Source organism: Zosterops lateralis, assembly GCF_965231275.1.
Source record: "Zosterops lateralis genome assembly, chromosome: 4".
In the NCBI taxonomy this organism is placed as follows: Eukaryota; Metazoa; Chordata; class Aves; order Passeriformes; family Zosteropidae; genus Zosterops; species Zosterops lateralis.
The window spans coordinates 71,882,704-72,171,061 of record NC_139765.1 but is presented as its reverse complement, the minus strand read 5'-3'; the positions used below and the strand labels follow the sequence as shown (position 1 = coordinate 72,171,061).

At 42.3% G+C, this 288,358-nt stretch overlaps 2 protein-coding genes across 4 annotated transcripts in view; one reads left to right on the top strand and one right to left on the bottom strand.

The window, feature by feature from the left end:
* The window catches only part of EXOC4 (exocyst complex component 4), a 348,756-nt gene extending 251,959 nt beyond the window's left edge, over positions 1-96,797 (bottom strand). Inside the window, exons 1-8 of the mRNA XM_083858929.1 lie at positions 96,683-96,797; positions 76,784-76,973; positions 73,096-73,290; positions 56,069-56,253; positions 54,452-54,561; positions 44,447-44,690; positions 38,590-38,767; positions 137-282 (exon numbers count right to left, since the gene is read on the bottom strand). Of these exons, the coding sequence (XP_083715055.1) occupies positions 137-282; positions 38,590-38,767; positions 44,447-44,690; positions 54,452-54,561; positions 56,069-56,253; positions 73,096-73,290; positions 76,784-76,973; positions 96,683-96,768 (1,334 nt within the window). The 5' untranslated portion in view covers positions 96,769-96,797. The remainder of the gene's footprint in view (positions 1-136; positions 283-38,589; positions 38,768-44,446; positions 44,691-54,451; positions 54,562-56,068; positions 56,254-73,095; positions 73,291-76,783; positions 76,974-96,682) is intronic.
* A 49,604-nt stretch (positions 96,798-146,401) lies between these two features.
* CHCHD3 (coiled-coil-helix-coiled-coil-helix domain containing 3) lies at positions 146,402-277,246 on the top strand. Of its 3 annotated transcripts, none has more exons than XM_083858931.1 (8): positions 146,402-146,536; positions 148,015-148,090; positions 168,530-168,614; positions 183,090-183,234; positions 223,666-223,749; positions 249,999-250,069; positions 271,311-271,446; positions 276,561-277,246. In XM_083858931.1, the coding sequence occupies exons 1-8, from the start codon at positions 146,456-146,458 to the stop codon at positions 276,582-276,584; spliced, it is 702 nt and encodes a 233-aa protein (XP_083715057.1). In that variant the 5' UTR covers positions 146,402-146,455; the 3' UTR covers positions 276,585-277,246. The 3 variants fall into 3 exon arrangements, with proteins under 3 accessions (XP_083715057.1, XP_083715056.1, XP_083715058.1); XM_083858930.1 differs by having other exon boundaries at positions 276,558-277,245; XM_083858932.1 differs by having other exon boundaries at positions 148,015-148,084; positions 276,558-277,244.
* The last annotated feature ends 11,112 nt before the right edge of the window (positions 277,247-288,358 follow it).

Sequence of the window (288,358 nt, the reverse complement as noted above, 5' to 3'; positions counted from 1 at the left end):
GGTGTTCATGAATGTCTTTGGTGAAATTATTCCCCACAACGTCAATAAACACAAACCGCTCTAACAACTATTATCAGTTGTGGAGTCCTTTCTGCTCTGTTTCACTGACCACTGTCAGTTCCCACACTGCACTTACTTGAAGAGAGGATTTTTGGGTCTCTGGGGTTTCTTCTTGGCGAAGAAGGCGGCGAACTCGCGGCCGGAGCTGGCGTAGCTGAGCTGGGCCGAGGGCTCCGAGGCCGTGCGCGTGTTCTTCATGTCCAGGTACTCCGTCAGCAGCATCTGAAAGGGAGGGACAGTCTCAGGTTTAATCTGGTTTTTTTATCATTCAAAATTTCAAAGGCTGGTGGTTCGTGTGGGCTCGAGGGAGTGATTTTCCCTCTTGACCTCTGAAGGATTTAGGGTCTGCTGTCTGACTCTGTGTCTCTGTTCTGTGCTGGGCTCGGTGTGAGAAGGATGAGGAGTCTCAAGGTCTTGGTTTTCTGGTTTCTCGTGTTGTTTATTAGTTTTAATCTTACAATTCTCTGTGTCCAGGCAAGGTGTTCACAGCAGCCTGGACATGAGGTGATTCCCTCCATGATGGGAGGTCGCTTCCTCTTACACAGATAACTATATACTCATTATTTACAATTCTGTGCCAATGTCTATCACCTGCACTAACAGGGTCATTTCTACTTTTAATCCAATCCACTGAAACTCCTTTGTGCCCACATCACTGCAGGAGATGGAGGCCAAGGGAGAAGAAGAAGAACCCAGGGCACCGCCCTAAAACCACCATCTTGTCCCTTTGCATCTACATTCTAAAAATCCAAAACTACAAAATCTTCTGCACGGTGATAAACTACACTATTCTCAGTAACACCTTCGTGACTTGCAATTCTTCTCTCTGATGGATGTTTTTCTCATGGACCAAAATCAAAGATTGTGTCTTCCTGGGCTCTGTGCAAGGCAAAAACCCCCTGCACAGACCCCAGACCCTCCTGGACAGACCCCAGACCCCCCTGCACAGACCCCAAACCCCCTGCACAGACCCCAAACCCCCCTGCACAGACCCCAAACCCCCTGCACAGACCCCAAACCCCCCTGGGCAGACCCCAGACCCCCCTGCACAGACCCCAAACCCCCCTGCACAGACCCCAAACCCCCCTGGGCAGACCCCAAACCCCCCTGCACAGACCCCAGACCCTCCTGGACAGACCCCAGACCCTCCTGGACAGACCCCAAACCCCCTGGACAGACCCCAAACCCCCTGCACAGACCCCAGACCCTCCTGGACAGACCCCAAACCCCCTGCACAGACCCCAGACCCTCCTGCACAGACCCCAAACCCCCTGGACAGACCCCAAACCCCCCTGCACAGACCCCAGACCCCCCTGCACAGACCCCAAACCCCCTGGACAGACCCCAAACCCTCCTGCACAGACCCCAGACCCCCCTGGGCAGACCCCAAACCCCCTGGACAGACCCCAAACCCTCCTGCACAGACCCCAGACCCCCCTGGGCAGACCCCAAACCCCCTGGACAGACCCCAAACCCCCCTGCACAGACCCCAGACCTCCCTGCACAGACCCCAGACCCCCCTGGGCAGACCCCAAACCCCCCTGCACAGACCCCAGACCCTCCTGGACAGACCCCAGACCCTCCTGGACAGACCCCAGACCTCCCTGCACAGACCCCAGACCCCCCTGCACAGACCCCAGACCCTCCTGGACAGACCCCAGACCCCCCTGCACAGACCCCAGACCCCCCTGCACAGACCCCAGACCCTCCTGGACAGACCCCAGACCCCCCTGCACAGACCCCAGACCCCCCTGCACAGACCCCAGACCCTCTTTTTGGGGCCCCAGGCCTCTCTACCGAAGTCTGTGACTTTCTAGGGATGCCCTGGACTCCAACAGGACAGAGCTCAGCAGGCTGGGCTAAAACCAGCAGCAGCACATCCCTGGAGTGCCTGGGGTTTTTAGGTTTTGTGTGGGAAAACAATCAAAGCTCATCAAAATTATAATTGGCGGAAACGTGGTTTTATTTTTAAAAAATGGTACCCCCGAGGAGCGGCTCTAATTTGATAAAAAACTTGGTTTATATTCTTTAGAATGGTTTGGGTTGAAAAGATCAAGATCATTCAATCTCATCCCTTGCCATGACCACCAGATCAGGTTGCTCCAAGTCTTGTCCAGCTTTGGGCACTTCCAGGGATGGGGCTTTTGACCAGCTCAATCTGCTCCAAACCCTGATGGTCCCAAAAGGAACCTGCAAAAAGTTCCCAAAAGTGATTCCAGCCATGGCAGCCATGGGGAGAGGGTGGGTGAGCTTTATGCACTGATTATAAATATAATTAATGCTCTTAGAAATGAAGGTTTGCAATAGTGAGCAGTGCAGTTAAAATATATTGGGTTTATAACTGAATTTATATGCATAAATACTTCCAGTATATTTATATCAAGAAATAGGAAATATCCATGTGTGTGCTGGAGGTCACAGGTGATGGAAAATACCCTGGAAAGCTGCAAAAATTGTCCTTTAAAAGCTCCCACCCAAAACATACTTTTTTCATCATTGAAAATATGAATTCCCACAGCTGCCAGTGGAGTTTAGGATTGATTTTCCAATCCCAAATTGTTCAGTGAGGGGCTGAGGGCTCCCTTCCCCCCTGTGAAACTTTGCAGCCCAATATTTGAAATAATTTAAAGTGCAGAAGTAAAACCAGACTCCAAGTGATTCCATTTTCATTTCCTTGTGTCTGAAGATGAAAGGAAAGCCCTCGAAAATGAACTTTTGTCAGTGTGTTTCAAAAAATCTGTTTATTTTCAGGATTTTTTTTTTTTTACCTACTCATAGAGGGTGTTGGGAATTATGTTCCCTGTGAATAATTAGCCAGTCAAAGCCCATCAAAGAGAGTTGGAGGTAATGAAAAGAATTCATCACTCCTGTGCTGCCTGAGTTGAAACAAATTACACAGGAATAAATATCCAGGCAAATGGAATCGTGCCCCTAATTAGAAACAATTTGGGATGGCTTGGAAAAATAAAATAATAATAATACAAACACAGAGAAAAATCTGTTTCCTAAACCATCTCAATTAAAAACTTTACCTGAGCACAGGCTTTGAAAATCCGTGTTTATTTGGTAAAAAAATAATCACTGTGCTAATTTTTTGACACTAATTTACCAAACCAGTTTGTATTCACCTCTTTGCATTTCATCTTCTCCACTTAAATTAACAACCTGAAAATCGCCACAAAAAAAAAAAATCTAATTAAACCCTCAAACTTAATCAAGTTGAAAAAAAAAAAAAAAAAAAAAAGAGGAAAACATTAAGCAATTTGTTGTTTCATTATGGATGAAATCTTTTTATTATGGATTCCACGATTTTTGTGTCACTTTATATCCAGGAGTAGGGAAGATTAAGTGTGAAATTCAGGATTACAATAGGCCAAAAGAGGTTTGGGATGGGAGCAGAATGAATTATCTTTGTGGGTAACAGGTAAAACAGAGAACCAGGAGATGAGTTTGCTCATAGATATTCAGAAAATGCCAAAAAATTGGGAAAATGAGAGAAAAATGTTGATTTATTGTTAATTTGCTCAATTAAACTATTTACTAGATAGGCAGGGGAGGATGGTCGGATACAAGGCTCTAAAAAGTCAGGAGATTTAAAAGCTGATTTTGATAATTATCACAAAATTCATTGAATTCCAGAATGGTTTGGATTGGGAGGGTCTTAAAGTTCATCCAGGGCCATCCTTGCCATGGCAGGGACCCTTCCACTGTCCCAGGGTGCTCCAAATCCCAATGTCCAACCTGGCCTTGGACATTCCAGGGATGTAAAGACCTCTGAGAAGATAAAACCAGGGAAACAAGAATTGGGAGTTCATTTTTCAGTTAAAAAATTCAACTATATGAGAAACTGGGCCAGGCAGATCAAAGCTCTTTCTGCTCCAGTGCCCGCAATTCAACAGCTCCACAAATTCTTCAGGATGAAAAAATTAACTGGAGAGTGACAGGACACAGCCAAGGGGACAGGAGGGATGTTCAGAGAGAGGATTCAGGGAACTTCAGAGCCTCTTCAAGGACCTAAAGAGACTCCAGGAGAGCTGCAGAGGGACTGGGGACAGGGACAGGACACAGGGAATGGCTTCAGATTGGAAAAGGGGAGATTTGGGTGGGATCTTGGGAATTGGGAATACCTGGCTGGGCTGGAATTGCCAGAGCAGCTGTGGCTGCCCCTGGATCCCTGGAATATCCAAGGCCAGGTTGGACATTGGGGCTTGGAGCAGCCTGGGATGGTGGAAAGTGTCCCTGAACATGGCAGGGAAGTGAAATGGGATGAGCTTTAAGGTCCTTTTTCACCCAAAACCATTCCATGGTCTAACACAGCACATTTGCCTTGAAACTGCAGCAAAAAAATGAAATCCCTTCTAATTTTTCAGCCATATCAACACATGGGCCAGGCTGGAAATCCTGCCAGCACTTGGCCTCCAAAAACAACCTCAAATTTCCCTTCCTCACTGCCCTGAGACATTCCTGGGACATTCCTGGTGTTCCCCAAGTGTCACTGGCCTCCGTTTATTCCCTGGCTCTGCACAGCCCCAGTTCTGCTCTCATTGTCCTCGTGGAGGATTTTAATAAATCTCCTCTTTCAGTGGTACAAGTTGTGCTCTGGCCCCTGGACTTATTAAAAACCACAGCAAGACAGAAGCTGGAAATTCACTTTAAAGGCAAGAAAACCCCAGCTATTAAAAATATCCACTTAAAAGCCAAGAAAAACACCTCCATTTAAATCTTTAGTCTTGTTACTTAGCCTGGGTCCTTTTCTTGGCAGATGTGGGAGCTGCTGGGGCAGTTGGGGTGAGTTTTGCTTTTTTAAATAAATTTTGAGGTTTGTTCCTTCCCTTCCTCCTTCCCTGGAGGGAGATAAATTTTCCCAGGTCTGCAGTAATTCACAATTACTGGGGAGCACTGATAGCATTATCTGCAGAGTTTGGTGGGGATTTTTTTTTTACTCTTTCCCAAAAATAAAACAAGGAATTCTTCTAGTACAGGAATGGATTGGGAGGTGCCTTTGAAGAATTAATTCTGGAAGGGATTTTATTATTACATTAGAGGAGCAACAAGAAGATTAGACAAAGCAGGTTGAGCAGCATTACAGCTGTTCACAGCCCCTTAAAATTTAAGTTGGAAATCCACTTTAAAGGCAAGAAAAACCCAGATATTAAAAATATCCACTGAAAAACCAGGCTCTTCCTGACTTTTTGAGCAAAAGGAGCTCCCCTAAAGCACCAAGGAAGGGATTTCCTGATCTGCTCCCACCACACCTGATCAGGAGTTGCTGAGGCATCAATCAAAAACCTCTTTAGGACATGAAATCAGTGGCTGCACAGCAAGATTTATGAGGAATTGGGAAGTTTGCAGCATCCCATTTGTCTGGAACAAGGACTTGTGGTTAAATCCTGCCACCCGTGGGTTGTGTTTACATCCCTCAAACTAATAGAGCTGTCCAGAAATGCGGGAGAACAAAGTGGGAAAAAAATTTAAGTTTAATAAAAATTAAAAGTAGACAATTAGGAGATAGAAGAGTAAAAATTCCAGCTGCTTCACCAGAAAACACACACTTCTATTTTAATTCTGGTGTTTTAAGGATTGTTGTGTTATATTTCAATAGATATTAATGCAATTTTCTTGAGTTTTTATTTGTTTCAAATATCCCAAATCATCTTATCTGATAGACTTATTTGTGGGTGGCTCCACTCTTGTCTGGTAATGTGGGACTTATAAATCTTTCTCTTGAGGTTTTTCATTGTTTTTATTTTGATAAAAAACCAGAAATTTAATAGTTTTTATCCAGGGTTACAAGGTGATGACCTTTTTTTTTCCATATCTTCTGACTTGGTCAGTTTAGATGTTACAAAGAAGAAACTATTTACACTCTGTCACAATCAAAAAATATACATTTATCACTTTTCTAAAATCTATTAATAAAACATTAAAATTCTAATAATAAAATAAATAATAATAATAATAATTATAATAATAAAATAAATAAAACATAATACAGTACAATTATACATGTAATAGTAATTCTAATATGTGTGAAAAGCCAACTTTATAATCTGCATTTATAACAAAAAGCACCCTGCAGCCAACTGCTCTTTGGGAAGAAAAATGAACAAGAAAGTGGTTTATGAAAAAAGGAGATTTTTATGGATTTGGAGGTGTAATTAAATCCTCCAATTCCAAAAGGTCAGGGCAGTGTGAGGTCTGACTGAGGTGGTGACACTCGCTCTGCTCTGTCCCTTCTGAAGTGGCACAAGGACAAATCTGCTCCTGGGACATTCCACATAAACCCAGGAGTGTTCAAAGATGTGAAGATTGAGTTAAAACCTTCTGAGAAATTAAAATAAATAATAAATCCATCCAGATGTGAGGTAGAAACGCAAGTTTAGTTTTAAATAAATAGAAGATTTTTAAAGTGCCTTAAACAAATAAGAGCCTGTGTCAGTAACTATAAATTAATAACTAATTTATAGTTCATTCACATTGCCTTTTGCAAAGTTAGTTAAATTCTAGTCATAATAAAAATAATGTAATTATTTTTGTTAAAATTGCTGAAAATTCCTCGACAGAACAGAGAGAACAGAAGCTGGATGGGTTTTTATGCCTCATCATGCCCAAGATTGACCTGAACAAAATATGGGCAGTAAAACACACCTGGCCAGGGTGACAGATAAATTAATTCGGGGTTTTTTTGGTACCTTTTTGTGAGGTTTTAGGTAGGAGGGTTGAGCTCTGAATAAATTCTGTTCTATCAATTAAAAGCTTTAATTGGTATTTCACACCCTCACATACCCCAAATTCATATGGAACTGCAAGTGTGGACACTCTGCTCCATCACCAAACCAGTTTCAAATTCTACACCACAAACTCTGATTTTCATCATCCTTCCTGTGCTTGGGGGGAAGCCCAGAAAATCCAAGGAAAACCAACACACCACAATTTTTTCAAGGGTGAATGAGGAGCCCAGGTAATTACCAGCCTCTCCAACCTCATATTGATCAGGGACAATATCCCAGAAGAGATGATAGAAGATTCTATTAAAAAAGAATTAAGGGGGAATAATAGAATTTATGTCCAGCCACAGGGATTTCCAGAAGATGGAAAAACCCTGGTTAAAGTATTCTTATGACAAATTTAGCTTTAAATAAACAGAAAGAGATGAAGATTTATGTCCACCAAGGATGTGACAAAAGCCAAACAAAACACCAGAAGTCAACAAGGAAATCCAGGCAGGTGCAGGACAGTGTTGAACTAGAAATGAGAAAATCACTGACATTGGATTTTACAAACTCCCAGGAATCTTAATTCCTCTTTTTGTCCTTTATATTTCAAGAGAAACACCAGATTATTCCAGCCTCTTTTTTTTTTTTTTTTATTTATTGGATGGAAACTTTGTCATTTTCAGTATAAATTCAATCCATCTTCATTTTTAAAACAATAATTAGAACTTGAATCAATGAAAGCACAAGAAAAGGCTTTTTCCCAGAAAAGCTGTGGCTGCCCCTGGATCCCTGGAATGTCCAAGGTCAGGCTGGATGGGCTTGGAGCAAACTGGGACAGTGGAAGGTGTTGAGGTTGGAATTGGATGATCTTTAAGCTCTTTTCCAACCCAAACCATTCCATGATTCTTTAAATGTGGCTTTAAATGTGAATTAAATTTAAATTCTTTAAATGTTGTTTCAAATCCTTTCTGGATTGATTGGACCTGAAGTTTTCCTGGCTCAGGAAAATGGAAAATTACTAGAGAAGGTTTATAAATGATGATGTTTGGAGAGAAAAATGGCAAGTAATAAAGAGAACACAGAAAATCATGTCTCCTCTTAGTGCTTTTTATTCCTATTTTCAAGAATATAATCAATGTAAGGATTTCAACTGTCAGCAGAGGAAAATTTCTACTTCTACAGAAAGTAAAGGAAGTTTTAATGTACAGGATTATTGTGTAAAGTTGAAGAGGTTTATCTTTGTTTCACCAATCAGATTGGTCTGTGTAAAATAGTATATAAGGGAGACACATCCTAAAAATAAAAGAGTCATTTTCAACCTTCTGAAGTCAAAATCTTTGTGTTGTGGTGTACAACAAAGTAATTTGGAAACAAACTTCTTCAATCACATTGGTCAGATCAGAGGGACATCAAAAAAAAAAAGTCTCTCCTAGAAAAAAAAAAATTAAACAAAAAACATGACTCTTGTTTACCAAAAAAAAAAAAAAATTCCTAAAAAAGGAATTTCAGAAAACCAAAACATCTCAAACACAACCCAAAACTACAATTGAGCATTTATTGTCACCATTGGGAAGAGGATTGGATTGGGGATGGAACCAGATGATCTTTCAGATCCTTTTCCTACCCAAACCATTCTGTGATTCCAAGTTCTGGAGACAGAAGAACTATTCACAAAGTCTCAGAAACCAGGCAAGAAAAGCTGGGTGAGGCAGCAGTCTGTAGCTAATTAGCCAGTAATTTACTGTATCAAAAGTCTTGATAATTAAAATGCTGCAGGAATTGTGGCATTTCAATAAAAAAAGAGGAAGAGTTGATTGAATTCGAAGAGCTCTGAGCTTCCTGTGTCACTTTTATCACATGGAGAACATGGGCTGAGCACACACTAAAGGGGGAAGCAATGAGGGAAGACTGAAATAAACCAAAATTTAAATTTTTAGGGGCTGTGAACACCTGTAATGCTGCTCAACCTGCTTTATCTAATCTTCTTGTTGCTCCTCTAATGTAATAATAAAATCCCTTCTAGAATTAATTCTTCAAAGGCACCTCCCAATTCCATTCCTGTACTAGAAGAATTCCTTTTTTTATTTTTGGGAAAGAGTAAAAAAAAAAAATCCCCTCCAAACTCTGCAGATAATGCTATCAGTGCTCCCCAGTAATTGTGAATTACTGCAGACCTGGGAAAATTTATCTCCCTGCAGGGAGGGAGGAAGGGAAGGAACAAACCTCAAAATTTATTTTAAAAAGCAAAACTTTCACCCCAACTGCCACAGCAGCTCCCACAGCTGCCCAAAAAGGGACCCAGGCTAAGTAACAAGTCTAAAGATTTAAATGGAGGTGTTTTTATTGGCTTTTAAGTGGATATTTTTAATATCTGGGTTTTTCTTGCCTTTAAAGTGGATTTCCAGCTTCTTGCTGTGGTTTTTAGTAAGTCCAGGGGCCAGAGCACAACTTGTACCACTGAAAGAGGAGATTTATTAAAATCCTCCACGAGGACAATGAGAGCAGAACTGGGGCTGTGCAGAGCCAGGGAATAACCGGAGGCCAGTGACACTTGGGGGACACCAGGAATGTCCCAGGAATGTCTCAGGGCAGTGAGGAAGGGAAATTTGAGGTTGTTTTTGGAGGCCAAGTGCTGGCAGGATTTCCAGCCTGGCCCATGTGTTGATATGGCTGAAAAATTAGATGGGATTTCATTTTTTTTGCTGCAGTTTCAAAGGAAATGTGCTGTGTTAGACCATGGAATGGTTTTGGGTGGGAAAGGACCTTAAAGCTCATCCCATTTCACTTCCCTGCCATGTTCAGGGACACTTTCCACTGTCCCAGGCTGCTCCAAATCCCAATGTCCAACCTGGTCTTTCTAAATGAGAACAAGATCTGAGCTGTCATTTTTTTTTCCACCTCCATCTTTCAGAACAGTAATTCTGCTGCTTTTATTTATATATTTTAATAAACAGAGAAACAAACACTGGTGACAAATTCATTTAAGCTCCCCACAGTCAATTTGACTAACTGGGTCATAAAACAAATGGACAGCGTTTATTTTTTCTCCAGGCACCTCAGCTGTTCTGCAAACACAGATTACAGAGGCAGAAATTATCTGAGCATCAAGGCCACTTCCTCATTTTGGTATCAGGCTCTTGGCACTCAAACAAAACACCAAACAAATAAAAAAAACCAACAAATCCTTCTGGAATTTTTGACAAGTGAGCTTCAGGGTGGTAGCTTGTACTTGCTATGATTTTGATGACCAAATAAAAACATTGCGTGCGTGTATTGTGTGTTTTTATATATTATGTCTGCACATAGATTTACACACAAGGAGGGGAGATTGAGATGGGATTTAAGGAAGAAACTCCTGGATGAGGGTTGGAATGGAATTCCCAGAGAAGCTGTGGCTGCCCTTGGATCCCTGGGATGTCCAAGGACAGGCTGGACAGGGCTTGGAGCAACCTGGGATAGTGAAAGGTGTGCCTGCCCAGGTGGAATGAGATTATTTTTAAAACCCTTTCCAAGCCAAGTCATTCCATGATTCCACAATTCTTGTCCATGTATCCCTTTAGCACATGGTCCTTTTGATAGGAGTGATAAATTGGTGAAATAAATCTGGTCCAGTTCTGAACCAAATGCACCAAAACAATGAACCAGATCAGAAAGTCCAATCACCACCTGTTTCCATAGATGGAACAAAATAAAGCATTTCCCTGAAGGATTAAATCCCCTTCTCACTGTTTGACTGGACTTCCTTTTGTTCATGCAGCACACACAAAGGTCAAGGAGGAGTGGAAGAGCTGAACAGGTAATTGAGTGCAGATTTCTGCCTGGCAATTATCATTTAGCCAAGCTCCAGTGGCTTTGTACAATTTGGAGGTGGGGAAGGATACAATTTGAAATTTATACTCATAACTGAAGTAAAGCTAAACATCTTTAAATCACAAAGAAAGAAGATAACTCCACTCGTGTTTAGTGCCTGCCAATTCTTCCAGAGAAGAATTTTAATACACACCAAAACCAGGGCTGTGCTGAACCCACCTGAGCTGAGCTTCTGCAGCTCAAATTTCACAGATAAACCAGCAAAGAGAGGAGCAAAAAATTAAAAAAAAAATTAAAAAAAAAAAAAAGGCAGCATGTTGCTTAAATACCGACCATGTTCAGTGCTGGGTAATACAGCACACTTCGTGTATTCCATGCCTTCAACTAATTGCTGAAGACATCCTGCTCCAGTGTGGATGGCAACAGTAGTGTGCCCTCAGTCTTCATTAAATGCCAGCTCTTAATAACAGACTCCACGAGGGCTTTAATTGCATTTAGTGGCAGCTTCTGAACTTTCAAAGTTGTTAATCAGATTCTCGATGTAAATGGAATGACGAGTAAAGGTTAAGTGCAGGTTTCTGAAATTTCAGCAGCTGAAGACGTAGTGCCCTTAACAGGAAAGAGAAACTACCAACCTTGACAGGAACTAAACATCTTAATTAAATACTCACAAGTACAGTACTTATTTCGCCGTGAAGTTCTATTTTCAAATGTCAAACTTAATCAGGCACTTGACAAAAAAATAGTGTGATATCCCTCCAGCACAAGGCAACAAAAATACCTGGGGATCCTTCCCTTGGGAAACACCTGCACATCTCCCAATCCTCAGCTCCCAAACTCATCCCAAATGCCAGGAATTTGAGTTTTATGGTTTTGAAAGTGCAGGATTCCAGGGGAGAAATAGGATCTCCCATTTTTCAGCGTGTCAGCTCTCCCTGCTCGCTCCATTTATCCCCTGGAACAAGCCTCACGCTGCCAAACAAACATAAGGGTCCTCATAAATCTGACTGGAGGAGATTGATGCCCCTCCAGGGCACAGCCCATCAATTAGCACCAGTCAGGAGTGCACAAACTTCTCCAGCAGGAGGAAATTTAGTGTGTCTGCACTGAGCTGTGGTGCCAGACACTCCTGAGAGCAGCCAGAGAGCTGTTTGCTGTTCTTCAGCTCCAGCCCTGAGCCACCCACGGTGCTCCCAGGGAGGAGGTCGAGCCCTGGGCTCCCTCCCTCGTGCTGATGATTTATTGGATTTGCACATTTATAACCTCCAGATGTGCTAGAACCAGTATAAAAACCGAATATGGTGCTCAGACAGGAGTTCGAGCCCTATTTTAAATTTAAGATTTATTCTCATCAACCAGTCTCTGATTTTAACTCACTGGATTTTGTTATCAGTTTGTGCATCCTGCCCTTCCCTGCAGGGCACACACATCCAGATGTGGGATCCATCCTAAGATGCTTCATGCCAAAATATTTTAAAATAAGTATTTTGTTCAAATCCTAATCTAAGAGAAGAGCAGCTGCACCTGGGATTAGCTCAGAAGGCTGAGCAAGGGATTTGAGGAGCAGAGATTTTTTGCCTTGGAATAGCAAATAGTGAGTAAAGAGGGAGAAAATAGTGAGAAAGAAATGATGTAAAGACAATGAGAGTTAATGAAAGTGAGTAAGAGAACTACAGAGCCACCAGCTGCCTCATCTTCCTCCAGATCAATTAAAAAACGTCATCAGAGCGACTTGGGAGAAGGAGGATGAGCAGGGAAGAAACTTCCACCCCAGGAAACTTCCACCCACCTCTTCGTAATCTGCTGCTGTAACAGGAGACAAATCACCCAAAAAAGCAATTTACAAACCAGTGTGAAGGAGGAAAAGTGGAGCAAAAAAAGGAAATCTGCTGTAGTTAAACTGAGAGTTGTTGTCTCATTATCTATAAAAGGCTTTTAAACAGTCACAGGAAGAGCACTGATGCTGCATTTTAAAAATCCTTCATTTTGTAAATTCCTATTTCATCTCCTGCATATCAGAACTGATTTTCACATCTCACCCTTTTCAGATTTAAGACCCACCATCCCTCCTTTAACAAACACCAAACCAACCCCAAACGCTTTCCCGACCCCTTTGAAACCCACAATGGCGTTTTCTAATCGACCAAACTCTCCAAAACCCAACCACATCTGAACTCTACAACTGCTGGCCCTGAGGCAAAGCACCTGGAAGAGAAACACGGCCCCGAAAATTAGTGGCATGAAGAGTTCCTACAAAAGAACAGCGAAATTCCAGGGCAGAAATGGAGGTTTCTGTACGAAACGAGCCCAGTGCCACCAAGAGGTTGATGAAAGGGCACGTTCCCCTTTGACACCAACCCAGCAGCCACCATTTCAAGCCCAGCTTTAAGGCCACTGATGCTTTTGAAAGGAGAGCAGAGCTGCAGAACCTTTTTGTCAAGCCTACAATACCCGTGGCTTTGTGTTCACCCCCTTTCCCAAACGGGTGGAAGTTGTAGCGGCGCTGGTTTTGAAGGTTGAAAATCAGATTTTTTAACAAGGAAAAAAGTGGCCCCTGAGCTCGTTCCAGAAATATCTGTTTTCTATAAGGCTTCGGGGTCTTTGACTTTATTCCAAATTCTGTGATGCCAGAGGGGGGAGCTCACAGCATAGACAAGATTCCCATTTTCAGGCTTGGGGAAAAAAAACCAAAACAAACCAATAAAAATTTCCAGCTGTTTCCAGCTGCTGTGCACGAAGCACTCCAGCTTTTTAAAGCATCCATCAGGATTGCTCCCTTCTGCCTTTTATGCTGCTCTCTAAAGGTGCAGCACCAAAATGCCACTGTTAAGCAGATTATAATGTTTGTGAACATGTTCCATTCCAGCAGATCCCTGAATGCTTTTCTGCATCAGGGAGCCTTTTCCTCCCTCTTTCATCAGCTTATCAAATGAAGCTCAACACTACCAGCTCCATCTAATGATACCAGGGGCCTTGTAATGGGATTAGGAAAAACACCATCATTAGTTTCTTGAAGGAATGTGACCTTCAAGACACTTCTGACTCCTTTAAAGGGATGGAGCAGGAACAATGGAATTAATTCCTAAACAGGGACGAGGAATGGGCAGGGAGAAGCAAGAGGCTTTCAATTCCCAGGTAAAGATTATCTTTCCTCCTCTATTAATGGCAGGTAAAAAAAATAAGCCAATTGATTATCAGAATGAAACTGGAGCTGAGAAGGAAAAGGAGGAGCTGGGGGTGCTCACCTGGAGAGGAGAAGGATTCAGAGAGAGCTCAGAGCCCATAAAGGGGCTCCAGGAGAGCTGCAGAGGGACTGGGGACAAGGGATGGAGGGACAGGACACAGGGAATGGCTTCAGATTGGAAAAGGGGAGATTTGGGTGGGATTTTGGGAAGAAATTCCTGCCTGGGCTGGAATTTCCAGAGAATCTGTGACTGCCCTACCAGAACCTCCAGCTGGAAAGCCCTGAACCCTCCACTCAATTCCCAAAGCACTTCCCACCCTGTGCCCTGTTAGAACACATTGGATTTGGCAAGTGTTCAGATCATTTGAGATAAAATTGCTCCAGCCAGACCTGCACCCATCACTTGTGTTTATCCAGAGGAGTGTAAATTCTGCTGGAATTCCTCCGTGGCCTCCAACACCCAACCCAGTCACACAGGTCCTTGTTCCCCTCAGTAAAAACAATCCCTCAGATTGCCAAAAGGAAGGGGAAATGCAGCAACAGGAATCCACTTTAAAGCTAAAACCCCCTCCTACTTTGTGTTTTATTTTTATAGGATTTAAACAATGGATTGGTGCTGCTGCTCAGAATGAGCCTCTCCTGAACAGCACCTTGACATCTCCAGCCTGACTTTTACTGCTGAACATCTCTGTCATTGTTTGAGGTGTGAATCCATCCAGATTGTCCCCAATAGGATTCCCAGAGCCTGGTCCTTCCTGCTGAAATTCCACCTCGTCCTGAAAGGAAATTTTTAATTTTGCTTGCACTGCAATTGCACGAGAGAGCTGGGGACTGGTTTTGGTTTGAAAATTGAAGGAGAAGAGGTAAAAAAATGTATCATGTCAGCAACTAATCTGGGCCAGAAGATATACATATATCTGGCCCTGGATATTTGAATTCAGGTTCCAATAGCCCTGAATATTTATTTTCTTGGTATGTGGCACTGAACAATGAAAACAAGGACAGAAATGGGTAATTCCAAACAAAACTGACCCTGCCTGGGACAGGAGCAGGAAAATAAAGTGCATTTGTCCACCTCAAGCCTTTCAAAACACCAAATCCTGCACTGGCACCAAGCCTCTGGCCCAGGATCCTGCAGAATTCCTTGGAATGTTCGTGCCACTGGCAGGGGAATGCCACAGGGTGGAGCCAGGATAAAGCAGATGGCTGAGCATCCATCCATTCCTGCACTCCACCAGTTTTCCAGCTGCTTGTTCAGAAGAAAAGCTGCCAGGACCACAGTGAATTCCATCCTTGGAGGTTCAACCCACTCCCCCTGCACCATCTCTGAAATTCCAGAGGGTTAAAAGTGCATTTATTCACTCAGGACGCTGCACAGAACATCACCCATCACTTCAAGCTATCACAATTATTTTTAAAAAAAGCCCTTCTTGCATCCTTTGTAACTCAAAAAAATATCAAGAGGACAGTCAGTACATCAGTTTACATGTCCAGTTATGCCACGGTACATTTAACACATATAAATACAACTTCAGGAAAAAAAATAAAAAAAAGCTAATTACTGCATGGCTTCTAACCATGAGCAAGAATTAGAAGAGACAAACCTACATTAACTTGTCTCCATTTCAGATAATTACTTGTGAGGGGTTTTTTTAAGACATTTGTGACTCACGAGGGAGTCTGTGAATTTACTGTCTCCTGCAATCTAATAACGTTGGCAGCGAGGAGAGTCACCTATTTATTGGTGTGTGACACCAATCCCTTCCCATGGATTAAAAAAAAAAAAAAGCTGTTAGTTAGGAGTCCTCTCTTCTCCTCTCCCAGCAGGAACAGTTTCCAGCAAACAGAATTATTTCAAATAAAATAAATTAAAAAAAAAAAATCAGTTAAAAAATCACATAGTAACAGCTCATGGAAGTTTGAGAGAGGAGAGAGAAGGATGGAAGAAGTTCCATTACTCAGCTGGACATCAGGGCAGGGAGATTTGTCACTTTTATTTACAAGGGATAAAAGGAAAAGGCTTAGGAGAGACCACACAGGGTGGAACAAAGCTCCAAGCCCTGGAATCCAAAATGATCCAGAGTGCATTTATTAATATCACTGAGATTCAAATAAAAATGGCATCGAGAAGGGAAGGATCTAAGGGAAAAAAAAAAAAAAAAAAAAGGGATAAAATCCAGGCCCACAGGTTGCAGCCAGACAAAGGAAAGGCAACAGGCACATTTTAAACACTCTGAGCACTTGAAATCCTGCAGACACACAAATCACTGTCAAGGATGAGCCAGCAGCTCCCAAGTGCTCCCTTTATTCCCTTCCATTAGTCTGCTGCAGCTCCCCCCCTTCTCCATCCTATCAGTCAGAAATGCAGCACTAATATCCACCTTTATTTTCCTAAAGTTTAAATGCATTACAGCCCAAGTGTAAATAATTGATAAATCAAGGCAAGTAGGAGGCTGGGGCATGGCTGCAGTGAGGATAAAGCTTTTAAGAGGAGGAGGATGGGTGCAAAAATCCATATAAAACACACACAAAATTCCCCTCTGCCAACGGGGAGTTTGTAGGGAAACCACCCCCTCCCCTCCTCCTTTTCAGCTTCCCTTGATTTTAATATCGACCCTTCAACCAAAAGCTCATTTTAATCCAATTTTAATGTCACTTGAGTTCTTACAAATAAGGAGACCACACAGGGAGCTGATGATTTTAATTCTGGCACTTAAATCACGAGTGTGAAGTTAAAATGCAACACGTTCCCTTCCCCCTCTCCCGTTAATTCCACGTTTAATTGCCACCTTCTTCCCAATCCCAACCTGCAGGGCAGCAGAAGTGAATCACACAGGGAAAAAGTTTGACACTCCTGAGCTGGGGGATTTGGGTGTTTCAGCCATCCCTGTGGGTGGCAGGGCTTTAATTTCCACAAAAAAAAATTGGAAGAGATCTCAGGAGATGACCCAGTCCACCCTCGACACCTCCAAGGAATGTTGTCCTGTCTCAGGGATGTTTGGGAGTTTTTAAGGGGGATCCACAACCACAATAAACATCCTGAAATCACACACTTTCCATTGAGATAGAAAGAAAAACAGGGAATGTTCCAATCTCCCTGGCCAGGATTAAATTCAGCATTTCCTACAGGATCACATCTTGGAAAACACAATTCCATTCCCCTTCCCAACTCTCTTGATGGCCAAAGGCTTCCCTCCACCTTAGGATTTTTCCTAAATCCTTGATCAGAGAATCCTGGAATGGTTCAGGCTGGAAAAGACCTCCCAGATCATCAAGTCCATCCATCAGCACCATCACCATGTTCAGGAATTTAAATTTAAACCACGTCCTCAAGTTGTTTTTGGGCACTTCCAGGGACGAGGAACTCCACCACTGCCTTGGGCAGCTGTGCCAGGACTTTAAAATCCTTTCCATGAAGAAATTTTCCCTGATATCCAACTTAAACCTCCCCTGGCACAACTTGGCCACCATTGACCCACTGGATTTTATAGTATTTTCTTCAGAGGATACAAAAATCCCAGAATATTCTGAGTTGGAAAGTACCACACAGTGATAAATATATTTTAATATATTTTTTATATCTATCTATATATAGATATAGATATTTTTACATATATATAAAAAATAGCACTATGATAAAGAACTATAAAATAAATGTAAAATAATAAATAAATAAATAAATAAATATTAATATATATAATAAATACATAAAGTGTTAAATACACTGTTATATATATTTTACATCTATCTATATAGATATAGATATTTCTATATATACATAAAACAGCACTTTAATAACCACTGGGTTTCATAATATTTTCTTCAGATTTGTTCAACTTTTCAGCTCATTTTGATTCCCTCAGACTTGACCTTGTTTCTGATACTCCAAAGAGGAAGAGGAGGGTGACAGCCCAGAATAAAATTCTCTGCAAGAGGAAACAAAACCCACAGAGAAGCATCTAAACCCCACAGATTTATCTCTCTTAAATCTGACATTTATCAGGCAGAGCAGACAAGGAGTTTCACTCATTTCACCTATAGATCCACCCAAAACAACTTGTGTGAAACACAAATTTTTGGAAGATATTTCATACCTGAACATCTCCCCACCTGCCTCCTTCAGTCCATTTCCAGTTGTAAATTTTAAATCCATACAGAGACAATAAATGATGAAGAAATGGAGTCACCATCCCTGGAAATGTTCAAAAAAAACATGTGGATGTGGCATTTTATAAGGGCATATTTTAGTGGTGACCCTGGTGGTGATGATGGTTGGACTTGGTGATCCCCAAGGTCTTTTCCAACCTTAATTTCACAGTTCCATGAACTTGGCCTTGGCAGAGGGACTGACTGATTCAAGCAGCAGTTCCTCCATTCAACTGCAGTCCCAAAAAACCTTTCCCTGCTCCACAGCCCGGCTGATGGTCCCTGTCCCATTCCTGGAAGTGTCCAAAAAATGTCTGGATGTGGCATTTTATAAGGGCATATTTTAGTGGTGACCCTGGTGGTGATGATGGTTGGACTTGGTGATCTCCAAGTTCTTTTCCAACCTTAATTCCACAGTTCCATGAACTTGGCCTTGGCAGAGGGATTGATAAATTCAAGCAGCAGTTCCAAAAAACCTTTCCCTGCCCCACAGCCCTGCTGATGGCCCCTGTCCCATCCCTGGCAGTATCCAAAAAACGTGTGGATGTGCCATTTTAAGGGCATATTTTACTGTGGTGATGGTTGGTCTTGGTGATCTCCAAGTTCTTTTCCAACCTTAATTCCATGGTTCCATGAACTTGGCCTTGGCAGAGGGACTGATTGATTCAAGCAGCAGTTCCTCCATTCAGCTGCAGTCCCAAAAAACCTTTCCCTGCCCCACAGCCCTGCTGAGGGTCCCTGTTCCATCCCTGGAATGTCCAAGGCCAGGTTGGACACTGGGGCTTGGAGCACCTGGGATGGTGGAAGGTGTTCCCTGCCCGTGGCTTTAAGGTCCCCTCCAACCCCAATTATTCCATAATTCTGTGTCTTGGGGCAGGAAGAAGCAGGAATTGGCCACTTCTCCTTCCCACCCATTATTTTATCATTCCTCCTCATCTCTTCTCTTCCTAAGGAAATCAAACCCAACTTTTCCAGCCTCTCTTTCCAGGGCAGAATAGGAATGTGCTACAAACACTTCTTGTCCCAATCCTAATCCCTTCCTGTCCTGCAACATCCTTCAGGATGAGCCCAGACAATTCCTAGCAGAGGCTGCCAGAACTCCTTTCTATGAAATAATATAAAATTTCCTTGGATTTCCATCCTTGTCACTCCCCACCATCTCCCAGTGTGGATCACACTTGGCACATTGACAGCAGCTGCCACTGAGCCTCCTAAAAATGACATTTTGCTGTCTTTGCCTCATTTAGAACCACGGAATCTCCACAAATAATTTTATTTTTCCTCCTCACCACACTTATGTAAACATCCCCATCAGTTCCTTCCTGTCCCAAATAACACAGAAGATTTTGTGGCAGGCATCAAAATGTGCAGCCCTTTTTGAAGCCCTGATCAGCACCACAAGGATCATCACCAAACCAGAATTAACCTTTCTTCCTTCCATTCTGATCATTTCCCATCAGTTCTTAGTTTAAATCCCCTTTAGTCAGTTCTTTTGGTCAATTGAAAACAAAAGAAAAAGAAAAAAAAACAAACCAGCAAGCAACAAAACAACCCCATTGCAAAGTTCTTTCTCCATTTCAAGTGCTCTGAGTGATTAAATAAATAAATAAAGCTCACAAGAGCCAATTTTTTTCCACTACATAAATAATTTGCAGGCTCTTTTGTAGATGTAAATAAGACATTTCTGCTTGTTCTCCAATCCTCAGCTGGAGGCTTTAAGAAGAGGCTGCTGATTTTTTCCCTGGCTCCTCAGTGACTTCAGACTTCTCCTTCCTAAAAAAAAGTCTTCTGACATTGTGCCTTGGAGCTTAAATTCATTTTTAAGTTCTTTCTAAAGCCTCCAGCTCTGCCTGGGTGTTTTTATAATCAGAAAGGTTGTTTCCTTGTCTGCACTCTCACAACTCCAGACTGGTTTCAAAGAAATCATTTCTCTTTCCCATAATGTTGATTTTATGGGTTTTTTTTTAAACCACAAAAATCTTGTGCAATTCAACAAACCCACGATGCCTTCTGCAGGTGTCCTGTTTTTTAAGGGTCTAAAGATCCAGCAAATAGATTTGATCCACAAAACCCCACAAGAGTCATCTTCACTTCCCTCCTACAGCCTCCTCTCAAAAATATCTCAGCTTATCTGCTCTCCTGGGGCTTCATTTCTACTTTTTAAGTTATTTGTGCCAAATAAACACAGCTCCAACTTCGGCAGTGTTTGTCTGTTTGGTGCTTTTCTTTCTCTCCAAAGCAAGATCATTCCAGGACTGGACAAGTGAAAAGCAGCAGCCAATGAGGAATTTCACTTTTTTTGCCTGTTTAAGACTTTGGAATTTGGGTTTTTTTACCTCATTTTCTGTTATTTTTATTATTATTTGATGCTCAGCTTGCTCCTCTGGATGTTTAATCACAGAATATCCTGAGTGGGAAGGGACCCACCAGAATTATCCAGTCCAAAACACCTTAAAATCCCACCCTGAGAGCATTATCCAGCTCCTCCTGGAGCAGCTTTGGGAATGTGCCCATTCCCTGGGGAGCCTTTTCAGTGCCCACCACCCTCTGAGGGAAGAAATTTTCCTAAAATCCAACCTAAACCTCCTGAGACACCTTAATTCCATACAATAAAAGCAAAAATTCCCACTCCTCAGATTCCAGAGAGAATTCCTGCCTACACCTTCCAGTCCCTACAGCACAGGGGTTTTGTCCCTGGACGTGGCCTCCTCTTACTCTGAATTTTTCTCTCCCTAGACAGAGGAATTCTTTAAATAAAGGCATGTTCCTCCACCTCCTACAACAAGTCTGTCTTCCGTGCCTCGTCTGCAAACAGCTTTTACAGATTCCCACTGACATTTGTCATCTCCCCACCTTTGCATAATGCACTCTGTAATTTGGCTTTTTCCACCACGAGGGAATCCATCCACCTCGGGTTTTTTTTATTTAACTTCGGGGTTTATTTAGTGTCTCCTTTTTCATTCAGTGGCTTCATCTTTAATTTTTCTGCCATTTCATCCCTCCTCTCTGCAATGTGGTGCTGTTTGCGAGCGATTTGCTCTCGCTGATGGGGGGACAGGTAAATGGCAAATATTTACTTTACCACCCAGGACAAATATTTGACATCTATCACCACTCAGCCTTTCAGATGGATAAGAAAATGGTTTCCCTCTTGAATTATCATGACAACAAGATGCATCCACATAATACCCCTTCATCCGCCTCTGACTGAAGAGCCATCACGGATTTTAGACATTTCCATTTGTAAAGGTAAAACTGGAGAAAAGGGTTTTCTTTGTCACTGTCCTGCTGCCTTTAATATCTCATATTTAAGTTATATTTACAGAAAGGGTCTATTATTCATTTTTGTTCTCTTCAATGAAACAAAACAAAAAAAAAACCAAAATCTACTTGCTGTCTGTAAAAATTTATCAGTAAAAAATCTCCTTTAGTCTGCGCCCTTAAGCTGTTGGGTCACTGAGCTGTCTTGGATTTTATTAGCAAGAAGGTGTCTCCTGCCTTCTCTAATTGCTCCCTACACTCTGCAGCAACTTCTCTGCAAAAAAAGTTCCACTTGAATCCAATTCTCTCAACCCAGGGCAGGGTTTGAAACTGAGGATTTCAGAAGTGCCTCGAACGCGAACGTCGCGGGAGCTGAGCAACCTCTGGACTCAGAAACTCTTCTCTTCTTTGGGGAAGCTCAGGAGTTTGGAGAAATAAAGAAGGAAAAAAACCAACGCAACCAAAATCCCAAAGCTTTTCTACTTTTCTCATATTGTTGTCCCTCCAGTGACAGGCTGAGGGTTGGACAAGATGATGTGGGTGATTCCATGATTTCACTGGAGCTGTAAATCAACCTCGTCTATTCAGGTTTGGGATTTCTTGGGAAATCTGTTCAGCAGAATGTCAGGAATGGAGTTTCAAAGGCAGCTTTTTGATGAGGATAATGCAGGAATACAGAACACTCCAATTCTTGGAGTAATTAGATACCCCTGTCTTTACAAAAAAATATCAATTCTCCATTTTGAGTGCAGGGCAGGGCTGAAAATGCTGTTACTCCTCCAACTTCTTGAGAAATGACATTTCTAATCCCCAACGTGACAGATTTTGTTAAGTAAATAATGAACTGTTATCCTCAGATTTCCCCCCTCGTTTGTGGGCTGATAAACAGCAGAATACAAATGACAACTTTATTTCCTTATCCTTCCCAGTCCAGGAGTGCCAGAGATACTCGACAAAAACACACTTGATATTCCACAAAATACACTCTGAACCTTGAGAGATTCAGGCTGGGTTATTTCCCAGGTGAGAGATGGAAATGAGCTGCCACCACCTTCTGGAAAAGGCTGGACTTGTGGTTATTTATTATAAAATATTTATAATAATCACAGAATGTCCTGAGTGGGAAGAGACCCATCAGGATCATCCAGTTCAACTTCTGGCCCTGCTCACACACTTTGAAATCCCTAAAATTTTAGGGATTCTATAAAATTAAAATTATATATAAAGTATTATATAAAATATAATTTTTTTTATTTAAATATTGCTTTGATCCTGCAGGGTGCTGGGCAGCCTGTCTAAGAACCAGAAGAACCCTCAGGCACCATTTCCAGCCTGGGAAAGGTCCCTCCATCAGCTCATCCCATTAATTGCTGCTCTGGATCAGGGGCAGAACTCCCCAAACCACAGATCAAACCTCCCTGACAACCCTGAGACCATCCCCAGGTCCAAATTCAGGCACAGCTCAAACATCAGACAGGAACTCTTGGCTCAATCCTAGAAAATAGAACATTTTGCAAGAACCTGTTCCAGTTCTGACACATTATGGGCACATGGATTATTCACCTCTCTCAACAACTCACAGCTTGCAGGGCAATATTGGAAATAAATCTCTCTCCACCTCAAAATTCTCCTTTTCCCTCAATTCTCCACAAGACTTGTGATCTGGCAGTGACTAAATCGAATTTTTTTTTTTTTTCTGATTTTTGCTGTCAGTAAAAAGTTTGGAGAACCCCAAAGTGGAATATGAAATTTAATTCATCACATAAGGTTTTTTTTTTTAAACTTAAAAGGAAACAGCTTTTCCTGCTGGCTTTGAAAACAAAGCCAACTAAAGAGACAAGAATGCACCAAGTGGCCTTAATAAAAATCACAACTCACCAAAAAATAGTATCAAACCTCCTCAAATCAGGCTAACAGAAGAGATTTTAAACAATCTTCTGGATTTTAGGAAGCTCTGAACAAATGACTTCCAATTCCTCACGACTGTGCTCAGCAAAGGAAATCATCCCCAGCACACACCAAAAATCAATAGGGAATATTGCAGACAATAATGTGCAGCAGTGAGGAAGGAGCAGAGCAGTAAATTCAGGGAGTTTTGGGGAATGAGGAAAACAAACCAGCTTGTTCCCATCAGCCAGATCACAGGAGAACAAGGATCTGAGAGGATGTTACAGCACCTGAGATCCCAAAAAAAAATGAGATTTAAATGCAAGATGTTTTCAATCTGAGCAGGAAAATTTGTACATGGAGCTGTACAAATTGTATTTACAGCTTGTGTGAGTGTTTGTAGAGCACAACCTCGACCTCCAGTGAAATAAACAGTATCATGGATGGGGAAATCACTAAAATATGAATTATTTAGATTATTGCAGCAAAAGTGACCCTAATCCAAGGAGGGGATGGTTCAGGAGCTGAGGGAGGAGCCAGCAGGAGTTTGGGTGAGTGGAGAGGCCACACCTGGAGCAGAGAAAGCTCAAATTTATCAATGTGTGCCAGTCTCACCCATTCTGTAAAAATTCAGATTCAAAATGAGACACACAAAGCAAAAAAAAAATTAAAATAAAATTAATGTTTTCAACCCAAAATCTCCTTTAAAACAAACACAACCACTCTGGTGATGCTCCAAAGGGAACAAGTCAACTCTGCTTAAGAGAAACTCTAATTTGGCCCCAACTTTTTTTTTTTTTTTTTTTTTTTTTTTTTTTTTTTTTTTTTTTTTTTTTTTTTTTTTGTCCAAAGGGGCTCCCAGCAATTAATGAGGCACTTTCAGGATTGCAAAAAAAAAAAAAAAAAAAGAAGCTGAGGTTCAGCAAATAGGTGCTGGAAATGATTTCAGACTCATTAAAGCGCACAGGGCTGTGTTGTGCCACGCCAGCACAAGTGGAGTCTCCCGGGCAGCCGCGCTGGCCTCCCCCAAATTAAATCCAAACCCAAATTCAGCAGGTGCAGAAATGCCAACGTCATCAGGATCTTCCCCAGTGCTGGGGATGGGGTTATTTTGATACAGCCAGATTATTTAGCAAGGCAAAAAAACCCCCAAAACCAAAATAAAAACCGCAAATACAAATCAATTGCGGCCCAAAATATCTATTTTTTCCCTATAATGGTGTCTTAGGGTGACATTATTATGGTTGTATTATTATTTATCATTATTTATTATTTACTATTAGTTATTTATTATTTATATGTTTTTATTACTTCTATAAATAAATATATAAAAATATAAAAATATATTACAAATTAAAAATATATATAAATATAAAAAATATAATATATATTATAAGTATATATTAAATGTATTCATATATATAAAAATATAAAAATTTATTTTATATAAATATAATATGTATTTATTATTATATAATAAATACGTATTATATAAAATATCAATATAATAATACATATTATAGTAATAGATCACATTATATATAATATATAATTTTATATAAAATATATAATGTATTATATTTATTATTAGGTAATATATATTACATAATAGATATATGATAGACATATAAATTTTATTTTATATTTATATTTAATTATTTCATATTATTATTATTTATTCTTTATATTTAATGTTTCATTATTATTTAATATTATTTCATATTATTCATTCTTGATATTTATAAACATTTTATTCATTAAATAAATGCTTTTCCATACTTTTCTCCGAAAAAGTTTTTTTCCCAAACCAACTAAAAAAAAATTAAATTTAAATTTGCTCTCCAAAAAAAACCCCATTCACAAATTTCCTCCCAAATTTTCCCTAAACCCAAACCAATGGAAAAACCATTGATTTTTTCTCCCTTCCTTAATACCACAAATCAACATCCCAAAATACCCCAAACTTTTGTTTTAAATGAAACTTAAAAGGGACAACAACCCCCTGAAACCACATTTTCACCAGGCACCTCTTTCAATATTATACAGAAACTTTTTAAACAGATAAAAACACCCAAAAAACTCCAAAAGTTTCAATTCTCTGCTCACAAAAATCTTTTAAATCCTCTCCACAATTTCAAGAAGTTTTGCCTTTCTAATATCTCAGCCAGGATTACAGTGGAATGATAAAGATATTTTCATTTTCATGGACACAGGCAAGGGGAGGGTGTGGCAGAGCCCTCTGTCTGTTCCTTAAATAAGAAAAAAAATTCAAATTATTGAATTTCCCCTGAATTAAACTGCACTGCCCTGCCCTGGATTTATTTTCTCACTATTGCTGCTCCTGCTTTCCAGCATCTCCTCCTCCAGCAGACACTGAGTTACAATTTTGAGGGGGTTGGAGCTTGGAAATGTCAAAGGGATTCACGTTCTTTCTGCACCACCTTTCAAAATAAAGCCAAAAGCCTCCAGGATCATGAATGCAGCACAAAATTCTGCATCCAAAAGAACAATTCCCTTCCCAGATCACACAATAATCCCACACAGGCCATGAGGAAATATCACAGGAGGTTGTTTTTAGACCATCAATTAATCTGTGAACCCTCAGCTTGATCTTTCAGGAAATTGGTAATTTTGTAGCTCGCGGAGACACGAAATGTAAAAGAGAGGAATGTTTAAGCAAACCTTCTATTTGAACTCCTGGCCTTCAAAAAAAAAAAAAAAAAAAAAAAAAAAAAAAGCAGAAATGAGATTTTCTCAGAAATGAGAAAATGCCAAGGCTGGCACCTCCCAGGGGGATGAGCTGCACACCAGCAATGACCCACCCAGAGTGACAATAAAGACTCCTGGAAAGGCAAAGCACATTTTGGTGACTTTGGGGATAAATCTCCTAAAATTTTAAAATTTCAGCCTCCTCTGCACCTGTAGAATCCCCACTCTGTGTTTGAGGTTGGGATTTTCATCCCAGTGACTTTGCAGCCCATGTCAGAGCGTATTTGGGTGGACTGTGAGCACAAGGAAATCAACTCTATTGACAGTGTTGAAGCACATTTCAGGTTGTCAGTGCAAAAAAAATTCAGATTTAACATCTGGCTGGCTCTCAGAAAACCCAGCTAAGAGATAAAGCAAAAGGAGCAGAGGCAAAGCAGCAGATATGAGACATGAGTAACAAAGAGCATCGCTCCAACTCAGCCTCTGAAGAATATTAAAGCAAAGAACATTATGCTGAAAGAATCATTGCTAAGGAAAGAGGAGTTTGGGAATAGGAGGATCAAATTCTAACCTGTTTTATAACAACCTGCAAGCTCAGAGAATTCAGGGAATCACACAGGTTGCCATTAAGGGAAGGCTGAGTGTACAAATTCCTGCAAATCACCTCCTCTGATCTGCAGAAACCCAGGTGCACTGAGGTGCCTGTTGCACAGAGATCAGAAAAATCACTGAAAAATGGGTTGGGAAAGGGACCTTAAAGCTCATCCAGCTCCAACTCCCTCATCCTTCCAAACAGCTCTGAAAGATTTGAAAATGACAAATTATTAATTAATAGAGAGTCACAGTTGTGCTCCAGGCAAAGGAGTAACGAGTTGCTGGTTGGGATCTTGCAGATCATCCCATTCCAACCCTGTGCCATGGGCACGTTCCTCTAAACCAGATTGCTCCACTGCTCAGAGGAGTGGTGGAAAAAAAACCAAATTCCAGATTCCAGAGGATGGCACATTTGTGAAAATCACTGTGAAAATATTTTCCAGTGCCTGGTGAGGTTTTGCTTCTGCTTTTGGTGTGGGGACAAACCAAAACCCCTGGAAAACATCACTCTGAAGAATATTAAAGCAAAGAACATTATGCTGAAAGAATCATTGCTAAGGAAAGAGGGATTTGGGAATAGGAGGATCAAATTCAAACCTGTTTTATACAACCTGCAAGCTCAGAGAATTCAGGGAATCACACAGGTTGCCATTAAGGGAAGGCTGAGTGTACAAATTCCTGCAAATCACCTCCTCTGATCTGCAGAAACCCAGGTGCACTGAGGTGCCTGTTGCACAGAGATCAGAAAAATCACTGAAAAATGGGTTGGGAAAGGGACCTTAAAGCTCATCCAGCTCCAACTCCCTCATCCTTCCAAACAGCTCCGAAAAACACTGAGATTTAAAAATGATAAATTAATAATTAACAGAAAGAGAGTCACAGTTTTGCTCCAGGCAAAGGAGTAACGAGTTGCTGGTTGGGATCTTGCAGATCATCCCATTCCAACCCTGTGCCATGGGCACGTTCCTCTACACCAGGTTGCTCCACTGCTCAGAGGAGTGGTGGAAAAAAAACCAAATTCCAGATTCCAGAGGATGGCACATTTGTGAAAATCACTGTGAAAATATTTTCCAGTGCGTGGTGAGGTTTTGGTTCTGCTTTTGGTGTGGGGACAGGCCAAAACCCCTGTAAAACATCACTCTGAAGAATATTAAAGCAAAGAACATTATGCTGAAAGAATCATTGCTAAGGAAAGAGGAGTTTGGGAATAGGAGGATCAAATTCTAACCTGTTTTATAACAACCTGCAAGCTCAGAGAATTCAGGGAATCACACAGGTTGCCATTAAGGGAAGGCTGAGTTTACAAATTCCTGCAAATCACCTCCTCTGATCTGCAGAAACCCAGGTGCACTGAGGTGCCTGTTGCACAGAGATCAGAAAAATCACTGAAAAATGGGTTGGGAAAGGGACCTTAAAAGCTCATCCAGCTCTAACTCCCTCATCCTTCCAAACAGCTCCGAAAAACACTAAGATTTAAAAATGATAAATTAATAATTAACAGAAAGAGAGTCACAGTTGTGCTCCAGACAAAGAATTAACAAGTTGCTGGTGTGACAGTCCTGTTCTGAACCACAATGAAGCAGGGATGGAATTCTCCCTCCTCCAATCCCACTTCCCACTAAAAAAGCTGCATCAGATTGTTCAAGTTTTGCTTGCAGGGTGATGTTTTCCACACCAAAAGCAGAATCAAAACCTCACCAGGCACTGGAAAATATTTTCACAGTGATTTTCACAAATGTGCCATCCTCTGGAATCTGGAATTTGGTTTTTTTTCCACCACTCCTCTGAGCAGTGGAGCAATCTGGTGTAGGGGAAGGTGTCCTTGCCCATGGCACGGGGTTGGAATGGGATGATCTGCAAGATCCTTTTCAAGGCAAACCATTCTGTGATTCTGGAAGAATTTTGGTTGATGCAATTCTGTAGCTTCCTACATAAGAAAAAAACCAAAAACAAAACAAAACCAAACCAAACCAAACCAAAAAAACCCAAAAAACCAAAAAACCCCAAACCAAACCAACAATAACAAAAAAACAAACCAACAATAACAACAACAAAACAAAACCAAACCAACAATAACAAAAAAACAAACCAACACTAACAACAACAAAACAAAACCAAAACCAACAAACAAAATCAACAAACAAACAAACAAAAAAGCCTCAAAATAAAAGCAGATATTTCCTATAAAGAAAGAAACAACAAGAGCTGGAAAAAAACCTCAGAAAAAAAAAATAAGATTCTACCTTAAGAAAGATTTCTTGATTTTCAAATCTCTATTTTTTAAATGCCTGAGCAGTGCTGGTGAGCACTGAAGAACCTGCAAGGCAGGCAGGACACTGGAAAAAAAAAAAAAATCAGAGATGAACCCTCACAAATCCACCCTTGAAAATTGATCCCAGTGGGAAGAGAATTGTCCTTTGGGAGAGCTGAAATCCCCTTGCAATGAAACATCTGTGACTTGAATCAGCATCACTTCTCCTGAGAGATCACAAAACAAAGTTTTTAGAATTTTTTCCAGCCCAGTTGTCACATCCACAGGATTTCTGGGAATATCTTCATTTTTTTTCCCACCTCAGCACCAAGATGGGCTTTAAAGCAAAGTCACCCCAGTGAATTGAAGCAAATCATCAGGAGAGGAACAATCCAGAGGCACCATCATTTATCATTTTGGCAGAAAAAGGGGCTGGGAAATGGAATTTTTTTTCTAAGAGGGCATCAAGCATCACCCTGATGAATCAGTGAGGGAATGAGCATCAAATCACTTTAATAAAGTGAGATCATCCTTTTATTGTGGCCCAAATAAATCTGCTGGCTTGTCCCAGTGTCCTCTGTCAGTAAAAAACCAGACAGATTTTGGATGTTACGCTCTGATTTATTTATTTACTGACCTGCTGGGAGGTGGAACTAATTTGGATTATTCTCCCTGTCACGAGGCAGCAAATTCCAACTGTTTAAGGCCAGGAGAGAAAAATTAATGACAGAATTAACAGAATTAACCTCTGTGCAATTGGGGTGTATCAGACAAGAGTCCTGCTTTTTTTTTTTTGTCTCAGGTATTGCACAAGGCCTTGGAAAAAGCAAAATCCATCCAACCTCCTGCTCCAAGCCTTTTCCAAAGGAAGTTCAACACAGGAGAATTGGGCAGAAAAACAGCTCTCTTGTCTATTAAAAAAAAAAAATAAAATTACACTAAATGTTATTTTTCTAGGAGGTTTACCTTCCTTTAAAACCATGTTATTATAATATAAAATTAGATTGGGGATTTTTCAAAGAATCCAAAGTAATTAGTTGTCCAATTCCCATTGGATTGCCAAGGGAGTTAGATCCTAAATGCCTTTGGCTCTTTTGGAAAACCTCATCCATCACAGAAATTCATAGGGTGGTTCACCAGAAAGTGCAGAGAAGCAAAGTCTGAGTTAAAAGGTTTTGAGAAGGATTTTTACAGCATTTCCCAAGGCCCCTCAGTCAGTGGGAATAGTGGGCACCACCAGCACATTTTCCACTAAAAAAATCACATTTTACACACAGGAATCGTGGCAAGGAGTGATCAGGGACATTCCATGATCTAAAACACTAAAAATAAAAGGCAAAAAGGGAAAAGCTCCACTCAGTGAAAACACTGAGCCCATGGAGTGTAGGAAAAAGGGATTTTTCCTTCTCTCCTAGTGCTTTTCTTTAAGTTTTGGGGTTTTTTTTCAAACAGATTCCAAGCAGAGGGAGTGCAGCTTTTCTGACTGGGAAGAATGAATTAACAATGCACCACTGGTGGGTTTTTAATCAGATTGCAGCTCCAGCTTCACCCAGGGCACTGCCACAGCCACAGATCTTCACCCTCTTCCAGAAATGAAGACCCCAAAGAACTTTTCAAGGCATTTAATTACACCTTGAGAGGAAAATCACTGTGTAGAGGCCACATTTAATTATTTGATTCCCTCTTGTCCCCCTTTTCCAAGAGGAATTGGGTTTCCATGGTTTACCATGGACACAGTGACTCCTGTCCAGTTGTTTGATTACAACCCACAGTGAATATGTTGATAAATCCTGTTGGGTTTTTTTTGTACTCATATTTTATATTTTGATAGATGAGGGTCTCTCCTGTGCTGAAATCACAGGGTGGTTTGGGTTGGAAGGGATCTTGAAGCTCATTTAATTCCAGATTATTTCCAACTCAAACCATTCCGTGATTCTCTGATCAGCAAAATTCCTCCAATCCAAAAGCATGCAAAACCAACAAAAAAAAAATTAAAAAAAAGAAAAAAGAAAAGAAAATGAGCTGAAACAAATTGAATCTTTTATTTTAGTTCACTTAAAAAGAGGAAATCAGAAGATTTATAATAAAGAAATAAAAAATAATTATAAAATCTGCCTAAGTCATGTTGGCACTTCCCACAAAGGAAGGATGGATATAAGGAAGGGATGAAATGCAATCCAAATTCTCCATTTCAGCCATGAAAATAGAGGGAAAGCAGCTTCTCCCCAGCTTATTCCTGACAAATAAATGGAATTTTGAGTGTATATTTAGATGAACTCACAGAGCCACGACCAGAACCCCACTGAGAGAAACAGAAGGGTTTGGGGGCGGAGGGGGATTGGTTGTTCCCAGCATGAATTGGGAGGGTTTTTTCCCTCAAAACATTCAGGTTTGGAGCTGTGCAGCCTCTCCCAGCCCTGAGAACACCAGTGAATCATCAGCCACTTGCTGCTGCCTTCTACAGACACATTTACATGAGATATTTGGAAGGAAGAATTACATCCTTTTGGAGCTGAGGGGCTAAAAGTTGGTACAGCAAATATGGCTGAGGCCAAAAAGTGAATGTAAAGGAATTAAAAAAAGGTTTTGTGACTGATTATGTGCTTAAATATTTTTTTTTTCAGTGGATGAATCTGCTTTCAGGAATCACAATCCCACTCAAGTCTTTATTATCCATTATTTATTTATCTATGTTTTATCTACTGAAACCCTTGTGCACATCATGATCTTCTGCCCAAAACTCGCTGAGAGATATTTCCAAAATTCCTAAACAAAACCACTTCAAAAGGCAGCTGGGCAGCAAAAAACATAAAGATAAAAAAATACAAAAATAAATTCTCAAATCCTGCAGGTGCAGGTTGGATGAGGTTTGGAACAACCTGGTGTAGGGGAAGGTTTCCCTTCCCTTGGCACAGGGATGAGCTGCAAGATCCTTTCCAAGGTAAATCATTTCTGTGATTCTGGAAGAATTTTGGGTGATGCAATTCTGTAACTTCCTACATAACAACAACAACAGCAACAAAAAAAAAAGGCTTCAAGTCCCCAAAATAAAAGCAGAGATTTCCTATAAGGAAAGAAACAGCAAGAACTGGAAAAACCTCAGGAAATGAAAAAAATAAGAGTATGAGCTGAGCACATCAAAAGAAGGATTTTATAGTCCTATAAAACATGGCCACAAATGCTGATGAACTCCTTGTAGCACCTCCTAATTCCAGCTGATGGCAGGGATGAAGTGACAGAAAATTGGGGAAAAAAAAATCCACATCAGAGCTGATAAAAATGGTTAAAATAAAAGATCAGGCACAAATCTGCAGCAGAGTTTCTGTTTCTTCCACACCATCCCATTATTTATCAGCTCTAAGAAGACTGAAGACCAACAAGCCTTGTGCAGGCTGGGAATTCTGCATTTTCCACTTCCAAAAATTCACATTTCCTGTTGGAATCACATCGGGTGTGATGGTCACTTCACACCCCTCTTAGTCCTTGTCAGAGAAATCTTCCAACTTGAGAAAGAAAAGCTTCTAAGTGGCACCACTGGGGGGAAAAGAAAAAAAAAGCTGGAAAAAATTCCATATTCTCAAGTTGTATCAATTAAAAGGAATTTTGTGATGGCTCAGAGTTCACAAGGCACAGGTTTTGTGCCAACTGCCAAATACTGAAGTAGGAAATGTGTCATTCCCTTTCCTGAATTCCCAACCTTTTCCTCTCAGCCTAACACCCAGCAGAGCTGACTCTGACTTTCACAACTCCACCAAACAGCTTTTTGAAATTAAATTTCTCTCTATGAGAATTTGGGCACCTTTTACGGCACCTTCAGCAGAATTTGAAGTCGCTTTTCACTCACATGGATTTAGTTACATGAATATTTAGGCAAAAAACTCCAAAATCTCCTTTAAAACTATAATATAACTAAATGTGATAAACAATTAAAAGGAAAATCCACCTTAAATGAAGTTCAGAGCAGCTTGATGCTCTACAGCATGAAAGATTATGAATTCTTTCTTTGCTTATAAACCTGCAAATATTTCATTAAAGGAGTTAATATTTTTTTAAAATCTCCCTCAAAGCTCATTGACCTCCTCTGCAATGAGCTGCAGAAATGACTGTGTGTTGTTCAAACAAATAATTTTTATTCTGGCCTTGATTTCTTTGAACTTCAACATCAATATTGGTGTTTATAAAATGCATTGGATCAACAGCTCCAGGATAAAAATTGTCCAAATAAAAGTTGTTAATGCAGGAGTGTGGGAGAAGAATTCTGCTCTGTCACCCTGCTAAGAGAATATAAAATAAAATATGGCACAGCTTGGTTAACAAGGGCCATCCCTGGGAAAGGAAATAATCCAAAGTCTGCAGCTCTGGAGCTGCTCCAGGTACCTGTTACCACATAATTCAGTTTGTTTCGAGCACAGCTCAGCCAGGATTGTCCACTCAAGGAGAAAACAGATCAATCTGGGGCATTTCTACTTCATATTCTTTGTTTTTAAAAGAACAAGATGTCACTGCTGTCTCCTGTTGATTCTATTAAATCTCTCTGCACTTCCTGACACTTTTTTCCTCCTTTATCCACATCATTTCCATCACCCCAAATTCCAAGTGCAGTTTCTTAAGAGCTTTTAAAAAGCACCAATTTATTTGCTGCTTGAAACTGCAAGAAGAATTCAATTTTTAGGTAAATTGGAGCAAATCTCTCAAACATTTTAATAGAGAGGGGAGGCAGGACATTACAAACCCTCTTAGCAAGGCCAAATTTTAAAGAAATACCTTCCTGCAAAATCAGCTGCTCCCTCCTTAGATCCAGAGAGATGAAACTCTTCCTGCACCACAAACTTTCCCCAGAAAATCATGTTCTTAGCAGCACATATTTGCAGAAAACACTGTAACACCCTGCTGGATTTATTCCTGCATGAAGTGCTGAGCTCACTTCAAATAACAGGGGAGGAGGGCAAAATATCAAGTGACCTACTCTAATTATTTAAATTCCATTTTTAAATATCAGCATTTCAGAGGAGTGGAATTCTCCCTCCTCATTTTTTTTTTTCCTGCTAGACACTGAAGGAAGCTGGTTTTTTTTTTTTTTTTTTTTTTTTTTTTTTTTTTTTTTTTTTTTAAAGCTGCAGACAAATCCCTTTTATGACCAGTGGTCTCTCAATGAGCTGAGCATTAGTGAGGAGTCCAAGGGCAGCAGTTCCACACATGTCAAATCATTTAAAAAAAAACCCACAAAGACTGTCAGGCCCATTATTTGGAGGATGACCACAAAGCCATTAAATATCTGTAGAGACACTTGGTGAAAAATAACTGCCTTGGGTTCAAACCATCACCTGGTGAACTTCCCAAAGGCAGCAGCAATTTCAGAAATTGCCCTGCCCTTCCAGCCAGGATTTATGGCACATTAACAGGAGTTGATTTTACTTTCTGAGAGCCAACTGTGTCACAAAAAGCTGTGAAATGCAAAGGTTCTGACCTGTGCTGAGCCACCCACCAAAAACCACTTGGGTTTTCCATGAGCAGCTCCAGAGAGAAGCTTCAGCTGGTAGAAAAACCCTTCCCTTGGGTGAGGAGTCAGGGCAGGGGATTGAAGGTTCACATTTCACATTGATCATGGGCAAGGATTTCAATTCATTCCATGCACAATGTGGGGATATTTGTGAAAGGAAAAAAAAAAAAATCTGCATCACTGCACAGTCAAATAATCCTGCACAGCAACAGCTACAAAGCAGCCCCAAAGTGAAAAAGTGACTTAGGGCAGGAGGCAGAGAGCATTTTCCATCACCAGAGCTGGAATGACCAATATAAATAAAATAAATCCTTCCCCCTGCTGTAAATAATGCCAGGTTTCCTCTTTTGCCCTCCTCTGTCACATCCCAGGTGAAATTCCACATCTGTGCACTGTGGATAAAAGTAATCTCCAAATAAATAAATAAAATAAAAGTATATATTAAACATGTGTTTAGTTTAACACTAAGAGAGCAAGAATGAGAGAACAGACAGGTGACAGATGAGAGGAAAAAACCTTTTCCCTTCCTTTTTCCACAGTTCCTTCCTTCTCTGGCTCATCCTGTGCCAGCCCTGCCACAGCTCAGGGACCTGAGGGAGCAGCAAAGGCAGCCAGCAGCAAAACCCTTGGCCAAAACAACTCCCTCCAGTTAAATTCCTGACAGGAGAATGAGCAGAGCTGCCAGAGCAAGGAAAACATCCTGGCCTGTGGAAAAGGCAGAGTGGGATGACAGCAGAGCTGGCAGAGGCTGGGATGGAGCTGAAATTCTCTGCACACCTTTCCCACTGAGTAACTGAGGCTGCTGAACTGCACTAAACATCCCCTGCTCACCTGGCTGCAGAGGGGGACCAGTATTTTATGCCATTAATTCCTTTAAAAACCAAAGAGGGACTCAAGTTTCTGCAGCAGAGCACTGAAATTCATCTCCAAGTGCTTTTCCAGGACTCCTGGGTAAAGTGTGGCACAGAAAATGCAATTTAAATGCAGCTTTTTTGCAAGAAAATATCTTATTTTGTTATCTTTTCTGCAAGATCAATCCCACTGCCCACCACCAGAGCCAGATGTGAGGCGCAAAATGATCCCATTTCCTTTTTCCTTCCATCAAATGCTGTTCCTTTTTGTAAGGAGAGATGTGAGGATGGTGGAGCATCCTTAAGAGAGGTTTCTCCATGCTCAGTGTCTGATATCCCCAATTCTGCAGCACCACAACAGGAGTGTGTGGGCACAGAGGAGGCTTCAGTTCCTCCTTCCCCAGTTTCCTTATGGTTTCAGCAATGTTTGGGCTGCTAAATGACACCAATTTTGGAAAACACAGGAAAGCATTAGACAGAAAAAAAAAAAATAAAACCAAAAAAAGGAACATATTAGTTGTCAGTGTCTTTCTCAGCAGAGAGCCTGCTAAAGATTTATGGCCCAGAGAAAATATGTGTGATTTTTTCTCTTTTCTGTGGGAGGGAGAAAAATACAGACCCCAAAAAAACCTGAGAATCATCGACGACAAAATTCACAGCTGAGAAAGAAGATTTTTTTTTTCCTTGGAGGCAAACAGCTCCAGGCTGAACAGGACAAGTCATTGGAAGCTTCATCTGAGTCCTGCAGCATTCCCTGTGTCCTGTCCCTCCAGACTTTTCCCAAATTCCAGCTTCTCCTGGAGCCTCTTTAGGTCCTGGAATGTGCTGGAAATTCCCCCTGGAGCTTTCTCTTCTCCAGGAGAACATTCCCAGCTCTTCCAGCCTGGCCCCAGAGCAGAGAGGAACCTCTGGATTCATCTCAACAGTTCTGTATGACCCTGAATTGTCCCAGAAAACCTCAAAATTTATCCTGACACAACCACTCACATCAGCTCTCAGTTCTCTCCAGCCAAAACCTTGATCCTACATTAATGAGGGTGTTCAGGAGGATGTTCCACCCACTCCTGCAGTGAAGAGCTCAATTAGCTCCACACAAAATGCCAAATTTCAAGTTAAAATCTAAACAAATTTCTCCCACTGATGGAACAACATGACCAAGGGCTATAAGACAAAGAAATAATAACTTCAAACAGTTGTTGGTTTTTTTTTGTTTGTTTGTTTTTTTTTTTTTTTCCCTGAACAAGGCTGCTCTTAATAGTTTGATAAACTGCTTTTGTTTTTTGATTTGTTTTCTAGCACTCCACAACCAACTGGAAAAGGTCACTCTGTCTTCTGTGTTATTCCTCCATTCTCAGAGAAGGTCAAAAAATATTAAATATCTGCATGTTTTGTAGCTGAGCACTGAGGCACCTCTCACACTACACCAGAGTGCAGTTAGGAGGGAATTATTGCTGTTGTATATAGATGGAGTTGTTATTCAGAAATCCAGCTCCAAAAAGGAGCTGCAGGAAACAACTCCTTCCACACAACCCCCAATTTTACCTGTTTTTTGGACAGAGATGGAGAAATAACCTTACTGCAAGGAATTTCACAGGCAGAGATGCACAATGCACAGAATATTATTATTTCTGTGAACTGCACTCACTGTGGTGACCAAACTCCATTCATTGGGATTTGAAGGAATTCCATCCCTTCCCTGAACTTCTTGCTCCAAGTTTTCAGCCTCCCCCAATAGCTTTAAACACTTTTAAAAACTGAATTTTCTGCTCCCCCTGCTGCAAATGTTAAGATCCCCTCTCCAAAAATTCTCCTGACTCAGAAAATCAGGCCAGAGATAATTTAAGCTTTGGGATCAAAGGTTTTCTTACACTCCAAGGTAAAAATATTTTAAGCCACTCCAGAGGAACTAAGGTACAAACACCCCCAAGATTTTGAACAAAGAAATGCAGCATTTCCTCCCTTTCATGCCAGTCAAGGCTCATTTCTTACCTTAAACCAGCAAGAGATTATGGATCTTAAAGTGGCTGTTTTTATGCATTGTAAAAGCTTCTTCTGGAAGCTTTTCTGACTCCCCCTGACACTCAAGAACAATGAAAACCTTTCCAAGAGGCTTGTTGTGTTGTTTTTTTTTCTTGGCAGACTTTTCTCACAGATCTTGGACAGACCAAGATTGTCTCCCCAGCCCCATTTTCACTCCTCAGGGCTCTTCATGCCTCCACAGGCTTTGAGTTCCATCAACCTTGTCCAGGAGCAGCCAAAAGGAGTCACTCAAAATTTCACCACACTCAGAGCTGAACCCACCCCAAACTCCCACAAAGAACAGGAATATCCAGCCTTGATGTTCTGCTTCACTGAGGGAACAATCTTTGGAGGGTTCTTACCCCAAAGGTTTTGTCTTTCTGCAGCAAAATCTGCAGAACTCAAAGCTCAAAGTTTTTCTGGACCTCGTGGATGACAGGGAGATGCAGATTCCCAATTCCAAACCCATTCCACATATCCTTAAATTGAATTCTTCCCTTTTTATTCTTCATTTCTTTATTCTCACTTCAATTGTGTGACACCCTGTTGTTCAGAAAACCCCTCATGAACCTCTGCCTGGACATTTCCAAGCAAATTTTTGCAGGAAGAGGATTGAAGGGAGCTGCAAGTTTGTGGAATGAAGAAAAATGATTGAGATTTCTTTAATTATAATTCCTCTAGAAAGATAAATATGTGGGTGAGGAGTCAGTGCAGGGGATTGAAGGTTCACACTTCACATTGATCATGGGCAAGGATTTCAATTCATTCCATGCACAATGTGGGGATATTTGTGTAAGGAAAAAAATCTCCATCACTGCACAGTCAAAAAATCCTGCAGAGCAACAGCTACAAAGTAAAAAAGTGAGTTAGGGCAGGAGGCAGAGAGTATTTTCCATCACCAGAGCTGGAATGACCAACATAAATAAAATAAATCCTTTCTTCTCCTGTAAATAATGCCAGGTTCACTCCTTTGCCCTACTCTATCCCATGCCAGGTGAAATTCCACATCCGTGGATAAAATAATCTCCAAATAAATAAATAAAAATATATATTAAACATGTGTTTAGTCTGACAGTAACCAGACTAAGAGAGCAAGAATGAGAGAACAGACAGGAGACAGATGAGAGCCTCACATCCCTGGCTGAGAGGAACAGCACCTGAATAAAGCCTGAGCAAGGTACAGCTTTAGTCTCTTGCAGTTCAGAGGAAGAATCAAATAAGAATTTGCTGCAAACACGCCGGCAGCAAAGTGTCTGAGCTGCCTAAACCCAGCCATAATGACAGCAGAAGACAAGCCATTAGAGCTGTGACACTTTATAAGACAGGCATGACATGGTAACACAGAACAAAAATGTCACTTTGAAAGCTGCTGATAAATCACTTGGTAGGCAAAAGGAATCAACCTTTCCAAACACCATAAGGACGAATCCACAGGAATTTTTTTTATTATTATTTTTTTTTTCTGCTGATATTTAAACTCTTTGGAGTTTTACAATCTGTTGTAAACGTGGCCACTTCCCAAAAAACCCCTAAAGATAAATCCCAGCACTGCTGAGCTTGGTTCTAAAGGGTGGAAAAGTGCCCAGCTGAGGGATTCTTACCTGCAGGACATCCTGGATCTTCACCCACACGTCCACCATGTCGTAGAGTTTGATGTCCCCATCGTGTTGGCTGCAGGGGGAGGCCACAGTCTGCTGCAGGTGGCCCAGCACCACTGAATGTGCAGCAGCCACAGCGTTGAATTTGTCAAAGAGCAGCTCCAGCAGCTCCAGCAGCAACCTGGGGACCAGAGGAAAAGCCCTGCTCAGCTTCTGGAATGTTCCAGGGCAGGGGGGGACAGGGCATTGTGGTTTTGTGTCTTGTTTTGTGACGTGCTGAAGTCACAAAACCTCTTTGTAGGTTCATTTCAGCTCAGGTTTGGTATCCGAAAGTACTTGAGGATATTTCTTCTCACTCCCTTGCCCATATCAGCATTGCTCACTTTAAAATGTCCTTTTTAGGGTTACAGGGAAGACAAAACCATTAATAACTCCACAGTCATTTAGAGCCCATTGTGGGACCCCAGGTAGAGCTGCAGGCAGGGAGGGAAACAACCTGCTCTTCCCCCAGGAAAAAGTATGAGTCTCAAGGCAATAAAAGCTGACTTACCCACACAAATGGGGTAAAAGGAATTATTTTTGAGTTCTTAAATTAATATGGCAGGTTTCAAACCACAGGAAATATCAGAAAGCTAAAATACCAACCCTCATCACTTGCCATGATTTTACTCCTCTAATTTTTATACCTATAACATCATCTAAATCTACTGCATTGTACTTGCTCTTAGAGCTCCTTACTGCCCAATTATCACAATTAAAGCACCTTTGCAACAGTTTGTGGTGAGGCAGAGCCATCACACTTTTTACTGTTTGAGAAAAGAGAAAAATCCCATTGGAGTTCACGGGCGTTTAATGAGCAGCTCGAGTCCCCACGTCACCCCAGCAAAACGTGAGGATCACACTTCCCAAATCCATATGTTAGGACTTGTAGCTCTGACAGACAGGCTCCATCACATTTCCTGCAGCAGCTTTGGAGCCACCACATGCTCCAAGTCTGCCCAGCAGAAGCTGAGATCCCCAAGGGCAGGAGCTGGAGCTGCTTCAGTGTTTACAGGAACAGGGAAATGGCTTTGGGGACACCTCCCACTGTCCCAGAGTGATCCAAGCCCCAATGTTCAACCTGGCCTTGGACATTCCAGGAATTCAGGGATTCTCTGGCAATTCCAGCCCAGGCAGGAATTCCTTCCCAAGATCCCATCCAAATCTCCCCTTTTCCAATCTGAAGCCATTCCCTGTGTCCTGTCCCTGTCCCCAGTCCCTCTGCAGCTCTCCTGGAGCCCCTTGAGGCCCTGGAATGTTCTGGAAGCTCTCCCTGGATCCTTCCCTTCTCCAGGCTGGCAATTCCCAGCTCTCCCAGCCTGACATTGGATCCATCTCCTCTCCAAGAAATCAATGCACTGAGGGGCTTCACTTGGAATCTCAGGAATCCATGAAGGGTCTCCCTTCCCTTTCCCTCTCTTTTCTCTCCCCATTTCCCATCCAAACCCCTCGGGATGGATTCTGAGTGTCCCAAATCCCAGAATGCCAGGAGCAGTTTGGGTGGGAAGGGACCTCAGAGCTCATTCCAGGGACAATTCCATGATCCCAGGGGGCTCCAATCCTTCCTTGGACATTCCAGGGATTCTCTGGCAATTCCAGCCCAGGCAGGAATTCCCAATTCCCAATCTCCCATCCAGCCCTGCCCTGTGGCAGTGGGAAGCCATTCCCTGTGTCCTGTCCCTGTCCCCAGTCCCTCTGCAGCTCTCCTGGAGCCCCTTTAGGCCCTGGAATGTTCTGGAAGCTCTCCCTGGATCCTTCCCTTCTCCTTCCAGCTCTCCCAGCCTGGCTCCATCCCTCTGAATTAATTAATGACCTTCTCAACTCAAAAACAGAGCCACTGGAACCAAGATACCCCTTCAAACAAAACCCAATAAATTGTGTGTGTATCCCTTTTCTTCATAACTCAGAATAGCAGAAAATGCTAAAAAAATGTGAGATTATGGAACCAAATTAATTCTGTACCACTGAGAAAATGCTCTCAGCTTCCACCAACATCCCATGGCAAAGAGGAGCTCAGTTATCCCTGCAGCTCTTTGCTGCCCCAGGAAAGACCATTTTGGCAGAACTGAACCACCTGGAGAGTTGGACAAGTTCATTTTATTCTCATCTCATTAGTGTGAGCCTGATCTCACATTATCAATTTGTTTATGGAGCCATTACTAAGATAATACCACACTTTTTTGTTTGAAATTCTGATGTCTCCTTGTTCCCCTATGGACATAAAATCCCCCAGATCCACATTCCAGTGTCAGTAGCTGCCACCTCAAGTACATTTTCCATTCTCATCATTGTATTCCTACACCTCTCTGTTTTCAGATTAGCCAGCACATTTTATATTAATTTTTCTTTTCCCTACAAGTCCTACAAATCTGTTCAGGCCATTTTTGAAAGAAGGTGACTCAAAAGAGACACAGGCAATGAGAAAAAAAAAAAAAAATAAATTAAATAAGGTTGAAAACCAAATTTGGCCTGGATAGGGTTGGAGCAGAGAGTGCCCTGAACATAATTCCTGTTTTTATTTCAAAGCCTGGAGATGAAGGAAAAAATCAAAATATAATATGGACATGTAGGGAAAAGCACATGGAATCCAAGCAAGAGGATTTAGGAGGAGAAGTGTTAAATTTCCCATCTTTTTTTAGACTGGATTTTTAATGTTTCCTGACCAAAATGTCCCATCAATCTGTCCCTCAAATAGGGAACCATCCACATTGTTATTCTAAACTCCTCCAAAATTCAGGAGAATCCCACAGGTTTGTGCAGCAGCACCTCAAGGAAACTCAACTTTGTCCTCCACAACCCCAGGTAAGGATTTCTAAATGTGAAGGTGTGACAAATGAGCCAATAATTAAGGATAAGGCAGAGGTAAATCCTATATAGTTAAGCCTTTCTCCATAAACTTCTTTCAAGCACAAAATGTTAAATAATTTTAAAATTTTTAAAATGTTAAAAATGTTCAATAATTTTAACCATTAAGAATTTAAAGAAAAACTTTAAGAATTGAAGAAGATTGAACGGATGAATTGAAGAAGAATGAAAAGAAGAATAGTTAAGAATTTTAAATTGTGCACTTAAAGCTGAGCTCAGCTAAAACATGGTGAGATTCAGGCAGAGTTTTCAAAGTTATCCTCCCCCAGGGACAAGGAGCTCCTTGGAACCTGCTCCTGCCCTTCCTGGAACTCTGAGGATCTGAGAGAACACCCAGAGAGTCATCACAAACCAGAAAAATATCGAGTTTTAAAATTTGGGAGTAATTAAGAACACTTTTGTACACAAATGTAAAAGGTGGCTGCACAAACCTACATGGAAAAGAGAATTAAATTGAAAAAATCAGAAGAATGAGATCAGCAGTGGCTGATATCAGATCTGCAGCTTTTTTGGCAGGTTCTACAAATCATTTCTCTCTTGTACAACAAGAGGGGCTGAAAATAATCATTGCAATGGAGTCTCAAAAGGAATTACACCAGAATTTCCCCAATGGTTTGGGTTGGAAGGGACCTCAAGGATCATCTGAGAACCCAATGAACATTTCAGCAGTTTTGGGCACTGCTTTGTGCTCAAATTTTGGGTCTCACGGAGCTCTTGTTGTTCAGATTTATTTTTCCCCTGACAGCAGGGAAGTGTCTGAGCTTTGATTTAAAACTGAAGTTAATTAAAGGGGTGGGGACACCCTTCCACACTGTAATTTATTCTTTTCAATAGAAATGAATTCACCTGCTTGCTGTAAACTTCACGTGTGATTTAGGTTTAGAACCAGCTTTAATTATGTCTGTATTCAACAGGAATTCAAGACACTTTTCCATGGCTTTAGAATATGAGCATCTTAAAGGTTCACAGTCTCCAACAGATGCCAAAAGCCATTAAACCTTTCTGTGCCTCACTCAACCCTCTGGGCAGGTTAATGGCATTGATATATGATCTGATCCGATTTATCAGTTCTAACAGACAAGCAGGAGCCACAAACAACCTCTCCAGACTGGTTCATAAAACAAGTGTCAAGAATATGTTACACTCCCGGCATCAAAAACTAAAATTCTGCTTTCTGACCCATCTAAAAAAAGCTCCTTTTCACTGAGTTATCACGACAAATTCTTCAAAATGGAATTGTTTCCACAGCAGTGCTAATGAGAGGAATTAAAAAAAAAAAAGAGACTTTATCAAGCTGAATGTTTTTCTTGGGAGTATTTTCCCCTACAAACACTGCACACCATGAAGATGCACACTTGAATTTTCTGATATTAATTCCCTTTGGATAATGATCATGACACTGGAGATGAACATTTCAGCTGGAAGAGGTTCCTGCTGGAATCTTTTTGTTCCAAAGACCAGTTGCAGTGAATTCTGAGGAGCAGCACAAACACAGAGCTCAGTTGGCTTCCACACTTTGCTATTAACAGAAATGGGGCTGCAAAACAATCCAGAGACTTGGCCATAGAATTGGTGATAAGAATTAGTTCCATACATGATTTCAAAGCTTTTGCACCTGCATCAGCTTAATTGGACTCTGCTACACTCCAAATCACCCAGCTGAATTTTCTCATTTCAAGTCATATTATCAATTAGGGCTTTTTTTTTTTTAATTTTTTTTTTTCCTGCAGCAATCAAAGGGCTGCGAGTTAAAATATCCTTACCTAGGCTGATTTTCCTGGGAAATATTTGAAATCCCTGAGCTGAATTTTCTTATTTTCTCTTTTTTTTAAGGATTTTTTTTTTACAGAAATCAAGTGGCTGAGAGTTGAAATCTCCTTACCTAGGCTGATTTTCCTGGGAAATATTCATATTTCCTGTGAAATAATCACCTAGCTGAATTTTCACATTTTCTCTTTTTTTTTTTTTTTTTAGGATTTATTATTATTTTATTTTTTTTACAGTCATCAAGGGGCTGAGAGTTGAAATCTCCTTACCCAGGCTGATTTTCCTGGGAAATATTAGTATTTCCTGGGAAATAATCATCAAGCTGAATTTTCTCATGTTCTAATTTTTTTTAGGATTTATTTTTCTTTTTTTACAGCAATCAATGGGGCTGGGAGTGGAAATCTCCTTACCTAGGCTGATTTTCCTGGGAAATATCTCAAATCATCGAGCTGAATTTTCTCCTTTTCTCTTTTTTTTTTAGGATTTTTTTTTTTTTTACAGAAATCGAGGGGCTAAGAGTTGAAATATCCTTATCTAGACTGATTTTCCTGGAAAATATTTGTATTTCCTGGGAAATTATCACCGTGATGGATTTTCTCTTTTTTTTTTAGGGTTCTTTTTTGTTTTGTTTTGTTTCAGTTTGTTGGGGTTTTTTTGTTTGTTTGGGTTTTTTTTGGTTGTTTTCTTTGCAGCAATCAAGGGACTGGAAGTTGAAATCTCCTTACCTAGGTTAATTTTCCTGGAAAATATTCATATTTCCTGGGAAACAGATCCTGAGAAATAATCACCGAGCTGAATTTTCTCTTTAAGTTTTAGGATTTTTGGGGTGTTTTTTTTGCAGCAATCAAGGGGCTGGAAATTGAAATCTCCTTACCTAGGCTGATTTTCCTGGGAAATATCTCAAATCATTGAGCTGAATTTTCTCATTTTCTCTTTTTTTTTTTAGTATTTATTATTATTATTATTATTATTATTATTATTTTATTTTTTTACAGCCATCAAGGGGCTGAGAGTTGAAATCCCCTTACCCAGGCAGACTTTCCTGGGAAATATTAGTATTTCCTGGGAAATAATCACCGAGCTGAATTTTCTCTATTTTTTTAGAGTTTTTGTTTGTTTGTTTGGTTGGTTGGTTGAGTTTTTTTGGCTTTTTTAGCAATCAAGGGGCTGAGAGTTGAAATCCCCTTACCTAGGCTGATTTTCCTGGGACACATTCTCCCCTCTCTGGTAACCATTATCAGCCACCTGAGTGGTGGAACGTTTCACAATCTGCTTGAGCTCCTGCTCCAGGCGATCCTGGATGGCTTTCACTGTCTCTGGGATTTTCTTCAGCTTGGCCAAGCCCTTGATGAGGATTCCCATGAAGACAGGGCTGTTCTCCTCTGGATCCAGGTCTGGGTCCTCTTTGAGCTCCAGAAGACTCGAGTCTCGCACTGCAACAGATTTTAATCCCACATTTTATCAGTTGAATCCCGATGCTGTTTTACACCACAACAACACAGACTCTGAGTTTCAGAAGGCTGAAAAATCACTTTTTTTATTTTGGGATGTGTCTCCTTTTATACTATTCTATATAGACCAATTTGATTGGTGAAACAAAGGCAAACTCCTTCAATCACATTGGTCAGACCAGAGGGACATCCAGAAGTCCCTCCTAGGAAAAGGAATGGATAACAAAGTTACAATTACAAAAAAATCTTTTTTGTTTGCAGAAAATTCTCGGGGAAAAGAATTTCAGAAAACCAAAACATCTCAGACATGGAACCACAGAACCCAACATCAGCCCCCTGGAGAAGCAGCACAGGAGCTCCTCTGGCTCCACAAAACTCCCGTCTGGGTCCTCTTTGAGCTCCAGAAGGCTCAAATCTCACACTGCAACAGATTTTAATCCCAGATTTTAGCAATTGAACCCTGAGGTTGTTTTACACCACAACAACAGTTTCAGAAGGCTGAAAATCACTTTTTTTTATTATTTTTGGGATGCGTCTCCTTTTTATACTATTTTACACAGACCAATTTGATTAGTGAAATAAAGGCAAACATCTTCAATCACATTGGTCAGACCAGAGGGACATCGAGAAGAGAAGTCCCTCCTAGGGAAAGGAATGAATAACAAAGTTAAAATTACAAAACAATGTTTTCTGTTTACAGAAAATTCTCTGGGAAAAGAATTTCAGAAAACCAAAACATCTCAGGCATGGGAACCACAGAACCCAACATCAGCCTCCTGGAGAAGCACCACAAAGAGCTCCTCTGGCTCCACACAATTCCCAGCACGTGGAACAACCAAGGAAACCACAAACATTTGGGTTTTGGGGGTAAGAAGTGGATGTTTCTGTTTGTTTGGGGGTTTCCCCAGACATAAATCCACTGGATTGATTTAGGAACAATTCATGGTGCAAATTCTGTGCTGGGAAATAAGGGAAGTCTGGTGCAATTGAGATATCCCTAAAATATCCCTACAAATCCCCTGAATGGGTTTCAAGGAGCTAAAACCCACTCAGTTTCTTCCCCAGCTGGTTTTTTTTTCCTTGTTATTTTCCTCACAAGAGAGGAATTTTCATTACAAACACTATCAAGCTTAAGGGACTGCTGATGAATTCAGCCAAGTTTCCGCTGCCGAAGTGACTGATTGTTTGATTTTATCTTTTTCTGCTTTATTACGTCTGTCGAGGGCTTGATGAAGTTACTCAAATCTTCCAGCAAGGCTTCTAGAAGGGTAAAGTGAGAAGAATTAAGAGAGGATAGTGCAGACATGGTCCTGAAGGGAGAAAAAAAGAGAGAAATCCTGTTGCTAAGCGACAGGGGATGGGGAAAGCAAGAGAGAGAAGACTCTGCTCGTTTTAAGGAGGTTCATTAAGCAACATTTCTTAATTTACAGATAACACCCAGCAACAACAAAAGCGTGGCTCTGTTAAAGACTGGGTGAAACATTTAATAAATATATTTAAACACTTCTGGGAAGTTAAGTGCTTGCGAGGCAAACAGAATGAAAAGAATCTTGGAAGATCTACAGCCCCTCTGTGCCATCCACCACGCCAGATCCTTGGATCAAAATGAAAACCCAAAGGCTGTTTCCTCTGACTGGGGCTGAGCTCTAGAAAAGGCTGCTGGGTGACAGATGACTCCCATGGCTTCAACTCCTCGACAGATTTTTCTCCCTTCAAAACTTTTCCAAGAAGCTGAAGGGATGTCAAAAGATCCGAGCAGGAGGATGGAAGGAACGTGGCAGGAGTGAGGAATGGCACAGCCTGGAGCTGGGCTCTGACCAGAGGAGCTAACTTAGAGCAAGATCAAGAGAACAACAGCACAAGGATGGTGCCAAGTTATAAATAATCACAATAAATGGGTAACGCTCCTCTCAGTGCCAGTTTATACCAATCTCAGGCTCGATTGATCAAGAGGTTCCTTTTTTCCTGCAGTGTGATCCCAAACTGTGCCCCTTTCCTGCAGTGTGATCCCAAACTGTGCACCTTTCCTGCAGTGTGATCCCAAACTGTGCACCTTTCCTGCAGTGTGATCCCAAACTGTGCACCTTTCCTGCAGAATGATCCCAAACTGTGCACCTTTCCTGCAGTGTGATCCCAAACTGTGCCCCTTTCCTGCAGTGTGATCCCAGACTCTGTACCCTTCCTGCAGTGTGATCCCAAACTCTGTACCTTTCCTGCAGTGTGATCCCAAATTCTGCACCTTTCCTGCAGTGTGATCCCAAACTGTGCCCCTTTCCTGCAGTGTGATCCCAAACTGTGCCCCTTTCCTGCAGTGTGATCCCAAACTGTGCACCTTTCCTGCAGTGTGATCCCAAACTCTGCACCTTTCCTGCAGTGTGATCCCAAACTCTGTACCTTTCCTGCAGTGTGATCCCAAACTGTGCACCTTTCCTGCAGTGTGATCCCAAACTGTGCATCTTTCCTGCAGTGTGATCCCAAACTGTGCACCTTTCCTGCACTGTGATCCCAAACTCTGTACCTTTCCTGCAGTGTGATCCCAAACTGTGCATCTTTCCTGCAGTGTGATCCCAAACTCTGCACCTTCCCTGCAGTGTGATCCCAAACTCTGCACCTTCCCTGCAGTGTGATCCCAAACTGTGCACCTTTCCTGCAGTGTGATCCCAAACTGTGCCCCTTTCCTGCAGTGTGATCCCAAACTCTGCACCTGGGGCTCAAACTGAGCTCACAGATCTCATGGTCTCACATTTGAACCCAGAGCAGCAGGAGAGAATGAGATGAGAATGAATCCTGCTCTGGAGGAGAGGGAGCAGGGAATGTTCCCAGGAATCCAGGCTGGGAGAGCTGGGAATGTTCCCCTGGAGAAGGGAAGGATCCAGGGAGAGCTTCCAGAACATTCCAGAGCCTAAAGGGGCTCCAGGAGAGCTGCAGAGGGACTGGGGACAGGGACAGGACACAGGGAATGGCTTCCCACTGCCACAGGGCAGGGCTGGATGGGAGATTGGGAATTGGGAATTCCTGCCTGGGCTGGAATTGCCAGAGCAGCTGTGGCTGCCCCTGGATCCCTGGAATGTCCAAGGGCAGCTTGGACAGAGCTTGGAACACCCTGGGATGGTGGAAGATGTCCCTGCCCATGGATGGGGGGTTGGACTGGATGACTCTAAAAAGACCCTTCCAACTTCAAATTATTCCATGATCCTCTGACAATGAACATCAGGAAGATCAAACAGTGTTTTTTTTCTCTCTCACACACACTTCTTTCAATTAAATGTGAGCCAGTTACAGGACAAGCAACTAGAAACACCCAGAACAAAATAACTTTTTTAAAAAAAGAAAGAAAAAAAAAGCACAAGGATAATAAAAAGACATTTCAAACACCAATTTGGAATTTAACAACTGGATGCAGAACTATCCCTGCTCAAAGCTCTGCTCCATCACAGACCTTTCACCCCACAGAGTTGCCAAGGACTTTGTGACTCCAGTCCTGGTCTCTGCCCACTCTGTTATTGTTATTTGTTATCCTCCAAAACCCACAGCAAAACTCAGGCACAGAAAATGAGCTCTTTGGAACCAGAGCTGTGAAAACAAAACAAAACAAAACAAAACAAAACAAAACAAAACAAAACAAAACAAAACAAAACAACAAAAAAACACAAAAAAACAAAAAAACAAAACAAAAAAAAACAAAACAAAAAAAAAACAAAACAAAAAAAACCCACAAAAAAAAAAAAAAAAAAAACAAAAAAACAAAAACAAACAAACAAACAAAAAAAACTGGAAATGCTACAGGATGAAAGGTTTAACCTATTCTTTAAAAAACCCCAAACCCTAAATATCTAATTTTTCTGAGTTCAGTGTAGATATTTCCCAGCCTCACAGAGAACAAGGTCCCATCATGAGGCTGCAGCCCCTCTGTAAACAGCTTGTAAATTATTCTTAATATCACACAATGAACACCGAAGAGGGAGGAAATGGGAGCTGTAGCCAAATGTGAGGACAGCATTTAAGAGGAGTAAAAGCAGCAATCTTGCTGAGAACTCTGCCAGCACACTGAGAGAAACACTCTGCCATTTTCCAAAGAGCAAACCAATTTCCAGCAAGCCTCAAATAGTCAGGACATCGATTTACATCTCTCCCAAACAAGAGCAAAGTGAACAATTCGATATCTGGGAGCTGCACACGGGTCTGGAGGCTCTGTCAGATCTGGCTGTTTGATAAATTTATGTGAAACCTGTTTTCAGTGTGTTCCCTGCACATTGTCCCCATTAAACAGGAGCCCTGGGTAGCTTTGGGGCCCCATTGATCTGTGAGATGTGCCAAGATCCCAACCCTGGGTAACTGATGATTGTCCTTTCCTTGTGTCTTTCACACCTCAAACATCCTCTGGTGCCATTTAATGTCATCAAAGGGCTGTTTGGCCACAAAGATTTGGCCCAGGTGATGCCTTGAGAAGGCTGAGCTGGAACAGAGACTGGACAGAGCCAGAGAATAAAGTGGAGATTTATTAAAAGGCCTTTAGGATACACCTTGGGCAGGACAAGAGCCTGGCCAGGGCTACACCCAAGGTGGACACAAAATGGTCACAAAATGGACAAATTGTCACGAGGTCTCACACTTTTATAAGTTTTGGTCCATTTGCATATTGAGGTCTAATTGTCCAATTCCAGCTTCAGGTTATGAAGCTTCAGGTTATCCTTCTTGTTTCTCTCTTTATTCCACCCTTGTTTGTGCTTTTGGGCCTGAAAGTTGTCCTTGGTCTTCAGCAGGGAAAGGATTTGTTTTTGTCTCCCTGCTCTGTGCAGAGCTGAGTGACACTGAATGTGAGGCTCAGAACTGCACTCCTAAACTGGGAATATGAATAACTTTGTTATTCTTTGGGATCCCGAAGTTATTCCCAGCTTTGATTTTTGGAAGGATGTGGGGGGAAAGCAGCTCTGCCACCTTGGACTGGCAGACTGGACCTGTCCAGGAGTTTGGCTGAGACTCCCTTAGGAGCCTGTCCTGGAGGGCAGAGGAGTCCAGGAAGGTTGGACATCCTTCTAGAAGGAAATCCTAAAGGCACAGGAACAGGCTGTGCCCATGAGCCAAGGGATGAGCAGGCAGGAGAAAGACCAGCCTGGCTGGACAGAAAGCTTTGACTGGAATTCAGGGGAAAAGGAGAGTTCCTGGCCTTTGGAAGAGGCAGAAGTTCAGCCCAGGAGGAACAGAAGGATGTCACAAGCACGACACGAAAGAACTGACACTCACCAGTCAGGTTGTGAAGTGAGCAGAGAAAGTTTATTATGATTTGGGGTTTAAATAGGATTTGGAATTTGATCAAGGATTGGGGGATGAGAGGAACACCCCTCTGATCTCAGTGGTCAAACCAGCAGTTTATCACAGAGAGGAATGCAAAAACAATCTACTTTTGTTTATGTTAAATGCATGAGAAACTCCAGTAGAATCATGTAAACAAGATCAGAAGGCTGAAATCAGGGCAACAGAAGGATGTTGTGAGGTTGTGAAAGGAGAAAATGAGAAGGGCCAAAGCCCAGCGAGAACTTCACCTGCTTATTGCTGTAAAGGACAACAAAAATATTTCTATAAATACACCAGCAAGCAAAGGTGGGCCAGGGAGAATCTCCATCCTCTGCTGGATGTGGTGGAAACAGTGACAAAAGAAAGAGGCTGAGGCACCAAATGTCTTCTCTCAGTCTTTAACAGCAACTCCCTGATCTCAGGGCAGCCAGGGGAAGGCAGGGATGGGGAGCAGGACAAAGCCCCAGAATCCAAGGGAAATGGTCAATCCACACCACCAATGGTCCAGTCCAATGGTCAGACCACTCATGGGTCCCTGGAGCAGATGGGACCCACCCAAGGGCTCTGCAGAGCTTTTCAAGCCTCCAGCAGATCAATTCCCACCCCCAACCCAGTGTCAGTGCTGAGGGATCTCCTCACCCAAGTCTTTGATGAAGGTTTAACAGCTTTCTCCAGGGAAACAAAGGCTTCACCAAAGTCCAGGTAGACCTGACACATCCCCAGCCTTTCCCTCATCCCCCAAGGGGGTCACTTTTGTCCACAGAAGATCAGGACCTGCCTTTCCTGAACCCACTGACTGAGCTGATCCTCTTGTCCCAACAAAGTCTGCAAACCTCTTGTGAAGCAGAACATTTAAATGCATCTCATCAAAAGCCTTCTAAGACAACACCTTGAAGGAATGATGATTTTGCCACATTCTCTAATAAAATTGCAGCCGTTTTCACAAATTTTTTTTCATCAACCAAACCATTTTTTCATCTGGAAATGCTCAACTCTGCATTCAAGCTGTGGTTTAAAACCACATGTGCATCACTGATTCTTCACCAGAGGAAAGAAGGAGTTAATTCCAGATTTACAGAGGAGGGGGAACTCCCCTGATCCTTTGCTCTGATGATGCCCTACAAAAACCTCTGCTCCAATTGGAATTCATTTGCTCAGCGCTGCCATTTCCCAAGGAACCAACCTGCTGCAAGGAGCTTTTTAATAGCTCTGGCCTGATCCCTAAAAAAGCCAACTTTGGGAGCTGATTTAAGCAAAGCAGCTGAAAGAAAAAGGCTCTTGGGTCTTGTTTTTCATTCCAGTGAACAGCCAAAATTTGCTGCTCCTCATTACTGAAGGTTTCATTATCCACGAGCTTTTATGGGAGCCTTGTAAAATTTAATGTACTATTTTCCATGATTTATGCCCTTCTGGTGATCTCCTTTTGTACCTTCAATCCTTCCAGAGGAGGAAAAGCACACGGGTTCCTGGTGGCCCAAAGGCATAATTTCAGATTTGAAGGAACATCACTTGCTAATTCCTGGTGCTGAGTCCTTGTTCTGACATGTTCATGGAGCTGCAAATGGGCAATTCCTACAGAAATGGGTCCTTGGAAGATCTGGGGAATTTTCTGCATTGCTACTAAACCCGGAAAAAAATCCACCTCAAAATCCTCCTAATCTATACAAGCATGAAAATCAAGTCTCCAAATAAAAAAAAAAAAAAAAAAAATAAATGCACTGCAGTCAATTATTTGATATTGGGACCACACAGAGGAACAACTCATGAAACTAAACAGAGCAATTATGTGTTACTTTCTTGGCTTTGACCATACAAATCTAAAATCTCCTTTTAAATTCCCTTTCCTTCCCCAAACACATCCCCAGATAATTTAATTTTAAGAAAAAAATGACAAAAGCAATTTACCCCACTGGTGTCAGATCCTCAGGTGAGGTTTCTAAAAAGAGAAGAAACATTTTGAAGATTTATTGAGGATGTTTGGAGTGGAGGCACCTGTGACAACGAACTGGCACAGTGACATTTTTTAGATTCACCTTGAAAATTGGACTTTCCAAGCTCTGGCTCATGCAGGGACTCTGCAGGAACAAGTTTAGAGGTCTCTACATGTTGTCACAGAAATCTTTGGTTCTTGAAGAAAAAGAGTCAAGAGCAGTTCCTAGACCTGATTTCAGAACCACCACACTGCCTGGCCCTATAAACTCTTTTTTCTCAAAAAAAAAAAAACCAAAACAAAACAAAAAAAAAAAAAAAACCAAAACAAAAAAAAAAAAAAAAAAAAAAAATCATTGAAATAAATCAGCAATTCAGCATCAAATCTACCTAAGCACCCACAGCAGTATTTATTGTCCTCACCAGCTCATCTTCTGCTGGATTTCTAAGAAGCATTGTCCCAGATTTCCCAGAAAAAGGCACTGCTGGTTTAATGAGCACATTTCAGAGTTCTAGGAAGAGCCTGGCAAAGCAAGAACCTTCCTAAATACCCTTCAGAGTACAGAAAGTTCAAGCAGACAAAAAAAAAATTAAATTATTTCTGTGAACTGGCATGAAGGGAAAGTGTTACTTGTGAGCTGCCACATCTCCAATCCTCAGGTGAGTTTGTTTATTTTACTTAATTTCCTTATAAAGATTCTCCAGCACAAGGAAACATCTCCTCGGGGAAGGGGAGTGCAGGAAGGACTCCAAATTTTGGCATCTTTGCTGGGATAGGCTGAATGAGTCAGTGCTTTAGAAAGACACCCATTAATATGCACAGACACTTTGTTTCATCAATAAAAAAAGCCCAAGAACTTAAGTGGAGACAGGCAGGAACAGCTTTTGTTATGCAAAGGCATAAGTTGGAAATTCTCTGCTAATTGTGCAGTCCTGGAAAAGGCTACTTTTAAATAAAATTACACAGGGGAGGGGGAAAATAAAATCTACATAAGTACATTGTGCACTTGAAGCAGAACCATGTGCATGTTTTATGCTGATGAAATGTTTTTTTGTGACAATCCACATCTTTGCCAGGCTGAGGGACACTTGGCCAGGGCTTCACTGGGGGATGCAGAGCACAAAGAAAAGATTTTTCTGGTGTATTGGGTGTGAAGAAGAAGAAGAGATCTGCAAAAAAAAAAAAAGATCAGGAAGAGCATCTCCTGCTCTGTTTCTCAGCTCTGAGGTGGGAGATCACCACCAGCTCCAAAACTTCAGACTTTTTGGGTTTTATTACAATACAAAAGACTAATATTTTAGGGGGAGAAAATAGCAGACGCTATAAATATCATTGAAAAAATGAGTATTTTAACATTTAGAGGGGTTGGAACTAAGATGGTCTTTCAGGTCTCTTCAAACCCAAACAATTCTATTTCCAGTGGTGAGGCTGAGATTCAGATTTTTGTGGTTTATTTCCTCAATTTCTCAAAATCCTGTGTTCTTTTGCAAGAAAACTGAACTTCCCATTGATCACAGAGCAGAACAGGAATTCTTATTTTTTTTTCTCTCAGAATTTTTATATGGTTCTTCTCTTCCAGGTTTTGAGTGACCAGGTTGCAATTTCCTTCCAGTTCTGGAAATTTGTGACTCTTCACAAACCTCCAGGACACAGAAAAACAGCTCCAGGCTCCAAGACCAGCCTGGCAGGAGCAGAGCAAAGAGGAACAAAACCCCTCCAGGAGCAGAAGATAAGAGCAATCAAATGGAACAATCTTAGAGGCAAGTGTGACAAAACTAAAAACAAAAGGACAAAAGAATTAATAAGGCTGGGAAGAGGAGGAAAGATTCTCTGCATTTGAGGAATACTGAAACAGGTTTGAAAGGGGGAAGAGATTGGAGGTCACTTGTGTATTATTCATCAAGGACAACCCCACTTATTAATCTCCTGAAACAATACAAAGATTAATTTCCCCTCTCTGCAGCCCTTCTAAAGGCTCAGACAAAAGCAGCAGTGAAAAGAAGTTTTCCTGGGTGTTTGTTGCAGTAACAGGAATAAAAAGATCAGCCCCAGATTATTCCTGTGTACAGCCAGACCTTTAGTCAAAGTTACAAAGCTCCCACAAGGAACAGATTTGACCTTTTGCCTCCATCGCAATCAAAAAACTTCAGTCATATCTACACAAACCTGGCTGCCTGCAGTAAATAATACTGAGGAAAAAAAAAAAAAAAAAAACAAACAAACTCCACTCAGAATGAACCCACTGCAAATCTCTGCTGCTCAAGGTAATCAAGAACATGATCAAGGTGAGAACAGGCACAGAAAACTGAAGCTGGTGGGGGTTAGGAGAGGGAAAAGATGATTTTCCATGAGGAAAAGAAGCAAGTTCTGCCCTTAGACACGACACCCACTCGTTTTGTGACTCTGCACAAATCACCTCCAGGTTTTTTGTCTCCCCTGAGCCATGAGGGAATGATTTGCCTCCTCCTACTCCAGCAAAAAAATCAGCTGAAGATTTACAAATGGTTTAAATACTCACTGCTGGTGCTTCCAGGAGTACTGAACTGGGAAGTCTCAAGGAATTTCCGAGGTGTAGATAAATTAGTGACATCCATCAGAGGCACAGGAGAGGAGTCTTTCACAAGGGACCTACGTGAGGGGAAAGAATTAAAGGAAACAGTTGATTATTATTTACAATATTTATTCACAACAAATAATCCACTTATTCCTTACATTTTAAGCCTAAGAAATACAAGTTCCCATTTCCATGCCTTCTGTCAGCTTCTTAATTTCTCAAAAATTCTTTAATCCCACCAGAAACCTCCACTCTTTTTCTTGCCCTTCATATTCCCGTTCTGGGCACATCCATGAGCATCCCTTCCCAAAGGAACCTCCTCACCCAAAAATTAAAACATTTTCCACATTCTCATCATAAATCCACATTATATTAGCTGCCAAAAATGTGTCCCACTGCAAGGGGCAAGGGGGACACAAACAAGAAATCATTTTTAGGAGAAAGAAATGTGGAAAGTTCCTGCAATGGAGCTCAGGATGTTGGCTCAGAGGTCAAAATGCTCATGGAAAAGTGAAAAAACAAGGATTAAGCTTCTCCTGCAGAAGAACCACCCAAACCAACAAGCCACCCTTGCTGCAAGAATTACTGTTATCAAATATCTGCAATGTGCATCAGGGAAAGTGAAAAAAAAAAAGAGAATCCAGAGTAAGAGAAAGGTCCCTGGAGCAGCCACACAAAAGTGCAGTTAATTAGCAAGTCCCCCAGTCTGGGCACACCAAAGCTTTGTGGCTGTTTTTAATTAAGAAGATGAGTAAGGAAGAGACTGATGATTTGCTAGCAACCCTCCTTCCTAGAAATTTCAATTTCAATCAATCTTTTCTTTCATAAATTCATTTAATGCAACTGGCTGTCTTGCCTCGTGTTTTTTTGGCATGGAGATTTTTATTCATTCCCACAATAAAAAGCTGATTTATCTTTTCTCTGCATCTCTATCAAGTGCTGGTTCCCCTTTCACTCTCCACCTCTCCTATTTTGCAAAAATTATCTCCCAGCACTGTTGTCTCTCTTTTCCAGTCACTTTCTTCCTTTCCCTGGAACAACTCAGAATTAGCAAAATCAGGGAAAAAATAGCCTAAATTAACTGAATTTAACTGACCACAGTTTAACTGAATTTAACTGGAAATTAACTGAATTTCCACTGACCACAGGCACCAACCAACCAACCAGGGAAGAAGTTTCAACACCTTTAAAACACTTTGTAAACACATCAAAACCCAACACATTTCAGCTCAGACACTTAAATATTGCAGCCTCCACCATGTCACGTTATTGTTGATTGGGAGGCTTTTAAAATTTGGATATTTCTTAGAAAATGAGCAGTTTTTCCCTGACCTGAGCTTCGTGATTATATTTATAAGAAAGGGATAAGATCAGAGAAGGGAGATAATGCACAAAGCAGCTGCGAGGAGCAGCAAAACCCCAAGAAAAGCGAAAAGACCGCGAACGCGCTCCGGAGTTGCGCCAACAAATCTGAATTTCTGCTCTCCACAGGCACAATCCTGAAGGATTTCCATGGCAGAAATGCAATTTTGGGGTGCAAGCTGCAGGTTTTGTGGCTGGGGGTGAGGAAGGCTGTCCCACCCGAGCCTGGCTCTGTCCTTGCCGCGCTGCCCCACGCGGTTGGTGGATTTGATGTAGAGGTGCCGGTGCAGTTCGTCGATCAGCACCAAGTGCAGGTTCATCTTCTTGCTGTGCAGCTCCAGCCTCAGGTCACTCAGCCCCTCCACCTGCAGGAGGGGACCCTCCAGGGAATCCACTGCTGACACCTGGGAGGGGGGAAAAAACAAGGGACAATTTTTAGATATTAATTTGTTCAATGTTCACCATCGATTCATTGAGTTTTGCGGTTTTCCTCTTGGATTTGGGGAGGGTCTGAATCTTGTTCAAGGGAGAGGGGGAAAGGTGGGAAATGGATTTGTAGAGGATTCTCAAAGCCTGACAGAAGGCTCACACAGTCCTGTCCATCTGTGTGCAAACTTTGGGATAAAAATGCTGACTTAGAAATGCTGACTTAGAAATTCCATGGAATAGGACAGACATTGTTGAGGAAGACTGAACTAGAAACAAATTTCAAATGATGACCCTGCAAATAAGACCAGATATTTTGGAGAAATAGAACTATGAAAGGTGCATTGTAGCAAGACCCACATGGGGTATTTTAATAGATGATTGGCTTTAAGGCATTAACAGCATTGTGTGGCAAAAGCTGATGGGCCAAAAAAACACGTATTGTAATTAGGAAATAGTTTGGCTTCTGATTGTGATGGAGTGAATTGTAACATCTGTATCATCTCACCCTTCACATGAGACTGAAAATGGAATAAAAGTTTTTAAAACACCTCTCAGTTGCCCCATCTCTGGGTCAGAAAAAGGGATAATCCAACAGAGGGGGGAAAACGGGACGATTTTCAGACATCGATTTGTTCAACTCTCGCCATCAATTCATTCAATTTTGCAATTTTCCTCTTGGATTAGGAGAGTGTCTGAATCCCAGGATGATTCTATCCTTAAAACCCTTCTAAAGCAGAAAATCTTGAAGTAATATTTTATTTCTGTTCCCAAACAAATTATGTAGAAGGGTCCAACATCCAAATAACTGAGATTTAATGCGCAGCCTTCAAATATGAAGCAGTATGTATAAAACAAGTTAGTGAAAACACAGTTCTTTAATAAAAAATCAAAGCGTGGTTTATCCCCAAATAAGAGGATTATTAAGTAGAAAAGTGTTAGAAGAAGATAGTGACAATGGTGTTTGATGGTTGTTCTTCTTTCCATTTACAGAAACACCAAAAAACTCCCATTATTCCAAATTCTACAAATGGGGAGAAAATGGCTTAAATTTAATTTTATTAAAGTCATGACTGAAAAAGCTTAAGAGGCCTCATCCTTTAGGCTGCACGAGGGTTATGCCCTATGGCTACACCATTTGAAAATCTGAAATAACGACCAGCTGACATTTCCTGGGCACTGAAATTTCCTTATTTCCTTTTCTACCCTCAAAAATAAAAGTGGACAAAACCCAAACACAGACAAAACCCACCAGGAATGACAAATCAGTGCCTAAAATCTGTGCATCCCTCCCAGTTGCTTTTCTATTTAACAGAGATTTCCAGTTAACTAATAAATAAATGATGGCATCTCTCTGCAGCTTCCAAACTCTCGGTGCTGATGTTGTAAGAAAGTGGAGAGAGCATGTTTGGCATGGAGGGGTTTAAAATAAAATTTAAAAACCCATTCCCTGCTAACTGAGGGTGCTGTCAGTGAAATGAGACATTTGCTCGCACTTCAGGATCTCGGTTCAGAGCAAAACCTGTCAGCCAAACATTAAAAATTAAAAGCAAAGATACAGTGAGCAGGCAGCCCCAGCTGAGAGCTGCTCCCTCAGTACCAGTAAATATTAACTCTGCTGAAAGAACATCCATCACCAGTGGATTCCTTTGCTGGCCTCCAGAAAAAAACCTGGAATATCCATGGGACAGCCAAACTTTTAATATTAATTTCTAAATCTTTCCACACAACTCTGTCCATCCTCTCCCTTTCCCATTATCCATCTGGGAATAGTTAGGGAAGAGTTTGGCCATCACACATCATTAAACCACCCCAAAGATGAAGGAAAATCCCAATTTCCTTCTCTCCAGAGGAGGTGGAAGAGCTCACACAAGTGGAGCAGCTCAGCAGACACCACATGGGAAACTCTGGCAGAAGTGGAAGTGTTAATTCCTTTTTTCTTCCTCTGGCAGGTGGAAATTTTTCCCCAAATTTCCCCATTCTAAAGGCACTCTGCTGAAAGAACATCCATCAGCAGTGGATTCCTTTGCTGGCCTCCAAGCCCAGAAAAAAAAACTGGAATATCCATGGGACAGCCAAACTTTTTATATTAATTTTTAAATTTTGCCACACCACACTGTCCATACTCTTTCTTTCCCATTATCCACTTGGGAATAGTTAGGGAAGAGTTTGGCCACCACACGTCACAAAACCAGCCTGAAGATGAAGGAAAATCCCAATTTCCTTCTCTCCAGAGGAGGTGGCAGAGCTCACACAAGTGGAGCAGCTCAGCAGACACCACATGGGAAACTCTGGCAGAAGTGGAAGCATTAATTCCTCTCTTCTTCCCCTGGCAGGTGGAATTTTTTCCCCAAATTTCCCCATTCCAAAGGCACTCTGTGAAAGAACCTCCATCACCAGTGTATTCCTTTGCTGGGGCCTCCAAGCCCAGGAAAAAAAACTGGAATATCCATGGAACAGCCAAACTTTTTATATTCAGTTTTAAATCTCCTTACTTGATACACAACACTGTCCATCCTCTTACTTCCCATTATCCACTTGGGAACAGTTAGGGAAGTTTGGCCACGATACATCATTAAACCACTCCAAACATGAAGGAAAATCCCAATTTCCCTCTCCCCAGAGGAGGTGGCAGAGCTCACACAAGTGGAGCAGCTCAGCAAACACCACATGGGAAACTCTGGCAGAAGTGGAAGTGTTAATTCTTCTTTTCTTCCTTTGGCAGGTGCAGCTTTTTTCCCCAAATTTCCCCATTCCAAAGGCACTTTGCTGAAAGAACATCCATCAGCAGTGTATTCCTTTGCTGGCCTCCAAGCCCAGGAAAAAAATGGAATATCCATGGGACAGCCAAACTTTTTATATTAATTTTTAAATTTTGCCACACCACACTGTCCATACTCTTCCCATTACCCATCTGGGAATAGCTGGGGAAGTTTGGCCATCACACATCATTAAACCACCCCAAAGATGAAGGAAAATCCCAATTTCCTTCTCTCCAGAGGAGGTGGCAGAGCTCACACAAGTGGAGCAGCTCAGCAGATGCCACATGGAAAACTCTGGCTGAAGTGGAAGTGTTAATTCCTTTTTTCTTCCTTTGGCAGGTGGAAATTTTTCCCCAAATTTCCCCATTCCAAAGGCACTTCAACCCCTCCAATTGCTTCAGGGGAGATAAAACTGCCCTGGGAGCTGAGCCAAAAATCCCACCAGAGCAGGGAGCAGGAGCAACATTTGTCATACAGAGAAACTGAGAGACAAAAAAGGAGCCAGAAAAGAAGTGAAACCCAGAGCAAAGTACATTAAAAACAATTCCAAGACATCCAGGAGAAGTTTTCTCTGAAATTCAAGGAATGGGAATTTAAACTTTCTACTCAGCTCTGGTTTTGTCTTGCCAGTTCCTAAAGAGTACATTGCTCAAAAAAAATATTAAATACAGCTGTCAAGGACATCTTTTAAGGAAAAAAATGGAATATCCAACCATTTATTATGTTCATGGAAGTCAAATGAAGGTCTCCAGTTGGTTTAGATGGCAACAAATATAAATATTCTGCTAAAAACCCAAACCAAACATGTTTCCTCTATGCAGTTTTGCTCATAGAAGGATGATTTAGGTCCTGACAACAAAGCAGCACCCAAGATTATATTCCAGAATAAAAAATATGAGGTTTAAACCAGCCCAGAACAGCAAAAGTGACCAAAAGGAAGCAAAAAAATCAATTTAAAATTGCACATAATTAAATATACACTAAAGGCAGATCAACTTTTTTGACTTTATGTCCCCAGTCAGCTCTTGAGACAACAAAACTTGGATTATGCAAGAGATGCCAATTAGACTCCCCTGGTTTTTAACAGTCCCATCATCTTCTGGCTGCATCCAAAAGGACTAAAAGATGCAGAATTGGATAGAAAAAGGAAGAGTTACCCTGCAAGGCTCCAGTTAACACTGAAAATGGAAAAGCAGCCCAAGAAAAGCTGGAAATTAAATGTACAGAAGGACTACAAGTGGTTCAAAAAGCAGCTGATGGTCCTTCCTGGCTCTTTTTTTCTACACACACGGCTCAGTTAAATGGAAATAAAGTGATTTGTGTTTGTTTTTCTGCAGGGGGATCATGGCATTGTGTCAGACTAGCTGGACACAAAAGATAATTACAGGTAAAGGAGCTCCCCCAAGTTAATCTTTTGGCAGGGTTGGGGTGGAGAGAGGAGCCACAGCAACTCAGAGCAGCTGGAAAAGAGAATCAACAATAAACAACTTGTTATTCTTGGGGATAAAACTGCTCCACAATGAGCAAATTGTACCAAAAGAATGGGCTGCCCCCACCAGCACATCCTTTAATTCCTGAATCCAGCTCTCTGTCCCATTGAAAGCTGCTGATGAACACACAATAACTGTGATTTAGTCAAACACTAATTAAAATATTGGCCTGGCTGAGCAGAGAATTTGGCTTCGATGATCTGATAGTAATTCCTGACGTTCAAATCTTCTTATCTCTCTCTACTCATTAGTACCTACAATAAAGCAAAGACCCTTTAGGAAATAGAGATGAAATAAGCCTGAAAAAAAAAAAAAAATAAAAAAAGAGCTTTGCTTTTGTATAAGCTAAAAATTGCAAGTTTATAGAAAATAACCGTGGCACCAGCACCATTAGGCAGCTTGTTTAAAGGTCACAGGCAGTTTATAGCAGGGCTTAATTGCCTTAAAAAGAAAACACAGCTAAACACTTGCTTAGTGTAACAGGCAATTTGGAAAGGGTTTAATTCAGCATTTTACAACAAATGAGAACTTAAGTGCTAACAAGGTATTTGTCAAAATTCTTTCTTTCTCTCCCCTGACTTCAGCCAAAGTTTCCCAATCTGCTCACAGAGGAATCTGTTTATTCCCTCAAAGGTTTTGCTGAAGCCTCACAGGCCTGGAAGTGAGCAGAGATAAAGTGAAAAATCTCAATTCTATGCTTTTTTTTTGTTTGTTTCAAGGAGGGGAAAAAAACCCAAAATAATGATAGAATCATAAAATTATGGAATCATGGAATGGTTTGGGGTGGGAAGGGATATTAAAGAACACCCAGTTCTCAAGGGCAGGGACACCTTTCACCATCCCAAGGTGCTCCAAGCCTTGTCCAACCTGCCCTTGGGCATTTTCAGGGATGAGGAATCACAGATTCTCTGGGCAAGCCTGACTTCAGCCAAAGTTTCCCAATCTGCTCACAGAGGAATCTGTTTATTCCCTCAAAGGTTTTGCTGAACCCCCACAGGCCTGGAAGTGAGCAGAGATAAAGTGAAAAATCTCAATTCTATGCTTTTTTTTTTTTTTTTCCAAGGAGGGGGAAAAAAACCCAAAATAATGATAGAATCATAAAATTATGGAATGGTTTGGGGTTGGAAGGGATATTAAAGATCACTCAGTTCTCAAGGACAGGGACACCTTTCACCATCCCAAGGTGCTCCAAGCCTCGTCCAACCTGCCCTTGGGCATTTTCAGGGATGAGGAATCCACAGATTCTCTGGGCAAGCTGTGCCAGAGCCTCAGCAACCTCACAGGGAAAAAATTCCTTCCTCAATTATTAAAGATTTTACTAAAAAAACCAAATCCTTGCTGGCTGAGAAACCAGCCTGTTCTGAATTTGGATAAGCAGATATGAAAACATGAACACACAACTGAGAAAGGTTAAAAGAAAACAACGTGGTGGGTCAGAACTCGAGATTGAAAAAAAAAAGCATCGAACACAAACACAATCTGACAAAAGGGAAAAAGCTGAGCCCTCGGAATAAAAGAGTAAATAAATAAGCAACAACCCAGAAGGTTCCAGCTGGCCTCGCTGCTGAATACAAAGCTGACATTTAAAAGGAGAATTGATCTGCTGCTTTTACAAGGGACTCACTTTCACGAGGTACAGGAAAGGAAAATTACTAAAAACCAACTTAAATAAACGTAGGCAGATCTAAACAAGCAGGTCAGGGAATTCCATTTTACACCTGAGGTGCAGGAGATAAGGGCTGAGCCTGGAAACAGAAAAGTCCTCACACTGCAGATTTTGGGACTTGAAAAAGAGACACAAGACTCACAAATGCTGAGCCCTCTATTCCCTGGGAGGCCCTGGAATAAAATTCCTGGAGCAGCCCCTGGATCCCTGGAATGTCCAAGGCCAGGCTGGACTTTGGGGCTTGGAGCAGCCTGGGACAGTGGGAGGTGTCCCTGCCCATGGCAGGGGTGGCACTGGATGGACTTTAAGGAGAAAAGTGTCAGAAGAAGACAGTGACAATGGTGTTTGATGGTTGTTCTTCTTTCCATTTCAAAAACACCAAAAAAGCACATTATTCCAAGTTCTACAAATGGGGAGAAAATGGCTTACATTTCATTTTATTAAAGTCATGACTAAAAAAAGCTTAGGAGGCCTCACCCTTTAGACTGCACAAGGGTTGTGTCCTGTGGCTGCCAAACCCAATTCCAACCCAAATGTGTGACCCAAAACGGGGTGAGAAGCTGAACAGAAGCAAGAAACACTCCCAGGTGTCACCCAATTTCTGTGCCACCCAGCTCCTGTGTCACCCAATTTTTGTGTCACCCAACTCCTGTGCCACCCAAATTCTGTGTCATCCAATTCTGTTACCCATCTCCTGTGCCACCTAATTTCTGTGCCACCCAATTCCTCTGTAACCCAACTCCTGTGCCACCCAATTCCTGTGTCACTCAATTCTGTGTCACCCAGTTTCTGTGTCACTCAATTCCTGTGCCACCCAACTCCTCTGTCACCCAACTCCTGTGCCACCCAACTCCTCTGTCACCCAACTCCTGTGCCACTCAATTCTCTGTCACCCATCTCCTGTGTCACCTAATTCTGTATCACCCAACTCCTGTACCACCCAATTCCTGTGCCACCCAATTTTGTGCCATCCAATTCCCCTGTCACCCAATCCTGTGCCACTCAATTTCTGTGTCACCCAAATCCTGTGCCACCCAATTCCACTGTCACCCAATTCCTGTGCCACCCAATTTTGTGCCACCCAATTCCTCTGTAACCCAACTCCTGTGCCACCCAATTCCTGTGTCACTCAATTCTGTGTCACCCAGTTTCTGTGTCACTCAATGCCTGTGTCACCCAGTTTCTGTGTCACTCAATTCCTGTGCCACCCAACTCCTGTGCCACCCAATTCTGTGCCACCCAATTCTGTGTCACCCAACTCCTGTACCACCCAATTCTGTGTCACCCAACTCCTGTGTCACCCAACTCCTGTGCCACCCAATTCTGTGCCACCCAATTCTGTGTCACCCAACTCCTGTGTCACCTAATTCTGTATCACCCAACTCCTGTGCCACTCAATTTCTGTGCCACTCAACTCCTGTGTCACCCAACTCCTGTGCCACCCAATTCTGTGTCACCCAACTCCTGTGTCACCTAATTCTGTATCACCCAACTCCTGTGCCACTCAATTTCTGTGCCACCCAACTCCTGTGTCACCCAGTTTCTGTGTCACTCAATTCCTGTGTCACCCAATTCCTGTGTCACCCAATTTCTGTGTCACTCAACTCCTGTGCCACCCAATTTCTGTGTCACCCAATTCTGTGTCACCCAACTCCTGTGTCACCCTCTGCCTCGGCAGAGGAGCTGTGACAGATTGAGCAAAAGCCACAGAAAAAGCAACTTGAGAAAAGAGAGGGGAATAAATAAAGCTGTTGGACTTGAATTGTACATGGAGAGCAGTGAGAAAACATTTACTTCAGTGAGGTTTGTTTGTTTTCTCTATTTTTATCCACCTCAAAACTCCAAAATCTCTCAAAAGTTCATTAGCAGTAAAATAAGCAAGGAACTCCTGAATTTAGGGCTGCAAAAATTCCCATATTTTTGATGGACAATGCAGGGAATCACAGAATAACACCCAAAAAACCCCAAAAGTCTTTGAAGCACTTGGAGCCTCAAACTGCTGCCAACACTTTAATGAATACCTGATAAAACCTGCTTTACACTGCATTTATACCTTTTAATTCCAACCTTGACAAGAGTTTTATCTGTGGCTGTGTTTCACCTGTAGATTTGTTGCACTGTGAATCAGGATGAAGCTGAAAAGTGATTTTCAACCTTTGAAGAAGGGCCAGCCAAATAATGGGACAAAAGGAAAACTTAAGAAATAAGAAATCCAAAGGTTGGGAATTGTCTGGTACCAAATTGTCACGGCATCAAGACAAATCAGTGAATAGGAATTAGTTAAGATCACCCTGAATTTAAAAACCACCCTAAAACAGAGAGTCTTCAGGTAAAATCATGGGAAACAGGGAAAGCAGAGAGATCAGTGATGATATTCCTGACTGCCACTGCCTCCTTCTCCCTAAAAATAAGAAAAGGAGCAAAGGAACCCATTAATGAGGATTAATGAGGATTAATGAGGATTAATGAGGAGCTGATGGACAGCACTGGGTGTTAACACCATGGATATTCAGGGGAGAGAAGAAACTGTTCCCAGTTTTGTTCACCTTTAAAAAAACCTTTTAAGAATCACCAAGCACAGACAGAATTATAAATTATGATTATGGTTCCTCTGCAGTGTTTTGGGAAGAGCTGAACTCACTCCACGACATGAAAGGATGTGTGAGCAAATGATGCACAAAAAGAGGGGGGGAAATGACACAGATGAGTGAAGCTGAGAGGGGGAGAGGTTTGGAAAATCACTTTGAAACATTTTGAGCTACAGACACCAAAAAAAGTGCTCAGTTTGCAGGAAAACAGCTCATCCTGGGACAAGCAAAGTGATTTGAGTGGGGAAGGAGAGAAAAACATCTACAGACAAAAGTTAAAGGGTTATTTTGGGCAAACCTGGTCTGAAACACCTTAACACAAAGGACAAGCAGCTTTTATTTTTCTGGAGTGTTCCAATGGCAATGACCAAACACTGTTTTCCCTCGGCAAACTTTTAAATATTTATAAAATTATGTTCCTCACTTGCTGTCCTTTCCTCCAGCTACAGAAATTTAATTCCTTTGCATTTGCCTCAGTCACCCATCAATCATTCTCCTCCCTCCTCCGCTCGCTGTAATTCATCAATGCCTTTCTAGCAACAAAGTGCTGGAACCAAAAGTGATGCTCAAGGAAGTGAGGGGCTAAAAACAAGAGTTTTATCCAACTGCTCACTTGGACCTGAACACAAATTCTGCAATTTCTCCACCAGTGTGAACAAATGACTTCCCTGAAATGGCAGAATTATCTACTGGCATCACTGAAATTACCCAAGACTTTTTCCTTTCACTTCTCATTTCCATTTTCATCCCAAATGTTTCAAATGCTTTAGGAAAAAACCTGAATTTATTACACCTTTCTGCCAGCTTTAAAGCTGCGCTTTCAAAGTAATTCAATCAGATTTATCTGGATTATTTTATAGTGTCCCATAACCCTCCAAAAAAAAATTTTTTTTCATGGTGTTGCTGCAATGTTTTACTGGGGATAAAATTCTCTCTTACACCCCAGAGTTTAAAACAGAATTCCTGGAAAAGCAATAATTCTATTTCAACCCTGCCCCACCTTCAGCACAGCCTGATTTCCTCTTAAATAAAACTTTCACCAGCTGAAAGGTTGTAATTAGCAGAGCCAAGAGCCTCCTGATGATGCTCTGAGAGACCCTGAGGAGGAGCTGGGGTCATGCAAATGAGGGAGCTTTTGGTACTAAAACTTCCTGCAAGAAACTGCCCTGAGAATGTAAATTACATTTAAAAATGAGAGCAAGGCATTGATAACTAAGCCCCAGGGGGGGGAAAAAAGGTGTTTCTAAGGGAGAGAAATTTTGTGTTCTAATGTGGTTAAAACTAGCCTGAAGTTTATTTTTTTAAAAAAATAATCAAAGCAGTATTTATGGAAAAAATGGGAAAAAATTACAGAAAAGTGATCAAAGAGTAAATACCTCCAGTCCTTCTGCAGAAAGAACTTACCAGTATTTTACCAAACCCAATCTGGACAAACCAAATGCCCTCAAATCTTCCTTGTGTGGCCCCTGACCTTTCACCAGACACATGGAGCCCATAATTTCCATCTTTTGTGAATCACTAGAATATATTCTAAGTAAAAATGGAATCAATAAAATTAACAAAAACAAGGTGCCTCTTTCTGTCCTGTCCCTCACCCTGAGAAATCAGATTTTCCAACCATTAACAATTAACAAAAATCTCTCATGAAATATCTCATGAAATGAGATACAACCCTGGAGATGTCACTCCTCAACAGGGAATTTCAAGCAGAGCCCAAATTTAAATTTACCTATAAAAGCCTTTCTACAGAATCCCAAACAAACCCAGGTTCTCTTATTTCCACTTACTTAATTCCAAAATATATAAAAACCTCTTCCACAGCAGCACCTGAATCCCAGCGCTGCTCTGAGGAATGCAGCAACAAAATGAAAGTGTTTTTATTGATTTTTCCTTGTTCCAGCTGAAAGGCAGGCAGTAAATAAAATGCAGGCTGAGAGCTGCACTGCTATTTTTTTATTTATTTCATTATTCCAGGCTACTTAAGGTCTAAGGACTCTGCTCACTACAAGGTGTTTTTAATTGAAAGCCTCTCCTTGTGCCATCCTGAGCAAAGCCACAGGTGGCAGCTGCAGTTAAATAATAAAAATGAAATTTCTCAGCCGTGCCCAGAGCTACAAACAGCCCCAGTTTTGCAGGGAGGTGTTGTCACTCCAAAGGTTTTTCCAGAGGATGAACTGGAGTGCACAGAAAAGTGAGGAGTGATGGAGCAGCACAAAGAACCATGGAATGGTTTGGGTTGGAATGGATCTTAAAGCTCATCCAGTGCCACCTCCTGCCACGGGCAGGGACATCTTCTACTGTCCCAGGTGCTCCAAGACACATCCAACCTGGCCTTGGACATTCCAGGGATCCAGGAGCAGCCACAGCTTCTCTGGAATGAGATGCTCATTATGGGATGAGTGAGAAGAGGGTAAATATTTTACACATAGTGCAAAAAACACCCTCAGCTCCTGAGGAAGTATTTAAATATTTTGATTCCCTCTTCCTCACTGTTCTCCAGGATATCCCTGCCCTGCTTCATTTCTCCTCCATCTCCTTTTCCTGAGCCACTTTCATTTGTTTTCCAGAGGAGCTGCCCCTGGATCCCTGGAAGTGTCCAAGGCCAGGCTGGAGGTGGCTTGGAAGACCCTGGAACAATGGAGGATGTCCCTGTCCCTGGCTGGGGTGGCACTGGATGAGCTTTTTGGGTCCCTTCCAACCCAAACCACCCTGGGATTCCATAATTTCTTTCCATTTATTAACACTCCTTCCACTTCTGCCCCTGTTGTAACTCAGTCGTGTTGTAAAGTCCTGCCTTAAAAACCAACTTTTTTTGTAATTAAATGCCAAATGTGCAGTGTGAAAGCTCCAAAAAAATGCTGCTGTTACATCAGAAAACAGAACAGGAGATTTATTATTTTCCTGACATTAAAAACCTGAAGTTTAAGTCAACAGTGGAAAAGAAAGAAAAAGTAGGTGTTGGCGCATTCCCTGCTTTCTGGAGAAAGAAAATACTGACAGCTTTTTTATTTCCTGGGGAAAAGACACAGGAGAAGGATGTGCCCATGAGGAAAACACCAATTCCTCACTCTGTAACACAAGGATGGGAGAAGTTAAATGAAGAATAATCAAAAGGCTGCATCTTTCCTTCTTCTACCTTCATTCTTCCTTCTTGTCTTCCTAATTAAAAACAAAAATCAGCTGGAAATAGCAATGATCCTCCCTCTTATCCCATGGACAGATTTCTGCAGTTTCAGTGTTTATAACCTGCCACAAGGGCAAATCCAGACACAAAACCAAAGTTGCCTAAAGATGTTTTTATTTAATTATATGACACGACCCTGAATTACTTTATTCAATATTTCTTCATTGTTTTCAGCATTTCAGCTCTTAAATTATAGAAAACAAATGGCAAATATTAAGTTTTCCCTGTGGGGATCTCATGGGTCAACAGTGGAATCAGAAGAATTAAAGAAACAGCACAGATCTCCATGATCTTGTGCTAATTAATGTATTAATTACTAGGCAGAGCCTAATCAATGCACAGCCCAGTGCTGGGGAGACTGGACATGAAACTGTTTCCTCCAAGGATGAATCTCCTGTCCTGGCCACTGCTGCTGATCTCTGCTCTGCCTTCTGGTGGTGTGGAGCACTCTCAAAACATCTCTGGAAGAATTTGGATTCCTCCTTCCAGCAGCCAAGCTCAGGCTCCCAGAGAAGTGACATCAATCTGTCCCTGTCCCCTCTCTGCAGATTGGTCTTAGGAAGCTCCGCCTGGGTCACAATTTCCCCTCAAGAGGAGAAGGCAGAATTATGGAATTGTTTAGGTTGGAAAAGATCTCTCAGATCATCGAGTCCAATCATTCCCAGCACTGCCAGGGCCACCATTGGCCCATGGCCCCAAGTGCCACATGCAAATGGATTTTAAATCCCTCCAGGGATGGGTGATGCCTTGAGTTTTGGCTTTTGTGTTTTTCAGATTCTGTGCTGCCCAGGGGTGCAGTTCTGATCCTCACATTCAGTGTCACTCAGCTCTGCACAGAGCAGGGACACAAAACAAATCCTTTTCCTGATGAACACCAAGGACAACTTTCAGGCCCAAAAGCACAAACAAGGGTGGAATGAAGGGAGAAAATAAGAAGGATGAGACCTCACAATCCGAAGCTGTAATTGGACAATTAAACCCCAATATGCAAATGGACCAAAACTTATAAAAGTGTGAGACTTTGTGACTGGTCATCCATTTTGTGACCATTTTGGGTCCACCTTGGGTGCAGCCTTGGTCAGGCTCTTGTCCTGCCCAAGGTGGATCCTAAAGGCCTTTTAATAAATCTCTACTTTATTCTCTGGCTCTGTCCAGTCTCTGTTGCAGCTCAGCCTTCCCCAGGCATGATGGGGACTCCACCACCACCACCCTTTCTATGAGAAATTTACCCCAATATCCAACCTGATCCTCCTTTGATGCAACTTGGGGCCATTTCTCCTCCTGTCCCTGTTCCCTGGGAGCAGATCCTGACCTTCCCTGAGTGTCCCCACCTGTCAGGGACTTGTGCAGAGCCAGGAGATCCCCCTAGAACCCTTTTCTTGTTTTACATTAAACAAAAACCACCCACAAATGGCTGCATGTGCACTCAAGTGCCCCATAAAAGTGAATATTGCTGTCAGTAATTCAGTGTGTGGAAAAACAGCTCCATTTCAGGCAAATGCACAAACTCACTCTATAAAACTGGCACATAAAGAGATGGAAAATGCCCTAAAATGCATTCCAGCTCAAACAGGCATTTTATCTGTTCCAGACATTCCCAAATTCTCCAAAGCTTCACAATTCAAAGGCTGCTGGTAAATGGCTTCTTTTAGACACCCTGTAATGTGCAATTATAGGACAGCAAATGTGATCCTACTGCCTTCCTGCTCTTGGAATTATCAAGATGCTGGAGAGGAACACACAACACCTGATATTTTTGTGCTCCTATGGTTGGCTACAGAATCAGAAAGAATAAATAAATAAAAAAAAAAGCTGTCACTTAAAAAATAATAATAAATTTAACTTCATACAAATGTAAGCTGTCACAAAGTACCTTCTGCATTGTGTTTATCCGACTGGGAAAAGCTGCCAGTCTTTTATTAACAATCTTTTGCCTGCATTACTCAGTCACTGCACATTAGAACCAGCAGCTGGAGAGTTTTGAGTGATAATGAAACCTGTAACAAGCCATCCTCAGCCGTCTTCTCCAAACAATAAGGGAATTAAAATTTCAATTTAAATGCAGAGGTTTCGAAACACGCTTCAGTGGCAAAATTACTTCCAATTAATGTGAGTGGAATACAAAGAGGAGGGCTGCAGGGATGGGGATGCAGCAGGGCTGGAATGATGCCTTTGGAGGGATTGCACAGGGCTGCAAAGGTTTAATTCTGACTGGATGGAGCAGGAGGCTACAGGAACAGCATCAATCAGGGGCTGCAAGTTGCAGGGTGAAGGGGCTGCAAACTCCTTGTCAGATCACTTTGGGCTTTTCCTGAGCCACCAGCAGCTGTTTACCTTGAGGGATGAAAGCAAAGGACAGGCAGATCTATGGACACTGTGCCTCCCTGACACATCAGTAATGATTTTACATAATGTTCCTATCATATCAAAGGGGAAGGGAATTATCCCGCAGCCAGTGAGTGATTACAACATCACAGGGCTGTGTTAACACAGGATGGCAAAAGCCAATGAGCCTGCAGTGATTTTTTTTGGCCAGGGAAAAGCTGCAAATGCAGGTGAATTACTGTTTCTTTATCCAGGCACATTTGTCTTCAAATGAGAATTGCAAGTGGCTGAAATTGAGTGTTCAATTTCCACTTGAGGTTTTCTCTGCATTCCTTGATGGATAGTCAAAAAAAAAAAGCCTGTGAAGTAACAGCAGCTTTTTATATCATTATTATTTGATTTATTAGAAAATATTTGCTATGCTGAAAACAAAAAGCAACCAAACACAGAGCAGCAACAGAAATGCTGCAGAAATCTATAAATCAGAGAGATCTAATGCTGTCTCTCCCTCATAGCCACAGGCAACTTCACCCAAGCACACATATTTATATATACATAAGTGTTTATATTTAAAATAAACCTAAACAAAATACTGCAAACCAGGGAGATATCAAATACACAGGTTGAAAACCATTTTCTAAAGCATAATGTAAGAGAAATCTTAAGCAAGGTTATTTTTCTTCTTACATTTCCTAACATGGGTTTTGAATAGGAAATAGATTACTTGTCTGGAATTTTGGAAAGATTTTTTTTTTTTAATTTGAAAAGGAACCCACAAAAAAAAACCCCAAAAATAAAAACCAGGCCATGGGAGGGTGGGATGGGAGTTGCATCCAGCTGTGGGAAATCCAGCAGAAGGAACAAGGTAAGTTTCACAAAGTCACAAAGTTTAAGTTCAAATAAGATAAAGCAAAAAGGAGGAAATTAAAGCTCAGGGTGACAATTTCCAGCTCTTTCTCCTGTTGGGTAATGACTTATTAAAAAGAAATGAAGAAGCACAGCTAAGAGAGACAACAAAGGACAGTAAAGTGGAAAAAAACAACAAAATAAGGTAATAAAGCAATAAAAAGATGCCCTTAAAGGCACTGTCTGGCAAAGAGGAGTAAGAAATGGAGATGGAATTTTTGCCTCCACTTTTTAACCATGGAGTGGTTCAGGATGGAAGGGAGATGTGGAGAATATCAAATCCACTGCCCTGCCCAAGCATGGGCACCCAGAGCCATGGCCAGCCCGGATTTGGAAATTTTCCACATAAAGAGACACCAAAACCTCTCTGGGTCTAAAGAGCTTGAATTTGTTCAAGCAAAAATGGGCTGGTTTAGGATCAAACTATTCCCTGGGTTTCAGACTGTGCCCATTCCTCTTCTCCCAAGCCTGGGCACCATTAGAGTCTGAATGTTTTCTATGAAACAATAATAACCATCAAAATCATCTCCCTGAGGATTCTCTCAGCCTCTCTCCAGGTGTGAGAAGCTCTTTAACCATCCCTGTCATCCCTCACTGGACCCAGTAACTCCATTTGTCTTTACTGGGGAGCCCAGAACTGGACTGAGCACTCCACATGTCAGGATTGGGAAGAGAAAAACCTCCTCTCTTGTTTTTAATTGCTAAAAAACAGTACCAGGAAAGGAAGGATCGGAGCCTGGTGAAGAAATGTGCTTGTTAAGTTTAGGAAAAAAAATAAGAAAGATTGTTATTAGAGAAGTCCAGAAAACTTCTGACTCCTGCACAAGACTGGAACTGAAAGGCAAGTTTATAAAAGAAATGGAACTGAAAAGAAAAAACAATTGATGGAAAGGAGAAAAAGAGATTAAACAAGAGCTGGAAGTAAGCAGAAAGGATCAAGAGCCCTGGGAAAAGAATCACAGAGTCACAAAACCAATTAGGCTGGAAAAGATGTCTGAGACCATCAAGTCCAACTTATGGCAAATCCTCGCCACTGAGTGCCACATCCAGGAATTCTTTGGACACCTCCAGGAGTGGGGACTCCAAACCTCCCTGGGCAGTTCATTCCCACCTCTAATCACCCTTTCTGTGAAGAAATCTCTCCTAATGCCCAATCTAAACCTGAAGACTTCGTCCTCTCATCCAGACAATGAGGCAGAGCCACTTAAACTGTGCAAGAATCTCCCCTCTGAGTAATGACCAAAAGTTGGACCTCCCCTCTGAGTAATGACCAAAGCATCCTGGGGATGGAAGAGGAGGGACACAGGACAGTTCCTTCTATAATAAAAATGGGTTGGAAATAATTGGCAAGGTTTTAAGGAAGAAGATGATCCAGGTAGGTGTCTGGAAAATCAGTTTTAAAAAAAAGTGTGGGGAGAAGGGGAAAAGGGGGAAAGGGAAAAAGAGGAGATGGGGAAAGGGGAAAGGAAAAAGGGGGAAGGGAAAAAGGGGGAAGGGAAAAAGGGGGAAGGGAAAAAGGGGGAAGGGAAAAAGGGGGAAGGGGAAAAAGGGGGAAGGGGAAAAAGGGGGAAGGGGAAAAAGGGGGAAGGGGAAAAAGGGGGAAGGGGAAAAAGGGGGAAGGGGAAAAAGGGAAGGGGAAAAAGGGGAAGGGGAAAAAGGGGAAGGGGAAAAGGGGGAAGGGGAAAAGGGGGAAGGGGAAAAGGGGGAAGGGGAAAAGGGGGAAGGGGAAAAGGGGGAAGGGGAAAAAGGGGGAAGGGGAAAAGGGGGAAGGGGAAAAAGGGGAAGGAAAAAGGGGGAAGGAAAAAGGGGGAAGGAAAAAGTGAGGGAGAAAGGGAAGGAAAAAGGCAAAGAAAAGGCGAAGGAAAAAGGGAAGAAAACGGGAAGGAAAAAGGGAAGTACCAGCATGTCCGTGGCGTTGAGGTAGCGCTTGCTGGCCATGCACTGCTCCAGTTTCTGAGGGACCTGTTTGATGTTCTCAATCTCATCCAGGAGGTTCAGGACGTGCTTGTGCTCGATGCCCTCGATCCACAGCTTGCGCAGCTCGTCCCGTTTGCAGTGCAGCAGCATCTTGCAGGACAGCAGGTTCTCCTTCACCTGCAGCAGCACAGCAAGGGTTAATGACAGCTGAGAGCAGCCCCTGCCCCAGGTTTGTTTTATTAGGAATTCCAAAAGTATCACCAGGCTAAAGCCAAATTGGATTTCCTTCACGCTTGCCTTGGCTCAGGAGAACTTTACAGACCCTAAAACCTGAACTTCTCTCAGAGTGAAATGTTCTTTAATCCAAGTTTTACACCTCTAGTGAAAATTTAATTGAAGTACCACAATGCAATTAAACACCAGATCCTGTTAACCACAACCAAGGCCATTTCCCCAAAACCAATTCAGTATTTTGGCAAACAGCAAGAATCCAATTTTCTGTGGAAGCAAATAAGCCACCACTAATTTTCCTGCTGCAAACATTTTCCATCTGCCTATTAAATCTTTTGGCAGTCTCCTCCTTTCTTCAAATTTGGTGTTATTTCTCTGAAACAAGACCAGCTAAGAGTAAAACCCAATAGTTTTGGGTTATTTTCCCAATAACTTGAGCAATATGTTTTTTTTTGGAAGAGCAGATTTAATCAGAACATTTATTACTTAAACTCAGCATTTTCATTATTTATCAAGCCTTTAGTGCTGTCATGCAGTTTGGTTCTGAGCCTCATCTTCCAAGTGGGTAAAATCTTTAATTTTTCTCCCTTCAGGCAACACCAAGAGTTTTCCTTCTCCATTCTCTCAACTCTCAGCATTCCCTGCTTTCAGATTCTCCCTGCTAAGGTCAGCGTAACCTAGCTCTTCCTGCAGAATGCAAATCAACAATCCAGACTAAAATGTGGAAGCAATTAGCAGCACAGCTTCACACATTTCCTTCACACCACTCGTGTTTGGTGATAAGCTATGAATACTTGGGGCCCAACCTTATCTCAGGCTGAACTCTCACTGAATTACACATGAAGAGAGACACTCAGAAGGAGCCTTTCAATTTATTTTTAAATAATGAGCCTTTAAAGCACTCCACAAATCCCACTTCAGCTGCACTTTCTCCTACCTTGTTCACCTGAAGGCAGTTAAAAAAAAAAAAAAAAAAAAAAAAGAAAAAGTGAAAAACATCAGTGGAGCAAAACTGGACAGTGGTAAATAACAACAGCTCCATAAAACAGCCTCTGTCCAGAGGAGAGGTTGAGATCTCAATACTCTGCTCCAAAATGTCCTGCTGGAAAGAGGAGCATGGAAAAACCCTCTGCCAAAAAAACAAACAACCCTCATTTAAGAATATCCTAAAAAGCAGAGGCAAATTAAAACACACACACACTGAGATCTTTTCACATCTAATTCCTGTTAAACACATTAACTGGGAATGTTTCACTGACCTGGCACAGCTTCATCACTGGACTGCAGCTACAGAGAGACAAATTAGGTCAGCAAAACAATCATGGGGCCAGAAGGAATCTCACCAGACATTCCTGCTCCTGTCCTTGCAAGAAAGATCATCAACTCCATATCCACATCTGGGAGCAGGGCAAGGAATGAACAGCAGATCTTAAAAAAAACCCTTCTCCTTGGGAGCCCAAATTGGTTCTGCTTTGTAATTCAGTTTTACAGAGACAACACCTCTATGGCTAAACTAAAAATTAAACCTTTCCCACCATGAATTCACAACAAAAGGCAGATCCACAGAAGGATCTGGAATTTCTGTCACTTGTGCAATTCCCACCTTGCACAGAGGGGAACAAGAAGAGCAAACCTGGGAGTTTAACACAGATTGATGACAAACCAAATCTGGGGCCTCCTGCGTGATTAGGTCAAAACCACTTGAATACATATTGACCAAAACTAATAAGCAAACTTAAATATCAAAAGGTCCCTCACCCTCACAGTCATTCTCCAAGGTGGGACCCAAAGGTCACCCCAGTCTCTGTCTGTGTTGACCTCTGCAGGGCTTTGCACACTGTGTGAAACCAGGCCACTGCTTACAGTTGATTTCAAATTTAGTGGAATTGATCTCTGCTTTCAGAGTGCTGAGCTTTGTCCATAAATCCTGGAATGAACTCTTACCCTTGGAAAGCAGCAGAATGCTCTCATTTTCTTTGAAAATGTTAAATGAATTTTCAAATCCAGAAGGGTCAGGATGTAACCCCCTACAAGGGTAAAAAAAAAATCTGCTGCTCCTAAAGCATTGCTGGGAAAGGTTTAAAGCTGAGACTTCCACAGAGGCAGGAACAAAAAAAAAGGAAGTAAGAAAAATTTGGTGCCTGGTCTGCAAAATTTAGGTTCAGCAAACTGCACAGAGGTGTAAGACAGGAGCCCAAAGAACTCATCTGCTGCTGCAGGGACAGAGCAGCTCAAACAATTCCCCAGCCACGAGTGCCAGAGTTATTTACTGGCACCATTCCCAAGTGTGAGCACTCAAAATGCAGAAAGGTTCAGGGGCACGGAGTTCAGGGGCGTTCACACAACACAGCTGAGCTTGGAAACAGCATCAAAATTCATATTCTGTGAGCAAAAAAGCAAGCTGATGAATCACCCAGACTGTTCAGGAGGTGGCTGGAGGCCAAGATAGCAAGACATGAAAAGATGAGATGGAAAGGTGTGAGCTCAGCAGCCCCGGAGACTTCAAAAACCTGAGAGCAACATGCCCAGACAATAAATGAACAGGGGCAGTGCGAAGCTTTGTGCTTCACATCCACCTCTCAGTTTGACTTTTAAAAACTTCTGTTCTCACTGAGATCCTACAGAAAATGTTGCCAGTGAGACACAGCTGGGGACAATGGCAGGACTGGATGGTGCTGCAGTGACACAGAGTCACTGCTACTCAGGCCCAGCTTAGAATTAGAATCATGCCAAGATGTGGAGTTGAAGGGAACTTAAAAATCATCTTCTTCCACCCCCTGCCATGGCAGGGACACCTTCCACTATCCCAGGCTGCTCCAAGTCCACTTGGATACTTCCAGGGATCCAGGGGCAGCCACAGCTGCTCTGCCAATTCCAGCCCAGGCAGGAATTCCCAATTCCCAATCTCCCATCCAGCCCTGCCCTGTGGCAGTGGGAAGTCATTCCCTGTGTCCTGTCCCTGTCCCCAGTCCCTCTGCAGCTCTCCTGGAGCCCCTTTAGGCCCTGCAAGGGGCTCTGAGCTCTCCCTGGAGTTTTCTTTTCTCCAGGTGAGCAGCCCCAGCTCTCCCAGCCTGGCTCCAGAGTTGAGGGGCAGTTCCATGGATTCCTCTGGACCTGTGTCCAACAGGATTGGTCACAGTACTCCAGGTGGGAATTTAGCAGGAATTTAGTGGAAACACCAATTTCACAACTCAATTTTCATTCCATTCAGAATGATGACGAGAAGCTGGAAAAACGGAGGGAGAAACAAAAACTTAAAAACGAAAGCTCAGAGCTTCCATCACTGGCAGTAACAAAACCACCAACAAAACACCAGGAGAGGGGGAAAAAAAAAAAAAAAAAAAAAAAAAAAAAAAAAAAAAAAAAAGAGAACTTTTCAGCTGGAGCAGAGCCCATGGAGCTGCCAGAAGCACAGAAAGCCCTCGGGATCAGCTCTCACCTGCTTGATCTTGTTGCGGGAGTTGGTGATGCGCTCGGTGATGCTCTGGTAGGTGCGGATGGCCGTGGTCAGCTCCGTGTAGTGCTGCACGATCAGCTCGTCCAGGTCACGGTCACACTTCTCATAGGCCTCCTCCAGCCTCCCCTTCTCATTCTCCCTGTCCTCCACGTCATCGCTGCTGGATAAAGTCCTGAGGGCACCAAGGAGTTGATTTCAGTGAGGTTTGGGTAAGAGACGGTCTGAAGATCCCTCATCTGCCTTATGACCATTGACAAGGACAAAGATTGAAGCCCCCCCCCCCCCCCCAAAGGACTGAGACCTTTAAAATCCTAACACAGGGACTGAATGTTTGCCAAGTGTTGCCTGCAGGTGTGTTTGCTGGACCAAGACTGGTTTATCAAGAGAATCAGTCCTGACATAATGGGTCCTGCTCGCTGCTGGGATGGGCTTGTCCTGTTCAGAACTGACATATCTGGACTAGTTCTCAACAGACTTTTTCTACTGTCCTGTACCTGTTCCCTCAATCATCCTGTTCTCCCCCCAGGCAGACCTTGAAAGGACCATAAAGACCTCTGAGTTAATCCAAGACATTGTGATCACCCCAAGGAAGAAGACGGATCCATGAGGATTTCATCTCTCCGTTGGTAGCTATTACCCACCCTCTCTCTTTTCTCCCTATCCTTTATTTCTTTTCAAATCCTTCTATCCCAGTTGCTGTTGGCACTCAATGAAGGTGCATTTGTTTTGGTCAATACTGAAATCCCCTCTGTGCTGTTTCTGCACTCTGAGGTCAGTTAATGAACCATCACAACCCTTGTCACGACAGGACACGAAATAAAGGTGCTTTTTTTGCAATTCATTCAGGCTTTATTTACAATTCATTCAGCCATTTTATAACATGAAACCTCTCCTGTTGTTTAAGTAAAAGAAGCAGCAAACAAACACCTGTTTGTTATGGGAAAGGAACATTGTTTGCACAAGGTTGTTTTGGGGAAAAAAAACCCAAACTGTTGAAACATTGAGAAGAGCCTCTCAAGCTCAGAAACTGTCGAGTCCACAAGGCTGGTGTAGGAAATGGATTTGTAAAGAATTTTTAAGCTCAACAAGAAGTTTACATAGGAGGCCTCTGAGCGTGAAAGTGGTGAGTTTGATCCTCACACGGGGCACCATTAAATTGTGGGGGTTTTATCCTCTTTTCTGCCAGAGTCGGGATTAAATACTTGAGAAATGGATTTTGTGTTCAGACTCAGATGTTTATTAATTGTTATCTCTGTTACAGTCTCACAGATTCTGAGTTCTGGCTAACAAAGTAGAAACTGGCCTCTATCTCTCTACAAGGCCCTTTAAGAACAAACTGTCCGATTATAAAGTGACACTGAAATTATTTTTACTTTTAACCCAATAACCAACCACTCGTGGCCCACAATGAGGATTTTTCTACCCAATTCCAAGATACCACCCAAACCCATGAAGAAGAAGGTGAAAAAGAAGAATTAGGCAACACCCTAAAACCTCCATCTTGCTTTACATATATTACTATAGTCTAAAACATTAAACTCTAAGTTTTCCACCCTGTGATATCACACACTTCTATCCAAACTCCACATCCACAATCCCAGTTCTATCACTCAGTTTTGGAAGCCTTTTCCATGGCCTGAGGTCAAATGCAGTGTTTTCTTGAGAGTCAGTGCCTGTTGGCAGAGAAAATCTGAAATTCTCAGTGCCCAGGGTTCCAACATGCATCTGTGTGCAAACATTGAGATAAAAAATGCTGACTTAGAAAGGCCATGGAACAGGACATTGTCAAAAGAGAAATGGAACTAGAAACAAATTTCAAATGATGACCTTGCAAATAGAGTAGATACTTTGGAGAAACAGAATTATGAAAGGTGTATTGGAGTAAGACCCATGAGGGTTAATTTTAGATGATTCGCTTTAAGGCATTAACAGCATTGTGTGGCAAAAACTATTAGGCCAAAAAAACCCTTATAATGTGTTGTAATTAGGAAATAGTTTGGCTTCTGATTGTGATGGAGTGAATTGTAACATCTGTATCGTCTCACCCTTCACATGAGACTGAAAATGGAATAAAAGTTTTTAAAACACCTCTCAGTTGCCCCATCTCTGGGTCAGAAAAAAGGATAATCCAACAAGCTGGTGCTCGGCAGAGATCCATGCACTGTGAGAAAATAAAAACCATCAATATTGTGGTTTATTGCTCTGCCAGTTCTCAAACCCTTCAGAGCTTTTTTTTTTCCCCTTTTCAAGGAAAATTCTCTACTGGTTATCACATTGCCAGACAGCCATTAATAGAGGCACAACGGAGCATCTGAAATATTTCTTGATTTATTATTTATGAAGAGCTATAAGGAAAAAATCCCAATTTTAGCCTTGGGAATCAGAGCAACTTGTGCAGTTCCTATAACTCACCTGCCAAAGGTAAGGGATGTCACAGGGACACAGAAAAATCCATCACAAATTTATCCAGGTCACTTTTCAATTCTATACCAGCACAATAAAAAAAGGCCCCAGGACTTTATTTCCCCCCCTCAATTATTTTAACCTCTTAAATTATGTAGTAAGATTTATTTGCATTATTTTATTGAAATCAATTAAGTTGGAGATTGCAACAAAACTGCTGAAAACTTGGTGAAACTGGACATAGCTCAAAGCTTCTTGATATCACTCCAAATTTCTGTTCAAGAATCAATAAAATCTTCTCCTCCTCCCTTTGAGAGGATAAAAATCCCAGAAAAGAGCAGCAAGAACCTTTTCCTGATATCCAACCTCAACCTCAGCCCCATGTACCTTTAAAGTATTTGCACATAAGTGAAATAAGGTCCCCAGGACTGTCACAGAGAGGAGAAATCAGTTTCCCCTCCTGAAGAAGCTGCAGCCCCCCATGAGTGTTCCCTCAAAGTATAAAATTCACTGCAGCATTTCAAGTTCCATGCTGCATGGTGGCTACACAAACAGGAATCCTTTCTCGTGTTAATATATTAATATTCTGCTCCCAAACCTTTGGAGTTGTGTCTTAAATCAGATTTTCACAAACAAAGATGGTTTTTTAAAAATATGTATTTTAGCCTAAGCTGTTTAAAAAGGTTCTGAAATGTAAAAACACTAGACAAGGTTGCTGAGGGCCCAGAAAATATAAATTTTAGAAAATATAAAATTTATATAAAATATAAATTTTAGAAAATATAAATTTTAGTGAAAGGCTCCCTGCCCATGGCAAGAGGGTTGAACCAGACCATCTTCAAGTCCTTTCCAATCCAAACCATTCCATGACTAAAACAAAAATCACGTGTAAGGCTGGCAGAAAGTCATCCTCTGTTAAAAGATAAATCAATTTTCTTTATGAAGAACTGCTTATTTCTGCTGGAAGGATGTCCTTCAGCATGGCTACACTGGACACAAGGAATATCCTCGTCAGGAATTGACATTTTGTTTGGGTTTGGAGCTGCACAGGATTGCCTGTCCCAGCAGTTAATGAAAACATCCATCCTCCCTGACCTGCAGCACAGATCACAGAGAATCCTGCACGGAGACAAGACAAGGGAGCAGCAGAACCAAAATTGGCCCAGAGCACAAGGCTGGGAGAGTTCGTAGCTTTAATCAAACAAAATTCGATTTCACAAATTCTGGATTTGCCAAAGAATTCCATCTGCAGTGGCAGCAGTTGGTTACAAAAAGCTCAAGATCTCTCTCCATCACCCACTGCTCCAGCAAATTCCCTTCCAACTCATTCCTAACAAATCCCAGCCAGAGTTTTTAAGCAGGTTTATATGGTGTTGCTCAGTCTTTTTGTCTTTCCATTTGAATTTAGCTTGTCCTATCTAAAGGAAAAATGCATTTTGCTAAAAGCACCTGACATCTGCCCAGCAAAGCTGAGCTGTTTGTGAAGTTTGAGAGGTCCCAGAAGTTCCTGATCTCAGAAAACACAAGAAGGACAAAGCCAGGAGAGCTGGAAATCAGAAACCTTGGAGATCCCAGCAGATTATTCCTACTGAGGAATACAATGACCATGAACAGTTCTCTGGTCTCCTCTCACCCTTCAAAAAGCAACTAAACCAAGAGGAACAAAAGTTTCAAGCTCAGTCAATTCCAGGATTTCCAGCTGGTTCTGTTGGAGGCAGAATAAACACCTTTATTGGGAACATTCTGCTTTTCTTAATTACCCTGGTTTGGGAAAATACTGTGGGAACAATCACCCTAAAAAAATACCACACTCCTATTTTGAGCAGAAAGTTTGTATTTATTTACAGTCCTTTAATCTGTTCTGGTTCAAAACATACAGAAGAATTAAGGTTGGAAAAGACCTCTGAGACCTCAGAGTCCAACCATTAATCCAGCACTGCCAAGGCCACCACTAAATAATGTTCCCAGGCACCACATCCTACACTAAAAGGATAAAAAATTCCACACAACAACAACAAATTTTCCCCAATTTGTTTTTTCTCACCCCTCCACTCATTTGAATTTGTCTTCAACTCCTGCAGATTATTTCCTTACAGACACGGCAAGAGTTTAAATCAAAACTCAAGACCCAAATGGAAAAAAGCAATGGAGATTTAATTTTTTTCCCTTTAATTTTACTGAAAAACCCATTCAGTTTTAGAAATTTAAGGTTTTGGGTTTAAGATCTGGTTATTTCCAGTGATAACAAGTCTGGAATTTGAAACTTTATACACCTAAATTTCCCATCTAAGTCTCATGGTACAGGAACCATTTCTTTTTCTTGCTCTGCACAAAAAAAAAAAAAAAAAAAAACCAGAGAGAAGAGAAAAGCAAGGAATACTTAATATTCTTGAGATTACACATGTTCCTGCTAACACTGCAGAAAAGTAAGCCAAGGGCATCTCTGCTTATTTTAGTCCCATTAAAATGTGTTGCAAGGAAGAAGAAAAGTCAACACAGTGTTTGTCAAACAGAAATGATCCAAATTGTTTGGGAAAGGAACTTTGCAGGGAGAACTTTGAAGGGGGAATCACAAAACAGGACGGGATTATGAAAGGATGATAAATATACATCAGCATTTTTCAGAACTCCCTGAAAAATAAAAAATATTCCAAGCAGAGGACAAACAGAAGGAAAATCAGTTTAGATTCTGAGTAGCAGATGATGAGCTCGGTGGGGGTTTCCAGGAGGGATTCCTGAGCAGTTCACTTGTTAGTTTGTATTTTATTTTTTTTTCATTTTGATTTTTTCCAAATGAGAATCCTCCTCCTCTGTAAGATACCTGGAATTTGTACTTGGCAGCTGGATGGCTGCAGATGTCTGTCTCATTAGCAAGAGCTCACCAGGATTACAGTAATTCCAACTGGCTGCGAGTCTGCTGAGAGACATTTTTATGCTACACTGAAACAGAAATTCATTGAGCCAAATCTCATTGACTCCTGATTTTACACAGTTAAAAACACAGATTACACGAAGGCAAAAATGCTCAATTCGCTGGAATCACTCCCACAGACGGAGAAGATGATCAGACACAATCCTGAAATGTTTTTATCATGGGATGTTACAGCACTTTTCTCAGGAGAAAATAAATGAACCTTGTTATTTCCCTGAGGTCACTGAATTTACACTGGAATTAGATTAATAAAAAAACTCCTTTGGGACTATTCATTTTAGTAGAAGTTGATCTGTAGGTCACAAGCATTTTTCATCTCCTATTTCCAGCATCCAAACCCACCGAGCAGAGGGAGGAGATGGAAAGACTTTTTCAGGAGTCTTGAAAAATTGTGCAAATGCCCAAAGCCTTCAACTGCTTCCTCCAACAGCTCACATCAAAGCCAGGAATAGCTCATTTCCAAAGGTAAATAAACAGGGAAAGGTATTCACATTTATATATATTTATATCCAGCTCTACCATTTCTGCACGAGGCTGCACCTCCCTAAAAAACCAAATTAACTCCAAGAATCTTCCTGCCTCAGAACCTCAGGTGAAGGGACAAAGTGCCACAACCCAAAAGAAGTTTGGATTTACTCTCACCTGTCCTATTAAAGATGCTGCACAGGCTGCAGCCACCAAAAGCTAAAGGGTAATTCACTTTTTAGTGAAGAGAAAGGCAAGATATTTGATTTACATACTTATTTTAAGTGCTCAACTAAGAGCTCAGAAGCAGTTGAAAAACCCACTTGTGGTATTAAAGTTGTTTTGGTTGTTTTTTTTTTTTCTCTACAGACTTCAGAGTCTCAGAATTTTCCTCTGAAGAGCAAAATGAAATGGTTTTCTCGGAGAAATAATCAGTTTTGAGAAGACAGGCTGGGAGAGCTGGGGAGGAGAAGGATCCAGGGAGAGTTTCCAAAACATTCCAGGGCCTCAAGGGGCTCCAGGAGAGCTGCAGAGGGACTGGGGACAGGGACAGGACACAGGGAATGGCTTCAGATTGGAAAAGGGGAGATTTGGGTGGGATCTTGGGAACTGGGAATTCCTGCCTGGGCTGGAATTGCCAGAGAATCCCTGGAATGTCCAAGGCCAGGTTGGACATTGGGGTTTGGAGCAGCCTGGGACAGTGGGAGGTGTCCCTGCCCATGGAACTGGATGAGTTTTAAGGTCCCTTTCAATCCCAGCCATTCTCTGACTTGAAGGAAATCACACCATGTCTCATTTTTATAAGGTAGAAAATTGTGGTGTGTATTTTCCACAGAATATACAGACAGAGCTTCAAGAATACCATACAATCTGCAGGGATAAAAGACATTTTTCTCTACAAACCAATGTAATTTATCTGGTCCCAGCAACATCCAACAGCAGCACAGTCCATACACTCTGTAGGAAGTTATTTCACACCACAGCCAGTGTTGGGTATCTCTCTGTGCTTTGACAAATCATTGCTTTGCACAGATCTGGCCCAGAGGTGCCCAATGAACAACCACCCAGACTCATCTTCTGGCTAAAATTATGAAAAAAAAATTATGAAAAAGCCCTATGAAACCACTCAGCTCATTCTGTAAAAATGCTGTTTTCTACTTTCAAAACCATCCCAGCCTCAAACTAGAATTTAACATTGTGGATCCCACCAGAGGACACACATCACACACAGATTAATCTTTATTTTGTGTATCCCTCCTGTTCCCACAAACATGGGCAGCTTAATCTCCACCAAACTCCTACAAGGTGAGTTTTGATGTGGATGAAATTCGCACCAGATTTGTCTGCTCAGTCCCCAGACCAAGAAAGCTCAGCACAAACTGAGAATAACCACAGGAAATGTTTTTCCTGGCAGGTCCTGCAAGGCCAAAAAGCTCAGCTGGTGTTGCCAAACCACAAAGCTGTAATGGGATGGAGTATTTTGTTCACACAGATATCCACAGCAAATGTGGGGGGAAAAAATGGGTTTGTAAACAAATCTGGAGTCTCCTCCACCTCTGTTTTCAGGTCTGTTTTCTGTTGGATGGGGAAGGATCAGTTTTAGCACTCAGAACCATGTGGTTGTACCTCAGCAGCTCCATTTCCATGGAATGGTTTGGGTGGGAAGGGACCTTAAAGTCCATCCAGTGTCACTCCTGCCATGGCAGGAACACCTTCCACTGTCCCAAAGTGCTCCAAGCTCCATCCAGCCTGGCCTTGGACATTCCAGGGATCCAGGGGCAGCCACAGCTGCTCTGGGAATTCCATCCCAGCCCCTCCCCACCCTCCCAGCCAAGAATTTCTTCTTTAAATCTCATCTAAATCCAACTCCCTCCACCTTAAATCCATTCCCCTTTGTCCTATTTTCCCCTCTCTTTTATTCCACAAGGGCCAACAACAAAAAATAGCTCAGGTAGAGACAAATCCACGAATTTTCAAGCTCCAAATGCCCACAAATCCATCCCCATTTAGGTCTGGAAGGTGCTGAATGTCTTTGGAGCAGGAACAACCTGCCATCCACACCCTCCCTACTTCACCTCATCCCCTGTCACTTCATTCCCTTCACAGGTGGATTTTTTTTCCACCAAATCCTGCATTTTGCTGCCCCCCCACCCCCTTATATTTTGCACTGTGGCAAAAAAAATTCAGCTGCCACCTTTGTGATGATCCATTGACAGGCACCAACCTCACAACTACACCTTGAGCAGGAATCAGGTTTGAGATGCAGCAAGAATTTCTCTTTACACTGAGGACTCATTTTTTCCCCCCAAACAGTTTGTATTATATTTTCCCTCTGTTTTCCAGTGCAGATGAGCAATTCCTTTCTCCAGCCCCGCTGTCGGCTTCCTACCTGCCCAATAAAACACCAAGAAAATTAGATTATGTCGATTCCTTAAGAGAAAACTGTTAACATTAATGAATAATACATGCTTCATTTCTGTAAATTTGCTTTTTTCCTGATGCCTCCAGCCAGGCTGGGTGGATAACTGCCTGCCTATTTTACCTGCCCTAGGGCCAAGCCCTGTTAAGTGTGATTACTGCTAAGCTCTGGATGGCAAACTGAGGCTTAATTATCAATTTCTTGACTAGAAAATTTGTTTCACAGGGAAGAACATTGCAGGAACAGTATGTGGGCATTATGCTTCTGTGGATTCTTTTTATGAAGCAAAACCCAAGGAACAGATAAGGCAAATACAAGTTTTAGGAAATTAATGCTCAGTTAGCACCAGATAATTTTTACAGCAAAGGAAGGTTGAAGATTCTGTTGGTTTTGACCATCACTGTGGGTGTTCAGCATCTTTTTGTCTTCCTAAAAGCCTTTTTTTTCTTCTGCTCCCCGAAATCAGAGCAGACTTATGTAAATATTTGGTGGTTAAAGGCAGAAAAGAGTATTACAGGATGCACAGGTGCAGCTTGGAAATCCAGGAATAATCCTCTTTTCCTCCTGGATCAGGTTTCTTTGAGCGTGCAATTCACTTTTCTTCTTCACTCAGCATTGCTCATTCAAATGAAAATACTCATTAAAGACAGTGGGAAACACCACCAAAATAAAGGAGAAAAAAAAAAAAAAAGGCAAGCTGATCAAATTTAAATAATTCTCATCTGATCAGGAAAAAGAACATTTTAGTGAAGTGCAATTGAACTGAATGTTGAATCACTGGGGGGGAATCAAACAAAGCTCCAATTTTCACAGGAATCCACAGTAAACTTCCCACCTTCTGTTCCAAGGGCTCTGTGCTGTATCACACACCTTGTTGAGGCTCCCAGTCCCTCACTTTAAAACCCCTTTGAAGCTCCAAACACACAGTTTGTGGCAAAAACTGCTCAAAGTGTGGCTGAAAGCTCGTCCTGCTCAAAGCTCCATTTCATGTGTGGCCAAGGCAGGACTCGCTGATGTACTGACCTGTTCCCTCAGCAAAAAAACACCAAAAATCTGTTTAACAGCAGTAGCACCCCAGGCAAAATGCAGAATTTCTGGGATGGGGCAAAATGCAGAATTTCTGGGATACGCAAAATGCAGAATTTCTGGGATACGCAAAATGCAGAATTTCTGGGATACGCAAAATGCAGAATTTCTGGGATGAGGCAAAATCCATTTCTCCCAAAGAAACTGGGGGAGTTTTTCACTGTTTTATGGTTTGGGTGAGAGTTAAAGGATAATTGTTTTACTGCTCGCTCAGAGATCTGCAGGTAATAAATGCTGGGGAGGCACTACACACAGAAGTCTTGTAAAATGCTGAATATGTTTTACAATTTATCACATTAAGCCTGGAGAAGACGCATAAATTCATCAAGTCAAACTTGCCAAGGCCACCACTGACCCACATCCCCAAGTGCCACATTCACATTTTCTTTAATCCCTCCAGGAATGGGGACTCCACCACTGCCCTGGGCAGCTGTGCCAGGACTGGAGAACCCTTTAAGGGAAGAAATCTTTCCTAAAATCCAACCTAAAACTCCTCTGGCCCAGGCTGAGGTTGTTCCCTCTCCTCCTGTCCCTGTTCCCTGGGATTAGATCCCAAATCCCTCCCTGACTGTCCCCTCCTGTCAGGGACTTGTGCAGAGCCACAAGGTCCCCCCTGAGCCTCCTTTTCTCCAGGCTCAGCCCCTTCCCAGCTCCCTCAGCCCCTCCTGGGGCTCCATTCCCTTCCCCAGCTCCATTCCCTTCCCTGGCCCTGCTGCAGCCCCTGCAGGACTCTCCTGCTGGGCGCTGTCCCCAGGATCCCAGGGTGTCCCCAGGGGACAGTCCCTGCCCTCGGGCCGTGCCCACACTGGGGCTGCCCCAGCCCAGGGGCCACTGGACTCTCGCCCACCTGGGCACAAGGGTTTGCTCTGAGCCAAACTCAATCCCATGGGAATTATGGCAGAAGAGCAGGGACAGCACAAATCCCTCCAGGACACCCGGGGAAGGATCACACATCACACAAATCATCGAGTCCAACCATCCCCAGCACTGCCAAGGCCACCACTGCCCATGTCCCCAAGTGCCACCTCCACAGGGCTTTGAAATCCCTCCAGGGATGGGGACTCCACCACTCACTCCAATGCTTGACAACATTTTCCATGGAGGAATTTTCTCTAAAATCCACCCTGAGGCCGTTCCCTCTCCTCCTGTCCCTGTTCCCTGGGATTAAATCCCAAATCCTCCCCGGCTGTCCCCTCCTGTCAGGGACTTGTGCAGAGCCACAAGGTCCCCCCTGAGCCTCCTTTTCTCCAGGCTCAGCCCCTTTCCAGCTCCCTCAGCCTCTCCTGGGGCTCCAAACCCTTCCCAGGTCCCTTCTGGATCCACTCCAGCCCCTCAATGTCCTTATCAAGCAAAATTGCCCTCAGGATTTGAATGAGACCCCAGCAGTGCCCAGCAGAGGGAAATTCATATCATTATGTATCACATAATTATCACACATACTTGCACCAGTCCAAAATAAACAGTACAGCATTGAAACTATCAAAATCACCCCTCAGGAAAGAAAATGAAAGGAATTCTTTTGTCTTGTTGTTCTCCATGTTACATCACACCAAGGACCTATAAAACACAAACCAGAGTACAACAAGGTAAAAGAAAAGCAAAGTACAGCCCGAGCTCAAAGACAATTGTGAACAACAAAGGATTTGTGGAGTTAAACAAAGAAAGCAGTTGCTAGAAGCAACAAATAATAATTCAAGCAGAGCACTGTGGATGTCTAGAAAGCTCAGGCTCCTCTCTGCAGGAAACAACTGCAATGTGCCATGGAAACTTCAGCATTAAAAAGGAGGAGGGGGGAAAAAAAAATAAAAGCAGAATAAAAAGAAACCTATGAGAATGGAGTTATTCTCCTCAGGCCACTCTTGCTGATGGCTGTGGCCACACAGCAATCCCAGCATTTGCTTTCTTTGGCTTGGAATCTTTGTGATGGGTTTGTGATGCTCTGACAGGCACAGGAGAAACAGCAGCACTGAGCCTTGAGGTACCTTTTATTTCAGAATTAAAGTGCCAGGCAGGAAGGCTGAGAGCCAGGGAACAACATCAGGGAAGAGAGGAGAGGTCAGTCAGGGAGAGAGAGGAATAAAACAAGTGAGATGAGAGGACTCAGCTCCCCCATCTCAGTGCCCAGCACAGGCTGCTGTGAGCACACAGAACTCCTCAGGCTGAAAATGATCCCAGGAATTGCTGCACTGAAGGGGAGTTTGAAGTGCAAGTTGTTGGGAGGATCAAGTGGTGACTTCCCAGAGGTGTGGAAGATGCATTTAAGGGCTCTGCGAGCAATAAGCCATGACAAATTCACTCGTTTGTTACTGCCTTTCCCCTCCTCAAAGGTAGAAAAAGAACAACACACACTGATCATTTCAAGGACTGGGACTGGACAGCAAAACAGAAAGGAGGGTTGGTGTAATTCCTTTCTCCTCTATAGGGATACTTTGAGGAAAAAGTAGGAGAATTTTGTAATTAGAGAAACAGAATATAAATACAGTTTTCAGATTTTTGAATTACACATTTAAATTCACTAATTGCAAAATAAAAAAAACAAATAAACACACACACAAAAAAACATCAAAACTATGAGACCTGGCCTTTACATTTATACCTATTAATGAGTAAAAATAGGATGGTGTAATTGGCAAGATCTTCTTCCACAATTTCCCTTTTCATCACTCCTTCCATTCTTCATTTCTAACTTCAGTTCTTTGTTCAAAATTCCCAATTCCAAAGTGTCAAGCAACACCTGAGATCAAAGACACATTTTGAACACATTTACCTTACCAGTATTTAACTCCCTGAGTTAATCAGAATAAAATGTGTGAGTGAGGAAAGAATAAAATCTGCTCCTTTCTGAAATTCAGGGGTTTATTCATATTTCCCCCCCTGCTTCCAACTTTATTTTTATGGGTGTAAAAACATCCTCCGTGGGGGAAAAGAGCCTGTCCAGAGCAGTTCAGCAAAAATTCTTCGTCCTCACTGCTCTTCCAGCCCCACAAGACATCACAAGCAGCTCCATTTCAAGAGATCACATTGAAAATGTTTTATTAAAACTCCCTGGGACAAGAACAACTCTACTTCAACCCACTGAGCTACAAATTTCCACAGGTTCATTAAACTAAATGGACTTATTTGAATTTTATAATTGAAAACTGTTGTCTTAAAGACAAGTCCCAGGTGGGGTGATCTACAGCTTCCAGCACTATTTAACCTCAAAGTGTATAATCTGATAATTCATGTTTTGAAAAACCTCTCCAGAGGTTCATGGAAACCACTGGAAAAGTTGGGTCCTTATAAAACAAAGCCAGACAGAAGGAAAAAAAAAAAAAAACAACCAAACTGCAAAAGGTATTTAATGATTTAACTTGACAGCAACACCTTGAATGTTTTCTCATTATTTTCACAGGTTAATGGATTGTGCCTGTGAAATTCTGGATTGGAGGAAATGAATTAAAGCATCCAGGAAAGAGATTTCTTCACAGAGACCACGAGGTGCTGGGAAACAGGGAGTCAAAAATTGTGGTGTCCCAGTCAATGGGCATGAGAAACGAGGTGTTCTGAGAACTGATTGAACAATTATAAATAATAAATTTAAAAAATAAGTGAAATCTTGATGCCAGCAGGCTCCACCCTCACCAAGGGGAACACAAAGCCTGCAGAGAATTCCCTCTCCCTTGTGCAAAGAAATAAAACTCCCTACAAGAACAGCAGCACCGAGTCTGTTCACAATCCTGTTAAGCACCCAGAGCAAACAGAGCATTTTAAAACATTTTCCTCCTCTACTTACATTCCATTAATCTTTCATGCTATTTACACAGTTGGTTAGAGCATTTTCAACAGAAGCTGGTGATCTTTTTATCATTGAGGACTTACAGATGGGTGCAGGAGAAATGCAGCAAAAAAGGCTGAGCAGCCTCCAGCCACCTAAACAAACAACCAGCAGGGAAATTCTTTATTTTGTTAAATTAACCAACCTTTAATCAAATTTCCTCCCACCAATACAAATGATGCCAGGGGAGTGAGGGACTGAAACAAAGACTGGAACTGAAGTGGCTTCAACAGAATTCACCTCCAAAAGCAGCACAGGAAGAGTTTCCATCCCACATACAGGAAAAAGGAAAAGCCCAGGGACACACAGGAAAAGCCCAGGGACACGCAGGAAAAAAGCCCAGGGGGGACACAAGAAAAAAACCCAGGGACACACAGTAGGGTGCCTCAGCAGAAAGCACACACTTCTCTTTCAAATACTGTGCTTTAAGGATTGCTGAGTTACATATTCAATAGATATTAATGTATGATTCAAAACATGCTTTTTGAGTTGTTTCAAGTATCCCCAATCATCTTAGCTGGTAGATTTATTTGTGGGTGGCTCCACACTCTCTGGTAACGTGGATCTTAAAAGTCTTTCTCTTAAGGTTTTTAGTTATTTTCATTTTTGATTAAAAAAAACCCCAGAAAGTTAGCAGTTTTTATGCAGGGTTACAAGGTGATGACCCTATCCCTGTACCTTCTGGCTTGGTCAGTTTAGATGTCACAAAGAAGGAAAAAACTCCAGTCTTTATATGGTTAATCCTCTGGTATAACCAAAAAAATACACATTCATTACCTTTCTAAACTCTATTAATAAAACATACAGTACAATTATAATAATGTTTGCAAAAAGCCAACTTGATAATATGCATTTACAACACTGTCCAGGACTGTCTCCATGTACAGGAAGCCACAGGAACCAACTCTTCTTTTGGCAATTAATTCTAGATCCAAAAATTAAATCAGCCATTCCATGTATTCCCAGGAAAAAGTCAGAGTCCTAAGGATCAATATTTCTATATCTGCAAGAGCACAGGCTGGACAATGCTACTCACATCTGTCACCTCAATAATTAAAACATAAAGAATATTTTAGGAGCCAGTCCCTACACTGCACCATGAACCATCCTTGGTCTCACACCTGCAGGAACCAGCAGCAGCCTTGGGGAATTTCATCATTCACCTGAAAGTTTCAAAACTGCACCAGAATCAAGAACTGTTGAAGGCAACAAGATATTGAAGGCAATACTTTTGAAAGAGTCAAAAAGCACTAATATAAAACCCCAGTATTTTCACTTCCTAGTTTTGTCAGAGTAGGTGCAACTCCAGCTCTGCACCGGCTAAAGGTAAAATAAGAGCTGAAAATAAAGTACTTTGAGTTTTTAACTTGGCACAGTCACAGCTCTTGTCCTTTTCTCGGTGGTTTTGTATTCACATGTGCTCCTTTATCCGGTTTTAAATGCAACCAAGGGTCTGTATCGAGCTACAACCCAACACTTGCCAAATACCTAAACATTTTATACAAGTGCCTGGAGATCATTTCAGGGATATTTATAGTTTACTGCCTCACTCTGCCATATACCATTTATTTTCAGGGAATTTCTGAAGTACTTTCCTCGCAGAGGAACTGCTACCTTTACAACACTGGGAAAACACCATTTGCAATAAAAGTGGTTTTAAGAGACCATTAGAGATCAGAATAACTGGAGTTTATTCCTTGTAGCAGCTATTTCTCAAATGCAATGATGAGGGCAACAGCTCCACATCCCTGTTCCTCGCTCTCCATCACAAAATTCCATCTCAGTTCTGCTATTTTAGACACAAAGAGAAAACCAAATGCCAGGAAAAAATAGGAAAAATCCCATTCAGCAAGTTGACTCGCAATGAAAATAATGGCCACAAGTATTAAAGGAAAAGAATATCCCCACTTGGTGAAAAATAAAGTATGTTCAGGGTGTTTTGTCTGCAATCTCAACTTCTGCAGAGATCTGTTGGGTGAGTTTGCTCAGCACAAAGATTTCACTGAGGTCTTCTGGAGTCACTGCTAAAGTTGGTTTTTCCCCCCAATTAAAGAAGCTATTAAATGCCAGCTTTAAAAAACAGCAGCCTTTAACTAGGCAGAAAAATGCCCAAGAATAAATAAAAGGCAGACACATTCACCAATTAAAAATCTGACAAGATCTCAAAAAAAAACCCTCAAAACATTTGCTAAATGCCAGGTTGCTTGTTTCAGAATACAAAAGCTGCTTCAACCAGCTACCAACAAAACAAAAAGGTTAAGAAAAATCAATATACAAACACGTGTTGGTCCTCTGAGTGATAAAAGAAAATATTCCCAAATTGTCCTGCAGCAGGTGAGCCAAATTTGCTCCCTTATCTGCAGAGTTTTTAACAAAAACTTCCTGAGATCAGCAGGAGATTTCTCTGGTCATCTGTGCCAGCATCTTGACCTTAAAAAGTAGTTTATATTTCAGGAACTTGAGGGATTTTTCTCCTCCAGGAAGGAATGAGCAGGTTTTGGAGGTGGATGAATGAGGAATGAGCACAAGTGCAGCAGCACAGGGATATCCCTGATATCCAATATCCACTCTGGGAGTCACAACCCAGGAGCTGTTTCCTTGTAGGAAATAATTCTCATTTCTTCTCAGCACTTTGAAGACAAGAACAAATTGAAGAGACTCCCAATAGCTGTAAAGGTACAGAAGGAAAAGAAGGAAAGCTCCCTGGAGCTGCAGCAAAAGTGGAAATTGAAGGGAAAAGTGGGAATTTAAACACTCATTAAGCTTCCCAGACACTCTTTACTTCCTAAAGATTTATTGTTGTGGACAGTCCTTTTATTTCTCCTTTGAGAGAAACAAGAGGAGAACTGGTCAAAAACTCAGTGTGACCCCAGAAATGCTGGGAGTGGAAACTAAACCTTCCTAAATTTGGGGAATTTTGGGCTGGATCAATCCTGTCCTGGGACAGCTGCACATCCCTCACTCCTGACAGTGCTCATGCAACATTCTCCTAAATAAATCCATCCTTTAGTCTCTATTTTTAGCACCAACCAGGAAAATGAGGAGAATTCCCTGAGTGCTGGATCCTCCTGCAGGAAACAACTCCCAAAGAACAAATGTGTCTGTTCCCTGACACGACAGGAAAAAGTGACACTTTGCAGGGACAGAAAAGGATCACAAGTGGGACACTCCTTCCTGTTGTGTTTTTCCTTCCTGAAAAGCAGCACCACAGAGAGCAGAGGGATCACTTAAAATTCCCAAACCAGAGCCCATAAAATTCCATTTCTGACTGGATTTCAGAGCTGCCGTACAAGTTAAACTTTGTTGTCATGGATCTCACCCCAAACACTTTCTCTTGGGAAGTCCAGTCACAAAACCACAAGAATCCCTAAATCTGGGATTGCAGCAAAGGGATTATTCAGATTATTCAGAAAATTATTCAGTCTCTCGTGAGTGAGAGCTGCTGAGCTCAAGTAAATACCAGAAATTATCCCTTCATTAATAAAATAATTCCTATTTACAGAAAGCCTTTCAGCTTCACACTTCAAAGCATTTCACAGACAATATGAAGAGGTTTTGCAGACCTAAACAACGTTTGATTTTTCAAAAACATCCCTGTCTTTGCTATAACCAAGTAAAACATCAATGCTTGAAGAAGCTCCTCTGGTTTTGTTCATTTACAGCAGAAAAATGCAGTTCAAAATTTTGCTGTTTTTCAACCACTCTTCCCTTTATGGACCTTTCACACAGCAAAGAGGGAGAAATAAACAGCCTAAATAAACAAGTGTAAAACCACAAGAACTGGCAGAAGCCTCTATTATGCATAAATGTTTTGGAAATAAAGCCATCAACAAAAGGAAACTCAGTCACATTTCAAAGCAACAGCTTGCTGTTAAGATTTGTAATATTTTTCCTGAAGCTGAGTAAAATCACATTTAAGGCAGCCAGGTTTAAATTTGTCTGCAGTGGGATTTTATGACCATACAAACCACTAAAAAAAAAATATTCACTTGTTGCTTGGCAAGTCCATCCTCACCTGAGCTCCAACACAAATACAACGTAAGGAAAAATGTGATTTAAATTCCTTTTCACACCATTTGCTTTTCTGCACTTGGCTAAGCCCGAGAAACATCAATATTATTACCACAACACTTTTTTCCTTCCTCTGCAATCAGGTTTTCATGGTCTGGCTCAAGCTGACACGTCAAGCTCTGCAGAGAAATCTCCACATCCAAACCAAGTTCTAATTAAATTCTGCAAGTTTAGTTATCGGGCTGTTCTGTTGAATAACTTTAATTCCATAAAGTCAATAACTCAATGTTGTGCCTAAACACTGGGCCTAAACTAGCCAAGGTGGTATCAGTGCCTGGAAGCCAAAGATTATGAGACAAACATTTCTTTTTTATTTGGAGAACAGAGCAATGTGAGCTCTCACTCTTCTGTTTTCACATAAATTTAATAAACTCGGATTTATTAAAACAGAGGTACAAAAGGAAGGCCTTAAAATACTCTTGGAAATTACAGGAAAAAAGATGATTATAACAGGAAGTGCTGCACAGCCAGTGCCATGTTTATTATTCTTCCACAGACAGTGGCACCAGCTGCATTTTTTTTTTTTTTTAATAGAACCAACATCTCTCTCAAATTTCGCAAGATTTTAAAGGCCAGAGTGATAAAAAGAATGGAATTTTCTCCTAAACAACATCACTCACAGAGAATATTTCAATCAGAACATGTCTTGGACACAGAACTAGTGTCACAACAACTTCTCCAAAGTAACAGGATGACAACAATTTTTCTCCAAGACATTGGAGGAGGATCCAGAGTTTGGGAGCTCATTACAACTGGCAGAATCCTGGTGTGACGGTAGCTGCCCACACTCATGTAAAAAACATTCAAAGCATGTAAGAACATTTAAAACCTTCATTTAAAACCAATCCAATGGTTTGAAGCAGCACAGAAAAGATTTGCAAGCAGTTAAAAAAAGGACTGGGGGGGGAAGGAAACAGTGAATTCACATCCAGGTTTGTCACAGAACAGCAAAGCCAAATTCAGGAATGTGGGCAGACAAAAATCAATGTCTAAACAGAACTGGACACAATTGTTGCTTTTCAATCCCAACAAGACAGACTTGGAAGAAGCAGCAGCACTTTGTGGCATTCCCACACAGGATGGAGTTTGCCCACTGGAATTCCTGCTCCTCCAGATTTCCAGGCAGATAAATTGTGCTCAGGGCTGCTGTGTTTGAGGGTGGGATCACTTATGGACTCCACAGCAATAACATGTCAGTGCTTTGGCTTTCACAAATGACTTTAAACTGGGACTGCCTGCAGGGTTTATTCACCTCACCGAGTTTGGAAAAGACCCAAGACCAACCTGTGACAGATCCCCAGCTTGTCACCCACACCAGAGCACTGAGTGTCACACCCAGGCTTTTCTTCAAGACCTGCAGGGATGAGGATTCCACCACTGCCCCTGGAGTGATGGAGTCCTTTCCTAGAGTGTTTGAAGACGATTTTTGTGTAGGAATTCCTCCTAATAGCCAATCTAAACCTCCTCTGGCCCAGCCTGAGGCAAAATCCATTCCTCCCAAAGAAACTGGGAGAGGTTTTCACTGTTTTATGGTTTGGATGATGGTTAAAAGATAATTGTTTTACTGCTCACTCAGAGATCTGCAGGTAACAAATGCTAGGGAGGCACTACACACAGAAGTCTTGTAAAATTCTGAATGTTTCACAATTTATCACATTAAGCCTGGAAAAGACCCATAAATTCATCAGTCAAACTTGGCAAGGCCACCACTGACCCACATCCCCAGGTGTCACATCCACACTTTTTTTAATCCCTCCAGGAATGGGGACTCCATCCCTGCCCTGGGCAGCTGTGCCAGGGCTGGAGAACCCTTTCAGGGAATAAATTTTTCCGAAAATCCAACCTAAAATTCCTTTGGCCCAGCCTGAGGCTGTTCCCTCTCCTCCTGTCCCTGTTCCCTGGGATTAGATCCCAAATCCCTCCCCTGGCTGTCCCCTCCTGTCAGGGACTTGTGCAGAGCCACAAGGTCCCCCCTGAGCCTCCTTTTCTCCAGGCTGAGCCCCTTTCCAGCTCCCTCAGCCCCTCCTGGGGCTCCATTCCCTTCCCTGGACACACTCCAGCCCCTCCAGGTCCTTCCTGAGTTGAGAGCTCAGAAGTGGACACAGCACCCGAGGTGTGGCTTCATCAGTGCCCACTAAAGGGGAAAATAACTTCCCCAGTGCTGTGGCCACACTATTTTTGACACAGACCAGGTACCATCGTCCTTTTTGCCCATCTGGGCTCGTGTTCAGCCACTGCCAAGCAGCACCCCCAGGTTCCTTTTCTGCTGCTCCAATTCCCAGTCCCTCTGGCCCAAGTCTGGAGCAGGGCAGGGGATTATTGTAGCCAAAACACAGGATGTGGCTCTTGGCCTTGTTGAACCTCATCCCGCTGGTCTCTGCCCCTCCATCCAGCCTGTCTTGATCCCTCTGACCCCAGGAAGAAGCAAAGCACTGGGAGCAGGAGGAAGTGAGCCGGGCATGGCAGCAGGACAGGGGACAACCCTCAGGACAAGGCTTTCCCCAGCACTGCAGCCTCCCCAGAGCTCCAGGGCCAACAAGAACCCAAACTTAGGGTCACCCATTGCCCAGGAGAGACCCCATACTCCAGAGGCCCGACTCGGGAAGGCCTCCCCAGCACAGCAGGGCCCGCACCCGGCCCTGGGTCACCCTCAGAGCCCCGGAGGATGCGGAGCAGTGACACCCCTACCTGATAACGGAGATGAGCAGCCCCGAGGGGTCCTTGCTCCTGCCCACGGTGCCGCGATACCTCCCAACAGCGTCGCCCGCCGCCATGTTGCACCCCCTCTAACACGGCGCAGACAATGCGTGCTGGCGCGCCGCAGCCAATCAGAGGCGAGCAGGCGCGCTGTCAGCCAATAGAAGGTGAGGAGGGCGGGGCACGCGGCATCAAGGTGGGGCGCGGCGCCGCGGCGCCTTCTGGGAGTTGTAGTTTGTGTGGCGGCGGAGAGACAGGTTCCCACGCAAACCTTCGACAGGTGGTTAAAAAGAAGTAAAAGATTAAAAAATTACCGAGTTGGCAAGATACACCCGCAAAGAAACCTGTGCCCAAAAGCTCTAGGAGCGGCAATAAACGGGGTGGAGGTATGAGGAACCAAAGCGTCCCCTCAGAGCCCTCATGGAGCAGGACTGGTTAAACACTGAGGGATTTAAATGTTTATAGAGTTAAAAGTGGGTAAAGTGCGTTAAGTACTTAAATTAACGTGTTTGATGAATTATTAATACTAAATACATCGTGTCACAGTGAATCTGATCACAAATACACCCACAGAAGTTGCTGATGCTTCCTTTGATTTAATATCTTTAAGCTACAATGTTGATCAGAATAATTTCCCCCAGTTTTCCGTGGGATGGCCCAGGTGGTCCTTGAAGTGAGCTCTGAAACAAATCTGTGTGTTTGGCACAGGAATTGTGGTTTTGGAGCAGGTGAGGGATTGGAATTTGTTCAGAACCTCAAAAATGCTCCAACACCTTATACTGAACACAGGATATTCCATGATCCTACAAGGCTGAATTCCATAATACTGAACACCACCTTCCTTGCCCACAGGTGTTGCTTTATGATGGACACACTCCATCCATCCATCCATCCATCCATCCATCCATCCATCCATCCATCCATCCATCCATCCATCCCTCTCCACAGGATCACCTTTGGAAAAAGGGAAAAGTGGATGACACCCTATCCAGGGGCTGGAAATCCAAAACTTCTTTTGTTTTTCACCAAACAAACCTCTCCCGAGAGCTGCCTCACTTTCCCCATTTCTAGGTAAGGGATAAGGACACTTTTCCAGTCACATCCTTTGAGAACTTGTTTTAAAAAACACCATGCAAACCTCAGGATTGTTGTTGCAGAAGCAGAATTCCTTAGGAAAAATAGAAACAACCCTCATTTGCATCACTTGGAGCTGCTGAGTGTTTCCTAAATCAAATTCACTCCATCATGTCAAACACGCTGCTCTTCCAGAGGTATTTTTTTTTCTGCCCAAAGCTGCCCCTTAACGATTTAAAAACATGGAAATTGCTGAGAGCTGTAGGTGAATCAAGAGTGCCCATTTATAGGAGCTGTGTTTGAAACACGAGGTGATTGGAAATGTGATAATTCCTTATTTACAAAGGGAAGAAGAGCCTCTATTTGTTATAACCAACAGCTGTGTCTGTGATCATTAACAGGAGGGCAGAGTAAGAGCATGGGCACTTTAATTCTGAAATAAAAGATGCTTTATTCCTGAATAAGCAACGTGTTTTCACACCAGAATAATTACTCCCAAGTAAAGTAATTTTTATTTTCAGGTAGGGTGTGCACTTCAGTTCTGCTACATTTCCCCTGTACAGATGAACTCTCAGCTCCACAATTTCCTATTCAATTATTCCAAAATAAAAATCTCATTTTCCTTGTTTTTCTGAGCAGGTTTTCCAATGCCTTTGCCCAAAGACGATGATTTCAATGGCGAGAAGGTGGGAATTTATTATATTTTCTTTAAATGGAAGGGAGAAACCAACAGAAGCCTTGGCTGAAGCAGAAGGTGAACACTGAGATCTCTCTTGATTTATAATATATTATACAATGAGGCTGAAGGATCATGAGAAGATCATTTTTTCCTTACACAATTTACAGGGGAAAAAAAAAAAAAAAAAAAAAAAAAAAAAAAAAGAGTCTCAATCTGAAAACTGATGGAAGGAAAAACAAGGGAAAGAATATTTTTTATTTTCCACCTTCCTTTTTGTAGTATTTCAGTACTCTGATGTGTATCTGGTAAAATGGGTAATTCCTGGATTACTGAAACTAGAGAAAATACAAACTGACAAATAAAATGTTCATGATGATGAATGAAACCCTTGTCACAACTTGTCAATAGAGATCAGGTTGGCTCAGTGGAGGGTCTCCCCTCATTCACAGATGGTTTTACTCCTCATCATCCTCCCTTCAATAATAAAAAAGGAAAAGACGGGGGGTGAGTTTGTCCTGAGCTCTTCCTCATCACCTGGGCCAGTTTCCCAAGAGAAAAACCTACAGAGTTCTGCCAAAGAGAATTCTGAAGAGGCACAGGCAGAGCAGTTCTTTGGGAAATGTGGTTTATTCCCTTGGAAAGTGTTTTACAAACTCCACTGGCCAGAGTTCCATTCCCCATACAACTTGTGTGACATTAGGGAGTTGCTTCCCTCCTTTCCTGAGGTAATTTTACCTGCAATCCCTTTTTACACTTTATCCCCTGACATTTTCTAAGCGTTTCCTGGGAATTTCTTGGGAATTCCTAAACCTAAGAGATTTAGGGCTTGATGTACACATGGGGTCTCTCAACCACAGCTTTAACATTTGAAAAAAAAAAAAAAAGCCACAAGTCCTTGGTTATTTCATTTCAAACATCAGTGAAAATGTCAGACCAAAGGGTTCAGCTCACACCAACTTCTTACAGGTGTAATTGGCTTGTGTGTGCAATGCCTTTATATTGGTTATAATGAAATCCCCTTTAACTTCCAGAAACAGAGGTGGGAGCAGAGTGAAGGCCAGAATTTCCATCTAAGCTGTAGGAGCAGTTTGTTGCTTTCATCTTTTTCATCCTTCTAATATTTGCAATTTTTTTTAGTGGAGTTTCTCACGGATTTTCATGTAAACAAAGTGATGTTTTCATTCCTCTCTTGAGGAGGGACGATTGATGGACTTCTAGTTTGACCAGTGAGGTGAGAGAGGTGTCAACTTCATTCTCCAATCCATAGTCATTGTCCAAAATCTGTAAAAATCAAAGTAGAAAATAAACTTCCCTCTTTTTGCCCTGACAACCTGACTCTGTGTGTGTCATTCCTTTTGTGCCCTGTAGCAACAACAGTTCTGCCTGTGGAAAGTGACCCTAATCCTGTTGGCACCTCTCAGTCAGTTTAATAAAATTTATTTTACCCTTCTCACAAAGCTGGTCACCCCCACATCAGCTGCATTAAGCAGAAATTGGTGCATGGGTAAAAAATCAGATTGCAGCCACCCTCTTCTTACAAATAATTCTGGTTTTCTTGTGAAGCTTCACCAAGCTTTGCCAAACTGCCTGAGTGAAAGAATTGAGTAAAAGTGTGCTGAAACATCAGGATTTGGCTCTAGGATTAGTCACACACCTGGATGACCTCGTTATTCCTATTTACCATTAAATAAGTGTGAACTAAGGCTGCTTTATGTTGTTCTCTGGATTTTCTGCACAGCAACAATCAGTTTCTCTTCCCAGCACGTAGCTGCCATCAATTCTTTTTGTCTCTGTGAATAAGAAGAAACTCCTGGGGCAGGAGGAGAAGTTGCCTGGCTCAATGCTGGGAATCAAGGCAGAGAATGTGAGTCAAATGTCTCCTTATTGTTTTTTGCCTCCTGACATCTCCCACGTTGCGCTGTGTTCTTCTGCTGCAGAAAAAAATAATAACTAAGATTAAGTTAAGTGGAAAAATACTGCTGCTTTTCCAGTGTCAGAGCCACAGAACCTTTGGTAATGCAGTCCCTGAAGGAAAGCAGAGCAGGTGTGAAGTGTTCCTCTTCAAAGGCAGGTAAAATGCTGTAAGAGAGGATGTTCTCCTTCTCTTAACCATGAAAAAAAAATCTAATTATTTGGTTTATTTTTCCCCCTTTATTTTACTTATCCTCACTGTTTTTACAATGGTCCACAGGCATTTTCCAAGTCCTCAGGTGAACGGGTTCAGGCTGCTTGTTGTTGGCTTCTTAAATTAAAATTCTTAAGTCTTAATCTTCCTTTGGAACTGTGGAAAACCTCATGGTGTATGAGAGACATGAAAAACAACACTCCCATTCCAACTTCACCTGTGTTTAATTATGTTTTTTCCCCTCTTCTGTAAAGAAGTTTTTAGAACTTCTTATTTTAACCCAGCTCTCCATTAGGTTCCTCATATTTTGACTTGTGGATTTGTTGGGCATCAGGTGATATCCAAGCCTAAATTCCTACAATTTGTGAGAAAACAGTTGGCTGGATAAGAAAAGAAAGTCCCAGAAGTCCTGCTGGCACTGAGGGGAGACTTAGAACCACTTGGATCATCTATCCCAGCAAAATCCATTTGGGAGAAAGAATTAATGGATGCCTCAACCCCAGGAAAAACCCTCAGATCAGAGCTCCGATTATTAAACCACCGCCAGCTGAGCATGACAAATGTTGGAAATAAGAAATTCCAGTGCTCACAGAAATATTTCATCCTGCTGAAAACGCAGCTTTGGAGATATTTTCTGGTTTGTGTAAAGCAGAAGCTCCAGGCAAGAGAGAAACAACAAGAAGTTTGAACTGAAGTGAGTAAAACTCCCGGTACTGGCAACGCGCTCTTGTGTTTCCAAGGGAAGCGGCGCCAGTATCAATCCTCCTGAAATGAGACATCAGCCAGCCAATTTCAAGGCTTGTCTTGCAGAAAATGGGCCACAAGATTCAAGCAGCTGAACAGCCCTGCTGGCCTCAAATTTAATTTGCTCCGAGGTGTTATAAGAGCAGGATAACACGATGGTTGTTGTGTTTCTGGAGCGCTTTTGACAAAGTGAATCCATCACTGACAAGGCACCACAACCCCCGTTTCACTGGAGGAACTGTGGCCCACGGATGCTGAAATCAAGCACACAACAACAATCCCCACTTACCTGACAATCTCAAGGATTTGCTGCCAAGAGGAGAAGAAAGTGGAATGAGCTGTGCTCGGTCTGCAGCTCAACACAGAGATTTGAAGGATGTTCAATTGCCTGGTCAGGCTCTGCTCCCAGGGAACAAGTGATGGGATGAGAGGAAATGGCCTCAAGCTGCACCAGGGAACATTCAGTTGGGACATCAGGAGGAATTTTTTCATGGAAAGGGTTGTCCCACCTTTCAGAGGAGGAACTGTGGCCCACGGATGCTGAAATCAAGCCCACAACAACAATCCCCACTTACCTAAAAATCTCAAGGATTTGCTGCCAAGAACAGAAGAAATGGAATGATCTCTGCTTAGTCTTCAACATAGGAACTTTGAAGGATTTTCAAAGGACCAATTGCCTGGTCAGGCTCTGCTCCCAGGGAAAAAGTGATGGGATGAGAGGAAATGGCCTCAAGCTGCACCAGGGAACGTTCAGTTGGGACATCAGGAGAAATTTTTTCATGGAGAGAGTTGGAATGAGTGCTCAGAATGGTCTGGAGTCCCCATCCCTGGAGGTGTCCAAGGAAGGCCTGGAGGTGGCACTCAGTGCTCTGGGCTGGGGACAAGGTGGGGATTGGGCACAGATTGGACTTGATGGTCTTGGAGGTCTTTCCCAACCCAAGTGATTCTATGATTTTACAGAGAATGAGAGGTGCCTTTGAAAGGGCTTCCCACACTGCTGTTAGAAATCTGAGCCTCCCACTGTTTCACCAGCACCTTCTTGTCCTTCATTTTCACTAAAAAATAAAAATCAGGGAGAAAAAGGGTTTCTTTTGAGAATTTCTTTAAGAAAAAGCCCTTCATACCTTCCATACTGTAATATCCCACTCTGAGTTTCAATGGTCCTGTGTCTGTCAGATGTGGCTGATGGTCTTAAAGGTCTTTTCCAACCTTAACAATTCTATTATTTTATGTGCCCAGACTCAGTTCTGCAGCTCAAGTGATAGAGAAGGGTTTGGGTTTGACTTTCCTCTTGCCCAAAAACTTTACAATTGGAATTACTCCAGTTTGGTGGGGAAGATGAACCCTGAAGTCACTGCCCTGACTTCTCAGGCTGGACAAATCTAAAATTTCTGCACAAACTCACCAGGCAGTCTCAGTGTTCCAACTGGAACCTGTTGAGCAGCAGCCAATCTGCAAGAGGCCAATGATGGCAATTCCCAAATTATTTGGTGGTGTGGATGGTTTGTGAGCAGAGTGAGGATGCTCAGAGAGCTGCAGGCTTTGAAAGCCTTGTGATAAAGGGCCAAGTGAAGCACCAAATCTACAGGAACAGACTTAAATCAACTTTATTGCACAGCAGTGTTCTGTGGGCACTGAAATAAGGCTGGAGACTGATGTCTTCAATTTTTTTCTGTTGTTGTCAGCAAGAAGGACAAAATCAGCAAGACAAATCCTGGCAGGTGAAACCCACAACTCCTCCACTGCTGCTGCAGCATTGGAGACACGGCAAGGTGGGAGATTTTGGGCTGTTTCACCCATAATCTTTCAGTCACCAGAAGATCTGACAGCACTTTTAAAAGATGTCAGTGGAGCAGAGGTGACCTTTGAGGTCCACATGACCTTTTGGAACACAAGAAAGATGAGTCTCTTGTGAGATTCCTTTGAAATTGCAGGATTTTTTTAAGCTGTCAGTGCACCTGAAAAGTTCCTAGAGGTGGTGGTGTATCCAAATGATTCAGCAGAGGTTTTGTGATTCCCATTGAAAGTCCAGTCAGGCAATATTAAATACTCAGCAAGAAAATGAGGTGTTACCTGCTGTACATCTATAAAATGAAATGTAATGTGGTAAAATGAACTAAAAGGTCTCCTCATCTCTGTGTTAAAAATGGCATTTGGTGTGGCTGCTGTTCTGTGTAACAATTCCCCTTCAGGAAAGGCAAGTATTACAGTGTAATATTGGGGTTTTTTTCCTCGTGATCTTTATGGGTTTGGGGAAGAAAAACATTTCAAGGAGCCCTCAGTTCCAGGGGTTTGGTGAGAAATTAGATCAGCACAAGTATTTCCCACAAACTAAGAGGTGTCTGTCACAGCAGGTGCTGGAGATGACCAGGCACTGCTGGTCCTTTTGCTGAATTTCATCACCCCTTCACTGCCACCCTCCATTCCCCATCCTTCCCCAAATCATCTCCTGCTTCCCTTTGTGTCCCCTCTTCCTTCATCCTCACATTTTCCTAATTTCTCTCACTAAACACCACTGACATTTTTAACATTGTAGTGACGCCACCTAAATTTGCAAATCATTGTGCTGCTGGTTTCCTGTGTTAGATCTTTCTCCTTAATTCATGCACCTCATCTGTTTGAATTATAAACTCATCGGGGCAGAGGCCACGTTTTAACTGTAGCACAGTGGAGATTTATGTAGCATAATTAAGTGGGATAATAAAATACACCTCAGTGAAGGCTGAAATGTAAATTGTGGAACCCACGTTGGTTCCATTGCTCCTAAAGTGAATATGTGATGACTTTTTTTTTACTTCTTTCATAATTTGGATGAGGGGACTTGAGGCAGTGAGTCCTGCAGGAAATTGTCACTGAGACAAAGATCTGCTCACCCAGGCTCATCATACCCTGTCCCTGCCCCAGCAGAAATTGTTCTTCCTACTAAAATTGTGTCCCATGTGTCCTGTTTTACCTTCCCCAGGCCTTCAGCCATTTCCTGGGCCTGCAGGAAAGCTGGAGAGAGACTTGGGACAGGGGTATGAAATGTTAGAACATGGGAAATGGATTTAAACTGCCGGAGGGCAGGGATGGATGGGATATTGGGAAGGAATTTCTGGCTGGGAGGGTGAGGAGGTTGTGGCATAGGGTGTCCAGAGAAGCTGTGGCTGCCCCTGGTCCCTGGGAGTGTCCAAGGCCAGGTTGGATGGGGCTTGGAGCAGCCTGGGATAGTGGAAGGTGGCACTAGATGGGCTTTAAGGTCCTTTCCAACCCAAACCATTCCATGATTCTGTGACTTGATGTCCCCATGGCAGAAGATCTCCAGACCTCTCCACCTTCTTCTGTCCCTGTGCTTGTGACACCCTCATGAAACTGAGGTCACCACCTTTCTTCTGTTGGCGGCTACAGAACCTGGATGGGTGACAACAACAAATATCCTTGCTAGATTTGTGTTCTCCTGAAATTCTCTGTGTTGGTAGCAGGATTCCCTCATGGATCACTGCTCCACCATCCCTGCTCATGGGATTGTACAGGGCAGCCATGGATTCAGGCAGACAAGAAAAGCTGAAAAGTGCAGAACAGTGAACAGCCTTTGCTGTGTGTTTTTCACACCGAGGTAGAAAGGAACCAGAGGAGATAAAACACAATTTCATTTTTCCAATAAGTTTGTAGCCTTGGGTTATGAGCCTCTTGGTCTCTCAATTGCAGTCCTTGGCAGCTGGTTGTGGACATCATGAATTCAGTAAATTTTGGAACCTTTGCAAAATGCTGCAGCCTCTTCAGCCAGAAGCTGTTTGTCTGAAGTGGGTTTAGTTCAGTGGATAGAGAAGTTGCTGGAGTGTGATGGCAGGAAAAGCCATGGGGGTAGAGTTATTCCTCAGTGTATTTCTTACAAAGTTAATGCTCCTCTGCTTCCATGGAATAAAATGGGGCTGGGGTGGGACTAGAAGAACCTTAGTCCCACCACAGGTGGAAATATAAATCAATGTGCTGCAGAAGGAAAACAAAATCCAGAGATTTTTTTTTTTTTCCTTGTTTGAGTTCCTTCTTTCCATGGTGTCTCCATGTGCTCAGTTCTCCCTGAGCTGGGAAAGAGCAGGAGAGGAGCCTGGAGCCACCAAGGATCACAGTAAATGGAACAGCTGGGCTGGCACATACCTGGAGCCTCTGGGACCAGCTCTCACCTCTGGAAAGCGTCACTGTGGGATCCAGGCATGATAATGGATCTTGGGAATGCAGCAAAATTCTATTTTTGAAATCCCTGCAGGCTGTCTAAGTCCCACCATTTTCACCAGTAGCCATCCCTTGAGACAGAAAGTTTTCATTCTGCAACTCAGAATGAACTTCACCCCTGCAGAGCTGCTCACTGCCCTCGTTCTCAGCCAGAATGAGGCAAGTCCTGTCTCCCACTTGAAAAAAATCTGTTGTTGTCACCCTTTCCCCATCCAATACACACTGAGATGAACACAGCTCACTGTCACAGGAATCCTGTGGAGGTAGCACAGGGATTAGAACACTCATCCAACCTTGAGCAGTTCTTCTAACCCTTCCCCTCTTGGGGGACCACACAACCCCACATTGAAATCAGTAAAGTTCCTTCAGTCTCAGGCTGAAGTTTTTTTCAAATTGCAAAGCCCATCCAAAATGTGAAAATGAGCAAAACAAATTAAAAGGAAAAATCTAGATCTGGCATTAAGCCAGTAAAATTCAAGTGTTCCAAACTCGTGCAGGTATCAAAGGAAAAGGGAGAGACAATTCAGGCTGAGAATGAAGGATGCAGAAAGCCCTGATTAGGAAAGTGACACTGTGGGCCTGATGAAGGAATGAGAGGGGACAGCTTGGAGTTAAATATCAAAGCACAGACAGGTGAGATTATAACAGAATGAAACCCAAGCGTGGAATAACGTTCTGCTGGGAATTGTTCTACTGTGCTGGAAGGACCAAATTTCCCATTGTCTCTGCTTGAAAATCCTCCGTGCAAAGAAGACCTTTGGCAACTCGGGTCTGGATTTGGCATTGCAAAACAACATTAATCCTCAGCAATTACAAAGCATTTTCAGGCTGACCTTCTCCTGCCACATTGAATCCGAGCAGGAGGAAGAGCCAGAGGTTTGGAATGTGTCTCCCAGGCTTGGATCATCATGAAAACATTTATGCTGCAATCAGAGAGTGGCTGCAGACCATGTGGATGTTGCCTGGGAGAGCTTTAAAAGCTGTCTGGGGAGGCAGAGGGAGAAGGGCAGCATATCCACAATTGTGATGCTCAGAGCCAGCTGCAAGCCCTGCCTGAGACAGGGCAGAAATGCTGCAGTGTTCAGCTCAGTGCCCCCTCTAATTAGTGCTGCTGGTAATTGGCTCTGTGGGTTCAAAGTGGGACCTGGCAGCTGAGGTTCTTCTAAAGGTCATCACCCAGATGTAGCCCTGGTTCCATGCCTGAGGTGTTTTGGTTTTCTGAAATTCTTTTCTCAGGAAATTTTCTGTAAACAAGAAAAGTGTTTTCTAACTCTAAACTTTGTTTACATTCTTTTCCCTAGGAGGGACTTCCTGATGTCCCTCTGGTCTGACCAATGTGATTGAAGAGGTTTGTCTTTGTTTCACCAATCAAATTGGCCTGTGTAGAATAGTATAAAAGGGAGACACATCCCAAAAATAAAGGAGTCATTTTCAGCCTTCTGAAGTCTTTGTGTTGTTGTGATGTACGACAGCATCACCCAGATGACCCCAAAAATCAGCTGGCAGCAAACAGTGGGGTCCTTAGCTGGAGGTGTCCATGAGTGGTGGCACTTCCCAGGACACACTGGCCCGTGTGGGGCCTTGGAGTTGCCTCAAGTTGCTCGTGGTGTGGGAACCTTTAGAGAAGAGATGGATCCACAAAAAAGCTGGGATCAGGAAGTTAAGACAAGTGCTTGGCTGATTTTGTAAAGAAAGGAGATTGTGATGTGAGGGAAAGACTCAGACTGTGTCACTGTAGGACGTGAAAGAAAGATGAGAGACTCCAAATATTTCAGAAGGCAAAGAACACAGAAAAAAGGCTTTTATTGTGTAATTCTTACTGCCTTTTATAAGGTGTTCCAATGCAAAAGTCACATGATTGATGAATAGGGACAGCACCTCTCTAATGCCACTGGTTAAAGCAGAGAAACAGCAAAACACCACCTGGAGAAAGATTGTTTTGAGAGTTGTTTGCCAAGATTGTTTTGAGAAGAACCTTTCTTGAGAAATTTTTCCTTGGGGGAAAAAGTCAGCAGCTGCCAGCAGGCTGAAATCTCTCAGACCCAGAAATATCAGGGCCACAAGCCTGGATTCTGGAAGTGCTGCATGAATCATTCCCTGCTGGGTTGAGGGAAGGACCCAGCAGCCATTCCAGGAGATGTAATTCTCCTCTTTTAGGACTTGGCTTAGTCCTCCCAGTGACTGCCCAAATACCAGTGGGAATGGGGTTTGTGGGGCAGGAGGCCAAGTGGCAGAGTGAGATTTCTTCAGGCAGATCAGGTTATTAAGGAGTATTTCCAACACTGATCAAGTCACTGTGTTCCTCTCCCACCTTTCTTCTACCCACTTCCAGATCATTCCCTGACAGTTCAAGAAATTCTGTGTTTTCCTCGTTGTCAGCACTGGGTGCTGAATCAGGAGATAAGCACTAAAGTTTTCTGGAGCACTTGCCCAGCTATTCACAACACCCAAAATGACTTGGGCCAACAGAGAGAATTCAGGATTTTAATGAGTTATCAGATCCTGAGGTTGTAGTAGAACTAAAGCAGCAGCAAATCCTATTTGCTGTCTCATTCTGTGGTCCCTGCTCGAGGGTACTGACACACTGCTCACTTCTGCTGGAGGAGAAAAGTCTTTTTATGCTGAGAATAATGAATGGCCTGAGCCAAAGCGTGACCAGATGGTCCCAATCAGCAGTTGTTTATACCCAGACCTGGGAGAACAGGTCAGGCAAACCCCCTGACCCTAATGCTGTCTGTAGAAAAATCAATTTACAAGGCCAGGCAGAGTGACCTGTGAGCCCTGTTTGTTGATCCAAGACATAATGGCTCAATAACTTTAATTATTAAAGCCAGAACAGACAACCATTGATCCTCCCACTTAGTGCCATCTCTGTAGCCTCGGGGCCAGGGATTTAGAGCAGGGGAATTTGCAGGGAAAAAGAGAGAGAACCAACTTTGAAAGGCTCATCCACTGGATCATCAAAAATTTGGACCCTGATTTTGAAATCTGAATCCCACCTGTCCATCCATCTCAGCACCTCAGAGCCATCAAGTGATGACCCTTCCCTGAGAACACAACTTTCTACTTTTCAGACTTAACAAGGCATTGAAAAAGTCATTTATAGAGTTGACCCAGATCATCTTTTCTCTCCAACAGTTCACAAAGCAATCGGTGTAAAGGACATTAATCAAGTTGGCGCCAAGAGGTAATTGAAGACAGTAATTACTCAGTTTTTATAGAGCTGGAAATGTAATAAGGATTTTAATAAAGTAATAAGTGAAGCTTTCTGCTGAGAGATCCCCTGGTGCACACAGTTTAGCCAAGGGCCCATCTTTTTGAAAATACATTTTCGTGTAGTTATTACATCACCGTCTTGCTGGGACATCTCTCCTGAGCTTTTATAAATGGAATGGGCTCGCTGAATCAGAATCCACCATCTCTGCATCCCCAATTTCCCTGGCAGATTGACACCCCCAATGCAGCAATAATGCAGGAAAAACAGCAAACACACATTTTTGTGCTTTACCTTCTCCCAGCTCCTGCCTTCCCTGCTCCAACCTGGTGGATTTCTGTCAAGCACCCAATTTTTTGTTCTTTTTGGAAGCCATGACAAAAAGGATCTGATTAAATTTCCCCAAGTCACATTCACTTCATGCAGCAGCTCTGAGGGTTTTTGTGGTCAGAAGTGGAGGCAAATTTTCCTGGCAGGCTCAAAAGCCATTTCATCTGCTTAAATCACAAGATTCCGCTACAGAAAGAAAAATTTGGATGAATTGGCAAATTTACCTTCACTTAAACCTGATGAAAACTCACAAAAGCTCCCTGTTCATGCAGAATACCCCAAGTTCAGTGAGATGCTGCTCCAGTCATTCCCTGATTCCTGGGTCATTTTTGGGATCTATCCCACATTGCCTCAAGTGCAGGACTCCTGAGTCCTCTCCTTACCTGGTTCCTTATGGGCTCTGAAGCACAAACCTAAATTATTCCATGCCTTTGTTTCTCTTTACTTACCTTTACTTATTTTCCTCTGAATTATCTCCTGAATTCTTTGAAAATGGAATTCTTGCTCGCTGGGCACCTCTTCTGTCCAGACTTGTCCCTTGGGTTGCTGAGGGGACTCTAAACTCTCCAAGGCAAGCAGCAGATACACTTTAATTTGCATATTTGCAAGTTGGTTTGGACAATGTGGTGGCACAAACTGGTGCTGCTGGAATAAGAAACGTCAGTCTTGGCTGAATGGGTTGATTAGGAAGAGGTGACAAAAATCTGGGGTGACATCCCAGGCCCACACACTCAACCTCAGAATTTCTACCACATTTCATATTAAAGCTTGACATGACTCTGCTCCTTTTAAAATCATTTTAACGTAAGTCCCAGCTACATCTGCATTCGAACATTCTGGGCTGGGAGCACAAATTCCATCACTCCAGCAGGTAGCAGCAAGAGGAAGCTCAAGCTGAAGAATTATTTGGGTTATGTCTGGTTCTGGCTCTCCTCCAAGGGCAGACAGCTCATTACTAGCAAAGCACTTCTGTCCTACAGGGTTTTGTGGCTTTCTGGCTCCGATCTTGGATGAAATTTCATTTCATGACAGGTCTACTCACAATATCTCCTCCCCGACAAGGACCACTCCTTCTGGAGGGAGAAATCTTGCACGCTGTTGCTGGGATGGGATCCACCTGGACTGCATCAAAAATGGCTCTGCTTCAACCTCTTCCCTGCCTTGCAGCCAGCAAAGTCCTCTGAAGCTGCAGGAAGAGGAAAAATTGGGGTTGCATTAATCACCCGTTTTTCTAGATGCATTTGCTGCATTGCAAAACTCATCTCTGCATTGGTCTCGTTAGGTTTGAATAAAATTTGGGAGGGGATTCTAGGACCTTCTGGAGATTTATCCAGGTCAATTAGACATCTGCCAGGCTCAGCCTCAAAGGCCATGACATATGTTTTCTCAACAGGGCGCGGCGACGAGGAGAAATTGAATTTGCCGTCCCGAGCAAGGTGCCACGGCCGTGTATCAATATCGGTTTTTAATGAGACGTGCTGGCTTTTTCACAGGCAGCAGAAAAGTGTAAATTTATGCTGAAGTGTCAACAAATGCCAGTCAAAGGGAATATCTCTGTGTGGTGCCTGAATGCAAAAAGACACGGAGGGGTAGGAGGAGTCGTTTGGATCAGCTTGTGGGCTCAAAGAATTGAAGGAAATTGTATTTATTTGGCTGTACTTGCCCAAGGTAAAATCCTCTTGAAGCTGAGGTACCTCAAAACCTGGGGGGTGTTTTGGGACCCTCATGACAAGAAGGACATTGAGGGGCTGGAGCATGTCCAGGGAATGGAGCTGGAGAAGAGTCTCTGGAGCCCCAGGAGGGGCTGAGGGAGCTGGAAAGGGGCTGAGCCTGGAGAAAAGGAGGCTCAGGGGGGACCTTGTGGCTCTGCACAAGTCCCTGACAGGAGGGGACAGCCGGGGGACAGGGACAGGAGGAGAGGGAATGACCTCAGGCTGGGCCAGGGGAGGTTTAGGTTGGATTTTAGGAAAGATTTCTTCCCTGAAATGGTTGTCCAGCCCTGGCACAGCTTCCCAAGGCAGGGGAGGAGTCCCCATTCCTGGAAGTGTTTTAAAAAACAAAGCAAAAGTGGCCCTTTGTGACATGGTTTAGTGGGCATTCAATTGAAAGTTGGACTTGATGATCTTGCAATAATTCTGGTTCTGTGACTTTGCCAAGCCAAGGGTGGCTACAGAGTCAGGAAGAGAATCCAGAATTCCTGAGTGTCTGATGACACTGGGCTGACAGAGCCCCTCCCATTTCCTTCCATGTGTAAAGGGAGTGCAAACACAAACACAGCCTATAGCCAGGCATGTTGAAATGTAAAAATACATAATTTATTAATGCAGGTCCCTGAAAAACACATGGCCTGTTCACTCAAAGAATTCCAGAATATTTTGGGGTGAAAGAGACCCTAAAGTTCATCTCATTCCAACCCCTTTCCACACCTTCCACCACATCAGGCTGCTCAAATACTAAATTTTGGACACTCAGGACTCTGAGCAGAGATTCAAATCGCTGATTGATATGAATGTTTCCTTTATTTCTAATTTCTTTGGTCTAAAAAGTAACTTCTTCCCCAGTTTAGCTGAGTAGCTGCTCTCTGCCAGTTGTCCCAAATGGAGAGTATTGTACACATTTTCCATAATAAGCTAATTTAACCAGCTAATTTAACATTAATAGCAAATCTGTGAGTTGAACACCAGCAAATGAACTCATTAAATAGAAAAGGACTTCTCCTTTCTTGTTCCTTTTTTTTTTTTTTTGTTCTCTCTAGTTTTGCACTTTTAGTGAGATGCTCTGGGGAAATCAGCATTTCAGGGAAATTTGGATGATCAAATAAGTAGGGTTTTATTGATGAATTAAAAAGGATGCATCAGAATGTCAAAAAGCTTTTTCAGGAAGATGCCAGCATTGTCTGTCCTGTTTAGGAGGGACCCAAGGACCCACATGAGCATTTTTTAATTTATTCTTCTCAGTCTCCTGGAGTGCTGCACCCCCAGAGTAACCTCTGCACCCCTGGGGCTCTGATTATTTCAGAGATAAATCTGAGGACTTTAGAACACATTATTGTGACTTTCACACTTCAGATACTGCAGTTGGACCAGGGGACATCCAGAGGTCCCTTCCCACCTCAATTTTTTTTTTTTTTTTTTTTTTTTTTTTTCCTGTTTGTAAAATTTTGGTGATCATACAAGGCATGAGTGCACACAGGTAAAATATTCCAATACTCAAGTAGCTCAGCCAGAGAGTGTGAAAATTCTGTGATCTCCAGACACCTGTGGGCACATCTGTGTCATCTCCAGGTAGCAGCTCTGCTCCTGATCTGTGCCTGGACAGACTCAGGTGCAGATGTGTTTCTTCTGAAGGTCTGAGGCACGTCAGAAAGTGCCTTGGGTGAGAAAATATGGAGGAGATTTAGGGGTCAGGAGAAGTTTAGAATGGATATTGGAAAAAATTTCTTCACCCAAAGGGTGATGGAGCATGGAAGTGGCTGCCCACAGCAGTGGTGGAGTCACTAGAGAATCAGAATCATGGAATGGTTTGGGTTGGAAGGGACCTTAAAGTTCATTTCATCTCAACCTCCTGCCATGGGCAGGGACACCTCCCACTATCCCAGGCTGCTCCAAGTCCCAGTGTCCAACCTGGCCTTGGACATTCCAGGGATCCAGGGGCAGCCACAGCTGCTCTGGGTACTCTCTGCCAGGGCTTCACCACCTCCACAGACAGGAATTTCTTTCTAATATCCAATATAAACCTCCTCTCTTTCTATTTGAAGCCATTCCCCCTTATCCTGTCTCTCCATCCCTTAGAAAAAAAGGAACGTCCTTCTCCTTCTTGTTCCCTCCTTCAGCTCCTGGAAGGCCACGATGGGGTCACCCCAAAACTTCTTTTCCCCAGGCTGACCAATCCCAGCAGAGCTGCTCCATCCCTCTGCTCATCCTGGTGCCTCCTCTGGACTCTCCAACATCTCCAGGTCCTTCCTGTGCTGGGAGCAGAGCTGGGGCCTCACCTGAGTGGGCAGAGAGATCCCTGGAAGGGTTTCAAAGCTACGTGGATGTGGCACTTGGGAACATGGATTTAGGGTGGGTATGGCAGGAGTTTGTTGTTAGAGGACATGAAATGAAGGACACATACTTAGGGGAAAAAAAAAGGGAGTTTATTTTTTTTAACCTCGATTTATATAGATTTTGGACAATGACCAGGGATTGGAGGATGAGGTTGCCACTTCTCCAAACCCCACTGGTCAAACTAGAAGTTTATCAATTGTTTTTCTTTAAGAGAGGTATGTAAACATCACTTTAATTAACTGAAAAACCATGAAAAACTCTACTACAAAAATACAAACATCAGAAGGCTGAAAAAGATCAGAGTGTCAGGAGTTGTTGGATTCTGTGACCTTGGAGGGATTTTCCAACCTCAATGGTTCCATGATTCCATGATGAGAGGAGATGCTGGACAGGAGGGTTGGCAGGAGAGGGCAGCTCCTCACACAGGGTTAACAAAGCACAGTCACACCCACAGCTTCCAAAAAAACAGTCCAAGGAGTCATTCCAGGAACAACTGGAGGTGCTCTGGTGTGGCTGACAAGGTGGGGATCAAAGGTTGGATTTGATCTTGGAGGTCTTTTCCACCATCAGTGATTCATCCAGGGGGATGCAGCACCTGGAAGAGATGTCAGCCCTGCTCCTCTCAAAAGCTGACCCAACTCCCACCTTATTCCTTCAGCTGGAGCTTCCACTCTTGTTTTGGACAGATTGGAACATCCTTGCACAACTTAGAAACCAACCTCAATGATTCCATGATTCCATGATGAGAGGAGACTCTGGACAGGAGGGTTGGCAGGAGAGGGCAGCTCCTCCTTGCCCCATCACAGGGTTAACAAAGCACAGTCACACCCGCAGCTTCCAGAAAAACAGTTCAAGGAGTCATTCCAGGAACAACTGGGGATGCTCTGGTGTGGCTGACAAGGTGGGGATCAAAGGTTGGATTTGATCTTGGAGGTCTTTTCCACCATCAGTGATTCATCCAGGGGGATGCAGCACCTGGAAGAGATGTCAGCCCTGCTCCTCTCAAAAGCTGACCCAACTCCCACCTTATTCCTTCAGCTGGAGCTTCCACTCTTGTTTTGGACAGATTGGAACATCCTTGCACAACTCAGAAGCCCCATTAATCCTCCCTTCACAGTGTGTGTGTGTATGAATAATAGATTTTCCGTGCTAAAACTACCAAAGCTCCTGCAGCAGCTGCTCGGCTCCCTTGGGCAAATATCCTGGGAAGGAGCTGCAGCAGCAGAGCAGATTTGCATGTTTGATGCATTGCTGTGTCTCGGTTTCAAAGCAGACAATCTGTTGGCTCTCAGCTCCTTGCACACCTGTTGAAGCCAAGGTGCTGGACTCTGCAGCACAGTAGAAAGTCTGGATTTTTTTTTTCTTTTTTTCTTGAGACAGAGAAAAATTTCTCCCTCCCAGGAGTGCAATTTATATCTTGATTAATCTAAAAGTTTGGGGCTTTTACGCTGAGGGGTACAAGAGGATTTTTTTTTTTTTTTTTTTAAGGAGTGTGGGTAGGAGTAAAGAGGAAAGGAAGGCGTGTGTGGAATCGCTTTCATCCTGGAAAATCAGCTATGCTGGAGGCAAATGCTGTGCCTCAGTGGAGCAGAGACAATTTCAGGTAATTAATGTTCTTCCTTTACCAGCCCTGGGAAAATCAGGGACTTTAGTAGGAGATTTATACAACTTCGTGTCAAAGCTTTACAGCGGCTGTGGAGAGGGGCTGATTCATAAGGGAAGGTTCAGGATCTGCACACAGGAGCCCAGCTCTGAGTCAAAGATGCTGATTTGGAGCTGAGCAGGTTTAAGTCACTTTCTTTCATATCTAGTGAGATTTTCCAGCCATTTTTCTTATCCTGACTCAGGTATTCCCCTAAAAAACCCCATATTTGGCAAACAGGCAGTAAATCTTTCACACCCCCAAAGAATAGTGAAGAAAACCCCCATCAACACAAGCCTTTCCTTGCTGGCAAAGAGATGCAAAAAGAAATTTTTTAGCATCTCTTGGATGGACAGCTTGACCAGCCAAGAAAGTTTCATCGTGGAGTTTAGAAAGTAAGAACTGCCAAAAAATCAAGCTGACTTCAAACCACTCATGGACACGAACCCTAATATCAAAAAGTCCCCATGAAGGGGCCTTGCTGTGGCATAAGGATGAGGATTTAGATTGAAGATTAGCAAGATTTTGATCACAAAATCCTCTTTCAAGCAGCCTGGCCCACCACAGCTCACGGTGGGAGTTTGCATCTGATTCCATTTCAGAAGAGCCCACCCAGACACAGCTGCCAGTCCATGGTGGGGATTTGGCTCTGCTCAGATAAGGGATGGAGCCACCCTTGAACTCTTCTCCCATCTGCAAAGTCTTTGCCTTTACAGAGTCCTTGGACCTACAAAGAATCCTCCAGAAATATCCTGCTAAAAATGCAGAAAAAAAAATAACATTGAGGTTTCTACACCTTCCCAGGTTCTAATCCAAACAATTTAATTCCCAGACTCTAATATAAAGAATTTAATTCCTGTCTTCCACCTTCTAATGTGTTGTCTCTCCTACATTTGATTATGTGGGATTAGAGTGAGAAGATATTATCTTTATCTTTATCCTTAACAAGAGGAGAAAAGGGAAATATTTACTTTTGTGGCTCATGTATCATTAGCTGGAAGACCTATGAAGGTGCCTATTGATATTCAGAGGTGACTCCTCTCCTCTTAAAGCAACCCTGAGTGTGAGAAACCTCTTCCTCCAGGTTGTAGCTCCATTCCCAAGTTTCTTGACCTTTGGATTTGCCTTTCTGTGAGTTCAACCAGTGTCACAACAGGGAACTGTGACAAGGAGCACAGAGTTTCCCTCCTGGGGTTTTCATGCCTGAAGATCTCACTGCTCCCCTAAAAAAGCAATTTGCACTCCCTTTCCCTGAAATAACTCTGAGCAAGGGGGAGGATTTGGGGCACAGGAGATGGTTTTTTGTGCAGGGTGAAATCCTACAGGCAGCAGAAGGATGAACCAGAAACTCAAGGTAGAGACTTCTTCTCCTCCTCCCCTTTACCACCTACAATTTGCAAAGCCACTACTGGGGGCAGCTCAACAAAACCCCAAACAAATCCCAAGTGCCTCCCAAACAAAAGGCTGATTTAATTTCAAATTGATCCGCGAGCTCCTGGTACAAGACACTTGATTTCTGCAGCGCTCAGCAGCAGCACAGAAATAAAAAAAAGAGCATCTAACACTGATTAACATCTGAGTCATGGCTTGCTGGGTATGTCACACCAGCTGAATCTCGACTGGCACAGGAACTTCTCCATGATGTTAAACTTCCCTGGCGGAATTTCCCTGCCTTTCTTCATTGGTGCATCTGCTCAGCACATGGTCCCCGAGCTCTCAGGCTGGGTTTGCCATCCAGAAAAGACACTCTGACTTCCCCATCAATGAGATGCACACGTTGCATGTTTGACAAGAACAATGTGCTTAAAGAACAGGGCTCACAATAGCTCCAATCAATCAAGCGCCGCGTGGAAAATCAAAGATGACAATGAAACCCAACAGCATTAAATACCCCACGGTGCTGGGAATTAATCAGGAGTCCTGGGTGCTTGGAAAAAAAAAACAAAACCAACAAATGTGTTTTTAATAAATTGGATTTGAGCATCGCTTAAGAAGCCCTGGATTACCAGCTGAGTGGAGGCTGGTTTGATTTGCACTGATAAACTCCAGGGGAGCTGGTGCCTCTCTGTGTCTGAGCCATTGATGTCACCCTGAGCCTGCTGGGCTTGGTGACATTTAAGCAATGTGGACACAATTCTTTTTAATACATACAGAGTAGATTTTATCAAAACCTCCCCCCCAAACTCAGGGCTCTGATGCTGCTCTCAACAACCGTCAAATAATCCAGGAGTTAATAAGAATCTCTGAGGAGAATTTCAGTAGCAGTTCACCCCTTGATGAAAGAGAATGAAGAGCATAAATTGGAGAGGGACTGGGGACAAGGCCTGCAGGGACAGGACAGGAGATCCAGGGAGAGCTCCCAGAACATTTCAGGACCTAAAGGGGCTCCAGGAGAGCTGCAGAGGGACTGGGGACAGGGACAGGACACAGGGAATGGCTTCCCACTGCCACAGGGCAGGGCTGGATGGGAGATTGGGAATTGGGAATTCCTGCCTGGGCTGGAATTGCCAGAGCAGCTGTGGCTGCCCCTGGATCCCTGGAATGTCCAAGGCCAGGTTGGACATTGGGGCTTGGAGCAGCCTGGGACAGTGGAAAGTGTCCCTGCCCATGGCAGGAGTGGCACTGGATGATCTGGATGATCTTGAAGGTCCCTTCCAACCCAAACCATTCCACGAGTCCATGATTCTATATATCATGACATGAAAACACCAAAATTCTATAAATCATGACATGAAAAGAGAGGGATAAACCTCTCCAGCAGCAGCACCACAGGTAAACAACAACTGTATTATTTTAAAGTGCTCACTACACCTCCTATTAACTCACCCTGAGCAAGGAGAGAATGAGTTACCTCTGTTTTCATTGCTTTTCCTTCCTGCCTCAAAATTTCCAAAGCACAAAAAGCAGAAAAGGTCCTTCCATTATTTTCCAACAGACTCTTGCACTCCTTTCTTCCACCCTTTCATTCCGGGAAATCCAGATTATTTCAGAGAGTCCCTTGCTTACCAGACTATGGACTGAATCCCCTCTCCTGTATTCTTGGTCAAACAAAACACTCTCCAAGGTCAGAGAAACACTGAATATAATTCCTGCATTTGGTTTTTGAAATGAACACCTGAAAGAAGAATTTCATCCACCAAGGACCAGTTTTTAATAGCACAAAACACAGGAATTTAGCCTGGAATTTGGGGAAGACTTGAGTTCCTTGTATATTAAACTGAGTGATGTGTCCTCTTAAATGACTGAAAAAGCAGAACACAACTCAGAATTTTAATTTTTTAATTGACAGAAATATGCAGGAAAACCAGAAATTTATGAAGAGCAGAGTGAGACTTCCCATTTTTTCCTATCCTGAGAGCAGTGAGACAAAGCTGAGAGGTGACAATTTCAAAGATAATGTAAAAAGGCATTTTATCAAAGATTGCTTAATTAATCTGCAAATCTCACTGTCCCAAAATAATGCTGAGGCTTGGAGACTTGAAGGGCTGATAGGAAAGGTGTGGATGTTATTTGGTCAAATTCAAACAGGACTTTTTCAAAAGAGCTCAGAGCAGACAAAATATTGCCAAACTTCAAGGTATAAACCACAACCTGACTTTCAGGGGGCAGGAAAAAAAATTCCTCCCAACACACAGAGCAGGGAAGAGCTGAACCAGCTGGGAGTCAAATGGCACTTGGCTGTCCTCAAAAACAGCACCAGGAATTCCACAGCCACTGCTCTGCTCATCCATGGACATCCCCACGTTCCTCCAAGTTTCCAGGAATAGGAAACTCCTCCTTTGCCAGGATGGAGCATCACCAGCATCATTGGATGCAAAAAATGGGAACATTGTCTGAGTCGTAACCAAATTCCCGTTGATTTCAGTGGGAACTATCACTCTAATCCACACAGGATTAGCAGCCTTCAAAAAAGATTTAACAGCACAAAGCTTGAGTGTTTAAATCCCACTGATCTCAGCTGGAGCTGGGAGCAGATCCAAGGAGAAAGTGCTGAACCCCTCTCACTTGTGTGGCTTCTTGTCCAGCCCAGCCAATCTCATCTGTCTTGGCCTCTTCCCTGCAATTAGGCCGATAATTAAGAAATAACAGCATAATATAAATGGAGAGTTTGCTGGCTAGCACGGTTAACATCAGGGATAAATTGAGCAGTAATCTGCAAAGGATGTTATTGCCATTATAAAAATAAAGATCTGTCTCCCCAGCCAATCAATTCAGCAGATATATACCAACAATCAAATTGTTAAAAATGACTCCTATAAATTACCCAGTCTTCCATCTAATGGAGGCAGGAACATCTGTGAGACAATTTAGAGCTGACATAACCATACGTCGGGAGCGTTTTTTCATCCTGCTGCCTTTTCCCTTTCTCTTCAGAGCTGCTGTGCAGCTTTTGTTTAACGCACCCAAGTGAAAACAGCCTGGATTTCACACCACGGGTTGGCAGAGTCGTTTTGGCAGAAACCCTCCAGAATATATGCATTTAATATGGGTGGAATAATTCAATTTCCTCAGTATTATTTCAGCTATGCTGTTACAATCTCCTTAATTCTTCATTAAACCCTCTGGGCTTGGGGGATGTTGCTGGTTTGTTTTTTTTTTTTTTTTTTATGATCTGTCATCGTTCTTTGGAATGGATGTGGAAAGACACACAGAGGAGCAGTTCTGATGGTGTATTTTTTAGTCAGATATAGTGGTGATTTCGGGTAAATCCAAGCGATTTAGCACCTTGTTTTGGCCAGGGGAGCCCAGGAAGAGAATCTGGTTTAGTGGAAGGTGTCCCTGCCCTTGGCTTGGAATGAGATGATTTTTAAGGTCCCTTCCCAACCTAAACTATCCTATAATTCTATAGTTTTATGGCTGCTGCCCACTGTTCTATGGCTTAATCCCAGAAAGTATAAAAGGATTTAAAGGTGGAAATGTTCTTCCATTTGCAGCTTCGTCCTGGCCGTGCCCCAACCCAGACCTCTCCAGCTGGAAGCCACCAAGTGGCACCACTGGAGGCCACCAAATGGCATCACTGGAAGCCACCAACTGGCACCACTGGAGGCCACCAAATGGCACCACTGGAGGCCACCAAGTGGCACCACTGGAGGCCACCAAGTGGCACCACTGGAGGCCACCAAATGGCACCACTGGAAGCCACCAAATGGCACCACTGGAAGCCATCAAGTGGCACCACTGGAAGCCACCAAGTGGCACCTTTGTGCCTGCAGGTTCCTTCCAGAGTGTGAATTTTTGGAAGGGACAGGGTGCAATGAGTGATGTCCACTCTGCCCCCTGGACTGAGCCATTTCTGAAACCAATGAGGGAAATCCTGGCTGGGAAGGGCAGAGATGTCATTGTTTTTTTTTTTTTTTTTTCATGTGGAGCAATTTCATGACCTCAGACAATCCTGTGAGTTGCAGGAGAAGAGCTGGAGGGTTTTCCCAGTCTGTGGAAAGTTTGGACAGTGTTGTCCAAGCATCCCTCAGTAACCTTTGCTCTGCATCAGGAATTAAATCCCTACCTTGGCTTCCCAAGGCCCTGCTTCTCCAGGGCTGTCAAACCAGAGCTGGTTTTTAATGCAGAAAAGCAGAGGAGAGCTCATTTCTCTGCCTGGGCACTACGTGTGATAATCCAAGGCTCTGTAAATTAAATTTGGGCTGCAATTTAAGCACGGAGGGATTTGGCAGGACCCAGAGCTGCCAGCCAGCAGACGTTGCCACGATCAGCTCAGTGCACGGCGGACATGGAATGGGAATAGAGCTGGGAACAGTTGGGTCTAAAATCTCATCTGTGTGCAAATGTGGCTGTTCTTAATTTTTCAAATAGGACGTGCACAAGAGGGACCTGCTCCTTTGGAAGCTTTGCAACTCTGGTGTTGGTTTAAATTAATTTTGCATGAACCTCACTTTCGAATCTTAAAATTAGCTCCAACTTCCCTGGCTCCCTCTTGTCTGCTCTATGGACATTTTCTTCTCCTTTTCAAACTTCAATTCCCCTTTCAAAAACACTCTCCCCTCTACAAAAAAACACTCTTCTAGATTCTTCTGTGATTCCAGTTATTGTCCCATCTCTTTTCACTTCTTTTATCCATGTATCTCTCTCACACTCATTTTTTCCCCTCTCCATTCACCTGCATCCACCCAGCATCATCTGTCTCCCTGGAAACCACTTTGGAATGATTCCTACCCGAGCAAGTGGCCAAACCTTGCTTTATTTTTATCCCCCATCGTGATCTTTCCCTTTGAGTTCTTGCTTCCTCTTGACTGTCATGGTTTGGTTGCCCTGACTTCTCTGTGGATATTCCCTGAGTATTTCTCTCTCTGCAGCCATTCCCCACTCCCTGCCATTTTTCTCTATATTTTGGAATCCCCTGGGGTTTTGTGCCCATCCAAGGCGGGTTTGAAACCCTTCTGTTCATCAGTGGCTTGCAGGGATCTGCCTTCTGTTCTCCAGTCCATCTCTCCTGATTTGCATCTTCCCTCACCTTCCCGAGGTCTCAATTTGCATATTCTTTCATCTGGGGAGCACAAATTAGGTGACATTAATCTGCTTTGCCTGACCTCATTTCATATTCGGGATCTTGTTTATCCCATCATTCATTTTCACCTTCCACTCATCTGCAGTTGTTTACAGCTTTATCTGGATTTCCACTGGGGCACTCCAGGAGCTGCAGAATTTCAGCTCCAGCTTCCCAAAGGAGTCACTTCCCTCTAAACTCCCTCCATTACCTCTGTTAACTAAACACACTTAATAACACCATTCTTCTTCTTGCCTTCTGGCTGATGAAACCCAAGATCATGTTTGACTTCTCTTTTCTCCCCTTTCCTGGTGAATACTGCGAAAACCCACCCCTCCCTTATTTGTCCTGACAGCTAAATTACCTTCCCACCTTTCCTAAATCAATATGCCACTGTCTATCTCTGCCTCATCAATCCCTAAAATGTTCCTCCCGTGGCACTGATGACAAGGCACTGCTGGAGCCAAGCACCTTGAGATGCACAACTGATGCTGAGTGACCCCTGAGGCCCTGGCAAAGGTTTTCCAGAGAATCTGTGGCTGCCCCTGGATCCCTGGAAATGTCCAAGGTCAGCTTGGATGGGGCTTGGAGAACCCTGGGATGGTGGAAGGTGTCCCTGTCCCATGGCTGGGGGTGGCACTGGATGATCTTGAAGGTCCCTTCCAACCCAAACCATTCTGAGATTCTGTGATTAATAACTAATAAATATCCCAATCTGTGTCCCAGATTTAACTTTTATCTAGACTCCCTAGACATGCTGAGATGCCTCACTTGCTTTTCGTGCCTCCTGAGGAGGGCAAAGTTCACACAGAGAAGGTCAATAAATGCTTCATTTTCTCCTTCATTGCTTGGTATCCTCATCCAGGGAAAACCCATCCTGCAGAGGACTGATTTCATGGCAAGGTGCATCTGTGGTGGGCAAGGTCCATCTCTTTTGTGCCAAATTCTGGACCCGGTTTTCTGACTGGGAGAGTGACACACCGTGCTGGAACTTCACTTTGCATTTCAGCAGCACCACAGCAGTTCAGACACCCCAAATAATGACAGTGGGATGACAAACTAGATGGGATGAGGAGAGGGAGAAGGAAGACCCACAGCATTTCTGCTTTCTTGCATTGGTATTTGAGCCATGGCAATGCTGGTTTAGTGTCATTTTTGATAATGCTGCGTGTCCAAATACTGCAAAGCCCATTGATGTGATTATTTACACACTGTTTCACTGTGGACACAACCTGGGAGAGCTGGGGGTGTTCACCTGGAGAAGGGAAGGGTCTGGGGACACTTTCCAACCCCTTCCAGTGCCTAAAGGGGCTTCTAAAAAGGAGGTAGAGGGACATTTTATACAGACAGACAGTGCCAGGACAGAGGGACAGGTGTTAAACTGACAGAGAGCAGGGCTAGATTAGATATTAGGAATAAATTCTTTATTCAGAATGTGGTCAAACACTAGAACAGGGTGCCCAGGGAAGCTGTGGCTGCCCCTGGATCCCTGGAAGTGTCCAAGGTCAGCTTGGATGGGGCTTGGAGCAGCCTGGGATGGTGGAAGGTGTCCCTGTCCCATGGCAGGAGGTTGGAATGGGATGAGCTTTAAGGTCCTTTCTAATTGAATTTATTTTTGGTGGTTCCCTGGTTTACATTGGCTGATTTGTATCTGCAGAGACAATGGAGAGAGACTGGAGCTGCTCCAAGGGCATTGCTGAGCAGAAGGTTAAGACAACTAAAACATTGAACATCTCCTGCCCAGGAAAAAACAAAGATTAACTCCCCACCTTGTCTGGTTTAATGTGGAGATACAAACCCCTCACAAGGAATCTTTGTTGATCCCACAACCACCCTGAGTCTGGTCTGTGAGCAAAGCTGAGCACTCTGGGGTGGGATGAAGCACTTTGTGTCATGTCAAAGCCCCTGTGGAGCCCAGGCTGAAGTGATCCAGCCCAGCAGACCGTGTCACCCTCGTGTTACACGCTGGGAACACGTGCAGTATGTCAGAGCGCTTAGGCAGTGACATCAATAAAATAAAATAAAACAAAACTCAGCTGTTCTCTCAGCATCTATTTCATTGTCACAATTGGGGGAATAACTAATTCAGAACATCCCCAGCACGGATTTAGCACTCTTGCTCAATTCCACGTTGTGCTGCCACCACTTTCAAACCTCAAAATGAAAACACTGAGTGAAATCACCTTTGGGAGGAAAAAAAAACAAATGAAGCATTTCCTAGACAGAGGAACAGATCACATCAAGAACTCGAGGTCTGCATCAAATGCACCACGACAATTCCCATTCAGGAAACATCCCAGCGGTTCTGTTACTCCAATTTACCCTGTGAATTGTGCATTTGCTTCCAGATGAAATGGATCTCACTTGCCAGGACTCTGTTTAAAGCAGCCACAGGAAAAAAAAAAAGCTAAAATTGAGTCACTCCACTGCACACACACACACACACAAAAAAAAAAAAAAAAAAAAAAGTCAAGCAGGTCTAACCCTTCTTTAATTTAAGGACCTGAATTTTACAAATTCATAGACAGGAATGTAAAAAAAAATATCCCAGCTCAGCCCAAAGGTGTGTCTTGTTCAGTGTCCTGCTCAAACACCCAAACATTCTTGCTTGGTGTGATCTTCCAGCTCCCAGAAATTTGCAGATAATGTAAATTTTTATGTATTAATTGCCATCTTTGTTCTTAATAACTTTAGGGGGCTTCATGTAGTCACGCTTCTCTGAGCTGCTTTGGGAAATTTCAGCCTCCACCTCTTGCAGTGGGGAGTTGTGAGGCCTTTCCTTCTCTGCTTTGAACCAGCCACCTCCTCATTTCACTGATGTTCCTTTAATTCTTGGCTTAAAAAGTCAGTGAATAACTGTTTCCAGTTCACTTTCCCCAAGAACTTCATCTTTTTACAGATTTCAAACACAATTCTCCCTTTCCCCTTGTTTTTTTTCCCCCCATACACAGAGAGCTGTGGTACTTCTATGACCATTCCAACTGTGGGAGCCACCCTATTGCTTCCCAACCTTCCCATATAATCTTTTCCTTCCCATAGAACCTTTTCCAGCTCCACTTTACCCTTCCCAAGACCAGGAATTCAGTGTTACACACCGTGCTCACGGCACACACAAAACCCAAGGAAATATTGGCAAAATTTGACCTTCTGTGGCTGCCCAAGGATGTGAAGGAGAGGGAATGGTGATAAAAAAAACAAGCTGGAAAACACAGACAAGGGCTGAGGGGCCCCAGCTTCTCTAAAGATTATGAAAAATCATAACGAAGCAGCTAAACATCCCAAAATTCATCTCTTAGGGAGGAATCAGCCGTCCTGATTAAGAACATCCCCTTGCCAGGCCCCGTCCAGACATTTGGTGTAAATTAGGATGTCTCTTGGTGATGTTGCAGAAGGCAGGAAAACCTTCAGCACCTGGTCATTCATTTGCCAAATGTTCAGGGATTAGCAGAGGTTAAACAGGCTCCATAAATGTCAGATGTCGACAGCGCCGCTTTCAGCAATAATAAACTTGAAGCAGAAGAAAGTTCCCCTTAAAATATCAACCTTTCACCCAGCAGGCTTTAAAAGATGCTGCACGTTGTTGGCCCATAAATAATGGTAATGAAAAGGTCAAGCAACCTGTTAGGAAAATCTCACTGCTCCGTGAATGAGCTTGGAAAAATCACAGCTGGTGTGAAAATCCAGTGTTACAGCCCTGGTTCTTCTTTTGTGTCCAGCCTGTCCTAATTCACAGAGTTACACCCTGTCCTTGCTCTGAAATGATCTTGAAGTTGCAGTGACTTCACCCTGTGTCAGAGTTGGCTCAGGCTGAACTTTTAGCCCATTTTTCCTGATGAGCTTAGTGATGTCTTTCAGAAGAAAAGTTTTGTTATTTAAAGTATCTTTTTCTTTCATGGAATTTTCTTTTAATTAACAAATATTTTGTCTGGAGGCAAAAAAACCCACACCAAACCAACCCCAAAAACAGCCAAGAAAGGATAAAAGAAAAAAAAAATGTAGATAGAAAGGGGGATGCAGCACATGCAAGGTCAGTCTCTGCCCCCATGGGACAGGGACAGGAGGAGAGGGAACAGCCTCACGCTGGGCCAGGGGAAGCTCAGGGTGAATTTTTGGGAAAATTCCTTCCCCAAAGGGGTTGTCCAGCCCTGGCACAGCTGCCCAGGGCAGTGGTGGAGTCCCCTCCCTGAAAGGGTTAAAAAAATGTGTGTTTATGGCACTTGAGGCCATGATTTAATGGTGACCACAGTATTGGGTTGACAGTTGGACTCAATGATCATTTCCAACCTTAACAATTCTATGAATAAAAATACATTACTCAATACAGATGACCCAATATATTTTTTCCCAACGCTGCCAGCAAGCAGCATCTCTTTTTATCTCCTCTCCTTTTTTCCCTGTTGTTTCCAAACACTGAATATCCCTGGGAAAACAAGGACTCAGAATTTACAGCGGGTTTTTTATTTTCCCTCCCCGTTAGATTGCAGTAAAGATTAGGTAGGTCATCGCTTGCGCTGCTCCAAAGTTTATTTACTTCCCACTGTGATTTCTCCTTGAAAGAGTGAGGGCAGAGTAACCTTTGGATCTTCAAAAGCTCTGTCACTGCTGTGATTACTCCAGGAGAAATTTGTGTATTGTTGGGTTGGCAGCGAGCGCTCGATGCCGCCAGAGATTCCCGTTAATAGCTCAGGTGAGCCGAGAGGAGCCGCCGCTCCTTGGATGTTTCTATCCTGCATCTCATTAATTAATCTACTCCAGCCAGCTCTTCCTGAGCCATTGTACATCCCCTGCTTATGCAGCCTTATCGACCTGACCCTGGGGAAAATCAATTCTTGTAATCTATCTTATTACATTTAAATATATGTACAGAACTCGATACGGTACAACAGCGGCGGGGATTGGGAGAGGCAGGGAAAAAAAAATAAAGCCTGGAAAAGGAGGAGGAAAAGCCCTGCAGATCTGCCCCAGTTTAGGGTTTTTTCCAAGTTCAGGGCAATATAAAATAAGAAGAAGGAGTTAGGGAAAGGGGTCACATTTATCTCAAGTGAAGGCAAGCACAAGCTGGGATATAAATTCCCAGAAATCCATGGTTGTGTTCCCAAGGCTGCCAGAGCTCCAGGAGCGTTTGGACGATGCTCCCAGGGACAGGGTGGGATTGTTGGGGTGTCTGTGCAAGAGCTGGATCCTTGTTGATCCCTTCTAACTCAGTGTATTCCACCATTCCATAAAAAGCCTTCAGAGTCCATGCTTTTAACTCTGGATTTCCCTAATGTTTTAGTCATAGTACAACATCTTTAAAAGCAAATCCATTTTTATCCATCAGTCCACTAAAAACAGCATCATTATCCTTCTTTTGTCATTCTTAAATCTGTTTTCATATTCAAGTGGAACGAGATAAGATAAGGTGACCTGAATTTCCTCAGAGGTTGGTTGTTGTCCACAGAAGCTGTGGCTGCTCCTGGATCCCTGGAATGTCCAAGGCCAGGCTGGATGTGGCTTGGAGCACCTTGGGACAGTGGAAATTGTCCCTGCCCATGGCAGAGGGTGGCACTGGATGGGATTTGAGGTCCCTTCCAACCCAAACCATTCCATGATTCCATGATTAGGCTGACCAAAAAAAAAAAATTAATTAATTATATATATAAAAGGCAAAAAAAATAGATCTGGGGATGTAAAAGACTCACTTTGATCCCTGGAAAAACCATGGTGGGATTCTTCTTGTGACGTACCTTTGGGGACAAGGAGAATAAACAATCAGGAAGGGTTAGCATGGATTTGCCAAGCATAAATCATTCCTGACCAGTTTAACCAGGCTTTTCATGGGGAGAGTGGACACTGAAGCAGGAGAGGTTCAGACTGGAAATAAGGACAGATTTTGATCTGAGACTGCTCAGGCATTGGGAGAAGTTTCCCAGCAAGACTTTGGTCACTGCTGTCCAGGACAAAAGAAATAACTGAAAGCAGGAATTACATCCAAAAATTGTTCTATTTTCTTTATTTTGACTTCCAGTAAGTGAGAAGCAGAACAGACCCATCAATGAATCAGAAGTTGATTGTGCAGACGCCACAAAAGACAGAGGGTGGGTACATTGAGGCTGATTTGTAGAACAGATGGAACTGTTGATGTGAGCTGATTTTTTTTGTTAAAAAGAAGTGAATGCCTTTAAAAGTGGCCAATAAAAGCCCTGGGGGGATTATCCATCTGAGGAAAGGCAGCATGGAGTGTCTGTCTGGTGTTGTCCCATTTTCCCTATGTGTTTATTTGAGATAGAAAATGGGTGATTCTGCTGAATCCAGAAAATCCTTCCTGTGACCCAGAACCATCCGGGAATGGATATAAATGGCTTCAAGTCCACCAAAAATAAGGTGAAAACACCATTTTCTAATGGAAATCTACACAGCCTCCTCCTTTTTTTTTTGCCCCTCTCCTTTGGTTTTTTTTTATTCTTCCTAAGCTGACTTTAGAGAGAAGGGCCAGGAGGATGTAAAGCCTTGCTCTGGCCGACAACAGAGGCAATGACAAACCTGAGATGCTGCCAGCCCTCCTTCAAGGGCTGGATTGATGTCCCAGCCTTGTGCTCAGACCCAGCTGGGAGAAGGGGAATTAGGCCTTGTCTTTCAATTACTGCTGTTTTGCTCAGGGCCTCACATTGAAGCCTCCCAGCGGAGAAGTCCCTCTCAACCGCTTATAATCTCCGGATTGTATTTGAAAATAAAGCTTTTAATTAAAACTGGCGTTTCTCAGCTTCCCCACTGGCAGCCAACATCTGCCTGAGAAGGAATATCTTTTGTGACAGTGGTGGTGCAAGAAGTTAAAGAGAGTAAATAATTCACCCCCCTCTCTCTCCTGCCCAGCAGAGCAGATGAGCTGCTCCACACTCTGGGCCATGAAAGGCACCTCAGCATTTCCCAGCAGCCAAGGGGTTAATCCAGTGACCTGGCTGGATTCCAGCTCGAGTGATCTCTGCCTCAAATCCCTCCACCCTGCAGTTCCACAGTGATATAATCCCCTCTTCTGTCATTAGACAATCAGAGCATCACGGAATATCCAGAGCTGGAGCATCATCCAGCCCAACTTCTGGTCCTGCACAAAGAACCCAAACAATCCCAGTCTGTGCATCCCTGAGAGTGTTGTCCAAACCTTGGTGTGAAAATCCAGTGTTACAGCCCTGGTTCTTTGGTGTCCAGTCTGTCTTAATTCACAGAGCTACACCCTGTCCTTGCTCTGGAATGATCTTGAAGTTGCAGTGACTGCACCATGTGTCAGAGTTGGCTCAAACTGAACTTTTAGCCTGTTTTTCCTGATGAGTTTAGCAACTTTTTTTTTTAAAAAAAGTTTTATTTAAAGTATCTTTTTATTTCATGGGAAATTAAAAAAAAAAATAAATTAACAAATATTTTATCTGGAGGAAAAAAACCCCAAACCAAACAAACCCAAACCCTCAAAAAAACAAAAAGAGCCAATAAAGGATAAAAGAAAAGAAATGTAGACAGGAGGATGCAGCACATGCAAGGTCAGGCTCTGCTCCCAGGGAACAAGGACAGGAGGAGAGGGAACAGCCTCAGGCTGGGCCAGGGGAAGCTCAGGGTGGATTTTTGGGAAAATTCCTTCCCCAAAGGGGTTGTCCAGCCCTGGCACAGCTGCCCAGGGCAGTGGTGGAGTCCCCTCCCTGAAAAGGCTAAAAAAATATGTGGATGTGGCACTTGAGGACATGATTTAATGGCGACCACAGTGTTGGGTTGACAGTTGGACTCAATGATCTTTTCCAACCTTTGTGCCCATTCCCTGGGGGGCCTGGGCAGTGCCCATCACCCTCTAAGGGAAGATCCTTCCCCTGAAATCCAACCTGACCCATTTCCAGAGGAGCTGTCGATGCCCAGATTAAACAAACCTCGCCTGGCTCATGCACAACAGCCTTTCCTAAGTGGGCTCTTCCCCAAAATCCTGCCAAGGCATCTTTTCCCCCTGCTCTGAAGGCAAACCTTGTGAAAAATGTCATCCCCCAAAGCAATATTTTGGCAGAGTTTTCAGCAGCTGACAGGGACCATTTCAACCTCAGTGATACCGCAGCATTATCTCACTTAATTAACACCCAAGGATGAAGAGAGTCTTTAACAATTTTGGCAAAGTTCTTTAAGGGCTTGAACTGCACAATGACACAATTGAATCCTCTGCTGACATCTCTTAAATGTGATGTGAATCTTTTTTGTGTTCAAAGTGAGGATCTTGACGTGTGAGTTAATTTTATTAGGGCTCTCCTGAGGGCAAAGGGTTTTTTCTCCTCTGCTCACAGTTGCGTTTTCTGATGTGGGGTAATCGTGTCTCATCCTTCTCCCTGCACTTCAGGCACTTTATGTACCAAATCTGTCATGTTCAGCATAATCCTGGTGAAGAGAACAGGAAAGAGAGGGCAGATGGAAATTACTTCTAGACAATATCTCTGATAGTCACATTAGAAGTCTGACTTTTACAGGTTTCAGGTTATTCTAGAATTCCACTGACCAAAAAAAGAAAGAAAGAATGAAAAAAAACCCCAAACCCAAGTGGGAAATGATGATGATACAACACCAGACAATAAAAATCAACATCAATTATCCTCCAGCACTGGGAACCCTGGAGTCATGAAATTCAAGGAAAAACAATAAATAGGAAACAAACGTGGCCTCAGGAGTTGGTTCATAAATTTCCATGGCAATAGGGCTCCATATTCCCAAACCTGGAATAGCCTCAAATCAGATATTAAAGCTCAGAATCATCTCTGCTAATGCACCAGTTCTGTCTGACATTACCCTTTAAATGCTTTATGGTTTTAGCAGCTTTTCCCCTCCCAACATTAAATATTTAACACTTCTAATTTAACATTTGGTTGTTTTGGAGGAGCTCTTTGGGCCATGGACTGAACTGTGCAGATGAGAAGAAATTAATTGTTTATCAGTCGCACATTGAGGAAGGAGATTTTGTGTTTCCATCTCTAATCCCTGTTATCACACAACCTCTCATATCAAGGTTATGGCTGTCCCTGGATCCCTGGAATTGTCCAAGGCCAGGTTGGACAGGGCTTGGAGCAGCCTGGGATGGTGGAAGGTGTCCTTGCCATGGCAGGGGTGGCACTGGATGGGCTTTAAAATCCTTTCAACCCAAACCTTTCCATGAATCTGTGATTTAACTTTTCCATCTCTTCTGCTGACTGGATATATTTGCAAAAGAAAAAAAAAATGTTCCTCCAAATTCAATCATATCAAAGCATGGCCTGTGACCTATTTTGGGATAATCCTGACAAAAAGAAATATCTGGTTTGGGCACTTCCCAAAAAGGAGTTGAGTGAGAGAAAGAAAGAATTACATTCGCCACAGGATCTTTTGAAAAAAAAAAATAAAATAAAAATCTCACCCTTAAAGCATTTTAGACCCTGGAACAACAAATGTGACAGAAGTGGAGGTTTCCGTGTGGGATGTGAGGCCCCAGGCCTTGGCTGTCTTTCAGTGAGGGTCATTTAATTAATCCAGCCCCGTTGTGCTGCCGTCAGGATGTTCTGCCTCCAGAGCACGGCCCCGCTCTGTGCAATGTGCTGGACAACCATTAAAAGATAAGAACTGCAATCCAAATTTGTGTAAAGATCTGAATAGACAGGGCTCGAGTTGCATGAAAGAAAGAAAAGCACAATCAGCATTTGGAGTGCTGCAAAAAAAAAAAAAAAAAAAAAAGAAAAAGCACTGACAGGGTCTGGGTCTTTGCAGGGGCTCGGTCATCTGTGGATGTGGCACTTCTGCAAGTTCCCTGCTTGACTGGAAGTGAAAATCAGGGCTGAGGACTGGCCTGAACCTGTTGTGGGAGGTGGAAAATGGGTGTTGGAGTAAAACTTGTCAAATACTTTGGTTACAAGTGGAAAAAATGAGGTTTATTTCTTTGGTAAAATTTAAAAGGTTTAATAAAAACTTAATAGGAGATAAAGTAAAGGGTTAAATGGTTGGGTGTTTGGTATTTAGTTAAGAGCATGTTTACTATTTTTGGAGATACTTTTAATTTTCTTTTATTATTATTATATCACCTTGTTGTATATTTATAGACTATTATGTATATCTATAAACTATTATGTATATCTATACTTTTTTTACAAACTAGTTTACACATTTTAGGAACTATTTTGCATGGCCTTTCTTTGGGTCTGCTTTTTAGGAGCATGGGTGGTTTTGATTTTTTTTTTAATTATGACTTTTTGTTTGGGCTTTGGTTTATACTTTTTACGGACAGCAGGTGCTGATAGTTAACATGTTAGTAGTAGGGTGTTCAGTATATATTTTTATATATTTATAATATATTTTATTATATATTTTCTGGATGTTATCTTAACTAAGCAGGTCAATTACAAGCATAACTATATATTAGCTATCTCATTACTATTTCTAAGTAATGGCAAAAATTGGCAGTAATTTCTAAGTTAATAGCAGAAATAAAAACTGTATTTATACAGCAAAGTTATTTTAACCTTATACATGTAGCATTCATCTTAATATTTGTGAAAAGGCAACAATATTATATGTCTTTATAACACAAAGGAGTAGGAACAAATCACTGTTACATTTCTTCCTATTTACAGGTAGAAAATCCCTGCAAAGCTCCCTGCAGGGAAGAATGTCCTTACATGACTAGACTGGAAAAATGAGCAGAGACCTGAAACAGGTCTTGAATCTTCATCAAAATTTATATTTTATATTTTAAAATTGAATCTTCAGATCCAAACCTGCCGGTGCTTTGGAGTCTGGGCTGAAACTGCAGCCTGGTAAACAGGATTTTGGACATCACTTGCAGAAGGTAAATGGGATTGTGGACATCACTTGCACAAGTCTCTGGATTGATCCAACACCAAAAGGTCTCTGGATTTGCTGAGCTGGATGTCCCTGTGACCACAAATATCCCCTGAACAAGAGCCTTGTCCCTGATCTCAGCTCTGGGGACACCCCCATGGCCACTGCCCAGTAAAACCAGCCCTGGGTGGGGACAGGGGATGGACACAGCCCTGGGGACACCCAAAGGAGAAAAAAACCCCCCATGGACAACAAACCCCTGACAGGGAAGAGCTCAGGGTGGTGGCAATCCCCCCACAGCAGAGTTTGAAGGAGAACAAGATGTTCAGTTCTGTTATCTTAGGGCTGAGATCGCAGGAAGCTCTGTCCCTTTTTTTCCCTTGGAGAATAATTCCCAGCTCTGATGTGGATTTGGGTTTTGCCAGGTACACATCAAAGGTATCTCAGAGCATCTGTCTTGGGCTCGGCTGAATCAGTAATATCACACACCCTCATCTTGCTGAGCAGAATTTTCTATTATAGGCAGGAGTGTTATTAAGAAAATGTTCACCTCCTGATATTCCCAAGGGAATTAAACACCTCTCTCACCTCTCTCACATCTCGGCAGCCCCGCAGGCTGAAGAGATGCAGGAATTTTCCTGCCCTTGGGAACAATCTTTCCCCGAGAACAAAACCCAACAAACTGTAATTTGGCAGCCAATGTCATCTCCAGCATAATCAAGTATTGACTTAATTAGAAACCCTTTTAAGTGATGCATTGGGAGAAAAACCACTTTTTTTTTTTTTCAAAGTATTTCTCATTTGTAATTATTATTTCACTTGTGAATCTTCCACACTCCATTGAAAATGCCATATGGAAAACAAATTAGTTTGCTACAGTGACTAATGTTTATTGCCTCTGCTGCTCTGAAGTTTTTTGGGGCCAAGTTTTTAAATCATCAGTGCTTTCTCTGGCAAAAGTGCTGGAGAAATTGGTGTGGATGAGCAAAGTGTGGGGAGGAATAGGAGCAAGGCTACATGGAACAGCAGCCTGTCCCACCTGGGCGCTGAGAATAATCCAGGAATTTCACAGCAGGCAGTTCTTTATTTCAGAGGAGAGAACTGAAATGATGCTGCTTTCCCTGAGAGAGGGATGATATTCCTGGGATGTTGGTTTTGGGAAGGTTATTCTGAGCTGTGCAAGGCATTTGCAACTTCCTTTAGCTGAGTCTCTCCACTTGGACTAATATAATAAACATAACATAACATAAGCTATAATATTATATAATATATTAGAATATAATAGAAATTATATTATAATATGGTATAGTATAGGGTAATATAATATAATATAATATAATATAATATAATATAATGTAATAATATGACAATATAATACTATACTATACTATAATATAATAATATACTATAATATAATATAATGTAATATAAATCATAATATGGTATAGTATGGTATAGGCTAGGATAGGATAATGTAATATAATATAAATTATATTACAATATGGGATAGGATAGGATAATACAATACAATGTAATATAATATAATATAATATAATATAATATAATATGATATGATATGATATGATATGATATGATATGATATGATATAATATAATTCAATTCATTTTGCTTGTACTGCACCTGCCATTCCAGGCTCGAGTATCTCCATTTCACTTGTCTCTCCCCTGATCCTTCAGGACAACACTGAGTTATCCTGAAGTGCTTTTTTCCCCCCTCACATAATTCTTCCCCTTCATTTAAGTGCAGGCATTGCTTTTACAGCACAGTGACTTCCAGGGTGATCCTGCTTCCCTTTTTTGAAGCCTGGCCACAAGCTGGACTCTCTCCCACCTTCTGCTGCATTTTCCATGTGCTCTGTCCTGTTTCCAGACAGGCAGGAACACAAGAAGCTCCTTTTTTGGGAATATTTGACCTTGCACCTCTCACTCACTCAGGTAGAAGTCCAGCCACGTCCAGGTTATTGCAATAATCATAAAAAGTGGGATTTTGTGCAACCTTGGAGGCTGAAAATTTCAGGCTTTCTGAGCTAAAAGGTGCTGACCTTTAGGCAAGCACCACATTTGACTTGAGGTCTTGGAACCCAAGATTGAGTGATAGAACTGGGGTTGTGGGTGTGGAGTTTGAATAGTGTTGTGTGATCTCAGAGAGTGGAAAACCTTATATTTAAGATTTTAATATATAATAGTGTATGTGAAGCAATATGGAGGATTTAAGGCGTTGTCTAAGTCCTTCTTCTTCACCTTCTTCTTCCTTCTTCTTCATGGATTTGAGTGGTTTTCTGTAATTGGGTGAAAAGGGCCCCCATTGCGAGCCTTGGATGGTCATTATTGGGTCAAAGCCATAAATAATATAGATGTCACCTCGTTATTGGGTAATTAGCACTTAAATAACCTTGGAAAGAGTCAGGGGTGCTCCATTTTACCTCGTTTCTTTAACTTGCTGGTTGGAGCTCACTTCTCCTGAGTCTGTAAATAGATAAGAAACAGCAAACACCCAAATCCAAACTTGAAATCTACATTACCCATGTTCTATTCATCCTGACCTTGGCAGAGAAAAAGAAGCCAGAACCATCACAAATTGTGCCCAGAACCATCACAAATGAGGATTGAACTCCTGACCTTCAGAAGATTTCACTTTTCCTTTCCAATTCTCCCCGTGGAGCTGGAAGGGACCATCTGGATCTGAGAGTTTTTTGCCTCCCCACGCTCTGAGAATTTCATGGAAGCTCTTGATCAAAGTTTCCATGGTAGAATCCTCCTGCATGAGCAAGCTCTGCTCCTGACGGCCATATGGAATTCCCACTGGAGAGGTGGCAGCTGGAAGGTGCCCACAGGACGTGTGTTAATAAAAATGAGGATTGGGAATAATGAGGATCGAGTGGAATGACTTTGTGATCCAAAGGCAGGAGCACCAAGTCTTGGAGAGAGCGTGGGAGTTGCTCAGGACTAAGGACACCAGGGTTTGGACTGTTTGTATCATCATTAGGTATTATTTATTGCTAATAATCTATTAATCACTGCTTGGAGGACAGGACAGTTGGCAGCAGTGACTCTATTAGCCAAAATTATGAGTGTTTCAAAACACCATCTGTTGCTGGTTACCTCGAAGCCACGAAAATAGAAACCCAATTTACATACTGGACTCTGCTGAGGACACACTGCTGGGCACAGGCTCCGTGATTGAGAAGGAAATTGCTTCTTGCTGTTCCCATCCGTGTCTGTCTGGACCTCCTGCCTCCCTCTTCCAATGGATTCCGATGCTCTTGTCAGCTCCTGCATCTCTGAAGCCTGGAATCATTTATTTACTAACCCTAGATAGAAATATAGGACAAAAAAAAAATCTCTTCCCAGTTATCACAGGCCACTACATCGCCTGGAGGGAGAAGCACTCAGGAATCTCAGGAATTACCTCAGGAATCTTTGGAATAAAAGGAAATAGATAAATTTAATCTCTCCATTCAGGAGTCAAATCCTGCATTAAGAACATACAGGACACAGCGCACGTCCTTTAACAGGAAACCCTGTTAATGTGGCAAAGTAAAGCACTTGAAAATTAGGGAATGCCAGATTGATTGTTGCCATGGAGAAGTCCTTGAGAGCATTAATCACTGCCTGGAGAGCTGGGATTGAAGGGTGTGCAGGAAATAAAAATGTTGGGGCCACACACGGCCCCAGGGTGTGGAAACAAACCCACCCCGTTATCCCAGCAGGGATGGGATGGGGGAACCTCTGTGGGATCAGGTGTTTAATGTTCCTGCAGCACAGACACTGCAGCAAATGGTCCCCTGTAGGGTCAGAGATCTTGTGGAGCACAGCATGGAGCTGGAAATAAACCTGGAGCAGGGATGGGATGGGATGGGATGGGATGGGATGGGATGGGATGGATGGGATGGGATGGGATGGGATGGGATGGGATGGATGGGATGGGATGGGATGGGATGGGATGGGATGGGATGGGATGGATGGGATGGGATGGGATGGGATGGGATGGGATGGGATGGGATGGGATGGATGGGATGGGATGGGATGGATGGGATGGGATGGCATGGGGATGGGATGGGATGGGATGGGATGGATGGGATGGGATGGGATGGGATGGGATGGGATGGGATGGGATGGGATGGATGGGATGGGAAAGGATGGGATGGGATGGGATGGGATGGGATGGGATGGGATGGATGGGATGGGATGGGATGGGATGGGATGGGATGGGATGGGATGGGATGGGATGGATGGGATGGGATGGGATGGGATGGGATGGGATGGGATGGGAAAGGATGGGATGGGATGGGATGGGATGGGATGGGGATGAACATCACACCAGATGTGCAGGATGCTCCACAGCGTCCATCTCCTCAGAGAGTAAACCCTGAGGAACTCTCAGTCCTGCCAGGGGTTGTGTGATCCTGACACTCTCCTGCTCTGTGCCTCACTTTTTGTAACTGTAAAACAAGGATAAAAGTGTTTCACTTTCCAAATGTCTTTGAGAGCAAAGTGTTATTCAATATCAATTACTGATTTATGCATTGTATATTATATATTACATACTACATATGTAATATATTACATATTACATAGATTACTTAGATTGCCTATATGATATATGATATATCATATAATATACCATATGTCATATATAGTATAATATAATATAATATTACATATTACATATTATATATTGTATAGTATATATGTGCATTTCTCACTGTGAATTAAAGCTTTTTGAAACAATAACCATGGAAACACAGAATAGTTTTGGTTGGAAGGGAACTTAAAGTGCTTTTATTTCCAACCCCCTGCCATGGGCAGGGACATTTTCCACCATCCCAGGCTGCTCCAAGCCCTGTCCAACCTGGCCTTGGACATTCCAGGGATCCAGGGACAGCCACAACCTTGATATGAGAGGTTGTGTGATAACAGGGATTAGAGATGGAAACACAAAATCTCCTTCCTTAATGTGTGACTGATAAACAATTAATTTCTTCTCATCTGCACAGCTCAGTCCATGGCCCTAACAGCTCCTCCAAAACAACCAAATGTTAAATTAGAAGTGTTAAATATTTAATGTTGGGAGGGGAAAAGCTGCTAAAACCATAAAGCATTTAAAGGGTAATGTCAGACAGAACTGGTGCATTAGCAGAGATGATTCTGAGCCCCAGAGCTGGACACAGCACCCCAGGTGGGGTCACAAAACTGCATTTTGGGTGCCTGTCTTTGTTTCCTCTCCCTGCTTTGTTACTCCTTCCCCATTCCAGCTGATTAAAAAAGATCTGTCTCTTTCTCTGCCCTTCCATGTGAGCATTGGCTGCCCTTTACTCACCACTCCGGTTTAATATTCCCAAATTTTATTAACCAGTTATTTACAAACTGCCAAATCAAACAAGATTAGCAAGCAAGACCGAAAACAAGACAAAAGATCCTGTGTTAGAGTCTGGCTGAGTAAATAATCTGCTTGGGTCATGCATAATTAATCAGTTTGCTGTTTCACCATTCCTGATCATCCTGGCAAATAACACACAACTCTGGCTTTTGCTTGGATTGCCTCTGTTGCACACACAAGCAGTTGACTGCATGATTTCTTCCAGAAAGGAAAAAAGCAAATTTCACAGAACAAACCTCTGGAGAAGCTCCCCACACAAACCTGAGAGCACTGGGCTGTGGAGAGTGGAATATCAGAGATAAAAACCTTCCCCAAAAAGGGATCAAACATCTGCAGAGACGTGGCACGATCCAGCTTTCCCCAGTCTGTGACCACAGGAGACAAAAATTTTCATTTTAGGTTGGTTTATTGGATCTTAATAAGAATCTGATTAGGAAAATAATTCAGGGATATGTTTAATTTGTTAGATCTGCTGAGGTACCAGCAAAGGCAAGAGGTCCTTGAAAAGGTTATGCCAAAGGAAAGGACAACCAAAGTTCATTTCCACTTTGATTGCCACAATCCTTTTTTTATGCTGTTTTCTCATTTCAAGCTCATCATGGAAGGGCCACTGGTCCCTCCCTGGAAGGGTGAGGCAAACTCAGAGATTTCATCCAGCTCACACTGAAAGCTCTGGCCTGGCTGGAAGGAATTGTATTGGCCAAAAATTGGAGTGGCAGGAGGCTCTGAGCCTCAGCCAGCTCCCATTTCTGGGAATCACAGAATCCCAGGATGGTTTGGGCTGGAAGGGACCTCAAAGCCCATCCAGTGCCATGGGCAGGGACACTTTCCACCATTCCAGGGTGCTCCAAGCCTCATCCAGCCTGGCCTTGGACATTCCAGGGATTCAGCTGCTCTGGGCAATCTGTGGCAGTGTCACCAACCCTCACAATAAAGAATTTCTTCCTAAAATCACATCTTCAGCAGACTGAGGTGTCTGACACCATCAGTAAGACAAGACAGCTCCCTGAATTCCCCCTGCTGTTCTCACAGGGTGTCTCCAATCCAACACCTGAGTTTTCAGAGCACTGCAAGAGTCTGTTCCTCACCTTCCCCAGGCCCACAATATGCAGATTAATTGATGATCTTGAAATCCTTGGCAGCTGCAGGGACAGGATTTTTTAACATCAGTGGAGGTCATCAGTTAATCCACTTCATCCTCCTGCCTTTGCCAACACTCCTGAAGGAGACCCTGCTCCAGGCACCCAGGTGGATACACAGGATTTACTTTTCCCTCAGCTTTGCCCCAAATCCTCGCAGATCTCTCTCCTAAAATGAATTTCTCCTCCTTTAACACCCATCCTCTGTTACACTTCCATCTTGTGAGGTTGAAAAGCTCCAATATTTTCTCCCTGTGGAAGTGTTTCAGCTCTGTAATCAAATAACCCATCAGTCATCTTTCAGTCAAGGCAGGGGCACTGAGCTCTCTGACTCACTGTCAAGCTTTATTTCAACCACTGAGTTGTTTCCTGGGCTCATATCCCAGTGTACCAACCTCTGGAATACATTTTTTGGGGCAGAATGTCACCACTGGTGTCCCTCATGCTGCATTCAAAGGGAAATGCATTTTCTTCATTTAAGTCACTGTTCCCCTGAATTGTTTAATCTCCTCTTTAATTATGACGGCGCTTTAACAACGGAGCTGTCATTGGAAAATTTACTCTTGGAAAAGCAAACAGTGCCAGTGGAGTAACTTGGATGGCAAATAGAGGACTTTTCCCTGCTGATTCCCACAGACTGGGGCTTGTTTAAAGCTCCTATAATGAGCTGAAGGAAATACAGGCACATTTCAATTAAAGCAACCACGGTCTCCCCGGGGAAAGCTCTCCATGAAAATTGTGTAAAGAAACGATCTGACTGCTCTCCTCCATTTTGGGTTTGGGTATGTGGAATTAAGGTCTCTTAAAGAATAAAAATATTTCTGGCATTAGACAACGTGGAGCAAAGTTTCCTCTAATAAACTTTAGGCCTTGATTTAACCAAGGGTTTCACTTTGCCCCAAAGATCAACCCTAAGATTGAGGCTTGAATTTCTCTATAGAAATGGAGAAGTTTCAATGAATGAATATCCAAGAGTGCTAAGAATTGCTTTTTCTTTTGAACAGTAACTACTCCAAACTCTGAAGAATTTTACATTAAATTTAATCCATTTTTAAGCTCTATCCTACACCATTTTTAAGTTTCCTATTTAGTTTATGAACTGCTATTTCACACCATGTTGGATATGTTGGACAAAAGCTGCATGATAGAAAAAAATGTCTATTTTAGTGACCAAGGTGATGTCCCAACATGGGATGACTCCTCTCATGTCTGCTGGAAGGACTGGGAAGGAAATTCAGGACAAAAGCAGTGAGGAAGTAGAAGGATCCTACTCATGACAAGGCACAGAAAATTTAATTACAGGAGGGTAAAGACTGTTGTCTTCGTATCCAAGCAAATATTTGTATCCTGATTTTTTCAGACCCTCCTTCCTGCATTTCTGGGCGACAGTAAAGGCTTCCCCATCCTCTGTGCCTTTGAGCTTTTCCCCACACTCTCCCTTAGGGACATCTCACCTTGCACATTGGAAAAGTGATTTTTCTTCTAATTTTTCCTTTTTCTCTTCTTTCCCTCTTGAGGAAAAGAAGAGGCCACCCCTTTTTTCCTGGTGGCCAGACCTTGCCTAGGCTGAGGCTGAGCTCCTCCACATCCCCATGGACACCCAGTTCCTCTTCCACGTTTCCATGGAGCTCACCATGACCACGTTGTTCTTTTCCCTTTTAGCCTTCCTGGATGCTGAGGAAGCACAAAAAAAAATAAACAGAGACATCATCAGACAATGTTTTCCAGAGAGGAATTCTACAGTTCAGCCCCCACAAAAAAAGAACAACAAAAGGAGGGAGGGAAGGAGGGAGGTGTTTATCGATGCGGTGAAAGAAGCGAATATTAACTGAGATAACTTCAAATCTCTCTCTGTTCAGACACAACAGAAATGACAGACAATGATCAAAACCCTGATGGTGAAAGGGAAAGCTCAGCTCTCAGGTCTCTTGACCAGCAGCTCTCTCTCCATGGAAGTCCCCAGCCCTTGATGCTCCCTGCAGGAGGCTCTCGGATGTGGCCGGGATGATGCTCCAGCCCAGCCAAGTTGTCTGATGAAAAACTCCACGGGGGGCAGAGCCTGGTGAAGGTCAGGGAATGTTGGAGCTGCCATTGATGTTAAACATGAAATCCTCCTGCTTTTGTGCCCGAGCAGCTGGAGCCCAGCTCTGTGCTCAGCCCTGGATTTAGCCAGGCACAGGAGACCACCCCTGACAGGCAATCCCTGATCCCTCATGGAGCTCCCTGTGGAATCCAGTCCATCCACTCTGCTGTAAACAGCCACCTAAAAATTCATTTTTGAAGTCCCTTTGTCCCTTCTGTCTAAAAAACCCAGATACACAACACTCTCTATATGACCACATCTTAATTTATACTTCATTTATATTGGGGAATGGATGAGATGACTTAAGTCATCCCCAAAGTTCCTTTAAAACTCCCTAAAGTGAAGTTTGATTTAAGATTAGAGAGGTTTTATCTGTGCTTGGGAATTATTCACACAGTGACTGCTTGGAATGGATCAAATCAGGTCCTTCCTTTTGGTCACTCATTCAGTAATTAGGCCTGAGTTCATCAGCTGAAGAGAAAACACAGATAAGAAATGTTTGGGAAAGAATTTTTTTATTGCTCCAAAGATTTAATATTCAGACATTATAGACTTGAGTAAATTCTAATTGTGTTTCTAACTCTACATTTAATAAATGGACCATGGAAAAAGAAAGAAAGAAAAAAAAAAAAAAAAAAAGGGCTGTGAGCAGTGGGAGGAAAAAACAGGAAATGAGACCATGAATCAAATCTGGACTTGGAGATGACAGTCAGGCTGGCTACAAATCCCACAGCTCACTTGCTGCTGATGGGAACCACAGCAGTCAGATAAAGGGATATCAACATAAATTATCACAGATTAACGTGACATTATGTTAACACATCACACGTTGAAGTCCACAGGTAAATCTGAAGGTCCTGCATGTAACACACCAAGCACTGAACTCACCTTTTCTTATTTTTTTTGCTCAGAAAAAGAAAAATTCTTTGTTGATTGGAGTGTGAAGCTGACAGGAACTGAAACTTGTGCCAGCAGCACCAAGAGCACCAGGGTTTGGCACAGCAGGGTTTGGTACACCAGGGTTTGGCTCAGCAGGGTTTGGGTGGGTGCCAAGGTCCTGCACAAGGGTCAGGATAACCCAAACACAAATCCAGGCTGGGATAAAGAGGGTGGAAAGTCCTGGGAGAAGAACTTGGGGGTGTTGGTGGGTGAGAGCTGGACATGCCCTGAGGACACTGAGAGCCAGAACCCCCATGGGCAGAGCAGGGGTGGATTCTGTCCCTCACTCAGGTGAGACTCCACCTGCAGAGCTGCCCCAGCCCTGGGGACAACAACAGCAGCACCTGGAGCTGCTGGAGCAAATCCAGAGGAATCCATGGAGCTGCTCCAAGGCTGGAGCCCCTCAATTCCCAGGAATACAGGCTGGAAGAGCTGGGGGTGCTCACCTGGAAAAGTGAAGGATCCAGGGAGAGCTTCCAGAACATTCCAGGGCCTAAAGGGGCTCCAGGAGAGCTGCAGAGGGATTTTGAAGGACAGGACACAGGGAATGGCTTCCCACTGCCACAGGGCAGGGCTGGATGGGATCTTGGGAATTGGGAATTGCCAGAGCAGCTGTGGATGCCCCTGGATCCCTGGAATGTCCAAGGCCAGGTTGGACACTGGGGATTGGAGCACCCTGGGATGCTGGAAGGTATCCCTGCCATGGCAGGGCTGTCACTGGATGGTCTTTAAGGTCCCTTCCAACCCAACCCACTCCTGATTGCATGTCCTGAACACACATTCCATGATTCACTCAGAGATCCCCAGATTTCCAGCAGAACCTCCATGTCCCACACCACAGAAAGAAACCTTTTCCACGCTGTGAGACCTTGCAATGTTCAGTATCTGCTGAGGAGGGGCTGAGGAACAACCCCAGCCCTTCCACCCTGAATTTTCCATGGAGCAGAGACCACTGAGGGACACCTGGCAAAGGCACAGGGTACAAAATGCTCAGTGTGACAGTGACTGAGCAGGATGAGCCTCCACAGAACAAAACCTGACAGCAGGAGTGTAATGAGCCATCAGCACCTCACCTAAACAAGGTTTCCGTGGCATTTAAAAATAATTCCTGACACAAGAGCCTGAATTTTAATGGTTATTTGTTCCTGGGCTCATTGGGATTTATTTGGGGATGCCTGGCAAGGCTGTCCCTTCAGTACTGGTTGAAAAGTTGAGTATTGAGTGGTAGGAGAAATATTTCTGCTGCAATGGGATATGTTCAGACAAGGACAAACAGGATTGTTTTTTAACAAAGAATCAGGCATTTATAACCTGGCCATAAAAATGGAAAATGTGGAAAAGCACATGGCAGCACAAAGAGTGAAAGCTTTTAACCTAAAAATCAAATAATAAAAATAACCAGACTATTGTTTTGGGCATTGGTGAGGGTCCAGCTCGATTCCTGTGTTCAGTTTTGGGACCTTCATGACAAGAAGGACCTTGAGGGGCTGGAGAGTGTCATGGGAAGGGTTTGGAGCCCCAGGAGAGGCTGAGGGAGCTGGAAAAGGGGCTGAGCCTGGAGAAAAGGAGGCTCAGGGGGGACCCTGTGGCTCTGCACAAGTCCCTGACAGGAGGGGACAGCCAGGGAGGAATTTGGGATCTAATCCCAGGGAACAGGGACAGGAGGAGAGGGAACGGCCTCAGCCTGGGCCAGGGGAGGTTTAGGTTGGATTTTAAGGAATATTCCTTCCCAAAAGAGTTGTCCAGCCCTGGCACAGCTGCCCAAGGCAGAGATGGAGTCCCCATCCCTGGAAAAATTTCAAAGCCCTGTTGATGTTGCAGTTTGGGATCTGGGGCACTGATGGCCGTGGCAGTGCTGGGAATGGTCAGACTTGATCTTAAAGAACTTTTCCCAAACTTCTCTGTGATTCTCTGAAGTTCTTCCTTGCATTCCAGAATTTCAATTAACTACCTGGAGTTTACCAGTTTGAGATGGATTTTCTCCTTCCACACGTCTGAAGTGGGCTCAGATCAATCAACATCAGAAACAATTAACAGATGTGCATTGATTGCCACACTTTTATTTGCCATTCTGCTTTTTTTTTTTTGTCTTTTTTCCCTGGCAGAAATCCACTCTCTGCTAACCACTGAAGGGAATTCCTTCCACCCCATGTACCACAATTACACTGCTCCTAAAATAAGCACATTATTTATGTGAACATATAAAATGTTCCACTTTTACACAACTTCCCCCTTTCTATTTGCAAATTGCTCCTGAGAGTTGTGAGCTGGACACCAGTTTATTTGCCAGGAGTTAACAAATGAGTTTTGGACTGCAAATTTGTTGCAGCTTTTTCCAACATTAATTTCTAATAGTGTTTTATTTTATTTTTATTTTTCCCATCTAGCAATACCCTCAAAAGATCTCTCCAATAGGTCTGAGAGCCCACAGAGAGAAGCTCCTGACATATAGATAACCCTGGCCTGCAGCAAGGAGTCTTTTCATTTCCACCTATTACAGGGGAGCCATAAATTCTGGGGGAGCTCAGCCCTGCTCTTTCCATGGCCACTGAACTTCCCAGACACAGCAAAATGACCCAAAGCCATTCTGAGATTTAATTCTGCCCATTTGTCCCCTTTTTTTTTTCCCTCCCCCTCCTCTCCCTGCTGAAATCTCTGCATATGTTCTGTAATTTCCAGCCATTGAAAACAATCATAAAAAAGCCCCTGGTAGGAAAGAGCTGTTGTTAAAACTTTAATTCCTAAATATAAATCTTTCTGTTCAGCGAGGAGAGGGTTGTGTTTGGACTCTGCCCAATATCTTTGGGAAGAGCTGCTCCTGATTTGGAGCTGAGTCCCATCACTCACTGAATAAACACGATTTGACCCTTTAAAAAACATTCCCAGAGGAGAAAAAAATAAAGAAAACTCAACACCATCAGTCTGTTAGTTCTCAGAATGAAAACAGAGAGATCCACATTTACTCCCTAAAAGAAAAAAAAAATGAAACAGTTTCAGGGATGGTGAAATTCTTAACAGTTCCCCCTTGTCAAAAGTGGTTTAACATCTATAAAAACAGCCCATAAACATCACATCACACCCTTCAGGAAAGCAGCAGCTTCGTGGCCTTGAAATATTCCCCAGCAATTTTTATTTGGGAGCAAAAGTGGCCATCAGCCAAGGCTCCAGCAAAGACACTTTATATCCAAATAAAAATGGTTTGAAAATGTATCAAGGATGAAGGAGTGGTGGTGGTTTTTTTGGGGTTTTTTTTGTGTGTGGAGGCAGAGAAATGAGATGTGTCAGCTCACAAAAAAAGCTGCTGGGATTGCTGGGCAAAAAAAAAACAAAACACCTTGGGATAAAGGGGAAGGGAAGGTTTTGGCATCACTTTGGTGCAAATTGGTCCTCGAGGCAAGAAATGAAGGGTTTGGAAGGGGAAAAGAAGCAAAGAGAAAAGTTTCCCAAATTTCGTGGTTGTTGTTATTTGACCCAGCAAGAGATTTGGGACTTCAGGAGGGAAAAGAAGAGCCCCCAGAATGGCCAGATCCAGTTTGTCTTGTAGGCTGGAAAGACAATTCATTAATAACATTATTAATTTATTGGAAAGGAAATTCCATGCCCAGAGGGGAATTATGGAATTGTTTGGGTTGGAAAAACCCTGTAAGAGCATCGAGTCCAACCATCCCCAGCACTACTAAAGCCATCAGTGTCCCATGTCCCCAAGTGCCACATCCACAGGACTTTAAATCCATCCAGGAATGGGGACTCCATCCCTGCCTCAAGCAGCTGTGCCAGGGCTGGAAAACTCTTTTGGGAAGGAATTTTTAGGAGTAGTGTAATTGTGGTACATGGGCTGGGAGGCGTTCCCTTCAGTGGTTAGCAGAGAGTGGATTTCTGCCAGGGAAAAAGGCAACCAAAAAAAGCAGAATGGCAAATAAAAGTGTGGCAATCAATGCACATCTGTTAATTGTTTCTGATGTTGATTGATCTGAGCCCACTTCAGATGTGTGGAAGCAGAAAATCCATCTCAAACTGGAAAACTCCAGGTAGTTAATTGAAATTCTGGAATGCAAGGAGGAACTTCAGAGAATCACAGAGAAGTTTGGGAAAAGCTCTTTAAGATAAAGTCTGACCATCCCCAGCTCTGCCAAGGCCATCAGTGCCCCATGTCCCCAAGTGCCACATCCACAGGGCTTTGAAACTTTTCCAGGAGTGGAAACTCCACCACTGCCTTGGGCAGCTGTGCCAGGGCTGGATAACTCTTTTGGGAAGGAATATTCCCTAAAATCCAACCTAAACTTCCCCTGGCCCAGGCTGAGGCTGTTCCCTCTCCTCCTGTCCCTGTTCCCTGGGATTAGATCCCAAATCCCCTCTGGCTGTCCCCTCCTGTCAGGGACTTGTGCAGAGCCACAAGGTCCCCCCTGAGCCTCCTTTTCTCCAGGCTCAGCCCCTTCCCAGCTCCCTCAGCCGCTCCTCAGAGCATTTTCGGGTACCCCACAGCTTCAGGAACGGACATTACTACACTACCCAGCGTGCACCGCGCGGACGGCCGCTGCCGCCGTCTTCCTTTCCCCGCGAAGCATCACGGGAGTTGTAGTCCTTCCCTCCCCACGTGAAGTTCGTCCCGAAAAAACTTCCCGCACCTTTCCGGGTACCTGTCGCTTCCCGGCGGGGAGGGGCGGGGCTGCGCCGTTTCCTTGGCGACGCGCCGGCTTAGCCAATAGGGAGTGGCGTTCTACGGGCGGGGGCGCGCGGCGGGCCAATGGGGAGCGGCGTTGCTGCGGGGCGCGCTGGCAGCGCGCACGCCGAGTCTCCTTGGGGCCCCGTCCGTGTGTCCGCGGGCCGAGATGGGCGGCGGCGGCAGCACCCGGCGCGTCACCTTCGAGGCGGACGAGAATGAGAATATCACCGTGGTCAAGGGCGTGCGGGTGAGCGCGGGGCCGGCCCGGGGCTCGCCGGAGCGCTGAGGGCTTGGCCTGGCCCCGGCTCCTCTTCCCACTCTGCCTTGTCCCCTTTTCCCGTCCCTGTGTCCGCCCTGTCCCCGCTCTTGTCTCGCTTCCCTCCCTGTCCTGCAGGGATTTCCAGTCCGTTGGGGATCAGGAGCCGTGTAGCCCCGCGGGGTGACCCGTTCTGGGGGAAATGAGTGACTGGGTTTGTCATTCCCTGACCTCCACACGCCGGAGCTCCTCCTTTTCCCGTGTCCGAGTTCTTCCTGTGCCCCGCGGGGCCCTGCCCGTCTCTGCCTGGTTGTCATCGCTCACAGCCAGGTTTGGGTTGAAAGGGACATTAAAGGGACATTAAAGCTCATCCAGTGCCATTACAGGGACACTTTCCACTGTCCCAGGAGCTCCAAACCCCGTCCAGACACTTCCAGAAATGGCCCAGTTCTAGAGTAGGTGACAGGAATGTCACCCTTGCTGTCTGTGATATCCCAGAGTAGAGTTTGTGACACAAGGAATTTCAGGAATTCCTGCAGCATGGAGTTTTTCCATGCCAGTCACTATGTAGCTCATACCTAGAGTGATAATAATTTATCATTTATTGCTGTTTTTAGAGGAGATGTGCAGGAGGAGCCCTGAGAGTTCGTTGTATTTCAGCAAACTGGTATTTTCCATTTCTGGTCACTTAATGCTCTTGAATAAATAACTGACAGTGACATAAATGTAATAAAATTTATATATTTCATATAGAGTGGAGTTCATGTGTTCTGAAACATTCCCAGAGAAGCTGAGGCTGCCCCTGGATCCCTGGAAATGTCCAAGGCCAGGTTGGATGGGACTTGGAGAATCCTGGGACAGTGGAAAATGTCCCTGCTCATGACAGATTTAAAAAGCTCTTTAAGGTCTCTTCCAACCTAAATAATTCTGGGATTTGATGGCAGAAGCTGGAAACCAGAAGTTCTTATGCTGATAATTCTTTCCCTTTTGTTAATTTTATCCCTGGGCTTCCACAGACCTGAAACTGGAGGCTGCTCTTACTCTCTTGGGTTTTGCATTATTTCAGTATTTTTCTGGTTGTGTCAACACTGGAATGAGCTTTGTGTTTGACTGTGGCCACTTCTCTTGCACAAATCCTTTTCCCAGGATGAAATTCCTCTTGGGGCGAGTGCTCTGCACCTCAGAAAGGCAAATTAAAATCACTGAGAAAGGCAAAAATGCAGATTAATTACCAAAGGTGTTATTTCCTTTTACTCTTCCCTGTGAGACCCAAACCCATCTTGTTCTGTTTGATTGTTCTGCACTCTCCTCTCAAATAAGGGAATATTTTGTGCTGGAGACTGAATTTTAGCAGCTGTCACGTCTTGTAGAGAATCTCCAGGCTCTGTTTTTATGGAATTTTGTCCATTTGGAGGGGAAATGAGGATAAAAAAGGAGTAAAAGTGTGACCCTGTTGTGTTTTTTTCCAGTTGTCCGACAGCGTCATCGATCGGATGAAGGAACCTTCCCCATCTGGAGGGAGACAGTCCCGAGGAGCAGGTGCAGGTTTGCTCCTGGTTTTTTTTTAATTTCAGCTTTTAATGTGAAAAAAGAAATCTGTGCCCTTCAGAGTATCCTAATGAACTCATTGCCCTTTCTCTGAGATGATTTTTTTTTTTTTGGCATTAACTTTTCGGCTCATCTTTAGCTTGTTGATTTTTTTTTAGAGGAGTTAAGTTCCTCTTTGTTTTTTTCTGGCTGAAATTCAGGTGTAAAACACAAATTAGACTTGGCTTTCTACACTGTTATCCATTGTTAAAGACTTAAAATCAACTCCAAAACACCCCAGAACAAGAAAATATCCAAATATGTCTCGAGTTCTGAAGGGAAAATTTTCGGTCTTTTAATCAAAACTGACTTTTAGTCTGGGAAGGTTCTGCTGAAAGACACTTTAAGCAAATATAAAAAGGAGAATATGCTCTTTTCTTACCTTGGAATGGTGGAAATAAGTGATGTACAGCTCACACAGATCGATGGCTTTCTTAACTCCTTAGATTTCGTTACTGAGGGTTGTTGAAATGCATCAAAACCTCCTGCCAGGAATGCTCTGATTTCAAATCCTTCAGGACACTGAGGAGCAGTGGCAGAGATTGGAGCAGGTGATTTGTGGACTCCCTGAAACCTGGAAAGTTCCAGTCAGGCTCTTCTCAGTGCTCCAGAAATGCTCCTGAGAGCAGAATTCCCCAGTTTTTCCTTGATCCTTACAGGAAATCCCAAGAAACTCAGCCCTGACTAAACACCAGTCCTGTGGCAGCCTTGCAGCAAGACTTGAATAAACAGAATTTAGCATCTTCCTTTTTTTTTTCTGGAGCATAAATTTGGATTTCTGTTAATTGGAGTGGTCTATCCCAGAATCCCAGAGTGTTTTGAGACTTTAAAGATTCATTCCAAGCTCCTGCAGTGGCAAGGGAATCATAGACAGAGAACATTATTTTTAAATTTTATTTTAAATAGCTGTTTTTTCATTGTGTCCCTGTATTTCACTGTGCTGAGATAAAGAATTTTTATGGAATAACACTTGCATGTCTCCCCTGCTCTCCTGTGGTGTTTGCTGCTCATCTTTAAATGTGAATTATGGGAATGGTCTTGTGAGGAATCTCCTGGGATTTTGGGGTGTGGGAGGGCTGGAACATCCCAGGGATTCTCTGCTCATTCACACTGTTGCTTGTCTTGAGTTTTTAATTCTGTTTCTCTTTGTATGTGGGAAAATAGGGTTTCTTTCTTATTTTTGGTTGGTTAGTTGGTTTTTTTGTTTGTTTGTTTGTTTGTTTTGGGTTTTTCTTTTTGTTGAAATTAGTCCAAAGTTCATCAGGGGGATGGAGCATCTCTGCTGTGAGGAAAAGGCTGGGAAAATTGGGATTTTTCAGCCTGGAGAAGTTTGGGTTACTTCATTGTGACCTAAAGGAAGATGGAGAGGGACTGGGGACAAGGGATGGAGGGACAGGACACAGGGAATGGCTTCAGATTGGAAAAGGGGAGATTTGGGTGGGATCTTGGGAATTGGGAATTCCTGGCTGGGCTGGAATTGCCAGAGAATCCCTGGAATGTCCAAGGAAGGATTGGAGCTCCCTGGGATCATGGAATTGTCCCTGGAATGAGCTCTGAGGTCCCTTCCCACCCAAACTGCTCCTGGGATTCTGGGATTTGGGACACTCACAATCCATCCCGAGGGGTTTGGATGGGAAATGGGGAGAGAAAAGAGAGGGAAAGGGAAGGGAGACCCTTCATGGATTCCTGAGATTCCAAGTGAAGCCCCTCAGTGCATTGATTTCTTGGAGAGGAGATGGATCCAATGTCAGGCTGGGAGAGCTGGGAATTGCCAGCCTGAAGAAGGGAAGGATCCAGGGAGAGCTTCCAGAACATTCCAGGGCCTCAAGGGGCTCCAGGAGAGCTGCAGAGGGACTGGGGACAGGGACAGGACACAGGGAATGGCTTCGGATTGGGAAAGGGGAGATTTGGGTGGGATCTTGGGAATTGGGAATTCCTGGCTGGGCTGGAATTGCCAGAGAATCCCTGGAATGTCCCAGGTCAGGTTGGACACTGGGCTTGGATCACCCTGGGATGGTGGGAATGGTCTGTGCCCATGGCAGGGGTGGAATTAAAAGCTCCTAAAGGTCCCTCCCAACCCAAACCATTCCATGATTCCGTTAATTTCTGGACTTTCTCTAGCTTGGAAAACGTTAAGTTCATTTTTCCTTTAAGAACTTGTGTTTTTGGGGGAAATGCTTCTGTATCCCAGACAAATAACACTTGACAAAAATAAACTAAAATGTCTAGAGGGAGAAACATTAGAGCTCTTTTCTTCCAGGCAAACCTCTGAGAGCTTTTGGTGGAGGAATAATGGCTCAAGTTACATGAAAGAATCTGTGTCTCGCTGCTTGCCAATAATGATGAATTTATTGACTTCAGTTTGGGGTCAGAAAATGAAATTACATCCACTTACACAGAAATCTGACAGCTGAAGACAATTGTCTGAAAGCATCTCAGCTTGCTTGGCTCACTCACTGCCTTCTGAATAATATTAAATTCACTAAAATATTTAACAAGTGTAAAGCCTTTCAAGTCTGTCTGTAATTCCTAAAGCAATATTGATGAAAAGTAATTTGGTCAGGCAAAGAGTTTTTTATTTATTTTTTTTTTTTTTTTTTATCCTGGGTGTGTATTATACCTAAAACTTCAGACAGAAGGAATGACTTAATTAATTTTAGCTTAGTGGATATTGGAAAAAACTAATAGTTTATTAGAGAAAAAGAAAATAAATGCTTAAATTATCAAGAGTATCACTATCTCAGACAATCATTTTTTTTCCCCTTTGCAGAAACAGATTTTATTTAGGGTACAGAAGATTTTTCACCTTTTTTTAAACTGTATTTATTATCATATCTTCATTAAATAAATCAGCCCAAGGCCCCCTGTCACAAAATATTGTGTAGGAATTTAGTAAAATGAGCCTCCTCAGGGGCTGGGTCATACCTTGCTTGTTTTCATGAATTAATTTTTGGTGGATTGGTGTCTTTTTTTTTTGTGTTGCTGTTTGATTTTGAGTGGAATTTCAGTGGCTTTGGGTCAGTCAGAAACATGTAAAGATATTGTTGGGATGTTCAGGACTGAGGATTTCAAGTGTTGGGTTAAACCCAGGATTAAACTGAACTTTAGGAGAACAAACTTCACTTTTTAGTTGTGGGGTCACACAGGATTAAACTCTCAGGGACACATTTGGAGAAGGTGAGCGATCCTTAAGGACATCCTATTCCTGGTGTATGGAAGAATTCCAGTACTCAGATAAATTAGGATTATTAATTTTTTTTAAATTTAATATTTTTGAGGAGTTGCAACATGTCCTGATAATATTAGTAATTATGGATAGCTGGATGCTGCATGAAAAACTGGATTTAAAACTGGAATGTCTCAGGAGAAATGAGAGGGGGAGTCTCTGCAGTGTTGCTTGTGAGAATTATTGAATTATTTTGTGTTTTCAGTTTTTGTGAGCACCTGGAATTTTAGAGAGTTGAGCTGAATTTCTGCCACTTTAAGCAAGAATCCTCTGCAGATAAACCCTGGCAGTTCTTTGCCCTTTTCATGTATTAATTGCTTCCATCCACCTTTTTGTTCCTTTTTCTCTGCACGAACTGAAAGATGAAATGAAGTGACATTTGTGATGTTACTTTCTACAATTCCTCTTATTTTTAGAAGGGGAAAAAAAGCAAGTTTGGCAGTGCCTGAGTTGATTCCCTTTGTTGTGAGATACTTGGAAAGCTCAGGAAATTCCTGATGTGGATTTTCCACTTTTCCTTCCTGCAGCAGGAGCCAGGAGAGTTTTGGTTTTGCATTTGTGTTTATTTGCCCTCCTCTGTTTACAGCTCTGGGATTTCTTTCTAAAAAGAGTTTGAAACTTGTACTGAAAACCTGAAATAAATTGAATAAAACCCTCAGGCAAGACTGAGATAGTTGTGGATCACTGATAGCCTGAAAGGCTGTGATTTGCTTGTTATAAATTAGTATTATTATTATTAATAATAATATTTAGCTACTTTTTTGTCACAAAGTTTCTTGGAGGTGACTTTCCTTTGCAGTGATGTGCTTTGATATCCTTTGGGTTAAAGGTATTGATGGAAATGTTGTATTATCCAAAGGTGAAATGTGTTTGGCTGCTAAAAATGTCAAAGTTTTAGTGAAACAGCAAATCTTTAATGGAGCTTGACATTCCTGTCCCTGGATTGGAGGAGTGTAGGGAACATGGAATTCTGCATTGGAGTTGGGGGAAATGCTGCAGAAATGAAAGTTTTTGCTGTCTGGTGATGTGCAGGGTGTTCTGTGAGTGCTTTTTCAGCTGGCCTTGTCAAATGGTGCTGAAATTCCAGGGAAAAACGGGCAAATCGTGGGAGTTGAATATAGAAAATATCCATAATTGTGTAAAAGGAATGGGCCTCATCCCTGGGAGTGTCCCAGGCCAGGTTGGAGCACCCTGGGAGTGCTGAGACATCCCATGGAATGAATTATTTTCCACTAAAGGTGAGCAGGAATAAAAGGCAAAAGGTGTTGGAACATCTCCTGTAAATGTGGAGTTTTTAACCTGTAATTGTTCTTAATGAACCTCATCTGCTCATGTCCATTATTATCCTGATGTGATGTGCAGAAACTCCTCACAAGAACAGTTTAAATCTATTAATTAAACATATTTAAATGTGCTCCAAGAAATGCCACTTGTGTTAACACAAACCTGGAGTTTGACATGATACAAATTTGGGTTTGTTGAAGGAAATTTTTTACAGAGAAGGTGAGGAGGGGTTGGAATGGAATTCCCAGAGAAGCTTTGGCTGCTCCTGGGTTCCTGGAGGTGTCCAAGGCCAGGTTGGAGCACCCTGGGAGTGCTGAGACATCCCATGGAATGAGTTATTTTCCACTAAAGGCAAGCAGGAATTAAAGGCAAAAGGTGTTGGAACATCTCCTTCAAATGTGGAGTTTTTAACCTATAATTGATATTAGTGAACCTCATCTCCTCATGTTGATTATTATCCTGACATGGTGTGCAGAAACTCCTCACAAGAACAGTTTAAATCTATAATTAAACATATTTAAATATGCTCCAAAAAATGCCACTTGTGTTAACACAAACCTGGAGTTTGACATGATACAAATTTGGGTTTGTTGAAGGAAGTTTTTTACAGTGAAAGTGAGGAGGGGCTGGAATGGATTTCCCAGAGAAGCTGTAGCTGCTCCTGGATTTCCTGGAAATGTCCAAAGCCAAGTTGGAGCATCCTGGGAGAGTGAAATTGCCCCTGGCAGGGGAGACTGGACCAGCTGAAAAGTCTAAATTTCCATCCTTGATACAGTTTAATACCTGGTCAAAGTCTTATATCAATGTATCAATCTCTGAGGGTCCAGGCCTTGCCAGATTGGTTTAAAATAAATTCGAGCCAAGACTGCTCTTCAGAGGTGTTTTGTAAAGCAAAAGGTTTAATATAGAAAAATAACAAACCTTACAGAAAAGACATGAAAAGCCACAGCACAGGTGTCTGAGGAAACCTCTGACACCCTGCTAAAAACACTCCAAAAATCCTCTTATTTCCTTTTTTGCTCTTTTCCTAAATACTGGATATTTTAGGGGAGGGACAACCTCACCTGCTGCCAATGAAATTACACTCTCAGAGCCCAATCCCTGCTCTTGTGCTGGTGCTGAATCAATTACTATGAAAAAACCACAGAATTTTCTAGTTAAACATCCTAAAAATGTCTAAATATGAACTGAAACTCTTTCCCTATTGGGAAACACCTGCTGGGGGTGTGAGGTGCATCATCACACATCCCAAAACATTCTGGGATTTTCTTTTTCTGTGACTCTGCAGTTTAATAGGCCAGGCCAAATGTAGGAAGGGATTTTTCTTTCTCCATCCCTTCCTGTTTTTGTTTCTTTCCTTGGAATTAAATAAATCCTGCTTGATTTTGTATGGGAAAAGTGGTCCCTGTGTGGGAGGCACTGAAGGCTGGAATTGCAGTGAGTGGTTTCCAGCCCCTTTTCTGCTCCCACTGGTGCTTTATTTGTTTGTTTATTTATTTATTCAGTGTTGGAACTAAAGAAACCAATTCTGAGGTTTCCAAAGGTTCTGCAAATGAGGAGGAATTCAGTTTTTCAATCTGTGGGATTGAGCTGTGGTTTGGATTTGTTTCCCTACATGAAAACCAATTTATCCCATGGCTACTGACAGATATCAGGGGGACATTTAATTGATTTAATGGTTTCTTTTTTTACAACTGATGGAAAACTTGGGCTATTCCAGATGAAATTTCAAGGAAAAGCCCTGCATGTGCCAGCTCCTCTCCTCATATGTGGAATTAAATAGGTCTCATTGTAGTGACAGTGACTTTCTTCTATGGTTTTTGCCTTTTACAAATGATTTTCTTGCAGAGAGGCAGAATTTCTTTTTCAAGGAGCCTTCATTTAGAAGAATCAGGTTTTATTTCCATCTATTCTTAGGAGCAGGTTAATTTTTATGTACTGCCTTCCATGTGCTTTTTTTATTTTTTTTATTTTTTTTTATTTTTTTTTTTTTTTTTTTTTTTTTTTTTTTTTTTTTTTTTTTTGGGTCTCTGGTGGATTTGGGGAAATTAAATTTCATGCTATTCTGCTTTAGGCTGCCTGTGCCCTATTAGGGTTTGCTGAGTGCAGACATTGCCTCTCCAAATCTCGTCCAGCACACAAATAAAGGGATTTTTGTCCTGGCTGCTGTTTTAACAAGCACATCCCAAGTATTTGCTTAGAAATGATTTGTGAGTTAAAAGTTAAAACCTTCTGCTTTTTTTAATGTGGGAACACAAGATTTGTGCTTGTTAAAGCCTCGTGTTCTGGTGCTTGGCAGGGAAATAATTTTGGAAAACAACTGTTGGTGGTTGGTGTGAGATTCTTGTATTAATTTCTGCTGAGCTCAGTTCAGGAGGAAGAATTAAGTTCATGGAGCCTTTTTGCAGAACATCAGGAAATAATGAGTTTTAAGGATTGAATCTTTATGTATTTATGGATGGAAATGGTGCCATTGCCTTTTACTGGTTCTGAGTAAATTGTTTTGTAGTTAAATCCTGGCAAAGCTTTAGGCCTTTGAGCCCAGCCTTAGGCTGAGCTTACTGAAAATGCAGCCAGAGTTTATCTGCTGTTTATGAGCCAGACTTGTGTGGCAGGATTTTTAAATTTGGGGCTTTTTTATGTATGTTAAAATTAATTAAAAACCTATCTAACAACACGTTTTGTTTGTTTTTCCTTTATTTTGACTCTTTTATGCATTAAACCCCAGAATTTGATGGACAAAAAGGCTTGTTTGGAATCCATTTGTCTTGGTCTTTGTTAGAAATCTCCCATGTGTGTTTTTGCAGAATTGTCTGTGTCCTGTCCTATCCCTCCTTTGTCCTTCAAAGACCTTCCTGGGATTACAGGTCACAAAGCTCAGATAGTTGGCTCAGATAAAGAGCTTTGTAATTTAAAGGATTGGTGGAATAGAAATCATTTGAAGCAGCTTGAATGATTTTTTTTTAATCTTAAAGAACAACATAAAAAAAAAAAAATTGACAATTTTAACGAGATAAACCCAACGAGTAAATTTGAGCTGTTTGATTTCACCAACACGAGTCTCGATAGCACCAAGCAAGGACATTGTCATTCTGTTCTGCAGAATCCTCTCTAGTTTTAATAATACAACAGATATTCTTAACCAAATTTATCTCTTTGCACTGACTGAAGGAGCAGAGGAGTTTTTAAGTGCATTTGTTTCCTTGAAAATTATTGGAAAATAGCACTTGGTAGATATAACACGACTTCAGCAGCACGAGGAGACCTCAGAGTAATAAAACCTTTATGTTTTAACAGTAAATTGCTACTTTTCTTCCCACCCCAATTTATTTACAGCGAGAAGCTCCTCGGTTTGGTAGAAAAGAACACTTTAAATGGACGATTTAATCACATTAAGATGAGAAGAAAAGCTTTGTTTTATTCTCTCCATCTTCAGGCTGCAGCAAAGTGTTCCTGAAGCTCTTCATGGCAGGTTAAGTGTTTTGTTGGTGCTTGAAAGCTTTGTGCAGTTATTTTTTAGTTAAAACAGGAGGTACCACTTAGAGATCCTTTTCTTCAGCCTCAGGGGAATGGGAGAAATTTTTATTGCCACAATTTTTTTTTTTCCTCATCCAGTTTCACTTGTGTTCTGAACTCCTTGATTTTCATAATAAAGTTTTGGCCAACACCAGCCTGAAAATTGTGCTTTAAATAATCCTGCCTGATGGTTGAAATTGAAATTTAAGAAGGAAGGAAAGGACATTTCTTCCCTTTTATATATTTATTTTTGCAAGGTTTTGTTGTGTGCCTCTGGCAATCCCATTTATCAGATTCTCATTTTTAGCTTCATTAACTACGTTTGATTTCACCTCATGTTAATCACCTGAAAACAAGCTTTTAATCCCAGCTGCTCTTTTAGGGTTCTTCCCAGGAAGGTTCTGTTTTCTCCTTTTATCTTTGGAACTTTTTACTGAAGGACTTGAATGGTTTGTCCAAGGTGCTTCACTTTCCTTCTCCCCTTTTTTTTCCTTCCCCTTTTTTTTTCCTTCCCCTTTTTTTTCTTCTCCTTTTTTTTTCCTTCCCCCTTTTTTTTCCTTCCCCCCTTTTTTTTCCTTCCCCCTTTTTTTTCCTTCCCCCTTTTTTTTTCCTTCCCCCTTTTTTTTCCTTCCCCCTTTTTTTTCCTTCCCCCTTTTTTCCTTCCCCCTTTTTTCCTTCCCCCTTTTTTCCTTCCCCCTTTTTTTTCCTTCCCCCTTTTTTTTCCTTCCCCCTTTTTTTTCCTTCCCCCTTTTTTTTCCTTCCCCCTTTTTTTTCCTTCCCCCTTTTTTTTCCTTCCCCCTTTTTTTTCCTTCCCCCTTTTTTTTCCTTCCCCCTTTTTTTTCCTTCCCCCTTTTTTCCTTCCCCCTTTTTTCCTTCCCCCTTTTTTCCTTCCCCCTTTTTTCCTTCCCCCTTTTTTCCTTCCCCCTTTTTTCCTTCCCCCTTTTTTTTCCTTCCCCCCTTTTTTTTCCTTCCCCCTTTTTTTTCCTTCCCCCTTTTTTTTCCTTCCCCCTTTTTTTTTCCTTCCCCCCTTTTTTTTCCTTCCCCTTTTTTTTCCTTCCCCCTTTTTTTTCTTTCCCCCTTTTTTTTCTTTCGCCTTTTTTTCTTCCCCCTTTTTTTTCTTCCCCCTTTTTTTTCCTCCCCCCTTTTTCCTCCCCCCTTTTTCTCCCCCCTTTTTCCTTCCCCCTTTTTCTCTCATTCTTTTCCCTTCTCCCCTTCTTTTTTTTTCCCTTTCCCCCTTTTCCCTTTCCCCCTTTTCCCTTTCCCCCTTTTCCCCTTCTCTTTTTCCTTTCCCCCTTTCCATGAGAGGGAGGCAGTTTATCCTTGATAAAGGATTATTATCCCCAATGCTCCTGATGGACATTTCACAACAAGGGGAGATGGCACCAATTTAGGAAATCTAAGGAGGGAAAAATATAATATCAGGAGAAATGGGCAGGAAGAATTAAAAGGCAGTGGTTTTTTAGAAGAGTGATTTTGGAAGGTGGAATTTTTGGAGGAGCACCACTCAAAATGGTGATTTTGTGTTTCTGTGCCAGTGTTGAACATTTATTTTTGCTTCTATTCTACTCTGTTGGCAGAAAAAAATACAATGTTCTACTCGAAGTGAACCTCAGGAATTCCTGAATTATCTGGGACCATCTTTGTGATAATCAGATTATTCTTTCTCCATAAGATTTTCATATTTCATCTCTTCAGCCTCTTTTTTTCCCCCTGTAGTACCTTAGTTTTCTTTCTTCTCACAATTTGTAACCCTAAAAAAATCCACCATTTGTAATAAGTATTGCCTCAGCTGAAACCAGTCACTGGTACAAGTGATTTTTATTAACAGATTTCATTGCAAATCATTAAAAATGCAGGTGTTGGATTAATGATGTTGTGAGAATTTCAAGCATTTCAGTATTATCTTTTATTTTTCTACAATTTCTGAATGATGAAAATAACCATAAACATCATAATCACATATTATTTACAGCCTGTTTTCAGTTATTATTGAAGGCAGCAAAACAAGGCTGAATATTGGGCTGAAAACACAAATTTCAGGGTTGACAATGCTGTAGCTGTGTGCTGATAATTCAATTTAAAAAAAAAAAAGCTGGTTTTGCTGGAGTTGGAAAAAAAAGCATCAAAATGTGTGTAAATCTTTCTCTCAAGGAAACTGGAGGTGGATTAATTCTTGTTCATTAATTCCTTGTCCCTGTGCAAGGAGTTACTTGAGGGTGCAGATATTTGAAATGTGAATATTGGCTATTTCTAAGCTGATTTCTTGGCTCCTGCTGTTAATATTACATGAAATAAATGTTTTTTTTTTCCACTTGGTCACTGAACTCACTTCCAGATTATTCTCCAAAATAAACAAACTGCCGTCTGAGGTGTTGAAATCTGGAAATCTTGTCTTCAAGGAATAAAGAAATACTTGGAAATTTTTCTTTAAGAAAGTGATTCTTATGTCCTGGATGATGCATGAAATTTTAAATTCTTTCCCTCATCCTTTTTCAAGGCTGAACGTGCCGGAGTTTCCATCAAAGCTGAATAAACAAATTCTCCAATTATAGTTTTGCTTTGCTCTGGTGGATCCTTTGTAGCAGCTTCTTGTTATCAGCGGAGTGAATGAACAGGAGATGAGATTTGGAGCTGCTAAAGATCCACTTATTCCTCCCTGCTGCTTTCTTTGGAGCCAATTTGAGATGAAGTGATTGCTTTCAGGATTTCTGCAACCCTTTTTGGTGTCCATGTCATGGATAAATGAATTTAGGGCTTGATGTGGAGATAGTCACTTTTTATTTATTTTTTTTTAATTATTTTTTTTTTTTTTAGTTTTCTTGATATTCAGTTTCTGCTGGGGAAAAAAAAATAATTTAAATCCTTTTAAAATTTAATGCTTTAAATGTGCAATGTGGAAGTTTGATATCCTGATTTATCTTCACATGCACTGAGAAATCTGTTTAATGAGATCAGCAGAGGTATTGATGAGTGTTATCTTCCTTTTTCTTTCATTAACCTTTACCTGGAAGGACATTTCCACTGCTTGGTTTGTTTTTTTTTTTTTCTTTCACAGGATTGTAGACTCTCTTTTTTCTCTCCCAGAACAGCTTTTAAAGTTATTAACCAATTTTAGCCACAGAGGTGGATTTCTCAAGGATAATTCATTTATTCACATAGTTTTTTTTTTTAAATCTTGTGAATGGATTGATGTCAATGACACTATTGCAGAGTTTTGTGGATTTCATAGAAAATTCCTCAGGAGGAAAATTCATACTGGATGTGGATCTGCTACAAAATGGTTACAAAACCTCTCTTAAAACACTTTTCCCATCATTATTATCCACTTGCTTTTCCCATCACTCTTGTCTTTTCCTGCTTTAATTGTAGATTTGCTTTTGTGAGTCCCCACCTTCTTCTCCTTCCACCTTACCAATGCTTTTAAAATTCTGCATTTTTCTTCCCATTCTCCTCTTTGCTGGATTTCTTCACTCATTTAGGTTGGAAAAAAACTCTTAAGATTATAGAATTATGGACTGGTTTGGCTTGGAAGGATCTTAAAGATAATTTTGTGCTCCAAGCCTTGTCCAACCTGGCCCTGGGCACTTCCAGAATTCCAGGGGCAGCCACAGCTTCTCTGGGCACCCTGTGCCAGTGTCACCACCTTAAAAAAAATAATTTATGTCCCACACATTTAATCTGTGACATCAAGGAACAAGTGGATGTGGCAGTTAATTAATGGTTTTAATGAACATTAATTAAATTGAGTGGTGGGTGCAGGTTTGGGGTCTGGATCTATAAAAGCAGATCCACCAACCCCACAAAAAGTTGGAATGTGAACATTTGACAGTAAAATTCTGGATTTTGTGTTCCTGCACATGGAAAGGTCTAAAAATACCCTCCCTCAAGGCCTTTGTGAGTGAGTGATGAGCAGCTTTGTGATCTCCTCATTCCTGTCCAAAAGTGGCTCCAATCCAGAGCTGAAATTGGGCAAGAATTGACTTTTCAGTGCCACTGATAGTGTGCAATCACAGCTGGAGATTCCTCCTCTGACACGACGGTGGTGGCTGAACTGAACATCAAAATTTGCTATTTTTATAGCAGGGAGGCCCATTTGGGAGTTTTTGGACTGAGCAGGAGTGGTTGGAAATTCTTTACCATTAGTGGTGACTTCTAAGAGATGTTTCAGTTAAAAAAAATTCCCCTTTTTACTTTACCTGCAACGTGTAAAAATCTGTGATTATTTCCCTGCCCTCTGCACTGGTAGAAGGAGTTTGTTGAAATAACGTGTGAAAGAATTTAAAACAGATTTTTTTTTTTTTTTTTAATCCAAGAAGATGAAAAGAACACCAGTAAATTTCCCTGAGCTGTCAGATAAAAAACAGCTTTACAATAAACTTCTGAACCAGAAAGATCAGGAACTGGACAACTTAAATTGTCCTGAAAAGACACCACATGCTTTTAATCCTCTTGAAAGCAGAATCATCAAATCCTTCTTATCGTTGCTTACAATATGATTATTATTTTATTTTATTTTTTTTAATGTTGAATTACAGAATCCTGATGCTTTTATCCCATTGTGTTCCACAAGAAAAGCCTTCCAGTGTGTGTGTGTGTGGAGCAGGGATTACTAAAACAGCTGAAATGGGAATTTTCTTCACTGCTTTATTCAGTTTAAGATGATATTTTAAAGGGGGTTTGATATTTCTGTTTCACTATTTTTATTAATTATTTTAAATTACCAGGAGGGTAAAATGACTTATGGCTAAACAGCTGCTGAAATAAGTTATTATCTCTATATTTGATTACAGAGGTGGGGAGGGAAGGGTTGGGTGATGAAGAAAGTTTGATTGAAATAATTCCCCTCCTTTCCAGGGGCATCGAGAACAATCAAAAAAGTCACATTAAAACTCCACACAGTCATTTATCCACACAGCAGGAGTTCCTGCAGAAACTAAAAATTAGGGGGAATTTTTATTAACTGGCTTTTTAAACTCAGTGCACTTATGGGTGGGAAATAACCTGATTTTATGGGCTCTCACATATTTTGAGATGTATTGAACATATTTCATATTTTTCTTGCACACCATCCCTGTGTCTGTCACCTGTTTATCAAATCCAAGACAGGATATTTAAAAATATCAAAAATATGGCAAACCCACATATTTTTGGAAGAAATGAATTATTTTTATAAAACAGAGCTGTTAACACAAGACAGGTAGAACTTAATTCAAAAAAATCACAGGGGAAAACCTCCTAATCCTGTTTTTTTTTCCATAAATCCAATGTGATTTGCTTTATCCTCACATTAATGGAATGTTGAAAGGAGAATATTCCAAATATAATAGGAACTAACTTTGTTTTGTTATTTCTAGACCACTCACTGATTGTTTCTAATTGGAATTAGTATAAATTGATTAATACCCACATTTACATTGGAAAATAGGGAATGTAATCTATGCAAGAGCGCCTTTGGAAAGTAAAAATATTAAATATTTTTAAATTATGCACACTTAATTGCTTTGTTTCTGTATTTCATTATTTTCTGAGCTCGTCTGAAATATTCCTGCACGTTACCAATATTTAACAGTTAATAAAAATTCCTCTCCTTGGAGGGGGAGCTTTGTTTGTACTGAATTCCTGATTGGAGGAAATGCCTGGAATTGGGAATTTCAGTGGAAAAGTTACTGGGTGTTAAAAAGTTGCTGGTGGTTAAACTTGTGTGAATCTGAAAGTAGAATTCATTCTTGAAAATGCTCTTTAAAAAGAATAATATTTAAGAAAACCCACAGCGGTGTAAGTGCTGAGTTTTAAAGCATATAAATGACTTTTTTAGTGTTTTTAGGGTTTTCTTTCTGTTGGTGGAATGAAGGGATGGTTGATTATTGTTTCCATTGAGTGCAAGGCTAATTTGGGATATTTATAAGGTTAAAGATGAGGTACAGCAGTATTTGAAACGCAGCAAATTTTAAAAAAATTCTCTGCCAGAAATACTTTAGTTATTACATTTTCCTATTTTCTCTCCTATGCTGCTCCCAGCAAATCCAGAGCTGTTGGAGAATTAAAAATTAAGGGAAGCAGAGCAGATTTCACCGTGTCATTGTCTTCCCACCTGATTTAAACAAACCAAATAAATTTCCTACAGCTTTAATTAACTGAAACAATCTCTTCCACTATCCCAGGTTGCTCCAAGCCCCATCCAGCCCAACCTTGGAAAATTCCAGGGATGAGGCAGCCACAGCTTCCCTGGGAAACCTCTTCCAGTGCCTGAGGGAACAATTTCTCCCTGTTAATAGTGAAGATTTTTGTGTGACCTGTGGAATTTAAATATGGACCAAACCAGAGTTTTTATTAGGCAGAAAGAATAAATTAAAGCAATTTGCATATTATAATATTTAGATTTTACTCATCTGAATGTTGGTGGGAAATAGTTTTAATTGTGGAAGAGCTGGGGGGGGCACCAGGCACTTGGGGGCTTCCTGATCCAAAATTTATGAGCATTAATGCACAATTAGGAATTTTTTTGGTGATACCTTCATTAATTCCCCCAAAGCTGCCACTGCTCTGTGCCAGCAGCTGATGAGGCTGAAGGCAGCCCTGAGGTGCCCCATCCCAAAATATCTGGTTAATATTCCTATTTAAAGGGATGGGAGAACTTCCCCTTGAATGGGAACCGTAATTTGACTGCCCTGATGTTGGTTGTCAACACCAAATGCCAAAAAGCTGCAGGAATTCCCTGGGAATTGTTTTTTTCCAGCACAAAAAGGAGACTTCCCATGGCTGGCGGTGATTGGGAGGTTCCTTGGAGCTTGGTGTTCTCTGTTTGGGGAATGTTTCAAAAGGATTGTTGTGTAAAGTCCATGAATTTTGGTGAAACAAAAGAGATTTTAGCAAAGTTTATCCTGGCTTGAAGTGTGGTGTGGAGAGGCTGATTGAACACAGTGCTGGAGGAGGTGTGGAGATGCCTCATTTTTGACTAATATTTCATATTCTTTAATTCTTTACACTCTCTCTTTCCATTCAACCTTCTGCCTTCTCTTGTTGGGTAAGTCCAGAGGAGGCCACAAAGTTAATAAAGGGCCTGGAGCACCTCCCCTACAAAAAGAGGCTGAAAAAGCTGAGGATGTTCAGTCTGAAAAAAGAAAAAAAACTGTGTGGAGTTCTTGGAACAACCTTCCCACTTATTGGTGGGAAATACCTGATTTTATGGGCTCTCACATATTTTGAGATGTATTGAACATAATTTCACGTTTCTTTTCTTGCGCACCATCCCTGTGTCTGTCACCTTTTTATCAAATTCAAGTCCTCCAAGACAGGCTATTTCAAAATATCAAAAAATATGTCAAACCCACATATTTTTGGTAGTGTGAATCTCAGAAATAAATTATTTTTTTAAATCAGAGCTGTTAGCACAGGCAGATAGAACAAAAAGAGATTTTAGCAAAGTTTATCTGGGCTTGAGGTGTGGTGTGGAGAGGGTGATTGAACATGGTGCTGGAGGAGATGTGGAGGTGCTTCCTTTTTGACTAATATTTCATATTCTTTAATTCTTTACACTCTCTCTTTCCATTCAACCTTCTGCCTTCTCATGTTGGGTAAGTCCAGAGGAGGCCACAAAGTTAATAAAGGGCCTGGAGCACCTTCCCTACAGAGAGAGGCTGAGAAAGCTGGGATTGTCCGGCCTGGAGAAGAAAAAAAAAGTTGTGTGGAGATCTTGGAACAACTTTCCAGTATCCTATTCACTAGACAGAAATTTTCTTTTAAATATCTGAGCTTAACTAGAAGGAAAAACCAGAAATTGGGCATTTTTAAAGTTTTTTTTTCCTTTTTTTTTTTTTTTTATTCATTATCTGAACATTACCCAGCTAAGTATTTTCTAAAAGGCATTTGATTGTATCAAACCAAAGTGTCTCTTCATTAACAACTTAATGCACCTGCCCTTTCCAGAGAATTCAGCGAAGGTGCCTGTTACCAAACGCTATTTGCATTAATGGGTTTTTTCCCCCTAAACTGCAGGGCTAATGGGCAAGATTCCCAGCTCTGCAGGCTGGAAGTTATTTGAATAATTTGTCCATCTCACATTCCTGATTTCTCAGGCTAACATTTCTGAGGCTGCAGGTGTCTGCCTTCCCCGAGGTTTGTTGTTTACTGCTCGCCGTGTAATCCCGACGTCCCGCTGGTTGTTTCTTTTCCGTGAAGCAACTGCTGGAGAGAGAGAGGAAAAAGGGATGGATTTGTGATTAACAAGGGCTCAGGAGTCAGAGTCAAATACTACAAGAGTTGTAAAAATCTTTCTGTGCCAAACTGTTGTAGATATAGAGGATAAAATTGCTGATTGGCTTCACATGAAGCTTTGCTCCCGTCCTGCTCATGGGTGGCCTTTGGAGTTCCAAGGCAGAGCACATTTTATGCATCTGGAACATCAGGAACTCCTGAGAAGTCCTTCAGTCCCTTTTGCTCCTCTGTCCTTATCAGTTGTCCCTGAATCCTGGGAAATATCTTGGTTTTCTGGTTCATTATTTGTCTGATTTTGGAGTGGGAGAGTAAAATACAAAGGGTTAAGCAAATGGCTTGGCTCTTTATAAATATATTTTTAATAGAAATCAGGGTTTATAGCATTTTAAAAAGGTGGTGGAATAAACCTTTCTCAGGTTTGCAAAGGATGTTGGAAGGATTGGAATCTTGGTCTCTGGAGAAGACTGAATGTTGAAGTGTTGAAATCTGCTTTTTCACAAGATCGTGTAGTGACAGGACAAGGGTGAGTGGCCTTAAGCTGAAGGAGGGTGGGTTTAGATTCGATTTTAGGAAGAAATTGTCTTTCAAACTTTTCCTGAAGAATTGGTGGATAAATAAGAAAAGTCAGGGAGCTGTATCCCAGAGACCACCAAAATGGCAAAACCTCCTTTTCTCGGGACAGTATCTGCTTGGTCTGCCCAGGTCCTGGCAGGAGCTTCCTGGATTTTATCACTGTTGACCCTGTCTGGATTCCAGACTCCCACCAAAGCTTTTCCCACAGCTGGGCAGGGAAGAGAAAATAGAATTAATAAAATTCCCATGGAATCTGCTGGGAATGTCAGCTCTGGAGCAGCTCCTGCCCTGCCCTGGATGTCTGCAGAGCAAAACTTTTTTCTTCTTCTTCTTAAATCTGTTATCCCAGAGGCATCACCACCATTCCTGGTGGATTCCATCGTGGTGGGTCTGTCCTGATGATTCCATCGTGGTGGTTCCGTCCCAGTGGTTCTGTCATGTTGGGTCCATTCTGGTGGGTCCATCTTGGTGGGTCCATCCTGATGGTTCTATCCTGGTGGGTTCCATCATAGTGGGTCTGTCCTGGTAGTTCCATTGTGGTGGTTCCATCGTGGTGGGTCCATCCTGGTGGGTCCATAGTGGTGGGTTCCATCGTGTTGGATCCATCGTGTTGGATCCATCGTGGTGGTTCCATCCTGGTGGGTCCATCCTGGTGAGTTCCATCGTGTTGGGTCCATCGTTGTCCATCATGGTGGGTCTATCCTAGGGGGTTCCATCGTGGTGAGTTCCATCATGGTGGGTCTATCCTGGTAGTTCCATCCTGGTGGGTTCCATCCTGGTGATTCCATTGTGGTGGTTCCATTGTGGTGGTTCCATCCTGGTGAGGTCTGTCCTGGTGGGTCTATCCTCGTGGGTCCATCGTGGCGGGTTCCATCGAGTTGGATCCATTGTGGTGGGTTCTATCCTGATGGGTTCCATTGTGGTGGGTCCATCGTGGTCCGTCCTAGTGGGTTCCATCGTGGTGGGTTCCATCATGGTGGGTCTATCCTGGTAGTTCCATCCAGGTAGGTTCATCCTGGTGGGTCCATCGTGGTGGTTCCCATTGTGGTGGTTCCCATTGTGGTGGTTCCATCCTGGTGGTTCCATCCTGGTGGTTCCATCCTGGTGGATCCATCCTGGAGCTGGCTGGAATTGGCTCTGCTGAACATGCAAGAAGCTCCCAGAAACCACCCCCGTAGCCCCTGGTACCAAACCCTGCCCACACAACCCCAGTACAGCCATTCTGTGTCTGGGCTGTCCCATGGAGCAGTTTGGTTTTGGTGCCTCTCAGGGCGTTGTGCAGCCCCATTATCCATGTTTTGGGCTCTTCCATTCCCATTATCCCAGGAGAACACTGCCAATCAATCCCCCATCCCTTGGTGTGCTGAGGGGACAGAGCTGCTGTTCCTGGGGGGGTTTTGTGATGGGAATTGTGCATTAAACACTCTCCACTCACTTTTGTGCTCCTGTAGGAGCAGGGGGAGCCCTGGGATGCAGCTGTGTCCTTCCCAAATGTACCTGCCTGAAAATCTTCCCACTTTGTCTGCTCTGGGATGAATCTGACACTGATTTCACCATCCTGAGGAACTCGTGATGTTAAAGGGATGGGAATGGCTGTGCAATAATTTAATTTTTAATAGAATAATATTAATGTATTAATATTTTAGCAATTTGCACCCCTCAGGTTTAACATTTTCTAATACTTCAATGGTCAGCTGTGTGTTTTTAATGCTCTGCAGTGTGAGCAGAGATGGCCATCAGAAACATTATTTAACATTTAATATTAAACAATCTTCTCCTGATCCTCTCTCAAATAAATTACCTTTTCTCTCTTTAAATGCTTCTTCCCCCTAGAACAAAACACTCCTCCTTGCAGATTTTTTTAAATTTTTTTTTTTAAAACCAAAACATCATAAAGTTCCCATTTGGGAGCTCCCCAATTATATCTTACAATAATTCCATTGAATGATCTATAGCTCCACTTTTATTCCCTATTAGTATTTGGCTGATCGATGGGCAACTTAATTGATTGTTCAGGTCAAATGTCTTTATTGGCTGCTGCCCGAATCTTTCCTCATTATGACATAAACAATCCTCTGTTCTGTTGGACTTCTTGTATTCCTTTTTGTACACCAGAACCATAAATTTCATTCTCTACATGCTGGTGAATAAGATAATTAATGTTGTTATATCAGTCAAGATAATCCCAATAAAATGTGAGTTTTCCTTTTTCCCCCCAGCTTTGTGCTAGAGATCTGTCAAAAGGTTCATATTTCCCTCTGAATTTTAATTTTAATATGTTTTTAGGTTGGGGTTTCATTGGTAATTTCCAAGTTTCCCCCCATTTTTTCCTCTGTTTCTGTGATCTGAGCATTTCCTGGGGCTGGCACGATGGATATCGATCCCTGCTGCTTTTCCTAAGATGTTTTTAACTGGATTAGTTGGCCAAAACTCCCATAAAATTGATGAAGCTGCTTCATTCATTCATAAAAAATCCTCTTTTGTGAGGCTACTTTAGGAGGAGCAGAATTACTGGGAGTCTGGACTGTGACAGGAATGTGGAATAATGATTTTTGGATAATTTTTGCAGATAAATTCCAGCTCCTGGAGATGAGATCACAGAGATCCTGCAGTGCCTGAAAATGAACTTCCCTGGGTTTGAACTGCCCTAACAGGGCTTTTGTCACTTCCCAAAGGGTTTGGCACCTTCTGGGATTCAGCAGCTCTTGTTTTCCTGGGGGTTTTGGGGTGGGATCACATCCTGGAGCTCTGGATGCTTCCATGGGGGAGAATTTGAGCCAGGATTTGTGTGGTGGTTTTTTATATTTTTAATTTTCATGGGGTTTTTTTTGAGGGAATTACCTGGAAATCCAGAGGTTCAGCTCGGTTTTATTCCAGGCAGGATTAGGATTCAGCTGGATTTTGGTGGTTTTGGTCTTTCAGCCATGTAGGGTTGGTGGCTCTCCAGTTTTTCTCCCTCTGCTCATGTTCTTGAAGAAGTTTCTTCCCTTTTTTTTTTTTTTTTTTTTTTTTTTTTTTTTGTTCTTAACTAGACTGTCATTGATTCATCTGACAGAATCAAAGTGAAGGAAATATTCTTTCCATATATAAAATCAGGAGAATTTGGTGCAAAATCTTCATCTAGGAGCCAGAAATACGAATATTTAGGGTGTTGTAAGAGCTTTGTCGTGTAAAATGCATCTGAAAATACTGATTTGTTACACAAATCAATATTTGTTTTGGTTCTATATGAATAATAATCAGCATTCTATGACTTTACTGTTTATGTCTCTGTTTATGGTTTTACTTTACAAAGACACATTTCTGAAGAAAAATATCTCATTTAATGTATAGTCCATGTTGTTTAATTTTCAAAAGATTGCACTAATTGAAAAAGCTGTTTAATAAGAAAAAAAAATTTAAAGGCTCGCTGGTGTTTGTGCTAAAATTTCAAAGATGGTTAAAACCACAAGAAAACAACTCCAGCTGCTGTGAGGACAAAAAGCAAACAAACAATCCAGGGCACTGTGTTACTCAGTCCTTTCTATAATTGGGAATAATTTGTGTTCTGTTAACATTTCATTGAATTTTCCTTTTAATTCCAGTTAATGATGAAGAGCTGAAGAAAAGAATAGCTGAGGAACTGGCCCTGGAACGAGCCAGGAGAGACTCTGAAGCTCAGAAGAGAAGGTTGGTTCATTAATAACAACATTTCAAACAAACTTAATGCTTTTATTTTATTTTATTTTATTTATCTGCTTACTGGAAATGACGGAATTTTGTGCCCTGAGAGAAGCTGGCTGTGAGAGCTCTGGGGGCTGCAGCAGGTTTGGATATTAAATCCATGTTCAACAACAAATGAGCTGGAATTTCCTTGTAAAGAGCTGATCCCAACTGTTGCTCTAAATCCCTTTTGACCTCCTGAACGTGGCTTTTTTTTTTTTTTTTTTTTTTTTTTTTTTTTTTTTTTTTTTTTTTTTTTTGTTGTTGTTGTTGTTGCTGCTTTTTAAGCTCAATCTTTGTTGATTTCTCTGGAGCCCAAATAATCACTTTGTGCTGCAGAGACTCCCTGTGACCCCAGTTCCTTGGAACAGCAGCAGAAATGGGAATTTCTGGGATTTCTCTGGGAATTCTGGAGATTTCTGGGAGCTGCAGGATGTTTTGAGGTGCTTTGAATATGTCAAATATTCTATTAAACCAGTTCACACCCTTTTGATTCCTTTTGTATATTGAAATATTGAAATATTCCTTTTTTAGGCTTTTTTTTTTCTCAGAGCCATTATTAGCAATTAAAAATTGTAGAAATTTTGGTATCTGCTGAACTTCTGTGTTTCTTTCTCCTTCCAGTGATTGTTGTAAATAGAAAACACAACACACCCAGTATTAATATAAATATTCCACATTGTCCTCCACTGAGAATGGGGAGAAAAAGGCTCATTATGATGGATTAAAAAAAATTAGGCTGTAATTAGTACTACTTCAACTGTCTGCACAGATCTCAGTTGTTTCCTACCCAGCATTCTGTTATTTAATTGAGTTAAGTTGATGGAGTATATAATTAGATAGGACTGTATTAATGTCCCAGGGAAAAAAAAAATAAAAAATGAGGCTTTTCTCTTCTTTTTTTTTGCATCAGCAATAAAGGAAATCAATATGTTACAGGGAAATCTCCCCCCTTCTCCTCAACTGGGCTTTGACAGGAAAACTTGGGTTATTTTTGAGCTTCTGGAGGGCTCAAGATTTCAGTTAAATTGGGATTAAAATATGGAAATATTTGGTTTGCAACTTCAGCTTTTTCTCTTGTGACACTTTCAGTACCTTCCAGGATTCAGCTTGTGCATTGATCTGTGAAAGGGAGGGAACAAACTGGGTAAAATATCAAAATAAATTGATGATGGTGATGATAAAGAAAGGAAAAATATCAAAACTTTCTGACAGCTTGACTTCTTTTCTAGTTTTGATTTATTTGATTCATTTTTAGCCATGGCAAGGGTTGTTTTATTATCATTTTTACATAGTATTTGCAATTATAAAAATCTGTTTTTAACAGACAATAAAGGCTTTTTTTTTGCTTTGGATAAAACAACTGTAAAAGATGCAAATCTTTTTCCATAAGTAAAACTTAAGGTCTTTATGGGCTGAATTCTGGTGGAGGTTTGTGTTTTAAAAACATTCAAGAAAACTCACATTGTTCAGTTAATTTATTTTGTCTTGTATGTGCAGAATGTTCCAGCTAATAGAAACATGGACTATAAACTGTAATAATTGATAATATAAATACAAACACATTGATGCAGTGTTGGAAAACAGAAAAAAAATTTGATTTCTACATTTAAACTTCTTGACCTTGCCCTTGTGATTTATTAACAATTTCATTTCATAACCCAAGAATTTTAAGACAAATCCTGACATAAAAATTAAATTTTTTACCTCCTCGTTCATCTTATGGATTGTTTTACCACGGATGGTATATTTTACATGTTTATATTCTCACTTCTTTCTCCAAACCAGTTTTTTTTTATCCCCCAATATTTAAATGAAATAACATTTAAACACAAAAAACCCCACATTTAGGTTTAATTGCAAAATGTCTTTTACTCACTTCAGACTGTGAAGGGAAGAAATCCTAATTTGAACTTCCTAGATAAATTATTTATTCACACATCCCTACACGGTGCAGATGGGCTGCTCTATATAAAGTGAAAATCTGTGCTTATTTTGGGGATTGGAGCTGAAGAATGACTCTTAAATTGTATTTTAATGGCATCAGCTCTCTAACAAAATATGAATTACAGTTTCTATATAAGAGGACTTGGAATAATTAATAAAGTAGTGATTGAGACCCACCTGAGAATATATTTCCAAAATTCTGCACTGATTCCACTTTACTCCCTCCTTTTACTCAGCCCCAGCTGTTGTTCCTCACTTTGGTTTTTTTGAACAAATTCAAAATGTTTCGCCTGAAAAGCGTTTTCATTTGGGAAAGTTCATTTAGAAAATTGATTATCATTGATTTACAGCAGAATTTGCAGTGTCTGCAATAGCAACTGTGAGCAGTTAATGTGTCAGAGCTGCAGCCTTAGGGTGACACTCAAAGGAACATAAAAATGAGAGGATGGACACAAAAACTTGAGCTTGACAGTGATGACAGGTAATAAATGATAATTAAGAGAAGAATTCTGATTAATAAATAAGAGAAATCCACACAACTCAATGGAGAAGTGAGTGATAATTTGATTTTTGCCTTTTTTCTTATTCTGGACAAGCTCAGCAAATGTTCAGCATTTTTTTCTAATTTCCCGAGAAAATGAGAAAATTTTTAATGTTACGGCTTTGAGAACAGGCACTGGGGAAATGAGTAAATTTCCTTTTCCCATCAGAGAACAGAGTGGGATTTATCCACTCCATCCATTAACTTTGTCCTTGGATACAAAACTGCTCATTTTGTTGGGCTCCATGGTACTGATGGTGCTCAGTAAATCTGTTTTTTCAAGTTTGCTTTTATGAAAAGTGCAGGCGAAGGAAAAAGTATTTTGAGGCGGCAAAAAGAACAACTTCCATCATCATCAGCATAATGATAAAAATTTAGATCCTGCCAACCTCATCATCAGAGTGCTGGATTCCTCCACTAAAATATACAAACCACTGCTTTAGAGGCAAATGATGGATGTGATTTCCCCTGGAAATTGAACGTTTCTGAATGATGACTTGCCTTTTTTTTTTTTTGTTCCCTCCTGAAAATCAGAGAAATTTTACTCTTTTTATTTTGCTCATCATTAAACTCAGGCTAATTATATTTGGGTGGGGTTGGGTTTCTTCCTTGGCAAGTGTTTCCCAGTTTTCACTTTTTAAATACGATTTGGCTTGGGGCAAATATTAATTCTATGTAGAGTGTGAGGTGTTTTTTTTTTGCAAACTGCTGGGCATGGCAGTGCCTTCAATAGTGCAGGAATTGTATTTTGTTCAAGTTTTCAATATATTCACCCCTGGAATTGTGTGGGTGAGCCAGAAATCTGTCCCTGTGCTGTGACTCTCCTGTGACGTGCTGTGGTTCCAGGACTTGTTTTTTTAGAGGGAAACTCCTGCTGGATGGAGGGATTTTAAGCCAGGAAAAGGCTTAAAAATAGACTTTGGTTTGCTTTGGTGGCTCTTCAGTAATTGTGCTGCCAGCTCTGCTCTAGAGGTGTTTAAGGTATGACAGAGGAGGAGAGAAGGATCCAGGGAGAGCTTCCAGAACATTCCAGGAATGTAAAGAGGTTCCAGGAGAGCTGCAGAGGGACTGGGGACAGGGACAGGACACAGGGAATGGCTTCCCACTGCCACAGGACAGGGCTGGATGGGAGATTGGGAATTGGGAATTCCTGCCTGGGCTGGAATTGCCAGAGAATCCCTGGAATGTCCAAGGCCAGGTTGGACTTTGGGGCTTGGAGCAGCCTGGGACAGTGGGAGGTGTCCCTGCCTATGGATGGGGTGGAATGGGATGAGCTTTGAAGGTCCCTTCAAACCCAACCCATCCTGTGATTCTTGAAGAAGAAAATCAAAGTTGTTTTGGAATAAAAGAAGATCCCCAGTGTGAAATCAGAGCCTTTTCTCAGGGAATGCCATTCCCTGTGTGCCAGAGCTCAGCACCTCAGTCTGCCCTTACTCAGTGCAGTTCCCTGGAGCTGAAGCTGTTCCATTTGCTCTGTTTAAATCAAAAACTATTGATGTCTATTCTCCCATTTCTGGCTGTGAGGGTGGGGAGGCCCTGGCACAGAGAAGCTGTGGCTGCCCCTGGATCCCTGGAATGTCCAAGGCCAGGCTGGACACTGGGGCTTGGAGCAGCCTGGGACAGTGGGAGGTGTCCCTACCCATGGATGGGGATGGAATGAGATGAGCTTTAAGCTCCTTCCCACCCAAACCATTCGTGATTCTCTACTGGCTTTTGATTACTCAGTTTTTTCTGTGTCTCTGCCGTCCCATCACCTGTGACCAGATGGTCAAACTTGGGTAACTTTTCTTTTGAAAAGCACATGAAAAATCCTTTCTTTGAGTAATGCAGACAAGAGCTCATTGAGCATTTCCTGGGGATGAGTTGCTGGATTTTGTTCTCTGTGCCTCACTGGGCTCCAGAGGGGGGGACATTTTACCTCTCATCACCTGGACAACTGATTGCAACCTCATTTGTGACATCCTCATCTGTTTGGAGGAATCTTTCTAAACTGTAAATCAGCTTTGACTCCACCCTGGTGCACAGAGTTTCTCTGTTATTAAAACTATAACCATTAGATTATTTTTTTTAAATTTGTTGTTTTGCTGTTGTGCTTCAAGGAGGGTCTGGAGAGAATTGCTCATCACTCTGGGGTTTCATTGATGTTCTGAGTGCCTCTCCCCAACCTTTTTTATTTTTTGTCTTGTCTCAGCAGTTCATTGCATAAATGATGAGCTCTTAGTAAACCTGGAGTAAAGAGTTGGTGCAGAACAAATTCACCAGTGAAATGTAAAGTGAGAGCAGAATGAAGAAGAGTATTGGACAAGAAGCCTTTGGGAAACTGCAAACCAAAATTGTTATATTAAAATCAATACTGGGGCTTGACCTTTCTGTGCTAGTGGATACTTTAAAACTTCCTATTGATTTCTCTTGTAATGACATGTTTATTCCAGTTTCCTGGCACAGGTGTGGAGAACAAGGGGAGAAAAGAAAAACAATGGATTTCCTAACAATATTCATTTTATATTTCAGTGAGGTAAAGGTATGAGGAGCATCTTAATGTATCTTCAGTTCATATGGGGAGTGAATTAATTGTGGTGAAAACTTCTTTAAAGCATTATTTTCCTCCTAAATGGTTATTTTTTTTCCCCAAGTAATCAGCTATGTTGAATTGGGAAACCTGCTTTTTCTTGTAGGATTGTCCTCAGGGGGAACAAAAAGCTCTTTTTTAGGAAATTGTTGTTGTTTTGTCTTCTGCCACAGGGACCTGTTGGTATTATTTGGATTAAGTGGGAAAAGAGTTGGAAAACTCCATTTTCATTGCTGCTGACAGTCAGAGGAAAAGCTGGGAATACTCTGGAGCACTAAAAGTGATTATAATTCTTTTGACTTGGGATAGCTCAAAAATAAGACTTTAATATCTCCTGGCAAGAGAAACTGCACTGGTCTGTAAAACCAGAGATCCCAATTGATAATCACATCGAGGAAAGCCAAGGTGATTTTATAGAGACAACTGATTTTATAAAAAATTAAAATAAACCCTTTTTCCTTGGAGTGCCAAAGAGCCCTTTCAGCCTTGGGATTGTGGAGACAGCAGCAGATTTTGGCTTCACTTCCCACCTTGACTTCCTCCTATTTCTCCTTCCCAGCCATTCCATCTCTCCCAATATTTTTTTCCCCCCTCTCTCAGCAGATATTTCCCTTGTCTGATCTCACACTCAGCAAAAGATTTAGCAGTGGATTTATTCCTCAACAGCCATAATAATATTCCTGAGGTCTGTAGGATTAGTGGATAATTCTGCCATATCCAGGGAAAAGAGGGAATGAGGAGGGTCAGGCTGGGCCAGGGCTGTCCCTCTGCAGGTGAGGGAAGAAACCAGGATTAAATGTGAAGGAATTTGGGATTTAAACAGAGGTTTAACTCTGAAATAAGTACAGTGAGCAGGTGAGTTGTAGCTGCTGCCTTTTTGGGCAGCCACTTCTTCAAACCAGGGGAAGTTTAGTGTGGGATTTTTTACCTGAAAAATGCCAAGGAAACATAAAAATGTTTATGAAGTTGGGAAGTATCAAACTGCCTTAGAAGCCTGTTCAAGTTTTATTGTTTTCAGTGAAAAAAAAAGGTATTGTTTTCAGAAAGAAAAAAAAAAAGGTGTTTGGCAGTGGCAGAGTTACTCTCCAAGGTTTCCTGCTCTGATTCTCCATTAATACCATTATGTCTGGCTCTCAGGATATGGAGAGATGAATCTTGGAGATGGGAGGTGGAAATTGGAGAAAGCAGAGCTATAATTCACTCCTGCCTGTATAAACCCCAATTTTCAAGGGATTATTTTTCACTTGGATTTTCAAACCTGCCATCTCAGCTGACAACTTGGATACCCAGCTTCATCTTGATCAGTTTATTTCTAGCAGAGATGTGAAAATGACTTGGAGCCAGTGAGAGAGCATCCACAAAAATAATCCTGCTTCATAGTTTTCAGGTAGGAAAGAGGAAAACTATTCCCCCCCCGGCAACTTTAAACAAACCTTTGCTTTCAAACTGCTGAGCTCTTTCATTTTGAAAAGCAGCAGATGAGCGGCAGAGAAACACTTAATAATAATAATAATCATGATACTAATAAAAATTTTTCTGACTGTCACTTCATTTTAACGGATAATTAAGGTTGTCATAATTCCAGGACTGCTTCTGCAGATCCCAAGGGGAAGGATATTAAGTTGGAAAGTAATTTCAAGTGGAGTTATGTGGCTAGCTAAACATACACAAATTATGTAAAGCAGTTTTACGATTCTGACTCGGGTTCTCTGCGTGCCTCTGGCATAAAGGTGGGAATTTGCTCATCTATTTTGTCTCCATATAATACTGATCTAAATGCACATATTTTAAAAGCAGTGGCTTTATGAAGTGTAATTAAAAATCCCCTCAAACAAGCTGCCCCCCCTTTCTACTCGCCTCTCCTCCTTCCAGCATCAAACACTGCCTCAAAAACACCCCCACGACTCAGGAATCTCCAAGAAAACTCAACCACTGACAAGAGTCACTGTCCTTGTTGCTCTGAGCCTTCACAAGCTGTCCATGCTGTTGATGAATTGAATTAATTGGAGTGTGTTGAGTAGATAACTGAGTTTTGATATGAGAGTCTTGGATCTTCTGATCAAGGACTGGCACGTAAAATCACCTGGCCATTAGCAGGGATTTTTCCATTGGCAGATGTTGGGCTGGGGTTGGAAAGCAGCTGGGAAAGGGAAAGGGATAATGAGGGTGTTCTGCTGGATGGTGTGGCTTGGACTGAGTGTTTGGGTGCTGTGACAGGTCTGGTGTTTCAAATAGGGGTGACTGAGGCACTGATGGTTATGTGGGATGAGGTGGAAAATAGTCTTAAAATTGTATTTTTGGTGTTTTCTTGGGTTTGAGAACAGACATGATGGAATCACAGAATTGTGGGATGGTTTGGGTTGGGAGGGACCTTCAAGATCATCCACAGGAGAGACACCTCCCACCATCCCAGGCTGCTCCAAGCCCCAAAGTCCAGCCTGGCCTTGGACATTCCAGGGATCCAGGGGCAGCCACAGCTGCTCCGGCAATTCCAGCCCAGGCAGGAATTCCCAATTCCCAATCTCCCATCCAGCCCTGCCCTGTGGCAGTGGGAAGCCATTCCCTGTGTCCTGTCCCTCCATCCCTTGTCTTCAGTCCCTCTGCAGCTCTCCTGGAGCCCCTTTAGGCTCTGGAATGTTCTGGAAGCTCTCCCTGGATCCTTCTCCTCTCCAGGTGAGCACCCCCAGCTCTCCCAGCCTGGCCCCAGAGCAGTGGAACTCCATCCCTGGAGCAGCTCCATGGATTCCTCTCAATTTGCTCCAGACCCTTCTGTTATTGAGGGTCCTAGAGGTGGGCACAGAACTCCAGGTTGGAGTTTAGCCTAAAGAAAGATCAGAACCCCCTCATTCTTTGCCCTCCTTGGGCAAAGATCCAAATTGCTGCTAGGGAATATTCCCCAAACTCATATGGGAGTTGTGTGACAGTGTGAGATACTCCTCAAAGGTGAGGGAGGACTTTTTGGGATGGGAAAAGGTCACTGGCAGCTCAAGGATCAGTGCTGGAATCACTTCCCTGTTCTCAGCACCGTGTGGAATGAATCAAGGGCTAATTTATATGCAAACGTTAAGGAGGAGCAGTCACCCTGAGGAAGAAGTGGGTATGGAATAAAGGAATGGAGTTCTCATTAAATTTAATAATGTGAAGTTCAAGCATAATTTGCTCAAAAGTGTGATCCCTTCCCTCTTCTGCCTGCGCCGGAGTCATGAGAGCTCTTGGTCAGTTGTGATGGATTTGTCAGAGAGTTTTAATGGTGCTGGTTCTGGTGGGTAAAGTGGGGCCAATTTGGGTCCCTGTCATCACGTTTGACTGGTTTTGCACTAAGGGCCTCGTGAAATGTTGATAGATCTGGGTTTGATGAGCTGCATGATCCTTTTTGAGTTCATATTCCCATCGTTTTAAAGCTTCAGCATTTTGGGCTTGGATTTGAAATCTCAAAATCATGAATCTTTTAGGTTGGAAATTCCTTTGCGATGGACTCCAACCATTAATCCAGCACTGCCAAGCCACCACTAAATCACTGCTCCAAGTGCTACATCTTCAGGTTGTTTAAATCCTTCCAGGGATGGGGATTTCCAACACTCCCTGGGCAGCTGTACCAGGGCTGGACAAGCCTTTCCTTGAGGAAATTTTTTCCAATATCCAAACTAAACCTCTGCTGGCAGAGCTTGAGGCCGTTCCCTTTCTTTCTGTCCCTGTTCCTTGGGATTAGATCCCAAATCCCCCCTGGCTGCCCCTCCTGAGTTGTTGAGAGCCAGAAGGTCCCCCCTGAACCTCCTTTTCTGCAGCCTGAGCAACAGCAGCAGCAAAAATTCGAATGTCCTTTTGACACCGTGGCTTTCAGGTGCAGAAAAATGATATTTTCTGTTAATATTTGCCTGATCTGAAAGGTTTAAAAGCGAAATTTGAGAACAATTGTTAAGAATGTGGTTGTTACTAGTGTTAGGAACAGCTCCTGTCACCTGTGCTGTGCAAAGTCTTATGTGAGTGGAGAATAATGATTTTAATGAGTGAACAGTGGTAGAAACTTGAGTTTTGAAGAACTTTTTTGTGTCTCCTGAGACTTGACCTTTCAGATAATTTGTTTCCCCATCTCTGTCCTTAGTTACGTGTTTGCGAAACGAGACGAACTTGAGGTAATTTCTCTGACTTTGCAGACAGGTGAAATGGAGTCGGAGAAATCTCCATTTCACACCTCTCAGAGCTCAGCTCAGCTCGGAGATGTTTTCCTGACGTCTCTCACATCCTTTCAAATCCCTCGTCAGCTCCGGTGATTTCCAGCCGTGGCTTTCCGTGGCACATCCCGCGTTCCGCTCATGAAATATTGAAGCTCAGCACTCACAAACATTATTCACTCATTAATATTGCAACGTGGCCTAAACACGTTGCTCAAATCGTTTTGGGATCTCCTGCGAATCCGTCAGGAGGAATTAAGGAGCTCGTTGAGGTCCAAGAAAGGAGAAAACCTCATGGATCCTCCTCATGTCGTATCTCATCTCCAACTAGAGCGACTTTTTGGGTTCCATATTGAATGATAACCTCATTTAATGTTTCTCTAATTCATAGAGGAACAGGATGATTTTCCTGACTGGACTTTGGAACAGGGAACATTTTGATTTTTGCTTGGTTGGAAGTAATGAAAAATGACACGGTTCACGCTTCAGACTCGAGCGAGTTTATCGCGGAACGCCGCAGATCCATCAGATTGTGTAGCTTTAGAGACTGTAATAAAGATAAAACAACTGGCAAGTAATCACTGCCCCGAAAAAAAAAATAGCAAAAAAGGAAATGCTTAGGCTTTGATAGTGTAATAAATTTCCAATATCTGAAAATAAAGGCTGGGAATGACAAATTGCTGTATTTCTCTAAGAGTATTGTTTGTCAGGTTTGGATTTCTGTGGATTCTTGATTTATGTAGAGTAAACCCTGAAGTGGCCATCAAAGCACAAAACTAATATTTTTTCAGCTTTTCTCAGTGTGTTGCTGTTGTCTCTGAATTAAAAGGTGCTTTTTCCTTAATTAACATCTGCAGATGTTTTTCAAGAACAACAGAAATGGATATTTTGAAGTAAACAAAAGAGGGAGTTCTTGTGGATTTAGAATTAAATTACTCATCTCGTTATTGTGGCTAACAGGGGTCATGCTGGGCACGAGGAGAGTCCTGGGCCATAAATCCACATGGCAAAATTAACAATTTGCTTTTCTTGAACTTAATTAAAAACTAGATGTGGAAAGGATGAAAACTATTTGTTTTTTCAATGTGTTTTTTTAGAGTGTATTTTTGTATTTCTTGTGATACAGAAAACTCTTTGACCCTCAGAGATGCTTTCTTGTTTGGGTCTTAAATTTCTATTTCTGTGTATCAAATTCTAATTTCTAATTGGAAAGTGGAGCCATTTCTCTGTTTGGCTTCTCTAATCTTGTTGGACTTGATCTGATGGTTGTCAATTATAAATTTTAAGTAATTATTTAATTGAGAAATTATTTTTCCTTGTCTTGCTTTGTGTTATTACTTGAATTGTTATTACTTGAATTTCAGAGATGTGAGTTAAACATTTCAGTCTCTTACATAATGCTCTGAAATATTTGATAAATTCACAGGTAAATTCTCTTTTGCTTCATCTTGAATGTAGGACATTCATAATTCAAAAACTGTACAATAACAAAATGCCTCTAAAATCCCACATTCCCTGCTCTTCCAGAAAGAAAAGGGAGGAATAAAAAGATGGAATGCAGAAGCAGAAATGTTATTTTGGTGAAGTATTTTCCCTTTGGTCTGAAACTCTGCTGGAGAGGAAGTTGGAATGGGTGATCACATCTATTTGATTTCTGTACCTCCTGCCCACGTCTCAAAAAAAAATCTAAATTAACTAAAACTGACATTTTATTTATTTATTTATAATTTAAATATAATCATATATTATATTATTATAAATATTAATAATATTTATTTATTTGTAGTTTAAATATATATATATTTTATATCTAGGAGTGTCTTCCAGAATTCTTTTTGCTCATTGTTGTGTGATTGCTCCTCCAGGTGAGTGGAGGCTTTTGTGTTCAGTGTGAGCCAAATCTGATTTAGAGGTGGAATGTACTGCAAACATTATTTTGATTAAAGCGACTTCAGGACTAAGACAGTCAAAAATTCGTCTTGCAGCGGAGCCTAAATATGACAATGTGATAACAAAAATACTCAAATTCTTGCTGTGCCCCCGTGACGGGAATAAATCTTCGGAGATCCCTAAATCCTGGGTGATTGGTTTATCAGGATTTACCCATCCTCTTACAAAAACATACAGATATATAAATTTTCTTCATAGCATTAAGTTGAGAGCGTTGAAGTTCTCCACGACAGTGCTGGGGAAAGGCAGAAGTTGTTGTTGCTTTTTTTTTTTTGGTGTTGGTTGTGTGCTATAAAGCAGTTGAGAAATGAAATATTGTCAAGTGTTAACGCAGACTTTAACTGGAGCTGCTTCTTAATGCTTTATGTGTGTTTTCCAATAGCTCCATGAGAAGTGATTGCCTTGCATGCCACACTTCATTAAATCAGCCACTCCACACTTCTTAAAGCACTATTTCATAATTATTTAGAAGGATTTTATTCAAAAAGATATCAATTGTGTGGGGAAAATGTATAGCCAGCAGCCTTTTCTGCTGCTTCAGCAGCTTTTTTTAACATCCTTTCTGTATAAATGATCAGTGTAACACTCTCTGTTGTCTGGAGTTCTTGTGCTCAAACACAAGAACCATTATCTTGAGCCTTTATCTCTGCTGTAATTAAAAATGTCACTTGAAAAAATTCCTGTGGAATTCCTGCAGTAGTGACAAGTCGTGCTGTTTAACTCCTCACAAATCGCAGAGGTGCCTCTCCCTATTTTATTATTTTATATATTTATTTTTTTAAAAAAAACTTTTGCCTAGATTAAGAATATAATTTATTACTGTAGATCCAGCTGATGTTTGCCTTTATTCAGTACACGCTGAATGCCAGGAAAATGAATTTGTAATGCCAAGGAAATAAACCTACTGGAGGTTGATGCAGGCGAATGTTTGCGATCAGCGGGATCTGCCAAGTGTTTGTTTCATTAAGCTCCTACAAGCCACCCAATTATGGAACTCAAATAAATGAAAATGACTTCAAAATCCCGCTTATTTTGTTCAAAACTCCGCTGAATTTCAATCAGTTGAGACGGCTGTTTAGGAATTTTTGGTTTGTGAGTAAAAACTGCCCTAATAAATGAAAGTTTGGTGGATGATCGAGGAGTTGAACTCGTGTTGTGGGATCCTGGTCACACAAATGAGGGTGAGAGTTGATAAAAAGGGCTTGAAATTTTTGCTTGAAGGTGCTGCCACGAGCAGTCTTGAATTTAAAAATGTTTATTTTTGGCCTAAATTGTATAAAATTCGATAATGAAATAGTGTAACTTTCCTTTATGGCAGAACACCCTGCAAGGAAAGGGAAAGGGAGGAAAAAACCAAACAATAAAATGCGTTTTCTTTGACTGAGGTGATCTGAGTGTCTTGATCTAGATTTAGAGGAGAGACAAGGAAGAAGATCTAATTTGATGTAAAAAATTAAATGTAAATTTCTGAGTGTTGTGGGGTTGTTTTGTTTTGAATTTTTTTTGGATGTTTTTTGTTCGTGAGTGTTTTTTGGTTTTTTAATTTTTTAGAGTTCATAATGTGGAAACTTTTGGCTGGATTTTTCAGCTATTTTATATGTCAAGTATATTTCATATCTTTTAATTACTCTGCTATCTACAGCAGCATAAAGAAGAGACATTTTTAAGGGAAAACCACTTGCAGGAGGTCAAATCCAAGAAGGATGAGGAAGGATCTTCCTTCAGTCAAGGGAAACATTAAATTCTCTCTCTTTGTTGCTCACCAGGAAAAGGTGCTGAGACTTCTATTTTGACACTTTTTTTCCTTTTTAGGCAAAACATGATTTCTCCAATCCAAAAGACAACCAGCATGTTTTGACTGTGCTGTATGAAGGATTGTTATGATTGTATGAAGGATTTGTTATATCAATCCTGCTGGAATAATTTGGGGGACCTTGGGAAATCACTTAATGGAATTTGGTCCATGTCTGCATAATCTGCCTTTTTTTTCTTTTTTTTTTTTTTTTTTTGCTGGAGTAATTGAAGATGCAGCTTAATAAACTTTTATAAAGATTCCCAGTTGGTTGCTGCATTTCAGAGGGTTTGGAGCTGAGCACTGAAGTAATACATCTTGTAATTGTCTTTTTTCCTCCCTACCTCACTTAAATGTATTCCCTGGGGAAGAATCTAATGTACTCTAATGCTGGTACCTTTTACAAAGTGACCCGACTCATTAGGATTTGTTCTCCAAAGCTCCCTTGACAACACATAAATGCACTGAGAATATTGAAGCTTCCTCTCCATCACTCTTTCAAAAAGCAAAAAAAAAAATCTATTTGAAACCCAGTGTGTTTCAAAGCTCCATTACTGCTCTGAGTTCCGTGCTCGGTGTCACAACACACGAGTTTTTATTCACCGGGCGATTTCCGAGCGTTCCCATGAAAATGAGACACAACGTGTTTGTCTCAAGTGCTCCACTGAAGGGTTCAAATCTATTTATGGCTCGTGACATGTAAATATTGAGGCTTTTCTGGGCCTGAAGTCGCCTTTATTACCTGTGTTGCAACAAGTTCAATAACTGTTTTCTCTCTTCCTCTCAAATTGCTGGGAAAGGTTGATTATGGTTCTTCGATCTTCGCGGAGCTTGGGAAATGGATGAAGTCCTTGGGTTTATGGTGTGTTTAGAGGGAGGAAAGCACTTTCCCAGTGCAGGAAAGCTTTTAGGTGGAAATTGAGTGCCTGCTGGCCGGTGGGAAAAGGATTTTCCTGGAAAAATGGTTCCATAAAGCCAGACAAAAACGCAGCCAACCAACAGAATCCTCTCCATCTTACTTAAAAATATATTTCATTGAATCACTTGTTCTTTATATGGTTTAATGAACAGTGGTGTGAAAACTTGTAACTTTTGTGTATTCAGATTTTCATACTTCAAATTGAAATGAACTTCTGGATTCCATTAGTGAATATTTGTATTTAAGTGCCTTAAGAAGCCAAGAGTAAAAACAGCATTTTTGTGACTGCTTTTAAAGCGACCGCTCCGCTTTGAAACTACACTTGTAGTAAAATATCTAGGGGTGGGGTAGCCTTATTGTTTTGAGTAGATAAGAGTTGTTTTGCCTTTGCCTTTTTCTCCTTATCTCTCAGAAAGACAAAAAAGTCGACACTCAAACCACTAACGCTAAATTCGGCAAAACGGAATTCAGCAAACGTAAAACCGCTACAACTCGGAAAGCAGGTTTGGAAATATCTCTCAGGCTCAGTCTCCTTCCCCCCCTCCTTTGTAGGTTGAAACAGGAGCAGATGTACGTTCGGGATGAGTTTGGCAAACTCCTGGAACGGGAGAGGATCTCCTCCAACGAGCACCTGACTCGAGCCATCCTTCGGGAGAGAGCGGCCACGGAGGAGGAGCGGCAGAAGGCTCAGCGCCTTGTGAGTGCTCAGACTTTACACAAATCACAGATTGTATTTTATCACTCAGACCCGTTCTCTGCCATGTTTATTATTGGAGGTTTTTTGTTGCAAATCTAAGAGTTGGGCCTAGTTGAGTTGGGGACAGTCTTGTAGAGTTGGTTTTCAATGTGGTGGCTTTGCCGTAAATAATTTATTGACGTTCCATCACTTGAGCAATTCTCTCCTAAGGGTTATTGGTAGAAGAGGAGAGCAGATCTCTTTTCATTATTTCTTTTTTTTTTTTTTTCTTTTTTTTTTTTCATAACTAGGTGTGGTATTGCACTCCACACCCCCCAGCAGGTGTTTCCAAATAGGGAAAGAGTTTTTAGGATAGATATTTTTGGATTTTTTCCATATCCTCCTGGCATTAATTGACTCAGGGCCAAGACATAATCGCCTATTGGACCTTGTCACCCTTCTACAAATCCTGTATCTCTCCATATTGGCAGCAGGTCAGGTTGTCCCTCATAAAACATTCAGGATTTAGGAAGGAGCACAGAGGAAGTAAAGGGTTTTTTGGAAGTAAAAGGCTTTTTGGAGTGTTTCTAGCAGGGAGTCAGAGGTTTTCTCAGACACCTGTGCTTGGCTTATCTTTCATATTCTGTAACATTTGTTATTTTTGTTATTTTTATTTATTAAACCTTTTACTTTACAAAACACCTCTGAAGAGCAGTCTGGCTAATTAATTAATTTTAGCTACTTTTCTGCAAAGGCTGGACCCTCAGAGATTGATACATTTACAGGTGGTTCATTACACTCTGACCAGGTACTAACCTGGTAGCAGAGTGTCATTTTATTTTGGTCAAATATTCCCTCTTTGAAGAGGTTTTGCTGCTCGTTTCCAACTTTGGAACCAAAAAAATTCTGTTTAAAAGGATCATCTCTCGTTAGAGCTGACGTATCAAACCTTCCTGACAAGGAAATTGGAACATATGGTTGGATGTTTTCCTCTGAAAACTGACATTATACAGTTCAGTCCATTTCAAATGTCTGACAGATTTATAACTTCCTTTATAGAGTGTTTGCTTGCTTTAGTGAGTCTCTATTGACTCTTCTTTCTAACAGTAATCATTATTGTCTGAGGTGGGAATATGCCTTAAAAATATAAATCTACTTGAGTGTGAATACTAAAGAAATTGGTATTTTCGAGGCCTGAAGTTAAAAACACTTAATGTGAACATTGCTATGAGAATAAATGAGAATTACTTATGTCAGCAGCAACATAAATATTTGTTAGGCCCTCTAAATCTGGAGTAAAATCCAAAGTTTTTAAGGTTGGTATTGTAGTAATCAATCACTTCAATATTGATAGCTTCATCTGTGCTGTGGGAGTTAAAATCTGATCTTTGTGTTATTTTTCCAAATTCTGATTTAAGACCAAACCAATTTCACCTCATTGTTGGTTGGTATCTTTTTCAACCATTTCTGGGTGCTTTTCTACCTCTGTGGTAACATTATTGTTGAAGAATAATTTCAGCGTTGTAAACAAATGTGGAATATTTTGTTGAATATTTTGTTGAATAATTGTCATTGTAAAACATGGGAACAAAGGAGAATGGAAAGGAATTATGACCAAGGTACAGCCTTAGTTATGTGCTTTAAATCCTTGGATTCTTAATATTGTCTGGGAGAGATAAGGCTTTTGTGGCCTGGAGCTAATGAGGAGCTGAAGATTTATAATGGAGACTATGATTTGCATAATTACTGGGGGTTTGCATCTTTTCCTCCCTGTTGTGGTGATTTTGGGAAGCACAAATTGGATTTCTCCTCATCCAAACACTCGAGAATTTCCTTGATATGGATATGAAACTGCTTTATTTAGTTATTTTCCTGGTTAATTTTCACTTGCTTGAGAATATCAAAGTCAGCAGTTGTGTCATCGCAATTTTGATCAATTTTCCTGGTTTCATCTGTGAGATTTGGAAATACTTGGTGGTTCTTGGGTGCAGGTTTGTTATCACACTCCAGATTTGCCATTTCCACTGTAGCTTGTTCATTTTTTGAAGTGTGTGATTACAAAACAGCAAGAAGGTTTTTTTGTCTGTTTCCTTAAATACGAAAATATCGAGTAATTCTCACCTTCCTATAAGTCAACTCCTTTATTTTCCTGTAATTGGTCAGATTTTATTTCTTTATTTCTTTATTTTATTTCTTCACTGCTTACCCTACCTGTGCATTTATATTTCAAAGCTGAATTCAAAATCTGTATCACAGGGAAATGCATTTCTGTGTATCCTTTGTCAGGTACTGTGAGGAATTCTGTGTTCTGGTGAACTGCTACAGCAGTTTTTTTATGGAGCCCAGTTTGATTTGTCAGACTCTTCTTGGAGGAAAAAACAAAAGTGTTCCTGAAGTGTCAGTAGCAAAATAAAATTCCTTTGTTTCTGCTAAATTGTTCAAATAGTGCAAAGGCAAAGAAATTGCGGTGAGAAAGGAAGATTTTGAATTTTCCTTTGTAAAGGGTGTGAATTCAGGTTTTACTAAATAGATGTAAAATGAAGTCATACTTCCCATTCTTGAAAAATTTTAATACCAGCTGCTTCTTATAACCTCAGAAAGAAGAAATCTGGAGTGTTAACATCCCCAAAAGTTAGAATTAGCTCTTTATACAAATGAGGAAAAACAAAGGATGAAATGATGTGTAAATACCTGAAGTGCTTTAGTGCCATGACATGTCCCAGGGAGTTCCCTCAGTTCAAGCTCCTGGTGGGATATCAGCTCCTGCAAAAAAACATATTTTGAGGTGAGATCCAAAGGTTTGCAAAGGAGTAATCGTGACATTTGTGCCAGCAAAAGTAGAAATTTATTGTTCAGAGTGGAATTTCCAGCCCCTGATCCAAACCCTGGAAATCCCTTGTGGTGTCAGTGTGAGGATTTAATCAACTGTTGGTGCTTAACTCAGCAGAAATTAAAGCAGCTGCTGTCGATTCCTTTAGCAATCCTTGAAATGCCACTGCCTGAGAGTATTTTGGACACAGCCTGGCTTTCCTTATCCCACAGATTTGGGGTTTTGTCTTGGAAAAGTGATGCTCTCCAGTCTTGGATCTCCTCTGGCTTCTCCCTCTTCTCTGGCTGTGGGATGTTTGATCCTGGAATGAGCTGAACCTGGGAAGAATGAGGGTGGGGAAGCCCTGGCACTATTTTCTCAGAGAAGCTGTGGCTGCTCCATCTCTGGAGTGTCCAAAGATGGGATTTGGAGCAGCCTGGGGTAGGGAAAGGTGTCTCTGCCTGTGGCAGGGGGGGAATAAGATGATTTTTCAGATCCTTTCCTACCCAAAACATTCTGTAATTCCAAGATTATCTTTTTTTTTTCCCTTTGCTTTCCCTCCTGTTTTCAGGGTTGGGTGCAAAGGCTGCTTTGATGGTGAAGAATTTATTTTCTTCTCTGCAGTTCTCCTTTTCTGCCGTGTCAGTGCAGATATGAACTGAGTCAAACACTTCACAAACCCATCGCGGAGCCCTTCCAATCTGCTTTATAACAACTCCAAAACCATTGAGGAAATTGCAGAGTGTGTGTGTGGAGGGCAATTGTCAGGGGAGCAAAATGAGAACTGCTTGAACTGGCCTTGCCACCGAACGAGGAGGTTTTGTACCTTCAGCTTTACTCACTTTGGAGATGTGACATTTGCAAAGCATCTCAGTGTGATTTCACCAAAGGACAAAGTGCATCGTGTGCTTCAAGTCAAGAGCTGCAGCTGGTTAAAAATACTTCTTTTTTCCACACGTTCTCAGCGTGGATATGATGTTTTTTTCTGCCCATCCCTCTTGAAAAAGGGTTTCAGAATAAATCAAATCTTTTATTTCAGCCCAGCCACAAAGAATTTCGATGGTGATGTTGTTCTCTGCAGCAAAGGGTGAAGCTGAAGGTTCTTATGATGGCTCTAAGAATACTTTTATTATATTTTATCACTTAGGGCTGTTCTCTGCCATATTTATTATTGGAGCTTTTTGCTGCGAATCTAAAAATTTCGACTACTTGAGTTGGGCACAGTCTCGTAGAGTGGCTTTCAATGTGGTGGCTTTGCCTTAAATAGTTTTATTGATGTTCCATCACTTGAGTCATTATGAAAGTCAGGGTGAGACGAGGAGAATATGGAGTAGAAAATCAATAGTTATCCAAAGTGCAGAGGACCTGTTGTATTTCCATCTCCTGATAATGACCTGGAGTTTACTGTGAACACATTTGCTCCTCTGTCTGGGCTGAAACGAGTTGTCATTAGGAGCCTGTATGTTAGAAAATGGTTTTATTGAGCTGCCAATGACATTAAAGTCTCATTTCCCTTTGAAGAGGCACAGAAATATTGTTCTGTTCATGTGCTGTAACCAGAACATTAAAATTTGATTATTGCTATCATTAGAAGTCTGTATCCATACTAATGCAATTATATCTATTTGCCCGTGTGTCGTTCCAGCCTTTCATTGAAGCACCTGTTTGAGAGTCAAATCTGTTGGTGCTGAGGAATCTCATTGTTTTGTAAATTATTTTCTGCACAAGAAGCTCTATCAAAAAATTCCTCGCTCAAAAAAAAAAAAAAAATCAATGTGGTAGAAGTATCTTTATATTAAAAAGCACTTTTTTTTTTTACACTTTAAGTCGCTGTGATAATCAGATTATTGGAGATTTTTCTCCCTAGCAAAATCCTATTTGAGATGTGAAGTTCTGAGCCCTGAAATCAATAGACAAAATACATTCCTGGCCATATCAGAACTGAAGTGTGTTGAGTTATGTGAGGAGGAAATCTGACCTGTTGTCATAATTAAATCCAGGTTGTTAAAATGGAGTCTTTTGCTCCTCTCTTTGCCTGAACTGGTTTGGTGTTTTCCCCATCACCCTGGGGTGACTGGTCCCAGTCAGTGCTGGGCAATGTCCTCCCCTTCAGGGCTGCATTTATTTTTTCCTGTCCTCAATTCATTAACTTTGTCCCTATTTTCCATAAACAGATTAAATCCTGACCCTTCCTGCTCTTCCCAAACAGGCCTGGACAAACCATATTTTAAGGATGACTTCACTAGGAAATACCAGGGGGGAAGAATTAAATGAGTTAAGGCATTAGTTCTCGGGAGAAAAGTCTGTTTACAAACCTGCAGTATTTATTACATACCTCATTTAGCTCATTCATCATTTTAATAGAAAAATGAATCTTTTTTAGATGATTCTGAAATAATTTGAGGTAAACTACACAGCCTGAGGCAAAACCAGGATTGTTTGGTGCAGGGAGGGCTTTTAGAGGAGCAAGCACGAACAGAGATTGTAATTCACAATTTATGGCAGTAAAAATACTAAAGGCTCATATTTGAGCATGAGATTTAAAGTTTGGGCAGCACAAGGTACAAAATTAAATCTACTGGCAGTTGTTTTGTCTCTCGTTCCTCAGTTTTACAATTTAGAAAGTAGAAATATTTCATGAAACCTCGTTGAAAGTGGAGATTTGGGGAGTTTCACTCATAAAATTCGATTTAGTTCTATGCACATGGTTATTTTTGTGATGTTTTTTATGGCTTGGAAGTAGCAGTTTTGTTGCAGCAAAAACTCTTTTTTTCCTCTGGGCAAAAGCAACCTGGATTTGGTTGTTCCTGTCATGGGAGACAGGAGGAAGAAGGTGTTTTGGAATATTGAGGATGGGATCTATCTTTTTTTTTTTGTGTATTTTGTTTTGGGGAAAAGAAGTTTGGTTGGTTTTTACAGAAGGAAGTGGGATACGATGAGCAAGACATTTATATTTGGAATATACACAATTCTACTGCACTCATATTCCTTGGAATAAACAGAATATTCTCCTTTGGTTTATGTCTCTCCTGGCACACATTCCTTCTTCCTCTCCCTTTTTTTTTTTTTTTTTTTTTTTTTGCATTTCTACTACAGCACTGAAAGGTTTGGGATAGAAATTCAGGTACTTGGGGTAGGTTTTTTGAGCAAGAAACTCTTGCTAAGCAAATAAAGTTGATAATTTTCTCCCCAATAAGAAAAGGGGCTCCCTGTCACATATTTGCAAATCATGAGTGATTTTCTTACCTGGCCTTGAAGAAGTGAAGGCCCATTTGATGTCTAAAATTTATAAGTTTTCCCTCCACCTTGATAGAGGAAAATGGTAAAAAGAATTCAAAATAACCTGTGGGTGGTGCTGGAGTTGGAATCCCAGTGTCACATAAACTGGCAAATAAATGTTTTATTTCCTCTCCGAAATTGCCATGAAGGGTCTGGGAACCACAAGTTGCCTTTTCCTGGATCTCTCTTCTGTCCCTTTACAACGGCCATGCTGACATTCAAAATATTTGTTTCAGTGCAACAACAGAAATAATTTTCTCCTTCCTTCAGCATTTCACTTGGCAGCATGTTATAGATGTCTTTTTTTATAATTTTTCTATGTAACAGTTAATGGCTTTTTTTTTTCCCTCTGTGTCAAACTTTGACAGACAGGAAAACCACGGTAAAATGAGGATTTTGAAGGCAAGCAAAGTACAGAGAAGGAGCATTTATTCCCTTTAAGCTTTCTCTTTGAATGGTGAATATGTTTTGATAGTCAAGCAGCATTTAAAGCATGTTATTTTTTAATTCTTATACAGCAAACCCCAAGATATTTGACTGAAGCAAAATTAATCACTGTGTTATTTCGGCATTCAGATGAAGATCTAGTGCTTTACAAAGCCTGCTGCTCCATCAATTTGTTCTTTGGGTTGAATTCAAATTGAGTTCATTTTTATAGATTTCACTGCATAATACTCTGCTCTCTCCTCCCTCATTCATTAACCAATTTGTTCGCGCTACTCCCTTTTTATTGAACGGCAACAAAATTGCCGCGCTATCTCCCCGAATGAATATCATCATTCCTTGTCATGCATGGGCAAAAAAAAAGGCTAATAATCCCTTTTTCCACACACCTTCCCCCTTCCAGGGACAAATCTTGTTTCTGCCCCAGAGGTAACACCAGAAGAATGTTTTTAAATACTATTCTTTGCGTATAAATATTCCGAGCCAGGCTCCTTTTGATTACTCGTGGGCCTTTGGAGCTCCTACACCCTGCCAGTCGTGTGACACGACAAAAACCACATCAGAGCCTTGTCAAGGCTTGTCCTTGTACATGACACGTTACAAATGCACGGGAGGGATTAAAACGTGTTCGTTTGACACGGGGGCTGGATGGAGGCGCGACGGCGCCGGGGCTCCTCCACCAGACAAAACAATCGCCTGGGCCTCTCTAAATCTTGGCTTTTATTCAATGTTTCTTTGCTCTCAGGTGAAGCTGAGTTTGGGTTGGGATATATTCACTTGTGGCTCCTTTGGTGTCTTGGGGAGGTTGGGTTGGAACAACCCAATTTTATATATATATATATATATATATATATATATATATATATATATATATGTATGTATGTATGTAAATATATATGTATGTAATATATATGTAAATAATATAAAGAGGCTGGACAGAGCTAAGGGAATAAAGTAGATATTTATTAAAAGTAGATATTTATTAAAAGTAGATATTTATTAAAAGGCCTTTAGGGCACACCTTGGGCAGGACAAGAGCCTGGCCAGGGCTACACCCAAGTTGGACCCAAAATGGCCAACCAGTCCTGAGGTCTCACACTTTTCTAAGTTTTGGTCCATTTGCATATTGGGGTTTAATTGTCCAATTACAGCTTCAGATTTTGAAGTTTTATCCTTCTTGTTTCTCTCTTCAGTCCACTTTTCTTGATGCTTTTGGGCCTGAAAACTTGTAATCACTGTCTTTTGTCTCCATCTGGGAAAGGGTTTGTTTTGTTTCCCTGCTCTTTGAAGAGAGTTGACTGACACTTAAAATGAAGCTCAGAACTACATCCTTGGGCAGCACAGAATCTGAAATATATGAAAGTTCAAACTTAAGGCATCACCTTTAGAGTTGATGAGCCCTGGTCATCCTCATTTTGGGTCAAATTAGCAGATTTAGGTGTTTTGGGGGACAGAGGGATGGAAATCAGGCATTTTGTTTTACGGCTCTTTCCAGGAGTGGCTGAAGTCACTTGGTTTGCTCAGCGCGGAGAAGAGCCTGAGGGAAGCCCTTTTTAGATGTAATTTTAAGTTTTTTAAGGGTTTTAAAGGATCTTTTTAATATCTTCTCATATCAGTGGCCGTCTGGAATATTTTGAGGTGCTCAAGTGTTGTAGCAATAGGTGCCAATATAGCTGAAGCAGGTGTACACAAATCAATTAAAATGATATTTCAGGGAGAGGATGAGGAAAAAAAAGTGGAATGTCATGGTAAAGTCTGTAGGTTTTGGGAGTTTTATATAAATTTTAAGAAATCTTTTAATCCTATCAAGTGTTATATGGTCTGTTCTGTGTAGCTGTACCATGATGTGCCTGGAGGAAAAACTGCTCAGCCTCATTTTTTTAAAGAAAGGAAGAGTTTAAAATAAGGCTTAATGAATTGGGGATGTTAAAACACCCTTTTAGTTCAGTAAGAAGAATTATTTTCCTGATAGCCCAATCCTCTTAAGGCTGAGGGTCTTTAATTGCACTCAGCCCTTGCAAAGTGCAGGAAATTCAACCTCCTGCCAGGAATTTGGAGTTTGTGTGGACAGTTGGGTGTTTGGGGAATCTGACACATTGCTCCAGATGGAAAAAAAATATAATTTTTAAAATATAAATTAATGTAAAATATATAACTTATATAAAATATTAAAAATAAACTTTGAATAATGTAAATAATATAAAGATATAAAGACAAAGAGGCACCTTCTGCTTCATACAAGACCTGATTTCAACAAGTAGCCAGGCAAAACTTTAATTTTGAAAGCAGAAATTGGTTTCAGCTGTCAATGCTGTAAAGAATTTCACACAGGTGTGGTGTGGGAGAAGTTTGTCCACATAAATTTGGGGTGACTGAGGCAAAAGAAGGTGATAATATTTCTTGTCTTTTTACTTTCAGTAATTTAATTGAGTTTGGAAAATCCACCCCTCTGATAACACAATAAGATACTGCAGTGTTTTTTTTTTTTTTTTAAGAGATATTCGAATTCAAATCACGCTTATAAATAAATAAATAAACCTCATTACTCCTCATTTTCCTAATTATCATGCAGATAAACAGTGGGAATCGTGACATTAGGATAAGTAAGTGGCTTATGATTTTGCTTCAGAGGAAGAAATTCTTGCTGTTCCCAACTTTTTTCCCCCCTTGGGCCACGCAGGAGTAATAAATGAGTAAATCCAGCGTAGTTTCTGATGGATGTTTAATGGGGCTGTGCTGGAGCCAAGGGCTGGTTCCTGCAGCAGCTGTCACAATTCCGAGTCATTAACACACCTTGAGTCTTGCATGCCAAAAATCAGAGAATTTCAAATCCACAATAAAGGCACAAAGCCGTGACTTTGAGGAAGGACTTTGGGGTGCAGGTGAGTGTTTTTGGGCTGAGGGAAGTGTTGGAGTGTGAGCATGGAGAGTGTGAGTATGAATTAAAGTCATTTTGGAGGTTACATATTGACTTTGAAAGTTTATTTGTGTCTTTAAGCCTGTGAAGAACCCAATGAGGGAGTTCTGCATCCTTTTTCTGGGTGGTTCCTGCCTTTGGAGCCAGAAAGTTGCTTGAAAATCTTCTGGAAGGGAGGAAAATTATTGTGTGCAGCAACAACGAGTCATTTCCAGTACGTAAAACAACCAAAATATTCAAATATCCCAAATACTCAAGTCATGGCAGTAGACTCACAACAATGGCTTCATGCAAATTATATTTTGGAGTGAGAAAATACTTCTGTGAAATAACTCTCAAATTTTCTTGTAATACTCTGAAAAGAAGAGCATTACAATAATTACTGGGGGTTGTTTCTGCCTTCATAAAGGAACATCTAAGAATTGCTCAGATAAAAAGGTCAACCAGCTCTTTGTTTTACATCCTAGTAACTCATGTCGTATTTTAATTTCCCTGCTCGCTTTTATCTGCCTGTTTGAAGCATGAGAGAAAAAAAAAAACTCCAAACCCTTGTAGTTATTCCTTTTCAAAGCAATGATGTAGGAAGGAGATACTGAACTTGAGCAAATCATTCTTTGAAGCCACTACCTGCCAGGGAGGGAATGCACGGCACAAAAATAGCAACTTTTAATCAGTCTGGAAAGTTAATTTTAATTTTTTCTACCAACAGACTCAACCTTGAGAAAAATAAAGGTATATTGACCCTCAGCACATCTGCAGGTGATGCCAAACTGACAGAGAGTAGGTTTGGGTTGGAGATTAGGGGAAAAATTTTCCCCTGTGAGGGTGAATTGGATGTGGAATATCATGGAAAAAAGCTGTTTGTAATTATTTATTCAGAGTGCTGACAGTCTGGTGCCTGAGAATGGGTAAAGGTGATAAATAAATGAGATTTAAAGATTACAGAAATACAAAGTTCAGAACTGAAGTTCACCAGAGAAGAAATACCACATAAAATAACTCCTGAAATCATGATTTTGCTGGTTTTTGTTGTTTTGGTGTTACCTTGCTTGACAGTAATGTTGTTCTGTTTTAATAAACAAATTTTCCTTTTCTTCACCTTTCCAAAGGTCAGATAAATTCTTATCATATTTTAGATATTGAGGAGAGTGATGCGACTCTTATGAACTGCTGGACAAATCCAGGACATTGTTTAAACTTTTCAAGTTGTCCTGAAAACAAAAAGTGATTTTTACTGTTGGAATTTTGACTCAGTGCTGGTTTTGTGTAGGCTCATATCTGAGTTTTAATTCTTCTTTTTAAATGTGGCTATTTCTTTCATAAATTCTGCTCTTGAATTGTCTTTTTGGACATGTTTCTGTCTAAATTTTTTCTCAATACCCCACTTCTTTCTCAGATCTGTTTCTTTCCATCTCTGCCAGCTCCTGGAGGTTCCTTCTGCCCTTGGTCACCCCAGTTCTTCATTTTTTGCTTTCTTTTTCTCCAACTCTCTCCCTTTTTTCCTCTCTCCTTATGGAAGAACAACACCATCCTTTTGTCCATATCTTCAGGTCAAACTTCTGCCTCTTTTCTCTCATTCCTGGGAGTTTTTTGTCCTCTTGGCCTCCATTGCCTGATGCTGTAACGTTCCAGAGTTGGTGGAAGGAATAATTACAAACAGAATTCCCTATAATCCTTGCATTCTTAGAAGGACTTTTTTGTGTTCTACAAAGCCCTGGAGATCTCTGGGCTCCTTTTTTCTCTTTTATTTTATTTTTCCCCAGGGTCTTATGGATGTGATTAAGTTAAATTTGACTTTATTTGAGGTAAAAGGAGGAAATGCCCTAAAACTGTCACGGTGGGCGCCTCTCTCTGCTGCCTCTAACCAGCTCCCTTGGAAATTCCATAAATGCTGAAACTTCTCAGCAGCAGAAAATGAAATTCTGTTTAATATTAGTGAAGGGTTTTTCTCTCTTTTTTTTTGTGACATGGATGAAATGAATTTGGCTTAGGCCCTCAGAAAAGGTGGAGATGGAGCGTGGAGCATCTTTAACTCACTCTCGTGCTTGTGGAACTGTAGCTCGAGGCTCTGTGGAGTGGAAAATGAATGGAAAGTAATTTTATTTTATGGAGAGAGTGACACAAGGTTTTTGTACTGGTGGAACAGTAAGGAGACAAGTATTTCTTTTCCCAGCAGTTTTCAGTGCAAGTCTGATCATAATCTAGAAGGGAAAAAAGGGGGTTTTAAAATCAGTTTTACTGATTTCAAGGATGTGATGGTTAATTATGCAGAGGAACAAAACTAATTAGGGGAATCTCCAGTTTATGCTGCCTTAAAAGTTTTAGTATTTAGATTTTTTTTTTTTACTGTGTAGTGGCCTGGCTATAAAGCTTTAATCCAAGAATCCCTGCACAGTCATTGGCAAAGAGAGGAACATTTTCCCTGCCTACATTTCTGGTGGTTACAGGTGCAACCAGGATCTAGATGTGCCAAAAATTTTCACCCTCAAATCTTTTTAATATTAAAAAATGAATATTCTGCTTTCAGAATGCAATCTGAGCTGTTGCAGCTTTCTGCTGAAGTGGATTTTCCTGAAGAAGTCTCCATGTCTCTGTAAATTCCATTCTATAAATGGCTTGAGAGCTTCTGGTTGTCTCCCTGTATAGACAACTTCCATAATGAAGGTGATTTTCACACAAAAGATGTAAATATTATCATGGCCTCAACATCCAAGTCACACAAAAGCTGCTGATGATAAAACAGAAACATCCTGTGGGAAAGGACAAGGAGCAGTGGTTTGAAACTGAAATTGGATTGGGTTGGATTGGATTGGATTGAAAGAAGAAATTTTATGTGATGAGGGTGGGAGACCCTGGAATAGAATTCCCAGAGCAGCTGTGGCTGCCCCTGGATCCCTGGAATGTCCAAGGCCAGGCTGGACATTGGGGCTTGGAGCAGCCTGGGACAGTGGAAGGTGTCCCTGCCATGGCAAAGAGTTGAAATTAAATAATCCCAAAGGTCCCTTCCAACCCAAACCATTCCAGGATTCCCTATCAGAACATTTTTTTTTTTCCTTTTAATAATTTGTGTAGAACTGGGGAAGACTCAGGTGTTTTACACTTTTTACCCTTTTTCCTTTGGTATCTCTTGTACACTCCATAGTTCTGTTAACTTAAAATTTTACCTCTTCAGCCTTAAAATCCCTTTGGTCCTGTTAGTAATCCCAAATTTCAACTCGTTCCTGCATTTTTTGGGATGGGGCATGTCCTGCAGGATTAATTATGGCTGTGGCCACAGGGGGATGGATGTGGATTTAGAGCCCCTTCCCACAGAGAGGTTTTGGTGTTGTGTTCTCATCAAGGGCTTCCCTAAATTTCTAAAGGAGCTGCCTTGTGCTTTCCTGGGGAATTTCCCGCTGTGCTCTTGGCAGGATGCTGCGAGAGCACTTTAAGAGAGTAATAAATAGCTTTGTGTAAGTCGTTCCTTTAAGTTCGAGTTTCTATAGAACAATTTTACAAATTGTTGCATGTCACAGCTGTAAATGGGTCGAGCACATCGTGGAGCTGACAACAACAACAGAAAAAAAAATCAGGGCTTGTACTGCTCGTGAGAAGAAAAAAAGCTATTTTATACTCCATTAAACTGTTACACATCATAAATAATTTATGCTCAGCCTGCTCTGTTCTGTAGCAAAGATGATAAAACTCGACATTTTCGGAGCATTTTAATGGATATCATCATTTTCGTGACTTTCTCTGTAACAGAAACCTCGTTCCCTGCAATATTCCCCTGGTCATTATGTGGATGCAACTGGGTTAAATTATAAAAGTACATTCAAAAGTGAGTCCTTGAGTTTTGCTCTGTGTTCCATGAGTATCTAGGAATAGATTTAAATTATATTATAGAATTTATTTGCATTGGAAGGGACTCTAAAGGTGATTTAATTCCAGCCCTCCTGTTTTAGGCAGGGATGTCACCCACTCCAGCAGGGTATATATGTAGTGTCTCTATATAATTTTGCTCGTTTTAATTAATATTCTAATTTTTATTGGTTATTGCTATCATTTCCAGAAGTGTCTAAACACCTCATGTAATAGTATGAGGATGTCTCTGTTCCCAGACCAGAATATTGATGATTTTTCTACTTTATACTGAACTTGTAGATAATTCATATATTTTCTGAAGACTACAGGAAGGCTTTTAGGCTGTTTGGTGTTCTTAAATATGCCCTTTGCCTGGCCAGTGAAAATTTCTTCATTTTTCCTTAGTGAAAGACTCTTCCAAACAAAATAGCATTGTAATAATAAAACATGCCTGGAGATTAAAAAAACAAACCAACAAAAAAACCCAAACCAAACCAAAGAAACAAAAACAACCAAACAAAAACCCTGAAGTCTTTTGGACAGCAGCATTTTTTAAAATGTGGGATTTAAAAGCTGAGTGGAATTTTCAAAATTGTAGAAAAATTTCTGAATGGAAATTACAGTTCAGATTCCAATGTTGGCAGTGGGAATTCATCCTTAACTTAGAAATGAGGTGACATTTCCTGGTTTGGAATGACAGGTCTCTGCTGAGGAAGGCAGGAGCTCCCTTGGAATGGAGAATGTAAAGCCCTTCCATCCAAATTGTTACAATTTTGAAATTAAAGAGATTTTCAGGCAAAGATATGGGAATAGGAATAACAGTTCTTTACTATGAATATTAAAATATAAATGTAGTAGCACAAAAAAATTGCTGTCAGAGTCAGAACACGACCTGCCCCCTTGGTTGGTTCAGGGTGTTGGTGCCAGCCCAGCCCAGCCCAGCCCAGCCCAGCCCAGCCCAGCCCAGCCCAGCCCAGCCCAGCCCTCCTGCAGGGCCAGCTGTGGTTCTGGTGGAGCAATGATCCTGCAGGAGGGTGAAGTTTCCCTCTGAAGCTCCAGTGGGGCTGAGCTGGGTCTGGTTTTCCTCTGGGAATCCAGTGCAGACAGGCTATGCTGGTGTCCCAAATCTCAGCTTTTCTCCAGCTGGGAATGCTGGGCTCCTCCCCCTGGGTGGAGCATCTCCCCATGGGATGATGGAATTGGATCAGCCCTGCAGTGAGCCTGGATGGGCCTGGGCAGGAGATTCCCCTGGGGGGAGGAGGGGGCCTGGAAGGGATAAAGAAACTCTTCCCCAGCTGGTTTTAACAGCTGGTGATAGAATACAAACCTCTGGTTACATCTTGCATGGCAACCTAAGACATGACATCAACTTTTTATTTTCCTTTGAAGGCTGCAAATACTTCCCAAAAGAATCTTTTTCTTGACAAATCAGTTTTCACGTCTACACTCCTACACAAAATATAATCAATTGGGTTGGAAAACTCTTTAAGATCCTCCCATCCAACCATTCCCCAGCACTGCCAAAGCCACCAGTGACCCTGTCCCCAAGTGCCACCTCCACATGGCTTTAAATCCCTCCAAGGATGGAGATTCCACCCCTGCCCTGGACACCCTGTTCCAATGCTCATTATTTCACTGCTAGTCCTGATAAAACACTTGATATTTGTGATTATAATACCATTGTAGTGTTGAATTTTAAATGATGGCAGAGTTTTTTTGGGTTTTGTGTGTGTTATTCAAAGTATTTTTGTGTATCTTTGGTGCACCTTTATAATAGAAATATCACTTTAAACTTGCTTTGCATTGAAGAAATAGTAAAGTAGTTTTGATCTCTGGGAGAGAGTGGGTGTGTAATTATATCTTAAATTTCTCTTTGTTGTTACCTGCTCCTTTAAAACCGCTTCAACCTGGGTAGAATATCACAGAAAATATTTTCTAGATAATGAAATTCATGGTCCTCTGCCAGGAGATGACTTTGACTGGGGAACTGTCCTCGGACAAATTAGTGATGGTTCCCTTTGTGTAGAACATTGCAGAAACAGCAACAGCCATATTAAATCTTAATCAATAACAATGTTTCACTAATTACAGGAGCGAGTTTGTATATTGGATAAATTGCTGTTTGTAAACGTTGTATTATATTAACTAAACCAGCTAATTACCAGAGCAGAATAAACATAAGGTTTGCTAAAAGCTTCCATCCGTAGCTCGGAGCAGTGGCTGCTGTCTAATATTTCAGTCAATGTGGAAAATAAGGTAATGACATTATAAATACATTTATAGCGCAGGACGATTTCTTCTAAAATGCATGTAAGTATTATTGCTTTACTATGAAATATGATTTATTTAATGCATTTCAGCCCCCATAATATTAAGATATAATTGAGATGGGGGGAAAAAAAATTGCATGCAGTCAGAGGCTGCATGAAAGTGAATCACAGCCTAAATTGCTTGTAATTTTAAAGGCACTTAGGGGAATCGTGAAATTTAGCTAATGCAGCCTTTGGTGTAAAAAATGGGAAGAAAACAATTGGCTAGTCTTTCAAGTTTTATTTGACTTCACATGGTGGGATTTTTTTTTTTTTTTTTTTTTTAGTATCCTGGTGACAGCCAGGCTGGGAATGAATAAACAGAGCTGCTAAAACTTTATCCTCATCTTGTGCTAAGAAATAACTGCAGATCTGGTGAGGGATGGGCATTTAGGGTGAGGAAAAGAGCTGGGGGCGATTGGGCTGAAGCCACAGGAAAGGAGAGGATGAGAGCACAGACAGTGCTGATGGTCTGAGATGGGAATCATTGCACTGGTGCTGGGAATTCTGATGGTTATTGCTTTCCAAAGGCTGCAGCTCTCAGGTCTGGCCTTTATGGTTTAATTACTGGCTGAGCAGTTGCTGGTGATTTCACTAAATCACTGAGCTCCCACATGGGCACCACCAGCAGAGCTCTGCCTGAGCAATCCCACTTTTCCTGCTAATGGACACCAGCCTGGGCTTAGCTGAACATGAGCTGTCAGCTGGAGAGAATCTGGCACTGCTCCTTGTCCTCAAGCTGGGTTTGGCTCCAAAGATGGAATAAACAAGTCAGAGTCACCCCTAAGGCTGGGCTGAGGTCACTCCGTCTCAGTAGGAGATGAAATGGGTGCTTGTAAAATAAAGCTCTTTTTGGTTTTTATGATAAGTAATTTCTCTGTTGAAGAGATGACTTTGTGCTTTTATGACATTTGTAGTTTCTTGTGTAAAATGTATTAATGAGTCCATAAAATATAAATCCGTAAATTCCATAAAATATAAATCATGGAATCACAGAGTGGTTTGGGTTGGGAGGGATTTTTAAAGCTCATCCCATTCCAGACTCTTCATTACAGAGAATAACTGTGTTCAGACAGAGAATCCTGAAATGGTTTGGGTGGGAAGGGACCTTAAAGCTCATCCAATTCCACCTCCTGCCATGGCCAGGGACACCTCCCACTATCCCAGGGGGGTCCAAGCCCCAATGTCCAACCTGCCCTTGGACATTCCAGGGATCCAGGGGCAGCCACAGCTGCTCTGGCAATTCCAGCCCAGGCAGGAATTCCCAATTCCCAATCTCCCATCCAGCCCTGCCCTGTGGCAGTGGGAAGCCATTCCCTGTGTCCTGTCCCTGTCCCCAGTCCCTCTGCAGCTCTCCTGGAGCCCCTTTAGGGGCTCTGAGCTCTCCCTGGATCCTTCTCCTCTACAGATGAGCATTCCCAGTTCTCCCAGCCTGGCTCCAGAGGAAATCCTATCCCATTGCCCATAATTTCAGGATTATTGGCAGACAGAGCATCACAGGGTAGGAGCTGAAAAGAGGAGTCAGTCAATGGCTCATCCCTGTCATTTTTTGTCTGGACAGACTCTGGGCAGCACCTTTTCCATCCAGGAATATCAGTGGAGGAAATGAAAGCCTCCAGCAGCTCCTCCTGTTCCCCTTGCAAGAGCTGAGTGTCCCTCACTCACTGGCTCAGCAAACACTTCCCTGCTTTGCTTTGGGCTTTATCCCTCTGCTGGAAAAGTTGGAAAGAATGGTTTGAGCTAATCCCATTCCCTCACCCCTGGATTGACACAAAGAGCCCCAGCCCCCTGGCACTGGGATCAGTAACCTTTGCAGAGGGAGCAGCTGCACCTGCAAAGATGATGTTGAATCTCATTTGACCCAAATTAATTTAAATCTCCTGCAATGATTAGTTACTTTGTGAGTAGTACAGACTGGAAAATTCTCTAAGCCTTTCTAATATTAACTCCAGATTACTGGATGTAATCACTTTTTTAATAAAGGAAGAAACTTGGAGGCTGGCAAACCACATTGGTTTTATTTTGTGTGATTAATTAAAAAGCATAGTAAGGATGAATAATAAACATAAAGAATTGGTAGCTCCACTGAAGCACCACGGCTCCCTTGCCTCTGTGTACTTCTGCAGGCCGTTGCCAAGAGATTTTGTGAGGATTGATTAAAATAGTTTGAAATAAGGCACTGTCTATAGAAGTTCAAAGTAATTGGGATAAGTACTTTTATTAATAAAGAGAGCTTCCATAGAATGAATTCTATCTCTGGGGCTCTCAAAGGGCTTTTGCAAGTTAAATATATAATTAAGTACATTATCTCATACTATTCACAGAAATATATATATATTTTTTTTTCCTGGGGTAGAACACAGTAGCAATTTATGGTGTGAAGATCTATGTGAAATGAGAAAAATACAGTCCTTGTATTGTGAAAATCCAGTGTACCACGACGACTGAGTGTTAGAGCAGAGAGAAGAAGACCAGTACAAGCTCAGCCTAAGATAAATCAGCAGGATGAGCTTAGGGAAGGCTTGGATTGCCTTCAGAGCAGAGGATGTGGAATTAACATCTGGAATTAACATCTGTCATGTTGTTGAGCTTTGTGTGGAGCTTTGATGACTCCCAGGTAAGGACTAAGCTCTGTCTAAAGTGGGAATTTTGAGCCACGAGACTGCTCTGGGGAGTTGTATTTTTGGGTTAGGTCTGGTCTGGTGCAGCTGCCCAGAGTTTATTTGGGACCAGCTTTGTGATACTGATTCGTGGAGCCACAAAATTCCTATCTTGGAGTTGACTGGAGCAGAATTTGAGGGAATGAAGTGGGACCTGGGGCTGCTCCTCCACCAACCCCATGGAATGCTCCAGGCTGGGACAGAGGGGCTGGAAAGGTGGAAAAAGCCCTGGGGGTGCTGGTGACAGAGGCTGGACATCCCCAGATGGGCAAAAAGTTGATGACACTTGGATTTTACCAGGGATGGAGTGGGCAGCAGGATTAGGGCAGTGACTGTCCCCTGTGCTGGAATCCTGGGGTCACTTCTGAGCTCCTCAGTTCAGGAAGGACCTGCAGGGGCTGGAGAATGTCCAGGGAAGGGAATGGAGCCCCAGGAGAGGCTGAGGGAGCTGGGGAAGGGGCTGAGCCTGGAGAAAAGGAGGCTCAGGGGGGACCTTGTGGCTCTGCACAAGTCCCTGACAGGAGGGGACAGCCAGGGAGGGATTTGGGATTTAATCCCAGGGAACAGGGACAGGAGGAGAGGGAACGGCCTCAGCCTGGGCCAGGGGAGGTTTAAATTGGATTTTAGGAAAGATTTCTTCCCTGAAAGGGTCGTCCAGCCCTGGCACAGCTGCCCAAGGCAATGGGAATCTCCATTCCTGGATAGATTTAAAGCCCTGTGGATGTGACACTTGGGGACATCGTCACTGGTGGCTTTGACTGTGCTGGGAATGGTTGGACTCGATGACTTTAGAAATCATTTCCAACCTGAATGATTCAATGATTCTGTAATTGAATTATTCCCAGGCTTTGATCTAAAATGCTTTTTAAAATACCTCTTAGAGTAGTGCAGTTTTTATCAAGTGCTGGCCCCAGAAAGATCTCCTTCCAAATTGGTAACAAAGTCAAATAAACAGGCATTGACACATAATGATGAAAAAATGGGTTTTTTATCCATGTCTTCTATCACTTCTCGTGGACAGTAAATGTTTTTAAACACGACCTTTTCATGTATTTTTCTCTTTGTGAGCAGCTCTGTGCTGAGATCTGCTGAAGCCTAAGGGATGTTAAAGGTGTTGGGACTACAAAAAGTACAAATTAAATGCCCAAATTATTGGTACCAAATCTCAGTTCCAACAAAAACCTTTTCCTTCCTTCCCCACATCCACAGCAGTGAAATGAAACAAAATTTAATGTACTCAAGGAATGAAATGTGGTTTGGTTCAGACCTCAGACTTACTCCTAGGTGTGAATAAGTGTGAATTCTTGAAATAATAGTGAAAATATTCAGCATGAAATAGAGATTTGACACCTGTGCTAATGCCCATGCATCCATTGCTGTGTCATGGATTTACAGATGGATAATTCATTTATAAGTTGTCATCTCTGCAAAACAGAAATGATTCAAATACTGAAAAGAAATAAAATTATGGAATTTTTATCATTTTATACTGCTAGAAGCAATTTATCTGTATAGCTCTGGCTTCAGAGGAATGGAAAAAAGAAGTTATTTTTCTTAAGCTGCTCAGTGAACAACACATTTCCATGTTTATATAGATCTGGTTGGATTTGTTCTTTTTTTTAAATGTAAACCCTGAATTTTCCATCTTTTCCATGTCATCATCTCATGGCTTTTCTCCCCCTGATTTCCATTCACTTTGGGATCCCCCATGTGGCAAATCCCTGCAGTGCAGCAACATCCCAGCTTTAATTTCCACAATTCTTCATTAATATCTTTACTCAGAGAAGGCTTTGAGGGGCTGCAAATAGAGATTTTTTTTTTCCTTTATTAGTTGTCTTTTATTTCTTTTTCTTCTTATGAGGGAAATTATTTTCAAGCTGGAGGGTGTGAAACTAAGGAGAATACAACCAATATTGAGTTAAATATTCACAAATAGAGATATTTTAGCAATTCTTTATTGTTTAAAATATTTTTTTTCCTTTTGGAAATTCAAATTGAGTGTAATAAAAAGAGAATAAACGTGACTTAGAGCAATAATATGTTGTACTTAAAAAGAAAAGACTAGTTTTAAAGATGTAATTTTTCTAAAAAAATCACAATTTTGGCTGGTTTTATGGACAACTAAAACCTGTGGGTGACAGTTTAGCAATTCCAGCCCTGCTCTAATCACTCCATGGAATCCCTTTTTCCTCCAGCACAGGTATTTTATTTTTGGGTTAATTTTTAACATGCCCACAAAGAACTCCACACCTGCAAAAATGCATTTTATATATCTGGAGGATTTCTTTATCTTAATGCTTCTTAAAAATACACAGAATTACCTGAAATTGAACCTTTTCCGGGCTCTTTTAACTCAGTGTGTTGAGAAGGATCTTTTGTACACAGAATTTCTTCCGTCATTTTATTTTTCAGCACGACCCTTAGCGGCACTTTAATTTCAAAACATGCCTGTGTCTCCATCAGCTCGTTTTTTACCTCAACAAAGTTAATATTAAGAGCTGCAGTTAATAATAAAAATTTCCTGGAGGAAACCAGGCTGTGACTTGAACTGGTGAGTGTTGATGGGGAGGGCTCAGATAAGGAATAATTTCAGAGAATGAGTTTCATCAAACCGAGCCTTCCGTCCATAATCATTGTTCCTGTCTTTAATTTCCTTTTACACGACCTCCCCTGATGGGTTGGGTGTCATTTCTGGAACTGTTGTCCACATAAAAGGTAATAATTCAACACAATTGGAGTGAGAAGAGAGAAATTGCCAAGGTTTGGATGTGCTGGACTTGTCACCACACCAGCTCTGCAATATTTTCGTGGGCACAAAGGTGAGAGGAGGGAATTTTTCATCCCCACTTGGTTTTGTTTCATAGAATAATGGAATTGTTTGGATTTGAAGGACCTTAAAGATCATCCAGTGCCACCCCTGCCATGGCCAGGGACACTTTCCACTAGACCAGGCCTGAAGTAGCCAAATATTTTGATTTTTCTTTGGTTGTTTTATGCTTTTTGTCTCTAAAGGTGATTTTTATTTTTTAATTTTTTTTTATAGCGGATCTAAAGGGAGAATGTGCATTAGAAAGGTACCAAACTGATTATTTGAGACCAAATACTTTGGTCAGACACAGTTTGTTGACTGAATTTGTTTTAGTTGAACTGATGTTTTCACTTCTGTTTGCAAGTTTGAGCTCATTTGATGTCAAACTGTATCCGACCACAAATTGGTCCCAAATTGGTCAATATTGGTATTTGGTCCCAAATCATCAGTTTGGGGTGTTTGCACTCAGCTCTGGGATGTTACCAGAGCCAATCCAGAATTCTGCAAAGCTAAGATAATTTAAAAAGATCTTTTTTTTTTAAATATACCTGTTGATATTAAAAATGAAATTCTCATCTGCAGTTTGCAGCACTTTAGAACTCTCTCATATCACCATAGAATTATTTAGGTTGGAAAAGTCCTCCAAGATTAAATCCAACCATCCCCTGCCTTGGACCCTTCCAGGGATGGAAATATTTCTGAGAAGGTTAAAAAAGCAAAAAAAAAAGAGAAAAAAAAACCCCAAAACAACCAATAAAACCCAAACAAAACAAAACAAGACGAAAACCTCTCCCCAAAACTCTGTTTTAAATTAATGATTTTTTGGTGCAGATCTTCACTTGATCATCACTAAGGTATTGCTTGGAGGACAGAAAATTAATAAAAAAGGGGTTTTGAAGACACCAACTAGAAGTAACCCTGAGGTTGAATTATCACAATATTTCAATTTTAATGTATTTAATACATTACCTGGGTTGTTTATAAGAGTGAGCGTTGATTGCTTTGCATTCCCAACGTCAGCGCTGATCAAATATTGTATAAAATTCTCACTGCCAGTTTTTCTTTCTGGAAATAGAGATTGAAAGACAGAGAAATGGATTAAATTAACCCTGCTGTACTAACAGGTGGGAAAAATCAAACTCCTGCCCTCTGATTTTTAATTTTAGAACAGAAAAGTTCCTGCTTCTCTTTTTGGATTGATTTAATTCTTAGTCACAGTTGCATTGGAGTCAGGGGCAGAATCAAATCAGACACAGCTGATATTTTACTGTGCATTCCTCCTTCCACCATGGTTTTCATGGATATAGTGATTAAAAAGTGATTAAAAGTGATTAAAATTTTAGGACAAAAATCTAGGAAAAATAAGGATCTGATGTGGTGGGATAGGGCTGTAGAAAATTCTTATTTTTATTTATTTTTCACCCTCTGATTCTCCTGAACACATTTAATCCTCAGAGTTCTCAGCCCTGCTTTCATTTATTAGGAACGATTTGAATTTGAAGCTGTCACATCATAATTTTTGTGACAATGCAGATCAAAGTGACACAGGTTCCCCACAAATGTTCCAACAGCTCTTTCCAGTCCTGCACCTTCAAATAATAAGATTAAATTAATTTGTTCCTGCCTTAGATCTCTCTGTGGGCATGTGGAGTTTGCATGGCTGGGTTTTGTTGCATGCTGAGTGCTTTGGCTTTTTTTATTTTTTATATATTTTTAATATTTCTACATAAAAATAGACTCCATAAGATCTATAAAAACACCAAACAAAAGCTCAGTAGTTTATTTAAAGCAGGAAAAAAGTTGTGCTAAAAAGAATCACTCAAATCAAAGAATTACTGTTAAATAAAGAGTGTTTGTAACTTGATTATTTCACATAATTTTTGTTCCTTGTGAAGCTTTTAAGGAATTTTGGTTCCAGCACCAATAATTTTGGAAAAGAAGATCCCTTGAACTTTGGCTTTTAAGCCTGAAGGGATGTTTGAGACTGGTGGGCACTGGTGAAAAATATAAATAATTTTTCCTATATATAAAAAAAAAAATCAATGTTTTGGGGAGAAAGGAATAAGGGCAGAGTGGAGCCAGGTTTTTATGATAATGACTTTTATTGATGGAACTTCAGAGTGCTCCCATTAGCCACGAGCACCAGTGGGAATGATTTTCAAAATAAATGGGAATCCAACCTCCCTGATATTTTTCACGAGCAGATCATTAATTTTTTTTTTTTAAATTTAATATTCAGGCAAGTGGGTAAGGTTATAGATGTAATTTCTCCTTTAAATCTGAATTTCCTTGCCATTACGGGTTTATGACTGTCTAAACCTCGGTGATAAGATAATACAAATTATTAACTTACTCCATTTAACTTATTCTCTTAAATGTTTTTATTCCTTTTTATCCAGAGGGTTGTTTTTTTTTTTTTTTTTAATACCAAGTCAATCTTTGAATTGCTTACAAGAGTAATCATGAATTTCTGAGGGTTTTTTTTATTATTTTTTGTACTTCTTGAAAAATTAGAAATTATTTTACTGCAGACAACCAAAGGAAAAGATCAGCATGATTGTCTCTCCCATTCCTCATGCTGTGGGTGCATTTTAATTTAAAAAAATCCATCAATATCTTAAAAAAAAAGAAAAAAAAACACCAGAAAAGAAGAAAATTCCCTTCTTCCAGCTCCAATTCCTGGTGTTTTTTGGTAAATCAGATTTTCAGCCATAATTTGAGATTTTTTTACCTCTGACTGTGTCTATCTTCAGCTGAAACTTTTCTTCCCTCGATTTTGCTCCTTTTTTGGTTCTTTTCCTTGATGGCACATCAGAAATTTTATTTTTAAAGCTTATGTGGACCAAAAAAAAAAGGTTTTCTTACCTCCTGCGTTCCATCCTTGAGGAAATCAGCTTTTGAGGAGGTGGAAAAGGTCGTTTGGTGGCTCGGCTCCCCTTGTCCAGTTTTTTTTATAAATGATAAATTAGGAAGGAATAAATATTCAGGAAAAACCTTTTTGTTTTCTACCTCCTCACCCACCTCCCCATCAAAACTTCTGTAACCTTCAGGAAGAGAATTTTATCAGCTTTCCATATTTTCTTGCCAAATCCTGAATTTTTTCCCCATTTTATTTCCATTTTTCCATAATTCTTGCATTTCTGTGTCTTCTTGATTTATCAGTCTTGCCCTGGGAACATCTCAGAGCTTTGTTTGGGGTTTTATCATCTCTGCCACTCAACTTGTAATAATTTTTTAGGTTTTTTATATGGAAATATATCTGTAAGCAGAGAGGGAGAATAAAATCCTTGGGACAATTATTCCTCCCTTAAATAATAGACAGAAAAATTAAATTATACTCAGGGAATAGGAGGATAAAAGTGATTCCTCTTGTGGAGCTCAAAACACTCTGTGTGTACCTGGGCTTGAACCCTCATCACTTATTTTATACAATTTTATACAATTTTATACAATTTTATACAATTTTATACAATTTTATGTCTCCAACTTTTATACCTCTACAAGGGTGAATCTTTGTTTTCAGATTTTCTTTTCTGTTGTGCAAAAAATGCATTTAAAATACTTGTTGTCACTTTTGAGCACTTTGGGAATTAAAATTTTGGAGTTTTTTGAGGAGCTGAGCAAAGAGGAAATCAAATAGTCAGGGAATATTTGACTCTCCCTGTTATATTAAAAATAAAAAAAACAAACTGTAAAAGTGTCAGTGTTTGGTTTTGATCCCACAGAATTCAGGGGTAGATTTGTGGTTAAGTAGTAAATTAAGTATAGGCATAAATATAAATATAAATATAAATATACAGATGTATGAATAAAGTTTAAAATTACATAAGTCTAAATAAATTAAAATAAAAATAAAATAATTAATACATTTATAAATAATAAAAATATATTTATATATTAGATATATTTAATATATAAAATATAGATAATTTATATAAAATATATTTAATATATATAAATATAGATATATTTCTATCACACAGATGTGCAAAATTTTACACTCAGAGTGAGGAAAAAATCCACCTGTGTACCTAAAGCAAACCCCAAAAAAAATCCACCTGTATTTTCTTTCCAGCTTAATTTTGGTGGAATTAAAAATTCCAAATCTCTGCCTGCAATTTTCATGTCACTTGACCACAGCTCCATTATTTTGAGCTCTCCTTTAATTCGAGCATCCTGAACATTAAATATTCTGTGGTTCCTTGAAAATCTGCTTGTTTACTGCTGGAATATTGATTTGGGAATAAAAAACGTGTTGTCTAGAATATTTCTATGGGTTTTTTTTTTTTTTAGATTAATGTAGACTTTGGCAGAAGTTAAAACGCTGAAAGGTGAGACCTCCACAACTCCCTGACAGGGGAAAAAAAAAATAAAAAATCAAACATAATAAAAATAAGATGTTTTCTTTGAATAGGCACATTCCACTCTGAGAATTGCTCATTGATTTTTATCTCAGTTTTTGGGTATTTTTTTTTGGATTTGTTTTTAAATCTTCATTGATGCAGCAGCTCTGTTTACATGGAGCACAGACCATGTGGATTTTTCTTACTACAGATTTAGAAAACTAGAAATTCATATTTCTCTTTAAGATTTTGAATCCTCACAGCTTAAATTTCAGGGGAAACTGCTGCGTCTGGTTTTTTTTTTTTCTTAATCAACTCCAGTTAAATTTCAGGAGATATGAGGTTTTTTTCCCTATCATTAAATAAGATTATTGCTCATTCTGTGTTACAGATTAAACTTTGACAGGAACAAACAAGACTCTTTTGAATTTTAGTGGGTAACAGCTGAATTTCTGCACCCAGGGTGATATTTCACATAAAGGAGATTCACAATTCCAGTTTTTCCCCTGGAATGTCTGGGAGCTGTAAATCACTGTCAGGAATGACAATTTTGTGCTTCTACCTCAATTTCCCTGTCAGGATCTCAGTGCCCAAGCACAATTTAACTTGGGCATGGAAAATCCACAATTTAACTTGGGAATGGAAAATCCACAATTTAAGTTGGACATGAAAAATCCACAGTTTAACTTGGGAATGGAAAATCCACAGTTTAACTTGGGAATGGAAAATCCACAATTTAACTTGGGATGTGGAAAATCCACAATTTAAGTTGGACATGGAAAATCCACAGTTTAACTTGGATGTGGAAAATCCACAATTTAAGTTGGACATGGAAAATCCACAGTTTAACTTGGGCATGGAAAATCCACAATTTAGTTTGGGTCTAGAAAATCCACGATTTAACCTGGGAATGTAAAATCCACAATTTAACTTGGGCACGGAAAATCCACAATTTAACTTGCACATGGAAAATCCAGCCCTGTCCACCTGGAGATGGAGAGGAATGTGGAAGATGACTGATGGAGGTTCATGGAATAAAGAAGTGAAAAATTGTCATGGCCAGGAACTGGTTGGGTTTGGAAGGTAAAAGACAAATCAGGGCTGGGGCCCCTCTGTCATGGAGAAAATTGGGGAGAAAAAGGATCCAGGAAGAGCTTCCAGAACATTCCAGAGCCTAAAGGGGCTCCAGGAGAGCTGCAGAGGGACTGGGGACAGGGACAGGACACAGGGAATGGCTTCCCACTGCCACAGGGCAGGGCTGGATGAGAGATTGGGAATTGGGAATTCCTGCCTGGGCTGGAATTGCCAGAGAATCCCTGGAATGTCCAAGGCCAGGTTGGACATTGGGGCTTGGAGCAGCCTGGAATGGTGGAAGTTGTCCCTTCATTGCAGGGGGTGACACTGGATGATCTCCAGATTTCCCTTCTAACCCAAACCCTTCTGTGATTCCATAATTCCAAACACACCAGAAGATCCCTGTGAGTGTTTTCCTGCATGTAAATAATTTTAGTGTCATTTTGGATGGTCAGAGATTGCCACAGAATAAGATTTATTACGAGGAAAAAAGTGGGATTTCTTTTGGAAAACCAGGTTTTTTAGCCTCTCCATCCATGGATATCTGTGTTAAATATAAGCAGAGTGTCAGGTGAACTTGAATATACGAGTTACCACGCTGATAGATGGGATAACTTGCTGATACTAAGAAGGCAATTAAATGCAATTATAGCTATATATAAAATATGTGATATAATTTCTTGTTCCCTACACTGCAAAAATGTGTGGGTTTTTTTTTTCCCTTTTTGAAATTTCTTTTTGAAATCTCTTAACCTCTGTCGTGTTTGCTACTCCTTTAGTCCTAATTTTTTTAAAAAGGAGAATCTTTTTAAAGGTGAGGTGGAAGGGAACTTGAAGCTCATCCAGTGCCAATGGACAGGGACACCTTCCACTATTCCAGGCTGCTCCAAGCCTCATCCCACCTGGCCTTGGATATTCCAGGGGCAGCATCAGTTTCTTTGGGAATTCCATCCCAGCCCCTCCTCACCCTCCTTGAAGGAATTAATTCCTCCAATCCTTGGCCCAGGTGTTTTTTCCTGTTCCATTGCAGAGCCACATCTTGTTTAATAACCTGCATCTCAGCAGGGTGTCGTGTACTCCCCGTTACAGAGGCTGAATAAACATTTTATGAGATTTTTTTCCTCTATTTATGATCAGTCGTGTTTCGTTCCGCAGATTTCGCTTCTTCCCTTCTCTTAAAGGACAGAGCAAAGTTGTAACTCTTCCATCATTTCCAAATTAATCTAATTTGAACAATCCTTTGCCCGTTCTCAATTTCATGCAAATGCCAGTGCCATTACTTGTGCAAATAGCTGGTGTGTCTCTCCACGTTTAGAAAATGAAGCATTAATTCTCACTGTGGGCTAGGACAGGCTGTGTTGCATGACAAATAGATTGTAGGCACGCAGGAAAAAAATAAAATAAATATAACACTTCACAAATCCAGCAGAGAGCTTTGCTTTGGAGGACTCACGGCGTTGGGCAGCACAAAAATATTGTGTAAAAATTGACATGTTTTAGCAACTCCCCAACGAGGGTGTTTTTTTTGGATTTTTTTTCCCCCATTATTATAGAAGTACTTGGCAGCTTCTATTTTTCCTGAAGAATCCTATTGACTGGGATGAAACCTTTTTTCTTTTTTAGGAAGCATTTTTAAGTGTTTGCTTTCCCTTCCAGACGCTCTCACTCACCCACAACAGAAAAAAAAAATATTTTGTGTTAAAATAATGATATTCCTTTAGAAAACACTCAAGGATTGTGGAGTCTCCAAGAGCTGTGCAGACAGTCCTCAGACTCCTGGCAGGCAGCCCTGAGAGCCTGGAAAAGAAAAGGAAAGAAATCTTTACTGGGGCTGCACAAGGAGTTGAACTGAGGGCACAGCTCGTCTTCCTGCACAAAATTCCTCAATTTTGGGGTCATTTTCTGGGACATGCAGGAAGGGCACCATGGGCAGGGACACCTCCCACTGTCCCAGGCTGCTCCAAGCCCCAGTGTCCGACCTGGACTTGGACATTCCAGGGATTCTCTGGCAATTCCAGCCCAGGCAGGAATTCCTTCCCAAGATCCCACCCAAATCTCCCCTTTTCCAATCTGAAGCCATTCCCTGTGTCCTGTCCCTGTCCCCAGTCCCTCTGCAGCTCTCCTGGAGCCCCTTTAGGCCCTGGAATGTTCTGGAAGCTCTCCCTGGATCCTTCCCTTCTCCAGGCTGGCAATTCCCAGCTCTCCCAGCCTGACATTGGATCCATCTCCTCTCCAAGAAATCAATGCACTGAGGGGCTTCACTTGGAATCTCAGGAATCCATGAAGGGTCTCCCTTCCCTTTCCCTCTCTTTTCTCTCCCCATTTCCCATCCAAACCCCTCGGGATGGATTCTGAGTGTCCCAAATCCCAGAATCCCAGGAGCAGTTTGGGTGGGAAGGGACCTCAGAGCTCACTCCAGGGACAATTCCATGATCCCAGGGGGCTCCAATCCTTCCTTGGACATTCCAGGGATCCAGGGGCAGCCACAGCTGCTCTGGCAATTCCAGCCCAGGCAGGAATTCCCAATTCTCAATCTCCCATCCAGCCCTGCCCTGTGGCAGTGGGAAGCCATTCCCTGTGTCCTGTCCCTGTCCCCAGTCCCTCTGCAGCTCTCCTGGAGCCCCTTTAAGGCCTGGAATGTTCTGGAAGCTCTCCCTGGATCCTTCTCCCAGAGTGGAAGTGGGAAGGGAGACGCCTGAGGAGCCACCAGTGCTGGTTTTCCTTGGTGAATCTGGGACATGGAATCCCTGTCCCTGCCCTCCATGTGCTTCTCAGCACTTTTGTTCTCCTTCTCCAGGCTGGAAATTGCTCTTTTTGCTGCCTGGATTTCTCTGTGTTCAGGACAATGAGGCTGATGGTGGGAAATTCACTGAGCAGACACTTGCTCCAGCCATTGGATCCAGTCAGGGTTTGTAGCTCAGCAGTGTTAAAATCCTCATTAACTCTTATTTTCCCTGCTGATGAGATTCTTTGTTTTGTTTTATACCTTGAGTTCCATTTCTCAGCAGTTCCTCACCCCTTTTAGCTGTTGCCCCAAAAAAGGAGAGACTGCTCTGCACAAAGCTCTGGGTGTGGGTCTGTCATCCCCACATCAATTCTCATCTTGAGTGTGATAAAAAAAGTCAATTTTAAACTGAAAAACAGCACCCCAGCAGCTGCAAAGGGGCTGAAATTTGGGACTCAGATCGGGATTTTTGTCAGACACCACAAGAAATAAATGAGTTCCTTGGAGTTCCCTTTCTGCTTCTGATCTCCATTAATTGACACGTGGCGGATTTCATCGTTCCTTAATTGTTTTATAATAATATTATATTGCTAAAGGATGTTTAATGCTCCAAGGACTGCAGAGTCTGAGGTAGCTCAGAAGTAAAAGTGTGGATGTTTTCAGAGGTAATACAAACATCTCAACTTTTTCTGGGTTTTGCTGAGCGATCGGCTTCGCCGATAACTTGTGGCAATGAGTTCTGCAGGTTAATTATGCATTTAATTGGTTTCAAATTTGTTGCTTTTCAATTTCACTGTTCACTGAATATTTCCCCGGTCTTGTATTATGAGAAGGAGTAAATAGGAGAGCCTGGCTCACCTTCTCTGAGCATTTAATTATTTTGTGTATCTCTCTCCTGTACACAGAGCTGTTCTCAGGGGTTTGGTCTTTATGTATCTCCAGCTTGTTTCTTTTCCAAAGCTTTTCTCTGCAGTGACCAGAATATAAATATACAGAGAGTGACCAGAACTCTGGGACTGTCTGAATTTTATTGATATCAAATACTGTGATCTCAATGTGGTGCTGTCTTCTCCTTCCTCTTTTCTTCACAAATCCCCTCCTGGTTTTATTTTGCTGTTTTAACACATGGGACAAGTTTTCCTTTGCTTTTCCTGAAGGAATATCAATTTTTTCTTTGGGGCTTCATAGTCAGGATAAAAAAGCTTCACTTGGCTTGTGCTGACTTTTGCTTCCATGTTATTTTCCACTCATCCTCATTGGATCCATCCCTGGAAATGTCCAAGGCCAGGTTGGACATTGGGGCTTGGAGCAGCCTGGGACAGTGGAAGTGTCCCTGTCATGGCACTTCAAAATCCTTTCCAACCCAAACCCTTCTGGAATTTTATCTTTTTGACCATTTCAATCCAGTAATTTCTATGAAACCCTTGAAATTTTCATTATTGCTTTACATTTTTTTTCTGTGCATAAGATGCTGTTGAGTTATTATTGAATATCCTGCTGGACAGCTGGTTTATTCTTTCCAAGTGTGACAGAAATTTCCACTAAACTGTATAAACATTTTAGTAGAACCATTTAGAACCTTATTTTTGGAACAATCCCTACAGTGTTAAACCCTTTCAATGTTGTATCAGCAAATGTTTGTGACAGGGATGTCAGAGCATGGAATAGAAATGTCAGCATCAGTCCCTCTCTTCCATGTATTTCCAGCCTCCAATTACTTAATTATATTTATAAATTTGAGGGTTTGTTGAGTTGCCCAGTCCCAAATTCCTGGCACACTCAAACATTCACCATCTGAGCAGGGCAAAGGCTTTAAAAAAAAAATAAATATATATATATTGTAAATACACTCTTCACAAAAGTCAGGTCTTTGTTTCCCTTCCCGTCTTGCATTAAATCTGCTTTTTTTTTTCCATCCGGTTTGAATGTTTTCAGTGCTTACAATATTATTTATTTCTGTTAGAATAACACAAACACCAGCAGAGCTTGAAGTATAATTATGTTAAACACTGCACAGATGTGTAGTGAGTTCCAGGCTCTGCCCTGGAGACTCTGCAATCAAATGAGAAGAGAAATAAAAGTGCAGCCAGTGGAAGTTGGACACAGAAATTCAATGACACGTGTTATAGGATTATATAAAAGGAAGGTGCTCACCAATAATCGATGCATAAATCAATCCCAACCCCTTTCTGAGCTGCTCCACTCAAGGTAATAATTCTCCTGTGCTTTGATTTCGGAATAAGTTGTTCAATCTTTAAAGAAGACGCTGAAAGACCAGCGTTGTAATTTAGTAATTAAAATACAAAGAGCATTAAATCCTGCTGTGTTCTCTCACTTTCCCAAGGCTTTGCTGGATCTTTGTTTGGAGATAGTAATTTCAGGAGTTCTGGGTAACTACGTGGTATTAACTGAGGATTTTCACACTTAGTTAAATATTTTTTATGGATGTAAAGTGAAGAACTACAAACCGTCCTGGTAATTGTTTGAAATGAGTTTTCAGAGGGCTGGAAAAAATGAAACAGAGCTAATAACTGGCTTATTAATTGGTTTAATTTCATGTATATGCACACAAATTACCTGTAAATATTTTCTTTACCACATGGATTTTTTATGTGTCTCAATGCCAAAAGGTCTTTGAGGAAAGTTGGACATTCCAAAAGTTCTCAAAAAATTATTTTCCCTTGGCAATGCTGAGGTTAATCCCTGAATTTCACTGTTGAATCAAATATTCTGTTCAAAGATGAATTCGTTTCTGAGTTACATCTTCAGTGTGAAATTATCTGCTGGTTACAGTTCTTTTATTCTCAGGCTGAATTGGAAAATCTCTGGGAAATCAAATGGCTGCATAATTTGAGGCAGAATCAATGAGTTTTGATGGGTTTTTTATTACTAAATAAAAGAATTCGATTCAACAAGATGAAAATTCCGACAAAACAAAGTTAAAATACCTTTAAGACAAGGGATTTTCTGTATTTTTAGTGCCTTTTTGAGCATCCAAAGACGAAGGTTCTGCTTGTGTTGTGTCTTTTAAATTGAGAAGTGCCTGATGCAGTTACAAGTGGCTCAGTCCTGTGTCTTGAGCAGAAATCAATCTCTTGAATAGCAGAGCAGCAATAAATGTCCTTTTATTTGCCATTCCAAAGTGGATTTCCCTCCTCGTGATGGGCACCATCACTTTTTTTTTGCCTTCAGTGAGAATTGCTTCCCAGGATCACAGATTGAGGCAACTTGTGCTGGGAGGGGAATGATATCAATTCATGCCGAGCTTGGATCACTTGATAGAAGAAGTGGGATATTCACAGATGGAAAATAACTCTGGAGAATGGCCCCTGATGCTGAGAGGCCTCTAATAAACACAAAATACAGGAGGTTTTCAATGGGATTCCAAATGAGATTGGCTTTGAAGTGGCTTCAATGAGGTGGTGAATTTTTATTGCTTTTATTAAATGCAGCATCCCTAAGAATTATTTCACACTCTCTGTGTGCAGTCCATTGAATCTTCAGTTTGCAAAGCACAGGAATCAGGGTTTTTAAAATGATGATGATAATGCAGCAGTGTTGATAAATGATGCTGGGTTTTGGACAGAAGAATGAAGAGGTAGAAAGCTTAAATTTCAAAATTTTCTCAGGATATTTGAGGCAACTGAGGTGCAAATTTCTTCTCTCTGGTTTTGGATTTCAGTGGTGAATTTTTGGAAGGGTGAAGCTTCTTTATGTTTTGCTTTGTTTTACATCATGTTTTGTTTAAAAATGCATCAAATACTGGCTGACTGTGCTTAGCAATAACTTCTCTTTATCCTCCTGTTGTTTAATCCAGGAATTTAAAAGCAATTCTGCAAAATCATCATTAATATCAATTCAGAACATGGTAAAAAATGGCAAAAAATATTTATGATTTGCTGCAATAGCGGTGTAACAACAAGGATCAAGTAGAACACAGTCCTAAATCAATTTACTGACAGTTTTTTTCCCCTGAATTTTACAGGAATAACGGTCTTCTCGCTCTGTTCTATGGAGAGAAATCCACTTTGGCTCACATGGAGCAGTCTCTGCTTCTTTCAATTTAGTGAAAAACCACATATTTGACATATGACTGAAACATCAGAAGCTGTCAGCCACGGTTAGAGACAATATTTGAATTGCTACAAATACCTGGCAGCAGTACAGATAGTCTTTAAAATGTTTGATCTCCTTGGACTGTGTTGGCTGACTGAAAAGCACGGATAGAGTTTCAGGAATAAGTCGTGCCTCTCTTTCATTCCCAGTGACATGCAGAGATGTAATTCAGATTTTTTTTTTTTTTTTTTTTCTCAGCGTCTCTTTTTTTCCTTTTGAATCACGGTTGGATGGAAACACGAGGCTTTTTCTGCCTGTTGCTAATCACTGGAGAATAGTCATGAGTGTATTTTAATTTTTATTTGCAAGGAAATAAAAACTCTTGGGAGTCTGTTGTTTTGGAGCTGAGCAAACCAGATGGTTCGTTCGGAGTTTGGTGGGAAGTGGCGGCTTTTCTTTAGTGCTGATATTGTACAAGGACAGGGCTGGGAGCAGCCTGGCCTGGTGGAAAGGGTTGGAATGAGATGGTCCCGAAGGTCTTTTCCACCCCAAACCAGTCTGGGATTCTGTAATTGCTCATTTCTGGTCACTTGGTACAAATGGGTGACTTTACTGCCCTTGTTTTGGGGTAGGATCATGAAATAAATCAGGCTGGAAGAACTTGGGGAACTCTCAAGTGAGTGGTGACTCAGAACTTCCCTCCTGCTGCTTCTCCTCCATGAGCTTCTGTCCCTGCAGGGTCCTTGCAGATGGAGAAGGCTCAGCAGAGCTTTCCTGTCTCCAGGCTGGGAGATTTTCATCCCCCAGCTGGATACGGCCTTGGGGTTCCAGCTGTGGCCTCTTCCTTGCCCCTGTTTGAGCCGAAACCTCTGGGATCTCTCTCAGCTCTTCCTAAATCCTCCACCTCCTCCTCCAGGTGTCCCACATTCTGGAGGTTTGGAGTTCCCATCCCTGGAGGTGTCCTAGGGATTCCTGGAGGTGGCACTCAGAGCTCTGAGATGGGGACAAGGTGAGGATTGGGCACAGCTTGGCTTGGATGATCTTGGAGGGCTTTTCCAGCCTCGGTGATTCTGAGATTTATTTTGTTCAGCTTTTTATTCTGGTAAAACAGAAGCTCTTGTTGTTGGGGCAACAACCTCAATGAATTTCTGTTTGGTGGAGAGCAACGTTCCTGTGGATTTTCCTGTGAGTATTCCCGTGACTCACGTTAGGATTGGAATCTGTGACTCTTTTCTTGGCATTTGTACGTTTGTGTTTTTCTCCTTTGGTCTTTAACAAGATTCAGTAAATGAGGCTTCTTGTCACATCTTCTGTTCTACATTAGATCCTTACTTGTTCATAAATTCAATTTTTTAATTTTCCCCATTAGCCTCCTCCTCTCAATATGATCTTTTTTATCTGCTCGACTCACTCTTTTAGGACTTCATTATTTTTAGAAAATGTACTGTAGCACATTTAGTGGTAATTACAAAAGCTTGTTTTAATTACACTTGTCAAAGACTCCGTTTTATGATGCGTTATTGGTGCTGCCATTTCCAATTTCTAACAATCCTCCACCTTTACAAGTGGAAATGAACATCCCTCTTTTCAAGTGATGTGTCCACATGTTTTTTTTTTTTGTGCTTAGGGATGATTTTGTGCATAGTGATAATTTAAAAGGAATTCTTTGAGGGGGAAGGGACCAGCATCTGTTCCCAGGAATATCCATAAATTCCTGGTGTTGCCTGTTTAGAATGATGGGTGTATTTATATGCTTAAATAGAGAGTTAAAAATTAAAACTGGGGCAGTTTAACATCCATTAAACGTGGAAAATTGGGAATTATTTTTCTTGGGACACTTCATGCAGTGGAAGAGGAGAGTAGTTTTATAATCCAGGCAAATAAGGAAGCTTTATCTGATTTTATCAATGTGCAAACGTGGATGCACCTGGGTGAGCAGGAGAGGAATTCAGTGGATATCAAATCCCTGGAAACATCCAAGGTCAGGCTGGACTGGGCTCTGAGCAGCCTGATGGAATTGAAGATATCTCTGCTTGTGCAGGGGTTTGGGAGATGATCCTTCAAGTCCCTTCCAGCTCAAACCATGATTTATGAAATGCCCAAAAACTGTTTTACAGTGTGACACTCACAGCCTGGGCCTGAATTCCGAGCTCTGGAATTCACACCTACCTCTACCCCATGGATATGCTCATCCAGCCAACCTCAGGTTGGAAAAAACATGGAAAACCTCCAACAATGTGGTAGAGGAGGATCATGTTTTGAGATCATGTTTAGAGAAAGTCATATTTTGGGAAGATGGTGTTTTGAGAAGAATATGTTTTGAGATCATATTTTGGGAAGATCAAGTTTTGAGAAGATCATGTTTTGAGAAGATCATATTTAGAGAAGATCATGTTTTGAGATCATATTTTGGGAAGATCATGTTTTGAGAAGATCATGTTTTGAGATCATATTTTGGGAAGATCAAGTTTTGAGAAGATCGTGTTTTGAGATCATATTTTGGGAAGATCATGTTTTGAGAAGATCATGTTTTGAGATCATATTTTGGGAAGATCAAGTTTTGAGAAGATCGTGTTTTGAGATCATATTTTGAGAAGATCATATTTTGGGAAGATCATGTTTTGAGGTTGTGTTTTGAGAAGATCATGTTTTGAGAAGATCATGTTTAGAGAAGATCATCTTTTGGGAGGATCATCTTTTGGGAGGATCATGTTTTGAGAAGATCATGTTTTGAGATCATGTTTTGAGAAGATCATGTTTTGAGAAGATCATGTTTTGAGATCATGTTTTGGGAAGATCATGTTTGGAGATCATGTTTTGAGATCTCTTGTGCTGGTGGATCCCACCCCTCCTGAGCTGCCGGCAGATCTCCTGTGGGATGCTGCTTAGGGACCTGCCACCTCTTCCTTTTAACCTTTAATCCATGAATTTTTCCTTCAGGCTCATCCCAAGACTTGCAGATATTCCGTCTGGGCTTTCCCATGAGAGGAGCTCTCATTGCTGTGCTCAGCATTTCCTTTGGAAAATCTTCACTCACAAACCTGATGTGACAGGAGCTCTTCCAACCCCCTTTCCAGGTCTGGAATACTTGGAATGTGCCTTGGGATGGTCCCTTGGTGTCCCCCTGCCCCATCTCCTGATGTTTGGTGAGATGACCCTGAAGCAAAACCTTCAAAGAACTTTCACCTGGCCAATGTTAATTTATAAATTCAAACTGGACTCTCATTTTGGAGCAGATTGTTCTTTTCCCAGAAAAACACAAACTGGAGTTCCACTGTAAATTTTTGGGATGTTAATGGAGCTGGAGCTTGGACTCTGTGCTGAGGAGCAGCTCTAAACTTGGGACTGCCAAAAGGCTGAGTCTGAAATCTGCCTACAAATCTACATTAAACCACCTGATAATGATTTTTTTTAATCCACTCCTTAAATAATAGCAATTTATCACCGCACGCACCTGGAATTTTGTTCCATCCAGCAATAAATTCCTTTTTATATTTTAAAATTTAATTATTAAACATAGATTTTTCAACCAGCTGCTTATTTGCTCTGCTCTGCCTCACAGAGGACAAATTAAATGTGGTTTTTGTTGTATCCAGTTTTGTCACAGGGTGTCTCTGCAGGTGTCCCTGCAGTCAGGTACAAAGTGATTCCTGCAATTTTTATTTTTTTTTTTTAGGGAAGAAATCCATTTTTCCAGTGATGGCAACTCCTCCCAGTGAAAACAAAACCCAGGTTGGCTTTTAAACCTTTGTCCAACTTCCTTGGGATTGTGAAGAACCTGTGTTTAATATTGGTGATCTGGTTTGGGTATTAAATTTGGGTGGTTTTGGGAACCAGAAGTGGCTTTTTGAAGCTGTTCTTCACTAAAAAACCAAGCAAAGATTTTGAGTTTTTTCATGAGGAAACCACCAACCTGTTTGAGTATCTCATTTACACCTGAAGTGCAGCATTCAGCTAATTGAAAACATGGCTATTCTTAATTATTTTCTTGCAGCTCGTTGACATTCACAGGGATTTCATTGCTGCAGCCCCATAAATATAATATTACTTTACAGGTTGTTATTTTGGCGCTCAGTTCTCCTCTATTGGCATATTTATGGTCTCCTGTATAAATGAATAATTTTATTTATTATTTATTCATTTGAAGTTTGCTGTGTCTGCGTTACTGTACAAGTATCAGGGGTGGAAAAAACTCTTTTTTGCTGAGTTTCTTACTTGCCAACCAAATCCTCCAGTTTCCTTCACAACGCAGGGAAGCAAACCTTTGGATAAACAGATTATTTAGTATTTTATATACAATATTTCTCCCCTATCAGTGACAGATCAGGGCACTGAGCAGTGTCTGTAGAGCAGTAAAAATCCAACTGATTGGATGATTGATTAATTATTTTGAAGGGGGACAGGGAACCAAACTCAAAAATCAACCCAAGAAACAAACCAACTTCTCAAGTAAATGAAATTTCCAGGGCAAAATCTTCCATACAGAGGGAATAAATGTTATTGTGTTCCCTGATCGTGGCAGGACAGAGGAAAAGGATTTAAGCTCAGTTTAAACCTGGAGAATAAGGATGAGTTTTGTCTCTTCTGTCCTTGCTGTGCCCTTGACCTGTTGTGACCCTGCAAAGCTCTGAATTGTCAGAAATGGGACGAGTGAATTCAGCCAGGAGGTTCTTCCCTGGGTTTTGTCTCATCCCGTGGCCTTTCCAAAGTCAGTTTTCATTCCAGGTGGTGGACAGAATTATGGGGAACACGACTGGATTGTAAGACTAAACCTTAACAGAATTATCCTATTAATATTAATATTCTTATATTAATATTCTTTATGGAATATTAATTTTATCTTCTCTTTGTCACTGGCCTGTTTTGCTCAACATTCTGGAGGTCTTCTGTGTTTTGGGGATCATGGGATGGTTAAACATGGAATATTTGCATTGGGTACCTGTGAAGATGCCTTGCAGATCTGGAATATGAGATCTGGAATGTTAGATATGGAATATAAGGTATAGATTAGGAGATGTGGAATGTGACATATGGAATATTAGATCTGGAATGTGAGGTATGGAATATTAGATGGGGATTATGAGATCTGGAATATTAGATGGGGAATATGAGATATGGAATATGGGATATGGAATATTATATATTGAGTATGAGATCTGGAATATTAGATGTGGAATATTAGATCTGGAATATTAGATATGGAAAATGATATATGGATTATGAGATGGAATATGAGATATGGAACATGAGATATGGAATATGAGAAATGGACTATGAGATATGGACTATTAGTTCTAGAATATTAGATCTGGAATGTGAGATCTGGAATGTGAGATATGGAATATTAGATATAAATTATGAGATCTGGATTATGAGATCTGGATTATCAGATATGGAATATTAGGTATGGAATATTAGATGTGGAATATGATATATGGATTATAAGATATGGAATATGATATATGGACTATGAGATATGGACTATGAGATACGGACTATTAGTTCTAGAACATTAGATCTGGAATGTGAGATCTGGAATGTGAGATCTGGAATATTAGATATAAATTATGAGACCTGGAATATCAGATATGGAATATTAGGTGTGGAATATTTGATGTGGAATATGATATATAGATTATGAGATATGGAATATGAGATCTGGACTATCAGATATGGACTATAAGATCTGGAATATTAAATCTGGAATGTGGAGTGTTCTGGCACAAATTCCCAGAGAATCTTGGCTGCTCCTGCATCCCTGGAATGTCCAAGGCCAGGTTGGACACTGGGACTTGGAGCACCAGGGATGGTGGAAGGTGTTGGGCTTGGAATGAGAAGATTTTTCACATCCCTTCCAACCCAAACCATTCCGTATATTCGTATTTGACAGAGGATGGTTTGAAGGGGACACAAAACCTGCAGTGGATTTGAAGTGGTTCTGTAACCACCAGGTCTGGGATGTCACATAAATTCATAAATATATGACTTTTTTGGGTCATTTTTGGAAAAGTTGCATGAAAACCCCCAAAAATTTCCAAGTAGTTTTGTGCATTTTTCCAGATACACCTGACATGTATGTGGGTGTGGTTTTTTTTTCCTTTTTTTTTTTTTTTTTTTTTTTTTTTTTTTTTTTTTTTTTTTGGGTTTTTTTTTTGGTTTTTTTTTTTTGTTTGTTTTTTTTGTTTTGTTGTTTTTTGTTGTTTTTTGCATTCTTTCTGTTCACAATTATATAATAAATTTAATTGGAATTTTAACTTTTTTTTTTTAACATGCTTCAGGACATAGAAACACAGGTAAGCAGTTGAAAAAGGAAACAAGGGAAAATCCAAATTTTTTAATGTGTTTCTTGGGTGTTTGCTAAAAAAACCCCAAAAAATTACCCTTGACAAAGGGAATCAAATCTTTTTTCTGTACATTATGTGGTGTAATTGTTGTAATGACCTTTATTAGATAATTATTAGTCGCTGAGGATTTTATTAAAAAATGGTGAACCTGGAAATATTTATATGGATAATTTAAGTGTTAAATCCTTCATAGCTTGTTAAAAAATCACTTGTCTGCTATTTACACTGCAGGACTTAGAGCTTTATATATTTTTAATAAATTCCTCTGTGCATGTGTGCTTTTAAAATGTATTTTCTAATTTTTATAGAGTCCCCTTAATCCTGGAAAATTGGAAATAGTGCAGATGAAAAACCAAAAAACTTCAATTTGCTGGGAGCAGCATCTCTTAAAAGAACACTCAGGTCATATTAGGATTGAAAAGATAAATATTTTAAAATATTCTGTGTTATTTTAGATTATTGGACATGGGAGTGATCCCATGGTTAAATTTTTCAGCTTAGTGGATACTTCAACCAATCTGGGACTTTTCAAAGGAGTCATTCCTAATTAAAGAGGACAGGAGAGTTTTGGATGCACTTTTTAACAAATGTATAAATTGATTTTGTTCTTCCCAAATATCCACCTGTTTACAATTAGATTCTCCTAAGTTTAGAAATGATTTGCCAACTTAATTCAAATTAAAAAAAAAAAAAAAATCAAAAGAAATCTCACCCTGGGTGACATTTTCAAATCCATTTGGCCAAATTCAGGCAGAGTTGTTGAGTAGGGAGGGAAAAAGCCCAAAACTATGGATAATATACTTGATTCAATATTTTTATTTTTCTGTTCCTTTTTTTTAGGCCAGGCAGGTGGAAGAGAAGGAGAGGGAGCTGAGGAAACACGATGCCTACTACAAAGAGCAGCTGGCTCGGCTGGAAGAGAGGGTAAAACCTTTTTATTTTCCCTTTTAATGAACATTTTCCCCCATTTTTTTCCCTTTCTGTTCATTTCTGCTCCTGGTTATATTTACAAGATGACTTTTTTTAGGAAATAAAGATGAAAATTCTGGCCAGAGGGGTTATTTTTCTATTGCTGCTGCTGTTTCTGGCTTAATATTGACAAGGTGGAAGGTTTGATGGGAGAATATTTGTTTTCTTTGCTAACAAAGTTCTCACATTCGCTGTGGGATTTCATCTGTCACGGTAATTACAGACAGAAAAATGAAATAATGAGGTTATTTTATACCAAAGCTGACGAAGAGCCAGTGGAAGTGAAGAAGTGTCACCAAGTAAAATAATTTAAATTAAAATAACAACAACAACAAGAGCAAAAAAAAAAGTGAAGTGTGAAGGCACACAGTGAATTTCTGCTTTCAGTGGGTGGAATTAGTGATTCCTCCATCAGTACACGGAGAGTTTAATTTTAATTCCAAGTTTATACCATGTTCAAAAAGCATTTCTGTGTCTTTATCTCATCACAGACTTGAAATGAAACTGCAGAGAGCAGCTTGGGGAAGCTGTGGGACTTGCTTTAACATATTGCTGTTAACATCCCTATTCTTTACAGGGTATTATTTTATAGGATGTTCATTTCAAATAATTACTGCTGTCATCATTTCCTGGCTCCCAGGTTGGTTGTAACCTCCAGCCTGAATACATTTTCCTCTTTTACCCCTTCTGCCTCCTTCCTCAGCTTATATATTGGTGATTAATTCAGATTTTTTTTTTGTTGTTAGCTGGTTGTAAAAATTATTAAACAAGATCCATATTCATTGATGCAGCTTAGCAGGCCAGAAGAAAAAAACCTTGTTTTTTTTTTCTGGATTAGGAGGAAGAACATGTTGCATGAATTATCAGTGTGAATAATTGGTCTTAATGAGTATTTTAAATCAGGGGTAGATCCGATACCATCTCGGGGTTTTGTCCTCCCTTATTTGAAAATGACATTAATGAAGTCCCATGTTCTTGGCAATGAAAAGGAGTTTTGAAAGGATGTGGGGAAATCAGTTTAATGATTCTTAAATCAGTGCATTATTTAAACAGCTAAAAATTAAGATTCTTCACCAAAAAAAACTCCACAGAACATTTTCCTTTTTCTTCAGTTACTGGTTTGGTGTTTGAGGAAAAAGCTTCAGTGGGATTTGATCCAGCCTGGATTTTTCTGGGGTGGTTTTAGCTGTGCTCTTAATATGGAATAATTCATGGCAAAGGATGTCTGATAAACCATGGATCTTGGACAGCTTTTTCTTTCACCTTTTTGTTTATCTTTTACATCTTTTGAGATGTTTTTCTTGGTCATTTTTCCCCTTCATGTCGGTCACTGGTGCAGTGGCTTCAGTTCCTCTTGTTAGTGAAGACTCCAGTGAGTGTAAATACATTTTTGTGCTGTGCAGGGGAGATAATGAACTTTAAATAACTTCATTTGAGTTCTGCTGGAGTGGCACCCCCAGGGGATGTGAAAAAGGAAATTCTGCCATCTCTTGGCTCCTCTGCTTGGCTTGGAAATCCCCAGGATTACAGCAAGTGGTTCTGAATTCCTTGTTTTATTCCATGGGTGATGTTTGCTCTGTGTTCACAGTGGAATTCTTGTGGTACCAAGCCTTGTCTTTTCATTCTGACTCCTTTTTTTGTGAGGTAAAACCCTCTGCTTTTCCAAGTTGTCATCCAGTTTGTCAGCAAGGTAAATTTTCATCTCTCTCCTACACAAAAAAAAAAAAAAAAAAAGGTGCTGTTCCAGCTCTGAGAGGAGCAAACTCTGTGTTCCAAATCTGCCTTGGAATTTCTGCAGAGAGGTGGAGATGGCAGAGTGAAAACCTGGACAAGCAGAGAGGTCACAGCTCCTGCAATCCCACCTTCCCCAAGACCCTCACTGGGGTCACCTGTGAGTTTCTCTGCTGGGAATTTTTAAAATTGAGCTGGAAATAGAGCTTTAAAAATAAAAAAATTAATTAAGGAAGGCGTGGAAATGACAGAGCATGAAAAGAGGGCTGGTTTGTTGTTCCTGAACTTGTCCTGATTTCAGTGGAAGGTGCACAGAGACAGAGCCTGGGCTGCTTAGCAGAGGGAAATTTGGGAACAGGAGGTGGGGTGGGAGCAAGTGGAGCTCAGAGAATTAATGTCAGGGTGAAGCAACGTTCAATCCGAGTCTGTCACCTGCGACAAAGAATGCTAATTACAATCTCAGATCATTCCCACATCAAATGAGCACACTTTAAAAACACTTCAGTTATGCCTGTGTGGTATTTCTGGCTGTTGCATCATGGAGTGTCAGAGCTCATCTCGATGATTAATTGGCTTTTTGATTACTTAGCCTTTTCAATTAGAACCTTCGTATTTGTGCTCTTCGGTGCCGCCGCAAAAACAATGCAGACGTTGATAATAAAGGGAGATGACAACAGGACAGATTAGTGTCAGCACAGCGTGCTCCTTATGGAGAAAATTATCCATATTCAGTGCCAGATGAAGCCTGTCAATTATGAAATATTTCCAGTGACTGAGGGAAGATGCTCAACCTTTACAGGGTATTATTAATACGGGACAAAATAACTGTGCGCAAGTGACAGCTGCGATAGTAAAACATCAACAATTCCATTCTCTGGGGGAATAACTGTTCATAAATTTGGTTTATGTGCTAAAAACCTTTTGATACTTCCCCAAACCCCAGCAATTCCCCTAACAGCTGCCAGTGTTTCTAGGTCAAAGATAGCACATAAGCTATTAGTTATTACATGCTCCACAGCAGCAGAGCAATAGCAGAGAGTTGAACAAAGCAGTTAAAGAACAACCTTCCCTTGCTCTGCATCTGCCTGGGATGTGCAGCTGTGATTTAGGTGAAGTTTGGAGGGGAATTTGTCACTGTTTTTCATTCTGCACTTACAGGATGAGGTTGTTCTTGACTGCAGCAAAAGCCAGAGATAAAACAGTGCTGAAGTCACTGAGTTGTGTGTGCCCCACACTCTGTTAATTATTGACTTAAAAGTGCAAGGTCCTGCACAAGAGTCAGGGCAATTCAAGCACAAATCCAGGCTGAGGGGAGGAAAGGATGGGGAGCAGCCCTGGGGGAAGGACGTGGGGGTTTTGGTGAATGAGAAGGTGGACATGTCCTGGCCGTGGGCATTGGGACCCAGAACCCTCCATGGACAGAGCTGGGGTGGATTCTGTGAGACCCCACCTGCAGAGCTGCCCCAGCCCTGGGGACAACAGCAGCAGGACCTGGAGCTGCTGGAGCAGATCCAGAGGAATCCATGGAGCTGCTGCAGGGATGGAGCCTCTCAGTTCCCAGGAACCCAGGCTGACAGAGCTGGAGGTGCTTGCCTGGAGAGGAGAAGGATCCAGGGAAAGCTCAGAGCCTTTTCCAAGGCCTAAAGGGGCTCCAGGAGAGCTGCAGAGGGACTGGGGACAGGGACAGGACACAGGGAGTGGCTTCCCACTGCCACAGGGCAGGGCTGGATGGGAGATTGGGAATTGGGAATTCCTGCCTGGGCTGGAATTGCCAGAGCAGCTGTGGCTGCCCCTGGATCCCTGGAATGTCCAAGGCCAGGTTGGACACTGGAGTTTGGAGCAGCCTGGGACAGTGGGAGGTGTCCCTGCCCATGACAGGGGATGGCACTGGGTGATCCTGAAGGTCTTTTCTAACCCAAACCATTCTGTGACTCTCTAAGGAGAAAATAAATTTGTTTTGAGGTAAAGAAGAGCTGCAGTGTGAACTCAGAGCCCTTTTTCAAGGAATGCCTTTCCTACCCTGTGTACCAGAGCTCAGGATCTCTCTCTGTCCTTACCTGATGGAGCTGAAGCTGTTCCATTTCTGGTGTTTATAGAAAAAAATTGTTGATATCTTTGCTGTCTTGTCCCTCTAATTCCAGTGGAGAGGAGCAGTATTTTTGCCCTGTTTTAATGCCAGTCTCAAGCCCCATGGACTTTATTCATAACCATCTCTACATCTCCAGTGTCCCTTTGCTCTGCAGCTTCCAGTCCCCATCAACACTTGCACTGATTTTCATGCAGAGCAGCCAACATCCCAGCAATTCCCATCCCAGTTTTCCTTCACCCTGTTGCTTTTGCTTTACAAAAAGCTTTACAAAGCTTTTGCTTTACAACATTTTTTTATGAAGGACACACGACCCTCTCCTGTTTTTCACTGTAGTTTTGGCATCACACAGGCACTCAGTGAGCTGTGTCTGCTCCTGCTCTGTCTCTGAGACTGATGGGACTCCCCAGTTCCAATTTCCTCCAGCAAACCCAGCTATTTTCATGTTGCACTGCTTCCTAATGCTAATATGGATCATTAGGAGAATCCTGCCCCAAGTCATGGGAGCAGAAGGAAATTAATTTTAATACCCTGCTGTATGACACAACTATTTAGTTTATCAGTGTGAATGAGCAAGATATGGATCCCCATATTAATCATAATATTTTCCATTGGAGCCAAGTTTCTGTGCTCGGGAGTTTCCTAGAAATACTTTTTTAAGTGTTGAGCAGTTTGGATGTGAAGGTGGTTGTGGGGTGAGGTAATAGGATTATCCTGGAGCAGAAATCTGGGAAAGGGGCTGAGCCTGGAGAAAAGGAGGCTCAGGGGGGACCTTGTGGCTCTGCACAAGTCCCTGACAGGAGGGGACACCCAGGGAACAGGGACAGGAGGAGAGGGAACGGCCTCAGGCTGGGCCAGGGGAGGTTTAGGGAAATTGGGAAAATTCCTTTCCTAAAAGGATGGATGGAATCCCCATCGCTGGAGGGATTTAAACAACTTGAAGATGTGATACTTGGGGACGTGGCTCCCTGATGGCCTTGATGATCTCAGAGGGCTTTTCCAGCCTAAACAATTCCACCATTCTGCCATTCTGTAGGAATTTGGTGGTTTCAATATTCCCTTGGATTCACTACACATTTAACAGTTTAGAATCACTGCTCTGCCAGTTCTTGGCCCTTTCCAAAGTCCCCTTGGCCTTTGTGTAGGGACATTCCTGCTCCACAGAGGGCTCAGTGCTGGATCCCAGCCTGGGAATACAGACATTAAGTTCAGGAAATGTTGATCCACTTCTCTGCATTTTTTCCTCTGACTTAAAACGTCGAGGAAGGATTTGCAAATCCCAAGCTCGGCACTTAATTTGGGGATTCTGCTTTCCATGGAGGCTGTCAAGGAGCATTAACCTTAAGGTAAGATGAGCACACAGAGCACAAAGCTCTGAGCTGATGGCACATTCTATCCCAGGTGTTAAATGGTATTATCCATCCTGCTTGCTACAGTAAATAGGATTTCGCTATTATGATGTGTCAGGATTTTCAGAGAAATCAAATTTACTAGACACTAAACTGCCATCCTCACTGCTGAGCAGCTTTATTCTGGGATCTTGTATTCACCCTAATCCTGTTGGTAGGAAATGCTTATACCAATTGTGTGGGGAAATTATAACTTAATGATCTCTTCCTTTTTTTTTTCTATTCAAGGCTTAGACATGCTCTGCAGTGATAGCCCCAGTGCTGAGCTGAGGAGCTGATCTGCAGTTTCCCAGCCAGGAATTGCCTTTTGTGGGAGTTTCTCATGGGCAGAAGTGCTCAGGTGCCAACAGTGCCAGCCCCACATTTGTTCAGATGCTTCAGAGCCTTGTTTACCTTTTTCAGATCTCAACAACTCAGTTAATCAGGAGCTGTTTGCTGGGATTTTTGTAAAGTGGAGGTTTGCAAGATGTAGATAACAGAGGAGGGGGGGACTGGTACAGAGCAGGATAATAACCACAAACATTTTCATTCCCTACGAGGTAATTTAGCAATTTAAAGGATTTTTTTGTTGTTGTTGTTGTTTCTATTTGTGTTCAGTTATCAGTCTGTTTACTCTTTGTGATTTCAGAGAATTCCAGGAGCAGAGGATGACTCTGCTCTCCCCTCTCGTGTTTAGCAGCCTGTGTTTGCCAGAGCAAAACATGTTTACTCTCCCTGCATTTTGTGCGCATTCCTTCACACGTTCCAAAGCCAACTAACAGGGATGTAGGTGCATGTTTGGAGACTTGAGGCTGGATCTAGCCAAGTAGGAAATTCTTTTGGCTGATGAGCACTTAAGGAAAAGGCAGGGACAGCTCAACAAACCTGGTGTTCTTATTCCCATGAAGGCATGGAATTACTCCAATATTCCCTAAAATATCCATGGTTTGAAAGAAAATAGTTCCATCATTCCCACTCCGCTCCTATTTTTGAGATACTCTGGGTGTTTGTGTCCTGTTTCTATTTTCCTGGCTCTATTTCTCTTTCTGTATCAAATAAATAAATTATATATATGCACACACACACGCAGAGTCAATACTTTAACTCTATTTCCAAGCACTTTTCCAATAGAAGCAATAAAATACATTACAGCTTCCGTGTGATGAATTCCACCAACTGCCATATCATCCCATTGTTAATGAATTGTGTTATTTCTGTGAAGTTAGTGGGTTTCTTTGCCTTTTTTAAATGGATATTCAGCTGCCACCACGACTTCTTGCAGCTCTCCCAAATCGCTGCGGTGGGAGACCCGAGGAGAAAAATCAAGATATATTCATTTCTCATTTTGTACTTGGGCCAAGAGACTTTTTCTGTGTCTCAGCTCATGTGCTGCACTGGGGAGATAAAAGTAGGAGTTCATCAGACTCTCCCAGTGCTTTGTATTCCCACATTTCTCCTGAAAAAAACCCACCCTTTTCTAGTACTGACCACGGCATAATGTTTTTTGTCAGTTTAGCATAATAAAGCTGTCAACCCACCCTGTGATCTTGCCAATATTAGAAAATTCCTCTTTTCAGATTTCATTCTGTTTGGGGGGACAGAGCTTTTGTCGAATTGCTTCTTTTGCCTGGCAGGTTGAGATTAGGAAACTTGCTACCAATTACAATATCTGAAACCTCCACCTGATTGACAGCCCGGGCTGGAGTGTTGTATTTAATGCTCTGTCTCCATATCTTGCCCAGCCACAATCATTATTCTGAACCAGTTGAGTCTCAGCCTTGGTTTCATTTTTTTTTTTTTTTTTTTTTTTTTCCTCTTCACAATCTTTTATTTACCGTTTCTGACTAAGTAGCTGAGATGTTTATTATTAAACACACACCTCAGTTGTGTGTTTTTTTCCCCCCAAGTGCACCAAAAAATGCAGAGTTTTGTATTTACCATGAAAAATACCTGCTCCAGTCTCATCTTTCACTATCACATATCCAATCAATAGCGAGGCTGAAATGCTGCTTAATAACAAAATGAGGAGTTGTTCCACGCTGAATAGCAGCTATTGATGTTCCTCTAAATGTTTGTTTATAGATTATTTTTCCATTATGTATGTGTGTCTTTACAGAGAACAAAAAACCACCCCAGTCATAACCAATGTTTCAGGATTTTTTCCTGCTGTGCACTAAGACACCTGATAACTTTTAATGTGGAGCCACAGTTTTCATACAGGTTGTTGCAGTTTTTTATTTCTCCAGTATCTGCAAACAAAAACCACCAAAAAAAAAAGGTTTAGAAAGATTTCTAATTATTTTGTAGTTTTAGTTTGGAGAAAAACATGACTTTATTCCATGGTTTTATTTTGGAAGAATTAGCACAAGTCAGAAGGGTGATGGAAACTGATAACTCAGAGCCCTGGAGCTGGAATGTGTTTATAGAATCACAGGGTAATTTGGGTTGGAAGGGACCTAAAAAAGCTCATCCTAAAAGCTGCCAAGGGCAGGGACAACTTCCACCATCCCAGGTTGCTCCAAATCATCTGGGAATGCCCAGCCTGGAGAGGAGAAGGATCCAGGAAAAGCTCAGAGCACCTAAAGGGGCTCCAGGAGAGCTGCAGAGGGACTGGGGACAAGGGATGGAGGGATCTTGGGAACTGGGAATTCCTGCCTGGGCTGGAATTGCCAGAGAATCCCTGGAATGTCCAAGGAAGGATTGGAGCCCCCTGGGATCATGGAATTGTCCCTGGAATGAGCTCTGAGGTCCCTTCCCACCCAAACTGCTCCTGGGATTCTGGGATTTGGGACACTCAGAATCCATCCCGAGGGGTTTGGATGGGAAATGGGGAGAGAAAAGAGAGGGAAAGGGAAGGGAGACCCTTCATGGATTCCTGAGATTCCAAGTGAAGCCCCTCAGTGCATTGATTTCTTGGAGAGGAGATGGATCCAATGTCAGGCTGGGAGAGCTGGGAATTGCCAGCCTGGAGAAGGGAAGGATCCAGGGAGAGCTTCCAGAACATTCCAGGGCCTCAAGGGGCTCCAGGAGAGCTGCAGAGGGACTGGGGACAGGGACAGGACACAGGGAATGGTTTCCCACTGCCACAGGGCAGGGCTGGATGGGAGATTGGGAATTGGGAATTCCTGCCTGGGCTGGAATTGCCAGAGCAGCTGTGGCTGCCCCTGGATCCCTGGAATGTCCAAGGCCAGGTTGGACACTGGGATTTGGAGCAGCCTGGGACAGTGGAATCCCAGTGAGGCCAAGTTTATCCAGCTCCAGTTATATTTTGAGTCAAAATTCCAGCATTTCCTCATCCCCCCTTGGTGACCGTGGGATTTTTTTGAGTCGCTTCATCTCCCTTTTCCCCTTCTCCTTCTTATGGATCAAAAAAACCTCCAAAAAAAAACTGTCACGAGAGGGAAAATGTGTAAAATAGGCAAAAAAGGCACAAACTGAAGGAATTTTTTGAATGTTAAAAGCTGTGTTTATCGCTTTGCATAGGATATAGCAAAATGTTTTAACATATGGGGAGTTAATGAATAAGCAGCTTTCACTTCACCCGGGTCTGTTCCTTCCTCCCACCATCTTCCCATCACAAGCTGAAGTTTGGGAACAAATACTGTGCTAAGTTAATGCTGGATTGAAGCAACCCTCAGGGAGGTGCTTTGAAGGATTTCTTAGCTGAGGTAACAGAATTAAAAATGATTGCAACTCTGAATTGAAGTGACCACTCCCCTGTGCTGGCCCTGCTGAGGGACCACAAATCCTGGGGCAGCTCTGGGGCCATGAGGATGAGGAAGATCTGGAGGGGCTGGAGAGTGTCCAGGGAAGGGAACAGAGCTGGGAAAGGGTCTGGGAGCTGGGAAAGGGGCTGAGCCTGGAGAAAAGGAGGCTCAGGGGGACTTTGTGGCTCTGCACAAGTCCCTGACAGGAGGGGACAGCCAGGGAGGGATTTGGGATCTAATCCCAGGGAACAGGGACAGGAGGAGAGGGAACGGCCTCATGGAGGCTCAGGGTGGATTTTAGGGAAAATTCCTTAATGGAAAATGTTGTCAAGCATTGGAATGAGTGGTGGAGTCCCCATTCCTGGAGGGATTTCAAAGCCCTGTGGAGGTGGCACTTGGGGACACGGGCAGTGGTGGCCTTGGCAGTGCTGGGGATGAATGAACTCGATGATTTGTGTGATGTGTGATCCTTCCCTGGGTGTCCTGGAGGGATTTGTGCTGTCCCTGCTCTTCTGCCATAATTCCCATGGGATTGAGTTTGGCTCAGAGCAAACCCTTGTGCCCAGGTGGGCGAGAGTCCAGTGGCCCCTGGGCTGGGGCAGCCCCAGTGTGGGCACGGCCCGAGGGCAGGGACTGTCCCCTGGGGACACCCTGGGATCCTGGGGACAGGTCCCAGCAGGAGAGTCCTGCAGGGGCTGCAGCAGGGCCAGGGAAGGGAATGGAGCCCCAGGAGGGGCTGAGGGAGCTGGGAAGGGTCTGAGCCTGGAGAAAAGGAGGCTCAGAGGGGACCTTGTGGCTCTGCACAAGGAGGGAACAGCCAGGGAGGGATTTGGGATTTAATCACAAGGACAGGAGGGGAGGGAACGGCCTCAGCCTGGGCCAGAGGAGGTTTAGGTTGGATTTTAGGGAAAATTTCTTCATGAAAAGGGCTGCCCAGCCTGGCAGAGGTGGCAGATGGGCAGCAGGATTGGGCAGTGACTGTCCCCTGTGCTGGGCACTGCTGAGGGACCACCTGGAATCCTGGGGTCACTTCTGAGCTCCTCAATTCAGGAAGGACCTTGAGGGGCTGGAGAATGTCCAGGGAAGGGTCTGGAGCCCCAGGAGAGGCTGAGGGAGCTGGGAAGGGGCTGAGCCTGGAGAAAAGGAGGCTCAGGGGGGACCTTGTGGCTCTGCACAAGTCCCTGACAGGAGGGGACAGCCAGGGGGGTCGGGCTCTGCTCCCAGGGAACAGGGACAGGAGGAGAGGGAACAGCCTCAGGCTGGGCCAGGGGAGGTTTAGGTTGGATTTCAGGGAAAATTCCTGTCCTAAAAGGGTTTCCCATCCTGGCAGAGGTGGAGTTCCCATCCCTGGAGGGATTTTAGAGGTGGCACTTGGGGACATGGGACACTCCTGGCCTTGGCAGGGCTGGGAATGGTTGAACTCAATGACCTCAGAAGGGATTTCCAACCTTAATGATTTTATGATTAGAGGAAAACAATCCCTTTTTGCCCAAGCATTAGTTAGTAATTATTCTCATTAGAAAGCAATAATGTTTATGAGAAATTAAACCTTTGTTTTTTATTGTAAACAATCCTGCAAACCCAATGGCTGAAATGATGGAATCACAGGAATCCTCTTCCTTTTATTACACGAAGACTCTTCTGCCTTCATTTTCACTGCTGTCACTCTGAGTGATATTTTAATTTTTTTCCTGCCCCTAAAAATAGTCCAGTCCCATAACTGATAGATAAATTAGAGAATCCCCAGGAAAGGCTGCTGAACATTTCTGTTTGCCAGCACAATAAATGCAGAAGGCAATAAATGTCCTCTTCCATCAAGAGGAGGCGGGTAATGAGTAAATGATGGGAAAAGGGATTTTGAAAATAAATGATCAATCCAGTCGAAGTTGAAAAACAATTTATTAATAACTTGGCCTTCAGTGGGAGAGAGGGATCTGTGGAGTCAGAGGAGCTGGGGATGGACCACTGACATCTGGCAGTGATGGACTTTTGGGCAGTTCATTCAGGTTTATGAACAATAAGCTGTGATTCAAGCACAGCTTTTTTTTTTTTTTTTTTTTTTTTTGTTGCTGGTTCACCATTGTGTTAAAAATAAAATAAAAAATTGTTTCTGTAATGTAAACACAGAGGCTGCTGGGTTTGGGGAAATCTTTGTGTAAAGGATACAACTCTTAGAATTCCTGAGGAAATCTGGGCTCTGCACCACGTCCTGCTCTGGATTTATCATTTTTTTCACCTCACTTTGTTGTGCTTTTCACGTGCAGGAGCCCAGGAGTGGTTGTGTCCAGTGGGAACATCCTTAAAATCAGGGAGAGTCTGGCCACAGTGAGAGCTGGACCAAAATCCTGGGCTGTGACCCCAGTGCAGAGTTAGGAGAGCTCTACCAGCTCTTTCTGACATTATTTGTGGCTCAGATCTCAGCTTTGGCCAGGCTTGGCCACAAGAATAAAAGTTTAAATCAAGATTTTTCTTCTGCTTTGAGAAAGGCAGGATGCCTTCACTTACAGAAAGGCAAAATTCTTCTTGTATTTTCTCTATTTTTTCTGTGTTCTGTGAAACTCCCTCAAAACTAAAACAATACATTTAATACTGGGAGAAGGAACTCTCATTAAAGACGATCAGAGGGAGTTGTAGGAAGAAAATGGGAGAAAATAGGAGAGAAGAGAGAAAATCAGAGTGATGGACTTGGTGACAAGCCTAGTGACAACTTCTTTCCAGCCAAATTTTTGCTTTAAAGAGCAAAACCAATTGCTCTTGGGCACTGCAAATTTCCTTTAAAATCTCTGACCTGCCATTCCTTCAGGAGAGATGAGATGGGCATCAAATTCCTGTATTTGTGAGATCCTCCTGGAAAAATAATGTCATTTTTACACTAATCCTTGCAAGGTAGAAATTCCTTCTCTTTTTTTATTCTGATTTAATTTTTTTCCACCCTCTTTGTGGGTTCTGTGTGTGACACCAGCTCAGTATGAGACAGGTCCAGCTCTTCTGGGCTTGTTGTTGTTCTTGCTTTTAATTGGAAATTAATTCCACAGCAGAACCCTCAGAGCTGGGACTGGGGGACAGAAATGACCATTTTTTTTAAACTCAGAAATGCTGGTGGCGTGTTCAGCCCCATCAGGCTGTCAGGGAGAAAGGAAAGTTCCAAGATCTCTCTCCTTTGGAAGCAAAAAAAGCATTTTCATACCTGAGAGCTGGGACTTTTCAATGCACACCTATTCACATGCATATTGCTGTGCCTCAAAGAGCCTTTCCTTTTGAAACAGGGGAGGATAATCTTGTGTTTGAAATCAGGAGATGCTTTCCTGCCACTTTAGAAATCTTCATTTTTCACCCATGTTAGAAATCTTTATTTTTTTCCCCCCATGTCAGGGAGTTTAACCCTTTGCAGGCCACAATCACTCAGGATATTTCTGCACAAGGAAACACCAAAGCAGAGCTGTGGTAATTAGGGATTAAATCCAAATAAACTGTAGCAGAGGAATTCAAACATTTGTCTGATTCTCAGAAAAGAGTTATGATTGTTTTAATTTAAATGTCTTAAGGTAAGATTGTTTTTCATATCTGTTACTGCTTTAATCAGAGATTTTTTTTTCAGAGTTTTTTTCCTGCAACAAAAATTGTCTATATATTTATCAACTTAAAGCTCAAAGAAGAGACTCCCTGTTTCCCACAGCCTGAGACAATAATGCTGAATATTTTTTTGCTGTTTGATACCATATGTGTTTTTTAAAAGCACTGCAGATCATTTTTGTTCTATGCCAGCTCTGGTGTCTGTTCATGCCAAGCTTTCTCTGGATGTCAGGAGTTCAGAGAATCACGGAATCAGAATGGTTTGGGTTGGAAAACACCTTAAAGCTCATCCAATTCCAATCTCGACACCTTCCACTATCCCAGGATGCTCCAAGCCCCATCCAGCCTCACCTTGGACACTTCCAGGGATCCAGGAGCAGCCACAGCTTCTCTGGGAAATCTCTGCCAAGGCCTCACTGTTTCATCCCTTGAGAAATTCACTATTTTTTTTTTTTACTGCCTCACTTTCAGCAGGCAAGAGAAGAGCAGTGGAACCACCCAGATATTGAGTGAATTCTCAGATAAATTCTCTACAAGGGAGACAGCGCACAATTCATTATCCAGAGAGATGAGTTAAAATGTGCAATCTTCTCCTGGTAACCATTTTATTCAGCAACTTGTGAGGGCGTGATTTTGAATGAATATTTACTCATTCCTGGCACTCCCTGTTTGACATGTGTGCATCCCACTTCCCTTTTTTTTTTGGATCAGATTCCAGCTTTTACGATGGGCAATTGTTGTTTTTCATCTCGGGCAGCTCCTGTTTCACGTGGATTTGCTGTGCAGGGCAGTGAAACAGCAAAATGCAGGTGACAAAACTGAATATTAGGGACTGGTCTGGGTTATCCTGAAATACCTCATGCATCAGTTTGCAGCAAACCCTGCTTTGTGGTATTTGCAGCAGCCTTAGGGGCTGGATGTGTGTGTGGCTTGGTGGGATTACTGCAATAATATGAAGATTTTCCTTGTTTTCCTCATTCCCATCTCCTGCTGGTTTTTGGTTTTGAGAGCTTTGCACTCTGCAGGGGAAGGTGGAAGAGGACACAACACACCAAAAAGATACTTTTTGGAAGCTCTGGGTTACTCTGTAAAGAGGAACAGGGGAGGGAATTCTGCCCCTCTCAGGTGAGACCCCACCTGCAGAGCTGCCCCAGCCCTGGGGACAACAGCAGCACTACCTGGAGCTGCTGGAGAGAGTCCAGAGGAATCCATGGAGCTGCTTCAGGGCTGGAACTCTTTAGTTCCCGGAGATCCAGGCTGGGAGATGCAGACCTGGAGAAGGGAAGGATCCAGGGGGAGATTCCAGAACATTCCAGGGCCTGAAGGGGCTCCAGGAGAGCTGTAGAGGGACTGGGGACAGGGACAGGACACAGGGAATGGATTCAGATTGGAAAAGGGGAAAATTGGGTGGGATCTTGGCAAGGAATTCCTGGCTGGATGGAATTGCCAGAGCAGCTGTGGCTGCCCCTGGATCCCTGGAATGCCCAAGGCCAGGTTGGAGCAGCCTGGGACAGTGGGAGGTGTCCCTGCCCCTGTGGAATGAGATGATCTTTCAGGTTCCTCCCAACCCAAACCATTCTACAATTCTGTGATTCCACCATGTCTGTTCTCAAACCCAAGAAAACACTGAAAATACAATTTTAAGAGTATTTTCCGTGTCATCCCACATAACAAGGCCAGGTTGGACACTGGGGCTTGGAGCAGCCTGGGACAGTGGGAGATGTCCCTGCCCATGGATGGGATGGAATGAGATGAGCTTGAAGGTCCCTTCCAACCCAACCCAACCCAACCCAACCCATGCTGTGATTCTTTAAGAAGAAAATCAAAGTTGTTTTGGAATAAAAGAAGATCCCCAGTGTGAAATCAGAGCCTTTTCTCAGGGAATGCCATTCCCTGTGTGCCAGAGCTCAGCACCTCAGTCTGCCCTTACTCAGTGCAGTTTCCTGGAGCTGAAGCTGTTCCATTTGCTGTATTTAAGTCAAAACTTATTGATACCTTTTCTCCCATGTCCCTCTAATTCCACTGAATAGGTGCAATATTTTTTTTTGACTTTACACTTCCAAATATTTCCTTGTCAGCTGAACACGCCCTGTGAAACAAATCCAGCCCAGACTGTGTTCACTGCACATCTCAAACAGGTTTCGTGAGCCTCCCTCCTTCTCTCAAGTTTCTGCTGCTCTTGTCACTGGTTTTTTTGGAAACTTTCTTTAATTATAGGTTTAAAATGATGTGCAGAACGCTGATGATTTGAGAATCTCTGCTGGCTGAGCAGGCAGGAGTTTTTTTTTCAGTGAGATTTCAACTGAGCAAAACAAAATAATGTTGTTTATAGGTGAGATGAGTTATTGGATAATAGTCGAGGTTGGGCTTCCTTTTGTTAGAGAATCTGCAGAAATTGGGGTCTTTTAAAGGCTTTTTTAAAAAAGCAGTAAATGACCCTTTTAAATTCAGAAAACATCAATGAGCTTTTTTTTTTTTTTTTTCTTTGAATTGTTGCCATGAACCGACAAGAGATTATTTCAGGTACTTGTAAAATTGAAAAGAACTTCATGAAAAACTGAAAACTCCTTGCAAGACCTGTGCTTTTATATTGGGAAATCAAGTGTAAAGTGCTGTGTGTGTTTGTACCGTGCTGCATGTGGGATATTTTTGAAGTGGGAGTTTTACCAGTGGTCGACAGAACAAGGATTTACTTCCAGTGTTTGAGGGGCCATTTGATCTCTTTTTACTGCAGTAGTTGATGCAATTAAAAGTTTTCAGACATTATAACCTGTTTTTATGTGACTGAGTTTACTGGCAGTGTTTTACTCCACTTCATGCCCAGGCTTTAAGAATTTGAAGACAGAATTAATGGGAAATTTTGGGGTGTAAGTGCCATAAATACAATTCCTGCTGGCAGGAATTCCTGGTCCTGCGTGGGACAACCCCAAAACTCCCACCCTGTGCCTGAGAGCATTGTCCCTATGAGATAATTCCAGATTTTATAGCAACAAAAGGATTGTTTTTCCTGTAGCTGCCCAAATCAAAGATGTGAGAGCTTTTTGGAAGGAGAAATAGGAGAAGAAATCGATTATATCAAATTCATCCTCAATGCTCTTATACTTCATAAAATAAAATACCAAAAATCCAAACTTACAAGTGTTTCCATAAATTTTCAGACAACTGGGGAATCAATAGAGAGATGGAATTTATCCAGCTGGACCTGTTGTTGTGAGTGAGGAGTGAAGGAGAATTGTCAGTGATAATGGTTGTTTTTGTGGCTTTTTGAAACAACTACAACGTGGAATTCTTCTCTCAGTTGTGAGGGGTTGTTTGGGGCATAACACAAATCTTTTAACAGAGAATTTGTGGGTCTAAATGATGGTGTCTTTGTAAATCTCAGAGTGCTTTGGGTTGGGAGTTTGGGTTTGGGACACCTTCCACTATCCCAGGCTGCTCCAAGCCCTGTTCAACCTGGCCTTGGACTTTTCCAGGGGTGAATCCCATCCTAAAAGACAAATTCCAGGATGGAATTGACAGGGATTGGCAAACCTTTTATAACCCTGCACAGGGTGATGTTGAATTCACAGATTTTATTTTAAAAATGGCCATGATAGAGGGATAATGTGTGTGACACAAAGTGCATTCACAAAAATTACTAAAAGTCTCTTCAGGCCAAAGAGGGAAAAGGAAGAATTGTCTGGAGAAATGCAGGTGAATGGGAAGGAAAAATAAAGGTTACAGTGGGAAAAAAAATCCATTTTTAGGGCAGAACATCCCCCCAATAACTGTGGGGTGGCTGAAATACAGAATAACATCTCTGCCTTCAATGATGCACCAAGAGAGGGAGATGGGAATGGGCAGTGAGAATAAACAGAACCATGAGGAATGCAGGAAAAAGGAGTCCAGGAATGCAGGAAAAAGGAGCCCAGGAAAAAGTAAGAATCATCTTCAGCGGTCACAAAACACAGTCACAAATTAGGGAGGTTTGTAGGAGTCTGTGTTTGAATTGTTTGGCCTCGTGTGTCATCCAGCTGTAGGAATTTTGTGGATTTTTTGCCTTATTGAGAGCAATGCAGTGACTTTTTAAACTCTCAGATCAATGGATTTGGTGCTGATAATTCCACTGTGTCGTCCTACATCCTAGAATTGGTCTGAGCAGGTTTTTAGGGAGATCCCACTTGCCTTAGCAGTGGCTGTTTTTCCTTCAGGAGGCAGTTCCTGAGCTCAGTGGGTCTGCTGGGATCCACTCTTGGATCAGCACTGAAAAAAATCTCACATTACTTCAATTTAAACGTGCTCAGAGCTCGTTTTCCTTTCTTGCTCTTACCTAAATTAAATATGAACATAGTTCTCCATCTGATCTGAGTGTAAAATGCAGTTTTTCTTGGATTCAGGTGCTTATCACTCATCCAAACAAATCCCTACATTGTTTTTCATCAGGGTTTTTTTTACATCCCTCAGCATTTTTGTTGTAGGAGCTGATACCTCCTCAGTGCTCTCCCCTGTTGTTCTGCTGCCAGAACCATTCTGGAAATTCTTCAGTTGCTTCACCATCACCAAAACCTGTTATTGATACGTAGATTTTTACAGTTTGGCTTCTGCTGTAGCAGCATCAGCTGCCAGTCAGTTGGTGTCAGATTTTCTGGCTGTTTTCACTTGGATCATGAACTTTGCGCAGTGAAAAATCTGCTCTTCTTATTCACCCCCTTCTTTGCTCTGCTGCTGATCCCAACAATCAAAATAACACCTGACAGTGACACCAAAATTGAGAGTATTTGTGGCAGCAACATTCAAAAAAATTCACTCCTCTGACCAAATGCAAATATTAAAGTGGTTTTGAGTATCAAACTCATCCTATTTGGATATTGCAGCTTATAAAATTCCACAAAATGAGAATTTGATAGGATTGATTGAACTGCTTCCTGAGGAAAGTTCCCACAAAAACCATCTCAAAAAAAACCCCCAAAAAAACCAACAGACAAAACTTTTTAAAGCATTGAGAGAAACAACTCCAAGCCCGTGCTGTGACACTGTTGCCAGGGCTGTTGGATTGAAAAAGACAGAATATTTTCCAATTTCTTTCAGAAACTTTATTTGTGGTCTCTCTCTCTTGGACTGGCGACGTGAACGTTATTTGTGCTTTTCAAAAAATGGTAATTTTGCATTCATTATGGCCCGAGGCAGCCAATCTCAGTGCAGCAATGAGAGGGGAGATCTAATAAACAGAGCTAAACCCAGCTATTTTCCATTGATTTGAAAGAAGACGGAGCTAATCTGTGATTCTTTCTGTTGGGCTGCTGCCACAAGATGAATTTCACCTCCAGCTGCAGAGCAGATTGCACGTCTAACAAGCCAAAAGTGATTTTCACCCCGATAGCAGATCCCACTTTCCATATTTATGGAGTTGTTCCGACTGTGAGGAGCCTGGGGAGGTCCAAGCACCTGCTCAGAGCAGGTTTGGTGAGGGCTTTGACAGGGGGATTTTTGGGGAGCTCTGAGGTTGGAGATACCACAACCTCTTAAAATCCCTGTCCCTTACCTGTCCTTGGAGGGAAGTACTTTTTTTGGATCACTGTAATGGGATCTCTGCCTCCAAAAGCTGCCCAAAATGAGTTGGAAAAACAAGTGGTTAAAGGGATTTTCCCAGATTTTCTCTGACTTTGAGATTTCCTCTTAAAACCGTGGCTGTTGTAAATCATGAAAGGGCTGCCTTGGACTCAGCTCAGAAATTTGGCCAAAACAACTTCATGAATCACCTCAAATTTGAGTCTCCAACACCTCAGGACTTTGTGGGAATCATCCTGCAGGATGTGCAGGAATGGGATGGAAGATTTCAGCTGAACTGACTTTATGCTGCTGTAGCAAATCTCTGTGTGTGGAAATGATCTGTGCCAGAATGGACAGCTCTGTACCTTGGGATAAAACACTGGAATATTCCTGGATGGGACTCTGGGTTAGTGGGAGGTGTCTCTGCCCATGGCAGGGGGTTGGAACTGGATAATCTTGAAGGTCCCTTCCATCCCAAACCATTCCAGGATTTTAGGATTCGTGCTGATCCTGGTTTGCTTTGAGCTGATGTGATTCCCTGTGGTTTTTGCTTTGCACAAGTGCCCCATTGGACCAGCATTTAAGAATTCATTCCACAAAACCAACAACCAGCAACAGGAATTTAAAATCCTCATTCCTGTGCTGCCATCTGCACCTGTTGCCACCAACAGAAGAAAATTCCCAGCTTGGATTTCTTGGGCATCACCCCTGGCAGCAGCAATTCCCATCCCTGTGTGCCTCAAAGATGTACCACATTCATTTTTTGGGGGGGCAAAGCCTGTGGAGAAACAACCCCATTAGGACAAGATAATTTAAACCATAGTGAATAGTGACAGGGCTGAGCTGAGAAGGGAAATTTTAAATGAGAACATTTTAAAAGAGGCTTCTTGTCATCAGGAGGGACCATAAATACAAGTTGTGCGTTTTCAGGTGCATCTCAAAGCCTGAGCACATTTGTATTAACACCACTACTACAATTACATGCAGATTAGCTGCTTGGCTGAATAGCTGTAAGAACTTGGAATAGATTTGTCCTTTTCACAAAGGTTTTCATTTTCTTTGGCAGCTCTGAGTGTTAACAAATTAGAGATCGATGTTCTAGCAGGGCAGAAAAGTGAAGTGAGGCATGGCTGGGGAGAAACTTCAGAGCCATTAATAGTTGCAGTTTAAAGGCATTAGTTAGTGGTGCCTGAAAACCAGAGTTGGAAATTCAAAAGAAAAGGTCAAAAATCGCTTTCTTTTCCCCCCCATTTTCTGCTGATAGCTGAGTTAAGTATTTTACCTTGCCTGCTGCACTCTGAATATCTTTGTCAAAGATTGCAGTGATATTCAAAGATGTCAAACCATTCCACAATTCCATTGTGGAATTGAGCACACACTGGTGGGAAATGAATTTCCTTCCTGCAGGACGTTTACCAGGCAGGGCAAGTGTTTTGTGGAATCACAGATTGGTTTGGGACCTTCAACATCATCTCATTCCAACCTGCCATGGGCAAGGACACCTTCTAGGTTTTTGTTTGGGTGGCTCTGTGGTGTTTTCAACACCTTTGGGATATTTTTTTGGTTTTATGTCTCTGTAGGAACAGCTGCTGGGTGGTTTTGGTGGTTTTGGGTGTCCCAAATCCTCCCTCCAGTCTGGGACAGTTCAGGCATCTCTTCTGTCACAGCACAGCCTGGTCCTGACCCAGCTTCTTAAAATGGACACAGGAAATTTTCTAAAGACAGAAAAGAGGGAATTGCAGTTGAATTTGAAATAGGGAGCTCTAGGCAAGCACCACCAAAATCCTAAAAATTGCCTCAACTCCTTTATCTGGGTGTCCTCTGCAGGCTCAGTCCAGGATCCCAGGTTGTTTCCTTTGCTTTTACTTTCTGTGGGGCTTCTCTTTTCAGTTTGAATTCCCTCTTCTCCTACTTATTTCACATAAAAAAGTTCTCCTCTGCTGTAAAAATTCACCCCATGCTCTGCCCATTCATCTTTAGTCCCTGAATTGTGGTGGAAGGGAATTGTTTGGTCCTTCTCCAAAGGCACCTTTTATACTGTAGTTTAGGATTGGAAAACTGGTTTGCTTTGGGCAGAGACCAATTTTATTTTATTTTTTTTTTTTTTTGTGGAAAGATGCTCCATTTGGACAAATTTCCTAAAAAGCTGATTTTCAGCCCTGTGGCAGATCCAGAGAATTTCCCCCCAGTGAGGGCAGTCAGTCCCCTCATAAAAAAAGGAGTTCATAATAAGAGTTAAAAACAAGAGTAGAAGTCTGAAGTTTTATTATGTAGGATCTCTGAATGTGGATTTGGACATCCTTAGTTTCATCTCTGGAATAAAAACTGCACCAATTGACTGCCTAGAGCAGCTGGATCAAATGAGAGCAGTCAGAACTTGTAAAAAGAATAACTTATCTAAAAATTCAAGCCCAGGCCTGATCTGCTGACATTTCAGAAGAAATTCCCTCGTCCATAGATCATTTGGAGGCAGAATGAAGATGCAGTGTTCCTTGGGAAGCTGTCTGATGTTAAATGCTTGGTTTTTCCATTGCTTATTAAAATCAATTCAGGGATAAATAGAGGCTTGAAATTCAAATGAAAATGCCATCGGAATGGTCATATTTATAAAGCTGTAATTGAATGTAATTTGGAAATGGGGTGGAGGCACAAAACAGTTGATGGTTTTATTCTTTTTTTTTTTGTATTTTTTTCTTCCCTAATTCCTTCCCTCCTCGCTCACTTGGTGGCAGCTCCAAAGATGAAACATGACTGGATGTTTTAAAGTTTTATTTCTTCTAACCTGGACTTTTTCTCTGTAGTCCAGAGGAAGCCCCAGAGTTGCTCCAAGGCTGGAGCCTCTCTGCTCTGGGGCCAGGCTGGGAGAGCTGGGGATGCTCACTGGGAAAGGTGAAGGATCCAGGGAGAACTTCCAGAACATTCCAGGGCCCAAAGGGGCTCCAGGAGAGCTGCAGAGGGACTGGGGACAGGGACAGGACACAGGGAATGGCTTCCCACTGCCACAGGGCAGGGCTGGATGGGAGATTGGGAATTGGGAATTCCTGCCTGGGCTGGAATTGCCAGAGCAGCTGTGGCTGCCCCTGGATCCCTGGAATGTCCAAGGCCAGGTTGGACAGAACTTGGAACACCCTGGGACAGTGGGAGGTGTCCCTGCCCATGGATGGGATGGAATGAGATGAGCTTTGAGGTCCCTTCCAACCCAACCCATCCTGTGATTCTATAAGAAGAAAATCAAAGTTGTTTTGGAATAAATGAAGATCCCCATTGTGAAATCAGAGCCTTTTCTCAGGGAATGCCATTCCCTGTGTGCCAGAGCTCAGCACCTCAGTCTGCCCTTACTCAGTGCAGTTCCCTGGAGCTGAAGCTGTTCCATTTGCTGTGTTTAAATCAAAAACTATTGATGTCTTTTCTCCCGTGTCCCTCTAATTCCACTGATTCACCTGAAGAACAGAAGGATCCAGGGAGAGCTTCCAGCACATTCCAGGACCTAAAGGAACTCCAGGAGAGCTGGAGGGGGACTGGAGACAGGGACAGGACACAGGGAATGGCTTCAGATTGGAAAAGGGGACATTTGGGTGAGATTTTGGGAAGGAATTCCTGCCTGGGCTGCCTCCGGATCCCTGGAATTGTCTGAGTCCAAAAGATGGGGCTTGGAGCAGCCTGGTCATGCTTGAGTTTGGACTAAAATAAGTGAAACAATTTCCTTGTGGCTTTGGAAATCTCTTTTAAGGCCGCTCAGATCTCGGGCTCTGTGTCAACAGGATGATTAAAACAAAATGCTCCCTATTATCCACAAATGGCTTCGTTAAAGATCCCGAGATGAAATGGCCACAAGTACAATTAAAGGAGAAAAGAAGCTTAACTGCAGCAGAAATGGATTAAAAAGAGGCACAGAAAACTTCCCAATTTGCCATTCAGGGAACGGGATAATCTTTTGCCTGCCCGATGCTTTGAGTCTTTCCGTGGGGGAGGATGAGAAGGAAAAAGAAGTCTTTAAATTAAAAATTCTCCCCTGATTCTCAAAGGTGCCAAACAGCCCAAGCCCTTGGTTCCTTTGGTGGGTGGAGCAGGTGCTGAGCTGAGCTGGAATCAAGCTGGGCTCATTTTTGTCTTTCCCAGCACTAATTTGAAGCAAAGGGCAGATTTGTCTCTTTTGTATGCAAGTCAAAAGTCTTTTTTTTTTTTCCCTTTGTCAAATCAACTGTTAACTACGTAACTATTTAATTTTAAAAAATTAAATAGATTGCCTGAATGTTACTCTCATAATGAATCTCTTGAAGGGCTTAAAAAGCGACGATTCAATGCCAAAAATCAGTCGTGGTCTTGTCTGCAGTGAAAACAGTTCCATTTATTTTTAATAAAATAGTGCATATAGGTGAAGCATCTCTGGTGAAATTAAATGAGGGATCTCAAGTTCTCTTGGTTCTTTTGATAATCTTTTATCAGCGTGGATGACACAGGATCCCTCAGAACTTTCCCTGCTTGCAAATCTGAAGGTTTTTCAGCCCAGAGTGAAACGTGTGCTCGTGCTTTGAGGTCCCCCATGCAGACAAAACAGTGACCTTCTGAGGGGCTCCAGGAATTTATTTTCAATTTATTTTTTCTTACACAGACCTTTTGAAATGAGAGCTGTGGAGAGAAATAATTCTCCTCTTATTCCTCCAGCTTTAAGAAGTTTCAACTTTTGCTCAGGGAAAATTATTTCAGTGGTGAAAGTGTCACCTGTCAGTGGCCAGGTCAGAGTTTTCTCTCCCTGACTTGTGGCATTATTTACATTTTCTGTGTATCAGGGCAAATTGGATGGATTTAGAATTAAAATTGAAGTTCTCTTTAACTTCTCGTTCAGCCTCTATTTCTCTCAGTTCACTTGAAGGGTGGCTCTGGAAAAGGCACCACTTGATACTCAATTTTACTGCAATATCTTCATTATCTTTGGGCCAAAACTGCTGGATTTGGGTGTGAGGGGGACTTTAAACTTATCCAGTGCCACCCCTGCCATGGCAGGGACATCTCCCACTATCCCAGGCTGCTCCAATCCCCATCCAGCCTGGCCTTGGACACTTCAGGGATGAGGATAATAAATAATAATAACAATAATGATGATGACGATATAACAATAATGATGATGATAATAATAATAATAATAATAATATGATGTCTGCCTTTATCTGGAGATGAGGAAATGATGTTACAGCACCATTTTTAATCTGCATTTAAGGAAATGATCACTGCACTTTTATCTGGAGGACTTGGAAAACGAAACTTCATCTCTGGGTTACAGAGAGTTTATCTCTAAAAGAGAATCTGAGTGAATTTCAATAGTAGACCTGAGCCAACAAACAGCACACTTCATCTAAGATAACAAATGATTTCTTGATAGCTTGTAGGATTAAAACTTCTGGGCATATACGGAGCAGCTCAGTTGATCACTTGAACTGCAATTAAAAAGCAGAACAAGTACACCCTGAATATTGTTTTTATGTCAGAAATGCTCCTTCATGCTTGAAAATGAGAAAAAATTGCAATCGATCCTTACAACTGTTGTGTTCATCTTTATTGACCGGGCCAAAGAAAGATAAATGGCAGCTTAAATAAGATTCTAGTCCACGTTGGCCTGGGAGGGGACAGGGGGTGATGGAGAACCATTCATCATCTCAGCCTTGCCCTGCTGCCCATCACGGGATCCCATCCCATGGATCCCATCCCAGCAGCCTGGACCTGGCTGGGATGGGGCAGCTGAACACCAGGGGGTCACTGGTGTGAGGAGAATTTCCCTTTCCTTTGCTCCCAGGGTGACGATGATTTATGGGGGGATAAATGAGCGTCGGTGTCGTGCGTGGAGAGCCGAGGTTTAGAGCAAATGAGTGATGAGGTGTGGGGCTGGCAGTGGGGAGAGCAGCTCAGCCCTCTGCTCCTGCTGATCCCGGCCTGACCTTTGCCTGCAGTGCCTCTTGGCCAATTTGTTATCATTTGGGAGAAAATATTAGCCCTGTAATACAATTTTAGCCCTGTCTGGAGCTGGTGTTTTATTCACTGGTTTTGGTACATTTCGAGATTATCAGTCGCAAGGTTGGAAGATGAAATCTTTCAGTGGGAAGGAAAAATGTTTTTCTTTGCATTTCTTTTTGTAATTGGTGCTGCCTCTTTTAGAACTTCAGGAAGTGTTTTTTGCAGGAGTGAGACCTGCAGTGCTCACAAAATGATAAATATTCTTTAGGACATGTTTGCTCACCCAGTGACCACAGACCTGTGTCATCCTATGACTTTTATGGGACAGTGATCTCTCCACTTACAGCCTTTTCCATTTGTTTTTTTTTTTCTCCTAAAAATGTTGTCATCATATTGCTTTTCCACACATCAAGGTGTTAAGTTAAACTGCTTCATTTTACCCAAAATTAAAATTGAGATGGTGCTTCTCATGGAGTGGATTGTGGCATCCATGTGTGTTATGGAATCATGGAATGGTTTGGGTTGGAAGGGACCTTAAATCCCATCTAATTCCACCTCTGCCATGGGCAGGGACACCTCCCACTGTCCCAGGGTGATCCAACCTGGCCTTGGACATTCCAGGGATCCAGGGGCAGCCACAGCTGCTCTGGCAATTCCAGCCCAGGCAGGAATTCCCAATTCCCAAATCCCATCCAGCCCTGCCCTGTGGCAGTGGGAAGCCATTCCCTGTGTCCTGTCCTTGTCCCCAGTCCCTCTCCTGGAGTCTCTTCAGGAGCTCTGAGCTCTCCCAGAACTTTTTCCTCTCCAGGGTGAACAATCCCAGCTCCCTCAGCCTGACACAAGCGAAATATTTGAAAGATGCCAAATCCATATTGAGGCATCAATAACTCCAAAGACACAGGATCAAGTCCCAGGTTGTTAAAACGAGGGTTCAGCTGGTTTTGATGTAATCACACAGTGTGGGATTGTCAGGATTTTGTTGCCATGTTAACATCACTCCCTGGGATGCCGATGACTCAAAGCTACACCAGAGCTCTTGCAAAGTGCCAGCACAACCTTTTTTTTGCCTCTCCACTCCCTGTTTCCATCAGCATTCCGAGGGAAATGGTTTCAGGGAAGTTTTGTGCTGCTCAAACTTTGCTTTCTCCCTCCAGCTGGGCAGCCAGGTGCCTTGGTTATTATAGCTGAGGTCCAACTGTGCCGAGGCTATAAAAACCTCCTGAAAAATGCCACCTCTGTATTATTGAGACGTGAAGCAAAAACAACATTCCAGCCATTTATCTCAGAATTCTTTAGGCTGGAAAAGACCTTTAAGATCATCCAAGTCCAACCATTCCCCAGCACTGCCAAGGCCACCACTGAGCCCTGTCCCCAAGTGCCACCTCCACATGGCTTTGAATCCCTCCAGGGATGGGGACTCCACCCCTGCAGCTGTTCCAATGCTTTACCACCTTTTCCATGAAGGAATTTTCCCAATATCAAAGCTAAACCTCCTCTGACACAGCATTTTCACACCTGAAAAACTTTGGTTGCTTGGTGAGCACCTCTCACCTGTCCTTTGGAAATGAATGATTTTGTAGAACTGAGTCAAAGCCATCCCTGATTTTAGGGGAGATGAAATTCTGTTCTGAAGCTGCCTGGCTTTAAAAATTAAAATTAACAACTGATTGAAGGGAGTTGGGAGTTTGGAATATTGCAGGAACTCCTTAGGAACTTTAAAAATTAAAATTAGCAACTGATTGAAGGGACCTGGGAGTTTGGAATATTGCAGGAACTCCTTAGAGAGGCGTTTCCAAGGCAGAGAGCAGAAGGGAAAGTCGAGGCATAGTTAATTTATTGTGTGACTTTGAAGCTTGGCTCCAGTGTCACTTGTGAGGAAGGGGGGCAGATGTGTGTGAGGAGCACAAACAGGGCACTGCAAAGAAATCAAGAATCAGTATTTTGGTTTTAATTTCTAATGAAAAAGTTGCAAAGACTCCAGGAACACCTTGTGCTAAATATGGGATTCTTACCCCGTGTCCCTTTAGAGTTTCCTCCCCAAGAGCCATTTCTTTTAATCCCCCTCCCAAAAAAAAGTGATTTCCAAAACTTTGTCATTTTATGGTTATGTTTTGAGAGTTTTTTGAAACAAATATATAAAAATATATTTTTAAATCCAAAATCAGCTTTAGTGATTTGATATTAGCATCTCTGTAAATGATACTAACTGAAATCTGTATTTATTCTGATTTTTTTTTCCAGAGTGCCCAGTTCTACAAGGTCACCACTGAGCAATACCAAAAAGCTGCTGATGAAGTCTCAGCTCGGTTCAAGTGAGTCCCTTCTCCTGTTTTTTTTCCTGGCAGCTGGATGAGTTCTTACCACATTAAAATGCACAATAATGCCCCTTTCCTCCCTCCCAGATCCTATCAGGCTGTTGAAAGGAGGGAATTTGGGAGAATTTGGAGGCCAATGTATAGGCACCATAAGCTGCAGAGAAGTGGGAGGCACATTTTGTGCACGTTTATTAATTTATAGTTGATAAGGAGCGTGAAATAATCTAAAAATAGATTCCCCTGATGGAGCACCAAAAATGGGATTCCAACTTTGCATCACAATCACACACCATGGGAAGGATTTAAATGAGGAATTTCACTCTGCCCTCGACAGTGAAGGTCAAATTAAATAATTTTTATTAGTGCTGAAGAAAGTGAAGAGAAGATCTGGTAATTGATGGATCAAAGTGACAGTGACCCTTGGCCTTGGACCTTCCCTTTGGGCTGTTTCGTGCCTCAGGCTCGAGATTCCATTTATCATTTTAGTGAAGACACAGAACTTTTTACAGCCTCAATTCCCTCCTCTAACCAAGGAATGCTGCAGAAAATGAATTATTCTGCCACTATTTTTTGCAGGCCTGTGGAGGGATTTTCTCCTGGTTTGGGTTTTGTTTGGATTTTTTGATGAGCAGGAAGAGAAAAGTCCTTTCTGAGCTGCCGATAATGACGCAAATAAAATTTTAAAGCAGAAGAAAAACCTCGTTTTATCTCTTAACAGCGTGAATTGTTGGATATTCTCTGGTGTATATATAAAATTTTTGTAGCTTTAATGGTGCAGAGTATATTGAGCACTAAATTAATCTGTGCCTTAAACAGGAGGGACAAGGATGACCATTGATCAAGGTCTGATTTCAGCATCATTCAAAGGGTTTTCCATCATGTCTGGAAATCCAGGAAGGTTGGGATAAAATTCCCACCTGGGTGTCTCCTTCCTTTGTTACACTGGGATATTTTACGGCTTTCTAAATCCAACAATTCCCTCATTTCACTTGCATTATTCCTAAATAAGGTTTTTGTTGGGATTTGAAGTTTTGCCGAGGAGCTCTGGGTGGGTTTAGTGGGCAGAGGTGGAAAATGGATTTGGGATTGGGTTTTTCCTCCTGATGCATAAAGGATTTCTGAAGTAAATCAAATGCTTTGGGTTCCTTTTTGTGCACAAATGCAGCTGATTGATAGAGCAAGGGCCAGTCCTGAGCATGAAAGGAATTTAAGAAAACCATTTTATTGGGTGCAGAAATCAAGGAATGTTTACTGAGGAGGATTTGGACATTCCTAACATTTGATGGGATTGGACTTTCCTTAATTTCCTAGAAACTCAAGGTATAAGTTGAAATCATCCATTTGATTGGTCTGTAATAGCAGCACTGCAATTACTGTGCTGCTTTTGCACTTGAAACCAAATTTCCTAAAAATAATTTGGGATTTTTAAATCAGTAGATCCCCTATTGGTCCATTGCCTTCCAAGAAAACAAAAGGAAAAAAATAAAATAAAATCAGGGAATAAAAAGGTGCCTGAAATATGCACATAAATTGTGGCAGATTTGATAAAAAGCCCAAAATACCAATATTACTTTCCAATTTAAAGGTTTTTCCTTACCTCAAATCCTTTTAAAACACCGTGTCTTTTATTTTTTTTTTTTATTGAAGGTTTCAATGCAGGAGATGTTATTTTATCGCTGCCTCTTTTATGGAACTTGATGGATAAATGAGGAATGATTTAGTGACACCTAAAGATGCTCTTTTGGTGTCACGGGCACTTCTCATGTGCAGTTTAATTGCACATGAGGATTGAGAGGACAGAGGCTCCAGTGGTGTTTAAAGAGTTGTTTAATTGGCTGTAAAAGAAGAATTAAATAAGGTTGAGCTGCTAAATTTTGTTAATGCACAAAGCCATGTGCTGCCTGTGATTGCAGGTTCCAAGTGCAAGATTAATGGATCTAATTGTGGTGTTATTAGCAAATAGTCTGACTTTATTTTAGGCATGTCTAGAATTAGTTACCCAGTTTTAGTGATATATCTTGAATTTCTTCCACTTTTTAAGCCTCGAATTTCTTCCACTTTTTAAGCTGCATCGTTTCCCAGAGCAAGAAGTGGATGGTGTTGTTAGATATTAAATATTTCCTGGATTCTCCTTCCTTCATTTAATCTCTGAAATTACATCAGCTGTGGCTTCATCAGTCTTTAGGGATAATTAAACCCCATTAAAAGAGGAAAAAAATAAAAATATCCCACATGGGTTTGGAGCAGGGACCTGGCCAGTCTTGTGTCTGCAGTTCCTCTTGCTGCCTGCAATAAACTGATATTCCAAATGTCCACGAGGAGTGTTTTTTATCTCCACGAAGTCCCCCGATTCAACATTGATCAAATTGAGAATTATCAAATGCTTCATCTCTTTACCAGCCTAATTCCCATTGATCAAATCCTAAATGAGCAGGTTCAGGCAGTTCCTGCAGTCCCCAAATCACATTAAAACAACATTACAGGGCCATGCTGCCCCTCCTCAAGCTGGAATTATCTTCCCACAGTTCCATTATAACCCCAATTATTCCATTATGAAGATGGCTCCGTTATAATGAGGAGTTTACACAAGAAGAGAAGAATGCCACGTTACAGGAAAGAGCTGAGCTTTGGGCAAGGATTTGAACTTTTCCTAATCAAATTTTCCCTTTTGTTTTGTGGGTTTTTGTGGGGGTTTTTTTTCCCTTAATTTGGAGGGCTGGGAACGGGAAATTCGGCAGCTGCAGCGGTGACATTTTATTCCCCCGTGGTGTCTCGAGCCAAGTGACATCTTCATTATTCATTTAAGAAGCAGAGAGGGCAAAGACAGCCCTAAAATAAATGTTTTTTTTTTTGCTTTTTTTTTTTTTTTTAATCTTCCATGGGTTTTGATTTCTGGTGGTATATTTAGAATTCATAGCTGTGCATTAGGGCTTTTTTCCTAAATATTCTGCCATTCCTCTGCTCTTGTGGACAGCATAGAATTGCTTCTTGCTGCTAGAGTTTTTTTGAGGGAAAAACCTTAATTCCCAGCCATCCAAACTGATGGAAACCCCAAGTCCTCTTGGGGGATTGACTGAGCATTTTGGGGTGAGGTTTTCCCCAGTAATGGAATTAATTCCCCAAAGTTTCCAAGGATCCTTTGCATCATCTGAGTGTTTATTCTGCATCACAGATTTTGAGGGGCTTTATCCCTTTATTATGAAACTTTTGGACATGATTCACTCCATCAATTCTCCTAGAATGAATGGGAAGAAATGACAAATCATCAATATAATTTCTTCCTTTAATTAGGATTTCTCTGTCATAAAGTCATTCATGTTTACTAAAAATAAAATTTAAGGAAATCAGAAAATCACGGAGTGGTTTGGGCTGGGAAGGACCTTAAGGATGATCCAGTTCCACCCCCTGCCATGGACACCTCCCCCATGAAGTTCTGTTTGATGCTCAGCTGTGAATATTTGAAATATTCACAGAATTTCCTGTGAATTCTGCCCAATGTTGTGATTTGTGAAGCAGAAAAGGAGTGTGATGAAACCACAGTAAATTAATAACAGCAACACTTCAATATTCAGATATAATTGTCTCACAAAGCAATGGTGCCAATTCTCTGGACACTGAAAGAAAAAAAAAAAGGGTAGAGAGAGAAAATCAGCATTTTATTGATGACTTTGGAGTGAGTCCAGGGAAGTGTGGCTTTATTTCCCTGTCCTCGTTACCCTTCTGATGTTGGGGCACATATGGTGACTTTCAGAGGGCTCTTGCACTGCCTGTAAATTGGGAATATTGATAGTTTCTTAATGCAAATATCTTCAGTCACCATCGTGCTGCACTCACTCCTCTGTAACACAGAAATCTGAGGGCCAGGCAGAGAATTTCTGCTTTATTTCTCCTTGTGCAGACCCAGACTCCCAGTTTGTAGCAGCTCCTGTTGTACCTTAAATAACATCATTGATTCCCAAAATGGTTTTAAAGCTCATCCCATTCCACCTTCACCTTCCCTCGACCAAGTTGCTGCAGCCCATCCAACCTGGCCCTGAATTAAAAGTTGTTGCTTTTAAAACCTAAAGTTAAAACTACAAATCACCAGTTATATATGAAATACCACGTTATTGTTGTTTCAATAACAGAAAATAGGAAGCTACAAAAAAAAAAAAAATCCTGCAGGCTTTGTGCCTTTAGTTCAGCTTTTTTTTTTTTTTGTGCTTAGCCAAGGGCAAATAGCTCTGCACAGAAACCTCTTGAATTAATGTTTCCTCTTACAAATACAGCAAATATAGGTGGTGCTTTGTCAGGAGAGAATCATTGCAGGGTTGTTTGCCCTGATGACACTGTTGCTGGTGGTATCCTTGATTTTTTTTGTCATGTGTTCTGGCTGGGGATGATGGTGCCAAGTTACTCCTGACATCCCTTAGCGAGCTGTGAGCTGTTTGTAAGTGATGCTGGGAATTAAAGAATTAAATACCACAGCTCAGCTCAGCTCAGCCATAGAGCTTTTCTCAGCACCAGAGGTACCCAAAGATTTTATTTCTCTTTTCTGCTCTTGCACCTCTTCACACACAGCTGTGCTGCCACCAGGAGAGGTTTGAAAAGTGCTTCAGGCAGAGGTGTCTGATCTCAAACTCGTTTCACTCCACAAGCCAAGTGTGGGTGCAGTTTTCCTGCATGGAAGTGATGCTGTCACCCCTCTTGGCTTGAAACCTGTCCAGATTCTGAGTGCACAGAGCTGCTTCAGGTGGGAAGAGACTTTGGTAAAGAGATTTTAATAGACCTTTCCAGTCCCTTGTTTATCTTACATATCCCAAACCCTGTTCCTTTTGAATAAACTCTTTTCTTTGCTCAGTTCTTTCAGTCAGGGCTTGGTTCTCATGGGGTTGGGCTGCAGGAGCTGAGCTCACTCGGGAAATCTGCTGGACTTTCTGCTGCTCTGTATAAGAGATTGTGCTTTGACCCAGGGACCTGAAAACTCATCCAGTTCCAGTTTAAAGAGGAGACTTGGGTGGGCAGCAGTTCCCTTGTCCCAGTTTCTCTGCACCTGTAAACAAATCAGAGAATCCTTTGTTACCCTTTGGAATGTCAGAATTCCCTGGAGCCATTTTCAGTGTGTTTACCTGTGATTGTCACTGCAGATGTGACAACTTTGGGTTTCCCTGCACCAGGCAGATCCTGAACTTGGTTCCTTTGATCAGTGCAGTCCATGAGGAGTGAGGGTTCTCAGCAGGGCTGGATCAAACATGAACTGAGCATTTGGAGCTGGATGCAAATTCCTTTGGAGCAAACTGGGGGCCTGGTGGAATATCATTGCACAGAGACTTTGGTAAAGAGACTTTAATAAATCTTTCCAGCCTCTTGTTTATCTTACACATCCCAACCCTGTTCCTTTTGAATAAACTCTTTTCTTTGCTCAGTTCTTTCAGTCAGGGCTTGGTTCTCATGGGGTTGGGCTGCAGGGACTGAGCTCACTCAGGAAATCTGCTGGACTTTCTGCTGCTCTGTACAAGGGATTGTGCTTTGACCCAGGGACCTGAAAACTCATCCAGTTCCAGTTTAAAGAGGAGACTTTGGTGGGCAGCAGTTCCCTTGTCCCAGTTTCTCTGCACCTGTAAACAAATCAGAGAATCCTTTGTTACCCTTTGGAATGTCAGAATTCCCTGGAGCCATTTTCAGTGTGTTTACCTGTGATTGTCACTGCAGATGTGACAACTTTGGGTTTCCCTGCACCAGGCAGATCCTGAACTTGGTTCCTTTGATCAGTGCAGTCCATGAGGAGTGAGGGTTCTCAGCAGGGCTGGATCAAACATGGATTGGGCATTTGGAGCTGGATGCAAATTCCTACAGAATGAACTGGGAGCCTGGTGGAATATCTGTGTGTTTCTCTTGCACAAATAGTCTGTGCCTTGGGTCTGTGTTTTTACTGAAATCTCTGAGCTCTGGTGTGAAATTTAAATGAGTTTGTTTGGTCAGGAAGCAGGATTGAAGCTCTTGAGGGTGTTTTTTTGAGTTACATTAACTTTTAAAATCCATTATTCAAAATTTAGATAGCACATTAATAAAGAGGGCAAGTCAATTTTTTCCATGTTTGGCATAATCTTTTTTTTCCTCCTTTCTAGAAATCATGGATACATTCATTAAATCTCCCCTCAGGCTGTCCCCAGTTTTTCACACAGTGAGATCCTTTACTCTCTGTAATGGAGAAAGCAATCTTAAAATTAATGTTTGTAAAGCACCGAGTCAGGAGTAGGATTTTTTTTTTTTAAATTTCCTTTGAATTAATACATAAAATAAAAGATTTTCTGGGAGGGGGGACAGGTAGAACAGGATGATTATTGTAGGATATTGTTGTGGGGGAATAGCTGTGTAGGGTAGAGTGGGATAACTGTGTAGGGTAGAGTGGGATAAGTGTGTAGGATACAGTGGGATAACTGTAGGATGTTGTGGCTTAACTGTGTAGGATACAGCGGGATAACTGTGTAGGATACAGCGGGATAACTGTGTGGGATACAGTGGGATAACTGTAGGATGCAGTGGGATAACTGTGTAGAATGCAGTGGGATAACTGTGTAGGGTAGGGTGGGATAACTGTGTGGGATGCAATGGGATAACTGTAGGGTGCAGTGGGATAACTGTGTAGGGTAGAGTGGGATAGCTGTGTAGGATGCAATGGGATAACTGTAGGATGCAGTGGGATAACTGTGTAGGATATAGTGGGATAGCTGTGTAGGATGCAGTGGGATAACTGTGTAGGATGCAGTGGGATAACTGTAGGGTGCAGTGGGATAACTGTGTAGGGTAGAGTGGGATAACTGTGTAGGATGCAGTGGGATAACTGTAGGGTGCAGTGGGATAACTGTGTAGGGTAGAGTGGGATAACTGTGTAGGATGCAGTGGGATAACTGTGTAGGATACAGTGGGATAACTGTGTAGGATGCAGTGGGATATCTGTGTAGGGTGCAGTGGGATAAATGTGTAGGATACAGTGGGATAACTGTGTAGGATGTTGTGGGATAACTGTGTAGGATACAGTGAGATAACTGTGTAGGATATTGTGGGATAACTGTATAGGGTGCAGTGGGATAACTGTGTAGGATACAGTGGGATATCTGTGTAGGGTGCAGTGGGATAACTGTAGGATACAGTGGGATAACTGTGTAGGGTGCAGTGGGATAACTGTGTAGGGTGCAGTGGGATAACTGTGTAGGATACAGTGGGATATCTGTGTAGGATACAGTGGGATAACTGTGTAGGGTGCAGTGGGATAACTGTGTAGGATACAGTGGGATATCTGTGTAGGGTGCAGTGGGATAACTGTAGGATACAGTGGGATAACTGTGATAACTGTGTAGGGTAGAGTGGGATAACTGTGTAGGATGCAGTGGGATAACTGTATAGGGTAGAGTGGGATAACTGTGTAGGATGCAGTGGGATAACTGTGTAGGGTAGAGTGGGATAACTGTGTAGGATGTTGTGGGATAACTGTAGGATGCAGTGGGATAACTGTGTAGGGTGCAGTGGGATAACTGTAGGATACAGTGGGATAACTGTGTAGGATGCAGTGGGATAACTGTGTAGGGTAGAGTGGGATAACTGTAGGATGCAGTGGGATAACTGTGTAGGATGCAGTGGGATAACTGTATAGGGTAGAGTGGGATAACTGTGTAGGATGTTGTGGGATAACTGTAGGATGCAGTGGGATAACTGTGTAGGGTGCAGTGGGATAACTGTAGGATGCAGTGGGATAACTGTGTAGGATGTTGTGGGATAACTGTAGGATGCAGTGGGATAACTGTGTAGGATATTGTGGGATAACCGTGTAGGATATTGTGGGATAACTGTATAGGGTGCAGTGGGATAACTGTGTAGGATATTGTGGGATAACCGTGTAGGATATTGTGGGATAACTATGTGGGAAGATTTGCCTGTGGGAGGGGAGTTGGGACTGCAATAAGTTAATGATCTTTAAGGTCTTTTCCAAGCTGAACCTTTGTGGTTTTCTGACCTGCAGCTCCTTTCCCTGTTCCCTTTTCCTGTTCAGGGTGGAAGTGCTGGAAAGAGAAATGTGTTCAGGCACTGCTGCTTTTCTCTGTTTGCTCACAGAGAAACACAAAGTCATGTTAAAAACTTCCCTGTGAAAGCAGGGAGTGAAACTCTGCCCTCACACCTTTGTGAGCCCCAGTGGAATTGGTTTTGATTCTCTTTTGGAGAATTCAGCCCAGAGCTGGGAGAATTCCTGGCTGCCCTTGTTGGAGTCAATCCCTTCCCTGGCTGCAGGTTTGGGAATTTCTCCCGGTGCGTTTGGCATTCCAGGGCACATCTGGCTGCCTGTTCCCTCCCCAGGTTTATTCCAAACAAGCAATAAAGCCTCTTGTTTTTAATGCCTTGTATCCTTTGTTGGGATTTCCCAATTACAGCATTAAAGCTGCGAGGTTAAACCCCACAGCAGCTCCTTTTTTATTATTAATTTGTTCTCTATTTCCTAATCTTTTGTGGCTGAGATTTAGAAAAATACCTTTTCTGAGGATGTTTTTAATGAGGCCAAGCCATCTGTAGGATCAAATCCTACAAATCTCACTTGGGAGCCTCCAGCACAAACCTCTCTTTGGGGAAGTGAAAATGTTTTCCTAGAGCTGGTGATGTTGTTTTATTTTTTAGGAGAATTCACCTGTTCCTGGGTGAAGAATGAATTACAATTATCTCTGTTAGCACATGATGTGTGGTTCTTCTCTTTTTTAAAATCTTTTTTTCCAGTAGTGTTGGAAAATCAGGGGAAAAAAAATCCAGCACAGCCATTGTGCTTGGGCTGCACCTGAGGGAAATCACAGCTTAAAGGCAAAGTAGGCAGTAAATATTTGAGGAAATAATCTCAAATTTGGGGTTTTATTTCAAAGGGCTGTCAGCATCAGAAAATGAGGTTTGTAAAACGAATATTTAGGTTTCTTATAAAGTGGTTAAATCATGGGATCACAGAATGGTTTGGGTGGGAAGGGACCTTGAAGCTCATCCAGTGCCACCCCTGCCATGGGCAGGGACACCTTCCACCATCCCAGGCTGCTCCAAGCCCCAATGTCCAACCTTTCCTTGGACATTCCAGGGATCCAGGGGCAGCCACAGCTGCTCTGGCAATTCCAGCCCAGCCAGGAATTCCCAATTCCCAATCTCCCATCCAGCCCTGCCCTGTGGCAGTGGGAAGCCATTCCCTGTGTCCTGTCCCTGTCCCCAGTCCCTCTGCAGCTCTCCTGGAGCCCCTTTAAGCCCTAGAAAATAGAAATTAAAACAGATCCAAGTGCCCCTTCTCCTCCTTCAGAGGGTGTGGGTGCCACTGCAGTAAGTTTATTAATTCTGTCAGATTGTCAGGTCAGTACATGAATATAAAAACCCTCAGTTCCACTGATCTCTGCTAAAGGGAATTACTGAAATCCTGATAATTTCCCCTTCTTGTAGTTCCTTGGACACGACCCACATTGTCCTGGGGGGTCTCTATTTCGTCTGTGAAAACTCCAGTTGTAGCAAAACACCCATTTTTCATGCTGGAAAGGGGAATAATTTCACCCTGTATGGAAAGAAATGAGAAGAGCAGTTATTCCTTTCAAACTTCCTTTGCCACTTAACGTGGCTCCCACTTCCAGAGCCATTTAGGAGCTCCATAAAGCCACTGGGTTTGCTCCTGTGCATGCATTAGGAGCAGAGCTGGGGTAATATGGAACAGATTTGCTGTATCATGGACACATTTATGAAGATTGATAACAGCCAGGGCTCGGTGTTAACTTTTATTTTCAAACAGGCTGCTGGAGAAACTGCCTGCTATTGCTTTTGGGGGCTTTGATTTATGAAAAGGTTGCTGCATGAAAAAGACATCCCATAAAGCAGTTCTGCTGGCAGGAGCATTATAAAGTAGGTTTGTGAGTAGAGCAAACAATAACTGACTGTAATTATGTTCATTATTGTCTTCTCTGAGCTCCCTTGTACTTTTTTTTTGGGGGGGGGAGTTTTTTTGCACTTATTCCCTCCTCAGCTTTGAAGTGGACTCACCTTTCCCAGGGAGTGAGATGAAGGTGAGAAAATCCTGCTGGTTTCTAGTGGCAGCACCCCCAAGAGAGGCCTTTTTTTCTTTGTATGGAGTGAAAGAGGTCACTGAAATCACACCTGTGTGCACAGGAGGAGGAGGAAAGGTCTGTGCTAAAAAATGTTTCTTACAATTCCCATCACTGATGCATTTTCCCCTAAATTATGACAATTCTGTGAGGGTTATTTCAGGCTGCTGCATTTAAACCCCTTCCAAACAAAACCCAAAAATCCCAGAGTGATGGCAAAGATCACCAGGTTTCAGAAGTATTTTCCTTCTCTCAGCCTGGCACCATCCTTTGTAACGAGATGAGCCTCAGCAGCAGCAGCAGAATGAATTCTTCACTCAGCAGCAATTAACAGCAAACTTTAGTGAGAACCAGTTGAAATCGAGGGGCACGACCTGACTGGGGAAAATGTGAGTGGTTAATCTAAAGTTTGTCAAACTTGAGCTGCTTTAGCTTAAAAAGCCTCCCTTCACCAAACTACCTGAAGACCTTGCAAGAAGAAATGGGAGCTGGAAAAAATCCTCTGTGCTGAGGTTTATAAAACACAAGAATTACTTGCTTGGAGCAGAGTGAAGTTCTGTTTAATAAGCCAATGTCTAATTAATGTTGGCAGCACACGGAGGGAGTGAGGAGAGACTTCTGAAAGGTTTTTGTGAGCTGGTTCCATCAGGACCCTCTGCCTGGTGCCCCAAACTGCTCCCCTGGTGCTCTCAGAGATCCAGGGAATGGTTTGGGTTGGAGGAGACATTCCAGATATCCAGGGATGGGCAGGGACCATGGGCAGGGACATCCCCCACTGTTCCAGGCTGCTCCAGCCTGGCCTTGGACATTCCAGGGATCCAGGGGCAGCCACAGCTGCTCTGGCAATTCCAGCCCAGCCAGGAATTCCTTCCCAAAATCCCACCCAAATCTCGCCTCTCTCAGGAATTCCCTGTGTCCTGTCCCTCCATCCCTTGTCCCCAGTCCCTCTGCAGCTCTCCTGGAGCCCCTTTAGGCCCTGGAATGTTCTGGAAGCTCTCCCTGCATCCTTCCCTTCTCCAGGTGAGCACCCCCAGCTCTGCCAGGGTCTCCAGCCCTTGGAGCATCTTTGTTGTCGTATCTTACAACAACCTTAGGGAAACACCCACCAACAGGCAGCAAAAAATTACTTGAAGACTTGAAAAATAATTTAAATAAAGAGAATAATGAAAAATTGTGAATGTTGTCATTTCCAGCTGACCCCTCCAGCTCCAGTTCCTGACCTGCTCCTGGTGAGAGGAACATTTTCCTTCCTCAGATGCCACAAAAGATGTTGAGGGCGTTTTTAATGTTCCTATAACACCCTGTACATCACATTAAGGCTGAGATATCTCAGAGCAAGGTCCAGCAGCACGTTCTCAGTGGGATCATTGCTCTTTGTTGGAGTTGATGACATTTGATTGTCGCTCAGCCCAGCTGATTGTGTTTTATGAAAAGAGTGGCTCGGCCTCATCCCAATCCAAGACTTTGTGGAATCACAAATTGTGGCCTTTGTGGCTTAGCAGAGCAAATCCAAGCCTGTTTTCTTAAACAACTTCGTGCCCAAATGAAAAAATGGCATTTATTCTGCTGTCTCTTAAGATTACAACCTTCAGTTCCCTCGAGTAATCGTCACCCAGGCGAGGCTCGGAGTGTTTAACTGGTGATTGCTTTTTCTGGACGCCGCTTCTGCCCATAATATCTTTTATTTTTGTGGTCAGTTAACAGGGTTTTTGGGGGCCTTTTATAGCCGAGGAGAATAGTTAAATATATATTGCTCTGGAGAGTAATATTTGGGTAATAATGTGCCACAAGTTACTGTCTTGTGGTGCTTTGTGTTGAGTGCTGTAGTTGACCTTTGCTGGAGAGGAGAAGAGTGTCTGCTTGTTAGAACATGTTATTTAGTACCTTTATAAAATCAAAACTGGTTGATTTTGGGCTTGTTTTGTTGTGTTGTTTTTTTTTTTTTTAGTGTGAGGCTCAGTGAAGGTTTTATCACCGCGGTTTGGGGATGATGAGGTGATGTGAGGCCTTTACAAAGCCTGCAGTGAGTTGTAGCTCTTGGGAAATAAGTGGCAGCAATAAATCCAGAATGTGCTCTGCTGTCCTGGATTTGGTTTATGCTGCTCATTTGGGTCTCTCTGTATTTTTTTTGTGTGTGTGTCTGTGTGCTTTACACACACACACAGAGTGATGTAAAGTGGAAAATTTAATGCAGGGACAGAGATAACATTAAAATGGATCATTTAAGTGGATGAAACTCGTCTTTTTTGCCACCTTCATATAGGAGCAGGTTTCAAACTGCTGCAGAATTATTTTTTCCCCTTAAAAATTAAAAATATTGAGGTTTAATCTGTCATATAATGTCAGTTAATATATCCAAGTAGTCCTGCAATGGTTCAGGCACTTCAAGGAGAAATAGCAAAGCATCAACTCAATCTCCCAGAGCCTGGATTTGCCTTTCCATGAGCTGGAGATGGAGCTGAGGAGAGCCTTGATTCCTTTGCTTCAGAAACCTCCTCCAAATTCCTTATTAGGAGTAAATAGTAAGGAATTCTAGCCTGTGGCTTTGTTTGCAGTTTGCTGATCCTTTGACTTGTGCTCTCCTGAAGAGCCAAGTGGAATCTTGCCATGTCTTCATTAAATAATTCTTAGTTGGGAGAGTAAGGCTGAGCTCAAGTGGTGCCACATGCAAACTCCAAAAATAATCTGAGTTTACATGATGAGGTTTGGAAGGCAAATGTTGGTTTGCTGATCATGTCATCATGGAATTGGAGGGGTTGGTTCCATCCTCCCTGAGCTGATTGAATTTTGGAGCTGGGAAGAGTTTGGATTTTGTCCTCAGCAGTGCTGGGACAGGCTTGGCAACATCTGGGATCGTTCTTTGTCTCTGAACTTGTCAAAAATTAAGAGCTGGGTTTGATCTGTGCAAGGCCAAGAAGTATTTTCTCTGTCTATTTCTATATATAACATTTAGGTACTACAAAATATTCCACAGAGATAAAACTGCTCCTCCCCGAGTTCCTTCTAATTAAAGCCTGCAGTTGCTAAATTCTCTTTTCCTACTTTGTAGCAGCATCCGTGCCCCTGTTAGAAGGAATTTGTATCATTGCCATCCATGTGATTTGTTTATTTTAGTATCCTGCTATTCACAAAAAACTGTCCCTTAAGCTAAAAAGAAAAGTGCATCCTAAATTGGGGTAATTCCAACACGCTGCTCCCTTTTGCAGCTGCAGGGACCAGCTGTGGGAGAGGTACATTTGTACATTTCTTGTGGTGTGCTTTGGGTTTTAAGAGGGTTTTCCTTCTATTTTTGGAGGGAGATTTTATAAACAAATAGTGGTTTGGGATAATCCAAGTCAGTTTGTATCAATTTAAATAAAAGTATTCAAGCTCATTTTTGCCTGTCAGGGTAGATGAGAATCCTGTCTTCATTTGATGCCTTGTTCCTTGAGAAATTTGGAATTTAGGCAACCACAGCAGGTCAGATCAGAGTCTCCTGAGCTTTTTGGGCAGCAGCTGGGAGTGTATTTTTAGAGAATATTGTAAAAATGAGGGAAGTGTTCAGTGATACCATTTTGCCTTCAAACAAATGGTGCTGTGGGGCTTTCCTGAGCCAAATCTTGCTTGTAATCTCTTCATGGGCATCTCACACCTTCCTGTGTAATTGTTTTTGAACCCAGATGTGCTTTTGATGACCCCAGAATCCTCAAACAGGGAGTCCCAGCTTTTCATCAGCTGTTCTTTGGGAAAGGTTTGGATTCTTTCCTCATTGTAAACCCACTGGTAGGAACCTGTCTGGCTGCCTCTGTCCTGTGATCCATTGATCATTTCATCCTGTAATTCATTGATAATCGAGATCCAGCTCTTGCAATTGTCCTTCTCTGGGCTGAAGAGATTTGATCCTCAAGTGGTGTCCTGAGGGCCTGAAGATTTTCCTTGGCAAGAGTTATTCCAACAAATGAGGATTCACAACCAGGATGTTTTTTTCCTGATCCTCATCCTGTTGTCTTGCCCAGGAAAGGCTTTGAGGATGTGCTTAACCTTCCATGTGCAAATCTTGGAATGGTTTGGGTTAGAAGGGACCTTAAAACCCATCCAGATCCACCTCCTGCCATGGGCAGGGACACCTTCCACCATCTCAGGCTGCTCCAAGCCCCAATGTCCAACCTGGCCTTGGACATTCCAGGGATCCAGGGGCAGCCACAGCTGCTCTGGGAATTCCAGCCCAGGCAGGAATTCCCAGTTCCCAATCTCCCATCCAGCCCTGCCCTGTGGCAGTGGGAAGCCATTCCCTGTGTCCTGTCCCTGTCCCCAGTCCCTCTGCAGCTCTCCTGGAGTTATATTTACTTATTTTGCCAGATTTAGGCTCCTCATTTCTCTCTGATAAGCTCAGAGAAGCTCTTCCCTCCCTATGTGCAGTAAATGAATACTCACAACTAAAGAAATTGTTTCTACTTTGCTGCTCCAATATCCAGGCAGCATTCCAGGTGTTTTACCAGGTGGGAAACACTCTCCAGGTTAAAAATGCAGCCTCTAGAAAGGTCAGTAGGATGTCCTGACACTCAGCCCTGTAAAACCAGGATTTTGTCAACATATTGAACTTGACTTGGTGCTCCCCAGACATAAATAAATGTCTCTTTTCATGCAGTGAGTGTGTGTCTCCTCCTCTCCTCTCCTCTCCTCTCCTCTCCTCTCCTCTCCTCTCCTCTCCTCTCCTCTCCTCTCCTCTCCTCTCCTCTCCTCTCCTCTCCTCTCCTCTCCTCTCCTCTCCTCTCCTCTCCTCTCCTCTCCTCTCCTCTCCTCTCCTCTCCTCTCCTCTCCTCTCCTCTCCTCTCCTCTCCTCTCCTCTCCTCTCCTCTCCTCTCCTCTCCTCTCCTCTCCTCTCCTCTCCTCTCCTCTCCTCTCCTCTCCTCTCCTCTCCTCTCCTCTCCTCTCCTCTCCTTTTGACAAGGTTGGGTAAGAGATGAAATAAATAAGAGGATGACAAACATTTGCCTGTGATTCTAAGGGTTCTGGGGCTTTTTTGGAGAAGGAATATAAAAATAACACAGGGAAGATTAACACTGGACTCGATTACGAGTAGCACAAAAGGTGGAGTGAGTTGCATTCCAACCTTTCAGTCATTTATTCAGTATTCCTCTGTAGGTTTTTTACATTCTCAATTGCAGAGCAGAAACCACCGTGCTTCTCTTCCAGCATTTCAGCAGAGACTCGTTAGGAAAATTCTTCCTTTTACACCTTTTGGAGGAGTCGCACTCCTCATCGGAGCGTAAATAAAAGCAAGAACCAACTCGGCAGTACTTGATCTTTTGCTGGCAGCACCTCCCACGCAGTGATTGTGAGGCCTCTGTGTGGGCACAGCTTGATTAGGGACCAGCATTTGTAGATAATTCAGCAATCAGATCTGTGTTATTCCTTCCAAACGATTGCGAGGAGAGCTGGGACCATTTGGTTTGTGCCTCACACGTTTCGTGACGCGCCTTCGAGCCATCACCTCCTGCATGTGCGAAGACAAGCTTTAAAAATAGTTTAATATAAAGAGTAAATTAATGTAAAAACTAAAAATAATGCTGCAGCAATGAGGACCTTCATTATCATGTGGCCTTTTGTCTTTTTTTTTTTTCTCCTGGGCTCTGTTTTACAACTATTTTCTGTGCTACAAACCCGTCCTGTGGATTTGTTTGGCAGTGATGCTGCTGGAAGAGGCTCTTTTTGGGTGAGGTGATGTTAAAATAAGAAGAATCCTCTCACCAGGATTTTTTTTTGGGTGGTGATGGAGAGCACGAGAGCCTTGCTGCTGTTTTAGGTGTTCACACTTCAGCTCTGAGCTGCCCTTCCCTCAGGATCTCCTGTGTTGGGCTCACGATTCTCTCTCTTGCTGCCTCCATATGCAAAATCCCTCCACTGTGGCCTTTGCTGTCCATCTGCTCAGCCCAATCCATCTCTGCTCAGGCTACCAAGGTTGATTTTATGTGGTTTTTTTCCTCCTGGCCAAAAGAAGTGGAATCTTGCCCTGACTGTGTCTGGTGGAAGCAGCACTGCAGATCCTTTCCTATCCCAAATTCACATCCATCCCCCTTTCATCCTGCCACATCCTCATCAGGGAAATCACAGAGCTTTCCAAGCCCTGCATGCCCCATTTCTGCTTCCCTGCTATTTCCAGGTCCTTCCTGACTTTCTCACTGAATTTGTGACTCCACCTTGTACCCCTCACTCATCCTCATTCCAAACTGCCCAGAGCAGCTGTGGCTGCCCCTGGATCCCTGGAAGTGTCCAAGGCCAGGCTGGATGAGGCTTGGAGCACCCTGGGATAGTGGAAATTGTCCCTGCCCGTGGCAGTGGTGGGAACTGGGTGAGCTTTTAATGTCCCTTCCAACCCAAACCATTCCATGATTCCATCAAACACATTTTGCTCTTTCTCAGAAGGAATTGCTGCTGGACACAGACAATGATAATCGATTGAATTCCCACAAATCCTTCTGAAACCCCTGATGGCTCTTCATAAAGCACCTGAAAACAGTTCAGCTGTTACACACTTCTTGAGCTGCCCACCTGAGGGTGTGGATTGCCTCAGTTTCCTTTTGTTTCACCATTTGTTTGCATCCATTTCTTCCTCCTTATCTTTGTGTTTATTCTGAGAACACTGAGAAAAGAAACATCCTTTTTTTTTTTTTTTTTTTTTTTTAATTTGGTTATTTATTTTGCATTCTGCCAGGTCTGGTCCCAGCTTGGCTCCTCTCCTCCATCAGTAGGACTAAATAAAACAGGTCAGAACATCCTCTGCAGGACCCTCCTGTGCTGGTGCTCTGGGGCCCGGTGGGATCATGTTCATTTTTAGGGTTTTGTTGAGTTAAGATTTCCCTGGACCACCCCCAGGCTGTGGTTTGGATGTGCTGAGCTGCTCTGTGGAGGAGGCACAGCAAGATTTGAATTTTCCAGAGCTGCAGGTTGGGCTGCTCGGACACAGAGGATCAGCCTGGTCTGTTTTGTTCAGGACTTCACAAGTAGCCAAGGGTTACACAAATAAAGTCAGCTGCCTTTGATAGGTGTCAGCACTTTAATGAGGAATCAAATCAAGCCCTGGCTACTCCTGCCCATCTCATGGCACTATTTTTATCTCAACGCTCTGCTTTTTTTTGGTTGCTATTTTTTTCCCCCCATATTTTATGACAATTGCCTGGAGTCCTGATCTAAGGGGGGGGAATTATGCCAGATACCTGCACAGCTGGAACCTCATCAGCCATTCAGATTCCTTCAGTGAGAATGTCAGTTTTAGCACGAAACTCGCAAAGCTCACCGTGGTGATTTCAAATTTCCTCTTTAGTAGACATTTTGTTTGAATGCCATGAAGGGGCTCGTCTCCCCGAGCCCCCAGGAGCACAATAAGCTATGCTCTTTGAGAGAGCCCAGATGAGTACAAAGTTCCCTTCATTAAATTTCCTTTTCATGCTTTAGCATAGAAGATTTCTTTTTAAGGCTCTCTCTCTCTCTCTCTCTCTCTCTCTTCGTTTCCTTTTGTGTTTTCATCCTATTACCTTTATGAGGTTGTGATGCATCAGCTCGCTGGAGAAGGGTGGGCTCCCTCAGAGGTTTATTCCAGCACTGAAAGATTATTCTGGCATGGGAGGTGCTTCAGGAGCAGCTGGAGAAGGGAAAGCAGATCAAGGAATTGCAAAGTTAATAAAAACCACGCTGTTCCTGGCGTGCCGTGTGGCTGCTGCTCGTGTTGACTTGGACTGAGAGGAGCGTTGGAGATTTGGGGTGGAGATTTGGTTCTGTTCAGGAGCTCTGGAGCTGCACTGAGTGGAGATCTGTCAGCATTCCCTGGTGTCTTGGTTTGGATAGACAGGTGTCTGCTAGAGAAGACTGGAGTCTCCCTTGGAATGGAGAATGTAAACCCCCACCTTTCCAAATTATTATAAATTTGCAATTAAAAACTGTCAAGCAAAGATTTGGGGAATAGGTTCTTCACAGATAATAGCAGTTCTTTAGTAGGGATATTAAAAATACAAATGTTGTAGCACAAAAGAATAAGCAAACAAACAACCAAGAAATCCTAGAAAACCTTGACAGAGTCAGAAATACAGCCTGACACGCTGTTGGTCAGGGTGATGGAAACAGTCTGAAAGTAAAGCCCTCCTGGAGTGGCAGATGGGGTCCTGTAGAGAAAAAAAAAGTGTCCAGAGATGGGTCCAGTCTTTCTTTGGGAATACTGGATGTCTGGTGACACTTGTGGCTCCTTTTTGTCTGGGTGGAAATGGTTTGGCTCCTCCTCCCTGGGTGGAGCATCTCACACTGGGATGATGTAACATGTGATGTCATTGGTGAGCCTTGATGGCCCATTAACAGGAGATATCCCCATGGAGGAGATAAGGAACACTGGGATGATGAAATGTGTCCTGTCATTGGTGAGCCTTGATGGCCCATTAACAGAAAATATCCCCAGGTTGGGGTGGAAAGAGATAAGAAACAATGCCCCACCCAGTTTTAACAGCTGCCTTGTTATCAGAAAGGCAGCCACCCCCTCCTTCCTGGAGTTACAACAGATAAAGAAAAAAACACCTGCCCAACTGGGTTTCAACAGATGGAATAGAATAAACATTTTTTATGGAATGGAATAAACATTTTTTTTGGTCACATAACCCAAGACACCTGGAATTCCTGCTGCACTGTGCCACGGTTTGTGGTTTTCCTTCAGTTTAGTTGTGAAATCCTTGAGTGATTCAATAAATGAATAAATGCTATGTAAGACACAATCTTGGGATGGTTTTTCTAGAGAAGCTGTGGCTGCCCCTGAATCCCTGGAAGTGTCCAGGGTTGGACTGAGGGTTGGAGCACCCTGGGACAGTGGGAGGTGTCCCTTCCCAAGGCAGGGGTGACACTGGATGGGCTTTCAGGTCCCTTCCAACCCAAACCATTCCATGATACTCTGGTGAGACCTTTCCCTCCACAAGTCCCAAAATACAGATCTCTCTCAGGACATGGGATAGTTCAGGAAAGGAACCTCCTGCTCTGAGGATCTCCTGGCCCTGCCTGGGACCAGACCAAGTTGCTTTATCCATCAGGCATTTAAAACCTCCACATTTTCCCAACAGATTCCACATAATTGCTGAGTTTGCACTATTTGCCTTTTCTTATGAGCTTTCCCTCAGTCAAACCCCACAGACCCTTAAATGCTCCTGTAAAATGACATTTATTCGTGGAACTACAGAATGATTTGGCTTGGAAGGGACCTTAAAGCCCATCCAGATCTACCTCCTGCCATGGCAGGGACACCTTCAGCTATCCCAGGTTGCTCCAAACCTCATCCAACTTGTCCTTGGACACTCCAGGGATCCAGGGGCAGCCACAGCTTCTCTGGGAATTCCAGCCCTGGACCTCCTCACCCTCCCATCCAGGAATTCTATCCCAATATCCCATTTAAATATGAATTGATATAATCATAGCAACTTCAGGAGGTTCTCTGTTAGGGAGATATTTCACTCCCCTTTGGAGGAGTTTTGCTGTTGTTTCTGACCATCCATCTGTGAGTGCTGTGAGCCATCCCTGACAGAAATCAATGGGAAACCCTTCAGAGGGATTCCCATAATGAGGATGGAGCCTCCTTTCCCAACAGGAGAACCTGCAGCCCGTGGTTTATGGCCCTCTAATGCCAGGCAGTAATTTCATTTAGAGCTTTCCCAAAAGTGCCAGCAGAGCATTAGGGGAGTGGGACAAGCACAGCTGATCAATACAGAGACAGTGCTCACCTTCAGGTTAATCCAAGAAATGGATGAATTGGTTGACTTGAAGGAAGTGGCCTTGTTCTCACTGACCTGCAGTGCCTGGAAGGACAGGGCTGAGAGCAGGTTTTTAAAAATCCCCCATGAAAAATCAGAGTGTGAAAACAAGTCACTGAGGGGCAGGAGGTGATATGTCTCACAGGGCTCCCACATGGTTGGCAATGTGTAGAATCCTTTAAAACATTCAAATAAGGAATAATACCTGGATTTTGGTCACTGACAGTGTGGCTCTGGGAAAGGAAAAAAAATATTCAAAAGCTCTTTATCATGAGTTATAGAGTTCCCCTATTGAAATGACAGAATTTATGCAGCCATGCTAGAGCAGCCCATTCCTTTCTCTCTCCACCTGTACATAAGAATTCACTTTAAAACGACTTGTGAATAAAGGCACAGCAAGGTTTACTGTGGGTATTTTCAGTTAATTCAGCCTCTCTTGTATTGATTTATCAATTCACACCAGGAGTTTGGACTTTTTTATCGAGCTCTGGTTTAGTTGGTACCTAAATCATCACTGCTGGGAGATGTGTGCAGTGAACATCCCTGGTGTTTCTGTTGTTCCCTGTCCCAGTCCAGACCTTGCCATCCTCCCTGCATGTGCAGCAGGTTTGTGGTTGCACATTTTGATGCCTGACACGCCTTTGGGGCACGTGCTGATCTCAGCAGAGATGGGGATTAGGGGAAAATCCTTCTCTGTAAGAGCCTGCAGAAGTTTGAACTTGGGAGATCATAAAGTGTGGAAGCACCTGGGACTGCATTTAAATTCTGGTTTAGATTTCACAGATGCAGGGTAATGAATGAAAGGAGGGAAGAGATGTTTTTATATAGGTACATACTGTAAAATCAAGGTGACTTAACATTCCCTTCTTATAGCACGACGTCTTCAGTGATTGTCGAGAAATCAGTTCCCTGGAGGAGCAGAGTTTGTGCTTCGTGCTTTGTTTCCCTGGTGGAGGAAAACAGGTCTGCTTTGGCCAGTCAGCAAAATGAGAATCAGAATCACAGAGTGGAGTGGGTTGGGTTGGGAGGGACCCATTTCCAACCCCATTTCCATGGGCAGGGATATCTTCCACTGTCCCAGGGTGTTCCAAGCCCCATCCAGCCCAGCCTTGGACACTTCCAGTGATGGAGCAACCCTGGGCAATCAGTGCCAAGACCTCACCACCCTCACAGGGAAGAATTCTTTCCTCTGGAACTGCTCAAGGCCAGGTTTGAAGGGATTGGAGCAGCCTGGGGTAGTGGAAGGTGTCCCTACCCATGGCAGAGGGTGGGACTGGATGTACTTTAAATTCCCTTCCAACCCACACCAATTCAGTAATAATAATAATACAAGATTTTTGTCTTTTCTGAGATGTTTTTAGAAGGAAAGCCTGAAGCTGTTCTCTGTTCCCACAGGAGATACGAGTCCCACCCCATCTGTGGGGAGCTGCAGGAGAAAATCCTCCAGTGCTACCGGGACCATGCCCAGGAGACCCTGAGCTGCTCTGCCCTGGCCAGCCAGTACCTGCACTGTGTCAACAATGCCAAACAGGTGAGCTGGACCTATTCTCACTGAAAAAACGATGGAATGATGAGCAGAGGAATTTCTAATTAGTCCTTTCCTCCTTGCCTAAGCATTTCCCAGCGCTCCAGCTCTGTGGAGACCACTCAGAGTTGATTTAAATGCTCAGGTTTCCATCTCCTCCCCTGGGAAGTTGTTGTTTAGTGTTAGGAGCCCTTGCTGTTGGCAGATGTTTCCTGTTGTCTGCAGTTTTAGCAGTGAAACAAGGGGATTAAAACACCTGGTAGTCTTTGCTATAAATGTGAGAAACTCGTTGATGTCTCAAACTACATTGGTCACCACTTGGAATTCTTGTTTTCTTCTGTCTTGTGTCGTGCAAGGCTCTAAAAGTGCCCTTCACCTGCTCTTGCCCTCCTCTCTCTCAGTTTTGTACAGTATGGATGTCGTTGCCAATTAAAATCTTTATGCTTTATTAGTGCAGCATGAAGGAAAATGACAGTAATATGTAAATCATCAAATTAAAAGGAGCTACAATTTCTCAGTTTTACCCTTTCTCATCATCTTGCATCTTTCAAACACAGAAATGAATATATTGACCTCAATTGTGCTCTTAAACAAAGGAAATGTGCTCAGAGCCCATGTGCAGGAGGTGTAAAAAGTGCTTCAGTCAGTCTGTTGATCTTTATTTCTGCCCAAAGCTGTGAGTTAATATTTGAGCACGTCAGGACACCCATCTTTATGTGATAGTGGAGACCTGGTGAGCACGGCTGGTGTTTGATCATGGTAATCACCTTCCCTGGGCTTAACTCTGCCTGGGCAGAAAATCCCTGAGACTTTGGCTCTGGTCCTTCTCCGTGACCTTTTGCTTTAAAACACTGCAGCCTCCAGCTGGTATTCCCAAAGATCTGCTGGAATGGACGCTGCTCGTTGTTCCTCAGGCACTGAGAGCTCCCTGTCCCTTCAGATTCACTTCCTTTAAAATATCCTTTATTGAGATTTGTTGTCCCATCCCTGGAAGTGTCCAAGGCCAGGTTGGACAGAGCTTGGAGCACCTTGGGACAGTGGGAGGTGTCCCTGCCCATGGCAGGGGGTGGCACTGGATGGGCTTTAAGGTCCTTTCCAACCCAAACCCTTCTGTGATTCCATGATTTCTCCTCCTGCCCATTTAGGAATGCACCAATCTCCTTTTTTAGAAGTCCAGTGAATAACATGAGAGTCACAGAATCGTGAAGATTGTCAAGACCATCCAGTCCAGCTGTTCCCCAGTCCAGCCAAGGCCACCACTGACCCACGTCCCCAAGTGCCAAAAGCTTTTAAATCCCCCCAGGGATGGGGACTCCACCCCTGCCCTGGCTGGACAAGCCTCTGAGTGAAGAAATTTTCCACAATATCCAACCTGAATTTCCCCTGGTGCAACTTGAGGCCTTTTCCCCTTGTTCTGTCACTTGTGACCCTGTTTTGGTTTGTTCTGTAGTGGATTTCCCCATGGCCCTGCAACATCTGAAGCACTAATTGACTCTGTATATTTTTTTTTATTTTTTTTTTAAGTAACCAGAAAAAGATGGATTAATTACTCAGACATGTTTAAGCTCTAACTCGAGTTTGTATCTGATAGGAATTTCTTCAGAAGACTCTGATGAGGATGAATTAATTCATGTTCAGAAGGTGCAGGAAAAGCAAATTGCATAAATATGAGCATTAGGTTTTTGAACCCTTTTAAACACCTTTTTTTCTGTTGAAGATCTTCATCCGAGCCTGTCAAGTAGTTAAAAGTGTTTCCTAAATGTTTCTTATTCTGTTTCACACATGCTTCAAGATGAGAATTCAGAGAGGTTTCTCTCATGATAACAGAGAAGGAGAAGCCTTTTATGATGGAAATATTTGCAAGCAGGAGCGATTGTTTTTTCATAATGAACTCCAGCCCATCCTCCACGTGCTGCAGCTGTAATTGTAATTATTTTTACTCCCTGTTTGCCCACAAGTCCAGACAGTTACTTTGAAATAATTCCTAAACGCTGCTATAAAATCACTTCAAAATTACCTTTCTCTGTGTGCTCTGGTTGGGAGCCAGAGGAGGAGAGGGGAATAAATGGCAGATTCAGAAATGAAAAAGTTAACTGACACTGGCTACAAGAAACAAAGGAAGAAGAAAATTTGCTAGAGGGAATAGAGCAAGATATTGGAAAGCAAATAAGTGAACTAATCCGATTTCCTGGCGGTGAGTCTGGGCACTTGTGCTCGGGCTGAGCACACTCTGTGCTTTTCATAAATTGAATTTATTGACTCCTCTTTCTTTCCTATCTTGCTTATAATTATCTCCCCCTCTCTTCTGTGTGCTCCTTATTTCTCATGCTGTCTGTAATCTCATGTCTCTATCTGTCCTTTTCTCCCCTCCTTAGAAAAGCCCAGAGAGTTGTTAATTCAGAGGGGTTTGACACGTCCCTTGTATCTTCCCTTGAAATCTCTTCCCAAAGTCATGAGAAGCTGGGGAGACAAATTAAACTCTGTTATTAACGTTTGCATGTTATTACAATGATAATGCCAGTAATGGAGAGGAAAACTTAACCTAATGGAGCCATTAAGGGGAAGATATTTGGATTGTGGGTGGCGTTTTATTTGTTCTGTCACTGCTGAAGTGACTCCAGCCAGACCATCCGTGGCTTTTTTATCCTTTTTTCCTGGTTTTCCAGCCATGGATATGGACAATAGCTGTTAAAATACACATTTTGGAGGTTTTTTCTCTCAATTTTTTCCCTCACTCTGGGCTACAAGAAGTTCTGATTCTTACATATAAACACAACTAGTCCATGGTTTAACAAATCTGTGCAATAATTTCCTGTTAAACCATTGAATTCCAGAAGGATTCAGGTCTCTGCAGGCAGGTGAGGTTTAAGAGTACTTAAAATAACAATACCCGACAGCCTGGCTACAAAATGTTATCCTTCAGCCTTGTAACCACTATTTTAATTTTTTTGGATCAAGTGGGTCCTTAATTATGCATCTGAAATAGAATAAAACCAGGATTTTAGCCTCATCCTCCAGTATTTTTTACTTGATTTTAATTTCCAGAAAAATAAATGGAATTTGTGTATCTGGAAACACTGAATTGAAATGCAACAAAAAGACCTCATCATTTAACAGTGCCCTCATTGAAGGAGGTTTTTTATGGACCAGCTTCCCTTCATGGGGCTATGTGGGAAAAAAAAATTGTATATATATAAATATATATATATATATATATATAAAATACGTCAATTTGAAAAGGCAAGGAAAAAAACACTAAAAAAATCCCCAAAATGTAGATGAAGCCAAAGCAAGGCTTGGAACACTTTGTCTGAAGGTGAAATTTTGTGGGCAGAAATGTAGATAGGATGAACAAATATCTGCAATTTTTTTCCTGAGGATGCTAAACAAAAGTAGCCCATTTTTGCTCAGATCCCTTAGGAGTTTCCCCTATTTACCTGTGCAGTTAAATCAACATAATATTAATATTCAGCCCAGAGATGGCTTGGAGTGAGTCCATAATTCCTCTGCAAAAATGAATTTTCCAGGTAGAGGAGCCTTCCTGAGCTTTCCAGAAATCTCCATGGAGGTGCCATGGATTGGAGGTTTTGGGAATGGATAAAACTTCTCCAAATTTTTGTTTGCAAATGCACCCACAGAGCACAAAACTGACTCTTTTTATTCCATCAGCCTCTTCTTCTCCTCTGTGGATTCTGGAGGATTTTGTGGACAAGCATCCTCTGTTTGTGTGGGTGCCTTGGAGGATTTTAAAATCAAAACTGTTAAGGTTGGAAAACATCTCCAGGATCATCGAGTCCAAACATTCCCAGCACTGACCGTGTCCCCAAGTGCCACATCCACACTTTAAAGGGCTTTTTAAATCCCTCCAGGAGTGGGGACTCCACCTCTGCCCCCTGTGCCAGGCTGGACAATCCTTTTTTTCCTCAAATCCAATCTAAGTGCAGCTCTTAACCCTTGCAGGAGCTGGTGGAACAGCACAATTTACCAGGTTATTTTTAGGAATAATATGAGAATTTGGTTGAAGCCAAACCTGACATGGTTTTAATTCCCTTTATTGTTAATTTTCTCTAATTTCCGTGACTGTGACAGTGCACTCCAGACTTCCAAGCTGTCTAGTGTTGCTTAGACACCTGAATCAGCTGTTTGGAGATCACCTGTAAGATTTCAAGGTTTAAATTTGGATTTGTTCCTGACATAAAGCCCAGAATTATCAAATCCCTTCTTACCATTTCTTGCAAGGAGACTCATAATTATTCCTCGCTCGTTTGATGGGTTTTGTAGGCAAGAAAAATGGTTTGGGTTGGAAGGGACATTAAAGATCATCTCATTCCAACCCCTGCCATGGGCAGGATGGACCATGGGGACAAAACAATGATCCAAGTCTTATTCCTGGGAATCCAGACTGGTTTGGATTGGAAGGAACCTTAAAATTAATCTAATTCCAGCCCTCTGCCATGGGCAGAGACACCTCCCACTATCCCAGGTTGCTCCAAGCCCTGTCCAGCTTGGTCTTCGAACATTTCCAGGGACAAGAAACCTGGTCTAGTGAAAAGAACTAAATTATTTTGAAGGTCTTTTCCAACCCAAACCATTCCATGACCTGTGGTTTTGTAATGAAACTCAAAATGAGTGCAACATGTTTTGACTATTGGTGTTTTGATTCTGACTCAAAACCCAGGAAGGAACCAGGTAAGGGATACTCAGTGTTGGATGTTTTCAGGATAATTTTCCTCAAGAGTTTAATTGCTCTGGGAATGAGATTTTTTTTTTTTTTTTTTTTTTTTTATTTTAAGGTCAGGTGTTTTAATTTCCTTTAATAGCCAGAGCACTAAAGCCATGACAGCATGAAGGGAGATGAAAATGGATCATTAGTGAAACTCTTCAGGCCTCCAAACCACTGCCTTGTTGTGTCCTCAGATTGCTTCATTCTGCTTCTGTGCCTCGTCTCTGGCACGATGTGTTTATCAACAAGATTTCTTGTTCTGTGTTTTTATTTTTAAAAAATCACAGCTCTTAGGAAGGAATTGTAGCCAAACTTCAGGGAATGTCTGGAATAACTCAGAGATACTGAAATGTGTATTTTTCCCTCTCTCTTCCCTCCCCTCTGTTTTTTGCAGCAGAGGATGCTTGGCAGAGGAGGATAAAGGCATTGTCCGAATCAAGCACAAGACCATCAGCTAATTCCAGCAGAAGAGCTTTTTGTGTTTTTTTTTTTTTCTCCTCCCCAAGAACGATCCAGCAGCCCATTTGCAGGGCAGCCCAATAAAGAGAAGAAGTGGAAGAGCCATTTGAAGGGCAGCATCCTCACGGCTCAATCAGCGTGAGCCCTCGAGAAGCCGAGACCTGGATCTTATTCCATCAGAGCTCGCCCGCCCCAGCCCGCTGTTCCGCCTTATCAAAGCCCACTTATTGGTGATTGAAGGAAGGGAAAGAAAAGAACCTTTCCCTGACCTCAAGAGAGGGGGAAGATATCCTTCAGATGCTGCTATTTCACTGTAGAATCTCCTCTGTCAGAGGCAGAGGGGGTGTAACCCTCGCGGCGCCGGGATGCGGCCACTGGTCCCGGTGTTGGAGTCCTCCTCGCAGTGTAGGATTGTAAATTGTGCTTTAATTTATTTCCCCAAATGACCTGGCTCTCTCTGCAGGCCTTCTGCTGGAATGGTGTTCGTGATCCAACACTTTGGATGCTCCACTGGCCTTTGTTTCCGTGGGATGGTTCTGTTGTGCTCCTCGCTCGCATCAAAGTCATGACAAAAAAAAAAAAAAAAGCCTCGCTCTGTACCGACAATAAATCTATTTTATGCACAAGATTGATGCTGCAGTCTGTCTCCCTTCCCACTCCTCGGGGGTGGATGGTGTTCCCTCTGCTGTGTCAATCACGCTTTCCCAGCAGATGTTGTTGCTGAAGCTTTCAAGCACAGACTTTCATGCACAACCAGCCCTGGTGTCAAGAACGGGGTTTGGATTGAGTTGTTTTCCATCACAGCCACCTAAAAGGATGCCACGTGATGGGAGTGTTGTGATTTATCCACCAGCACTTCCCTCCTTGGGAAATGCTTGTGAATGGAGCACCACAAGCTCTTGTTGCCTGGAGAGGTTGTGGATTCCTCATCTCTGGGAATGTCCCAGGCCAGGCTGGGTGGGCTTGGAGCAACCTGGGATAGTGGAAAGTGTCCCTGCCCATGGCAGGGGGCTGGAATAACTTAACCTAAATTCCCTTCCCACCCAAACCATGCTGGGATTCTGTGAAAGGGCAGAAACCCCACCAGAATCTCCAGACCAGCTTTGTGCAAGCACCCAGTTTCCTTTAATTCTTTCTCTTCAGTTTAAAACTGCCACACTCCTTGTCCCAAGCAATTTTAGAAGAGACTTCTTACACAGTAGTGAAAGTAATGATGTCAAATGAGCAGCGAGTCTGGAGCCTTCTGCTGTTTATTTACCTGTTCTCCCTCTCTAATTGGCTGTGTTTGAACCTCATCCTACTGAACAACTGCGGGTGCACCTGTGGATCTCATTTATTATTCATACAAAATATTACCAGTGACTTTCCTAATTATCAAGATGCTTTGTGAGCACTGTTTAATTAAGGATTTTTTTTTACACTACCCAGAGAAGCTGGGATTTCTTTTTTTTTTTTTTTTTTTTTTACATGCCAAGCAACTGTAATGTTGGTGGGAGGGGAAGATCCTGGAGTTCAACATCAGGTGCCAGGTAAACTGAAACAACAGGGCCATAAGCACCTTGTTTACATGGTGACTTGCTGTAGTGTTTACAAATCAGCTAACTCACAAATCCTTCTCTCTAATGTTCTCTTTTGTAACAGAGAGCCAAGAAGTTGGCAGAGCCAGCCTTGCCAGACTCAGAATTGGCAGCAAAACGCAGCATAGAGGAAAAGCAGACGTTTTTCAGGCCAGATGATGCTGTAAAATCAGGGGAAGAGCTGTGTCGGGAAGGAAGGTCTCTGCTACTGCCAAATGTTTATTGGTTTCTCATCCTGACAGCCTTGAGCAATGAGAGTCAGCCTTGCCTGCTTTGTTCCAACTGTGTTTGAGGTGTTGTGTTCTTTAAACATCTTCTGTGGCATCAGGGGTGGCATCTGCAGCCTGTGTGGCTTGGGAGAGGCTGGTGGCAGCAGCAGGGTAAGGACTTTAAAAATGGCCTTGGTGAAGGCTTCAGAACTGTCCTTGGTGTGGACTTTAAAGCTGTCCATGTGTTGCAGCAGCCTCTTGTTAGAGGGTAGAAATGAGCTGAGACACAGACTTCTTGCTCATCACAGCATGAGAAGGGTCCTGGTTTATTCCTCTTCACAGCTCAGCCATCCTGACTCCAACCATTCCCTGACTGTGGCTGCAGCAGCTCCTGCTGAAGGTTTCCTTTGCAGCCCCAAATTGATGGTTATTTCCTGTTTGACTCTGACTGTAGGGATTAGTTTGACTGCAGCTTTTACCCAGCTAGACTGTGGTGCAGGAATTGGTGTGCAGACTGTGACTGCAGGCTTTTACCCAGCTAGACTGTGCCTGCAGGGATTAATTTACAGACTGTGACTGCAGGTTTTTACCCAGCCAGACTGTGGTTGGAGGTTCCAACAACAGGTTCTAACTGCAGACCCAGACTGACCTCACAGCAGTGATTCTCTCTCCTCGGGATCCTTTTTCTTCATCATCACCCTCACCAGCTAACCCACTCCCTTTTATCATATTATCTTTATTGGATATATCTGTGACTCATCACAGGTAAGGCTGAGTTGGGTAATTAACACAACTGTTATTTATCAGGGGCAAGGTTACCTGTATTCCCTTCTCCTACATCCATGGTGTGGACTTCAGAACTGTCCTTGGTGTGGACAACCTTTGCCTTTAAAACAGAATGATAATTCTGGATATTTCTGGACTTTCACCACCACCTCTGCTTTTGCCACCTCTGTTTTTGTGTACCTGCATCTCTGTCCTGCTGTAGGGGTTTGATTTCTTCCTTCTCCCCACTTGCTGGTGCGGGTGCTGAAATCTTAAAATATTGGAAGTCCTCTGGGGTTTTTGAGTATGAAGAACTTACAGAGAAGTTTCCCACCTATTCATGATTTTATAATTCTGTGCCCTTTTTTCAGCACCTGCAGATCCAACACCAGCAGGAACTGCTGGGACAGAGCAAGGCCAAACCTCCTTCACAAGCAGCAGGCACAGAGAGAGTGGAGAAGTGCCAGGATTTTTTGTCCAGAGTGTCAAATGTGATTTGCAGGACCCAGAAAATGCGTTTTGTCCCATGCTGGGTGACAGCACCCTGCAGCTCCCTGCCCGTGCTCAGTCCTGTCCCATCAGGAGCTGGGGCTGCCAGGTCAGAGCAGACAAGGGTTTAGATTTGGGTGCAGACGGCTGCAGGTGTGGATTCTGTGACCTGGTCAGTCCATTATTTGTGATGGTTTGTGTTGAGCTGACACTTTTAGGAGTTGGCTGGAGACACAACAGGGGATGTGGGAGGAGAGAGCAGAGGAGGGTGAGCTCCTGCAGCCAGGAGAGTCCTTCCTGTGCTCAGCCTGTCCCTCCAGCCAGGAGAGTCCTTTCTGTGCTCAGCCTCTCCCAGCTCTTCCCACAAACCCCTCTGGGGGCCATGGCCAGCCTTAGTGACACCACTCATGTCCCTGTTTTCCAGCAGTGACTCCTGAGGATCTGGGGGCTGTTCCCACTGCCCACAGCAGAGTTCAGGACAGCAGTGAGGGATCCCTAGAGCCCAGGGCAGGGAGTGAGCCTGGGGAGGTGAGGCACAGTGCCAGGGATGCTGCTGGTGAACACCCTGCTCTGTGTTGGCTCTGTCACCTCCCTGGCTGCTCTCAGAGGTGTCAATCAGGGCCTGGGAGTAAAGGAATCTCTGTTTTGATCATCAGTGTTCAAAGGACTGGAGCAGCATCTGCCCCACCCTGGAGAACAGGGACAGGACCTGAGCTTGGCCTTGGTGTGAGGGGCTGACCTGGGTCTTCAAATCCTTGAGAGAGGCAGCAAAATTCCAGGAGAACGTGGGGCACCGAGCCAGGGCTCCTCTGCAAGAATGTCAGCTCCATGTGAACAAAGACACTGGGTAATTAGAGAGGTAATTAGTTTGGTAATTACTAAGGTAATTAGTTTGATTCTCTCTCAAGCCAGTAACTGCTGGGAAGTGCTGGAGGGAGCACCTTGAGTTTCAGGCTGCAGCAGCCCCCCCTGAGGTTAACCCTTCACCCCCTGCATGGGAAACTGCAGCTGACATTGGTGAAAATGGGGTGATTTGGAGGGAAAATAATCCTAAACCCTCAGTTTGTCAGAGATCTTGTGCCTAAAAACTTTTGAGCCACCTTCTGATGACACCCACAAGTGCCTGTGCCATGGGCAGGGCAGGATTTAAGGCAGAGCACCCAGCAGTGGTGATGCCTTGGGAAGGCTGACCTGGAACAGAGGCTGGACAGAGATAGAGAATAAAGTAGATATTTATTAAAAGGCTCCAGGATACACCTTGGGCAAGACAAGAGGCTGGTCAGGGCTACACCCAAGGTGGACCCAAAAATGGACAACCAGTCATGAGGTCTTACAGTTTTATAAGTTTTGGTCCATTTGCATGTTGGGATTTAATAGTCCTATTACAGCTTCAGGTTATGAAATCCCATCCTTCTTCTTTTCTCTCTTCAGTCCACCCTTGTTTGTGCTTTTGGACCTGAAAGTTGTATTCATTATCCTTTGGTCTCCATCAGGAAAAGGATTTGTTTTGTTTCCCTGTTCTGTGCAGAGCTGAGTGACACTGAATGTGAGGCTCAGAACTGCACCCCTGGGCAGCACAGAATCTGAAAAACATGAAAGCTCAAACTTAAAGCATCGGTGTGTTTATTGCAAGATTTTTTTATTTCCCTAAAAATGCTGGGGACACCTTTTGGCTGGGGACACTTTTTGGGGAGCTGTTTGGAGGTGTCCCAGTGTCACTGCTGAGGTTGATCACTCCTTGTATTGGATCCCTCACATCCCTTCTTCACTCCTGGGCTGCTTTGCTGCCTCAGCAGGGGCATTCCATGGAATCCCAGATTGGTTTTGGGTGGGAAGGGACCTTCCAGATCATCTCATCCCACACCCTTGCCATGGGCAGGGACACCTTTAAAACCCCATCCAACCTGGCCTTGGAGCCGTTTCCAGCTTGGGGTGCAGCTCAAGCAGCTGGAGGTGAGTTTTTTTCTGCCTGTGTCATATGAAACCAGGTATTTTCTGCCCACTCTGCCCAGGAAAAACCACCCTTCCTTCCTTCCTCAGCAAATCCTGTGGGTGGACAGGGCAGTGCAGCTGTCCCAGGGATCCCAAAATGAAGATAAAACTGCCAGTGCTCATTTGAGAGGCTGGAGCTGCAGGAAGTGGATCTAATTCCCCAGTAAACTGCAAACTAAGCAGATTCTTCCTCGTGTTCATCTGTTGCTGATACAGAAATAGCAGGGCTGGGGAGGGACTTGGCACCTGCTGGAGTCCACTATTCCATAAAAACTGAGAGCTACAAATTCACAAGTTTGATCGTGGTAGAGGGATCAGATCTGCAAAGGGTTCAAGAAAATGAAAGTCCATTAATGGATGAAACATTTTTGCCAGACATGAGAATTCACTGGGTCCTCTCTCCTGTTTCCTATGTCAGCTAGTGAGAATTTTTTTCCCCTCTTCTCAGTTTTAATATTATTAACACTTGGCCTGCTTTGAAAAGGTCAAAGTCAGCTTGAATGTCTTCTAATCTGACTCCTGGTGAAAAGCAGGCAAACAAAAAAATCTGTATCCCAGAGCTGCCTTTAAACAGCAGAGCCTGGTTTGTTGTAAAGGAGTTTGGGTGAGCTCTGCCTGATGGCCAGGGGGTGTTTGAGGGCAGGAAAAAGGCTCTGATCTCTGTTTTTGATCCAAGTCCCACTCCTGGAATTGGGCAGACAAATGAAACCTCTGCTTTTTGCCTGAAAAAATTACCTTTTGCCACGAGAAGTCTGTGACCAGGATCCAGCTGGAGCTGCAGGAGCACAGGAAAGGAGCAGAGCAAGAGAGGATTTGTGGTTTCACACTGTGGAAGTTGATCCTGTTGCTATTTTTGGGAATAATGTGAAGTGTTGGGAATGGGACACCTGAGTGAGGCTGGAGCTGGTAGATGGAACTGATTTAGAAAGAAAATCACTTTTTTAGCATCAGACAGAAGGGAAATCTCCCAGTTCCTGTGCCTTGGTCCCAGTTTGGTCTCAGAGGAGCAGCAAGGGAATGTTGTGGTAAATGAGTGCCTGAGTTCTCTGTTCCTGCAGGTTTGGGGGAAAATTGCTGGAGAGAGGGACAAGAAGGGATTTAAATAACCTCCTGTGGAACAAGAGCTGGTTGTGACCCACTCCAGGCCCTCTGCAGTGGATATTTTCCTGAAAAGCACCCTGAGCTGTGGGATGTGCATCTGCTGAGAGAATCATCCACTCCACCACTGAGTGAGCTCCGTGTGCTCCTTGGGTGCCAAGTGCAGCCTCAGGAGCCTCTGCAGCAGAGTCACTGTGAATCACCACCGAGCCTGGCCTTGCTGTGGGGTTGTTTTGTTGTGTTTTTTTTTTCTTTAAATGGAAGGATTTTAGTCTGACGTGGCAGCACTTTGGGGGGTTTGAGCAAAGCTGTTACCAAGGAACCAGAGAGAGAAAGAATCAAACCCGTGTGTGTCATCAAACCTTGGTGACTCAGGACTCCCACAGAGCCCCTGCTCTTGGCTGGGCTGCTCCTCCCGCTGTCTGGGGTCACCCTCTGGGACCTGGTGGCCTTTCAGGTCCTTCCCTTCTGCTGCCCAGCAAGGCTGGAGCTTCCTGCAGGTCCCAGGGGGGACCCCAGGCTCAAGGTGAGCTCGTGGAATCATTAAGGTTGGAAAAGATCCTAAACATCAGCAGATCCAACCACCAACCCACGGCCACCACCACACCACGTCCCCAAGTGCCTCCTCCAGGTGTTCATTGAACATTCCAGGCGGTGGGATCAGGACAAGGGGTCTAAAAAGTGGTTTCACCTTGATGCCTTAAGCTTTAGCTTTCGTATTTGCAGATTCTGTGCTGCCTGGGGATGTAGTCCTGAGTTTCATATTCAGTGTCACTCAGCTCTTCACAGAGCGGGGAGACAAAAAAAACCCTTTTCCTACTGAAAACCAAGGACAACTTTCAGGCCCAAAAGCACAAACAAGGGTGGACTGAAGGGAGGAACAAGAAGGATGAAACCTCACAACCTGAAGCTGTAATTGGACAATTAAACCCCAATATGCAAATGGACCAAAACTTATAAAACTGTAAAATCTCATGACTGGTCATCCACTTTCTGACCATTTTGGGTCCACCTTGGGTGTAGCCCTGGCCAGGCTCTTGTTCTGCCCAAGCTGTATTTAAAGACCTTTCAATAAATATCTACTTTATTCTCCATCTCTGTCCAGTCTCTGTTCCAGATCAGCCTTCTCAAGGCTTCCCTCCCTTCTTTCCCCAGTTAAACCAACAAGAATTTGAATTTTGGTCCATGTGCTCCATGGGGGTCACCCAGGTTGGACATCAGCAGGAATTTCTCCATGGAAAGGGTGGTCAGGCCTTGGAAGGGGCTGCCCAGGGAGGTTTGGAGTCCCCATCCCTGGAGGTGTCCAAGGAATTCCTGGATGTGGCACTCAGGGCTCTGGGCTGGGGACAGGGAGGGCATTGAGCACAGCTGGGACTTGACAGTCTCAGAGATCTTCTGATTCTGTGATCAGGGGATGTGGTTTCTGATTTCAGCATCACCAAATGCATCATTCAGCCTCTGATTCCTGGTGAGGATAACTCTGCCAGGCTGGAGAAGGCTCTGTGGGCACTGGAGGAGAGAACCTGTGGGCATGGGATGTGTGATGGACCCACCAAGGGTGGGCTCTGGAGCTGTGGGTGGCTCCTTCTCACTCCTGTCCCTGAGTTTTGCTTTGGATTAATTGAATTAAGGAATAGTGTTGGATCTGTCCTGGAGCTGGGTGGTCACCCTGGGACACCCAGGCTTTGTTGGGAAAGCTGGAATGGTTCAGCAGCTCTGCCCTTGATAAACAGCAGAGTCCAAATAACCATTTTACCCAGTTTGGTTTAAAAATGCCAAAATTTCAGTTTGTCACTGCTGTCCCTGATGGCATCACTGGGTGGGTTTTTTTCCCTTGAATCTCTGTTGTTGTAAGACACGAAAGAAAGATGAGAGACTCCAAATATTTCAGAAGGCAAAGAGCATTAAAAAAAAAAGCTTTTATTGTCTAATTCTAACTACATTTTATAAGGTGTTCCCATCCAGACTGAACATGGTTGGTGAATAGGAACGACACCTCTCTACTCCCACTGGTTAAACCAGAGAAACAGCAAAACACCACCTGGAGAAAGATTGTTTTGGGAAAGGAGAGTTGTTTGCCAAGATTGTTTTGAGAAGGAGCTTTCTTGAGAATTTTTTCCTTGGGGGAAAAAGTCATCAGCTGCCAGCAGGCTGAAATCTCTCAGACCCAGAAATATCAGACCCACAGATCTCAGCCTGCAACAAGACCTCAAAACTTGCCTGTGGGAAGTTCATGATCCTCAAGCAGAGATAACCTTTTCTTAAATGTGTTTAATGTTATTGGATTAAGGGGAAAACTGCCTTTTTCTTCATGATTATTTAATTTTTTTAGGGGGTGGTGCACAACGTGTCACACTCTGACTTCCAAAAAAATAAAAGCAAGCAGCAGAAACACCAAAGTGATGTTCTGGAGGTTCAGCTCTTCTCCTCGTTTTGTTCTTCAGTGATCTCCTTCCCCTGCCAGAAGTTATTCCCCACTTGATTTAAGGGATTACAAACATTTCTTGTGCCCAGCTCCATCCCAGCTGCCCCTGGGGAGCCTCAATCCCCTCCCTGCTGCAGGAAGGAGAAATTCTCTGCATCCAAGCAGGCTCTGAGTGGGCTCCTTCATCTTTAAATGGAATTTCTGCTCAGAGGTTAAATCATTTCAGCTCTGATCCTCCTTAAAAGTGGTGATTAATCCCCTCACACACAGCAGGATCATGGACAGAAAAACACCAACGTGGCCTTGGGCATTTTTTCCCCCCCCTGGTAATGAGAGCAATTCATAACCCAGCATCCCTTAAAGATCCCAGTTCCCCTGGAGGAGACAACATTGGTCATAAAAACAATTCTGAGGTGCTCTGCCTCCCCCCTTCCCAGTTTCTAGTGGGGAAAAAAAGTCTTCAGAGAAAAGTAATTGTTGGCTTAAAACTTCAGCCTGAATTCAGCAGCAATCCATCACCTCCCTGAGTGTTTGGGAGCTCGGGTTACTCAATATTCAGCCTGGGAATCCTCTGTAGGAAAAAAAAAAAAAGGGGGCTGGGGGCAGCGTGAAATATTGCTGGGGAAATTCTCTGTAACCTGCTTGCATTTCACACCCTTCTCTTTGCTGAGGAGGGAGGGGAAAGGAGCAAAATCTATAAATCCTTTTTTTCACCTATTCATCCTTTTTTCCCAGTTCCAGTCCTGGGAGGAGCAGCAGGAGTGTGGGGATGTGGGGACCTGCAGTGCAGCTCCATCCCTGGGGTGCTGCAGAGTCCCTGGTGCCTGCACAGGGGTTGTGGGCCTGAGCACTTAAATACATCTGGGCTGTTGTTCCAGGAGTTAAATCAGGAGTTAAATACAGCTGGGCTGTAGTTTCAGGTGTTAAATACACCTGGGCTGGGCTTCCAGGAGTTAAATACACCCGGGCTGGAGGTTTCAGGTATTAAATAAATCTGGGCTGTGCATCCAGTGTTAAATACACCTGATTTGGGTTTCCAGCTGTTAAATACATCTGGGCTGGAGGTTTCAGGTGTTAAATACACCTGGGTTATGTTTCCAGGAGTTAAATACATCTGGTCTGGTGTTTCAGGTGTTAAATACACCTGGGCTGTGTTTCCAGGAGTAAAATACACTTGGGCTGTAGTTTCAGTTGTTAAATTCACCTGGGTTGGGTTTTCAGCTGTTGAATATTCCTGGGTTATTGTTCCAGGAGTTAAATACACCTGTTCTGAGGTTCCAGCTGTTAAATACACCTGTTCCAGAGGTTTCAGGTGTTAAATACACCTGGGCTGTGCTTCCAGTGTTAAATACACCTGGTCTGGGGTTCCAGTGTCAAATGCATCTGGTGTGGTATTTCAGGTATTCAGCACACCTGGTCAGGGGGGTTTCAGGTGTTAAATATGCCTGTTCTGGAGGTTTCAGGTGTTAAATAAATCTGGGCTGTGCTTCCAGTGTTAAATACACCTGGGCTGTAGTTTCAGCTGTTAAATACTCCTGGGTTATTGTTCCAGGAGCTAAAAATACACCTGTTCTGAGGTTCCAGCTGTTAAATACACCTGGGCTGGAGTTTTCAGGTGTTAAATGCCCCTGCTCTGGAGTTTCAGTTGTTAAATACACCTGGGCTGTGCTTCTAGGAGTTAAATACACCTGGGCTGTAGTTTCAGGAATTAAATATACTTGGTCTTTTGTTTCAGGAGTTAAATACACCTGGGCTGGAGGTTTCAGCTCTTAAATACACCTGGGTTGTTGTTCCAGTTGTTAAATACACCTGATCTGGGGTTCCAGTGTTAAATACACTTGGGCTGGACTTTCAGGTATTAAATACACCTGGTCTGGTGTTCCAGGAGTTAAATACACCCGTTCTGGAGGTTTCAGTTGTTAAATACACCTGGGCTGGGGTTCCAGGTGCCGAACAATCCTGGGCTATTGTTCCAGGTGTTAAATACACCTGGTGTGTGGTTTCAGATGTTAAATACATCTGGGCTGGATATTTCAGGAGTTAAATACACCTGGTCTGGTGTTCCACTTGTTAAATACACCTGGTGTGTGGTTTCAGTGTTAAATACACCTGGTGTGTGGTTTCAGACACCCATCAGTGCACTGGCCTTGTCCCCATGGCCAGGAAATCTCCCTTTAAGGCAGACTGGAGAGAAGCCAAACTGCTGCAGAAGGAATCACAAAAGATTTCTGCTGCTTCACATAAATTTACGTCATCGAGGCCGTTCCAGGCTCCAGGGAGGTCCCTCCAGCTGCAGTTTCATGTTAATTCGCTGTTCTTGCAGCCGCCTGGGGGCTGTGAATGCCAAACCTTTCATTCCTTGAGGATCATTTTTAAAAGCTGTTATTGATCCATGCTGGGGGGAGGGTGTCGGTGGGTCTGAAACCCCATCTGACCTTTCCTAGGCAGGGTTTGGGGATAACACAGCAAAATCTGAGCCCACTTGGGTCTAAACTTTACCTGAAAGTTCACAGAATCACAGAATGGGGTGGAAGGGGAGTTTGGGATCATCTCACTCCCTCAGGAGCCCCAGAGGGAATGTTCACCCTGACAAATCTCACTGGGAGAGGATCTCCTGTGCAGGCTGCCCCTGCAAAAACCATCCAAACCTTCCCTTCCTCCCACCTCCTTTTCCACCACCCACTGCTGGAAATGTGAGATGAAGATGACCCAGGAGACTTCTTTAGCCAGGGGAAAACTCTTATTTGTTGTTTGTCCTTGCTACAGGTGCTCTAAACCCATTTGGCTTGAGGGAAGATCACTCAGCAATCCCAAGCCACTGTGGTCACAGCAGGATCTTTAAAGAAAACATCAGGATAATTTTATTTCATGGTTTTCTTTTCATCACCTACAGCTGGAAGCCCTTGAGTCAATCAGTGCCTCTTTTTCCTGCAGTCCCCTCCATCCCTTCCAACTTGGATTTTGAGAGGGGTTTGGATGCTCCTTTTCCAGCAGAGTCATTTATCTCTGTGTGGTTCAGACCTTGAGTGTAGCTCTGGTTTTGTGCCTGAGGTGTTTTGGTTTTCTGAAATTCTTTTCCCAGGGAATTTTCTGAAAACAATTTTTTTGTAAACTGTACCTTTGTTATTTATTCCTTTTCCTATGAGAGACTTCTTCTTGATGTCCCTCTGGTCTGACCAAT

Bases quoted from the DNA above. Each gene is read 5' to 3' on its own strand.
- CHCHD3 (XM_083858930.1), top strand. From the start codon at position 146,456: ATGGGCGGCGGCGGCAGCACCCGGCGCGTCACCTTCGAGGCGGACGAG. The intron at 250,070-271,310 runs GTGAGTCCCTTC...CTGTTCCCACAG, and splicing joins GAAGTCTCAGCTCGGTTCAA to GAGATACGAGTCCCACCCCA. The intron at 271,447-276,557 runs GTGAGCTGGACC...TGTTTTTTGCAG, and splicing joins GTGTCAACAATGCCAAACAG to CAGAGGATGCTTGGCAGAGG.